This window comes from Rhineura floridana, chromosome 2 (genome assembly GCF_030035675.1).
Source record: "Rhineura floridana isolate rRhiFlo1 chromosome 2, rRhiFlo1.hap2, whole genome shotgun sequence".
Lineage (NCBI taxonomy): Eukaryota > Metazoa > Chordata > Lepidosauria > Squamata > Rhineuridae > Rhineura > Rhineura floridana.
Genome location: NC_084481.1, coordinates 217,085,117 through 217,373,474, shown reverse-complemented (window position 1 = coordinate 217,373,474; position 288,358 = coordinate 217,085,117). Strand labels below are relative to the sequence as shown.

At 43.3% G+C, this 288,358-nt stretch overlaps 1 protein-coding gene across 2 annotated transcripts; it reads right to left on the bottom strand.

Moving 5' to 3' along the window:
• Positions 1-53,097: 53,097 nt before the first annotated feature.
• On the bottom strand, positions 53,098-225,948 carry RCOR1 (REST corepressor 1). 2 transcript variants are annotated; one of them, XM_061612205.1, is made up of 12 exons: positions 225,322-225,948; positions 225,114-225,173; positions 150,151-150,234; positions 120,203-120,255; positions 115,138-115,299; positions 110,461-110,579; positions 100,166-100,244; positions 80,486-80,683; positions 68,293-68,370; positions 67,635-67,692; positions 64,050-64,279; positions 53,098-60,080 (listed from the first exon to the last, which is right to left on the bottom strand). In XM_061612205.1, exons 1-12 carry the CDS (start codon positions 225,554-225,556, stop codon positions 60,039-60,041), a joined length of 1,398 nt encoding a protein of 465 aa, XP_061468189.1. In that variant the 5' UTR covers positions 225,557-225,948; the 3' UTR covers positions 53,098-60,038. The 2 variants fall into 2 exon arrangements, with proteins under 2 accessions (XP_061468189.1, XP_061468188.1); XM_061612204.1 differs by having other exon boundaries at positions 80,486-80,698; positions 225,322-225,947.
• Between the last annotated feature and the right edge of the window lie 62,410 nt (positions 225,949-288,358).

Sequence of the window (288,358 nt, the reverse complement as noted above, 5' to 3'; positions counted from 1 at the left end):
AATGTGCTTTAAATGAATGGTGTGGATCTGCCCTAGCTATGCTGTACATTCATTAATGAATTAAAAAGAACAATTTTAAAAGACACTTTTTTAAACAGGGCTGTAGCTTGGTGGTAGCGCATATGCTTTGCATGCAAAGGTCCACAATTCAATTTCTGGAAAAGACTATTACCTGGAATTCTGGAGAGCCAATGCTAGTCCATATCATCAGTACTGAGCTAGATGGTATCAAATGGCCTGAGTCAGTATAAGGTAGATTCCTTTGTTCCTAAAAGTGGAAAGAGACCCAAGGGCCACAGTGACTCCAAAAGTTATTTATGTATTTTAATTACAACATTTATATACAGCTTTATTGTAAAAAACCTAAAAGGGTTTACAGAAGGAATTACAACAATACAATTATTGGCGAAACCAGTTAAAGATAGGTATTTAAAACATTCAGAATAATAAAACCAACAATGAGTTAAAAACAGATAAAAAACACAATAGCTTCTACGTGCCTGGTTAGGTTAAACAAACATGTTTTTAGCAGGTGCTGAAAAGAGTACAATGAAGGCATCTGCCTAATGTCAATAGGCAGAGAGTTCCAAAGTGTAGGTGCTGCCACACTGAAGGATTGATTTCTTACAAGAGCAGAACAACTACTATGTGGCACCCGCAACATGGAAAGCACACCTTGAACTTGGCCTGGTATCAAATTGGCAACCAGTGGTGATTTCAGAGCACAGGTGTTATGTGCTGATAGGGTATCACTCATGTCAGCAATTGTGCCACAGCATTCCGCACTAACTGCAGCCCCTGAGTCAGGTTGTGCTGCATGGGGATTTCTGTGATCTTGGCTGATTGGCTGCCAGGATTTTTTTAGTTTTGGTTTTTGGTTAGGAATCCGGACTGGTTGTGGGATGCTGAGTTTTCTGCCTTACTCATAGGAATCTTGTTGTGGTTGGCATGGTATTCCATTTACGAAATCATCACTGTCTTTTCTTTTTCTATTTGCATTTCATTTACTTTTCACCTCACTCCCTTACATCCATAGAAGCAGCAACAGTGGTTCCATGTGCTCACTGAACCCCCTTAAACCCACTGATGATGTATCCTGTTGTCTGCATGACCATTGGTTTCTTGCTCAATAATGATAAAACAGAATTCACATACTGGGAAGTGTGGCTGCAATTGTTGTTGTTCCCAAGCTGCTGCCTTTAAAAGTAGACCAAACCATGTGTGTTTTCTCTCTGTCAATTATTACTCACAGGAATTGGGTTGTCTGTCAAAGTGAGTTTATAGCTGTGCACAGGGTAGGCAGGAGAGGGTAGAGAATCTTCTTACTCTTATTCATTTCTCCAACCTCTTTCTGAAGTGAAGAGTCAATTCTGTAAAGAAGTTTGGAGCAGCCATGTTAAAAGGTAGGGGCAGGGTATTCCAGGAAAGGCGTTGCCAACCCTGCTTAGACATGAATATCTTTGCAGAGGATCCCTAGTCAAGCTTTAACAACATCACAATCCAAACCATATCTACTCAGAAGTAAGTCCTATTGACTTCTATGGGGCTTAGTCCCTCAGTAAGTGTGTTCAGAATTGCAGCCTTCAGGGGCTTCCATCTTTAGTCCTGAGTGCTCCCATCTAGCATCTCCACCACACTAGGCTCCTTTCTTCCAACAAAGGCCTTCTGATGACTGGCCTGGCTTGAGGGCACTTAAAACTTTCTTGCCAGAAACAAGTAACTTACATTAAATATTCCCTACCCAGGGTCCCTAAGCAGGTGAGAAGGTATGATCCCATCACTTCGGCTGGACCTGGGAGCACCATCTTTTGGCTAAAATTTCTATCTTAATTTTCAATCAGAGAAATGTTTTTGTTTGAATTGTATGTTCCAAGCAACTGTGGTGCTTAATGTAATGACATCACTAGGGCCCACCCCTGAAATCTCAGGGTGTGGGGTGCTTCTCCAGAGCTTGGAAAAGTTACTTTTTTGAACTACAGCTTCCATCAGCCCAATCCAGTGGCCATGCTGGCTGGGGCTGATGGGAGTTGTAGTTTAAAAAAGTAACTTTTCCAAGCTCTGCTTCTGACCTGGCAACACTATGTGTGATTGATTTTTCCTCCAAGGTTTTGGGGTGTGGTTCCCTTCACAAGAGTATCACAATATACGAATATCTTGGCGGTATTAAAAGTACATTATTTTTAAAATAAAGGTGTTCTCCTCTCTGTAAGAGCGCCTACACACAAAATGTTTTCCCTTCATGGGTGAACAGAAACAAAGTATACTCAGTTTGCATTTGGGTGATTACATGATCTGTGGGTGGCCTTCAAATAATTCTTGCAGGCAATTGTTTCTGGCATAGCAATTCTGAAATATGTGATGTAGAATCCTCATCTTCCATGACACTCCAGAGTCCAGTTGGGTGCATTCATATGTACTGGGAATCATATTTGGGCAAATCCAAACCTCTACACTATACATTTAAAGCACATCCCCCCTCAGGTTTGTTAAGGGTGCTGGGAATTATAGCTCTGGAAGTTGTAAACTACAGTTCCCAGGATTCTTTGGGGGTGGGTGGGAATGTGCTATAAATATATGGTGTGCTTGCAGCTATGTGTTTTGGGCTTTTTCAGTGTGTGCACTCACATGTTTATCTGGTGTACACTAATTTCTACTCATTACACATTGTATTGAATTAATTAATACAACCCCCCCCCCAAAAAAATCTATGGCGCCCTTCTAGTGTCCATACCCTGCTCAGGGCAGTTTGCAACAATTTAAGGATGATGGGAGTTGGAGCCCAACAACTTCTAAGGAGCCATGGGTTCCCCATCTCTGGCTTAACCCTATCAAACGCAAGCTCTGAAGCATGCACAGAGTACTTTTTTTGTGAATAACCATAGCTAAAGTTGTGTGGAGCAACATTAATTAGTAATTTTAAATTTGGGACAACGATAATCCAAAATCTACAGCCCATGGAATTTATGCCAACCTACTACAGCATTTTGCCTAATTACATTTGCCTTTTAAAAAAACTATTTTCACCATTTATTCTGGTTTTGTTAGGCATAGGAATGGGGAATGCTGCACAGGGCACTAAGCTACATTTCTATATGTCTTGTTTATTTTATTTATTTGTTTGTTTGTTTGTTTGTTATTTGATTTATATCCTGCCCTTCCTGCCAGCAGGAGCCCAGGGCAGCAAACAGAAGCACTAAAAACACTTTAAAACATCATAAAAACATACCTTAAAATACATTAAAACAAAACAATGTTAAAACATTTTTTTAAAAAAGCTTTAAAAATCTTTTTAAAGGGTTAAAAACATTATTAAAAATATTAACAAACAATTCTAACACAGACGCAGACTGGGATAGGTCTCAGCTAAAAAGGCTTGTTGAAAGAAGAAAGTCTTCAAAAGGCGCTGAAAAGATAGCAGAGATGGTGCCTGCCTAATATTCAAGGGGAGGGAATTCCACAGGGTAGGTGCCGCCACACTAAAGGTCCCTTTCCAATATTGTGCAGAACAAACCTCCTGATAAGATGGTATCTGCAGGACGCCCTCACCTGCAGAGCACAGTGATCGACTGGGTGTATAAGGGGTAAGACGGTCTTTCAGATATACTGGTCCTGAGCTGTATAAGGCTTTGTACACCAAAATGAAAACCTTGAACTTGGCCCGGTAGCAAATGGGCAGTCAGTGCAATTCTTTCAGCGGTGGGGTGACATGTTGGCAATACCCTGCCCCAGTGAGCAGTCTTGCCGCCACATTTTGCACCAGCTGCAGCTTCCGGATCAACCTCAAGCAGCCACACATGGAGTGCATTACAGCAATCCAACCTGGAGGTTACCAGTGTGCGGACAACAGTGGTCAGGCTATCCCAGTCCAGAAATGGCCGCAGCTGTCTTACCAGCCAAAGCTGGTAAAAGGCACTCCTAGCCACGGAGGCCACCTGGGCCTCTAGCGACAAAGAGGGATCCAGGAGCACCCCTAGACTACGGACCTGCTCTTTCAGAGGGAGTACGACCCCATCCAAAGCAGGCAACTTTGTTGTTCAGCCAGCCCATATGGAAATTTCTTCAAGGATTGCCTATGAACTTTAAAATATGCTTGAAAGAACCACATTGTTCCTGCATAATCCTGCCCAGATTTTAAAATCTTCTGGAGATACCCAGCTGTCTGCTCCACATCCCACTGCTCTTGGTGGTTATATTGGTAGTAGTGCAAGATAGGACCTTCACGACAGAACATAAAAAGAGCCCTGCTGGATCAGACCCATGTTCTAGTCCAGCATCCTGTTCTCACAGTCACCAACCAGATACCTATGGGAAGCCTGCAAACAAGTGCAATTCCCAGTAATTGGTATTCAGAGACATATTGTTTCTACCAGTGACCAAGACCTGGAGCTTCCTTCCATGAGAAGCCCAGTTGCCCCCCCTCAACTTGGGATGGTGGAGAAATTCAATTTAGTTCGTATTTAAAGCCGAATTTATCAAATCCGCAATTTCTGAAACAATATGAGAACTGAAACACAGCCATCCTTCCACATTTGCACTAATCCGAATCTTGCAATGCAGTTCTCCAACTAAGCAATGTTTATAAAAATGCATATATTAGGGGAAAGTGTACATAAAAGTAAATATATTTGTGAAAATAACATATGAAAGTGCACAATATTAGGAGAAATTGCTTGCAAATATGTGTACATCAGTCAAAAATGCAGACAAAAATGCGTTTGGTGGGAGAAATTCACACTAAAATGCTGGAGAATTTTCATGAGGATTTTTTAAGAAATGCAAAAATTTCTGCAGAAATGTGGAGGACCAAATTTAAGATTGGAAAAATGAGAAACTGAAACAAAACTGACAGATCCTGCCATCCTTACTTTCAACTTTTCAAAAGACTGAAGACAGTCCTTTTTAAGCAGTCCTTAATGTTCTCCAACTTCCCATTACTGTACATTATTTTTTGATTCTGTGAAGCCAATAATTAAAAGAACATAAGAACATAAGAAGAGCCTGCTAGATCAGGCCAGTGGCCCATCTAGTCCAGCATCCTGTTCTCACAGTGGCCTACCAGGTGCCTGGGGGAAGCCCGCAAGCAGGACCCGAGTGCAAGAACACTCTCCCCTCCTGAGGCTTCCGGCAACTGGTTTTCAGAAGCATGCTGCCTCTGACTAGGGTGGCAGAGCACAGCCATCATGGCTAGTAGCCATTGATAGCCCTGTCCTCCATGAATTTGTCTAATCTTCTTTTAAAGCCATTCAAGCTGGTGGCCATTACTGCATCTTGTGGGAGCAAATTCCATAGTTTAACTATGCGCTGAGTAAAGAAGTACTTCCTTTTGTCTGTCCTGAATCTTCCAACATTCAGCTTCTTTGAATGTCCACGAGTTCTAGTATTATGAGAGAGGGAGAAGAACTTTTCTCTATCCACTTTCTCAAGGCCATGCATAATTTTATACACTTCTATCATGTCTCCTCTGACCCGCCTTTTCTCTAAACTAAAAAGCCCCAAATGCTGCAACCTTTCCTCGTAAGGGAGTCGCTCCATCCCCTTGATCATTCTGGTTGCCCTCTTCTGAACCTTTTCCAACTCTATAATATCCTTTCTGAGATGAGGCGACCAGAACTGTACACAGTATTCCAAATGTGGCCGCACCATAGATTTATACAACGGCATTATGATATCAGCTGTTTTATTTTCAATACCTTTCCTAATTATTGCTAGCATGGAATTTGCCTTTTTCACAGCTGCCGCACACTGGGTCGACATTTTCATCGTGCTGTCCACCACAACCCCGAGGTCTCTCTCCTGGTCGGTCACCGGCAGTGAAGCATGCTGTGAGACTCACAGACAAGGTTTTTTGCAAAGAGAGTGAAACCTGAAGCAGAAGGGTTAAGCTGGAAGAACAGAGCGCCAGTTTTGCCAAGGTCAGTAGCTGGCTGGGAAGTAGATAAGGGAACATCTTGCTGTGTCTCAGTGTGGGGGAAGGTTTCTGGTTGAAGAGAACTGTGTCTAATGTCTTTGCCTAGTAAAGACTCTTACAAGAAACTTGCCTGGCCTGGCTTATTTACTGTTCTATGCTACTCTTGGATTCCATCCTTGTATGATCTCTATCCGCACATGCCAACAGGGGTTATGGGCCCAGCTTATCATACAAGGTAGCGGGTTCGAGAGTGTTGACGTGGCGTTGTTGCTGAGAGAAACAAAGTGCAAGTAAGAGGCAAGTAAGAGTGGGCAACATGGCTGTAAACCTGTTATCCGGGATGCCGATGGAGAGACTGAGTGCTGTAAACTACTCCAGCTGGAAATGGAGAATGAGAGCAGTTCTGATTAAAGAAGATTTGAATGATGTTGTAGAAAAAACCCCTCTGGCAGCTCCTTCAGCAGCGTGGTTGAAGAAAGATGAGAAAGCGAAGGCTTTTATTACTCTGGGGCTGTCTGATTCTCAACTGTTGCTGGTGAGTAATGAGCCGACAGCTAATCAGATGTGGGAGAAGCTAAGAGCCGCTCATGTGCAACAAACTGCAGGGAGCAGGCTGTGTTTAGCATGGAAACTTTATCAGATGCGTTTTACAGATGAAGTGACTATGACAGAGCATCTGGCTGAATTTCGTAGATTAAATGCTGAGCTGCAAGATAGAGGAGTGCATCATAGTGACATTCAGATGGACTATATCCTGTTATCTTCATTGGATCAAAAATGGGACGTAATGGTCTCGAGTCTGGAAACTTTACCCGACGGACATCTAAATTTGGACTTTGTGGAACAGAAACTTCAACAAGAGTGGAATAGAAGACAAGAGAATAAGAAAACAGAGTTAAAAGAGACTGTGGCTGTACAACAACAACAAAATCAAAGAAGCAGGCAAGAGAATAAAATATGTTATTTTTGTGGGTCCCATGGACATATACAGAGACATTGTTTAAAGAAGAGAAATAACAGGGACTTTGGAAGTCAGAGAACAAGCATGAACTTTGTTACTAAGGAGGACAATAAACTCATTAACTCTAAGTGGCTTCTTGACAGCGGAGCATCTAATTGCCTGATCACAGACTCTAGTTTATTTTACACTTCAAAGCCGATACAGGAGAAGATTTATCTGGCTGACGGATCGACTCAGGATGCGATTGCAAGAGGCACACTCAGGTTATGTACTTTGGGAACTATATTAACAGATGTGTTATTGGTTTCTGGTTTAAAATATAACATTCTATCAGTGAGAAAATTGGCTCAAATAGGTTGCAAAATTACATTTGAAGGGGATAGATGTTATGTGAGAAAAGATGGTGACATATGTATGCAAGGGAAATTACAGAACCAAATGTTTATGGTTGAGTGCAAGCTTGATAAACCCATGTGTGCCTGGATGGGAGTAAATAAAAATAAACATGATAATTGTTTACATGAATGGCACAGAAAACTGGCACACGCACATTTCGAAAAGGTACAAAACACCCCAAAGCATAGTCAAGATTTGAAATTAACACATTGTGAGCATGTGGATGAATGTGAGGTATGCTATAAAACAAAAATGACTGTGACTCCGGTAAATAAGAGCTGTGAAAGCACGACCACTGAACCTTATCAGCTCATACAAGTGGATTTGGCTGGACCTTTTCAGTGCTCAAAAGGTGGAGCAAGGTTTTATTTAGTGATTGTGGATGATTTCTCCAGATTTACACATGTGTTCTTATTGAAAAAGAAAAGTGAAGCAGAAGAGAAATTAAAGGCATTTATACAGAGAACAGAAACACAATATGGGGTTGTTATCAAGAATATCAGATCAGATAGAGGTGGAGAATTTACCAGTAATTCATTTAAAACATATTTGGAAAAGAAGGGAATAATACAGAGTCTCACTGCTCCCTTCAGCCCATCCTCCAACGGAACGGCAGAGAGGAGGAACCGGTCATTGCAGGATTCAATGAGAGCCATGCTAGCAGATGCTGATATGAATAACACTTATTGGGGTGAATGTATTCTGTACACTGTTTATATTCAGAACCGTCTCATGCACAGAACAATAGGCATGTCTCCCTATGAGAAGTTGACTGGAAGAAAGCCCAGGGTGAAACACATAGAGCGTTTTGGAGCAAAATGCTGGGTACATGTTGCAAAACAGAAAAGAGCTCAGGCAGGACGCGTTTTGGGATTTCAGAATTCATACTATAGAGTTTGGTTGCCTGAGAAACAACAAGTAGTGTTAAGCAGAAGCATAAAGGTGATAGATAAACCTTGGAGAGAGAGTCAAACAGTTATCCTAGAAGGTGCAAGCAAGCAGGAAGCAGCAGATGTTCCTTTTGGACAGCAAATTCCATTAAGAACTGCATTGACCGATCTTATTCACGGTGGCAAACGTACTGTAAAAAGGCTGAGAGGTGAAGACATGGCAATGGAAGATACAGAAGTGCCAGGTACAAGTGCAAACACAGGTGCAGGTCCAAGTAAAATAGAGAGTGAGGAAGAAATGGAAATAGATAATCTTAGGAGATCAGAAAGAAAAACGAAAGGTCAACCACCTCAGAGATTCACATTTAATGTTACACATAAGAATGATGAGACAGATGAAATTCCAGTAGAATGGGAAAAAGAAGGGCCAATAGATAAAGAAACAATGGATCTAATGTGGCAATTTTGTATTGAAGAATAAAATATAAATGTATTATCAAATAAAAGTGAACAAAACATTGTGAAACCTGTGTGAATAAAGAAATAAAGAAACAAGAACTGAATTGAAAATGTAAATAGAAACTGTAAGGAAACAAACCATGTACTGATATGTATTGTAATGAAACATTAATATTGTAGAAATATAATGATGAACCATGAAGTTTTGTAATCTGTGAGTCTCAGGTGGGGGCTGTTGGTCAGTGAAGCATGCTGTGAGACTCACAGACAGGGTTTTTTGCAAAGAGAGTGAAACCTGAAGCAGAAGGGTTAAGCTGGAAGAACAGAGCGCCAGTTTTGCCAAGGTCAGTAGCTGGCTGGGAAGTAGATAAGGGAACATCTTGCTGTGTCTCAGTGTGGGGGAAGGTTTCTGGTTGAAGAGAACTGTGTCTAATGTCTTTGCCTAGTAAAGACTCTTACAAGAAACTTGCCTGGCCTGGCTTATTTACTGTTCTATGCTACTCTTGGATTCCATCCTTGTATGATCTCTATCCGCACACGCCAACACAGACCCCATGAGCATATATGTGAAATTCAGATTTTTTGCTCCAGTATGCATAATTTTACACTTGTTTATATTGAATTGCATTTGCCATTTTTCCGCCCATTCACTCAGTTTGGAGAGGTCTTTTTGGAGCTCTTCGCAATCCCTTTTTGTTTTAACAACCCTGAACAATTTAGTGTCGTCAGCAAACTTGGCCACTTCACTGCTCACTCCTAATTCTAGGTCATTAATGAACAAGTTGAAAAGTACAGGTCCCAATACCGATCCTTGAGGGACTCCACTTTCTACACCCCTCCATTGGGAGAACTGTCTGTTTATTCCTACTCTCTGCTTTCTGCTTCTTAACCAATTCCTTATCCACAAGAGAACCTCTCCTCTTATTCCATGACTGCTAAGCTTCCTCAGAAGCCTTTGGTGAGGTACCTTGTCAAGCGCTTTTTGAAAGTCTAAGTACACTTAGACTTTTGTTTCTTGCAAATGCATTCTTTGAGCAACCAAAAAGACAACTGTACACGTGGACATCACCAAATGGTCAAAATAGGAATCAAATTGATTATATAATTGGTAGCAGAAAATGGAGAGGCTCCATACTTTCTGTGAAAACAAGGCCAGCAGCAGACTGCGGTACAGATCATGAACTGGTCATATCGAAAATCAGAGTAAAGCTAAAGGAGAACAACAAAGCAATCATAATGCCAAAATACAATTTAAATAACATCACAGAAGAATATAAAGATCAAATAAGGAACATGTTTGAGGCTTTAAACTTAGTTGACAGAGAACCAGAAGAACTATGGAATGAAGTCAGAGACGTTATCAGGGAAGAATGCAAAAAGACAATTCCTCTAGTTAAAAAGAGAGAAAGACCTCAATGGATGACTGACGAAACTCTTAAAATGGTTAAAGAGAGAAGGAAAGCAAAAGCAAAAGGAGATAGAAACACGGCCAGAACCCTGAATGCAACAATACAGCAACTAGTACGGAGGGACAAAGAGAACTATTACAATAAATAGTTACTGTATAGAAATAGAAGAGGACAACAAAAAGGGAAGAACAAGAGCCCTGTTACAAAAAATTAGAGAAATGAAAGGGAAATTTAACCGAAGAGTAGGGATGCTGAATATTCAACAGAGGAACACACTGATTGACCGAGATGAAATAAAAGGAAGATGGAGCAATACACTGAAGAACTCTGTAAAAGAGATGCCAGGATGACAGATTCATTCACGGAGGAACCGTATGATGAAGAACCAGAAATTTTAGAATGTGAGGTAAAAGCTGCTCTTAAAATACTTGGAAGAAACAAATCACCAGGAATAGATGGCATACCAATAGAGTTGCTACAAGCTACTGAGACTGAATCTGTCCAAACTTTGACAAAAATCTGTCAACAAATATGGAAAACTAAACAATGGCCCACAGACTGGAAGTGTTCCATATAAATCCCAATTCCAAAGAAAGGGGATCCCAGGGAATGCAGTAATTATGGAACTATTGCCTTAATAGCCCATGCAAGTAAAGTAATGCTCAAGATTCTACAACAACAGCTCTTACCATATATGGAGCGAAAAATGCCAGATGTCCAAGCTAGATTTAGAAAAGGAAGAGGCACCAGAGATCATATTGCAAACATACGTTGGATAATAGAACGGAGCAAGGAATTTCAGAAGAAAATCACCCTGTGCTTTATAGATTACAGCAAAGCTTTTGACTGTGTAGATCATGAAAAACTATGGAATACTTTAAAAGCAATGGGGGTGCCACAGCATCTGATTGTCCTGATGCGCAACCTATACTCTGGACAAGAGGCTATTGTAAGGCCAGAATATGGAGAAAACTATTGGTTCCTCATTGGAAAGGGTGTGAGACAGGGGTGTATTTTATCACCCTATTTATTTAATCTATACGCAGAACATATACGGAAAGCAGGATTAGACCAAGATGAAGGAGGTGTGAAAATTGGAGGGAGAAACATCAATAATTTAAGATATGCAGACGATACCATACTCTTAGCAGAAACCAGTAATGATTTGAAACGAATGCTGATGGAAGTTAAATAGGAAGGCACAAAAGCAGGACTACAGCTGAACATCAAAAAGACTAAAGCAATGACAACAGAAGATTTATATAACTTTACAGTTGACAATGAGGACATTGAACTTGTCAAGGATTACCTTGGCACAGTCATTAACCAAAATGGAGACAATAGTCAAGAAATCAGAAGAAGGCGAGGACTGGGGACGGCAGCTGTGAGAGAACTACAAAAGGTCCTCAAATGCAAAGATGTATCACTGAACACTAAAGTCAGGATCATTCAGACCATGGTATTTCCAATCTCTATGTATGGATGTGAAAGTTGGACAGTAAAAAAAGCGGATAAGAGAAAAATAAACTCATTTGAAATGTGGTGTTGGAGGAGAGCTTTGCACATGCGAAAAAGACAAATAATTGGGTGTTAGAACTAATTAAACCAGAACTATCACTAGAAGCTAAAATGATGAAACTGAGGTTATCATACTTTGGACACATCATGAGAAAACATGATTCATTAGAAAAGATAATAATGCTGGGAAAAACAGAAGGGAGTAGAAAAAGAGGAAGGCCAAACAAGAGATGGATTGATTCCATAAAGGAAGTCACAGACCTGAACTTACAAGATCTGAACAGGATGGTTCATGACAGATGCTGTTGGAGGTCACTGATTCATAAGGTCGCCATAAGTTGTAGTCGACTTGAAGGCACATAACAACAACATTTTTCGATTGCTGTTGTTTTTAATGTGTTTTTACTGATTATTGTTTTATTGGACTTTGGTATATATTGCATTGGAATGCAATAGTAAAACGTCTGGTAAGACTGTGGTTGTAAAAATAAAGAAATTTAAGTTTTATTACTACTGGGAAATAGTCATTCTTACTATAGACATATATGTAGCCATTGTAGAGCCATGAGGCTTACACTCACAGACACTATCTCTGTCTAACTAGAAAGGAAAAGGAAGTAAAATCTGAGAAAAAACAAACAAGCAATTACTAAAGAAAGGATCAGCAAGGGAAGAAGAGGTTGTTTTTCTGTCTATAGCCACCACCACAGCCCACCGCCCCCCTCCCCCCTCCAGTTCAGGATCCTTATTACAAGCATTGGTGCTTTATTGCCAACATGTTTGTTTGTTTGTTTATATACCGCCCCATAGCCAAAACTCTCTGGGTGGTTTACAATAACTAAAAACATTAAAAACATTTGTATTCTATTCTGTGTTATTGATTGTAGCAATCCTCTTTGAGGGCCACCTGCATGGCATGCAAACAAACAAAACTGTTGCCATCATAACAGCTAGAAACTTGCTTGTTTTAAAATGAAAGCAGAGATTTTTCAGGATGCATCAATACTGTATTATGTGGGATTTCTACACTCCTACAAGACTGCAGTGCTCTGAATACACAGCTCACGCAAAGTCCAAAGCTTGAAACCAGGGTTTCCAAGTAGGCTCAAAAGCTCCAGCTATCTCTCGTTTTAGCAATTAAGAATCACGAAGCAATCGCTTGGGGGGGGGGGGACCTCCAGTCCTAGGAAGACACTGCAGCCTGCAGAATAGGGGCTGCAAAAGGGAAAACAAGTGACAGCAAGGAAAGAGAGATCAAGGTAAATGTTGAGTTACATGCACTGCATAGTAAGCAGACGAGTCTTTTTACGCACCTGAAGATTGTCAATTTCTCAGCCTCTTTCCAAAGAAAAGCTGAATGCAAGAAACAAGCACACAAATAACAAAAACTGTCCTTTGTGCATAGTCTGAAAGTAAGAGGCTTAGCTGATAAAATAACATCAAAAACTTTATATTCCTCCTTAGGAAATACATATTCTCTCTCTCTCTCTCTCGATCTTCAAAACCATTTTGGTTCTTTCCCCCTAGTTTATTCGAGAAGACTGATTTGGGATTTTTAACACCAGCCACATTTAAAGCACATGGCTTTTCCCAAAGAATCTTGGGAACTGTAGTTTACCCCTCACATAGCGACAATTCCCAGCACCCTTGCCAAACTACAGCTCCCAGACAGTAGCGGCCAGAGGGGCAGCACAGGTGGGGGCTGCGTTGCTCTTCCGTCTTCCCAACGCTGCGTGCTGCTGCCGTTACCGGGAGGGGGAGGGGCAAGGGAGCAGAGGAGCCAATCCGATTCTGTGGCCCCACTGTACTGCGTTCCCTGCTGCTTTGCCCCGCCTCCTTGGTAACCAGCAGCAATGCACGACGGTCAGAAAGAAGGACAGCAACTTAGCCCTACCGTCAGGGCCCCACCAGCCGCTATTTTTCCTAGGATTCTCTGGGGAAAACCATGTGCTTAAAGTGTAAGGTGTGACATGACCTAAATCTACAAAACAGAGAGGTTTCCCCGTAGGCCAGGAGTGGGGACCCTTTATCAATCTGAGGCCCATATTCCCTCATGCGTAACTTTTAGGGGGGACATGCCAGTAGTGGGTGTGGCGAGAGCCACAGACATGACTCTTGCTTTGTGCGGTAGGCCACACAAGAGTCAAAGGTTTCTATACATCCTCTCACACATACATTTCTCCATCCTTCATCTTGGCAGGCAAGAGGCATCACGACAGTTCAAGGACACATTCCAGCCCGGGGAGTGGGGAAATGGCTTGGGGAGAATCCAAAGGGCCAAGCAGAGACGTCTGGAGGGCCACATTTGCCCCCAGGCCTAAAGACAGATCTCACAATAAATATTTATGTATCTATTTTATTATTACATTTATATCACACTTTTCCTTCAAGGAGCTCAAGGTGGTGTACAAACATGGTTCTCCCTCTCCCACTTTTATCCTCACAACAACCCTGTGAGGTAGGTTAGGGTGAGAGATATGACTCGCCCAAGGTCACCCAGAGAGTATCATGGCCAAGCAGGGATTTGAATCCTGGTCTCCCAGTTGCCAGTCCAACACTCTACACCACACTGCCTCTCAACAGGATGCAAGATTAGATGAGGCCTAAATCTGGTCTAGCAAAGTGCTTCTTACATTCACAATGTAATAAATGAAAGCTACTACTCATTGTTAAGACAGAAAGGGCAGCTTTAGTATTTTATTTTACAGTCTCTTGTTACAGTAACCACCCCAAGACAAAAAATACCCTCAAAGAATGAAGGAACGTTGCCCTTGACACTCCTGCAATTAACATTTGCCCCCATTAATGAATCAACCTTTAGATAAGATTACTATCTTTGGATTATTAACCTACTGATTAAAGCTTGCAGCCATAATTTTTGAAGGCTTATTTTAAGATGCAACTTTTAATTACTTATTGACCCAACAATACCTTCCCATACTGAATGAAGACACAGTCAATGGGCTGAATTATGTGTCATAGCTTTATTCATTGCATGTTTGATCAAGCCTAAGGCTTCATCCACATTAGGCATTTACTGTGGAATAGCAATGCTTTGTTCTCTCACATGTGATGGCACATCCGCATGATACTGTATTCAAAACATATTTCCCCATTCAGCTTCCTTTTTCTTTTAGAGCTCAGAAAACCAGACTTCAATTAACACAATGGAACAGTTGCACAATTTCCCCAAGTGTAGCATAGCTATTCAATATTTTTTCTGACTTGTATAGGATGTAGCCTAACTGTTTATTTCTTTGTAGTCTGTGTCTCCTCTCTAGAAGTCAACTCTATCCCTTTAACCCTTCCTTTGCAAATATTATTGCCATTATTCATTTTTTTCTCCGCCTCTTTTAAATTGCTGCAGAGGGAGCAATCAGGAGTGGAGCAAGGGAGGAGGAATTATAACCATTTCTCACACACCATAGCCCCAACAAAAATCTCCTCCTGCCAACATTTGGAGCAGAGAAAAGGAGGACTGCTTGCTTGGCTACAGAATGTTGTCTGAATCCCATAAGTCTGGAAGCAGACAGTGGAGGTTGGTCTATTAGGACAAACAGAGCACTGCCCACCAACCTGAGCCTGCCCTCAGCCAGCCTACCTCCCTGCCTCCAGCGGATGGCCCTGGCTGTCAGCTTCCTCCTGCTTAGTCTCAGTTTTCCTCTTGTACAACTCAGCAGGGAGGAAGATGGCAACACCCTGAGAATTAGCTCGCTCCACCTGTCACTGAGCCTGCCTGTCATTGGCTCTGACTCCACACACTGTTGGCCTCCTTGCTTTCTGCCCTACCAATCCTAATGCGCATCAGCCAATCCTGAAAGCAGAGCAGCTATTCCACTTCCAGCTTAAAAAAGAACAGCTATGATTGGGTGCTACTAAATTGTCCACATCTGGAAACACTCCAGGTAAAGCCAATAGTTGGAATCCCATCAGAGAAGCTGTGCAGAGCGGGCAGGAAATGTCCCTCCCTGCACCCAGTTTAGGAATGGATCATAAAACTCCTGCTCAGCCCCACTGGTGGTGACCAGCTCGTCCAGGAACTGCATTTGGGGGGAGCAGTGGCTGCTCTTGATTGGTTGAGCTGCCTACGCAGGTAAGCCAGCCAGTCTCCTCCTTGTGCTCTATTCCTTCGAATGTATTTAAGATGGTATTTAAAGGGGTGTGAAATCACCTGAAGAAATTTCACTGGTTACAGACTTGCAAATAAATAATTTGCCCAGTCCAGCCGGTGGCAACTTAGAATTGCTCCCTATGTGACAGAGAGACAGATGCTCCCATTTGGGCCATAATTGTGACAACAAAATAGTTGTATGTGGGCAGCAGGCTAGGGTCTCTTGTTATGGCCTAGAAACCTATGTGGAGTTTAGGCTCAAGATGCACATAATATAAAACAGAGAGCTCACTGTGCTGTGAATGGCTGCAAGCTCTGTTTTTATATGAATATACAAGTGAGCAGGGAGGGCGAAGACAGACATATCCACAACTGATTTCCTGATCTGCTTGAGATTGATGTTAATATAAAAATAGAGTACACCTTATGCTCGTGTGTCCCGTCCAGAGTCAGAACCACGAAACTGAGACACGGGTGCAATTAAATCTCGTTTAATTAAAGTAACAGAAACATCAAAAGAAGTGCGCTTCATAGAAAACCCTACAATAACTCACTAGAAATCCTCTGGCTCCTTTCTCCCTCCACTCCATTCTTCACCACCACCATCCATTTTTTTAAACAATTGTTTTCTCCACTGTGCTCCTATCTTACTCTCCACCTCCTCCCTCGTCACCTCCTACCCACCCACACAACATGAGGGAAGAGCAACACTGCACCGAAGCCCAGTTTGAGGCACATGATTTTCATCCACAAATCAGAGGAGCAGAAGACTTTCCCTGCTTCTCCCCCCCCCAAGTAATGCCCAAAAGTAATGCTGGAAACATTACAATTACTCCACAAAAGTAATAAAAGTACTCCTAGTTCTATTACAATCCAAATGTAAAGAAATTACCCACTCATTCCTCAATTACTTCCAAGCTCTGATGCAGATGGAGGGGTGGCTCAGTCCTCAGCACATCTCAGAAAGCCTGTAGCTCAGTGGCACACCATCTGCTGTGAGTCCCAGGTTCAGTCCGTAGCATCTGCAGGGAGGACTCCTGCCTGAATGGAATGTCAACAATATTGAGCTAGGTGGATCAAAATTCTGAGTTTGTATAAGGCAGCTTCCTATGCATTCTGTGAGACAAAGGAAGCAGCTTGCAATCTGGGAGACAGTCAAGAAGGAGTAAAAATCTGACCCTCATCCCAGACTATTGGTGCCAATAGGGGATTTCCCCCCAACCTAAACAGCAGCTTCAGAGGAGCAATTTTCATTAAAAGCGCAGCAGGAGAGGAAAAGTGTTCCGCTCTCCCTTTCTGCCTGTTATGATTCCAATAATTATCTACCTTCCTCCCACAGAAGATGCTATTTGCATTTTCAAAAATGTGGAAATTCAATGCAAAGATGCATTTATCATACAGTCCAGTTTGGCCCTGGGTTAACCAGGGCAGGCTTCAGCACACACACTCTGGTGCGCATTCCTGAGTATAAGCTTTTACTCTCTCTCATATAAATGAATGGTTGCCATTCACTGTCCCATGGGCACAGAGTGGCTTACATCAGTTTTTCAAAATGTTAATAGGTCTGTCCTCCAAGAGGCCCACAGTCTCAGGAAATGAAATGGTTTGGGGGATATAACTGAGACAAAGTTCCCTTGGCAGAAGGATTGGTTATGAAAGCATTCTGAGAATTGTAGGTTTGTGAGGGGAATAGGAGTCTGCCAACAGCACTCTTCACAAACTACAGAACAAGATCCCAGGATTCTTTGGAGGAAGCCATACTGCTTTAAATGTATAGTGAGCTGGGCCTAAGATTCAGAGTGATGTAGAGGTTAGAGTGTTGAACCAGAAGCACAGAGGCTCAGCTTCAAATCCTCACTCAGCAGTAAGCCTTGCAGGGTTGTTGTGAACATAAAAATGGGAGAGAGAAAGCCATGTACCCAAGTACCCAACCCCTGTGCTCCTTGGAGAAAGTGTGGGTTAAAACTGTAATAAATAATATAAAATAATAAGGGGCTGCTGGTTGGCCAGGCCTGTAACTGGGGGATGCGGGAAATGGGGGCACTGCCCCCCCCAACTATGCTTTGCCCCCTTAGGATTTGGGGGGGGAATTGTCTGCTTTTTAATTTGTGACATGAAAGACAATGACAGCCTCCATTTATACAATGGCAGCTTGTTTTAAGAACAGGAGCAATTTAAGTATAGGACCCTTTGAAAAATTCAGTGAATAAGGCAGGACGAGTGCACAACAAAAGCCTCATCTGGAAGAGCCCCCAAAGTCTGCTCGCTCAAGACTTTCAGTTACTGAAGGTGGATTTTTCACGATCACAGTCACACTACAATTACTTAAATGACCCTGAAAAAAACATAGTAATATGAAGAGTTAATTATTAGAACTTTGTATTATGGGCTAGAGTTAGACTCCACCCCTTGGACATTCCCTTGCTCTGCTTTTCAGTTTCAGTTGTGCTGTCTACCCAGCCAGCGATAAAGAAGTATGTTTGTTTGCCTGCCATAAGAAGAGTTTGTTTATTCTAGTCATTATAATGAGCTATACAGGATTGCATGCTTATTATAACAGGGTGAAATAAAGAGATAAAGTGATCTGAAAAAATGACCCTTTACTCTTTTGAAACACTCACTATACTCACAATAATACTGGCTATTCTTTTTCTTTTTCTTGATTCCATTATGGCAAAGGATGAAAACAGTCCTAAAGGAATAAAAATATTGCTCTACATACCACAGTTAGCTGGCTGGCTGGCTGGCCACCTAGGCTGTAACTGAGGCCTAATTTCTGATTTTCCCAATATGTGCAGCTCAGCATGAGGTTTTATCAGGGTTTGTGGAAAGAAAAATCAACCCAGCAACCAGTAAAAAAAAATTCCAATTGCTTTTCACAATTAGTTTCCAATTTCTTAGTTCATCCTTTATATAGTATCCAGTTAAAAGGTTTTCCCTTGATTGTCCAACAGGAAGGAAAATCTAAAGGTGAGGAGCAAGACTAGGAGGAGAGGCTCTCAAGGAGGAGTTAACAGACATGCCTAGAGTATTTATTTTCTCTCTGCCCTTCCCTAAACTTATACTGTGGATAAGTTTGCTTTTCAGGTGGAATCTAAAACTGAGATACCTAATCCAGCATCAAAGCCAAGCTTGCTGTTTTGACCAAAGTAGTTCAGTTCATGAAGAATCAGAACATAGAGACAGACCACAGGGTCATAGAATCATAGAATAGTAGAGTTGGAAGGGGCCTATAAGGCCATGAAGTCCAACCCTCTGCTCAATGCAGGAATCCAAATCAAAGTCCAGCTTTTAAGTCTGGCATTCCTGGGGATCTCTCAAAAAAGGGGAAAGGGGTTATTTTGTATCATAAGCCATACTGAGCACTGCTGCACTGGAACTGGAAAGGCAAGGAATACATTGTCAAATAAGTTATCAAAACACCCCTTACTTTGTGTCACCTAAAGTGCTATGAACAAAGTATTTTCTTTACGACAAAAGGAGCAGACTTTGTTCCTACAAGTGAATGCCTGGAGTCATTTCTGCTCAGCTGCACTTGCCTTGCATCCTTTGCATTCAGATCACAGGCAAGTTAACCTTGGCTTTATTTTTGGTGCAGGCTGTAATGTACAGCTTTCTAGTGCCACCATAATGACCCTGGATAGTGATAGGCAGTCTGCAGTGCTTGGAGGCTGCCCTAGGAAAGCTAAACCAATTTACTAGCAGAGCTGATGCTCCTTCTCAGAGAACCTGGGAACATTTTCTGCCACTTCTTTGCAACTTCTCTTATTATGTCCCAGTATTATATTGCTATGCAGCTGCATAACTTACTAGACACAGATGGATTTTCAAGCACAGGTAGGAATGCGCGCCAAGAAAGTCATTTAAGGAAGTCTCCACTTTCTGTTTTTATGAAGACACAGTCTTTGCTGGTTGGACCCGGAAGGACTTGTTTCAGTTAATATAAATACTGTAGCGGGCACTTCCAATGCCCTTTTTATTACACAATGAATTGTGCTCATGATGCTTTTGGGACAGTCATATGCTAATCTGCTTTCAATGTTTGAACTTGCAGACGTTTTGGGGTAGCCACACGGCTTCATTTCCAATCAGTGCCCATTAGGGTTCCCAGGTTCATGGCCTGAGACTGATCCTGTATCTTTAGGAGAAGAGAAAGTCAGCCAAGTGCAGGTGTTCTTGCAACACTGTAATGGGAAAAACCACAAGGTGGAATTCTCCTTTCCCCCTGCACAACTTTTAAAGATACAGAAGACCTCTTGGAGGCTGGGCCTGGCAACCAAGAGGTTTTCTGTACCTTTAAAAGTTGTGCAGGGGGAAGGGAGAATTCCACCTTGTGGTTTTTCCCATTACAGTGTTGCAAGAACACCTGCACTTGGGTGACTTTCATCTTCTCCTAAAGATACAGGACCATTCGTTTCAAATCATTACTGGTTTCTGCTAAGAGTATGGTATCATCTGCATATCTTAAATTATTGATGTTTCTCCCTCCAGTTTTCACACCTCCTTCATCTTGGTCCAATCCCGCTTTCCGTATGATATGTTCTGCATATAGATTAAACAAATAGGGTGATAAAATATACCCGTCTCACACCCTTTTCTATTGAGAACCAGTCAGTTTCTCCATATTCTGTCCTTACAGTAACCTCTTGTCCAGAGTATAGGTTGCGCATCAGGACAATCAGATGCTGTGGAACCCTAGTGAAATAATGGGACTGAAGTCCCATTGATTTAAGTGAGTTTACTCTAAGTATGGCTAAAGGCTTGTTCACATGTTACACTGAACACAGGTACAAAGTGTCTCTACACATGTTCAAGGGTTTATGTGAAAGAGTGTATACCTCTTGATTTATGAAAATAGACTACCTTCAACTCGATCCTGACTTATGGCAACCCTATGAATTGGGTTTTCATGGTAAGCAGTATTCAGAGGGGGTTTACCATTGCCTCCCTCTGAGGCTGAGAGGCAGTGACTGGCCCAAGGTCACCCAGTGAGCTTCATGGCTGTGTGGGGATTCGAACCCTGGTCTCCCAGGTCATAGTCCAACACTCTAACCACTACGCCACACTAGCTCTCTTCTTGATTTATGGAGCTCAACAATTACTTACACTGGTCCCTGCTATGCACTAGCTGAATGTTACATGTCAATAACTGTTTAAGTGTACAGCTCAACTAATTTCATTGTTAATTTTAATTTTAGTTTAAGTTAATTTTTACTTTAGGTAATGTATTGATTTTAGTTTGTGTTGTTTATACTATTTGTTGCATTGTACTGCGTGATTTTATTGCATTTGTGATTTTATGATATTCGTGTTCGCCGCCCAGAGAGCTGTAGCTAATCGGGCGGGATAGAAGCTGAATAAATAAATAAACTATCTGTGTATACAAACTGTAGACTCATTAAATGCAATGTGTGAATATCCAGTATTATCAGGATCCAACCCATGGGCCGACATACATTTTGAGAGTGGACTTCCCTTTCCTGTCCCTTTCCTTTCCCATCACAGCCCCCTTCAAACCTGCTTTAGAGGATCCCTTAACCCTCCAGACCAGGTTGTGGGGAAATGCAGGGAAAAGAGGACTCTGTTGTGCCAATAGCACCTGTTCCACTGGGGACAGACACCATTAGACTTCACCCATAGACAGCTGATTGGTAAGATTATAACAAAGACCATGAAATCCAAATACAGAAATACTGTAACATTAACACTACATGTTTACAGTTGTTACACAATTGTCAAATATCCAGGAAGACCCTTCAGACAGATTATTTGTGTTTAATGCATTTCTATCCTAAATGAGAATGGTTTCGAATTCATGAAATAATCTTTTGAAAAGGAGGGATAAGTGGCAGGTAGACAGAGAGGGACAATGTCCTTATTGAGATATATAAAGAACAGAAGCCATGTTTTGGGAGCACGGGAATCTGGCTTAACCATGCCTCTGATCAGCCTTCTGTGGTGTATTAGTTTGCTACATATATCTATCTGATTCTTGAGATCCTTGTCAGAGCCTTGCTCTGAGTTTCCATACCAAACATAGTGAGGAATGACAATTAGGGAGATGGCCTTTTCCATGGTGGCACCCCCATTATGGAACAACCTCTCCAGAGATTTTGGGGTGTTTTCAGTGCCAGGTGAAGACCTTTTTACTCACCCGGCTCTTTTAAACATCCCGTGTTTTTAAAATCTGGGCTTTGATTTTATTTTATTGAATATCAGGGGTTGCCATCCCTCTTAGGAAAGTAACTTTTGGAGTTCTGAGAACATGCCGTGGGCGCCAGTCACAAAATGGCTGCCTTGGGGATGCAGCATAACACAAAATGGCTGGCACAGAACAGAAAAAGAGATCCAACCATAAAATGGTGTGGGCATACCTCAACCATTAGCCAACTGCATTAAAGGGGAGGGAAGGTACCTACACGATCATCAGCCTCCGCTGTGCTCACTGTCAGAGTGAAGCTCTTTGCACCTCTCCTGTGTTTAGAACAGGAGGGTAGGTGTCCAGTCCTGGCATCCAATGGAATGTGGGTGTGTTTAAGGGGGGGGTTCCATGTAAGAGAAGCTGAGCCAGTGCAAACAGGAACTGAGCAGGAAAAGCCAACAGTCTCTCACGTATTGTGGAAGACCCATACCATTTGTGGGTGCCATTTTGGCAACCCCTGTTGTAAATCTATGCTATTATTTCAGTCCTTCTGCCAGGAAAAAACATTTTTATCCTGCTCTCTATTATTTGGATTGTCATTTGCTGCCCTGAGCTCCTACTGGGAGGAAGGGACGGATAAATTTTTAAAAAATAAATAATTTTTGCATTTTATTCTATTACATTTTTGCAAGCTGCCTAGAGAACATGTTCATTGGGTGGCTATACATTAAATAATAAACATTAAGAAGGGTAGATTTTGATGCATTATTTCTGAGATTTTTATCATTACAGCCATCTAGAATACATCCTTAAAAACAATTTAAAAGGGTCTGTAGGAAAGGAGGGATATTTGGGGCCTAAGTCATTTATTGCTTTAAACACTAACATGAGTACCTTGAATTAGGCCCGGATACAAACTGCAACCAATTGAATACCCATCTGCAAAAGCAGTGCAAGCTGTAGGCATGTCTACCAAATATGAATTAGAGGGAGGGTTCACTGCATCCCTCCAACATTTGGGTGAGACATTCCCATTAATATGGCACAGTTCTGCTAGTATTAACTGCCATCTGGGCACTCGCGTCAGGGAGGATTCCTTTATTGCCACCAATATGTTGTTAAATAGCTTTTTGGTGCACGTATCATCTGAGCACACGGACCCACTTGACATACTACATAAAAATGCTAAGTGACATTTATACCAAAATGCTCAGTACAAACTTGTACGTTGTTGCTCTTGGATAGCCGATTTCTCTCCTTTATTTTCACCTCCCGGCTTTAAAAATATCATCAATGCTACTGTCAATAAAAGAGAACATCCCTATGGTGGCACAATTCTTGTTACAAGTATTACTGATAAGCACTGATAAAGTGCAAGTAAATCAAAAAGACAAAAACCCACATAAATGCTACAGGCCATTATCTTGTGCCATTGCATAGGAATTATGCCTATTTATTGCATTAAAAAAATAACCCAGCTCCAACTCTGCCAGTCAAACAATTAAAAAATATATTTTTGTAATATATGATGGTGCTTGTAGTGGTAGGGATGCTGTGGTGGTGCTCTAAGTACCTCTTCTCATATTCTTAAACAAGCCTAATAGCACACAGCACATGGGTAGGGGAAGTGGAGACTAGCGGCTCCGAATAAGTGGGACCATGAATCCGCTCAAGGTTTTGGTTCAAACATTCAAGGAGCTCCATGAACATTCTGACTAAAACCCAGAGCGGATTCACTGCCCCAATGACACTGGAGCCACCAGTCTCCATGTCCTGCTGTTCCCAGGTTCTGCAGGAGGCAGGAGACTTCCCCGCACTAATACAGCTGAAGGCAACACCAAGGGCCAGTCCAAAGTCAGACTCCCAACAGAGTCTACAACAACAAAGGGGTCAGGCAAGAGGCAAGGTCAGGAGCTGGGCAGTCTGTGGGCAATGCAGGGCAAGGGCAAGGCAAGAGGCAGGGCCAGAGTAGTCTCAGGTCACGTCTGGAGTCAATAGTCAATCAGCAGCCAGGTCAGGCACAGAGCTAGTGTATAGATGTTGTTCCAGCAGCTCTTCAAGCCTAGTACTGGGTTTTTTATGCTGGAGCTGCTGAAACCACACTCCAAACCTCAGCTGACTACCATTGAGTACCTTCAGTCAGGCCCTTACTCCCAAGGAGTCTAGGCCTGGAGTCAGGTGCGCATCTGGATGGGCTGGGTCTCCAGTTTGCGTTTCAGGCAACACCTCTCCCTTGGGCTTGGGACCCATTTAGCCTCTATGTCAGAGGCCAAACTTAGATGGCCGGTCCTAGACCTCATCATAGGATCCTGGCTCCTCATCCTCAGATGGAACCAGCTGGGTCCAAGACCGGAGCCTCCTGGTCTTCCTCTGATGAGGACCCAGAGACCTGGCTGGGACCTGACACTCCACTAGGTAGGGTTGCTGTACCATGGGGAATTAGATAGCTACAAACTCCCCACTTCCAAGCAGAGGGGTATTTTGGGGGCAACACTACTATTCCAGTACTGGGAATAGGTTTCCTTTAAATAAGAAAGAACACGATTTGTAATGGTTTAGGGGACAATCCAAACCCAAGATTCCCCGGGATGAGCAGGTTAAAATCTGGCAGATCTCTGACTCAGTTGGCTGAATCTCAGCTCTGCCAGGGCTATACCAACATAGGTCCCCAATCCCAGCTCAGCCAGAGATATGCTGGCATCAGTCCCTCATCCTGGGCTCAGCTGGAGCTCTGTCAAGACTGGTACAAGTCCCAAACCAGGGGCGTTCTGGAGACATGGCGGGTGAGATGGGACCAGCTGATGGTGGGGACATGCTGGGTCCTAACCCCATTCAGCTTAGTCATGTGACCTGGCAACCCGGCAGAACTTACACCAGCGAAAAGGACTGTATAAGCCAAAATCTTCTTTGAAGGCTTGTTTACCCTCTTCGGCTTGGGGAGGCTCAGCCAGCAGTAACCTCATTCCTGAATGGGGTTTGGATTTGGCGTGCTTTATGCCGGTTTAATTTAAAACAGCTTATATTACACTGGCTTCCCACAGTAAGGATTGCTCCCTTATTTACAAATATGCAAGCAGACCATAGTGGAGGCAACCAAGCACTCCTGTTACAGGCAGCAGACTCTCTCCATCATCGCCGTCATTGTCGTAGTTCCCATTTATGAATCACTTGCCGTTAGGCAACCTGAAGCAATTCACAATGCAATAAACACATATAAAACAGTCACATGTATAAACAGTCAGAATAATTGTGTGCATGCACACATACACACACAGACTTATCTATCTATCTATCTATCTATCTATCTATCTATCTATCTATCTATCTATCTATCTATCTATCTATCTATCTATCTATCTATCTATCTATCTATCTATCTGTCTGTCTGTCTGTCTGTCTGTCTGTCTGTCTGTCTGTCTGTCTGTCTGTCTATTTATCTCGCCCTTCTTCCCAGTAGGAGCCCATCAAGTTACTTGGCAGTGGCTCTCCCCAGTTTCAGGTAACTCAATTCTCTCTGCTTTTCCTCCCCTTCAGGGTTGCCAAAAGCTGTTTCTGAGGGCCACCCTAGACATAAATTGATTTACTAGATTTATAAGACACCCAACAACTATCACTTTTTTAACAGCACACACACAAAAGATTAACACAAAATAAAATCACAACCGCCAACCTCAAACAGTATGAAAGCAGTACTAAACAATTATAAAAGGCAGCTAAAAACCATATCAAACGGCAAAACACAAACTTCCAGATATTGTTGGACTACAACTCCCATCAGACCCAGCCAACATGGTCAATAGTCAGGGATGATGGGATTCAAGTCCAGCAACATCTGGAGGGCCCAAGTCCCCCCCTTGTAAAATTGATTACTCCCCCCCCCCGGCCATGCTTAAGCCCTGGACATTCCTGCAGTGAAAGACAAAATATGTTCCCTGGAAATTATTTCCTTTGATGTTGAGAAGCCACTATTGAGAAGTCATGGAAACAGCCTCTTAAATGGAAGACGAAAGAAAAAGCAGTATGTCATCTTTCTCATTTACTTTTGCTTTCACCATCCAGAGTGACTATCCCTCTCTATCTCATTCTTCTGTACAGCAGAAACCTCATTATGGAATCCTGCTTTTCCAAACCCCCTTGTGTGCATTCTCCCTAGGGGAGTTTTAGTGCCATAACTCAAGTAAGCTTTCAAGTGCTATATTACTCTTGTTTTGATTTATCTTACACCCTGTTCACCATGGCCCAAAGCAAAGAACAGCATGGTTAGAAGCAGAGAAAAATATAAAACGTGAATTCTAACCATATTATATTATGATTATCATTTATAGAGCAATTATATTATGCAGAATGCTTTATAATGTGCCATTTATGTTGTTGACAAATCTGTAGATCACCATTGTTCCCATTTTACAAAAAATGCTCCTCTTGAGGCCCAGCATCTTGCCACTGAGTGATTCTAGGACTGCAGTCATATTTGTGCTTAGAAATGTTGGAAGGCATATCAAAAGGTAATCTAGTCCAACCCCCTGCCAATGCAGGAAACCTAATCCTAGAGTATCCCTGTTTGGGGAATGGCCATAGTTCAGTGGTAAAGCATCAGGCCCCAAGTTCAATCCCCGGCATCTCCAGGTATGGCTGGCAGAGACTCTGCCTGAAACCCTACAGGGACGCTGCCAGTCAGTGCAGACAATACTGAACTAGATGGACCGACAAAGGGTAAGTCCCCTTCATATGTTCCTAGGTGGCCTGTTTCAAAACCTCTAATGAAGAAACTGGCTGTAAGGCAGACCTGCCCTACACCAGCTTTTCACTTTAAGGTTACTCAGTAGTACTCATCCTGGCTAGACAAAGAGGTCACATCTCCCCTTCAATACACCAGCTGTGGAAACGGTTCCATCTCGCTGGGAGATGCAGAAATCCAGCAGCAGAGAGAGCAGCCCTTCCCAAATTCCAAAAGGTGTCCAGCCTCCTCTCCCTCCCTAACATTTGTCTTGTGACTGACTGATAACAGCCATCTGAGTCAAGACAGAGCTAACAGATCACCTCGGCAGGAGGGGCTCTGCAGCATACCAGATATTAAGTTTTGTGCAGTTGGATTGAAGTGTACTGGTGTAACAAATCTGCTTTAAAAAACAACAGCAGTCTTTTTGCAGTTAGGAAAGTGATGGGGAAATGCACTAACGGGAAGATGTGTAACTTCCACACATGCAAGTCAGGATGAATGGTCATTATTGTAATACAGTAGGGCCCCGCTTTTCGGTGGCCTGCTTTTCAGCCGCCTGCTAATATGGCGGCTTTCAAATAGAGTAAGGCCCCACTCATACGGTGCTTGTTCTGCTTTTACTGTGTTTTTTGGGGTGTCAGGTGCCATTTTATTGACGGAGTTCCGCTTTTCGGCGGGTTTCACTTTTAGGCGGACTGAAACGTAACTTGCCGTATGAGTGGGGCCCTGTTGTAGCCTCCCAGCAAACAAATCAGAAAGAAAGCTCAATAAAGAACAGATATCATGTAACCACTACATAAGCTTTGAGCAAGTAAATCAGGATGAATGCTCCACAAACAGGTTATCTGAAGGAGCCGACAGTCAATTGCCCCTTAATCTCCATCTGACCATCACTTTACATGCGAGGAGACCAGAAGCCTGCTTGCAAGTAGTTGCAATAGGATAGAAAGAACCAAACTGTTTATTTTCTTACATGCTCCTTTTCCTTGTGCCTCTTAACGCTTTCTTTTCCTAAAATGACCTGTTGAAGTTTTCACAAGCTTTGTGCCAGAGTCAAAGGGACATTTGCCCTCATGTTTTCTATGTGTCTGTCAGCGGTGATTAAAGGAGAAAAAAGCAAGCTACCTGAGGGTCCAGTAAGAGATGGGTAAACTGAATGCTCTTTCCTACCTCCCCTCACAAATGTTTGCCTTGCACCGAGTTTCACTTTCACCTGGAGTTAGAGGGAACATAATGGAAGTGTGGTGACAATCTACCTGACAGCCTGTTGCATGGGGGGGGGGGCTACCCAGATTAGAGATATGGTACAATTCCATCCAATTTGGATTTCATACCGAATTTTCCATTAATTTGATTGTTTTCTATCGTTGCGGATCAGATTTTTCTGTACTGATTTTCGGCTGCTATTTTTGGAAATTGGTTTTTTTTAAAAAAAATCTGTCTAAAATATTGATATTAATATTATATTTTTATCAGTGTTTCCTTCAATTTATTGATCTTTCCTTTCAAAAGTTCAGTATTTCCTTTCAAAACCTTGATATTAATATCAATATTTTTTCCAAGGGGGAAAAATGGATCGGTAAAAGCAGTGACTTGTGGACCAAGAACGAATTTGAACAGCCTGTTAGGCTAATGGAATGCTTTCAAACTGGCACTGACCAACGGATCCCATCCCTAACCCAGGCTGGGAGTCATAGTGGCAGGGCAGTAGTAAAGCTCTTTCTTTTACATCCATCACTTTCTGAGGCAGTCTGTTCCACTGTTGAACAGGTCATGCCATCAGAAGGTTCTTCCTAATATTTAGCTGAACTCCTCTTTCTTGTAATGTAATGTTGCCCTGGCCTCCATTGGGAGGAAGGGTGGAATATAAATGTAATAATAACTAACTAAATAAATGTTAGCACACCTTAGTTTGAGTCTTGTCCTTTGGATCGCCTCTTAATAGTCTCTTCTTCAGGCAAACATGGGAAGAGGGATTGATTCTTAAACCACTCTGTGAATTGTCGCCCTGTGAAGGGAATAGGGGTCTCCTAACCCAAAGAGGTAGGATATTGCTTTAAATGTATAATGCAGATGGGGGCCTTACAAAAAGTTGGAATTCTCTCTACAGGGAGGGCAATTTGGCTCTTTTTCTGGGATTTTGATCTGGGATTTAACTTTTTCTTTTTTTTTAAATGATGCTGTTTTATCTTGCTGCTTCTTTATTGTTGTGGTTCTAGATTTTATGACATAAGCAGCCTGGGAATGTTTTTACACTGAAAAGCAGGCTACAGACCGTTTAATTAAATGTGCAATCCTAAGGCTGAGCTGCGTGTGGGGGTGTGTGGCAGAGGTGGTAAATTCGAAGGTGGCAAGGTTAGAACATGAAAAGAGCCCGGCTAGATCAGGCCAAAGGCCCGTCTGGTCCCGGTTCTTCTTCTCACAGTACCCAACCACAAGCCTATGGGAATGAGGACCTGTGTACAACAGCACTCTCCACACTTGTGATTCGCAGCACACTGCCTCAGACAGTGGAGGTGAAGTTAGCCATCATGGATAGCAGCCATTCATAGCCTTATTCTCCATGAAATGGAAGTGAGGTGGGAGGAACACACTTGCGCTCCATCTGTTTTGAAGTCCCCTAACAACTTTTCCCCTTAATAGGAATGAAAGATGAAGGAGAAATATATACCAGCTCCTGAGCTGGTCTAAGTCTCTGCCTAGATTGGGGGGGGGTGTTGCACAGCTGAGGCAGCTTTGATCCTTTAAATTCAAGCCATTTTCCAGTCTTCTCCTGAATTGCCCCAACACACTCCCTGTTAATATTGGCACTCCAAAATCACGTGGGCTGGGGCACCAGAGATTTCTCTTGTGGCAGGGAGGGGCAAGATCCAACAATGGAGTTGCCTTCCCAATGTGAAAAGGGGCAATCCGATATGTCCCATATCCCCAAGACACTCTTGCATGGACCCCAGGATTGCAGCCTAAAGAAATTCCCCTCATGGTACCTCTGGCACTCAACAGGTCTACTTAAATAACAGGGGACTTATGGAGGGGGATGGACAATTCTTTGTACATGGAGCAACCAGAGATTAAATGTGTTCCTCTAATGTATGACTGTGTACACATATCTTCATTTCATTTGTAAATACCTCGCAATTAACTCCAAAATGACCAACTACCCATGGATCCTTGTGGAAGGACTCAATCAACTAACAAAAATAAATCCAAAGGAAAAACTCTGTTTGGAACACCTCTGTCTGTGTGAATCCTGCAAACTGTAGTTTACCCCTCACAGAGCAACAATTTCCCACACCCTTAACAAACTACAGGTCCCAGGGTTCTTTTTTTTGGGGGGGGGATGTACTTTAAATGTATGATATGTATGCAGCCTATATTACCTCCATCTACCCTTCATGCCTCACAATGACAGTAAATAATATTCACAAATGCCCCTAACTTGATGTGTGGTTTCAAACCTCAGGTGGAATATGGAACAGAGCATGTAAAACAATATTGTTGCACGCCTCCCCAATCTCCGAGTGGTGAGATTTCCAAGGTCCCTGCGCTCCTCCAGGGTTTGGTTTCCTTTGGGAAGAAGGTCAGCAGAGACTGTGGTGTCTTTATGAAATACGATTTATTTATTTACACACATTCCAACCTGAGCTTAGGATGGAGGGGTTCAAGGCATCAGCAGTCCAATATCCAGTTTTTCCATTTGGGTTGCAGGAGGCATCCTATAGCCATGATGCAGAGAGCCAGCCTCTCTGCTTGCCTCCAGTCTCCAAAACATTATCTAGACCATCTCAAACTTCAAGCCTCTCCCGGGCTCCAGGAAGGGGGGGATGCTCTCCTGAAGAGTTTCAATGACAAAAGGGTCTTCCAGGCCCATTCACCAGTTGCTGGGCAACCGATAAACCCATTATCCTAACTGGCCACTCTACTTGTTTAACAAAGGAGAGACTCATCTGACCAGCAGAGTGAGTTCCTCATTCCAAGGCACAGGATTCCAAATCAGAGACTGGAAAGGGGACTCACAGGGATCATCTATTCCAACCCCCCCCAATCTCATAACAATATCTTTTATTTGGACTAAAGTTCAAAACAGGACAAAAGCTTTTTAGTTACGCTGACTTCTTCAGGCAATTTCCATATAGAAAACTGGTTGGCTTTATTTTGAAGCAGTCAGTTATTTTATTAAGGAAAAGACAAACAATTGCATTTTGCTTTATAAATGATTGGGCCCACTTTTGCTTTTTGGAAAGTTCCTATCTCCACATTTAATTGACAACTACTTGGCTGAAAGCATACGGCAATATTTTGCAACTGGAACACAAACAAACACGGTATGCTAATACATTCCCAGAGCTGTTCTTCTGTATTCTTGCTGCCACCGCCCAAGGAGAATCTGACACTAATGAGAAGGGCTGGAAGGTAATTGTTCACATTGTGTCTGCTATGTAGTTATTTATTACAGTTTCCCTGTGAAATTGTGACACAACAGCACAGCATCAGGCCCTGTAACTTGCTCTTGCCATGCCCTTTTCTAGGATACTCTATTCCAGTGGTTCCCAAACTTTTTTCCCCATGGACCACAATAGCTGAGAATCTTGGCTGACCACTTAGTGATTTTTCTGCCTGCTACAGCAATTGTAATGTCCTGTGCTAGATGCTGTATGGTTTTAAATTGTATTTTTATTGCTTCTTTTATTTCTTATTTATTGCATTTTATTGTATTCCACAGAATGGAAATTGTAATACAATAAAATGCAATATAAGAACCAAAACAATCAATAAAATACAATTAAAAATAAATATGAATATTTAATGCGATGGATGTGCTGTCTTCCATCTTCAACCACAAATCCACAGACATACCGTGGACCACCTGAATGAAACTCACAGACCACTGGTGGTCCACGGACTATAGTTTGGGAACCCCTGTTGTAGCTTATATGTGGCCCAACATTTTGTGCTGGTTTTTGGTTCATGCAGATCCTTGTCAAGGATGTAGAAGGACCTAGGTTCAATCCTGTCATCGCCACTTAAAAGAAATCATTTAAAAGAACTGCTGGGTCCAATCTTGTCTACTCTGAGCTAGATGAGGGCCTGGCTAAGGCAAACCTCTGCCTTCTATGCAGAATTTTAGCCTAAGCCAGGCAGTTATTGATATAACAGCTCCCTGCTGATGAAAGTTAAAGAGGAAAGCACAAAAGCAGGACTACAGCTAAACATCAAAAAGACTAAAGTAATGACAACAGAAGATTTATGTAACTTTAAAGTTGACAATGAGGACATTGAATTTATCAAGGATTATCAATACCTCGGCACAGTCATTAACCAAAATGGAGACAATAGTCAAGAAATCAGAAGAAGGCTAGGACTGGGGAGGGCAGCTATGAGAGAACTAGAAAAGGTCCTCAAATGAAAAGATGTATCACTGAACACTAAGTCAGGATCATTCAGACCATGGTATTCCCGATTTCTATGTATGGATGTGAAAGTTGGAAAGCGGATAAGAAAAAAATAAACTCATTTGAAATGTGGTGTTGGAGGAGCGCTTTGCGCATACCATGGACTGTGAAAAAGACAAATAATTGGGTGTCAGAACAAGTTAAACCAGTACTGTCACTAGAAGCTAAAATGATGAAACTGAGGTTGTCATACTTTGGACACATAATGAGAAGACATGATTCACTAGAAAAGACAATAATCCTGGGAAAAGCAGAAAGGAGTAGAAAAAGAGGAAGGCCAAACAAGAGATGGATTGATTCCATAAAGGAAGCCACAGACCTGAATTTACAAGATCTGAACTGCGTGGTTCATGACAAATGCTATTGGAGGTTGCAGATTCATAGGGTCACCATAAGTCATAACTGACTTGAAGGCACATAACAACAACAACAACAACAACATGGCAACCATGGGGCTGTTCCAATTTGCTATTGGCCCAACACATGTCGGGACATACTCTTGATCTGATTTTTGCCACTGGACATGGGGATGGTGATCTGGAGGTGGGGAATTTTTCATCTATTCCTTTGTCATGGACAGATCACCGCTTGCTGAAGTTTAGACTCACAGCGGCCTTTCCCCTCTGCAAGGGTGGGGGACCCATTAAGTTGGTCCGCCCCCGGCGACTTATGAATCCTGAGGGTTTTCAAAGGGCTCTGGGGGGTTTTCCGGCTGATAAGACTGGCGCTCCTGTCGAAGTCTTGATCGACCTGTGGAACACAGAAATGACCCGGGCCGCTGACACGATCGCCCCTGCACGCCCCCTCCTATGTAGAGCTCATACAGCTCCGTGGTATACCCTGGAGCTAAGAGTGATGAAACAAGAGAGGAGGAGGCTTGAGTGCAGATGGAGGCGAACTCCTGACGGATGCAATCATGCACTGGTAAGTGCCTTTACTAAGCGGTACTCAGAAGCGGTGAGAGCAGCTAAGAAGCATTATTTTGCTGCTACTATCAAGTCATCCCTCTGCCGTCCAGCAGAGCTTTTTAAAGTTGTCCGAGGGCTATTACATCCTGTTCCTCGGGACATTATAGAGCCATCGGAAATCCGCTGTAATGAGTTTGCTAGGCACTTCGAGGACAAGATTTTAGGCATCCGCCAGGACTTGGACTCCAATATTCTAGCAGATGAACCTAATGAGGCATCCAGAGCACAGTCCTGTCCTCATTTATTGGATGAGTTTCAGTTGGTGCAGCTTGAGGAAGTTGACAAGGTGCTTGGACTGGTGCGTGCGACCACTTCTGTACTGGATCCTTGCCCCTCTTGGCTGGTAAAAGCTAGCAGGAATGGAACAGCCAGCTGGGCCAGGGAAGTGATAAATGCCTCTTTACGAGAGGGAGTGGTCCCCAGCTGCCTGAAAGAGGCGGCGGTGAGACCACTTCTGAAGAAGTCTTCCTTGGACCCGGACAACTTGAATAACTATAGGCCGGTAGCGAATGTTCCATTCCTGGGCAAGGTCTTAGAGCGGGTGGTTGCTAGCCAGCTCCAAACACTCTTGGATGAAACCGATTACCTAGATCCATTCCAATCCGGTTTCAGGCCCGGTTTTGGTACAGAGACAGCCTTGGTCGCCCTGTATGATGACCTATGTCGGGAGAGGGACGGGGGGAGTGTAACTCTGTTGATTCTCCTTGATCTTTCAGCGGCTTTTGATACCATCGACCATGGTATCCTTCTGGAGAGACTTATGGAGTTGGGAGTTGGAGGTACCGCTTGGCAGTGGCTTCGCTCCTACTTGGTGGGTTGGCTCCAGAAGATAGTGCTTGGGGAGCATTGCTCGATTCCATGGGTTCTCCAGTATGGGGTCCCGCAGGGGTCAGTTCTGTCCCCCATGCTTTTTAACATCTACATGAAGCCGCTGGGGGCGGTCATCAGGAGTTTTGGAATGCGTAGTCATCAGTATGCTGATGACACGCAGCTCTACTTCTCCTTTTCATCTTCTTCAGGTGAGGCTGTCAATGTACTAAACCGTTGCCTGGCCGCGATAATGGACTGGATGAGAGCTAATAAACTGAGACTCAATCCTCACAAGACTGAGATGCTGTTAGTGAGTGGCTTCTCTGATCAGATGGTGGATACTCAACCTGTTCTGGATGGGGTTACACTCCCCCTGAAGGAGCAGGTTCATAGTCTGGGAGTTCTTTTAGATCCTTCGTTGTCAATTGAGGCCCAGGTAGCCTCGGTGGCACGAAGTGCGTTCTACCAACTTCGGTTGGTAGCCCAGCTACGTCCCTATCTGGGTAGTGACAACCTCGCTTCAGTTATCCATGCTCTGGGAACCTCAAGATTGGACTACTGCAATGCGCTTTACGTGGGGCTGCCTTTGAAGACGGTTCGGAAACTGCAACTAGTGCAAAATGCAGCGGCTCGACTGTTGACAAGGACCAAACGATCAGAACATATAACACCTGTTCTGGCCCGTTTGCACTGGTTGCCTATACGTTTCTGGGCAAGATTGAAAGTGTTGGTTTTGACCTATAAAGCCTTACACGGCGTGGGTCCGCAATACCTGATGGAATGCCTCTCCCGATATGAACCTACCCGTACACTACGTGCAACATCGAAGGCCCTCCTCCGGGTACTGACTTATAAAGAGGCCCGGAGGATGACAACAAGAACTAGGGCCTTCTCAGTGGTGGCCCCCGAACTATGGAATAGTGTTACTGACGAGGTGCGCCTGGCGCCAACTTTGTTATCCTTTCGGTGCCAGGTTAAAACCTTCCTCTTTTCCCAGGCATTTTAACATATTTTAGCATATTTAGCACATTCTGGTATTCTAAATTTAAATTGTGTAATATATTTTTAGCTCTGGGGAATTTTTGTGGTATGTTTGTATTTACTATGTGATTTTATTATATTACTGTATTTTTATATTTATATTGTACACCGCCCAGAGAGCCGTTGGCTGTGGGCGGTATAGAAATTGAATAAAATAATAATAATAATAATAATAAAATAATAACTGGCACTCTCTGATAAGCAATAAAACTTCCAAGATCCTCTTTGGTTCCCAGGTCTGCATTCAGGGCCGGCCCCAGGCATGCCGAGGCCCCTGGGTACCAGCCTGCCCTGGGCTCCTCCGCTCCCTCTCTGCGGTCCACGGAACATAAGCATCCGCGGACTGCAAGACAGGAGCTTCCACGCCCACCGCCATCCCCCCGCTATCCCCATGCTTCAGCTACCTTTCCATTGTTTTTTGCGGCGTGTGCAGGTTTGCCATCAATCAAGATGGCGGCTGAGGTTTCCCTAAGGGTCTGAAGCCTCTGCCGCCATCTTTGTTGATGGCAGCAACGTGCGCATGTAGCACGCATTCGTGCCATCAGCCAAGATGGCGGCAGAGGCTTCAGTCCCTTAAGGAAACCTCGGCCGCCATCTTGATTGATGGCAAATCTGCACGCCGCAAAAAACAACAGAAAATTAGGTAAAGCGGGGGGATAGCAGGGTGTGGCGGCCCGCGGATGCTTCCGCTGATCGTGGAAGGAGAGCGGAGGGGCCCCCGTAGCTCCAGGGGCCCTCGGGCCAGTGCCCTACCTGGCCGCCCCTTAGAACCGGCCCTGTCTGCATTGTATGTACCTTCTACCCCTTCTAGGCTACAAAATGGACAGTCCTCTCTGCCAGGGACACATACATACATACATTTATTAAATTTATATCCTGCCTTTCCTCCCAGAAGGAGCCCAGGGCAACAAACAAGCAATAAAACACTAAAAACATCTATAAAACGTCTTAAAAACAAAGCATCTTAAAAAAATATTTAAAACAATACATCTTCTCTTAATTTTTTTTTAACAATCTTTAAAAACAGTTCCAACACAGATGCAGACTAGGATAAGGTCTCTACTTAAAAGGCTTGTCGAAAGAGCAAGGTCTTCAATAGTGTCAGTTCTACACTGCGTCAGCAGTGCCGGTGGGGGCTGGAAATTCCTGGGTGGTTGGCAGGGAAGCAAAGTCCTTAGCCGGCAGTCTGGCCATAAATCTGCCAGGTCTTAGGAGGAGGGAATCTGATAAGGGCCAGGCTTGTCCGAAGCGTACTTGCCGAGTCAGGAGTCCAGAAGCGAGGTCAGTAGAGGTCCGGGATCAAGTGCCAAGGGGTCAGTCCGAAAAAGGGTACCAGGAAACTAGGAACACACAAGCCACGCCTGACGTTGCAGTCAGCAACAAGCTGCAGCCAAGGTGTGCCTTATAAAGAGCAAGGTTGACAGCAGGTGTGAGTCCTCAGCGTTTGGGCCTTAAGGAGACAGGCCTGCCTCTCTTCTGCCTGACCTTCTGCTGTCTACGTTCTGCAGGTGAGGGGGGAGTATCCTGTTCACTGTCTGTGTCTGGCTGCAGGGACTCTGCTGTATCTGGGGTGCTCTGCAGCTGAGGGGGAGAAGGAGCTGGATTCTCAGGAGGCTCCTCCATGTCTCCTTCTGAGTCTACTGCTCCTGGGTCTGCTGCTGTTACTCCCGAGTCGTCCTCATCTGAGGAGTCCTCTGACGGGGCCATGACAAATAGGTGCCAAAAAGACAACAGAGACGCCACTTGTCTAATATTTAAGGGGAGGAAATTCCAAAGGGTAGGTGCCACAGCACTAAAGGTCTGCTTCTTATGTTGTGTGGAGCGGACCTCCTGATAAGATGGTATCTGCAGGAGGCCTGTGAGACCGTCTCCCCAAACCACAACCACCTGCCCCTCACCTGATGTCAGGTATGGGACAGGTAGAGACATGTCTGCCAATCCACAACTGGGAACCTTAAAAGGCACTCCTGATTGTGCATTGGCAAGGTAAAGCTGGCTTTTGCTCTACTGCACATCAGTTGATGGGTGTTAAAGCCAAAGCCAGCTGGATCAGGCTGCATATTGTGCTTTGAACTCCCAACTTTGGGGTTTCAGTGTGTTCAATCACCTGACATGATTGCGCCATCAGGTGACTGGCAGAAAAGCAGCATCACCCACCTGTCAAACGTGGCCCGCAAGGCTAGATCCTGAAAAGGTTCTGGCATAAAGAGACAAAAAAGTCCCGTCCCCCCCCGTTCTATATGAAAAGCATGTGCTCTACCCTGAGTGCTGGCCCCTCCCTATATCAACTCTTCTTAAACACTATTGTTCACATTCTTGTACAATATTCAAAACATAACTGCTGATTAGCTTTAATGCATTGAAGGAAAAGATACAAAATAGAAGTCAAAGCAAGAACCTGTTGCCTGGGCGTTAAGGAGGGTGGTTGGATGAACCAGACTACTAAGCCTGTCACAAACTCATGCCCTCATTAGCAATACCATGCTAAGTTTTAAAAAAAGTATTTTGCAATGAACTGAAACTTTATGTTTAAAAGATCATTCGATCTTTTCAACTAACCAGCCTTTTTTGATGTTGTTCCATCCATGTAAGCAGGATCTACACAGCAGTGCTTGCAACGTACTTGTTAAATGTAACAATCAATGCAATAAATAAATAGGCACTCCCATGAAACTTGTCTAATTGCCTCTTGACGTGCCAGACGCTGGTCTCCATTCATGCGACCGTTATTTTGCCTTGTTTCCACTAGTGGATCTATTTAGGGCTTTCCTCTTGAAAAGCAACAACAGCAACAAAAACCTGGCGTGCTTGCCTCAGTCATGGAGCTGCCATTCAGATCATGGTAGTATACACTTCCCTTTGGTGAAATGAACCAGTTCTTGAAAAATGGATTTCCTTCCTCCATCATGCTATTTTATTTATTTAATGCACAGAAAAAAATTTTTATTTAGACCAGGCATTCCTAAGCAGTGGTCTGTGGACCACCAATGGTCCTCAAGCTTTATTTAGGTGGTCCGCAGTGTGTCTGTGGATTTCTGGTTGAAGAAGGGAGTGGCACATCCATCACACTGAATATTCACATTGGCTTTTAATTGCTTCTTTTATTTCTTATATTTTAAAGCATTACAGTTTGGATTCTATACCATTACAATTGCTACAACAGGCAGAAAAATCATTAAGTGGTCCTCCAACACCCTCAGCGATATTCAAGTGGTCCATGAAAAAAAAAGCATGGGAACCTCTGATTCAGACAAGACTACTCCAGAAGGATGGTTTCAGCCATGTTTCTTGCCAATTTCCAGGCTTAAAATACTTACTTAATGCTATTCTTGATTGTTGTTGTCCAAATCACTTTTTGTACATCAATTTGAAGCTTTTGGACATAAAGCAATTTAGAAATTCCATAAATAAATGTACGTTTGTTACTTTTGTACCCTGCCTTTCCATGAAAAATGTCCCAGGTTGCTAACATCAATAAAAAAACAATCAATCAACATGACAATAAACCCAGGTAAGAGCAGATAAAAATGACAGCCAGTTAAATTTAGAAATACAGATTAAATCACAGAGCAGTAGAGCAAAACAAAACCAATCAGCCCAATAGGCTGAATGCCTGTTTAACTAAAAAAAGCTTTTGTCTGTTGGCAGAAGACCATCAAAGAGGAGACAAGATGAGCCTCCCTACTGAGTTCCAAAGTCTGGGTGCCACCACTGAAAAGGCCCTTTCTTAAGTTCCCACCAAATACACACGAGATGTGATGGTAGAGGAGGGCCTCTCTGGAAGATCTTGAGCATGTGGTTTTAACATTGTGACACCAGTTCTCTAGAATTTTCCTCTTTCACCCCTCAAGCCTTTGTGAATTTTATTTCTGCAGCTTTTAGTTCTTGTTGGTTTCATGTTTTTAACACTGCTTTATGGTTTTACTATGTCTTATACTCTATTTTTGTGCAACACTTGGGTATTTTTTGAATGTAGAGCAATTTATAAATTATAAAATCAATCAATCAATAAAATAAATCTCACTATCAAAGCAGATTTGTATGGAAGAAGGCAATCTGGGCCTTATCCATTTAGGGCTTTTATGAAACCAGTTATCCTAAAGAAATACGAGCTTAGACCCTAAGTCGTTTGTGGAAAGATAGCTACCTCTCTACTCCTTTCACCCTGCAGTCTTCATAAGGCCTATCTGGAAGGTCAGAGCCTTTCCTGAATAATGTGGGATGGGGCATGGGGAGATGCTGGGGTGAAGGGCTCAGGGATGGAGCAACTCTACTATGGGTAAAGGTTGCAGCATTCAAGGCTCTTAAGTTTAGAGAAAAGGTGAATAAGAGGTGACATGAGAGAAGTTTATAAAATTATGCATGGCACGGAGAGAGTGGACAGAGAAAAGTTGTTCTCCTTCTCTTATAATCCTAGAACTTGTGGACATCCAATGAAGCTGAATGTTGGAAGATTCAGGACAGACATAAGAAAGGACTTCTTTGCACAGCACACAGTTAAACTAGGGAATTTGCTCCCACATGGGGGCAGTTGAAGACCACCAACTTGGTTGGATTAGAGAAATTCATGGAGGAAAAGGCTATCAATGGCTATGCCCTGCCTCCATAGTCAGAGGCAGTATGCTTCTGAAAACCAGATGCCAGAAGCCGCAGGAGGGGAGAGTGCTGTTGCACTCAGGTCCTGCTTGTGGGCTTCCTGTGGGCATCTGGTTGGCCACTGTGAGAACAGGATGCTGGACTAGATGGGCCATTGGCCAGATCCAGCAGGCTCTTCTTATGTTCTTACAAATAAATCACATCTAGTGGTTAAGGTGTTGGACTACGACCTGGGTGACCAGGGTTCGAATCCCCACACAGCCATGAAGTTCACTGGGTGACCTTGGGCCAGTCACTGCCTCTTAGCCTCATGAAAACCCTATTCATAGGGTCGCCATAAGTCGGAATCGACTTGAAGGCAGTACATTTACATTTGATTAATTAGTAATGATCAGTATATTGCCTTAACCAGTCCATACATAAGCCTGTTAGGCTGCAATCCTATATGGGTGCATGGTTTCCTGGGAGTAAGTCCCAACAACTCAATAGGGCTTCCTTCAGAGCAGACATGTAGAAGATTGCACTATTAGTCAGGTCACAATGATACACCACTCCCCTCTCTATTTATACAGCTTTCCAGACAAGGGAAAATATCTTCCTTTCCTTACAGGGCAAAGGAGGCAAAACCATGTCTGGCAGTCTCTTACAGAGCTTGGAAATTTCCATTTAAAAAAAGAAACTAGTTGTAGTTCAAGTTCACTGTGTCCAAAAAGGAGCTAATTCCAGTTCACATTTGTCCCTTTACAAAACCTCCATGGTTGGTAGCAGTATGCTTCTGAATACCAGTTCCTGAAAACCATAGGAGGGGGAGAGTGCTGTTGCACACAGGTTCTGCTTGTGGGCTTCCCAGAGGCATCTAGTTGGCCACTGTGATAACAGGATGCTGGACTAGATGGGCTATTGGCCTGATCCAGCAGGCTCTTCTTTTGGGTGTTCAAAGTGTGTACAATGTTTCCTGCCTGAGAACAACATGGAGTACACGTGCAACAAGTGCAAGCTGGTGGCACTGTTGGAAGAAAAAGTGAGAGGCCTGGAACAGCGGGTGGCCCCATTGAAGACTATAAGAGAAGATGAATTCTTAGACAGAACGCTGGAACAACAGCAGCAAAGAGAAGTACAGGAGGTAGAAGACCAACAGCATGTTGAAGCAGAAGAGGAGACTGCTGTGGAGAGCAAAAACAAAGTGGAAAAAACTCTGTGGAAAGGGGTGACAGGAGCGGAAGAGCTCGAGGACACCCTTCACTGGTGGAACTATGGTACTGCTTTCAGGCACTTGAGGATTAGACTGGAGGACTGGCTGCAGGGCAAGAATTACAAGAGACCCCATGCAACTGTGAGTGACAGGCTGAAGCTCAGTCAGTCAGAGGCAATGAAACCACACCCCACAACAACAACAAGAGAAGAGTAGGATTAGTGGGAGACTCCCTACTGCGTAGGACTGAAACCCAATTATGCCAAGAAGATCCATGGACTCTCCACGTATTCTGTCTCCCTGGAGGACAGGTTAGACATGTGGCGGAAGGGTTCCCATCACTCATAAAGCCCACTGACAGGTATCCCTTTCTTCTCATCCATGTGGGAACAAATGATATTGTCAAGTGAGCTATGAAGAAATAATGTCAGAGTTTGAAGCTCTGGGAACTCAAGGACTTTGGGGCCCAGATAGTTTTCTCGTCCATTCTTCTAGTACTTAGAAGAGAAATAGAAAGGGAAAGTAAAATAATCCAGATGAATGACTGGCTGCAAAAGTCGTGCCGACATGAGAGATTTGGATTCTGGGACCACGGGCTACACTTCCTGGAAGATGGACTGCTGGCAAGTGATGGGTTGCACTTCACAAGGATTGGGAAGAATGTGTTTGGCCACAGCATGTAGAAATTTATCAGGAGGGCTTTAAACTGAATCCTAAGGGGAAGGGAGACGTAAACTTGGTGGTACCGACTAACAAAGGCTTGTGCACAGTAAGTGAGGGAACAGCTCTAATGGGGCCCAGTAATAGTCTTCATAAAAATGTAGGAAGAAAGTCAGGCCGTAAACCACATGGTCTTCTATGTCTGTCTACTAATGCCCAGAGTATGGAAAACAAACAGGATGAACTTGAACTCTTAATACAGGAGAGTAAATATGACTTGATAGGTATAACTGAAACTTGATGGGATGACTCCCATGACTGGAATACAGCAACTGAAGGATATAACTTGTTCAAAAAGAACAGAAGGAATAGAAAGGGAGGCAGAGTCATGCTATATGTTAAAAATATATATTCCTGCACAGAAATACAGGAGGATGAGCTTGGTAGTATCTGGATTAAAATAAATGGGGCAAGGAATAAAAGGAACATGGTGGTTGGATTCTACTACCAACCACCCAATCAAGGAGAAGATGAGGATGAAACTTTTGAGAAGCAAATTGTGAATGTTTCAAGGATGCATGACATAGTAGTATTGGGGGACTTCAATTACCCCAATATTTGTTTGGAGACAAATTCTGCCAAACATGGTCCCTCCAAGAAATTCCTGACTTGTGTTGAAGATAACTTTCTCCTACAGAAAGTGAAGGAAGGAACTAGAGAATCAGCTGTCCTTGACTTGATTCTAACCAGAAGAGATGACTTGGTTGATGAAGTGGCAATTATGGGAACTCTAGGGGAAAGTGACCATGCTATACTAGAGTTCTTGATTTTAAAGGAAGCAAAAGCTGAGAGTAGCCATATGTGTACCCTGGACTTCAGGAAAGCCAATTTTAATAACTCAGAACAATGGTAAGTAAGGTTCCATGAGAAAAGGAGTCCAAGATGGGTGGGAGATTCTAAAAGAGGAAATTCTAAAGCCACAATGGCAAACAATTCTGTCAAGGAAGAAAAGGGGAAGACAGCGAAGGAGCCAATGTGGCTTCACAAAAAGCTTAGAGATGACCCAAAAACAAAAAAGGCCACATACAGAAAGTGGAAGGAAGGCCAGGCCACAAAGGAAGAGTACAGACAGGTATCACAGAATTGCAGGGATGATGTCAGGAAGGCTAAAGCTGAGAATGAGATGAGATTAGCAAGGGATGCTAACAGCAACAAAAAAGCTTTCTTCAGGTACATCTGTAGTAAAAGACAGAGAAAAGAAATTGTGGTACAGCTACTCAATGAGAATGCAAAATGATAACAGATGACCCAAAAAAAGGCAGAAGTGCTCAATTCCTACTTTGGCTCAGTCTTTGCCTGAAAGAGGGTCTATGTGACCCATCCATACCTAACTGCAAAATCCCCATTTTTCCATATTCGGTTGGTGGCCTCAAGATCCATACATGTCCTGTTTGTGGTTAGATTTATATTGTGAAAACCTGATTTTCAAACACCAATTTGTTGTTGTTATGTGCCTTCAAGTTGATTATGACTTATGGCGACCCTATGAATCAGTGACCTCCAAGAGCATCTGTCATGAACCACCCTGTTCAGATCTTGTAAGTTCAGGTCTGTGGCTTCCTTTATGGAATCAATCCATCTCTTGTTTGGCCTTCCTCTTTTTCTACTCCCTTCTGATTTTCCCAGCATTATGGTCTTTTCTAGTGAATCATGTCTTCTCATGATGTGTCCAAAGTATGATAGCCTCAATTTCATCATTTTAGCTTCTAGTGACAGTTCTGGTTTAATTTGTTCTAACACCCAATTATTTGTCTTTTTCGTAGTCCATGATACACGCAAAGCTCTCCTCCAACACCACATTTCAAATGAGTTGATTTTTCTCTTATCCGCCTTTTTCACTGTCCAACATTCACATCCATACATAGAGACTGGGAATACCATGGTCTGAATGATCCTGACTTTAGTGTTCAGTGATACATCTTTGCGTTTGAGGACCTTTTCTAGTTCTCTCATAGCTGTCCTCCACAGTCCTCGCCTTCTTCTGATTTTTTGACTATTGTCTCCAGTTTGGTTAATGACTGTGCCAAGGTATTGATAATCCTTGACAAGTTCAATGTCCTCATTGTCAACTTTAAAGTTACATAAATCTTCTGTTGTCATTACTTTAGTCTTTTTGATGTTTAGCTGTAGTCCTGCTTTTGTGCTTTCCTCTTTAACTTTCATTAGCATTCGTTTCAAATCATTACTGGTTTCTGCTAGTAGTATGGTATCATCTGCATATCTTAAATTATTGATGTTTCTCCCTCCAATTTTCACACCTCCTTCATCTTGGTCCAATTCCGCTTTCCGTATGATATGTTCTGCTTACAGATTAAACAAATAGGGTGATAAAATACACCCCTGTCTCACACCCTTTCTATTGGGAACCAATCGGTTTCTCCATATTCTGTCCTTACAGTAGCCTCTTGTCCAGAGTATAGGTTGCGCATCAGGACAATCAGATGCTGTGGCACCCCCATTGCTTTTAAAGCATTCCATAGTTTTTCATGATCTACACAAGCAAAGGCTTTGCTGTAATCTATAAAGCACAGGGTGATTTTCTTCTGAAATTCCTTGGTCCGTTCCATATCCAACGTATGTTTGTGATATGATCTCTGGTGCCTCTTCCCTTTCTAAATCCAGCTTGGATGTCTGGCATTTCTCGGTCCGTGTATGGTAAGAGCCTTTGTGGTAGAATCTTGAGCATTACTTTACTTGCATGGGATATTAAGGCAATAGTTCGATAATTACTACATTCTCTGGGATCCCTTTTCTTTGGAATTGGGACATATATTGAACGCTTCCAGTCTGTGGGCCATTGTTTCATTTTCCATATTTCTTGACAGATTTTTGTCAAAGTTTGGACAGATTCAGTCTCAGTAGCTTGTAGCAACTCTATTGGTATGCCATCTATTCCTGGTGATTTGTTTCTTCCAAGTATTTTAAGAGCAGCTTTCACCTCACATTCTAAAATTTCTGGTTCTTCATCATATGGTTCCTCCGTGAATGAATCTGTCATCCTTGCATCTCTTTTACAGAGTTCTTCAGTGTATTGCTTCCATCTTCCTTTTATTTCATCTCGGTCAGTCAGTGTGTTCCCCTGTTGATTATTCAACATCCCTACTCGTGGTTTAAATTTCCCTTTCATTTCTCTAATCTTTTGTAATAGGGTTCTTGTTCTTCCCATTTTGTTGTCCTTTTCTATTTCTATACAATAACTATTGTAATAGTTTTCTTTGTCCCTACATGCTAGTCATTGTATTGTTCCATTTAGGGTTCTGACCGTGTTTCTATCTCCTTTTGCTTTCCTTCTCTCTTTAACCATTTTAAGAGTTTCTTCAGTCATCCACTGAGATCAAACACCAATACATGTGGGCTTCCCCCCCCATTCTAGATCACTTTACCCTTGGCCACTTCCCCTTTTCAGCGATTGGTCCATAACAGTCATTTGCTTTTCATGCACTTTTTCAGAAGAGTGCAGAAACGTTTTTGCATGTGTGTGTGTGTGTCTATATACATGGGCAGGTTTGCAAAAGAGCAAAATTAATGGACCCTCCCCCCAGTGAGAGCAAAATAAACGTCTGGGCTGTTACATATAACATAGTGCATACTAAGGATGGGAGCCGCTGGTTACGCCCAATTCTATTGCATTTGCCAAACTGGGAAGCAAATCCCTTTCCGTGTTTGATTGTTTCCCACTATCTCTTGTTGTTACTGTTTCAAAAGGGCTTTCCTTCTGCCCAGTGCACCCACCAAATCTCCTCTTCATGCCTCCTTCTTCCAAATTGTATTAGATCCTCCACCACCTGTCATAGGAGAAAGCAAGAGATCATCTGTCAATTCAGTTTGAAGTTGGCAAAGGGAGGACCCAGATTAGGCAGGCTCAGAGGAAAAGAACACAACTTACAACTCACACACACACACACACACACACACAGAGAGAGAGAGAGAGAGAGAGAGAGAGAGAGAATGATCTGGCTGCTTGGAGGGAGAGAAGCTGATCTCCCCTTCCTCTGGTTCCCTGATTTTTGGCTCTTTGGTATGTTTGGCTCCCCCTCCCATCCCCAGCAGCTGTTGGACAGGAAAAGAGAGGCTTTGCCTGCTGCTGGATCAGCTGCAAGATCAATGCCACATTAAAGTACTAGAGCTTGCTCCTCTCCCCCTCTTCCCCCATCAGCCCAAGAAAGCTCAGTTAAAAACCACCTCCTTTAAACGCCGTATTTTCGACGAATTGTTTGCATAATATAAATAGCTTTTAAGTGGAAACATGATTCATTAAACAGTTGACTTTATGTTTGATTGCAAAAGAGTAGGTTTTTTTTTTTTAAAAAAAAAGCAGTGTGATACAGCTACAGAAGCCAGAAGGAGGAAATACCCTGGTTCAGTACCAGAAGCAGGAATGAACTGTAAGAGAGGAGGAAGAGGCATGGACAGAGTGTGGGATCTAATGTCATCCGCTCATAATACAAAAAAGCAGGGAAAGATGTCCTCACTGCAGATATTAGAGTAGTTAATTGGGACAGAAAAAATAATCGGTTTATAGTAGGGTTGGGGAAGTGTGGATTTAATGAGGAAAAAGTCCAAAATGGCTGAGAATGTCATACGGACACAGGTGAATTAATGGACGCACAAGGAGGCTAGATTGCAGATTAAAAGAAGGTATGGATGGACCCTATGACCCTTCTGGGAAATGTGAAGTTGAAGGGGTAGGATCGCAGCTTGAGATTGATAGCATGTGCATATGGGAATGCTGTGGACATAATATATCTCGACTTCAGCAAAGCTTTTGACAAAGGGACCCATGATATTCTGATTAGCAAGTTAGCCAAATGTGGGGTGGATGGCACAACTATCAAGTGGATCCACAGTTGGCTCCAGAATCGTACTCAAAGAGTGCTTATCAATGGTTCCTTCTCAAACTAAGGGGAGGTAACAAGTGGGGTACCACAGGGCTCGGTCCTGGGCCCAGTGCCCTTCAACATTTTTATTAATCACTTGGATGAGGAGGTGCAGAGAATGCTTATCAAAATTTGCAGATGATACAAAATTGGGAAGAATAGCAAATACCCTGGAACACAGAAACAAGACTCAAAGCGATCTTGATAGGCTGGAACATTGGGCTAAAAACAACAGAATGAAATTTAACAGGGATAAATGCAAAGTTCTACACCTAGGAAAAAGAAACCAAATGCACAGTTATAAGATGGGGGATACTTGGCTCAGCAGCACAACATGCGAGAATTATCTTGGAATTGTTGTTGATCACAAGTTGAATATGGGCCAACAGTGTGATGTGGCTGCAAACAAGGTAAATGCTATTTTAGACTGTATTAAGAGAAGTATAGTTTCCAAATCGTGTGCAGGATTAGTTCCCCTCTATTTGGCACTGGTTAGGCTTCATCTTGAGTACTGTGTCCAGTACTGGACATACACTTCAAGAAGGATGCAGACAAACTGGAACAGGTTCAGAGGAGGGCAAAAAGGATGATCAGGGGACTGGAAACAAAGCCCTTTGAGGAGAGACTGAAAGAACTGGGCATGTTTAGCCTGGAGAAGAGAAGACTGAGGGGAGTTATAATAGCACTATCAAGTATTTGAAAGGTTGTCTTTGAAGGAGGTCTCGAGTGGAGTGCCACAGGGTTCTGTCCTGGGGCCGATACTCTTCAACATTTTTATCAATGACTTAGATGATGGGGTGGAGGGAAGCCTTATGAAGTTTGCGGATGATACAAAACTGGGAGGGATAGCTAACACTATGAAAGACAGGAATAAAATCCAAAGGGACCTGGATAGACTAGAAAATTGGGCTGAAATTAATAAAATGACATTCAATAAAGACAAATGCAGGATTCTGCATTTAGGCCACAAAAACAAGTAGTGCGTGTGAGAAGGACCTTGGAATTGTAGTGGATCGCAAGTTGAACATGACCCAGCAGTGTGATGCTGCGGCAAAAAAGGCAAACACGGTTTTGGGCTGCATAAACAGAGCTATAGTTTCCAGGTCGAGGGAAGTAATAGTCCCACTATATTCTGCATTGGTCAGGCCTCATCTGGAATACTGCGTTCAGTTCTGGGCACCTCATTTTAAGAAAGATATAGACAAGTTAGAGCGGGTTCAGAAGAGGGCGATGTGACGCCCTTCCCTGGCTCTCCCTGTCAGGTTCCTACCTGCGCGTGGCTACTGCCTGTCACTAGGCACCACCAGGGACTCCACCAGTCCGGACTGTCCTTTATTTTATTTTTTCTCTCCCCGCTCTAGCACAGATCTCAACAGATGCCCCTGCTAGGCAACCACCAGTCACGTCCTAATACTAGTATTCCCAGAGACTCTGAATACTGGTATTGTTATTCTCTTCACCGCTGCCACCATTTGTTACAGTTCCCCTTCAGCCTTGGTCATTACCTTACCCTCCCTTCTGGTCTGTGAAACCCCAGCCAAGGATCAGGCCTTTGGTAAATCAAATTAAGTATTTATTAAAGATAACAAAGCTAACAAGATTAACAAGATTTCTTCTTAAGGCACATAAGCATATGGTTTTACTCAATACTAATCCGAACTCCACCCCCCTCCTTCTCCACTCTCTCCTGGCAAACAACTCTCTCAAACACCACCAAGCAACCCACTCTTTCTCTTCTCCCCCCAGATTCCACTCTCACTCTTCCTTTTATATGTTCAGCCATTTTAAACACTCAGCCAATCATCTAGCATTCTACTGCCCATTCACTCCCCCTCCTCTTTCACTCCACTTACCATGTATCTTCTAAACAACCAACACTTACCATATATACATTAATATAGGAACATCACAGGTGACATGGATGATAGCCGGTATGGAGAACAAGTCTTATGAGGAAAGGTTGAAGGAACTTGGCATGTTCAGTCTGGTGAAGAGAAGGCTGAGGGGTGACATGATTACACTCTTTAAGTACCTGAAGGGCTGTCACATAGAGGAGGGTACAGATTTGTTCACTGCTGCCCCAGAGGGTAGGACTAGGTCTAATGGTTTTAAGTTGCAGGAGCGTAGATTCAGATTGGACATTAGAAGGAACTTCTTGACAGTAAGGGCAGTTCGGCAATGGAACCGACTGCCTAGGGAGGTGGTGGGATCCCCTTCGCTGGATGTCTTCAAGCAGAGGCTGGACAGCTATCTGCGGGAGATGCTCTAGCTGTGGATTTCCTGCTGTAAGCAGGGGGTTGGACTCGATGGCCTACAAGGCCCCTTCCAACTCTATGATTCTATGATTGTTACACAGAGGAGGACGTGGATCTCTTCTTGATTGTCCCAGAGTGCAGGACACAGAATAATGTGTTCAATTTGCAGGAAGCCAGATTTCAGCTGAACATCAGAAAAAACTTCCTAACTGTTAGAGCGGTATGGCAGTGTTGAACCAATTATGAAAGCCCACTGCCCCTGCTCTTAAGAGTATGAGTTTGCAGTTTGCAATATGCAAGATTGGATCTCGAAATAGAAAGAAAAATAACTTTCCAATGACAAAGTTCCATTTCTGTAGGATGCATCTTCTGTATGTGTATGTGCTAACCTAAAATCATAACCTGTATGTATATGTTAACCTAAAATAATAAATAATAGTTTGCATATTACAACAGTATTATACTCCTGCAAGACTGAGAGAACAGCATGATTGTCCTAAAGTACATTGACAGCATAATCTAAGGGACTGCAACAATAATAGAAAGAGATACAAAGGATTATTGGATACAGTATTCCTCTTCAGCCAAAATTGATTTTCCTGGTTATCTGAAACACTTAGTACTCAAAGAGAATCAAGTTCACTTGGAATCTTTTGACAATTCCTAGAACATCCTAAGAAATAAATCCTTTTATGATATTTGAGGCTGATTTGTTCTTTTTGGAAGGAAGACCTTGAAACAGGATTGTTTTTCAACATCTTCTGCTTTTCTGTCTAACTATATAATATTTTTTGAAATCTATCACACATGGGTTGGGCTGGGGTGCGGTAGCAGGACAGCAGGCAAGCGAGGCAAGGGAGTGAGGAAAGCAAGGGTGGCAGGTGGGGGTCAATGGCAGGAGGGGACAGCAGGTGAGCAGGCGGGCAACCAAGCGAGCGAGTGCACAGTGGCTGGGGCAAGAAAGCAGCAGGGCATGAACAAGCGGGTGGTGAGGGGCAGGTGAGCAGGCAGGCAGTGGGAGGGCAGACGAGCAGGGAAGCGGATGACAATGACAATTTGAGAGGCAGGTAAGGGGTTGAGGCAGGGCAGTGCCAGCAGCAGCCTGGGCTTGTGGGAGGCCAGTAACCTGCCAAAACGTGGCAGCGGCAGTGCCTGGGGGACCATTTTGGGAGTTGCCTGGGAGTTAGGGGGGCTTTGGGGAGTTGCCTGTGTGTGGTTTGGGAGTCCTTGGTGGGCAAGCAAAGTGAGCAGGGGGGCAAAGCCCCCCTAGTATTTAAAAAGAGAGGAGGTGCTGCCAATCTCACTAGCTCTCAGGATGGAGGAGTAGCATTATTAGGGTACTTCCACAATAGACAGAAAGTTGAAATCTGGTACACCAGCCTTCCCCTATCTGGTGCCCTCCAGATGTTTTAGGCTACAGCCCTCCTCAACCCTGACCATTGGTCATTCTGGCTAATGAGAGCTGGGAGTCCAAAGTATCTGGTGGTCGCCAGGTGTTACTCTTTTATTCTGTTTTTATTTATTAAATTTATATTCCACCATTCCTCCCAAAGGAGTGCAGGGTGGCAAACAACAAGTGATGAAATAACTCTAATACAGATACAGCCTGGGAAAAATCTCTACCTCAAAGGCTTGTTGGGAGAGGAAGGTCTTCAGTAGGCCCTGAAAAAACAACAGAGATGGCACCTGTCTAATATTTAAGGGGAGGGAATTCCAAAGGGTTGATGCCAGTAATCTAAAGCTCCGTTTCCTATGTTGTGCAGAACAGATGTGAGAGCCAGTGTGGTGTAGTGGTTAAGGTGTTGGGACTACGACCTGGGAGACCAGGGTTTGATTCCCCACACAGCCATGAAGTTCACTGGGTGACCTTGGGCCAGTCACTGCCTCTCAGCCTCAGAGGGAGGCAATGGTAAACCACCTCTGAATACTGCTTACCATAAAAACCCTGTTCATAGGGTCGCCGTAAGTCAGGATTGACTTGAAGGCAGTACATTCGCATTTTTGTACTGATAAGATGGTGCCTGCAGGAGGCCCTCTGCAGAGTGTAGTGATCAACTGAGTATATAAGGGGTAAAACGATCTTTCAGATATCCTGGTCCCAAGCTGGATAGGGCTTTGTACACCAAAACTAGAACCTTGAACTTAGCCTGGTAGCTAACTGGCAGTGTTAAAATGGGATGGCATCTGACAGCCAAATGTGGGTATCTTTAGGACAGCATTTCAGCATGCAGAGCCACCTGTGGAGCAGAATGCCCCACCTTCACACGGTTGGATTGGAGGCAGTGCCATAGCTGGATACACAGGAGAACTATTAATTTAAGTTAGTAGGTATGACTTAGGTCCATTCATTTTAATGGGTGTACCCTGAGTAGGACTTAGTTGAATGCAACCCATGGAGAGCTGCCTTATACTGAATCAGTCCATCTGGCGCCCTGAGTAATTTGACTCTAGACTTAATGGTCTTACAATGGAGAGGGCTCTTTAGATGGTATCATTTCGTGGACATCAACTGTGGTCAGCCAGCCCTGCTGTGTTTGGGGGCCCTCCTGTTCATTCTGCTGAGTGGGACTCTGGACGCACATCCCAAAGGCCTGCCCTGACACCATCCATTGGAAGGTGGGAGAGGTTTGCAGCAGTAACAATCAGGAAGATACACAAATGTGAAAGTATGAGGGGCGTTCCCTTCACACGTGTGTCATCAAGCCAGTTATTGTCATCACTCAGGTGGGACTCTCCAGAGGCAGCCAGATACTGAGGAAAACTTCCTTATACGGATTCAGGCCCTTAGGTCCCCCTTTCTCAGTATTGTCTACACTGACTGGCAGCCACTGTCCAAGATTTAAGGCAAGGAACATTCTCAGCCCTATCTAGCGAAGCCAGGGATTGAACCTGGGACCTTTAGCATGCAAGGCAGATCCTCTGTCAGGGAGCTGTGGCTTTTGCCACAGGGTTATCCATATATGCAGAAACCAACGACACAGGAAGCTGCCTTATGCCGTCAGAACTTTGGTCCAGCTAGTTCAGATTTGTCTACACCACATCTGGACAACCTGTGGCTTTCAGCTGCTCTGTGTAGCACACCAAGATCCAGAGAGCCCTACCCACTCATCCTCACTTCCAACAGGTGGGCCATGGGGAAAAGATCTTCGTAACTGCAAATCATCTTATGCCTGATGCCCCAGTGAGTTACTGAAATCATCCAGAAAAACTCTTTTGAAGGCACCACATGGCATAAGAACTTAAGGGCCTGCTGGATCAGGCCAATGGCCCATCTAGTCCAACATCCTGTTCTCACAGTGGCCTGCCAGATGCTTATGGGAAATCGGCAATCAGGACCTGAGCGCAAGAGCAGTCTCCAGTTACCGTAAGACAGCCATTGGCCCTGTCAGGGTTTCAATACCTATTGAAGGTATTTTTATTTAGATAGCGGTTAAGGTGTTGGACTATGACCTGGGAGACCAGGGTTCGAATCCCCACATAGCCATGAAGCTCCCTGGGTGACCTTAGGCTAGTCACTGCCTCTCGGCTTCATGAAAACCCTATTCATAGGGTCGCCATATGGCAGAATAGACTTGAAGGCAGTACATTTACAGTTTTCCATGAGGGGCAATTCCAGACATGCCTACTATCATGTTTTATAAAACAGAACGTTTTGGTTTTATATATTCCTGTTATTATCTTCTATGATTTCATTTTGAAAAACTCCTTGGTAAGAACATAGGAGCCCTGCAGGATCAGACCAAAGGCTCACCTAGTCCAGCAGCCTGTTCTCATAGCGGCCAACCTGATGCCAATGGGAAGCCCACAAGCAGGACCTGAGTGCAATACTCTCTCCCCTCCTGCAGTTTCCAGCAACTGGCATTCAGAGGCATGCTGCCCCTAGCGGTGGAGGTAGAGCATAGCCATCATGGCTAGTTGTCACTGACAGCCTTATCCGCCATGAATTTGTCTAATCCTCCTGCAAGTTGGTGGCCATTACTGACTCTTGAGGGAGTGAACGTAACTTATGCACTGTGTAAATCTTCTGTCCTGAATCTTCCAACATTCTGCTTCATTGCGCGGCTCTGAGTTCTAGTAAATAAAATGAATAATCCTGTTAAGGAGCATGGGGAAAGTGATTTTGTGTCAGGATTGCTTGGGGAGGCGAGGTTAAATTCTCCACTCTTCAGCAATCTACATATTCAAAATCTTGTTGCCCCTGTGCTCAGTTCAGGCACATGGATCTTGTCTCCATTGCCTTTTACCACCTCCTCCCACCCCACCTCCCTGTGATCCTGATGCAATCAAAATGGCTGTATCTATGCTTTGTCACTGGAAGCCCCTTTTATCAGCTGTGCCTGGTACAACTCTTAAGTGTGCTGAAAGTTGTTAGGGGGGCCCTATTTTGCTCACAGAGCTACAGTTCCTAGAGTTCCCTGGGAAAAGGGATTGTTAAACCACTCTTGAGAATTGTAGCTCTGTGCGAAATGGGGGTCTCCTAACAACTCTCAGTACCCTTAACCAACTACAGTTCCCAGGTTTGTTTGGGAAGCCATGACTGTTTAAAGTGGTATGATACTGCTTTAAATGTAAGGTGCAGATGTGGCCCTAGGGTTGACAAGCAATCAGTTTCCAGTCCCATCCATTTTGGAATAACGAGGCTTTTAAACACACATTAATCACATCAATGGCTTGATTTTTTTTAATTTCATGTCAGCAAACATTGGAAATCATAGAAAAATGAACTGTGTAGAATTTCAGAAATGAATCGTGAACTCCCCTCCTCATTATTCTTCTTACAGTAAATTGATAATTCAAAGAGGGGAAAAAGAAAAGCCCCCAAACTATTATTTTCAGTGGCTAAGCAGTTTTATAATTCTATGACCATTCATCACAGTAAATGTACTAAATAATGCGATGGGGGGAGTCATGAAAATATTACTTACAACAGCATTATTACTACATACTTAAAAAAACCCTACCCCCAATGAATAATCTTATCACTTCAAAGGCTAATACAGAATGTTATTATACTTGCAAACTTAACCTTAAACATCATAAAGTTCTGCAAATGGGGGGTGGGTGAACCTTGTAAGCTGTCTATGAGAATTCAACAAAACTGATAAAATCTACATAATGGAATAACTATACACTCCAGTATAAATTTAAATTTGAGAATATGAATGTAAACACTCATTAATATACAACATGCATAGACATATACTGACCTTCTCTTTAGAACTGAAGCTTTCACTGCAATTGTGCTTTACTATCCACAGTGACCTCTATCCAACAGGCACTGCTGATGTATAGCTTCCATCTGTTCCAGGGATGCTTACAAGTGAGGGATTCTAGTGCAAGCCCCATTGAAATGAATAGAGGCTATGCAGCATCAGTGCATGGCGGATTGTGCCCGGGGAAAAAAAAGCTGCATTATTTCTGGGGAGCAGGAGTATACTTGGGATTTAGGGCATTGCACAAGATGTATCGATTTCAACATGCTAAGAACACAAACTGGAGCTAATAAAACTCATTAAAAATAGTGACACTGATTTTTGTCCTTGGTTCAAGTCCAAGTCTAAATGCTTTTTTTAAAAAATACAGACTTAGAAAAAAAGTTTTATTCTCTTATGCCATTTTTGTACTTTGCTAATTTTGCAGGTTTTTGTTTTAAAATTGAAAAGTCTTAACACTCGTCTATACAGTAAGGAAGTTAGGCTATAACAAAATGCTCAGACTGTATTTGGTACGCAACAGGTGGTGTGTGTGTGTGAGAGAGAGACAGAGAGAGAGACAGATAGACAGACTCTAAACAAGAGCAAAGAGTTAAAGTGACAATTAGCACATTTTATCCAGCTTTTAGCATATTTTACCCAGGTTTCAAAATTGTTGGCCAGGGTATCAACTGAGGAAAGTTTTTGTGCTTAAAAAAAAAGTTGCTAAATAAATTTACAATTTTTACCAAAGATCAAGATTCAAAGAACAATGAAGCTAGTTTCTGCAACTCAAACAGGCATTAGATTTTTCTCTTTGTTTTCTCAAACAACGTTCCTTCCTTGGCCTGCCAATGCCACATGACAAACTACTTCATTTCAAGGGGGGGGGTTCTTTTGCATGGGATTAGCTGCTGGAAAAAAAATACATCAATCCCTGCCCACAGGCTAGTGTAAATGTCATGCTTGGGACTAAGCACCCATCTATCAAAAGTTTCAAAAATTGTGTTGGCTGGCATTTGATCTGAGAGCCTTCTGTTTGGCATTTCTGGTACATCTTGAAATGAGCCACTTGAGGCTGTAGAATAGGACAGTATGATTCTCTCCTGAAGTGCAGCTTTACTTTCGAACAAACCACTGGTTCTCTACTCTAACCTGGCTCTTTTTTGGGTGGTGGTGGCAGGGAGGTGCTACCTGACTTCCTGAGAGGCATTGCTGGACAGGCTAGGCAGACAACACACTGACTAGCAGATGAGAAGGCAGAGCTTACCCCTCCTTAACACCTTCATGCATATATTGACTACATGGAGTGGAGAATAAGGTAATAGCCAGGTGCCTTTCCTCCAATCTCTGTGTGCTTAGCAGAAGGCATGAAAGGGGCATCTATATACATACAACTTGCATAGGGTGTTCCGCATGATCAAAAACCCTGACTGTGCAGGGTTCTGATCACACTGAAGACCCCATGGATACCTAGCTATACATGGGCAGAAGTCTCTTCCACACTTTCTGTTGAATGCCTGCAGTGGCGCAAAGATCAGGGAGTGGGGTGAGGGGGCACAATTCCCCCTCCCCAACAGATGTATAAACTTCCAAAGGAGAATTTGTAAAAAGCATCTAAAAAATCCCTGAAATATGTATGAGAACAACCCTTATATGGCTGCACTGCCAGTTGTAGCCACTACTAAACGTATGACTGTGCAACTTTTGCAGAAGCTATTTTAAGCACAACATACATTGAATGTGTTGCTTTCCCTACCCACCCCCACCCCCTGGTTCTTACAGAAGTTTGACTGCTGTGTTTCAGACCAGTTAGGATACAATATTCAAGTAACAAGGCATTCTGATGGATAAGGAGAGCAGATTGGGGGAAATGAAAAAAATATCCTAGCATGTTGCACAACCATATTTAAAAATTAAATAGAACAAATGTAAAAATTATGGCGCACATACATTTCTTAAAATTTCTAGACCTATTTTTTTTAAAAAAGTACCACTTTGTCTTAGCGATACTATCATGCACAATAACTTAGAAGGAATAAAATTTCCCATTTTACGCAATATATATATAACATTCACATTGACAGCTTAAAGAAACAAAATTTAAGTGAATATTACATATTCTGTAGTAATCTTTGTGGACCTTTCTAAATCAGAATGCAGAGCCTCAGTTAAAACAATGCTTGAACAACAAAACGGAAGTCTTTCAATACAGAAGACCAGATTATTCTAAAAAACAAACACTGAAAGCTAGATAATTTCCCCTTGTTTCGTAATGGAACAGTTGCAGGCATTGTTCAATTAACTGGTGAAAAGTCAGTGCTAGTCTATTGTATGGATGTCTACAATAAGACAGCAGTGAAGAGGTGAAGGAATATACATGATTTCTCTTCCTGGTAGAAGGATTGTATGTTGACTTCCACAGGGTATCAAGCCAAAACCCAATCTCTTTCTGATCATGTTTGGTAGGTTTGCTGAAGAGAGCAATGCAACATACTTATATTCAGAGCTAAGTCACATGATAAGCCCTGCTGGACTGCACCACTTCAGTGGCAGATGGGAGATCAAATGTTACCCTACATAAATGTTCCCTACAGACGCAAACCTAGCATGTCAGAGAGACATTCCAGTCCTTGGCCCCATCTGAACTGTACATTTAAAGCAATACCATACCATTTTAAAAAGTCACGGTTTCCCTCAAAGGATCATGGAAACTGTAATTTGTTACGGGTGGTGAGAGTTGTTAGGAGACCTCTATTCCCCTCACAGAGCTATAATTCCGGGTGTTCCCTGGGAAGAGGGACTAACTGTTAAACCACTTTGGGGAGGGGAATTGGGATTTCCTAACAACTGTCAGCACCTTTAACAAACTACAGTTCCCAGGGTTCTTTGGGGGAAGCCAGGACAGTTTAAAGTGGTATGATACTGCTTTAGATGAAAGGTACAGATGGGTCCCTAACATTCTCAATAGCATGAGAGTTTTCTGTGTTGGAGAGCTTTCAAATATTCCCCCACACCCGCAATCTCAAACAATACAGTTAGGCAACATATACATCATGTGAAGCAATGATCATACATTTTAGTTCAGACAGTATGGATTTGAGGCAGACCATTTCAAACCATCCCAAACTGGCTATTATATCCTTTGCTAATGTAATATAAAACATTTACATAAGAGAACTCTTTATTTTTATAAAATTGCACATTGCCTAGTACTGTAGCTGTTTTTTATTTAAGTCCAGGGTTGTTTTTAAAATTAAATAAATTACTTGGTGGCAACTCAAAGCCAACTTAGGGCACTGTTGAAATATGCCAATTCTGTATCACAACTTTTGGAAGCAGCAACTCTTTGTAACCTTGCCTGGCAGGGAACACACGCAATTCAATATGTATAGGCTAATAATAATAATAATAATAATAATAATAATAATAATTTAAAAAACAGTTTCCAGAGATGGTAATCTGGGTCAGATATCAACAGGCACAAGGAGGTGTCACTTAGGAGTTAAGGAAGGAGGCTAAGATTTTACCATTTGCATGCTAGTGCTTTTCAATGCCTCTGCTCCTCAGTAGATTTACTGGTGTTATTTTTCAAAGGGTTTTATCATTTCCGTTGTTCTACGTGATTCTTGGAGTGATCTATATGTTTGTTTTTAACCTGGATAAGAAAACAGGTAACATTATACCTTGGCCTCCTACAGTTCATTATCAGGCAGCTGCTTGAAGCCTTGTTCAAAAGGTACTTCCAAGTGGCTAGAGTTAGCCTTGATCTTGGGGCTGTTCCTGATTCTCTAATGCTGCAATCCAATACACACTTACCAGGGAGTAAATCCCATTGAACCCAATGGATCTTACCTCTGAGTAGACAGGTATTGGGATTGCAGCCCAAGCCAAGTGTGGGGAACCTTTGGCCCTTCAGAGGTTGCTGAACTACAACTCCCATCAGCCCCAGTAAGCATGGCCAATGGCCAGAGATTATGGGAGTTGTAGTTCAGCAACATCTTGAGGGCCAAAGGTTCCCCCTCCCAGCTCTAAACTAGGGTCGGAGACCCTGCTGCCTTCTAGATATGGTTGGATTACAATTCCCATCAGCTCCAGCCAGCAAGAGGTGATGGGAGTTGGTCCAACCACATCTGGAGGGCCACAGGTCCCCTCTCGCTGCTCTAAGCAATTAGGGTAAAATGGGCAGATGGTTGGGCTGTTATTGTGGTCATTGGAAAAGATCACTAATAATTGTCTAACAGCTGGCTGAAATTCTTTTGTGGTTTCAGCTACTGAAAAGGATGACAAAGTGTGTTCTTTCTGCCTTCTCATGCATAGTGGAAGTCCCCAATGATGAGGATGGTGTTTTGTTTTTTTTAAAAGCATCACAGCTATCTAAGCAGCAGCAGTTAAGATGTTTACATAGACTAATGCAGGGCCTATGGAATAAGCCACCTGTTGTGCTTCAACTGCATATATTTTTAATTATCAAAACAGAAGGGACAGGCCCTTCTAAAAATAAGGCATTTACATTACTCCAGGAAACAAGAGCTATGATGAGACCTCTTTCCCCATATATTTGTGGTGGCATTTAGCATACCAAACAAACCATGTATGAAGACAGCAAGCTTTGATCAGCTTTAATTGGTAGGTCAGTTCATGGGTGGAGGGTCAATTTTAAAATCCGTGGGACTTCAAGTGAAGGGCACGCACTTATATTTGAAGCTGTTACTGTATGAAGGGCATGATAAAGAAACTATTAAAGATTGCTTTTCTGTCTAAAGAGTGGTAAGTTTATGAAGCTGTAAATTAATCTCCCTCAGTGCCTTAAAAAAGCATCAACATTGAGGATGCAACTTTTATTTAAATTTGATTTCTACATTAAAAGTAACCTGACAATGAAATCAACTAAAACACACACACACACACACACACACACACACACCTCTCTGGACAGCCCCGATTAAAATATTACATTAATTTTGCATTGTTACAACTAATTTGCTGACGAAAGTATTAAAGAACTCTACTTCCTGCATATTTTAGTTGAAGTGCTCCTTTGGACATTAGTATTTCCCATGCTGCTGAGGTCAGAACCCTAAGGAGAAGCCTCCACCTCTTCTATTTCCCATACTAGCTTCACCCCAGCCCCTAGGAAGTACAGTGCTGGTGTGGAACTTGCCATAATGGCTCTTCGCACATGGCAGGGCTTCCAGTGTTGTAAGGAAGTAGGTGACAGCAGTTTGGATGCTGCCAGGGTAGCATAAGAAAGAGCTCTTGGGGTGGGAAAAAGGGCATTGGAGACTACACTGTGGGGTGGTCTCCTCTGTTTAAATACACATTTAAATGGACTGAAGTTCTAATTTGCACTGCAGGCCAAGCACTTTGTCCAGGAAAACAATTAACCAAGCAAGGCTACTGTACAGCCTCCATTCACTTCAGTGGGGCATGAGGTCTCTTCCTTAAGATGACAAGATGCTAGCAAATGCAAAAGAACTCCGAAGCAAATAGAAAAGGCTGCTGTTTTGCCTTAACCTCCTAGACTAGAGTGTAAAAAAACCACACACCCTCACTTGTGTTAGCATTCGAGGTAATAACGCAAGTATATTGAATGCCATGGTGTATGTGTGTATATACATATGATAATTTCAAAGCAGGTTACAGAATGCACATTCCCTTTTGCACTAAATAAAAAGGTCCATTACAGTAATGATAATAAAAATCACAAGTAAAAATGGCGAGTTTTCTAAAAAAAAGGAGCTGAATACAACTGCGAGGAAAGAATTGTACATGCGAGGAGGCTGGTGGTGGTCTACTGTTTGCAACCCTGAAATCACATTCACCCACCTTGTCCCCTGGCTTCAGAGAAACCGCCAGGCCACCTGGCATGAGCACAATACCTTTTTTTTTTTTTTTGACAGAAAGCTCATTCATTTGATTTTATTTTTTAAGAAAAGATTTAAAAACGTCACCTTAAGAATAATGATTACATCAGAAAATAAGCTGAAACCACACAAGGCCATATAGAATACATACTATCAGGGAGCAAGTTGTAGAAGCGCTCCTGTTGTCAGAAAGCAACTTCTGAGCTTGGGGAGGAGGGCTAGTTCATAAAGGTTTACATGGCAGTGTGTAGATGGTTGAGGAATAGCTAATGCTTGAAGCCAGATGTTGTTGAACAACAGAGAACTTCTCCCAGGAACTGCAGAAGCGCAAGTGGAGGCAGTATGGAGGGATGAGGAGAAAATTAAGGCAAATACAGCGCAGGAACACACGTGTTTTTTGCCTTGAGTTTGTGATTTATTCTCTCTCTTTTTGGTAACAGCTGCTTGTCCACGGAGATATGACGCAGATGGCTGTCTGAGGTTTTGCTAATACCTGATATCATGTATAACACAGTAGTCAAAACATAAAATTGTTCTAGGCTACCTGAGCTTCTCATGATGCAGATGTATATCTGACATCCAAAACAGAAGTAGCCTAGGGGAGAAAAGAGAAAAAAAGACACATCATTAAAAAAATGACACATGCAGAGTTCACAATGCCAAGCTTCTTTTTCTGTCCCCACAGAAACAAAGATAGCAAGAGGCAAAACCAGGGGGAGGGAAACAGACTCGCAGACAGCTGATGTGAGAGCAAGGAGTCAGAAGTTCCCCTGTGCTAAGACACATCATTCATGGATTGCTCAGTCAATAGTCATAAACAAACAGAAAGCTGAAACGTCAACCTGCATTGCCACTGTTGTCGATGGCATAACTTTCTGTAAAATGTGGAAGGGGAGGGAGATGAGACAGAAATGTCAGCCTCACCCCCTTGGGTCCTAGATATATAAATTTCTATTATGCCTCATGCATATACTTGAGATACTCTACAATAACGTCAGGGCAAATCTAAAGATCACACATATCAAGCTCACAATACATAAAACAGCAATAAGATAAAATAAAAAGTATACAAGCATCCAAAAGTAATTAGAAGTGGAAGCTTCAAAAATTGGGCCTAACACTTTTTTCTCTAAAAACTTCCTTTTTAAAAATGCGCTTTGGCACACTTCCTCAGGGAATCATGATCATCATGTAGAATCATTTCAGTTCTCAATGGGAGGGGGAATCATATGGAAACATGCACTCTCCTAGTAGTAGTAATGTAGTAGATAGTAATAGCAGTAATTAACTGAATTTATATTTCACCCTTCCTCAGGGCGGTGAACACAAAAGCAAACAATTTAGGAAACAAAAAGCTAGGTAGGTCCTAAAACTTTTTTTCCCCATGGAAACTTAAAAATGGTTGAGGGTCTTTGTGGACCACTTTATTTTTTTTCTGCCTCTTGTAGCAATTTTAATGTGCTGTGCTAGATGCTGTATGACTTTTACTGGCATTTTTATTGTTTCTTTTATTTCATATATTGTATTTTACTGTATTACAATTTGAATTCCATAGAATTTAAATTTTAATTGTTCTTCATAGAGGTGCCATTGACCACTGGTGGTCTGCAGACCAGGTTGGGATTGTTTGTCCTAGGCCATAAAGAGTTTTAAAGGTTGAAATCACCACTTGAATTTTGCCTGGAAATAATTCAGCTGCTGCAATGGCAGATAAATGTGCTTCTGGTTCCCTTCAAATGGGTCACAGTGTTCTGTTTCAGCTGGAGCTTTTGAACAGTTCTTCAGGGCAGCCCAATGTAAAGCACATTTCTGAAACCCAAAGGTATTACCCCACTCACACAAGCTGCCATAAGAACTGCAATTATATGAACAATGGTACATACAAACTAATGGGTTTTTAGTGTTTTTGTTAATTGCAACAAACCAGTACTTGCAGGAAGGCATATTGCTCCAAGCACCTACACACACACACCTTTCTAGTAGGAATAATGGATAGTTCTCCCAATGGAAGGATGTAGAAAGTGGAGTCCATCAAGGATCAGTACTGGGACCTGTACTTTTTAACTTGTTCATAAATGATCTAGAATTCTTGACGTTAACAGAAGCAAAAGCTGAGAGTAGCCATACCTGCACCCTGGACTTCAGGAAAGCCAATTTTAATAAACTCAGAACAATGGTAAGTACGGTTCCATGGCAAGCGACCCTAATGAGAAAAGGAGTCCAAGATGGGTGGGAGTTTCTTAAAAAGGAAATTATAAAAGTGCAATGGCAAGCAATTCCAACAAGGAAAAAAAGGGGAAAACAGCAGAAGAAGCCAATGTGGCTTCACAAAAAGCTTAGAGCTGACATGAACAAAAAAGGACACATACAGGAAGTGGAAAGAAGGCCAGGCCACAAGAGTACAGGCAGGTATCAAGGAATTGCAGGGCTGGTGTCAGGAAGGCTAAAGCTGAGAATGAGCTGAGGTTAGTGAGGGATGCTAAAAGCATCAAAAAAGCTTTCTTCAGGTATGTCCATAGTAAAAGACACAGAAAGGAAATTGTGGCACAGCTACTCAGTGAGGATGGCAAAATGATAACAGACAACAAAGAAAAGGCAGAAGTGCTCAATTCCTACTTTGGCTCAGTCTTCTCCCCAAAAAGGGTCTATGATCCTCCTGGGAAACATGAAGTAGAAGGGACAGGATTGCAGCTTGAGAATGATAGACAAACGGTCAAGGAATACCTAATCACTCTGAACGAGTTCAAATCGGCAGGGCCCGATAAACTGTATCCTAGAGTATTGAAGGAACTGGCTGAAGAACTCTCAGAACCGCTGTCTATTATCTTTACGAAATCGTGGAGGACTGGTGAAGTGCCGGATGACTGGAGGAGAGCTAATGTTGTCCCTATTTTCAAAAAGGAGGAACCGGGGAACTACAGACCAGTCAGCCTAACATCAATCCCTGGAAAAACTCTGGAGCAGATTATAAAGCAGTCAATCTGTAAGCACCTTGACAACAATGCAGTGATTACTAGGAGCAAAAATGGATTTATGAAGAACAAATCCTGCCAAACTAATCTCATCTCATTTTTTGATCAGGTAACCTCCTTTGTAGACTGTGGGAATGCTGTGGACATAATATATCTCAACTTCAGCAAAGCTTTTGACAAAGGGACCCATGATATTCTGATTAGCAAGCTAGCTAAATGTGGACTGGATGGAACAACTATCAGGTGGATCCACAGTTGGATCCAGAATCGTACTCAAAGAGTGCTTATCAATGGTTCCTTCTCAAACTGGGCGGAAGTAATGAGTGGGGTACCACAGAGCTTGGTCCTGGGCCCAGTGTTCTTCAACATTTTTATTAATGACTTGGATGAGGGGGTACAGAGCATGCTTATCAAATTTACAGATGATACAAAATTGGGGGGCACAGCTAATACCGTGGAAGACAGAAACAAAATTCAAAGGGACCTTGATAGGCTGGAGCATTGGGCTGAAAACAACAGGATGAAATTCAACAGGGATAAATGCAAAGTTCTACACTTAGGAAAAAGAAAGATGGGGGATACTTGGCTCAGCAATATGACATGTGAGAAGGATCTTGGAATTGTCATTGATCACAAGCTGAATATGAGCCAACAGTGCGATGTGGCTGCAAAAAAGGCAAATGCTATATTAGGCTGCAGTAACAGAAGTATAGTTTCCAAATCACGTGAAGTATTAGTTCCCCTCTATTCAGCACTGGTTAGGCCTCATCTTGAATACTGTGTCCAGTTCTGCAGGTCCCTATTCAACAGCAGTAGCACAATAATCAGTCCATATATAATGGATGCTGCATGACAGCAAGAGCCGTTTCCTCCTCCAATTAAGCTCAGTCCACTAAGTGAGTAAGTGCGTTCAGCCAGCAAAAGAAGAGGACTCTCACGGGATACAATATTGTCTTTCTCAAAGCTCTGGGTACTGAGGATATCCACATTTCAATTCCCACATTACTATCTTGGGCAAATGGCTAAAAATGTGTACATGTGGACCCTGGAATAGATACTTTTCTTTCTTTTTTTTAAAGAGTCATTAAAGCAATAGTAGGTTTTCCCAAGAGCATGGTCTGAGGGCACATGACAAGCTACCTTGCAATGCCTAAGTCTGATCAGTGCCTGGATGGGAGACTGTCTAGAAATCTTTAGGCTGCCTTGAGTTCCGTGATGGAAGGAAGGTAGGACATACATGTACTAAATGAAATGTAACTAAACAGGATGCAGGCCAAATCTCTGAGGCATTTTGTCATGCAGTATGCTTCCTGTGTTAAAAAGTTGCAGCAGATCAAACTTTCGGTTCGTTTTGCTGGCCTCAAAGCTATCCTTGGCTTCACTGAATATTTGACCATCTCCGAACGTGTCAAAATCACAGGCAGATAATATATGACTGGCCCGCTTCCAAATGACATGGCTAAGCAATAAACTTAGCCAAATGCTATCCAAAATGGAACTGGTTCTGCCAAGGAACTGATCATCAGATTATGGAAAGTAAATCAAGGGTTTGTTTTTTTTAAAAAACAACAACAACCAAAAAACCCTCCTACCTCATCTTCTTCTTCAGACACTTTAATGGTATTATCAGGTGATTTTACTGGTTTCTGAGTAGTGGTTCCATTAGCCTCCTCTTTGCCATGCTCCGCTTCCCACTCCTGTAGGACTTCGTCTATGTTAAAACGGCGCCGGTAATTTACAAAAAAGTTTTTCACTTGCACCACAGACTTGTTTCCAATCACATCAGAGATTGCCTGAAAGTCTCGGCCATATTTCCTGATTGCTGCAAAAGGAAACAGGTGTTAAAGGTTATATGAATGCAACAATAGAAGCTTAAAGATTAAAGAGCCAACGTGATGTAGTGGTTAAAGTGTCGGACCAGGACCTGGGAGACCAGGGTTCAAATCCCCATTAAGCCATAAAGTCACTAGGTGGCCTTGGGCCAGTCACTGTCTCTCTGCCTATCATACCTCATAGGGTTGTTGTGAGGACAAAATGGGAAGAGGAAGGAGCATGCACAGCACCTTGAGCTTTGACCATTGAATTAGTACAGGAATACCCCGCATTAACGTACGCAATGGGTCCAGAGGGAGTACGTAAACCGAAAATGTACTTAAAGTGAAGCACTACCTTTTTTCACTTATTGATGTGTATACTGCACTGCAATCGTTATATACGGGCATAACTGATGTGAAAAAAATGAAATTATAACTAAAATAAACACAATAGGCCTTATTTTAAGAAAAAGTTTAGTAGCTGGAAACTGATCGGGCAGTGGCGTCATGCTGTTAAGTGTCCGTTCTTGCGACGCGAGCGTACGTAAACAGGGGAATGGTGCTACTGTAAATATGTCTGTACTCGCGAGTGTCCGTAAAGTGAAGGTCCATAAAGCGGGGTATTCCTGTATTGTTGGGACACTGAATCCTACATTACATTGTGTTTCTATCCTTCCCATCCTCTAAGGCAGCCTTTCCCAGCCTTTGGATCCTCAGATGTTGCTGGACTACAATTCCCATCATTCTTGACCATTGGCCATGTTGGCTGGGGCTGTTGGGAGTTGTAGTCCATTAACATCTGGGGCCTCAAAGATTGGGAACGGGTGTTCTAAGGAACTCAGAACTGTATACATTTCCCCCATTATATTGTCACAGCTACTCTATCCATAACGGTTACGCTGAGAGGGAATGGCTGGCTCAGGATCACCCAGGAAGCTTCATGGCTGAACGGGGATTTGAATCCACCTCTCTCTAGTCCATGTCCAACACACTACCCATGACACCATTAACAAACTCTGTATTCTACCAGTATAAAAGATGGGGTGGTTGGTGGGGTTCAGTATGGGACTTTGGGGTTACACCCTTGAAGATGGTCTGGAGGCTGCAACTGGGGCAGAATGTTACCGCTCAGATACAGAGAGGCATGCCAAACTGGAGCTGTATTACAGTTTCTGTGAACTGCATTGGCTACCTATTTGCTTCTGGGCCCAATTCAAGGTACTGATATTTATAAGGCCCTGAATGGCTCAAGGCTTATATACTTTAGATGGAGTATCTCTCCTGGTATCTGCCGACATGGCCATTGAGATTTTTGGAGAGGGTTCTGCTCAGGGTCCCACCAGTGAGCCAATGCCCAAGGGGTAGTGATGTTCTTAGCAGCAGAACTCTCTTTGTGGAACTCCTTGCCACCAGAGGTGCATCACACATCATCAGCCTTTCAGTTCTGTCAGCAACTTAAGACTCATCTTTTCACCCAGGATTTCAGACCCTCCTGATTCTGTTTTCTTTATATTTGGCTGGCTGTAAATCTGCTGGTAATGGGAATTTATGCATTAGCTTTGGGGATTTTAACATATTTTAAATTTTTTAGTATTTGTTGTGTGTTCTTGCATGTATATGGCGATTTGTGAGCCACCCTGCAATTTCTTAATGGAGAGCAGATATATAAATGAAATAGTAAATACAAAATACATTTTTAAAAGCTTTTTCTGCCAACAGTATTTAGGGATGCACTGTATCAAATGCATAATGGAGAGGCTGGGGGGTGGGGTGAGGGCACAGAACTAGGTTTGAATGGAACCAATAAAATTCATCACAATTGTTAGGCAACAGCACCCAAAACATTAAAGTTAGCAAATATCCGAGATAAACAACACATACTCTAAAAATCTTGAAAGGCTTTGAAGACCCGGAATATTTTCATGCCATTTGGGGGAGAATTTATCATTTATGCTACTGTAAATGGTCTGCAAAGTTTGTTGCCTGTACCAATGCATGAAATTTGGACCTCATAACTGTGATTTATAAAAATTATGCTCCTCTATTGATCTCATTGAACTGTTTGTACTAGATGAGTGGCTCTATAATGTGACAATGGAAACAATAATGTATTTGATTTGTTATCATTAAATAAATAAATAAGGGTGGGGGAGTCAGCAAAGATTTAAGGAACACATACACGACCACGTGCATTGTATTTTTAAAAAAAATGCATTAAGAAAAGTGAAACTATGCAAGTTGCATGCTTTTCATTTATCTCCAATCCTTTTTTACCCTACTTTTCTATGCTAACAAAAAAGAATTTGTAAAATAAAACTCAAAAGTGATTAATATAACCAAAGAAGACTCAACACAGCACAAGAAGTATTTGTCCTCTCTGCTTACCGTTGTTGACGGAGGTGCACTATGCGGCAATGTGAGAAAGAGGAATGCCCTCCTCTTGAAAGGGTGCTTGGTCCCCACACATTTATCATTCTGACAACAAGTAAAGGCTTGTTTTGGCCAAGCACTTTCAATATTTTAGTGTGTTCATTTGCTGGTAGCAGGTTAGCTTGGTCTTATAGTTTTAACTGCTCTGATTGTTCAAACTACTGTTAATGGTTAAGTATTTTGTTCTATGTGATTTTATGTATTCTGTATTTTGGACCCTGTCCTGGGATCCACTGAGATGAAGGGAAAGCTATAAATATTTTTTTTAAAAAAATGAATTAATAATAAATTCAATAAATAAAATCTAAATCAGGCATAATATTAGTAAGATGTCTCATCCATTAACAAGATGCAGATTCCAGTTGGAATACAAACGCTTTCCTCAGGAACATGCTCCAAAGCCTTGGTGGTCTCCATCATGAAGGAATAGAGCAAGGGTAGCTGACATGGTGCCCTTCATACGTTGTGGACTACAACAAATAAGGAAGAGCTGCTGTTGGAGAGGTGCTTTCCATCTGCCTTCCCCTTCACCCCTGCACTTTCTGACACCTTTCTGGGGACTGTCCTTTGCCAGGAAGAGCAATGCATTTGGTGTTTAAAAGGTTGTGTTCATTGTCTTAGATGTTTGTAATTTGTATTTTTTTCATTAAAATTGTTGCGTTTTCATTGTCTTAGATGTTTGTAATTTGTATTTTTTCCCCTTACCTGTATTTTGTATTCATGCGTATTTTTTGTGAGCCACCTTAGGGGCCTTTTTGGCCAAAAGGCAGCATAGAAATAAACTATAACTCCCATCATTCCTAACTATTGGCTATGATGGCTGGGGCTGACGGGAGTTAAAAAGTCCAACGATATCTGGAGAGCATCATGTTGGCTATCCTGGGAATAGAGGGCCACCCTCCAATACACAGGGATGGATTTCCAGCACTATACCTTGCACAGCAAGAAGTTGCTCATCGGTGGTCCAGCGAGCATTAAATTTCAGTGTAACCTAAGTGCCACCAAAAAAAAAAAAAAAGGAGTCATTTACTTACGTAACAGATCTGCTTTCAAACCCCAGCCTGACAAGTGTATACAAATGAAACAGTGAACAAATTGCTTGAGCTGGAAGAGGAAAGCAGTCATTTGTTAAATAAAGCCTCCATTATTCCTCTGAGCAGTAAACAAACAAACAAACAAAAAGAATCTCTTTAGTTAAATGGCAGAAGCAATTCATTATTTAGTTAACTGCTGACTTGACAGCACGGAAGAAGGAAGGGGCAAAGGGAGAAGACGGGGATGTTTTGTTTGGTCTTGTACCCTAATACATGCATTTCTCCCCTAACATATGCATATTTTTTTGCATGCTTTTTTTGGTTTGGAGAACTGCATTGCAAGTTTGGAAAAGTGTGCATTTCAAAGGATAGCTGTGTTCTCATCTACATAGTGGTTCAGGAAGTGCAAATTTGGTAGATCCACACTGACATGTGAACCAAAATAATTTCCCCCCTATCCCTAGACAGCACATAAGAAATCAACAAACTATATTGGTACAACCACCATCCCAACCCCCCAGACCCTGTCGTAAAATTCCACTAATATGTAAACCTACCTCTGGCAGCCGATATTGTTCTATACCCCCTTCAAGTTTCTCTTTCAGAGCGCTGTTTGTTTGCTTGATATTTTGAATCTGAAAAGGAAATGTTCTTCTGTCAATATAGATAACAGTATGAAACAGCACTTCTTTCAGGGGAAAAAGGTGCTGCAAGCTCTGATCTGCAATGCTTTCTCCTTTCTCTAAAACCTCCTCCCAGATCCATCTTTATCCTCATCCTCATCCATCTATCTTGTCTGTCTATGATGATGTGAGCAGTTCCCAGATCCCTTCTTTGTTGCGAGACTCTGGGGGTGAGCTGTGCTTGGGTCCTGAGTGACAGCCAGGTTGGATAGATGGAGTCCTGGGTGACAGCCAGGACCTTGAGAGGGTGTGTATGTTAGAAGCAGAAGGGACTGATATAGGGTTTATTTAATAGTAATCTGTATTGGTGCTACACTTGTATATGTATCATTGTGTATTTTTGTAACATTTGTTGTTTAAGCTTATTTTGTATTACTTTATATTTTGTAGCATTATGGGATGATAGTATGATTACTTTTGTATATTTTTGTCATTTCTATGCTTGTAAACCGCCTTGAGTGCAGTGATGTAGAAAGGCAGTATACAAATTAAAAATGAAATGAAAATGAAATCATCACCACCATTAATTTTGGTCACAGCTGCTCCGAGAACTATAATTTCCCTCCAGAGCCAAAAGACTCCAGGGAAGAAATGAGAACTTTAACTAAGCTCCCTTTCTAATGCTTCTCTTAAAAAAAATCTAAGAGAATTGTTAAGTTCGAGGTGTGCAGGTTAGGAGGATGTTAGAGACAGTTCAAAGGGCACAAGGTTCAGTAGGGAATTAGTGGGGGAGTACACTTGGCCTTTGAATTCGATAGAATGTTTGCCCTTGAAGACCTTTATGGTCAGAGGTAACAATATAGTGCAGGCATTTAAAAGCAAAGAGTACTAACTTACAAAAAAGGCCACAAAAAAACCCCAACAACACACAGCAAGAGAAAATAACTCCATTTTTGAAACTTAAAAATAGACTGAAGAACACAGAAGCCCTGTCCTGAAGCCCTACAGAGACTGTCAGTGTCAGTATACTGCAGATAACAGTAAGAGAAGCTGCCATCAGATAGCAGAAGAAAAGTCACCATTTTTGTTGCTAGAGGCCCAAGTGACCTCAGTGGCTAGGAATGCCTTTTACCAACTTCGGCTGGTAAGACAGCAGCAGCCGTTTCTGGACCGGGATAGCCTGACCACTGTTGTCCATGCTCTGGTAACCTCCAGGCTGCATTACTGTAATGTGCTCTATGTGGGGCTGCCCTTGAGGTTGGTCCGGAAGCTGCAGCTGGTGCAAAATGTGGTGGTGAGACTGCTCACTGGGGCAGGGTATTACCAACATGTCACCCTGCTGCTGAAAGAACTGCACTGGCTGCCCATTTGCTACTGGGCCAAGTTCAAGGTTCTAGTTTTGGTGTACAAAGCCCTATACAGCTTGGGACCAGGATACCTGAAAGATCGTCTTATCCCTTATATACCCAGTCGATCACTTCACTCTGCAGGTGAGGGCCTCCTGCAGATGCCATCTTATCAGGAGGTCCATTCCACACAACATAGGAAATGGATCTTTAGTGTGGCGGCATCTACCCTGTGGAATTCCCTCCCCTTAAATATTAGACAGGTGCCATCTCTGTAATCTTTTTGGTGCCTATTGAAGACCTTCCTCCTTCAGCAAGCTTTTTAAGTTGAGACCTTATCCCAGTCTGCATCTGTGTTGGAATTGCTTTTTAATATGTTTTTAATTTTTTTAAAAAAATATGTTTTTAACCTTTTTTATTTTTTAAGATGTCTTCAGAGCTTTTAAAAAAATGTTTTTAAAGATGTTTTGTTTGAATGTATTTTAAAGTCTGTTTTTATGATGTTTTAAAGTGTTTTTAGTGCTTTCGTTTGCCGGCCTGGGCTCCTGCTGGGAGGAAGGGCAGGATATCAATCAATCAATCAATCAAAGCTGCCACAGACACCAGAAGACCCATGCCTCATTATTCTCTCCCTACCACCCCCACATCTAGTAATCCAGTTGCTGGGAAGCAGTGATGGAGGAGGGCAACTCCCAGATCTGATCTACTACCAGGGCTCTTCTTATGTTCCTAGAACGTGTGACATGGCTCCTCAGTGCACGGGATCAGATCATGCACTGTTTGTTTAATAGGACTGGCAGGGAGGAGGAGAAGAAGGTAAAGGGAGATGCTGGCTTCACATGACTCCTCTTATGTCAGAGGTGAGGAAGCTGTGGCTTGCCAAATCTTGTGGGATTCCAACGCCCATCACACCTAGGCAGCATGGTCAATGGCCAGGAATGATGGCAGTTGGATTCCAACAACATTTGGAGAGCCACAGGTTTCCTGTCTCAGATGAAACGGGTGGGCAACGAAAGCATCACAATAAATGTACAAAGGCATCAGAGGCAACAGCAGCTAAGTCAGTGGGGAATTTTCAGTAGGTGCACTTTCTCTGCTGGAATAAGAACATAAGAACATAAGAAGAGCCTGCTGGATCAGGCCAGTGGCCCATCTAGTCCAGCATCCTGTTCTCACAGTGGCCAACCAGGTGCCTGGGGGAAGCCCGCAAGCAGGACCCGAGTGCAAGAACATTCTCCCCTCCTGAGGCTTCCGGCAACTGGTTTTCAGAAGCATGCTGCCTCTGACTAGGGTGGCACAGCACAGCCATCATGGCTAGTAGCCATTGATAGCCCTGTCCTCCATGAATCTGTCTAATCTTCTTTTAAAGCCATCCAAGCTGGTGGCCATTACTGCATCTTGTGGGAGCAAATTCCATAGTTTAACTATGCGCTGAGTAAAGAAGTACTTCCTTTTGTCTGTCCTGAATCTTCCAACATTCAGCTTCTTTGAATGTCCACAAGTTCTAGTATTATGAGAGAGGGAGAAGAACTTTTCTCTATCCACTTTCTCAAGGCCATGCATAATTTTATACACTTCTATCATGTCTCCTCTGACCCGCCTTTTCTCTAAACTAAAAAGCCCCAAATGCTGCAACCTTTCCTCGTAAGGGAGTCGCTCCATCCCCTTGATCATTCTGGTTGCCCTCTTCTGAACCTTTTCCAACTCTAGAATATCCTTTTTGAGATGAGGCGACCAGAACTGTACACAGTATTCCAAATGCGGCCGCACCATAGATTTATACAACGGCATGATGATATCGGCTGTTTTATTTTCAATACCTTTCCTAATGATCCCTAGCATGGAATTTGCCTTTTTCACAGCTGCCGCACACTGGGTCGACATTTTCATTGTGCTGTCCACTACAACCCCGAGGTCTCTCTCCTGGTTGGTCACCGCCAGTTCAGACCCCATGAGCGTATATGTGAAATTAAGATTTTTTGCTCCAATATGCATAATTTTACACTTGTTTATATTGAATTGCATTTGCCATTTTTCCGCCCATTCACTCAGTTTGGAGAGGTCTTTTTGGTGCTCTTCGCAATCCCTTTTTGTTTTAACAACCCTGAACAATTTAGTGTCGTCAGCAAACTTGGCCACTTCACTGCTCACTCCTAATTCTAGGTCATTAATGAACAAGTTGAAAAGTACAGGTCCCAATACCGATCCTTGAGGGACTCCACTTTCTACAGCCCTCCATTGGGAGAACTGTCCGTTTATTCCTACTCTCTGCTTTCTGCTTCTTAACCAATTCCTTATCCACAAGAGGACCTCTCCTCTTATTCCATGACTGCTAAGCTTCCTCAGAAGCCTTTGGTGAGGTACCTTGTCAAACGCTTTTTGAAAGTCTAAGTACACTATGTCCACTGGATCACCTCTATCTATATGCTTGTTGACACTCTCAAAGAATTCTAATAGGTTACTGAGACAGGACTTTCCCTTGCAGAAGCCATGCTGGCTCTGCTTCAGCAAGGCTTGTTCTTCTATGTGCTTGGTTAATCTAGCTTTAATAATACTTTCTACCAGTTTTCCAGGGACAGAAGTTAAGCTAACTGGCCTGTAATTTCCAGGATCCCCTCTGGATCCCTTTTTGAAGATTGGTGTTACATTTGCCACTTTCCAGTCCTCAGGCACGGAGGAGGACCCGAGGGACAAGTTACATATTTTAGTTAGCAGATCAGCAATTTCACCTTTGAGTTCTTTGAGAACTCTCGGGTGGATGCCATCCGGGCATATTGTCCATTAAGCTTAGAACTTCCTCTCTCGTTACCACTATTTGTCTTAGTTCCTCAGAATCCCTTCCTGCAAATGTTAGTTCAGGTTCAGGGATCTGCCCTATATCTTCCACTGTGAAGACAGATGCAAAGAATTCATTTAGCTTCTCTGCAATCTCCTTATCGTTCTTTAGTACTCCTTTGACTCCCTTATCATCCAAGGGTCCAATTGTCTCCCTAGATGGTCTCCTGCTTTGAATGTATTTATAGAATTTTTTGTTGTTGGTTTTTATGTTCTTAGCAATGTGCTCCTCAAATTCTTTTTTAGCATCCCTTATTGTCTTCTTGCATTTCTTTTGCCAGAGTTTGTGTTCTTTTTTATTTTCTTCATTCGGACAAGACTTCCATTTTCTGAAGGAAGACTTTTTGCCTCTAAGAGCTTCCTTGACTTTGCTCGTTAACCATGCTGGCATCTTCTTGGCCCTGGCGGTACCTTTTCTGATCTGCGGTATGCACTCCAGTTGAGCTTCTAATATAGTGTGTTTAAACAACTTCCAAGCATTTTCCAGTGATGTGACCCTCTGGACTTTGTTTTTCAGCTTTCTTTTTACCAATCCCCTCATTTTTGTGAAGTTTCCTCTTTTGAAGTCAAATGTGACCGTGTTGGATTTTCTTGGCAATTGGCCAGTTACATGTATGTTTAATTTAATAGCACTGTGGTCACTGCTCCCAATCGGTTCAACAACACTTACATCTCACACCAGGTCCCGGTCCCCACTGAGGATTAAGTCCAGGGTTGCCGTCCCTCTGGTCGGTTCCATGACCAACTGATCTAGGAAATAGTCATTTAGAATATCTAGAAACTTTGCTTCTTTGTCATGACTGGAACACATATGCAGCCAGTCTATGTCCGGGTAGTTGAAGTCACCCATTACTACCACATTTCCTAGTTTGGATGCTTCCTCAATTTCATATCTCATCTCAAGGTCTCCCTGAGCATTTTGATCAGGGGGACGATAGATCGTTCCCAGTATTAAGTCCCTCCTGGTGCATGGTATCACCACCCACAACGATTCTGTGGAGGAGTCTGCCTCTTTTGGGGTTTCGAGCTTGCTGGATTCAATGCCTTCTTTCACGTATAGAGCGACTCCGCCACCAATACGTCCTGCCCTGTCCTTCCGATATAGTTTATATCCAGGGATAACCGTATCCCACTGGTTTTCTCCATTCCACCAGGTCTCGGTTATGCTCACTATATCAATGCTCTTCTCTAAGACCAAGCACTCCAGTTCTCCCATCTTGGTTCGGAGGCTCCTAGCATTAGCGTACAGGCACTTGTAAGCAGTGTCTCTCTTCAAGTGTCTTTGGCACTTGTGGTTAGGCCTGTGGTAATTTTGCTCTTCTGAATTGATATCCTGTGCCCCTGCTCTCACAATGCCTACTTCTAGGCCTACCCCTTTTAAAATTTCATCATTTCTTTGGTTTTTATCCCAGGGGGGAGGTTTATTCCGAACTGGACCTTTCTCAGCTCCTGTCGGGTTTCCCCCCTCAGTCAGTTTAAAAGCTGCTCTGCTACCTTTTTAATTTTAAGTGCCAGCAGTCTGGTTCCATTCTGGTTCAAGTGGAGCCCGTCCCTTTTGTACAGGCCCGGCTTGTCCCAGAATGTTCCCCAGTGCCTAACAAATCCAAACCCTTCCACCCGACACCATCGTCTCATCCACGCATTGAGACTGCGAAGCTGAGCCTGTCTGGCTGGTCCTGCGCGTGGAACCGGTAGCATTTCAGAGAAAGCCACCTTGGAGGTCCTGGCTTTCAGCATCCTACCTAGCAACCTAAATTTTGCTTCCAGGACCTCACGGCTGCATTTCCCCATGTCGTTGGTGCCAACGTGCACCACGACCACTGACTCCTTCCCAGCACTGTCTACCAAACTATCTAAACGACGGGCGATATCCGCAACCTTCGCACCAGGCAGGCAAAACACCTTGCGGTCTACACGCCCATCACACACCCCACTGTCTATGTTCCTAATGATCGAATCACCCACTACAAGGATCCCTCCACCCCCTGGAGATATATCCTCGGCACGAGAGGATAGCTGCTCATCCCCCGAGGAATGGGTCCCTTCTAAGGGATCGTTTCCCTCTTCCTCAGCTGGATGCTCTCCTTCCCCGAGACCATCGTTCTCCATGATAGCAGGAGAGCTATCATCGTTGGAGTGGGACACAGCTATAACGTCCCTGAAGGCCTCCTCCACACACCTCTCTGCCTCTCTCAGCTTTTCCAGGTCCGCCACCTTGGCCTCAAGGAAATGAAGTCGTTCCCGGAGAGCCAGGAGCTCATTGCACCGAGAGCACACCCACGACTTCTGTCCAACAGGCAGATAGTCGTACATGCTGCAGGCAGTGCAAAACACTGGAAAACCCCCACACCCCTGCTGGCTTCTTACCTGCATAGTTTTGTTTGAGGTTTATTACGTCAATAGGTTGGAGACTGTGGTTTAGTTGAGGTCAGGGAACAGACGGGCAGAGTGGGGGGCCCTGGACTCCTCGCCCTGCTGCCGAACTCGCTCTGCTGCTTAACTCGCCTTGACGCTTCGTCAGCTGGGGCTCCCTCTAGCTCGTAATACTTCAGTGCTGGCAGTGTCTGCACCTGACAAATTTTTAACTCTCATCCTTCATTTTCCAGTCGTTCATGAGGCATTCATAATCCATGCAGAGCGTATAAATATTTTGTTATAATAATAATAAATAATAAATTTAATTTATGTGTCGCCTATCTGGCCAGTGGCCACTCTAGGCGACGTACATACAATAAATACAGCAAAATACAATACAATAAAATACAGTGTAACAATATAAATTATGATAACAAACAATACATAGTAGAAGACGATCCTGCCCTCAACTCAACCCTCTAATGCCACAAGACACAATAACCCGGAGGTGGACAGAATCTCACTGTTCTCTGGGTAACCTGCAACACTTCAACATGGGTCTTCAATTCCACGTCACTGAACCACTGAGCTTTTAAAGAGATTTCATTAAGCACTGGCTTATTTTTCTTACTTCAAACCTTTTAGCTGTAGCCAAAATAGGAAGGGGGGAACCCTCAAAATGTAACAGAAGATAAAAATGTAGTAAAATAAATCTATAAAATAGAGACTTTACTTACTTAATTTCTATTTGTTTGGAGTTTTTTTTAATCCTGCTTATCTGCACGTGAAACCAAACCGGCATCAATCACAGCCCAACAAAAAAAAAATTTTTTTTTAGTTGCCAAGGATGTTTGAATGACTTTAAGGTATTTTGGGGGTGCTAAATCCAAAAATGACATTAGTTTTGCCGAATTAGCTCTAGTTTTTGAGATAATGGATACCCCTCAAATGACGATTATACCCCAATACGACCTGTAGCTGCTGACATACGCAGCAGGGTTTGGTCTGTCTTTTTACTCTTGAACATTGTTTTGCAAGTTTATCCATTGCATATAATATCATATTGATACTTTTTTTTTTTTGGAAGAGGAATATGAATTCGTCATAAAGAGGCTGCTTAAACAGCCTCCAGCATCGTCAGGGATGCCGCTCAACAAGATCAGCCTCAGAAGACCTTCTCTCGATCCCACCGGTTAAAACAGCTAGACTGGTGAGGACTAGAGAGAGGGCTTTTTCAATAGTGGCCCCCACCCTGTGGAACTCTCTCCCAAATGATCTCCGCCATGCCCCTTCTATGATAAGCTTCCGCCGGGCCTTGAAGACCTGGCTCTTCAGGCAGGCTTTTGGGGTGGGTTAGGTTTTTTACTGTTATGGTTTTAAATTTTAATGTTTTAATGTATTGTTTCATCTTGTACGTCGCCCAGAGTGGCTGGACAACCAGCCAGATGGGCGACTAATAAATTTAATAAATAAATAAATAAATAAATAAATAAATAATACATTCTGCTACATTTGTGGCGAATACACTCTGCAAAAACAAAGAAAAAACATCACTGACTTTGTAAAACAAGCATATCTTGCTTATTTTGGAGTGAAGCTTGGAGATCAAGATAAGTCTTGGGCTCCCCATAAGGTTTGCAAAACCTGTGTAGAGTGCCTACGACAGTGGAAAAATGAAGAAAGGAAACGTTTAAACTTTGGTGTGCCTATGGTGTGGAGATAGCCGCAAAACCATCACGATGATTGTTATTTTTGTGTTGTGAATGTGAAAGGCTTCAATCGCTACAAGAAACATAAGTGGGAGTATCCTGATTTGGACTCAGCAAGGCGACCTGTGCCACACAGCGAAGACGTTCCCATACCAGTGTTTACCTCACTGCCTGACCTTCCATTGTCAGATGTTGAAGAAATGCTGGATGTGGAGTGTAGCACAGGTGGTAGCCCTGGAAGTGGATATGAAGAAAGCTTTTCAACACCTGAGCAGTTCTCCCAAAAAGAACTCAATGATCTGATACAAGACCTCAGTCTGTCAAAGCAAGCATCTGAACGTTTAGCATCCAGGCTAATGGAAAAGAACTGTTTACAGCCGGAAGCTAACATAACATCTTATCGGACAAGAGAGGAGGGACTTCTTCCATACTTCAGCTAAGATGAAGAACTTTAACATTCCTGGACTTCTTCTCCAAGTGGGACTACCGGAATATCGACCAGAAGATTGGCGGCTTTTTATAGACAGCTCCACCAGAAGCTTGAAATGTGTTTTATTGCACAATGGTAACCGCTATGCATCTCTTCCAATTGCTCACTCAACAAAACTTAAAGAAGAATATGAAAATATCAAAATGGTCTTGCAGAAGCTCTGCTATCATGAGCACCAGTGGTCTATTTGTGTTGATCTAAAGATGGTGAACTTCTTGCTTGGGCAGCAAAGTGGATAGATCATTGGAAAAAAGTGACATGGCCTTCAAGGGAACACATGACTGTAGGTTCAGCGAACATCATTAACAAGCCACTGGTTGACAGAGAAAAAATCATTCTCCCACCACTCCATATCAAGCTTGGACTGATGAAGCAATTTGTTAAGGCCTTGGACAAAGATGGTGATTGCTTCAAATACATTTGTAGATCGTTCCTTGGACTGACTATGGAAAAACTAAAAGCAGGAATGTTTGATGGTCCTAAAATTCGTAAACTCATCAATGATTTGAATTTCACTAAATTTATGAATGATGTTGAAGCTTCTGCCTGGTGCAGTTATGTCTCAGTTGTCAAGAACTTCTTGGGTAACCACAAAGCAGACAATTATGAAGAATTGGTGCAAAACATGCTCGCTAACTTTAAACATTTGGGTACTAATATGAGCATAAAGGTACACTATCTTCATAGCCACTTAGACAGATTTCTGGATAATCATGGTGATTTTAGTGAGGAACAAGGGGAGAGGTTCCATCAGGATATAAAGGTGATGGAGGAAAGATATCAAGGCAGATGGGACAGACACATGATGGCAGACTACTGCTGGATCCTCCAACGTGATTGTCCTGATGCCCCACATAAAAGAAAATCGTACACACAGCGTTTTTCTATGCATTAATTGTGACTATCTGAATCAGCCTACTTTGTCTTAATGTTATTGTACTGAATACAACGCCATTAGGTACTTCATGTGTTTACTTTTGTATGATTTGAGACAGTTTCCATGTCATTTGTGGGTTGGCTATTCCTGACCATTAAATTGTTTGAATTTGTTATGTTTTTCAATGGGGGCATCCATTATCTCAAAAATTAGAGCCAATATAGCAAAACCGATGCCATATTCGGAATCAGCGACACAAAGTTACCCTAAAATCGATCAAACATCATTGGCAATAAAATTAGTGTTGACCAGTGAATTGGTGTAAGCAAAGGGAAAATGTGGCAAAGATGGTTACATTAACTTTCAGTGCAATTCTATGCATGTTTATTCATAGGTTCAACTGGATTTACTCGCAGCTAAGCATGCATAGGACTGCAGCCTTAGGTCATATTCATAAAGGGCACAAAATATTTAATAACTTCTTTGAGTGATGCTCCCACCTCTGATGTATGTCATACCTGAATGGAAAGTGTTGCGAAAGTATAGCTCCTAAATTTTTATTATCAGTAATTAAAGTGCTGCAATAAACATAAGTCATCCAAATCTGACAATTGGTAATTGGTTCAAGAGAAAAGGGAGCAATGCTATGAGTGCCCAAATGAAGTAACATGCTTCTGCAATAATAATAATTTAAAAAAGAGAAAACCTCCTTTAAAATATCAGAACACTTGTCAGTGAATCATGAGCGCAACAATTGCCACACAGCGTCTTCTGTAGCACTGACTGGAAGGAAGGCAACTGGAATTCTGCCACTTGGCCCAGTCAAAACACACTAGGAAAGGTCTGGGCGGAGCTTACATCTGCCTTGGCAACAAGTCACATCACCCATAAGGATGGAAAGATCTGTCAATTTCAGTTCTTTCAGTTTCTCATTCCTACAGTCTTAAATTCCATTCTCCACATTTCTACAGCAATTTGTGATTTCATTAAAAAAGATAATACTCATGAAAATTCTCCAGGTCTCATATTGTTTTGGAAAGTGCGAATCTGATAAATTCGGCTTGATATGAGAACTGAATCAAAATTCTCAACCAGGGCTGGCACCAGCCTGCCCCCGGCACATGCACGCAAGCACGCACGCACGCCCACCTACCTACCTTGCTTTGTGCTCCCCTTCTGCGACCTGCAGCAAGATTGCTGCCGTGGATCGCGAGCTTCCGAGCCGCCCACCTGTTCCCTCGCTCCACCTACCTACCTCCCCTGTCTTTTGTGGCTGCGCACACTGCGTGCACAGGGCTGCCATTAACTAAGATGGCGGCCGAGGTTTCCCTAAGGTGCTGCTGCCCCTGTCGCCATCTTGGTTGATGGCAGGGATGCGCGCACATAGCAGGTATCAGCCCCTTAGGGAAAACTTGGCCGCCATCTTGGTTAATGGCAGCCATGCATGTGCAGTGTGTGTAGCCACAAAAGACAGGAGAGGGAGGGAGGTGGAGCGAGGGCGGCTCGGAAGCTTCCTTCTGCAGCAGATCGCGGAAGGGGGGCGCTACTCTCCTACCCTATCAAGGGGCCCATCAGAGGCCTCTGTGGTCCTCAGGCAGGGCCCGACCTGGCTGCCGTTTGGTGCTGGCCCTGCTCTCGCCCATCCCTAATCAGCCATCGGGGAAGGCCTGTCCTAGAACACCTGGGAGCAAACCCTTCAAGACAAAGCACTTGAGAGAGAGGGAGGGAGGGAGAGAGGTGGTATATACTGCCAGGGATTGGGATGGGTAAGTACGTTGAGGACTTAAGGCACAGCAACAGCTAGACTATATTGTGCCACACAGCAAGTACTGCTGCAAATTTTTTGGGTGGGGGGAAGCAAAGGTGAGAAATCCTGCATAGGAATGGTATGACAGGAAAACAGATGCTATCTTTGTGTATTTCTGGTTTTGAATATATGGAAGATGACTATATGAGCAATGCTGGGGGTTTTGTGTGTGATGAACTGGTATGGAGTACTGTCGCCTCTTTTTTTGCTGCCTGTAGCAGTCATTTTGTTCTGGTACCCACAGCACTTTTATCAAGATGCGAGTGCTGGCACCTCATTTTTTAACCGCGAAATAGCACTGTATATGAGTAAAAGTTGGTGTTGGGGGTGGGGGAAATAGTTGGCCAATACAAATGCTCTCCAAACAACAACAACACCTCAGTCCAAAAGTACAAAGGAGCATAGGAACTGTGCTGTGATTTATAGTAGTCTGCAGTAGCATCTTGGGGAAGAGGCAGGAAGCTAGCAAATCACACATTATACCTTGCTGCACTGTAAACAGGAACCCAAGCTGAATTCATTCCATCCTAAAACAAGCTGCTCAGCTGACAGCTTGTTAATCAAGCTTCATCCTGATGCAAAACATCTCGTCTGAGCTATAAATCCTCCAGGGAGCCACAAAATTGAGACCGATGGCAGCTCCTTTTTAAAATATGTATTGGATGCTTAAAAATAAGCCATGATTTGTCACAGGGAAAGCGCTCATACCTGTCGTTTGATGGAGACCAATTCCATATCCAGTTGCCTCAGCAAGGTGGTAGCGGCTGTTGCGTTGGCGGAGACGGCCTCCACATCTTCCTGAGAAAGGAACATTCCTTTGGGGGGTTTCCTCTTGGCTCTGTTCTTAGCTGCCTGGGTACTGTGCTTTTCCTTCTTGACCTGAGGAACTGTTTCCACTGGAGACACCTGCAAAGTAGGAATCTGCCATACGTAAGCCTAGATAGTTCATTGCAAACTATATCCGCACATGGAACTGCCACCTCTGTACAGGCCTTTTTTTGTTTCTTTTTTGCAACTGTAGTGGCTTGAAAAATGGCCACATTTACTGCACAAACTGCAGGTGCCACATTACTGGCCCCACACGCAAGCACCAGCTTGCATGCACTAGCAATTCCACCATGGCTTATGAGCCTGCTGGCAGCTGCTCACACAGAAAGTTGCCGTATACCAAGTCAGACCAAATGGATCCATCTAGCTCAGAATTTCTTTCCCCCATGGACAAGTTGCAGACTACCTAAATGAAGCTCATGGACCACTGGCGGTTCACATACCACAGTTTGGGATCCCCTGGTCTGCACTAATTGGCAGTGGCTCTCCAGGGTTTCAGGCAGAAATCTTTCCCAGCTCTACCTGGACATGCCAGGGATTTATTTATTTATTTATTGTATTTATATACCGCCCCATAGCTGAAGCTCTCTGGGCGGTTTACAATAACTAATTGATTTGTCAATTGGTGGATTGGACCTAGGAACATCTGCATGCAAAACAGATGCTCTCCCACTGAGCGATGACCTTTTTCAAAGCTTGTATCAGTCTCATGAGTATATCAAGCCTGAACCTGCTCTGGGCCCTGCTGATGAAGGGCAGGTAACAATAATAATATTAGCAGTAGCAGTGAAATCATCATCATCATCATAATTTCTGTCTTGCTTGCTACTTGGGATTAGCAAGACAGCCCCCATCATGATGGGGTAATGGCTGAGTCCCCAGTAGGACCATTGGCAGTGGTCTGGACCAAAACAGAACTGTGGACCTGCTCAACACACGTGCAGCACTTGACAATGAGCTGTAAATGATGCCAGCACTGCATCCCCAATGTATGCACGCTGGAATAGAGCTGGCATAATTAACAATAACATTTAGATATGCTGCTGATTTCCCCCTCCTTTATTTGTCAGGAGGCTCTTGTTGTTACATATGCATTAAGTTCTATAGCTGCACCTGAGATAAGTAAGTAAAACTGTTATGAAACTCTGTATTTTACAATTGGGTTATGGAGTTTATTGCTGGGATGACATTGTGAATAACTTGGCGTTGCTGTTTAGTGTGGATTCATAATGTTCATGATCTACTATCTCTTACTATCTATTGTATGCCTTAGTATTATAAACCGGCTTTCCACGCACCAGGCTGCCGCCGATGCCACACCAATGTCTCCCCTGGACAAATGGTGCTGCCGTGCAGTGCAGTTAGGCCTTGGGCCAGCCAGTCAGCCCCCTGTCCACACTGCTGCCTTGCCTGCTTGCTGAGGTGGGGTGTGGGAGTGGCATGCAGGTGGGGTGTGGGGTGGAAACATGCACTCTACACTTTGCAGCAGCACCTGTCTGTGGCGCTGCAAACTGCAGCATGACACTTACATTTTTATTCAGGTAGTTTATATTGTCCTGTGTTGTAAACCGCCCTGCAGTTTTTTGATGAAGGGTGCTATATAAAATTTTGATATAAAATAAACAAACAGGCAGCGCTGGCTAGTCTAGGCCCTGACCTTCACCTGGAACAGCTGCAGGGGGGCCTAGCAACCAGCAGGGACTGGGGTGTGGATAGGATGGATTATGTGGTGGCAGCAGCAGCGCTCCCATCAGGAAGAGCTTAGGGCACACAAGCATGCACTGGCCACTGTCCCACAAAAAAACTACCAGAGACTATTAAGTAACAAAAAACTTAGTAAAATAAAGGGTTGCATCCAACTACAGCCTACTCAGAGTAGAACCACTAAAATTAATGAACCTAAGTGCTTTCCTTTCCACTGGACTGCCTTCAAGTCAATCCCAACTTATGGCAACCCTATGAATAGGGTATTCAGAGGTGGTTTACTACTGCCTTCCTCTGAGGCTGAGAGGCAGTGACTGGCCCAAGGTCACCCAGTGGGCTTCATGGCTGTGTGGGGATTCGAAACCTGGTCTCCCATTAACCTCAATGGGTTACTCGGAGTAGGACTAGCCTTGAATTCCATCCAAAGTCACAGGAATGCAAGCGACAATAAAATGACAGTGAACATAAACAATACATGTAGTCATATGCAAATAGATGTGTACAAAATTACAAATCATAAGTAGCCCAAGCTGTGGCCATTATATAAAAAAAAACAAAGTTGTCCAAATAATGTAGGTAATAGTTGAAGTGATCTCCAGGATTTTATCTTGTTTCACGCTTCCTCAGAAACAAATTCTAGAATTCCAGAATTGTAATTCTCCAGTTTGGTTCTGAGGAAGCATGAAATGAGATAAAATGCTAGAGATCTTGACGACACTGTTATCTTTTCAGCGCCAGGTCAAGACTTTCCTCTTCTTCCAGGCATTTTAGCATGTGTTTTTAAATTGTTTTTAAATTTTTTAAATTGTGTTTTTAAATTATTTTTTGTGTTTTTAAATTTGTATATTTCTTTTTAATGTTTTTAATTGCTGTAAACCGCCCAGAGAGCTTCGGCTATGGGGCGGTATATAAATGAAACACACACACACACACACACACACACACACAAAACAAGCTATTACCTATTTTATTTAGAGAACTTCATTTTTTGTTTACACAGCAGCCACAGCTTGGACTACTTCCGTAAGAAGAGCCCTGCTGGATCAGGCCAGTGGCTCATTTACTTCAGCATCCTGTTTTCATAGTGGCCAACCAAATACACACGGGAAGCCCGCAAGCAGGTGCTGAGCACAACAGCACTCTCCCCTTTGTGGTTTCCAGCAACTGGAATTCAGAAGCATATTTCTTCTGACAGCAGAAGTTGAACATAGCTATCAGGATTAGCAGCCACTGATAACATAAGAAGAGCTGGCTGGATCAGGCCTATGACCCACCTAGTCCAACATCCTGCTCGTAGTGGCCAACCAGATACATATGGGAAGCTCACAAACAGGACCTGAGCACAAGAGGGGTCTCCCCTCCTATGGCTTTCAGCAGCTGGTATTTGACCATGGAGGCAAAAACAAGGACACCTGGACCTCCACTTGGCACCGTAGTCCATTCCTGCCAACAAGTATTTGATGGAAGGCCCATCCCAAGCAACTTCCCGGGGCCCAACATGTCAAACCTGGAGCTCAGCCTTCCCCCAGAAAGTAACACAAGTTCAGAAGGGCATATAAAGCCACCACCTTGCTGAAGTTAAGCAGGTCTGGATCTGGCCACTGCCTGGATGGGAGAACGCCTGGAAACCCCCAACACATACTGTCTTGAGTTCCATGAACGAAAAAGGGTGGGATATTAAATGTAAGGGAATAAACAAACGGAAGGATTGCACGGTTTTTAAAAGGTTTTGGAAATATTGCTTTATTGTTAGTTGTTCCCCCTATGTTTCAGAAGCAGAACAGGCTTCAACTAGAAGTTGGGCACCTAATGTCACCAGTCCCATCCTGTGGGACACTTTTCCAACAGAGATTTGACAAACATCCTCACTGCTAAATTTCAGATGTCTCTCAAAGCCTTTTTGGATGCTGAAAGGCCTATTTCAATTGGTCTTTTTAAAAAATCAAGATGAGCCAGTCATATTTATATTTTTTTTAATGATATCTTATGTTTTATTGTGTTTGTATATATTGTTGTATGCCACCTTGATGTTTTATATCAGTGGGTGGTATATAAATATTCTTATAAAATAAAATAAAAATCAATACAGATTCCACTGTTGGTTTGTGGTTACATTTGAGTCTTGAATGTTCGACTGACTTGATTAAGTCTTTATATGTTGGAAGCTGCCTCGTGAGGATTCAACCCTAAAAAGGGGCATATATAGTAAGTTAAATTTACAGAAGATTGCTACTGCTTTTCACTAGGTAGGTGAATGTCCGTCGCTGAATGAAAGTGCAAACACACCAAAAGATGCAACACCTCAGCTCTTTCTAAGGCTCAAAGCTATCCAATTCAAGCCACTCTTTCCAAAGCCAGGCCACCAGTATGTCGCTTTACTTCTGTGCCAGAAAAATAAAAAAGGCCTAGCTTGTTGAGTGAGTGTGCAGGTGGTTGAGCGAGAGAGACAGAATAGAAGAGTAAAGTTTAAGTGTGATATGTAATTTCCTGTGTGCCAGCGAAGAAGCAGAAACTAATTTAAGGCAAAACATGAAGGGTCAGATGATTGCAGTAATCCTTAAAGCTCATTCATTTTTAGATGCAGCACTGCCAAACACCAAGATAAAGATTTTTGCATGGGTCTGGAATCTGCTCTTAAATAAAAGGTATTTTGGGGACAAGGTATGCAACAGAAAGAATGCTATTTCGGATTATGAATCGAGGATGTTGTCTTGTGTTTCAGCAAAGAAACGGATTTACCTGCTGTTCCAGGACAGATTTCTCTCTCTCTCTCTCTCTCTCTAAACAAAACACACATTACGTTCTGCTTCTCTCCTGGTTTCTTATGGATAACACGAAGTACACACAGGAGAATAAGATAGGACCTTCAAAAACATTTGTACTCTGAGCATTCCTTACTATTTTAATCTTAGGAAGACTGCTAGGCATGCAGAGGTCACGCTGCTTCCTCCTTTTAGTCTGAGAAAAATACCTCCCCTAAACTCCCTAAACAGGCAACACAACTTGTCCTGAGGATGGGTGGTTGCAGCTTAGAGGCAGAGCATATGCTGTGCATGTAGAAGGCCTCAGGTTCACTCCCTCCCTGGGATCTCCAGGCAGGGCTAGGAGAGAAGCCTGTCTGAAACCCTGGCGAGCTGCTGCCCGTCAGTGCAGACAACACTTGCTAGACAGACTAATTGTCTGGCTCAGTATAAGGTAGCCTCCCATGTTCCTATCCTAGGACTTGACGAGGGTGTGGAGCAATTATTCATTTTTTAAAAAATGAAAATCAAAGGATTACAAGAACACACAAACAATGAGGGGAAAGGGATGGAGAATCCACTTTGTTAACAAGCTTTAAGAAAACCAATTCTGACACGAAGATTGTGTGGGGGACCCTGATATAATTTCTTCCAATTCTCATATTAATTTTAATACCATTTAACCAAATGATAAAGCGACGGACTGAGAGTTCATCAAGTTTTTAATTAAAATAGGGAGAGAGGGAGGGAGAGAGAAACCTGACCACGTCATTTCCAAAAAATATGACAGTGAAAAGGGGGGAGGGGGAGGGAAATGTACATCCTCTTATAATCTCACAGGATCATTTTGGATTGTATCAGCTGCAGGACTACAGATGTGCAGACTGTGCTGGCAGTTCTGATTGCTAACTTCCATCTTTATTCAAGGCAATCATGGTGGCAGAACTAACCCGTGACGTAAAAGCAAAGCAATTATTCCAAATAGTTATTAACAGTGTCCACAGCACAATAGCCTATTAAGCCAGGGATGGGCAATTCCTGGCCTGCATTCCAAATGTGGCCCTCCCAGCCCTTTTATCTGGCCCTTGGTACTCCTCTCAGGCCATGCCCCTCACCCGCCCTGCCCTGTTGCTATCCTTGAGCGATTGGCCTGGTTCAAATGTGTCCCTGAACTGTGCTTCTTGTTTGCCTAGATTGAGAGAGGGGGCATAAAAACCTCTCACTTTTATAAAGCTGGAATGTAGAGCACTGTTGAAAAATAAAATTAAAAACCAAGAGTGATATCTGTTGCTCTGCCCACTTTCGATTCTGCCCCCACCCACCCTTGGCATGCAGTCCCTGCAAGGGTTCCCATACGGTATCGTCAAGGGGGGAGTCTTTGGACCTCCAGGTGTTGCTGAACTGTAACTCCCATCAACCCCAGCAAGCATTCTCAATGGTCAGGGATGATGGGAGCTGAAGTTCCGCAACATCCGGAGGGCCACATCAACCATAAGGGAATGCAGCCCTCGGACTGAAAAAAATTCCCCCACCCCTGCAGTAGACATTGGGTGGTGTCTCGGTTCCACAGCATGTGAGAAACTAGAATAACTAGATCCCCATCTAATCCAGTTTATCAGTAGTCCCCTGGCAGCTTGACAATGATGAAAGGAGTGAAAGCTCCTCAAAGGTACCTGAGGACATTTCACCGGGTATCTGCCAAACACAGGGAAAACAGCAGTGGGAGGTGTTATTTGAAGCAGAAAAGCAGGGTACAGAAAGGGGACCTTTGGGGGGAGGGGGATGGCAGAGGAAAAGCAGCAGGTGGGAGAAGGGTTGTGCGTTTCCCTCATGCTACTGCTTCACCCCTTCAAATTATACAGCCATGAGAGTGGCTACACAGGTAGTGGACTGGACTGTGAAAGACCAACCCAATTTGTGTTTGCATTTTGGCAAATGTGTAGGGCAGCACAATATCTCAGACAGGAGGTCAGGTCCCCTGCTCCCCTGGTACATTCATTATAGCTGCCCAATTTCCTCGCTTCTTAAGGTTTGATTGAAATATCTGTTGGCGATAGTACATTCTTAAACAGCAAGGTTTTTTGCCTATTAGAGAATGACAACATAAGAAGAGCCCTGCTGGATCAGACCAGAGGCTTGTCTAGTCCAGCATCCTGTTCTCCCAGTGGTCAACCAGATGTCTATAGAAAACCCACAAGCAGGACCTGAGCGCAAGAGCACTCTCACTTTTAGATGTGTAAAGCTAAGAGCTGCTCTCTCCCCACTTCTAATTCCCAGCAACCAGCATTCTGCCTCTGACACTGGAGGTAGCACATAACCATTGTGGCCAGGAGCCTTATCATACCCCTCCCCACAGAGCACTGCTGATACCAGACAGAGACTTAGGCACACAGAACAGAGTCTGCTGCCAAAGAGACATATAGCCAATGTGGTGTAGTGGTTAAGAGCGTCGGACTGGGACCTGGGAGACCAATCCCCACTCAGCCATGAACCTCGCTGGGTGACCTTGGGCCAGTTGCTGTCTCTCAGCCCTAACCTACCTCAAAGGGTTGTTGTGAGGATACAATTGGGAGGGGGAGAACTGTGTTGAGAAATGCAATAATAAATATATTTTTTAAAAAAACTGGTCTCCATTCCTAGACTCTAAGACCTCAGACACGTGCACACAAACATATGTATCCTTCAGAGGCAGACTGTCCTTGTGCATAGAGTGACTGAATGTGCCTTAGCAATTTTGGGGCGGTGAGGTGGGTAGAGGGGAAGCGATGGCCCAGATTAGCTGTATGAGAGTGTGATGAACAAGGGTGCGCAATCCAACACACACTGCTTGGCTGCAAAGGAGACCTGAACTCAAACATTGCAACCATCTGTTTCCTTTTGGAAAACACAGCAGATACAAATTAACTTTGACTTTCACCATGCAAGGCTAGGTCCACTGTTCTCAGCTGCACAGCAGGGTGCCAGTGGCAATCAAAGGCTTTGAAGGATGAAGCTGAGGCAGAGCCAAAGCCCACATTTGTCATAAGCAACGCCTGTCAAAGAGATTTCAAAACTTTTAGCTAATTATACACCTATCCAAGAACATCCATCCTACAGAGACAATCGTGGCCTTGGTGGTGCCAGAAAAAGATGCCAAATAAAATAAAATGAAAAAAGGGAAAGTGGCATCTTTTATTAGTCTTCTGAACTGTGTCTGTCTTCTTTTGCAAGGGAACATGTCGGGCCACTGGTCCATCTGGCTCAGTATTGCCCACAGCGACTGGCAGGAGCTCTCCATGGTCTCAGGCAAGTCTTTCCCAGCCCCACCTGCGACACCAGGGATTGAATCCGGGACCTTCTACGTGCAAAGCATGTGCTCTACTGTTCCCCAAATAACAATACACACTTTGAATCTATATAAGAGCACGCCTCCTGGAACTCACCATTAGACTACTCTAACGTGCTGTGTGTAGGGCTATTCTTGTGCCTGATTCGAAAGTTGCATCTGGTGCAAAATGCAGCTCTAGGTTTACATATCTTAAAGTGAGAGTGCTGCTGCGCTCAGGTCTCGCTTCTGGGCTTCCCATAGGCATCTGGTTGGACACTGGGAGAACAGGGTGCTGAACCAGATGGACCCACTGGCTTGATCCAGCTGGGCTCTTCTTAGTTATATTAGCATTGAAAGTCTCTGCACTGGCTGCCTATTAGCTACTGAGCCAAGTTCAAGGTTTTGTTGCAGAACAGGGATGTTACTCTAAAGCTACCAGCATGTAGTGCTACCATCACATAGCTTTCCTTTCGGTACATCAAGTACTAGCATACCTAGAAACAGGTGCCAGGTAGTAAGGATCAGCATTTTAAAGGTTTCCTTCGGGGTGATTCTTTGGTTTGAATGCGGGCCACAATTGAGCTCAAAATTATTCCCACACCAGCTATAGGACTAGAACAATATGCACATATTCACATACGTATATTTATATCGCCAGTAAATCATTTTCTGATTAATTATACAGACAAACAGCAGGAAGAAAAACCAGACCCAGGGTCAGATCTATATTTGAGGCAATCAGAGGTCAGATGTGTTTGCAATCTAAGAGACTGTTATGTGTCTAAAACCTTTGTATGCATCTTGGACAACTCTTCGAAAGTTCAGACTAAAACCCAGACCGGATTCCACTGCCCCACTGACATGGAGCCACCAGCTGCCACGGTTTATATGTATTGCTTTGTCTTCCGTGTTTTTTGTAGGTATAGTTTAATCCAACTTTTAAAAACATTTTGAACTTGTCTGATCTATCACTGGTCAATTTAGTTATTTAATTTATATCCCGCCTTAACTCCCAGAAGGAGCCCAGGGCAGCATAGAATTCAGATGGTGGGAAGACTCCAATGGACCAGGTGCTGCAAACCTGTAAGCAGTGTAGTGGGCTCCCTGTTGGAGCCGGATGAGGCCATATTATAAAACATTAGCAGCCTCGTGCCTGGAAGTCTAAGGGACAAATCTGTGGCTAAAACAATGCAGTTTTGAAAGGTTCTGTCCACTATCTTGTTTCAGAGTGGCCAATTGTAGCCAATTATATCCACATATAGATGAAAACTTGCTTCACTGGTCTCAGGAATCATCATGCAACATTTGGTTACTATCAGTGTAGTTTTGAAAGGTTCCACCCACCATCTTGATTCAAAATGGCTCCGGAAAATAGCCAAAAACTTGCTCTTTAGTCTCAGGAATCATGATGTAAAATTTGGTTGTGACATCTTAAGAGGTGTCCAAATGCATAGCTAACAGACAAACAAATAACTTTCCAAAATATATAGTAGATCTTACAAAAAGCCCTATGAGGTCAGATCAGCAAGCTGGTGCAAAGTCCTGTGATGGGTGGGTAAGGAGGAAATTCTGGCATTTGTGGAGAAAATGTCTAAAAGAGGCTCTCATCACCACAAAAATACAATACACACCTAAGCTTCCCGGACTGAGGATTTGGCAGGCAGGCAATTTAACAGAATTTAAACTGTATTAAATTTGTGTTTAATTATCGCTCAGTGTCACAGTAAACTCCCAAAGTGAAGGCTTCCTCCAGCAGTACTTCATTAGGTGTTATTGGATAAATTCATCCATCTGTCACTTAAGAATTAAAAAATAAATGTAAAAATTATGAAAGGGATTGTCAAAAAGGAACACGACGGCACAGGAAACGCATTCATTTCCAGAATTCAACAGTGAAGAGGCAGTCCAACGAAAGCAAAAGCATGCTTATTCATTTAATACCCTGCCTTCATATCCCACATTTCCTCCAAGGGACTCAAGGCAGTGTAAATGGTTCTCCACACCCGTTGAATCCTCACAATGCCCCTGCGATGTACGTTAGGCTGAGAGGTATTAAACTGGCTCAAGGTCACCTAGTGAGCTGCTTGGCTGGGTGAGGATTTTGAACCTGGATCTAGACCAGTACTAGTTTGGCATAGGAGGATAGGAAGCCGCCTTAGATGAGACAGTCACAGGCTTATCTAGCTTAGTATTGTTGACAATGGTTCTCCAATGGCAGCTCTCCAAGGTTTCAGGCAGGAAGCAGCCATGCCAGGAACTGGACTTGGGACTATCCACATCTTTATTTATTTATTTATTAAATTAGTCATTTATTTATTAAATTTATACCCGGCCTTATGGCCAAAAGGCCCTCAAGGCAGCTTACAAAAGAAAACGAACATAACAATACATCAATAGAACATAATACATCAATAAAATAATACAATTCTCAAAATTAAATAACAATTCTCAAAATTAGATAACAAATAACATACAAAGTATGTAGTCTACCACTGAGCTATAGCCCTTCCCCACAACTACATATTAACCATTATGCCAGGAATGGCTCTCCAGATATTGTTGAACTATAACTCCCATCACCCCTGACCACTGGCCATGCTGGCTGGTGCTGGCAGGAGTTTGGAGGGCACAGTTTTCCCATCCCTGCATTTTCCCATGCTGGCTTGCTGCTTCCTTATCCAGAGCAGTGCATGTTATCCACAGAAATGTGGTTGCCAACATTCTATAGCTGCTTTCATGCAGCATTAACTCAGAGACATGGTAATCACCATGGTTATGCACCGTGCAAGCCCCACACCCCTAACAGCATGGGTTGTAGCAATTATGACCCACTGCAAGAGATTCCGCTTATGGTGCTGCCACTGGTGGTGATTCAGAGAGTGGTTATATCATGCAGGGCCTTCTCAGTGGTGCTCCCTAGACTTGGGAATTCCCTCCCTGGGGAAATACAACTGTCCCTTTCAGGTTCAGAGGAGGGCAACAAGGATGATCAGGGGACTGGAAACAAAGCCCTATGAGGAGAGACTGAAAGAACTGGGCATGTTTAGCCTGGAGAAGAGAAGACTGAGGGGAGATATGATAGCACTCTTCAAGTACTTGAAAGGTTGTCACACAGAGGAGGGCTGGGATCTCTTCTCAATCATCCCAGAGTGCAGGACATGGAATAATGGGCTCAAGTTGCAGGAAGCCACATTTCGACTGGACAACAGAAAAAACTTCCTGTTAGAGCCATACGACAATGGAATCAATTACCTAGAGAAGTAGTGGGCTCTCCGACACTGGAGGCATTCAAGAGGCAGCTGGACAGCCGTCTGTCGGGAATGCTTTGATTTGGATTCCTGCATTGAGCAGAAGGCTGGACTTGATGGCCTTTTAGGCCCCTTCCAACTCTACTATTCTATGATTCTATGATTGCTGGCCTTTAGATGCCAGCTAAAGACTTATTTATTCACCTGGGCCTTTGGGAAATAGGTGCCCAGGAAGCCAACAGTTGTGCTTTTAGCGGTGTTGTGAATTAATTTGTGTTGATAGTTTTAATTCTATTTTGTGCCACTCTGGGCTCCCAGATAGGCAAAGGGCTCCCAACTGGGTGGAAGAGTGTGGAGGGAGGGGGAAGGGGAATCAAATAAACAACCCATATGGGTTGAAGTTGCATGGTCTGCCAGGAACTGCACTGGGTAGCAGCAAGTACATCACTATAAGAATAAGTGCCATCTAAAACCATGTTGTTATTATCTTGTAGTGGAAAAGTATTAAGTCTGCCCTGATAAAAAAGTAAAAAGCTGACCTGATTTTTAAGTGGAGTGACTTCTAGTCAATGGTTGAGGATGGCAGCCTTGACACAGTGGATTCACATGACTGGTTTCTCCCACCATCGAGCAATTACTTTCAAATCACACTATGGGAAACCCCAATGGCCCTTGGACTGGGACAAAGAGCTGTCCTGGGGATATGGCATAGGTTGTGACGACCCACTAAGACAAAACTCCACACAGAACCCACCATGAGACAATGGCAACAACTTCACTCATGGTGCAAGAAAAACAGTTGCCTATAGAACCATGGGCGGGCAGCCTATAGAACCATGGGCGGGCAAAGGGTCACCTCTAATCTTCATTTTTACAGATGCTAGTCTTAAGAATTCAGTAATCACACTGGCTTCTCAAAGCTATCATGAGACTGATATAAAGCAATATTGTCATTGGTGGACACCTACCATCGACTGCTCAAATATAATTCCAATTTACCAAACTCTCTAGTCCTCACAACAAGCAGATGAAATTTGAAAACATGATGGGAAGATGTCAAAGGATAAAAGAATAATGACGACATCCAAATTAAAGCACTTTTGCCAAGTTCCCTCTCAATAGCAGATTAGTTTGCCACATTCAAAATTACACACACCTATAATATACAATTTAGCTATTGCCTTCCAGATGACGATTTAATTCCCATCATTTTCAGTGTTAAATATAATGTTGACAGATATCCTCAGAGCTAATCAGATAGCAGCCACATACAACGTGGCACTTTCAGAGCTTGCAAAATGCTGTTTGCCACAAAATGTTAAAGGGAAATGTCACAATTTGATTTTGCATCCAGCCCTGCTCTGACTGAAGCAAGTAAGATTATCACTTATGCCATCAGAGTACCAAGAGCTGACTGATGCTTTACTAGCCAAGCAAGCACTTTTTAAATAGGTGATTTGGGTTGCAATGTTGTTATTGCTACCATTTAAAAATAAGGTCCCCCTTTCAAACTCCTTCAGGGAATCTTGGGCCCGATATTATTTATTCAGATGTTTTAAAATTCATATTTAATTCAATTCAATGCAGGTCGAACTGGGTATCTGTTTGTAAATTTGCATTCTTTTGTCTATTGTTTTGTAGCTGTAACATAGTTGTTCTACATAATCTGGAGACTGATTAATCACAAATGTAATTAATAAAATTTACAAATAAAGTACAATGTTCCTAACGTGACAATTCCTAGAAGTTGATAAAGAGGTCCAAAAGCTCCAAATCAAGGCCGGGGAACTTTGGCCTCCCAGATTTTGCTGGACTTCAACTCCCATCATCCCCTGCCATTGGCTATGGTCAATAACATTTAGAGGTCGAAAGGTTTCCCAGCCCTGATCTAAATGCTTCTTAAAATCATGAGCATTATCTGCCAAGACAGCTATATTTATGATAAGCCTGTGCAACTTATGTGACCCATCAAACATTCATAGCCCACCAGTTAAAAATGCAAGGCCCACAAGGGTTTTGAGAGCCCCTGTTTTTGCTGCTTGCCTGCCTGGAGGGATCAAGAACAAGGGAGTTTGTCAAGTGTCTGGCAGGCTGCATTTAGCTTGTGTGCAACCCCAGTGTATAGATGACAACATTCTTGTACATAGCCCTCCAATTTGCAAGCTAGAATCCTGAGCATGAAGGGAAAATTGTACTGGATGCAGAGGTTCTAACACTGCTTGGTTCATGTTCCTTTTAAATATTAATGTTTTATCACACTGAAGATTTGTTCTGGGGAAGGGTCGTAGCTCAGTAGTAGACCACCTGCTTGCATGCGAAAGGCCCCAGCTTCAATCCCTTGAAAATCCAGGAGAGCCACTGCCAATCAAAGTTGACAATACTGAGCTAGATGGACCAATGGCCTGACTTGATACAAGGCAGCTTCCTATGTTCCTAGTTATCATGATATAACAATGCCTTAAAAATCCAGCTCACCCTTCCTTTGCACAAACCATGAGCCAAGTGCAAAAAATTTGGTAGTGGCACTCTTGTGTGTACCTATGTCTACATTGTTATTTATTAATTAGAATATTTGTTTCCTACTTTTCTAAATGCTCAGGGTGGTTTAAAATAACATGATTTAAAACTGCTTGATTAACATAAAATAAAATTATAACACAACAGCAACACAGTCACAGAAGCCAAAAGTAGATTGCTTAAGCCACTCCAAATCAGCTCAAAGGCTGATTTTTGGCTGCACATCAAAAGGCCAGCCAGGAGGTAGGCATATAATGAAGTAGACCTCTTTGGGGAGAGTGTTCTGCCATCTGGGTGCTACAACTGAAAGGGACCTGCCATGTGTCCCTGCTTGCTCTTCTCCAAATGGTAAGGAATTTGGGGGCTTTGGCTATAAAATTAAGCATCCAGGCAGGTTTGCATGGAAGGAGGAAGTTCTCAAGATGTCCTGGTTCAAAGGCCATTTAGAGCATTAAAGGTTTCAGAACTGTCACATATTAATGGATTCGTGGAACCCCCAATCTAAATATGTTGGTCTCATCTGGATACATTTTCAGCTTGTTTGCCCACATCCAGTCCATCTCTATGTTTTATGGTGGTTTAGCTTCTGCTCTAATGATATTGGGAGCAAAGGGCAGTGAAGTATGGGTAAATTAGGCAGGAATGCAAGCCACACTGCAGAAGCATGAGAGAAAGTGTCTCTGATTGGGGCCTCCTAAGTTGGGTTTCATGCTGGTGTAAGTGGTGTTCGTTTAAGTCAGCCCCATGTGTAGCTTCCTATGAAAAAGGCAAATTCCGTGTTGGAAGTCATTAGGAAAGGGATGGAAAATAAAACTCCCCATATCAGGATGCCTTGACACAAATCTATGGTGTGACTGCACTTAGAATACTTTGTGAAGTTCCGGTTGCAACCTTTCATAAAACAGGGGTGGCCAACATGGTGCCCTCTACATGTCGATGGACTACAACTCCCATCAGTCCTGATCATTGGCCATGCTGGCTGGGGCTGATGAGAACTGTAGTCCAGCAACATCTGGAGGGCACCACCTTGGCTACCCTAGTCATAAAGGATATTGTACAGCTAGAAAAAGGGCAACCAAAGCTCCACGAGCTAGAGGGAGCCCCAGCTGACGAAGTGTCAAGGCCCCAGCTGACAAAGCGTCAAGGCGAGTTAAGCAGCAGCGCGAGTTCGGCAGCAGGGCGAGGAGGCCAGGGCCCCCCACTCTGCCCTTCTGTTCCCTGACCTCAACTAAACCACAGTCTCCAACCCATTGACGTAATAAACCTCAAACAAAACTATGCAGGTAAGAAGCCAGCAGGGGTGTGGGGGCTTTCCAGTGTTTTGCACCGCCTGCAGCATGTACGACTATCTGCCTGTTGGACAGAAGTCGTGGGTGTGCTCTCGGTGCAATGAGCTCCTGGCTCTCCGGGAACGACTTCATTTCCTTGAGGCCAAGGTGGCAGACCTGGAAAAGCTGAGAGAGGCAGAGAGGTGTGTGGAGGCCTTCAGGGACGTTATAGCTGTGTCCCACTCCAACGATGATAGCTCTCCTGCTATCATGGAGAACGATGGTCTCGGGGAAGGAGAGCATCCAGCCGAGGAAGAGGGAAACGATCCCTTAGAAGGGACCCATTCCTCGGGGGATGAGCAGCTATCCTCTCGTGCCGAGGATATATCTCCAGGGGGTGGAGGGATCCTTGTAGTGGGTGATTCGATCATTAGGAACATAGACAGTGGGGTGTCTGATGGGCGTGTAGACCGCAAGGTGTTTTGCCTGCCTGGTGCGAAGGTTGCGGATATCGCCCGTCGTTTAGATAGTTTGGTAGACAGTGCTGGGGAGGAGTCAGTGGTGCACGTTGGCACCAACGACATGGGGAAATGCAGCCGTGAGGTCCTGGAAGCAAAATTTAGATTGCTAGGTAGGATGCTGAAAGCCAGGACCTCCAAGGTGGCTTTCTCTGAAATGCTACCGGTTCCACGCGCAGGACCAGCCAGACAGGCCCAGCTTTGCAGTCTCAATGCATGGATGAGACGATGGTGTCGGGTGGAAGGGTTTAGATTTGTTAGGCACTGGGGAACATTTTGGGACAAGCCGGGCCTGTACAAAAGGGACGGGCTCCACTTGAACCAGAATGGAACCAGACTGCTGGCACTTAAAATTAAAAAGGTAGCAGAGCAGCTTTTAAACTGACTGAGGGGGGAAACCCGACAGGAGCTGAGAAAGGTCCGGTTCGGAATAAACCTCCCCCCTGGGATAAAAACCAAAGAAATGATGAAATTTTAAAAGGGGTAGGCCTAGAAGTAGGCATTGTGAGAGCAGGGGCACAGGATATAAATTCAGAAGAGCAAAATTACCACAGGCCAAACCACAAGTGCCAAAGACACTTGAAGAGAGACACTGCTTACAAATGCCTGTACGCTAATGCTAGGAGCCTCCGAACCAAGATGGGAGAACTGGAGTGCTTGGTCTTAGAGGAGAGCATTGATATAGTGAGCATAACGGAGACCTGGTGGAATGGAGAAAACCAGTGGGATACGGTTATCCCTGGATATAAACTATATTGGAAGGACAGGGAAGGACGTATTGGTGGCGGAGTCGCTCTATACGTGAAAGAAGGCATTGAATCCAGCAAGCTCGAAACCCAAAAGAGGCAGACTCCTCCACAGAATCGTTGTGGGTGGTGATACCGTGCCCCAGGAGGGACTTAATACTGGGAACGATCTATCGTCCCCCTGATCAAAATGCTCAGGGAGACCTTGAGATGAGATATGAAATTGAGGAAGCATCCAAACTAGGAAATGTGGTAGTAATGGGTGACTTCAACTACCCGGACATAGACTGGCTGCATATGTGTTCCAGTCATGACAAAGAAGCAAAGTTTCTAGATATTCTAAATGACTATTCCCTAGACCAGTTGGTCATGGAACCGACCAGAGGGACGGCAACCCTGGACTTAATCCTCAGTGGGGACCGGGACCTGGTGCGAGATATAAGTGTTATTGAACCGATTGGGAGCAGTGACCACAGTGCTATTAAATTAAACATACATGTAACTGGCCAATTGCCAAGAAAATCCAACGCGGTCACATTTGACTTCAAAAGAGGAAACTTCACAAAAATGAGGGGATTGGTAAAAAGAAAACTGAAAAACAAAGTCCAGAGGGTCACATCACTCAAAAATGCTTGGAAGTTGTTTAAAAACACTATATTAGAAGCTCAACTGGAGTGCATACCGCAGATCAGAGAAGGTACCGTCAGAGCCAAGAAGATGCCAGCATGGTTAACGAGCAAAGTCAAGGAAGCTCTTAGAAGCAAAAAGTCTTCCTTCAGAAAATGGAAGTCTTGTCCGAATGAAGAAAATAAAAAAGAACACAAACTCTGGCAAAAGAAATGCAAGAAGACAATAAGGGATGCTAAAAAAGAATTTGAGGAGCACATTGCTAAGAACATAAAAACCAACAACAAAAAATTCTATAAATACATTCAAAGCAGGAGACCATCTAGGGAGGCGATTGGACCCTTGGATGATAAGGGAGTCAAAGGTGTACTAAAGAACGATAAGGAGATTGCAGAGAAGCTAAATGAATTCTTTGCGTCTGTCTTCACAGTGGAAGATATAGGGCAGATCCCTGAACCTGAACTAACATTTGCAGGAAGGGATTCTGAGGAACTGAGACAAATAGTGGTAACGAGTGAGGAAGTTCTAGGCTTAATGGACAATAAGAAAAACTGACAAATCACCGGGCCCGGATGGCATCCACCCGAGAGTTCTCAAAGAACTCAAAGGTGAAATTGCTGATCTGCTAACTAAAATATGTAACTTGTCCCTCGGGTCCTCCTCCGTGCCTGAGGACTGGAAAGTGGCCAATCTTCAAAAAGGGATCCAGAGGGGATCCCGGAAATTACAGGCCAGTTAGCTTAACTTCTGTCCCTGGAAAACTGGTAGAAAGTATTATTAAAGCTAGATTAACTAAGCACATAGAAGAACAAGCCTTGCTGAAGCAGAGCCAGCATGGCTTCTGCAAGGGAAAGTCCTGTCTCAGTAACCTATTAGAATTCTTTGAGAGTGTCAACAAGCATATAGATAGAGGTGATCCAGTGGACATAGTGTACTTAGACTTTCAAAAAGCATTTGACAAGGTACCTCACCAAAGGCTTCTGAGGAAGCTTAGCAGTCATGGAATAAGAGGAGAGGTCCTCTTGTGGATAAGGAATTGGTTAAGAAGCAGAAAGCAGAGAGTAGGAATAAACGGACAGTTCTCCCAATGGAGGGCTGTAGAAAGTGGAGTCCCTCAAGGATCGGTATTGGGACCTGTAGTTTTCAACTTGTTCATTAATGACCTAGAATTAGGAGTGAGCAGTGAAGTGGCCAAGTTTGCTGACGACACTAAATTGTTCAGGGTTGTTAAAACAAAAAGGGATTGTGAAGAGCTCCAAAAAGATCTCTCCAAACTGAGTGAATGGGCAGAAAAATGGCAAATGCAATTCAATATAAACAAGTGTAAAATTATGCATATTGGAGCAAAAAATCTTAATTTCACATATACGCTCATGTGGTCTGAACTGGCGGTGACCGACCAGGAGAGAGACCTCGGGGTTGTAGTGGACAGCACGATGAAAATGTCGACCCAGTGTGCGGCAGCTGTGAAAAAGGCAAATTCCATGCTAGCGATAATTAGGAAAGGTATTGAAAATAAAACAGCCGATATCATAATGCCGTTGTATAAATCTATGGTGCGGCCGCATTTGGAATACTGTGTACAGTTCTGGTCGCCTCATCTCAAAAAGGATATTATAGAGTTGGAAAAGGTTCAGAAGAGGGCAACCAGAATGATCAAGGGGATGGAGCAACTCCCTTACGAGGAAAGGTTGCAGCATTTGGGGCTTTTTAGTTTAGAGAAAAGGCGGGTCAGAGGAGACATGATAGAAGTGTATAAAATTATGCATGGCATGGAGAAAGTGGATAGAGAAAAGTTCTTCTCCCTCTCTCATAATACTAGAACTCGTGGACATTCAAAGAAGCTGAATGTTGGAAGATTCAGGACAGACAAAAGGAAGTACTTCTTTACTCAGCGCATAGTTAAACTATGGAATTTGCTCCCACAAGATGCAGTAATGGCCACCAGCTTGGACGGCTTTAAAAGAAGATTAGACAAATTCATGGAGGACAGGGCTATCAATGGCTACTAGCCGTGATGGCTGTGCTGTGCCACCCTAGTCAGAGGCAGCATGCTTCTGAAAACCAGTTGCCGGAAGCCTCAGGAGGGGAGAGTGTTCTTGCACTCGGGTCCTGCTTGCGGGCTTCCCCCAGGCACCTGGTTGGCCACTGTGAGAACAGGATGCTGGACTAGATGGGCCACTGGCCTGATCCAGCAGGCTCTTCTTATGTTCTTATGATCAGGGGGCTGACACAAATCTGCTAAGTAGAGGTAACAACATTTGGGACTTTTTAGGTTTAGAGAAAAGGTATGGAGGAGGGTTGACAAAGGTATATTGTATTATGCATGGTGGGGAGTAATTTAACAGGGAGAAGCATTTATTTTTATCTCATAGTACTAAAACCCAAGATCATCCAGCAATGCTGAAGGGTGCGAGATTCAGGACAGACAAAAGGTAGTTACTTTTTCACATGGCACAAACTACGGTATTTGCCACCACAGGATGTAGTGATGGCTGCCCACTTGGACAGCTTTCAAAGGCGATTAGATAAATTCATAATAGGATAAGGCTATGAAGGGCTATTCGTTGTGATGGCTCTGAAGACGAGTTGCTGGGGAACATCTGTGGGAGAGAGCTACTGCACTCATGCCTTACTGGTTGGCCACTGTGGAAAACAGGATGTTGGACTAGATGGACCTTTAGTTTGATCCAGCAGGTCTTTTCTTAGTATGTAGACGTGAGTGGGAGTTCATCACAAATGATCCAAACAAAAAGCAACAAGCCAAGAGTAACAGTTACGGTGAAAATAAAGAAAGCACAAATAAAACCCAGCATTGTCTAAAAAGGTTCACATGGGATTTCTTCCCACCTTAAATGTACTAAAGCATTATTAGGGAAAATACCTCTTTTTTGCTCTCCTTGTTTTGTTCAACCTCAATATCAACAGGGTTAGTTCCATTTGCTTCTTCCATTTCATCCTCGCTAGAAAATAAAGAGGAAGGCAATGTCACGTTATTTTTCATTAAACACCAGACAGATCACTAAAAAAGAAAAAGGCAAGATATTCTAATGCAACAAAATATAGTTAAGAGAATGCAAGAATCTTATATAGAACATCCAAAGGAGATTGTTGTGATCTGCATTTAAAGAGAGCTGGGTCGTTCTCATATTCTAAGAGGCCATCTCACCATAACTACCCAACGGGCATACCAAAGTGGATGAAAGCTTTTCTAGTGAGCTGCTACTCCATTACCTCTTTGAAGAACCATAAGAAAAGCTACCTTGCTGAAAAGTCTGTGGCTCTTGCGATCGCTTACAGGTGAAGTAAAGTTTTCAAATTGTTGCTTTTAGCCATTTGTTTTCTTGCATTTGTTTTATATATTGTACTTTGGTATTATTGTTTTGTAAGCCACCCTGGCAATTTCTTTTTTAAAAAAGCAAGTTATAAATAAATAAAAACAGCCCCAACCCCCATTTTTTAAAAAAGAACTTCCATGGGTTGTATCCAACTCTGCTGTTCTATTAGTACAGCAGACTTCCTCTCCCCTGCAGCCCCCCCAAAACAAATCTGCCTCAGGGGGGTTGGAGGAGCCTCCAGAGCAGATTTTGAGGGTGCATGGGGAAAGGTTAGGAAAGGGGAGTCCTTTTGCACAAGTGGAACTCTGTACACACAGCACGGGATACAACCCTGTGTCAGTCCAAGCCAAGGCAGAGCAAACTAATTGATAGCACAATCCTACAAATGTCTACCCAGAAGTAATCCCCATTGAGTGCATGGGCCTTACTCCCAAGTATGTGAATACACAATTGCAGCCCAAATAGATTGCAGATGGATTTTCTTGTTTGCTACATCATACTGTGTGTTTCTTTTCTTTTTGGAGGAAGGAACCACAGGTGACAGATTATTTCTGCCAGGCACAAAACAGCATATGCTCTGCAATCTAGGTATGTGCATGTTTTAATTCTGGGCTGAGCAAAAAACACATTATTGTCAATAACAAAATAGCAAACACCAGGCATCAAACTGGAATCAAGTTGAATGCAATGGAACAAACAGCCAACGTAAAAAAAGGTCTTGGGAGAATACCAGCCATACAGGCAAATATTATAGGATGGTATTCAATGCTAGTAGAGTAGATCCATTGAAGTTAATAGTCCTATTCAGAGTAAATCCACTGAAGTTAATATATATGACTAACTTGTACTGCCTTCAAGTCTTCCAACTTATGGCGACCCTATGAACAGGGTTTTCATGAGGCTGAGAGGCAGTGACTGGCCCAAGGTCACCCAGTGAGTTTCATGGCTGTGTGGGGATTCGGACCGTGGTCTCCCAGGTCGTAGTCCAACTCTATTCTGAGTAGGTCTTAGCTGAATACAACCCATATACGTCGGGATGCATGGCTGATATCCAACATTAGCTTAGGTCATAGTAGGTCCACTGATTTCAATGGGTCTACTCTAGGTACAACTTCACTTGATATCATCCTATCCTACCACAGACTGTCCGCAATAATAGCCTGTATGTTCCGTGTAGTTTTATTTATTTAATTTATTCAACAAGATTTATATACCGCTTAATCCACAAAAATCTGTGAGCAGTTTATACGAAACAATACAAAATATACAAAGAAAATAAAGTCAAAATCAAGCAGTCATAAAATAGGTATTACTGCTTTGTAAATCTTATGATTGTGGGAATAAAACAATAGCTAGACTCCACCATGGCCAGTAGGTGAGCTTCCTAGGAGCTTCTGCCAGGCTGGGGACAGCCTTCTTCCCCCTCCGGATAAAACCTGCAAAGGATTGCATCACAATATGTCCTCAAATATGTGCTCTGTTAAGACAGAAGTGCTCAGTTCAACTGCGTGGGAAGTAAGCCTATTTGTCCTCTTATGACATGTGGTGTCATGTGCAGAATCAAAGAAATGTAGCAACTACAGCTAGAGGAAGCAGCCACTGTGAGGAAAATGGCATAAGGCCACAGGAAGCGGCCTTACCCTGAGTCAGGCCATGGCTCCATCAAGCTCATTATGGCCTACAGCAGCCTTTCCCAACTAGTGGGCCACCCGATGTTGTTGGACCGCAATTCCCATCTTTCCTGACTGTTGGCAATGCTGGCTGAGGCTGATGGGAGTTGTGGTCTAACAACATCTGGTGGCCCACTAGTTGGGAAAGGCTGGCCTACAGTGACTCAGGACAGGGGTTTTTACCCATCCCTACCTGGAGAAGGCAGGAATTGAACTGTGGTCTTTCTGCATGCAAAGCAGATGCTCTGCAACTGAACTATGGCCCTTCCCTCACAGGAGCTGGGAAGAAAGAGATGGAGCAGAGGCTCAGGGAGCTAGTTGGAGAGAAGTATCAGCCCCAATCTGGCCCATAGGGGAATGGAAGGGACCACAGATCAGTAGTACAGCATATGCTTGGCATGTAGAAGGCTCCAGGACAGCTCCAGTTAAAAGGATCAGGTAACATGTGATGGAACCAGAGACCTTTGAGTCAGATTAGACAATACTGTAGCTAGATCAGGGATAGGGAACTTCCACTACCCCGCCCAGTGACTATGCTGGCTGGGGCTGATGGCAGTTGGAGTCCAAAAACACCTGGAGGTCCATATCCTTGGGCTATAGTCTAACCTGGGACAGAGCAGCTCCCCACAGGTCTAAAGCCCTGCTTTAAATTGCAAACAAAAAGGATACAAGCTACATCATGTGCCCTCTAAAACTTATTGTCACTAGCAATAACCTTGAAAGAGAGAGTTAATTAATATTTGTTGTTTATAAAGAGCCTCAACAGCTAGACACGGCATGATAATGATTTTGAAATAGGCAAACCCTGCCTGCAGGCTTAGTATCTTTAAAAAAATAAAAGAAAAGCCAAACACCACAAGGAAAGGGTACACAAGGAAGGGAATATAAAAGGAAGGCAGGACATGTCTAGCAGTAGCTATTAGCCAAAACAGCAGTTTGTCTCCCGTGAAAGCCAACTGCTTGGTTGCCAGATTGACTCAGAAGGGTTGGCTACCCTTGTGAACCCTCCAGAGGTGTCCTGTAGGGCAGATGTGGGGAGCCTTTTGGCCCTCCAGATGTTGCCAAACTACAGCTCCCATCATTCCTGGCCATTAACTGTGCTTGCTGGGGCTATGGGAGTTGAAGTTTAGCATCATCCGAAGAAAAGTTCCCCACATCTGCCATAGGACAACATCAAGTACATACAGTACTCAGAGTATGGCTTTTAGTGTGGCTGCTCTGTTCTCTGGAACAGCGTTCGTGTCAGGTTTTGGAAAAGTGCCCTCTAACTGCCCTTTCCAGAAACAACTGAAGACATTTCTGTTCTGATAAACTTTCCTAGCTGGACGAATTGATCTCTTCTATGGGTGTCTACTTTATGTTGTTTTTAAATTTGCTGTTTTCTTTGTTGTTTATTTTATTTATTACACTTACATCCTACCTATCTTCCAAGGAGCTCATGGTAGTGTACATGGTTCTCCCCTCCCCATTTGATCCTCACAACAATCCTGTGAGGTAGGTTAGGCTGAGAGGCAGTGACTGGCCCAAGGTCACCCAGTGAGCTTCATAGCTGAGTGGGGATTCGATCCCTGGTCTCCAGGTCATAGTCCAACACTCTAACCATTACATCACACTGGTTGTTTTTATTGTACTTCATTGTTTTTGTGCATTGCCTTGAGACAGGTGTGTGGAAGGTGACTGATAAACAAAGGGTTGTATTCAATGTTACTCATACTCAAGAATAAACCCACTGAAATTAATGGACATGACTAACTTAGGTCCATTAATTTCAGTGGATCTACTCTGAGTAGAACTTAGGTGGATACAATCCAACATGAGCATTATCGTCAAATTCTGAGCAAGATGGACCACTGATCTAGCCCAGCAAGGTTTTTTATCCTCTAATCATTCCAACTGAATACTGGACCGTAGTTCTCACAGATGTCACTCTCCACCTTTGGCTCAGCCCTGCTGCAGTGGATAGTGCTGAAATGGCTTGTGCTATGGCGGAAGGACAGACAAAGGTGAAGAACTTACTGGCTCCACCTTTAATATATGCATAGGTTTCAGATCCAATGAAACTGGCACACCTTTCCAACAACCCATGAAATTAAAAAAAAAAAATATTGCAGAAGCCCATACGATACAAAACACTATCTTCTCCTAATCTCTTTTAGAATTCCTTCCACGAAGCCCAGGGTTTGCACCTGTTTTCTGCAGAACATTTTTGTTGTTGTTATTTTCTTCCTGGAGGTTTTACAGATCGAAGCAAAAAGAATTTTAATAACTCATGTAGCAATTGTTGAGGGGGCACTGGTTCAGGCACCCTTAACTAATATGTTATTTTGCAAATATACAATCATTGGTTTTTAATGTATTACATATAAATAAAGAGAACAACACACTGACTAATCTATCCCTCTCTCTCCTTTTTTCACATACGCTTACTTTATGTGTCTGTAGTTACTGTATGGCAAATTATCGACCACAAAAGAAAGCATTTCTATGAAGCTACTTCATACAGAGTCCCACCACGGGGTCCATCTGGGGTAGCAAACACGGTGCCCTTCTGATGCTGGTCAACTACAATGCCCAAGAGGTGGTAGTGCGGCCACTCCTAAAGAATATGGCCTGGGCCCTTTGGACTGGAATAACTGTCATCCAGTTGCAAATACCCCCTTCTCTGGGAGAGTGGTAGGGTAGCTGCAAGCATTCTTGGGTGACACAGATTATTTAGATATGTTCCAATCTGGATTCAGGCCTGGCCAAGTTGATGGATAACCTTTACAGAGATCAGGACAGTGGGAGTGTGACCTTGCTCCCGCTTCTTAATCTCTCCAAGGCTTTTGATCCCATTGACCATAGTATCCTCCTGAACCAGCTCCGTGGAATGGGAATTGGGGGCATCGTGTTACAGTGGTTCCAGTCCTACCTACATGACAGAGTTCAGAGTGTAGCACTAGGAGAGTGCTTCTTGGCCCTCTGGCAGCTGTGCGATGAGGTGCCACAGGGCACTATTTTATCCCCAATGCTATTTAATAGCTATATGAAGCCACTGGGAGCAGTCATTAGGGGTTTGGGGGCAAGGTGCCATCAATATGCTGAAGATCTATTTCTCCATAATATAGGAATCAGGAGAGACTGGGTGGGCCTTGGGCCAGTACCTGGACGTAGTCATGGGATGGATGAGGGAAAATAAGCAGAACTTGAATCCTGGCAAGACAGAGGTGCTATGGATGAGTGGTGCTCGTGTCGGAGAAATTGGTCTGCTGCCTGGCCTGGGTGGGGTTGCACTCCTACTGAAGAAGCAAGTATGCAATGTTGGGATGCTTCTAGATCCAGCTCTGTCACTGGAAGCCCAGGTAGCCTGAGTGGCTAGAAGCATATTTTTTTTAGTTGCGCCTAGTACAACAGCTACAACCATTCCTGGACTAGGAGAGCTGGACCACAGCAGTTGAAGCATTGGTAATCACAAGATTGGATTACAGCAATACACTCTATGTGGGGCTTCCCTTGAGCTTGACCTGGAAACTGCAGTTAGAGCAGAATGCTACAGCCAGATTGCTGACATGTGTGAGACCCTGTCAGCATATAACAGCTCTGCTCAGAGATCTGCACTGGCTGCTGATTTGTTACCGGGCCAAGTTCAAGGGATTACTATTGGTATATAAATCCCTTAACAGCTTGGGAATGCTTTACCCCTTATGTGCCCAATCAACTGATTCAATCTGCAGAACTGGCAATGTGACAGGTGCCACATAATATTTGTTCTGCACTTGTAAGAAATTGTTCTTTCAGTGTAGCAGCACCTCCCTTTTGGGAACTCCCTGCCTGCTGACATCAGGCAGGTGCCTTTGCTGTATGCTTTTCGGTGCATGCTTAAAACATTTCTATTTAGGCAAGCCTATCCAGACACATAGAAGCTGATGTATTTTTAAACTCCCCCCCTTACTTTTTAATTTTTTAAAAAATTGCTTCTAACTGCTTATTTGTTTTAACTGTTTTATTTTTTATAATTGTAATGTTCCTTGTAAACCACTTAGAAGTTTTTTTTAAAAAAAACAAGCAGTATATAAATTTTATTATAAGTAAATCATCCCTGACCACGAGCCATGCTGGCTATCTCTCTCTGTCTGACAATGGCTGACAGCGGCTCTCTCTGGTTTCAGACAGAAGTCTTTTGCAGCCCTGCCAGGAGATCCCGGGGATTGAATCTGGGACCTTCTGCATGCAAAGCAGATGCTCTCCCACTGGGGTGTAGCTACTGCCTTTTTTCTCTCTTTTAGTTGCGGAAAGAGCTTTGCCGATAATAATAAACTGAAGTGGTGGATAAAATTTTGTTCGCTGTGTATTTTTATGGTTTTACTTTATTGAAGAAATCAGCCCTGCAAACATTTATATAAAAGGGCAACATATAAAGTAACTAACAAAATAAAATGTAATGTGTGGAGGGATATCTGGGTGGCTTTTTATTTCCCAGTACACCTGCTTGAGGCAAAGGGAGAATGCATGTATTTCCTTTCACATGCACCTTTATTTATTTGATAAATAAATAAAATGCACTGTCAAACTCTCGAGAATTCCCAGGGCAGCAAACAAGATAAGTCATAAAAATATTAAAACACACAATTCAATAAATACACTAACACACACAAAAAGAAAACAGCACAAAAATCCATTGAAAACAGTAACTGCAGCTCCAGGATTAAAAATCCAGGAAGAACAGAAATTCATTTAAAAGCCCGGGAAAATAAAAACATATTTGTCTGGTGCATAAATGACATCAACGTAGGCATCAGGTGAGCTAGAAAATCCTCACACAGCCATAGGAAAGACCATAGCTCAGTGACAGAGCATCTGATTTGCATATAAAAGGTCCCTACTTCAACCCCCTGCATCTCCAACAGGGCTGGGAGAGAAGCCTGTCTGAAAAAGCTTGGCGAGCTGCTGCCAGTCAGTGTAGACAATATTGAGATAGAAGGACTAACAGTTTAGCTCAATGTAAGGCAGTTTCCTATGTTCCTAACAATTTCCCCGTTACTACTTGCTTGTTCCAATCCCAACAACAAACATGCTAGAAAAACATGTGAAGCAGCATTCACATGCCTTCCCACATCAGTTTAGTTGCAACAATTTGTGCTGGCGAAGGCAAGCAACAATCCAGTGCTTGGGAAAGTCTCTCTTTATTCTGCAGTTGCTCATGCTGTACAAATCTACCCTTCAGTGTTTGCTACCATGCGCCACAGACTGTGATCAAGTCCTGGTTTTTTATCATATATATTCAGATATTGGCTTGTTTACTGAAATTGGATTTTTTTTTAAGGAGGCACTAGTTGCAATGCCACATGCTGTCCAGAGATCTAGCCTACAGTTTTTGCTCACATGCTCATCTCAGTGATACTACAATTAAAACGTTTATACCCTGCCTTTCCAAGTTTGCTCTCGGTGGATCATAGCTACCAAACCAAGCACAATCTAAACCTGCAGTTTATGTGTGTTCCTAGTAAAAATTCACACAAAACATGCATATGCCAGCTCAGCCCCTTTCCTAAATTGTAAGAGTGGAATCACCATCTCCATAGCAACAGGCTCCCATGACTATTTTGAATCAATATTCCTGCACTGCAAGAGCACTGAATTAATACAAAATCTAGACTTGGGCACATCTTCAGAGCTTTCCCATGGACCAAACGTATGGAAAAATATCTTGTAAATCAGATTAAGATCACATGGCCACACTGGTCATTGGGAATAAGCAAGATGAAGAGAAAGCAGAAGGAAGAGAGGCAGGACAGACTTATTCAAGCCGTGTTCCATTTGGAACTATTTCCATTCTTCATTTTCTGGTTGCTTGTCCTTAGAATAAGCAATGCAGGGCCATATGGACGATCCCTCTTAAAGACACACACACAGACACACACACCCCAATTAAGCTGTCAGACATGAGCCTTTTAAATGCAAAGGAAAGGAAAAGTTTAACAGCAGCAACACCAATGTGATGCATGCTTGCAAACAAAAAAGGTGTGAAACAAACAGGCTGCATTCAGACAATCATCTCTTGGCGTACTTGCTGCAAAGCTGATAACCATAGTATGTTGGTTGGGACAACACAGGAAACAATGGATGATTGGAGACTTCCACATTTTAACTGAGGTAAAGGGAGAAGGGAAGGGACTGCATGCACAGGCAAAATGCTCATTCATATATTGCCATTTTAAAATGAGATATGATAGTCTAAACACAGCCATGCCTTTTTTAAAAAAATAGTCCCTAAGCTTTATAAGCAATGATGCACAAATGACTTCTCCCTTTAATGTACAACATTTTATTTTCCTGGGAACAGAATGCATGACTGAGTGACAAGGGGAAGAGAGGGGGAAAGAAAGCCCAGAGCAAGGACCTCATTTACCCAAAAAGCCAATTTCACAACAAGGAATTAACAGGGAAGCTGCATTTTCCTATAAGCAGGCTGGGCCAATCCTGTCAGAGACAAGTGGATAGTATGACAGTCTATGACATCATCCCAAAAGTCATGCCCGATATCTACTGCGATCTTGAATTGCTGCATCTGGTATGGATATTTACAAAGAAAGATTTCTTAGAAGATTTAGGACTTTCCAGGAATGGCCTACATTTGATCTTATATAGCAGTAACATTGTGGCAATTGATAATCCTTGCACCGTGGTCAGATTTGCACTTTCTGAACAGCCAGTCCTGAAATGCCAAGCTCAACCCCTTTAACTTTGCATATGGGGCAAGAAAAAGTTTTTAGCCTGAAAAACAAATTCTAGACTCTTAACAGGCTAGTTGCCTTCTATCTAGTGGGCTGGTGGAGGAGGGGCAATATCTCTCCACCTTCTTTCATCAGCCCGCTGTGTTTCCTTGCTAGCCACAGTGGAAGGAGCTTGCCTTCTTCCATGGTTTGCTCCATGAAAACTGGTGGAGGAGGGACAAAATACCAGCCTGCTAACTTACATGGATGGACTTGCATGTACTCACCCGCATAGAATTCCTTGTTGCCTTTGGCGACCAGGTGAGTAGTTAACGACAAAGACTGTGTATTTTATATCCTCCTATACTATTTTAGGACTCCAGCCCTCAGCTAGTGAATGCATTATCTTCAGAAAAAAGCACATAGTCTCTTACAAAAGCAAAATATTTTCTTTCACACATACTGAATTTACTTGACACCCCGAGGCAAAGTAGCTTCACATGTTTGTGTAGCTATTGTGCTTGCCACGGGCACACTGGTGATATATTGGTATTCCCAAAAATAAACATACAGACAAGCATTAACAACAGTCATGCATTCTTAATACATCTGTGTGGATGTGCTTGGGAACCCTGATGTGTGTTCACAGATGTTTCAAGGCTGCACACCTGACACTTTACACATTTCCTGGGGGAAACAGTACATCCATAACAAACATGATTGCTAAATAAAGTCTGGAACCTTAAGACAGGTAGGCAAGCACAGACTGTTGTACAACAGAACCCTCTCTTTTCCTGTGACTCAGGAAGAGAGACAGTTGCAAAAACTAGCTAAGAATTTGTTCTAAGAGGGAACAAATCAGAAAGCAGTGAGATAGCATTCATTTGCGATAGATTGCAAACCCTGCTTCTTTTAAGTGTTATGAAAAACAAGAGAGCTTTAGTTTGTGTGATAACTTCCAGAGAGGTAGCTGTGTACCAAAAACAACACAGAGAATTTTGTCACCTTAAGGACAAAACAGGCTTATTATGGCATAAGCTTTTATGGACCAGAGGCCACTGCATCAGGTGCACCCACAAAAACCTATGCTGCAATAAATCCATTATTATTTAAGGCAGGGGTAGGCAACACAGGGCTATATGATGCTGGAATCCAGCTCCATCAGCCCCAGCCAGCATGGCCAGCAAACAGGGATGATGGCAGTTGTGGTCCATGACGTTTGAAAGACACCATGTTGGCTACCCCTGCTTTACCATGTCAGAAGTTTACCTGCTAGTTTGTCTGGTATGTCTGATGCAATATCTACATTGAACATTTACACCTTACACACGACTGCCACAGTACTGTAATTTAAAATCTATTTTTGTTAAGAATCCCACCTGCCCACATTATTTTACACAAAACAAAACTGCACAATATGCAAATTAAGCAGCCCTTGTTTCTAGATCCTCCATCTTGCAACCCTATCGACTGACTTACCTTTCTTCCCTTTCTCTTTTCTGCTTCCTAGCATGACGATCCATGACGCTCGTTTTGGTTCTTGTCTTTTTCCAGGAATAGTAGAACTTCACCAAGCTTGCTATCGATTTATCAGGAAGCTGTGGAACACAGAATATTGGGACTGCTGAGACACCCTTGCATTAAACACATGTGCCACCTTCAAATCAGAAAGTGGAATTTGTCAAGGAAAAGAGCCACGACCAACTGTGAACAGAAGTTGGCAATTACCAACAGGGCGGTGATTCTCTCATTGCTTGGGGATAAATTAGCACTTGTGCCTAAACCAGCAATAGGATACAAAGGGCTGAGTGCCTGGCAGCTCCAAAGGCAGATGCACTGCACCCAGTTTCTGGAACGACAACTAGCATCTTGGGTGCATTTCCAGAAATGGTGCCATTTTCATGCTACAGCCAGTTTATTTAAATTCTTAGTATTCAATTGGTGGGTCGGACCCTATGTTGGGTTGTAGCATGACCAAATGTGGGTTGCATTACCAACACTCGTATATATGTGAAAAATTAAGAAGCAGGTCCCCAAATGCATGTTGACGACTACTAATTTAAAATAACAAAGTAAGAGTTACACATTGGCCTGCCTTGCACATAACTCTTAAGTCATGGTTTGTGTAGCCTAACTATTGTTTGTTTGAATGTGCAAACCCAGCACAGCAAAATAACCATAGTTTGTTTTTTTTACCAACAAACTACAGTGTGAAGCCATAGTTTGTTGGGGTCTCAAAACTATAGCTGGCCTTAACAATAGTTCAGCATTATGCTGAAACCCAACAGCTTTGTTTAACCATTGTTTCTTTGGCCACCAAGACTTGCCAGTCATGAGGTGAGCTGGAAAACAAACCAAGCTTTGGAGAAACAAGCCATAGCTTATGTGCTACTCTGTGATGAACCGTGTGGCTTGTTGGACAAACCATGGTTAAAACAAACCATGGCTTAGTGTTTTGTGTTTGTGAACACAGCCTTTGAAAGGCAACATTTCTGAAGAACCCAATAAGGATTCAGTTGGTTGCTTTTATGTTTTTATTTCATGTTGGTCTTACAGTTTCCTCACATTTTACACTGCAACAACTTCCTTTTCAAGTTTGTATGTTTTTCCCCTCTCACTAACGCTACCTGAGTTAGCCATGCTGTATTCTCACTTAAATACTAATTACATTATCAGTTGTTCTGCTTTTGCTGCTAGACAAGCCCAGCTTTAGAAAAAGCAATTTTCAATTAAGGAGCTGTCTCTCAATTTGCTCTTTTTTTTTTTTAAAGAATGTGCTTACAACCTGAAATGTATTTAAATTTTGCATACCAATTTAGGAGGCAAAAACTTTTCCTTCCTGACCATGAGACAATGGCTGGGAACCAGACTTTGCTGTGACCAATGGAAGGGGGGCATAAAAAATTGTCTATTTCCCTTTCCCCAAGTAGCTCCTTGTACCCTCCAGAAATCTGCTCCTGATACTTGAGCTTCGTCCGTTGGCTCTCAAATAGGGAAGACCACAAGGAGCAGAGAGTTCCAGGGAAAGGCAAATACTTAGGTAAGTGAAGTTTTATCTTTGCCAGCCAGCTGAATAGTATATCATCCCTATTGATTTACACTGGATTGGTTGCACAATTTCTGTCCTATTTGCCTCACCATCCCAGTTGCTGATCTGATGGCTGCTTTTATATTTTTTCACTTGGCTTTTAACTTGGCAATTTTATGAGGGGTCACAGATGTTCTAGCTTAGGCATGGGAAACCTCAGGCCAGGGGCCAAATGTGGCCCTCCAGGCCTCTCTGTTTGGCACTCAGGTCTCTGCCCAGGCCACACACCTCACCAGTTCTTCTTTGCACCCTCCACAAGTGTTTCTGCCTGGCTAGAATGTGCTCTTGAGCTCTCATGCTTTTTGCTTGCCTGCGTGGTGGATAGAGAGGGCTGTGTGTGTGTACAAAGTAGCCTTCTGTACACAGGTAAAATTCACATGGGTTTCTCTGCCTCCTTTTGCTTCTGGCCCCACCAACCACTGGCATGTGGCCCCTTGGAAGGCTGCCCAGAAGGGAATGTGGCCTTCGGGCTGAAAAGGGCTCCGCCCCCTCCCGTTCTAAACTCTGAAGTCTGTTAAGATTAGTGATGCAATCCACAGATCTTTGCACAGCAGCAAGCTGCATGCAAAGGTCTCTAAATGATGTACTGTGGAACAAATGACTAGTCCTGGCCTCAGGGTGGTGGTGCAGAGGTAAGCTGAAAAGAGAGAAGCTCAGGAAGTGTGAGAAGCACTCATACTTTTAAGAGATCTCCATCACTGTAACACACACTCCACATCAAACCTTCTGATTTCCTGTAGCCATCGCTCCTCCAAATGGACCAACCCAAGATCTCCTGCTTTCAAAGTCTCCTGCCCATTATTGTCCCCTTTTGCCTTGAACTCCATTACCCCTGAGTGATGCCAGACCTTTATGAAGCCTTGGGCATAACCACGTAGCACTCGCCTTCCACTGAATGAAGCCTATGTACATGTAACTGCATTCACTTTGCTATCTGTCCTTTTGCCCTTTGCTATGTCTCTCCCACGGTTGCAATTAAGAGCACAAGCTCCTCCTATGTCTCTTTTGGCTTGTGTTACTCTGCAAAAGTACCACATACATTGATGATGGTATCTAAGTGACCTGAAGTGACTGATGTTGCAGTCACCACCATAATAGTTCTGAATGCCACAAGAATGCACTTGTAAGTAGGACTGGGAAAAGCCATTTCTTCCTGAAACACTTACAAGCATAGCAACCATATTTATGTCCTTGGAATGGTTTGCTTGTGTTTTTTTCTTTGCTGAAAATCCAGAGTTCACATGGAGAAAGAAGCCCTGAATCTTGTTTTAATTATACATACTGAAAGGTTATTTTCACTAGCTGAAATAAGTCAAAGGCTCTCAAATGTGACACACTCAAAGGCACTATTAACTACGGACAATTCAGACAATCCTCCACATCATCATTTGGAGGACTTGAGCACTCCTTCTTCCATTCTGCACAGCTTCTCCTACAGTTTTAGCAACTACTATCATTTTCGATAATATCCAGATCAGTAAATTATGGTGAATAATTCGTGCTTTGCTTTCAGTTTGCAATTTAGTGCTAACCATAGTTTGCCATAACACTCTAATCAACCAACTGTGGTTAGTGTACCATGGTCTGAACTGCTAACCACAGTTTGCCAGTCTGGACATCACGGCAAACAATGCTTAAATAGCAAACTGAAAACAAAGCCACATATCCAAAAGATCATGTGAGCCTATGGCTCATTTTTAATCCTCCAAACCATGAGGTAGAGCAAGGATGGGGAACCTGTGACTCTCCAGACGTTGTTGGAATACATCTCCCATCATTCCTTTGGCCATGCTGGCTAGAACTGATGGGAGTTGCGAGTCCAACAACATCTGGAGGGCCACAGGTACCCATGCCACACAATAGTTGTTTACAGTTCTACATCACTGGCTAAGCTTCTGCCTATGTGTAAACAGAAGGGGATAGGAGAAATCAATATGGGTGGCCATTCCGGCTAACAGCCCACCATCTAGTTCTGCCCTTAGACAACAAAAATATATATTTTTGTGAAGAACTGGGGGAACAGTGACTTAAAGACAGGGGATTAAGCTGGAAGCCTTGGCAAAAATATTTTTTACAGCTGTTACTTCCGATAATTAACAGCACACAGTTGTTAGTGTGACTCTTCATCTCCAGTGAACATAAACAGGCAACACTTCTGCTTTTTTTTCTTTTTCTTTTTCTTTAGACCCTCAAGGAACAGCAAGAATGCAGAGCTTTGGGGAGAGAGGGAATGCCTTTTTTGTACATTCTTTCTCATAGGCGAGATTTATACTATGGGCAAATTTATAAAACTACAGAGCTAAAAAACAGATACTAAAAACTCTAGTTTTATTTCTATCACCTTAATTTGGTTTCAACCCCGCCCCCAGCTTACATAAATAGACCTAGCCTTAGAAACTTTGCTAAGGTTTTCGATACATTTATATTTTGATGAATATATTTTGGCAAGGTGGAACCTTTTTCCAGCCATGAGAGGTGGACATTCTATACCAAGTTATTTTCACAGCACCGGAAGGAGGAAAAAAACCCTCCCTCTCCACATGACAATAGATGGGAGAACCTTACCTCATTCTCAGATTATGAATTTGCTGCATGTTGTACACAACATCAAATGGACAATTACCTGGCCATTAGACAGCTAGACACTTGCTCCTTATGATATTAGTGACTGACCAGTTGTAGATAGCTCTTCATTCATGGAATGAAGAATTCACAGCACATCATCTATTCCCTCATCGTAATCTTGTACCCGCCCCCTGCCAACCTCTCCATCCCTTCTTCCCCTTCATTGTCATAATAGTTGTGCTTCACACTTAAGCTTTGTAAACCATAAACGAAGAAAAAAATTAATACATTTTAAAAAATACGGACCCTGCACACAAAAAATCCCAAGAACTTATTATCTTGCAACTCATTCTTCCCGTACCTCTACAAAGATTTCTAGACAGTCATGCATCTCAACTGGGAGATATGAGACAATCCAAACCCAACACAGATCACAACACCCACACTTGCTTTGAAAGTCAGCCCTCTTACACCTTTGCACTGCATCCTCAGTGGTGCCTTACCATCTGCTGAATTCGGTGAAATGTTTTCCCATGGAAGCTGAAAGCCTGCTCAAACAAAACTTTGTCTTCAACCGTCCATTCATCTGGGAAAGGGGTGAAGTTAGGTAGATCAGCCAGAGATTTCTCAATGTTATGCTTGTGCCAAAACAGCATCCCAAGGGCCTGGAGGAGGAAAGCCGAGAGGGAGAGGGAGAGAGAAATACTAGCATGGATTAATGCAATAAATAAACCAGAGCTCCCACTGAAGGAAAACAATAGCAATCCTGAAATGTCCATGTTAGAAAAGGCCAATGCATCCACCCTTTTGGTCAAGGCTAGGCTATAGTTTCTAGGTTTCAGGGTAGTATTCAATGCTGGTCCAACTCAGAGTAGACCCATTGAAGCTGATGGGCATGCCTAAGTTAGTTTCATCAATTTCATTGTGTCTGCTCTGAGTAGGGCTTAGCTGAATACAACCCATAGTACTTGGGTCATTTTCAGATGCTCTCAGGCAACCTTCTGATATACTCACTGCTTTGCTTGCTTACTACAAGGAGAACACTTATGTTCTGTAAGTGAAAGGTTGGCCTTGTATCTGCAGTGCCCATTTTTAGGCAGAAACCATTTGTTCAACTACAGTTCTTTCTCCTTCGACTGAAGATGAAAATAGTCATACAAAAACAACCACCATAACACATGTTGCTCTCTTTTTTGGAGGAAATTAACATCAACAACAATCTAAGCACACAAAAGGAACTGCAACATTGTGAGATAGTGGAAAGCAAAGTGGAATTTTAATTTTGTTTTTAACAAGTTTGGGCATCCCTGGACAATGCAATACAGCACTCATCAAGAGGGAATATGCTCCACCTGAAGCCCTCAAAGCTGGTGGTCACAGCAGTATCGTAAGAGAGTGAGCCAGAGATTCTTCTTCTTCTTCATCATCATCATCTCTTATCCACCCTTCACCATAAGATTCCAGGGCAGCAGGTTACAGCAGTTTAAAAGTACAATATTAAGATCAGTTTAAAACAAATTACAGTCCAGAGAATAGGATAGGCCCTAAAAGAGACATATCAGGTGTCAAAGGTCAGGTAAAAAGGCACATCAAAATATGACAAAAGCTACATAATGAATGTGCCAGGCAGATCTCTGTGGGGAGGGAATTCCACAAGTTAGGGCAGGTGTTGGGAATCTTTGGTCCTTCAGATGTTTCTGAACAACAACTCCCATCATACCTGGCCACCGGCCATGCTGGGGCTGATGGGAGTTACAGCTCAGCAACCTTGGGAGGGCCAATGGCTCCCCGCACCTGCTTTAGGGGCCACCACAGAGAATGCCCTCTTCTGGGGCACCCCCCTCCCCAACATCTGAGGGTGGTAGAACTACCACAAGGGCCCCCTCTCCCACTCTTAACACCTGAGAGGGTCTGTAGGGAAGGAGGAAGTCTTTCAGATATATGCCCAGAGCTATTTTTTTCCCTAGTAAGTTAAGAGAAATGCCATTCATTTCTCTTAAGGGTGACACAAAGGATGTCTGGAAACCCCATCTTTCTAAACAGTGTACTGGCTCTTGTACAGAACAGCCCCAAAGTTGGAGGCATTGCATTGCATCTCCTTTCCACACCAGCAAGTTCCTTCTGCACAATCCAGTCAGTCCTCCCAATTTCCTCCACAGCAAACACTGCAGAAAGGCCCAATTATCTTACGTTTAGTACTAAAAAGTTAATCTGGCAGACTGGTCTCCTCAATTAAAATTATTATTTCCTAATCTATTGATTAAAATGTTCTAGAGGAGTAAGCCCTCATGACAAACAGGAGCTTTCCTTCTCTGCAAGTCATATCTCCCGGTTAAAAGGTATCTCCCGGTTAAAAGCTTTCACTCAGGCCGTTCTAAATGAAAGCACCAACTGTGGCACTGGGATTTCCCTCTCTTCTGAACTCATTTTGCAATGCAAAAAAGGAACAAAAAAGGGGGGTTTCTTTCTTCATAGAAAGTTATCACTTCAAAATTTTCTGAAGCACCACGTCTGTAAATGTATGCCAGATCCTGTTGCCCTGTTCACTCATTTCTAAACATCTAGGGAGTTTTCCTTCTTGGAATTCCCTTAAACATGACTCACTCCGAGAAGAATCTTTTATTACACGTAATAGTTTCTTCCTTCCTTCCACCCCACCCCTTTCAAACTTCCCAATAGGGACATGTCTCATGGAATAATAAGATTAACAAAAGCTTAAAAGTTATGCATTTCTCTACATGCATTCAACAGCTAAGCTCTTTGTTTTCCCCACAAATCAATCTTAATTCCATGCGTCATGATTCTCCAGCAGTATCCAATTTAGGAAGATATAGGATTTAGGTATATTGGGAAGAGAGAGAGATACCCAGATTCATCTGAGGCTTGGTTCATGTCCCACATATTAGCTGCATTATAGTATTATAAGACATGGTACTATCATATTTTCAACTGGTTTATTAATTATTAGAAAGATGAAGTGCAAGATTTGACTGATCCATATGTATCCTTTGGAGATATATGATATATACAAATAATGAATCATTTATAATAACTTAAAAGATGTACTATTTTTAAAAATAATTTAATTTAAACTGAAGGAAAGGGGAAAGGGAGGGAGGGAGGGAGGGATGAATAATTATTTAACTGTACAATATATTTATTCACATATTTTCAATACTGTTCTAAAACAAGTTATTAAATCTCTTTGCTACTTTGGGACTATTTATAAGACATTTTTATATAGCTACATATTATCTGTAATGTTGTCTGTTATTGTTAATAAAAATTCATACTAAAATTATTTTATTAATTTTAATAATAGTTGTTATAAAAGAGTTAATAATAGTAGTAACAATAATATTTTCAATTCCCCAGGAAAAGCATGCATCAATATTCCTCTCCCTTGCTGCCTTTTACGTTCAAAACCAAACTATGTGCAATTACAATAATCACAAATTCTCCACCACTTCTGTTCTCCCCTTCCTTTGTCATTTTCCTATGTCAGTTTTAGATTGTAAGCAGGAACCTGTCATACCTTTCTTTGTACAGTGCCATACAGATGGAATCACTATCACCAAGGCCATTTTAAATTCTCAGGACACGTCATAGGATAACTTATGGAATGGGGGCATATTCATGCTCTCTTACACATACACACACTAGTGTTGCCAGGTCTCCAGATTTTACCTGGAGACTCTGGGTTTTGGGGGTCCTCCCAGAGTCTCTGTGGGATTCACCCCAATCTCCAGGCAAGTCAAGACAATCCCTCACCTGCCCCGGAGCAATGGTGGCAGCAGTGAGCAAGCAAGCCCAGGCCTCCTCAAAGACTGAGCGGGAGAGAGGCCTGTAAGTACCAAATGTGGGACACCAACAAAAGAAGGTGGGGGGGGGGGTAGGAAGGAAAGTACCTGGGGAAGGGAGTGAGGGAGAGAGGGAGGGAGGTGGGTGGGGAGTGAGGTGCCAGGGAGAGTACCATCACTAGGGCCTTTCCCCATGACTGATGTCACTGGGGCTCTGCCCCTGAAATCTCAGGGGTTGGGATGCTTGTGACCTGGCAACCCTAACACACAATCAGTCAATCAATGAGCAGGTTAAGGCCTATTCAAGAACTCCGCAGTCATCGGTGTTAGAAGAGCTGTTGGGAATAATAGCAGCAGAGCTTTTTCACCACTATTGCAAGGCTGAGGAACAAGCTCCTATAATGTCTACAAGTCCTCTCCATGTTTACCTAGCCTACTAGAATCTGGAGCAATTTTGATCCAGGTTTATTTAGGACTCAAGCTAGCTATCACTTCCTCTCTCCCCCGCTCCACCTCTCCTCATAAGCAAGAACAAGTCAGGCAGACAGCCATGAAGAGTCTGGCAGGCCTCAGGTTAAGTAGCTGTTTCAGACTAAAGTTGCTGCAATAGAATCATATTCTAGGCAGCTTCATGCATTCCAAAGAATATGTGTGGACATAAAGTGGGCAGGCACTGGCCCCAGACGCAATGTCCACGTGCCAGGCATGCCCACTCCATCTCTGACCTTCCTGCATTGAGTGGGAGGCCTGAAGGGAGCTTTTAAATGTGTTCAACTGAACATGCTATAAGCCTCTTTGTGATCAGGAAGCCTGGTAACACAAGGGGACGCTTGTAGGAGTAAGGTGGTTAGAAGACCCCTTCCGGCTTTCCCAGTCAACATGGGAAGGTTGCTGTATGGCAGGCACTTCCCCTACACACTTTACGGCCACACACATTCTTCTGAAATCATGAAGAGGACATCTGCTTAGCCCATTTCTATGCATTTTCCTGCTCCTAAACAATCTTAAGAGTTCCTAAAGGAGATAGGCCAGTGTTTGTTGGTTATTAAGTAACAAATGGAAAGCTCACCTGTTTAGGCAGGCATCTAGGTTCTTAAGCTTTATGATTTCATTTACCTGACATACTGCTAGGGGTATTAAATGTGTTTGTGTGTGTTTATACACAAAACAACCAAAATTGGCAGGTAAATATCATCATCATCATATTAGACTTGTTAGTTGCTTGTTATCCAAAAGTCTCCAAGCAACTTACAACACTGTTAAAAACACAAATAAATATATTATGCCATAAAAACAAAACTACAGCGACCCCCCATAACAGCCACAGGAAGCAAATAAACTTCAGGGTGACTTTACCATGTCAAATGCATCTTGAAGAATCAGATTCTCTCTCTCTCTCTCTCTCTCTCTCTCTCTCTCTCTCACACACACACACACACACACACAAACACATACACACACCCCTTCACCTTATTTTCATTAGAAATAGGAGTAAAACCAAGAGACACTAGGAAATGGAAATGTCAACAAATTCCAATGGACTGGAAATGGTTACTGAAATGTCTGGAATTAGCAGAGATGAACACACCAGCTGAATTGGTCCAAAGGAGAGAAGGAACAACAATCTGGTTGAGAGATAGACTTGTTGCACTAATGACTAGAATGGAAGATATGGAAATGTAAGACTGGAATCTTTTTTTTTAATGTTTATATTTTTTTTTATAAAAAGACTTATTCTTGTTAATTAAATATTTTTAATTTTTTTTACCTGTTCCATGTTGTAGCCATGCTTTTCTTTTGCAATAGCAATGTATTCATCCACTGGGGAGAGATGTAGGGAAAAACAGAGAAAGAAAATTAGATCTTTAACAACAAAAGCTTCTGAAAACACAAACACCACCTATTTTCCTTCATGCACTGAAGACAATGCATATTTCTGATCCTCTGAGCAGAAATCAGAAAGGAAGTTATCAAAATCACCTATTTCTTATTATCACTAAAAAAAATACCTCCAACGTACTATGCCCTGAACAGAGATTATAAATGACAGGAGAGCCCCTGCCCACAGGCTCACCATCTAAAACACTCAATACAGAAAAAGGGAAAGGGGCAATTGGAAAGGAAAATAAAAGGCAGTAAAATTCAGGTTGTCAATTCCTGAAGCTGTTTTAGCCCCATTTATGTGCTACTCATGCGCAAGGCATTCACCATTTCAAGCGGGAGCAGGGTCATGCTTCTCACCCCAATGTCACATTAGCTCTATCCGCTAACAGTGAAGTTCCTATGTACATATCACAGAACCCTTATGTACAAGCTGCTGTCACACACATGGGCTCCACACGATTGAGACGCCCAACTGCATCGGGTTCCTAATTGCATGGCGCCTCTACGGGTTTGCGGAAAAGGATTCTCTTACAGGCAACTGCATATCACCAGTGAATGGAGCTACTATGTCCCTGTTGTAGCTCAAAACCATGAGTGCCCTACACACAAGTTAATCCCAGCAGAGTCTCTCTCTCTCTCTCTCTCTCTCTCTCTCTCTCTCTCACACACACACACACACACACACACACACACACACACACAACACACACACACACACACACACACACACACACACGGGGAAGGGCCATAACTCATCTCCCTTGGTCCCAGGTTCAATCCCCAGCATTTCCAGGTAGGGCTGGGAGAGGTTTCTCCTTGAAACCCTGGAGAGCCACTGCCAGTCAGTGTAGACAGTACTGAGCTAGATGCACCAACTGTCTGACAACATAAGTCAGCTTTCTGTGCTCCTATGTTCCTTAGTTTTCTAGCTGATGAATGGGGCCAGAGCACAATTATCTTCAGTTCATCCATCCCACAAAGCGACCAGCCATTAGAGCAGAGTGTTCTGTTTGGCAGGAGATGGGGAAGCGAGCTCCCTGCAATTCCTCCTTCTCTGGCTGATGGCTGGGGTCTTTCCCTTGCCATTATGCCTTTCCTGGGAAGCAGGGGGTGCTGCCTCTTATTGGCTCTGACCAAGGGATGGTGTATCCCTGACTGGACACGTTGGACACCACGACCCATCCAGTGAGCTCTGCAGAAGCATGAATGTGCTTAGGGAATACAAACTATTTCACAGGAAGACACATCACGTGACTGGCCAATCTTGTTTCCTTAGAATCGGTGAGGGCAGGGCTGGGACTAGGCATGACTGGGCCTTGGGCACCAGCCTGCACCAGGCCTGCAGCTCCGTGGCACAACACCCCCTTCCGATACAGGTGGTGCAAGGCTAATGAACCCGCCTCTGTGTCCTCCCACCTCTCTTGCCATGTGAATTACGTGCACGCATAGTGTGCACGCCTGCCATCAGCCAAGATGGTGGCAGGGAGGAGCCCCTTAGGGAAGCCCCACCGCCATCTTGGGTGATAGTAGGCATGCATGCACAGCTGGAGAGGTAGGTGGGGTGTGCAGGTGAGCTCACTGAAGCCCACACTGCCTATATGGGGGGTGCCTGGGAGCTCCCTCTCTGTGATCTGCTCCAGCATCGGGTTGCAGGACTCGATATTGCCACAGATCGCAGGACAGGAGCATCACCTTCCCCTCTAAATAGGGGCCCTCGGACAGGGCCCAACTTGGCCGCCCTTTGGTGCTAGGACTGGGTGAGGGTTTTTTTTAACCCCACAACAGGGCATCCTCACACAGATCTGCAGAAGATGTTAAAGCTGCAGTCTGAAAATTACATTTTTTGTGGCTTCATTCCAGTGCTGAGGGTGCCATGTCAGTGGGGCAGTGGAATCTGCTTCAGGTTTTTGACCAAACTTTCCAGGAGCTGTCAGCTAAAACCCAGAGAGGATTCACTGCCTCACTGATATCACAGCCACCAGTCTCCACTGTTCCAGTGGCAGCTGATAATCGGTCCTGGTGAGGTAACCAAGTAGTGTCACTGGAGGCAGGGCCAAGGAGGTCATAGGAGGCAGAAGACACAAGCAAGTAGCCTAAAACAGTTTTTTTTAAAAAATAGTAGTCTTAACAATTCAAGAGAGTCACAAATTTAAAAGCTAGTTTCATACAGAGCACCTTTACTCTAAGAAAGTTTATCTGGAGGGTCAGACAAAAACAAGCTTCTCATCCATCAAGGCGTTTTTTTGTTTTTGTTTTTTTTAAAGGCCTCAACCTTGCAGCGGAAGGTCAAAAGCGAAGGAACACGGCAGGCATCTGTATGTGTGGGGGAGTTCCAAAGTCTAGGTGCAGATACAGGCTACATCCATACCATACATATAAAACGCATAGCTTCCCCCCAAAGAATAGTGTGAACTGTGGCCCTTCCCTGCCATCTGAATTAGCCACCCCTGGTTAGCCACCCTGGTTTAAATGCTCTTCTTCTATTCCATTCATTTCGCTGGAGCTCCTCACTCCAGAAACTCTGCCCTTAAGGCTGCAATATGTATTTGGCAGATCTGGTTTCCACCAACACCCATCCTTGTCTTGAGTACATCATAGCTGCCACTAACTGGCTTTTAGCATGAAGCTAAGCCTACCTTCCAGATACCATTTTAAGAACCGCTTTCTCTCTCTCTCTCCGAAGAACTATAAAAAAGAGGAGAGATTAAAAGCTCTCTCTTACAAATTAGCCTCCTAACATCCTTATGTCTGCAGCAATTAACATCAGATACTTTACTGTCCATTAAAGCCCCCTCTCCTAGATGGCAATGCAGCTTCAGGCTATAGAAGGGGTGCGGGGAGAAAGTCTCCTATAACATCCTTAAGAGCAGTGGGGGTGACCCCCATGTGAACTTTCTCCCTCTGTCTCTGCATTTAAGAAAAAACACAGAACAAAACTTAGTGGCTGTGGCGAGTGGGGTGGATTTAACATTACACCATCGCTGAAAAGTTGATGTTTAGAACGCAAATAAGATTTTAATACAGAAATGAAACAGCCTTCCAGAATCAAAAGGCAACGTAGCCTGGGAGGAAAGAGGGACCATGATCTACTGTTTCATTACCTTGAGAAATTATTGATAGCAGATGAGATGGTTTTGTTCAGCCTGCTTTGGATTCCACAGGCAAGCCCTGTCCACCCAACTGCCTACTCAGTTGCTTGCTGCTGCTAGGTTTCACAAACAGAATAAAATAAAATAAAAGGGTGCTCTTGGATAACCTTTTCTCGCTGAAGCAGAAAGGGAGGCAGGAGTCGAGCGAGGATATGCTGGGCAGCGGCAGCTTACAAGGTGCCTTCCAGATGATGTTGGGAGTCTGTCAACCCAGCCAGCATGACCAATGGTCAGGGATGATGGGAGCTGGAGTCCAGCAACATCTGGAGGGCACCACACTGGCTACCCTGCTGTGCACCACACAGAGGGCGCTCAAATGTAGGAGACTCCTGTTCCCATGTGTGTAAGCTGCAATATGGAGCAACAGAGCATTCATTCTCTTTCAGAGCAGGCAGCATGCCAAAAGAGCATATGAGACAGCTCGCGCTGGATTGCACCTCTTTGGCCTGCAGGTGAAGGATGTTTGTTTGACTGCTCCCCTGCATGAAAAATGTCTCTGAATATGGAAAATTTGAATGTCACTGAGAGGAAATGGACTGCCTTCAAGTCGATCCCGACTTATGGAGACCCTATGAATAGGGTGTTCATGGTAAGTGGTATTCAGAAAGGCTATTCCTCCCCCACTGGCTAGGGCCTGCTCAGCTTGCCACAACTGCACAAGCCAGTCCCTTCCTTGTCCGCAACTGCTAGCTGGGGAGCAACTGGGCTCCTTGGGACTATGCAGCTTGCTCACAGCTGCACAGGTGGCAGGGGACGTAACCCCTGAGCCACTCACTGTGGGGGTGATCTTTAGCTGGACCTTTATACCCAGGAGACATGAGCGGGGATTTGAACTCACAGACTCTGGACTCCCAGCCAGGCTCTCCTCCCCACTGAGAGGAGGCTATGAGAATACCCTTCTTTCCTCTAGCATGCTAGCTCTCAATATGCAAGGACATTTTAAAAAATGGGAGAGCATTCAACCCTCCAACCTGGAATCTGGAACATTCAGGCAAGGACCACAACACGTACTGTTTGGCAGATTTTAACTCAGCTCTCAGGCTACCTTGATTGATAGAACTGTTGATATACAATCTTAACCCAGCCTTGCAAATAAAGTGTTAGCACACAAAAACAGTTGTAAGACAACTTGCTCACACATTTGTGGGCTACTGACAGCATGATAAAGCTGGCAAACCAATTGCTTGTTGGTGTTTCAGAATGGTAGAAGCTTCTCGCAGCAGCCTTGGAAGAAAGATGCTGAACTAGATGCAGTTTGGTCTGGTCCAGAAAGACAATTCTTATATATACATATATCACAAGAGGTGTCCAAATGCATAGCAAACAGACAAACAAATAACTTTCCAAAATATATAGTAGATACCAATTGTAGTCTTCCAGTAGCCATGCTTATGCTGCCAAAACTACCCCAGTAGCACACAAGAAAGATGTGCCAGCATACTCAAGAGTAACCCTGAGGGACACAAACAAATCTAGAAAAAATCTAAAGGGGGAGGGGACCCAGAAAACAGCCCCATAATAAATTAGTGGCATGGAATGTGGAGTGGGAGGAAGGGGAAACTACCAACTGGTTGCAGGGAGTGGGAGGTAGACTGGAGTAGATGAAACAGGAGAACAGAAAAACAAGTGTTATTTGTAGAAAGATAGCCTGTGTGGTGTAGTGGTTCAAGTGTTGGACAGAGACCGGAAGACAAGGGTTCAAATCCCCACTCAGCCATTGACTTGGAAGCCCAATATTCAAATATCCACTCAGGCCCCCCGCACTGGTGTTTTATTGTAGGTGTATTCTGAAACATGTTCTGCATGTTGTGCATTAAAAATGTTAAATGTACTGCCTTCAAGTCGATTCCAACTTATGGCGACCTTAGGGTTTTCATGAGGCTGAGAGGCAGTGACTGACCCAAGGTCACCCAGTGAGCTTCGTGGCTATGTGGGGATTCGAAACCTGGTCTCCCAGGTTGTACGTCCAACACCTTAACCACTACACCACACTGGCTCTCATTAGTGGTGGATTTATTCTGCTTTATTAGTTGTTGTTATTTTTATTGGTATTATTATCCCGCCCTTCCTCCCAGCAGGAGTCCAGGGCGGCAAACAAAAGCACTAAAAACACTTCAAAACATCATAAAAACAGACTTTAAAATACATAATTCTGCAATACTTCCCCGATGCTACCACATTATTGCTGCGCAAAGGGACTATAGTGCAATGAAAGCAGGCCAAAAAGAAACCAGGACATTTGTGGTACAAAAAGTTATGGATTTCAGCAGGATATGCAGCGACTGGAAATGAAGCAGTGTGGCCACTCCAAAGGTTTTGCAGGCACAAACATGATTGGAAGTCGGATTGCCCCAATAGCATCATAAGCAAAAATCATCATGAATGCACCATAACAAGGATGTCTACAGGGGCCCTTGGTCATGAGGTTTACTGGGTAATCCTGGACCAGTCACAAACTCAGGCCAGCCTAACCTACCTCACAGGGTTGTTATGAGGATAATTTGGAGAGAACCATGTGCACCATCTTAAGCTCCTTGGAGAAAATAATCAATAAAATAAGAACCATCTCATTGTCTGGGTAGATCACTTTCTAATTCACACTGAGAAGCTATTTTACAATGCTCCCAGGAACAGAAGAGAGGCATGCCCACAGACATCAACGGAGACATTAAAGAAGGTAATGTTAGCTGAGATTGCGCACAAGAGCATCCATCTCTTCCCTCGCCATCCCAATGCTGACCAAGCACATTCATTGGGCACAGAACACTAATTGACCACTGGGGAGGGAGAAGGAAAGCTGGGGGAGGGGGGAATGGATTGGAGCGGCTTGAACCCTGAACAGAAACACTCCACACTTGCAACATTTTGTTACAAGGCCATACCTGGCTTTTTATGAACACTCCTTTGTTATGTTCCCAATTTATCAAATTTTATGGGACAGTGTTGCTAAAGAAGTTATTGACTTTATTCACTTTTACCTCATTTGTTTATATATTGCTTTCCATTATCATACATTTACGCAATTTACATTCCAATCTCCTGCAACATTCATTCACTATTCCCCTCCCCGTTGTCTTGTCTGAACACAAGTACAAGTCTCTAGTACCTTGCAATACAGCGAGCAGTGATAACAGTAAAAACACTTAAGGGACAGAGAATAAGCAACTTCTTTATAGCCCTTTTTTATGGAATTTATATATCACTCCTCCAAAGACCAAGCTGGCTTATAACACACACTCTACAAATAAAACACAAAATAAAGCAAACCAGCAGCAATATATAATACAACTGCAGTAGCACTATTCCTCAACAGCAAGCCTGAAAACATTAAAGGCAACTGGCAGCCCTTCAGATGTTGTTAGATTCCAACTCAAGGTAGCATGGCCAATGGTCACAAATGATGGGACCTGTGAGTCCAACAACATCAGGGGGACATCAGGGAATCCTGATCTATGCTTTGATGGTCAGCAGCAATCCAGGGTCTCAAAGCGGTTCATCCTGTGAGCAGTTCACACAACACCTCTCATGGTGTTCTGGAAGCAATTATATTTTGTTCTGGTTTTTGGAAATTAGGCATCTATATGTTTAGGTTGTTTTTATTTTGTTAATAGATTTTAAATTGATGGTTTCCAGATGTTTTGGGAATGGCAGCAGAAAAGCAATGTAAAAACCTTGTAAGTGAATTATATAAAATATAGGTGGGACAGCAAAGTCCAAAGTGCCAATTTTAAGCACTAGGTCTGTAAGCTGCCCTTTAGTGAGCTCATCCATAAACAGGCTGAAGACTTGCCGTGTGAAGAGATGCACGAGGGCAAAATCTTTTAGATCACCAGAATGAGGGTTAGTCTATGCATGACACAGAATGAGCTGGTGGAGTCCTGAGCTGGTAGAATGGACAGTACCAGTTAAGACTGAAGGTAGGACATTACTTTTCAGCGTTCCTCAAAACACTGGATGCTATGGGAAAGTGTTCTAGGCCAGCTGTTCCTCAACCTGGTACCCTCCAGATGTTCAGGATAATGACTTCAGTCAGCCCCAGTTGGCACAGCCAACAGTCAGGGATGATGGGAGTTGCAGTCCAAAACATTCTGGAAGGCACCAGATCGGGGAAGACTGATCTACTTAAAGGACAGTGTATGTTTTCTAAATGTAGAACAGCAGTGGTTCCCAAACTTTTTTCCCCACAGGCTACTTGAAAATTGCTGATGGTCTTGGCAGACCACTTAATGATCTTTCTGCCTGTTGTAGCATATGTAATGCGCTGTACTAGATGCTGTATGATCTTTAATTGAATTTTTCCCCTTTTACTTCTTATACTGTATTTTTTGGAATTACAATTTGCATTCCACAGAATTCAGATTGTAATACAACAGAATACAATATATACAATAAAAATACAACAAATAAAATAAATATAAGAAATAAAAGAAGCAATAGAGATACAATTAAAAAATAGTATTTAATGTGGTCAAGCCTTTGACCACCTGAACGAATCTTTGTGGACCACTGGTGGTCCAGGCCACAGATTGGGAACCCCTGTAGTAGAATGTTCAAGAGGTTGTCCACCTGCAATTCACGATGGTGCTGTCCATTCTTTCTCCTTGTGACCCTGCCACCGCATTTGCACTTCATGTCTTCTGCATGGGTGAACCAGGTCTGAGGCTTCAGCTAATGTGAAGCCATGTGGGCCTATCCTTCAGTGATAGTCTGAGCTCATTTATTAGTGGTATGCTAAGGATGAACATCTTTTTTCACTCTAATCTTTTTAGTTCATTATGTTAATTATGAAAAATGGAAAGCCTAAGTAACTATAAGCAATTGAGATTAATTAAGGAATAATCAGTAATTTCTCATAAACATAAGTCCCCACTAATTTTAAAAGCTATTATATACTGCAAATACTACTGACAGAACTGACTGCAGAAATACCAGGATCCAAGGAGTTGCATTAAAACTAAAACAGTAACAGTCTACGTGAATACACCGTGCCACGCCATGGCATTCTTAAGGAGTTTCCACATTGCTCCCCTGTAGTGTGATTAAGCAAGTTTGAGGGTTCTTTTGGGCAACATATTTATGGGAATTTTGTCTTTGGTATCTTCAGAGTCCTTTTAAAGCAGCCTTGGCCAAACCAGTGCCTTCCAGATGTTGTTGGAACTACAGCTCCTGCCAGCCATCTTGGCTGGGGCTGATGGGAATTGTAGTCTAAGAGCATCTGGAGGGCACCAGATTGCCAAAATCTGTTTTAAAGCAATTCAGATGAGCCTTGATTGTCTTCATTTCCCAGTCCCAAGGGTTCTCTCCGGTCTAAACATAATCAACTCCTTTATCCTTTCTTCCTATAATCTACCTTCTAGAATGTTTTGTTATCTTGGCAGTTCTACAATGGATCCTTTCCAAAGAGTTGACTGACAATGGAGAACTGAATGCAATGCAAGACTCTAAATGCAACCACTCTACTGTGGCCCTCATCTGCACTATACATTTAAAGCAGTTTGACACTACTTAAACCGTCATGGTTTTCTCCACAGAATTGTGGGATCTGTAGGTTGTGAAGGTGCTGAGAGTTGTTAGGAGACCCCCCCATAGCGCTACAGTTCCCAGAGTTCCCTGCAAAGAGGGATCAATTGCTAAACCACTATCAGTGGTTATTAGCCACTATACTGGCCACAATGGCTATGTTCTTCCTCCACTGTCTGAATATTTCTCTGTACACCAGTTGCTGGGAATCACAACCTGGGCCATATAGAGAGAACTGGAGGGCCACATATGGCCCCTGGGTCTGAGGCTCCCCACCCTGGTCTACACTGACTGACAGCAGTTCCTCAGGTTTTCACACTAGGGTCATGCCCAGCCCCACTTGGAGATGCCAGGGATTGAACCCGGGACCTGGGGCCTTTTGCATGCAGAGCAGGTGCTCTGCCACTGAGCTATGGAGTATAAGAAGCTTCCACTCATTCTACCCCCACTGTAGACAAGCTGTGACAGCAGCATGCCAGCTGGACTAGCCTTTGTATTAGGACGTTGGGGGGGCAGATGGAACAATGGAGATAAGTGACAGGCAGAGAACAGCTGGTGAAATAGCAGTGATGATCACAGCCCTTAGGCCAAGGTCTCATAATAGGACCATGCCTGGACTCCTGATTAGCATTACTTGTATGATGCAAACATGAAATGCACTAAAATGAAGCAAACCCTAGTATACACACATTTCAAGAAGCTTAGGAACAGACTTGCAAGAAAGGGCTGTGGCTCAACAAGAGAACATCTGCTTTGCATGCATAAGATCCCAAGTTCAATCCCTGCTATTTCCGGATCGGGCTGGGAATATTCCTTGACTGACACCCTGGAGAGCCGATGCCAGTCAGTGTAGACAATACTGAGCTAGATGGATCAATGGTCTGACTCAGTATAAGCCAGCTTGTGTTCCTACCACCTAAAAAATCGTAAGGTAAGGAAATGGTGATGTCTTCATATTCACAGCACACTTAAGCATACCAGTGATGCTCTCCTGCCTGTCCGTTTGGGCTCTGCAAATGCCCTGCAAGTCCCTTCTATGCTTTCATGCATGTGCCCCCCTTCTAATAAATCAGTAATACGTGTGGCTGTAGCTTCCCCAAGAGACCTGCAAACTGCCAAGCCAGATTCCATCATCTGATTCAGTTGCAAGCTCATTCATAAAAAGTACATTTGAGCGTGTATGCAGACACATGAGTCACCCTAGAAAAGCATAACATGGTGAGAAGTTCTGCATTTTACTGAAATCCATTAGACAAGGAAATATTACTATTTGTTCATCTTATTAGTTGCTCACCACACAAGGAGTCTTCAAGCAACTTAAGAACATAAAGAGTCCTGCTGGATCAGGCCAGTGGCACATCTAGTCCAACATCCTCTTCTCAGTGGCCAGCCAGATGCCTCTTGTGGGAAGCCTGCAAGCAGGACTTGAGTGCAACAGCGTCCTCCCTTCCTGCAGTTTCCAGCAACAGGCATTCAGAAGCATACTGCCTCTGACCTACAAAAACTTACAAATTTTTAAGTGCATAAGACGTCAAATAAAAGCCTTAGAATAAAACCCATACAAAAAAAGCACAAAACAGACCCAATAAATACTATACATGCTTTTATTTTATTTTTTAACACAACTGTGTGGACTTGTAGGGGAAGGGGTGTGTGGACAGGGAGTGCCATCTCCAGACCTATTAATCACTAGGCACCCCGATGCTAAATGCATTTCAGTGTCATCTCTTGCCCCTCCCCAGTGCTGGTCTTTAAATCTTGCTTTCCAACCCAGCGTTCCATGAGCTATGGCTGCTGCTGCAGAAGGAATCCCGAAGACCACTTCCCACATCATCCGCTAAGCCAGGAGCGGGGGGGTGTGGGGAGAGAGAGAGATCCATAAGAGCCAAGCTTAAAAGAAAGAGCAAGAAACCCTGAAGTTAAGCTACCACGGCAGCCTTAATTCAACATTATGTGACAAGGTACTGCAAGGAGGCTCTGAAACACCTTGCCTGTTACGTGCAGAAATGCACCGAGAGAACAGGGTGACTTGAGGACATCGCGGCAGTTTCAACAGCATCCCCATATTTAATATGCCTGATGCGGGTTCTAGCATTGATCAAACAATGAGAGGCTAAGACAGAAGCGAGCCAAGATTTCTCAGTCCCCGTCCTCCCCCACCTTCCAAAACCAATTATCATACAGAAGACCTGATGCAGATTGCTTGCATACAAATCTCAAAACATCTTCAAGCTCCAGAACACGGTGACAGCCTAAAACAAACACCCAGAGCCGCTTTAGCTTTAGCTTTAAAAAAGAGGGGGGGATGAGGAGAGCTGCAGTTAGCAGGTGGCATTGCTTTCAGCCCATCAGTAAAGCAATTCTGCCATCTTGTGGCCAACATGCACATCCTTGCTTAAAGTCGCAGTGTAAGGACAGAGGCCCCCAAAAAGTCTGTTTAAAAAAGGGCAATCTGGGCCTGCCAAACGTGTGAGCTACCAAGCCGAAGGTAGCCACCAGACGGCTGTTGTAACCTGAGAGCTGCTGGGCAACTCCCCTGTTTGCTAGGTCACAGGTGAATATGCAAAAATAGGAGATTTTAGCACATCTAAGTGAGTTGAATGTGGCTTGAAGATCTGCGATAACCTTGACAATTTGGTTTTAGAGCCTATTCGCTTTCATTAATGTGTTTGCAATTTCTGCCTCAAGTTTTATGAAATTGACAGGTCACGTGGCGTAACATTTTAAAAAAAACAACCTCACCCATCCCATCCTTGGGAGACCAAGATTCTGGTCCTTCTTAGTTACACAACGACTCTTATTTATACCTGAGATGAACACGGCTTTATACACCCAAACTGAACATACCTATATAGCCAAAGGCCTTTGCAAACTTTCAGTCCATTTGTTACATAAATAAACCATCAAGTATTATTACACATTAACAATAGTCAGAAAAATCATGTTAAAAATAAAAATATCTTAATGAAAAATCCGTATCAGCCACAATTGCTACCCATGTGAATCAATTCAGTTCAATCAATAATGGAGGTTTTTTAACAGAGAGAGAGACAGTTCCTTAGCAAATAATGCTAATAATGCAAATAATGTTCCTCTTTCAACAAGCCTTTTAAGTAGAGACCTTATCCCTGTCTGCGTTGGAATTAATTTTTAGATTTTTTAAAGCTTTATTTTTAAGATGTTGTTAAAAATGTTTTGTTTTAATATGTTTTAAAGATGCTTTGTTTTAATATATTTGAAAGACTTTTGTTTTTAAGATATTTTAGAATGTTTTTAGTGTTTTTGTTGGTCAGGATATACATTTAATAAATAAATAAATAAATAAATAAATAAAACATCCAAGAAACAGTTTTGTGACTGAACTCACCAGCATGGAGTATTGTCTCCACTTTTTTTTTAAACTACCCATGGCAACCATTTTGTGCTGGTACCCATACCACGTTTCTCAATATCTGAGTACTGACACCTTTTTCTTTTCACCAAAAACACCTCTGATAGAACTGATTATCCATTTAATCGCAATACCTGAAGTGTTACATCCAAATACTGAGACAGAATACGCAACACAAACTGCAGAATGAGAGTTGGTAAATAACTCAAAAGAAAAGCAAGCCAAACAACACCTTTGTTTATTATCATTTAAATGCTGGAAGAAGGCTTTGAAGTAACAGATTCAAGAGAAAAAAGGAAATAAATTTTGTATTCCTAGGCTGGCACTTTCCTAGCCAACTCATCTTCTTTTTGGTACAAAGTCAATTAATGCAGACACCATTTTTAATTAGATTACTCAACAGCACTTGCTGATTGGATTCCTACTGCAAAAATGTTCCTCAAGGAACTAAGCCATAAATGAAATATGGGTGTTAGCTTAGGTAATTAAGCACACAGAAGACAATACACAGTACATGGGTAGGTGCGTCCACCACACAACCTGTACAAAACCTGCTTTGTTGGAAGGCAAAAGATAACAGTCATTATCAAAGCCAAAGAATTAACTAGGACTGAACCTGGCCTATCTTGTCCAAAACCATCTCATGTGAACCACCGTTTCCCAGGTTTTGAAGTAGTTTGTGGTAAGTTTTCATTTCCTTCTCATCAGAGTATCAAAAGGTGCAATTGCTGGTGATAAATGTCCATTCTAACAAATGAATCATGTAGTAATTAGCCTCAGATAAGAACATAAGCAGAGTCCTTCTGGATCAGGCCCATGACCCCTTTAGTCTAGCGTCCTGTTCTCACAGTGGCCAACCAGATTCCTGTGGAAAGCTTGCAAGCAGAACCTGAGCGCAAGAGCACTCTCCACTCCTGTGGTTTCCAGCATACTGCCTCTGACACAGGAGGTAGGACACAGCCATTGCTGCTATTGGCCATTGACAGCCTTGTCCTCCATGAATTTGTCTAATCCTCAACCCCAGCCAGCGTGGCCAAAGGGCATGTATTATGGAAATCTAGAGGGCATCCCATTGGCTATCAGAGTCTAAGATCTCCAGGACTCAAATTAGCAGCACCACTACTCCAGTACTGGGCTAGATGGTATAACTCAGTACCCAATGGATCCAAATCTCTAACACTGCTCAATATGCTCCAAGTTCATAAACAGCATATACATTTGTAAATATTATGGGTTGTATTCAGTTAAAGTCTATTCAGAGTAGACCCACTGAAATTAATGAACCTAAGTTAGTCATGTCCACTAACTTCAATGGGCCTACTCTGAGTAGGAACAGCACTGACTATCACCCTGCATATTATACCCCAGTCTTCCTCAACCTGTCGCCTCTAGATATTGTTGGTCTCCAGTTGCCACCAGCCTCAGCCATCATGGCCAAAGGCCAGGGGTAACAAGAGTTTGTACAACATCACCTGCACTGGAGGGTTTCAGGTTGGGGAAGGCTGTTATACATACCTTTGTTCAAAGAATGCTATGCTTGTTTCCTTTATTTGAATTTTATGTTAGTATCATGAATCTTTTTGGTTTTTTAAAAAATATATGCACATTTGAAAATGTTGTTAATAATACTAATACCACTAATAATAAATTGCCATGATCATACAGGTGCAACCAGAGAAAGGTAACAAAAGGAAAGCAAACAGTGGCATGAATTTAAAAACGCCAAGAGAAGTGCTACATGCACATTTGGGGGGCCTTCGTAACACTGCTTAAATTATTATTTAAATTAAATGCACACAGAAGGGCTGTAGCTCAGTAGTTAGAGCATCTGCTTGGCATGCAGAAGGCCCCAGGTTCAATCCCCAGTATTTCCAGGTAGAGCTGAGAGTGACTCCTCTATGAAACCCAGCAGAGCCACTGCCAGTCAGTGCAGACAATACCAACCTAGATGGACCATTGGGTGTAGCTCACTATAAGGCAGTTTCCTATGGAATTCTCAGCAGACCATTTGAGCCCCAAACACTAGGCCTTAGGTTTTAAAGTATCTTTTACTTTAAATTTATGGAGGGAGGGCGACTTTGTGAGGAATGTTGGTTGTTCTGATAAGGGGGTAATGGTGGAGGGAATAAGGATGAGGAATTTTTGGGAGGGGGTCTTTGACCTGGAAAAGGGTTATTGGAGGGAGGGAGGTGCCTTGAGGGGAATTAACATGGTGGGGGCGGGGAAGCTGTGACTGGAAGCTGAATGGAGAACAGGGATGGGATTTCTAAGACGAATATTTGGGGTGGGGGTGTTTTTTGATCAGAAAAGGGGGGGAGATGTCCTGAGAGGAATAATTATGGAGAATTAATACAGCGGTTGTTAGTGGGTTTATGACTGGAAGCTGGAAGAGGAATATTTTTGGATACTTATCAGATGCCTCCCACACAGTTTAGTTTTCACAAGTTGAATAGGACCTTTTAGAATAATACTGTTTTCATCCCTAGCCATGGCCAGTTCTCCCTCATGAAAGTTTTACACTGAAGGCTGGCTTCATAAATAGTTCATACACAGAGCAAGTCCATTATTTCAGTACATAGCGTACGTTGCTGCATTGCACAAGTCCACACATTCAAAGAGCAGGAGAGCAAGATGCGGGCGTGGGCTCGCCATCAGATTAAATTGCTTTTAAAAGAGTTACTGATAATTAAGCCTTTTGCAAGGGAGTAGAATCACAATAGGCCTAACCGCTGAAACAGCAAACGTAGCGGACCATTTGTCCTCATTCCTGCCATCTGGAAGAATGAACAGCCAGAAAGGGAAGTAGTGCCACCCTGGGCTCTTTCTGGGAGGCAGGGCAAAATATAACTTTAATAAATACATCAATAATGAAGTAATGCTCTCCACTGGCTTTGGTGAACAAATGGGATTAAAAAAGATAAGAATGGGCTGGCGGGGTGGAAGTCTCCCCTTGGCCTCGGCCTCACTAGGTGGCCTTAGGCCCCATCTGCACTGTACATTTAAAGCACTATTAAACAGCACTTTAAACAGTCATGGCTTCCCCCCAAAGAATCCTGGGAACTGTAGTTTGGTAAGGATGCTAAGAGTTGTTAGGAGGCCCCTATTCCCTTCACAGAGCTACAATTCTCAGAGTGGTGCAACAATCAATCCTTCTTCCCAGGGAACTTCGGGAACTGTAGCTCTGTGGAACGAAATAGAGGTCTCCTAACAACTCTCAGCACCCTTAGCAAACAGCCGTTCCCAGGATTCTTTGGGGGGAAGCCCTGGCTGTTTTTTGTTGTTATGTGCCTTCAAGTCAATTACGACTTATGGCGACCCTATGAATGAGCGACCTCCAATAGCATCTGTCATGAACCACCCTGTTGAGATCTTGTAAGTTCAGGTCTGTGACTTCCTTTATGGAATCAATCCATCTCTTGTTTGGCCTTCCTCTTTTTCTACTCCCTTCTGTTTTTCCCAGAATGATTGTCTTTTCTAGTGAATCATGTCTTCTCATGATGTGTCCAAAGTATGATAACCTCAGTTTCATCATTTTAGCTTCTAGTGACAGTTCTGGTTTAATTTATTCTGACATCTTGTAAGTTCAGGTCTATGGCTTCCTTTATGGAATCAATCCATCTCTTGTTTGGCTTTCCTCTTTTTCTACTTCCTTCTGTTTTCCCCAGCATTATTGTCTTTTCTACTGAATCGTGTCTTCTCATTATGTCTCCAAAGTATGATAACCTCAGCTTCATCATTTTTGCTTCTAGTGATAGTTCTGGTTTAATTTGTTCTTACACCCAATTATTTGTCTTTTTTGCAGTCCATGGTATGCACAACGCTCTCCTCCAACACCACATTTCAAATGAGTTGATTTTTCTCTTATCCAATCTTTTCACTGTCCAACTTTCACATCCATACTACTTTTCTCGCACCCTCAATCATTACGCTGGCCTATCATAAGGAGCAGTTGTTAGGACTGCCAAGGCAAGCAGGGAACATAAAAGGCTGCCTTGTGTGAGATCAGTCTGTTTGTCCATCTAACTCAGTACTGTCACCTCTCTAAGCCCACAGAAGTTTGGGCCACAATAAATCTGTTGGACTTCAGGTCTCTGTCCTGGTTGCTTCTACTGCGAAGGACTAACATGGCTAGCCCTCTAGAAGCTTCCTCACAGGATTGTTGTTGGAGCAGGCAACAGGAAGAGCCCATATAAGAACTCATATAAGCCCTGCTGGATCAGACCAAATGCCAATCAAGCCGAGCATCCTCTCATCACAGTGGTCAACCAGATACCTATGATAAGTGCACAGGGAGGGCATGAGCCCAACAGTGTTCTCTCTACTTGTGATTCTCAGCACTTGGCATTCAGAGACATACTGCCTTGGACACTATTAACCACTGATAGCCTTATGCTTCCCCAAAGGACTTAGGAGGATGAGATACAAATGCGGTAAATAAAGGCCTTATTGTAGATATACAAATTATGATGAGTTGCTTAAAATATTTTTCAGGGATAGATAATAAAACTATGAATGGAGCTGTGAGTCTTCAGTATAGAAGAATTTTGGGGAGGAGGGTTACTTTAAAAAAATATGTGCTGAATTTAGGAATGATGAAACAGGAACAAGATCTTGCTTACAACCTTTATACATTCCAGATGCATGGCCTCACGTGCTTCTGGCGCATGTAACAACATGACCATGCCCCATTAAAATTTCTAGTGCTAACTAATGCTACATCCCAGTATGGGTTCAAAGCAAAAACACACATCTAGAATTAGATAATCTCCTCTATTGCTTAAAAAGCTGCCTCTTCAAATGCTTGTTTGTTAAACAGTTGAGAATTAGCTTTAAGCGTGTTCTCAAGTTTTACCAAAGAACCCCACAAAAAACCACACCCAGCTCTGCAGCTCTCCGATCCTCACTCAGCAATAGCCAAAAGGCAGGAAATATCTGGCAAGAGGCCACATCCTACAAACTATGCAATGCCTTCACATTCTCATTGGGTTAACAATAATTGTACATGGGTTGGTCCTAATCTATACCTGTATAGCTGCTGTCATCAAACTCCCAGCATACCAGTCTAGCAACTTTCACTGCCTATCAGCATGAGACTTGCCAGGACTGTTCCAGAATGTGCTTCAGGTTAAGAATCGCAGCCAAAAGGTTCCTTTATAGCTAGGGACTAGGCTGCAGAGCCAGTATGTATCTCTTCTCCCGTAGTCTTGACTAAAAATGTAAGACACAGGTACTGTGTATGGGTGTATACATTATTTATATATATTTGCTAGTCGCTTTTCTTTACAGAAGTGAACCCAAAGCACCTTACAATCAATAAAAAGATGAAAACCAATATTTTAAAAAAACAAATTAAAAGTTAAAAAGCATAACACATAAGTATAAAAAGCAGTAGAACAGCTCACCCCCTATAAGAGGCTACAACATCAAAAACTCTCCAAAATTAAGAGCCAAATGCCCGGGAAAAGAGAAATGCTTTTGCCTGGTGCCTAAAGATAGATAACAATGGTGCCAGGCATGTCTCCCTAGGGAGAGCATTCCATAAACGGGGCCACTACTGAGAAGTCCTCTTCTCATGTCACCACACTCCACACCTCCCTCGAAAGGAGCACATGAAGAAGGGGGTCAGATGCCAAACACAGGGTTTGGGTTGGTTCATATGGAGAGAGGCGGTCCTTGAGGTTTTGGAGTCCTGAGCCATATAAGTTTTTTTAGGTCAAAACTAGCACTTTGAACTAAGCCCGGAAACTAATTGGCAGACAATGCAATTGTACCAGAATTTGTCTTATGTGCTCAGACTGTCTTGCCCCAGTGAGCAATCTGGCTGCTGAATTCTGCACCAGAGCTGCAGTTTCCAAACTATTTCCAAACTGTCTTCAAAGGCAACCCCACGTATAATGCATTGCAATAATTTAGCCTAGAGGTTACCAGAGCGTGGACAACAGAAGTCAGGCTATTCCTGTCCAGATAGGGTCGTAACTGGTCCACCAGCTGAAGCTGATGGAAGGCATTCCTTCCACTGAGGCTACTTGAGCCTCAAGCAACAATAATGGATCCAGGAGTACCCCCAAGCTATGCACCTGCTCCTTCAGAGGGAATGTAACCCCATCCAGATCAAGCTATATCTCATCCATCCTGTCTAGGTGCCACCCACTAACAGTGCCTCAGTCTTGTCTGGATTGAGCTTCAGGTTATTGGCACTCATCCGGTCTATTTCCAAGGCAAGCCATGACTGTTTCAAGCGGTATAATACTGCTTTCAATGTATAGTGCAGAAGGGGCCATATAATTGGGGGGGGGTTAAGTAAAAAAAGAGAGTGAGAAATAGCATTCATTTGATTGGAATAGCAAATGTGTTTAGGCCATAGACCAGCTTTCTTCAGACTGGGACCTACCCATCACTTTACACTATAAACTCGCGTCAGGCCCAGCCAGCATCATGCATGGTCAGGGATGATGCAAGTCCAGCACCATCTGGAGGGCACCCAAGTTGGGGAAGGCTATGACTGAACTCAATGGGTTTTCCTTGCCATCTGACTATCCTCTAGACCAGCGATGGGGAACCTGCAGCCTTCCATCATCCCTGACTGTAGGCCTTGCTGCTTGGGGCTGTTGGGAGTTGAAGTCCAACAACACCTGGAGGGCCACAGCTTTCCTCATCCCTGCTCTAGCTAATCCTGAAAACCAGCTCAGATCTACACCTCCAGCAACAAACATGGGATGAGGAATTCCAGTCCAGAGGAGAGACAGCTTTCCCCTGCAACAACCACCCCCTCTGGACCCGGGTTCCCAAACACAGTCACAACATCCAGTTGGGTGGATGGGGGGAGGGGAAGGCTGGTGGATACCAAGGGAAAGAGTCAAGTGGGTAAGAGTAAAAATGCATGCACATATGTCCTCATAATTCTACCTGAAACTTCCCTTCTCACCACACAAACAGCTTTGCTGTAGGAAAGCAGTAGTCATGATTCTAAGCTCTGTCCAGGCTGAACTTGTAGTTTCTTGCGTCGGAATTCTATTGAGTTGCGTAGCAGAGCGGAGAGTTTTGAGCGAGCTTGTGTGTGTGTGTGTGTTAAATTAGTCAGACAGAGACTTTAAGCTTCAAAATAAGGAATAACTACTTTATTCTGGAAGTACATGCTTGATAGGAAAGAGTTCTATATCTAGCTAACTAGCTATGTTGGAGCAGTCTGCACTGGTCCCAGTGCAGCTCTCATGCTGGTTGAGAAGGGGAGACAAAAGAAACATGTCTGCTCCCCTCTCAAGAGAGAAGAAACCTGGAAAGGCAGGAAGGAATTGGGATCAGCATCCTTTGCATATCAGTCTAGCAGGAAGGGGAGAGACGGCAAGGATCAAAGGACAGGTATAGCCTAGCAACCAAGAGGTCTCCTCCCTAGCTACCCTTTTTAACCCCATGCAGCCTCAACCCACCAAGTTGGAGTTGAACCTCATACATTCCAACACCTTGCTCATCAATAACAAGATAATTCTACCAACAGAGTGTAATAAGGTGACATATTTGCTGGAACCCAGAGAAGACCATGCCTAGCTACTCTCTGGACAAAGACATAGAAAGCTGTCCCATCTACCTCAATATTTGCACACTGACGCAGTATTGTCTACACTGACTGGCAGCAGCTCTCCAGGACTTCATACTAAACTAACTAACAACAAGAAAAACAGTGGATTTTCTCCTGCAGGGGCTAATTCAGAATTTATTTGCACATACCTTCAACTGGGGAACATCACCAAATAGTCCACAACTATTACTTCCCATAATATTCCCCGCACTCTGCCAATTCTTGCTTTGTCTATCAAATGCAGTCAATGCTACTTCTATGGAGCAGTCATGGACAGCCACAGAAATTTTTCCGGGGTGAGGGAGCAATGTTAATACTCCAAATCAATCAATCAATCAATGAAAAAGAAAGAAAGAAAGAAAGAAAGAAAGAAAGAAAGAAAGAAAGAAAGAAAGAAAGAAAGAAAGAAAGAAAGAAAGAAAGAAAGAAAGAAAGAAAGAAAGAAAGAAAGAAAGAAAGAAAGAAAGAAAGAAAAAGAATAGTGCTTGTACATTCTGCCTCATATCTCAGGTTCTACAAATGCTAGGAACTTGCTCTCCTTTAAAAAAGCTAGAAATAAGGGGATCATGGTTCATTGGCCTCCTGGGGTCCCCACAGATGCCCATGGGAGGGAGCATGCCTTTCTTGTGAGCAGTACAGCATGTAACATTCTGTTGGTCAGGGGTGAGGAACCTTTTGCCCTCCAGATGATGCTGAACTATAATGTCCATCAGTCTCAGGAAGCATACCCAATGGCCGGGGGTAGTTCAGCAACACTGAGGGCCAAAGGTTCCCTACACTTGCTGCAAGTGTTAGAATATAGCCATGTCAGAGCAATTTGATTCAGCCACTGTATTTTCCCATATTTTAAGCGTGAATCGAAGAATTAATGAATTAATGGCCATTTGCAGCTGCAGGACAGCATGTTTACATTTGAGTTGGTTTTTGCTTCCCGTGCATTTGCCTCCCAGCCAGTTACTTGCTGCTTCCAAGGCTTTCGTGATTTAATACTTCTCTCCCTTCCCACTCCCACTTTCCACAACACTGGACTACCCAGAAGGAATTGGTGGAATCTATTTTCTTAGATTATCCATCCTGCCCAACAGGACACAATTAAGCAGCAACACAGCAGCAGAAAGAAGAGGGAAGGAGGCCAAAGAGTCTGAATAGTGGAGGCTGGTCCATTGAGGCTAATGGGGCACTACCTCACCATCATCAGTCTGCCCTCTCACCTGCCTGCTTGCCTTATAACCAATCTTCTGGCTGTCAGCTTCTTTCTCCTCCTCCTTCTCCTTAGTATCATCGCAGTAATTGTAGAACTCGCCAGCGAGGCGGCTTAGGCCAAAAACTAGGATTAGTTGGCTCTGCCTCTCATTGGCTCTGGCTCTACCAACTGTGTGGGCTCCATGCCTTCTGCCCCACTTGTCTCAATGAGAACCAGCCACCACTGAGTCTCAAACCTCTTGGAAAGACCCACCACATACATCTTTTGTACAGCAGGTTGCAAGCAGGAGTAAAGGTACAAAGACACAGATCAGCCAACTTACAACAACCAAGGTTTAATGCAGCCTTTACCAACCAGGTTGTGCTGGCTGAAGCTGATGGCAGTTGTAGTCCAAAAGACCTGGAAGACCCCAGCTGCCAAAGGCTGATTTCCAATATTATTCTCAGGGACAATTTTGCTGCACTATGAAATGAAACAGCCTGGTTCATTTACTTCTCATCAGTCTGGGACAGATTTTTCTTTTGTAAAAGTGTGTTTATTAAAAGTTTTGAATCAATATGTGCATACAAACAGCAAATACAGAGCAGAATACAACGAAGTGAAAAGGAAATAAATCAAGACATCATCATCATCCCAAAACAACAACAACATATCAATACAGTATTCAAGATAATAAGAACAAACAGCAATAATATCATACATGACTGCTATAGATTTCATGGGGAAAGGTACTCTGGGACAGTTTTTAATGTGGTGACTCAGGTGCTATGTAGGTTCCCAGAAGTGCCTTCTGCAGCAGGTTTGATTAATTAAAACAAAGATGAATTCACATGAAAGCAAAACAAAACAAGATGTGCAGGAAAAACCTGGGTTTTCTTCCGTAGGGTTGTATCCATTCTTCATCTTATTCAAAATAGGCCCATTGAAATGAATGGATATGACTAACATGTTTATTAATTTTAATGGGTCTACTCTGGGTGAAATTTAGTTAGATACAGCCCTTACTTAATTAGCACCTGACCCTTACTTGCAGACAAACTGGCAGACTCTCTCTTGCAAAGCACGTCTTAATTGCAAATGTTATTTTAGAAAACAAGGGAGATTTCACTTTAGAAATACTTCAGGTGAAAATTAACAGAATGGAAGAAAACTTGTATTTCATCTTCATTGTATCAGAGCAGCAACAGTATTATATACTCATAATGAAGTCACATTTGTCAATAAATAAATAAAAAACCCATATGAAAATGGAAATGGACTGCCTTCAAGTCGATTCCGACTTATGGAGACCCTATGAATAGGATTTTCATGGTAAGAGGTATTCAGAGGTGGTTTACCATTATATAAGAACAGGTAACCTTTTTTATGTTTGGTTGTTGAAGAATATGATCTTGCCATCTGGAATAACTGAGGCAACTATGCCATGACGCCTTGTAAGAAGAAAGAATTCCAGGAGATGCATGCGTGCGTCCATCCTTTAAAAAGGAGTTAGGAGCCCTGGATTTTTTCATGCAGAGTGGACGGTTGCGAAGGAGATCTGGCTAAGCTAGTTATAGGCAACGGGCAAAGGCCCTGCCTGTGCCATAAGGGAGGAACTGAAGCCATGTAATTCAGTGGAGGCGACCATCCCAGGCCAACCTAGGCCTCCTTCAGTTGCCATAGTAACAAAGTATTGATTTTCTTTTCCTCCTACCCCCTCTAGTGTGAGGATTCAGTATTTTGAATCAACAGTGCCACTAATCACAGCCAAACCCTGTTAAAAATACTGCTGAAAATGAACAACAGGAATGTGTGTGTTTAGTGCAGGGGGAGGGGGATATTGAAACAAATTGCCCCTTAAAATACTTTTAATAGCTACTGTTCATATCCTAAGTGCACGGGGGCAGGGAGATGGTATAAGAAGCTTGTATTCCAATTATTCTAGGAACTTATTTTAAATTTTGATTTTTCCCCCCTTTCTCCATTGGCTTAACAGTCAATCCCTCTTCCCAGGGAACTCTGGGAACTTCAGTTCTGTGAGGGGAATAGGGGTCTCCTAACAACTCTCAGCACCCTTAACAAACTACAGTTCCCAGCATTCTTTGGGGAAGCCGTGACTGTTTGAAAGTGGTGTGGTAGTGCTTTAAATGTTTAATGCAGATGGGGCCTAACTGTCAGTCAATGATAACAGTGCTGCTAGGGTCAAAAGACTGAGGCACTGGCCTATAACACAAATTTTCACATACTAAATTAAATATATAGATGCAGCCTTAGGCCAATTTTCAAAGGGATGTCAGCTTTTAATGTCAGGGCTTACTCTGAGTATGGATTACCCAGGGTTAAATGGGGCCAGTGCACCACATCTTCGCATATTATGATGGCAGCAGCGGCTGAGGTCTCACCACCCAACTGTTCTGTAAGCAAAACACACACACATGCACATATACAGACTGCTTTTTTGTGATAGTGCTCACTGGTGCAGATTACAGGCACCTTTTTTTTTGCTGCCCATGGCGATTATGTGCTAGAACCCCAAAACACATTTATCAAGATATTATAAAGAGCTCTTTTTTTTCTTTTTTTACAAAAAAAAGAGGACTAAATAATATATAAAGTTCTTTAAAAACAGGGCGGGGGGAGCAGGAGATCTGAGTCCTAGTGCAAAATACCTGGATCTCTGGCTTCCTGGGTGACCCCTGAACAATGCCTCTGATTAATTGTTATATTTGAGTAGAATTATATCTGCATATGATTTTAAAAAACAGTGCCAAAGAACAATAGCACAGTGTTTTGTTTTTAATATTATGCACATATGTTGTAGAAACAATTGTCTTGGGAAACTTGTTCCTTCCTGCGTGGGGGAGAAAGGAGAATGCCTCTGAGATATTGCCTTTTTTTATAACAACTTTTTAAAAAATAAAATCCAGTGCTTGATAAATCAGGTTGCCATTATTATTGACCAAAACATTTTCTTAAAAAATCAATTAAACGCTGTAGCCCTTACAGAAACTCAAGCATGGGGTGCAATCTACATCCTACTGGAGCCAATTGCAAGTCACCCACTGGTTTAAAATAGCTGCAGACTGCACCTAAAAATAAAACCTTGTTAGTCTGAACCTTTGTGGCTAATAGTACGGAGATTTTATCATGGATTACATAACCAACTCTCAGCATAAAGAATAACTGGGGGGGAAAGGAAATACAAACAGAGTGAGATGCTGATCTATAGGAGAGTTTCTTACAAAAGTTATCCCCCTCCCTTTTTTTTAACCTTGTAGCTGTTCTAAGAGCACTGTTAAGAAATATGAATTTGAATATACCACTGCAATATAACATTATATGCAATATACCAATTCCTCATAACAATGGAGAAAAGTCTACAATTAAAAGAGCAGGTAAAAATATGGTATGCTGCCATAATGAGAAAATGTTATGAAGTGATGATATTAAGAGAAAGAAGGTTTTTGAGTCATTGGTTTTTATACCTGTAAACCATTTAGAAACCTATTTTGGAATTAAGTAGTTGTTTAATAATAATAATAATAATAATAATAATAATAATAATACAAGGTAACAAACAATTTGAATGCTTTTCATCTCCTTTATTGAAACACATGAAACAAAAACACAATTCGGAATTTCTTGAGGGTTTTATATTATTATACAATATTTATACAGAATGTTCTTATAAATGATCCTATTTTTACAATCAATAAAATTTTATGTTTATTTATAATATTTAAAATGGAAATGGACTGCCTTCAGGTTGATCCCTGCCTTCAAGACTCCATGAATAGGGCTTTCATGGTAAGCGGTATTCAGAGGTGATTTATAAACTATTTATTTATAATATTATGTTAATAAAAGTAAACTTTTATAACTTTTATTAAATTAAATTAAAACATTATAAAAAGAATAGGTAAAAACAAAACACATTCTTAATATTACAATGTAAAGTAAACTTTTATATAACTTTTATTAAATTAAATTAAATTAAAACATTATAAAAAGAATAAGTAAAAGCAAAACACATTCTTAATATTACAATGTAAAGTAAACTTTTATATAACTTTTATTAAATTAAATTAAATTAAAACATTATAAAAAGAATAGGTAAAAACAAAACACATTCTTAATATTACAATATAATACATAAAAATATTCATGGCTCCTTAATTGGAGCAGCACGTAACACTAATGTCCAGCAAAACAAGTACATCATTACTCAATACAGTTAATATTACGGACAACCAAGTATGCTGCAGAAGACAATCCTGTCTCTCCAATGCATCTACCTGTACGATGTGTACTTTCAAGCATCACTTTCTCACATACATGCTTAATATTGATCTGTGTACACATAACACAGTTTGGTAACATGTATGAGTTGGTGCTATGGAAATGAGCCATGTGCTCGTATGATCCATCTCTAGGAACTGTCCACTTAGTTAATTCCTAGTTTGCTGCTATCAGGGCTGGCACCAGCCTGCTCTGGGCCTGCAGTGCCATAGCCCAACCCCCGCATACAGGCAGCATGGGGCTAATAAGCCTGCCCACGCATCCCACCTACTTCTCCTGTACCTGTGAATGACATGCGCATGCCTGCCATCAACCAAGATGGTGGCGGGGGTGTTAGCCTCTTAGGGAAGTCCCCGCCACTATCTTGGTTGATGGCAGGCATGCGCGTGCAGCACACATGTCATTTTACAGCAGCGATTTCCAACGTGGGCGGTAGCGCCCCCCTGGGGGGCGTTACAGCCTTTCAGGGGTGTTGGCGTGACTACAAACTTTAGGGGGGCGTTTGGGTTCATTAGGGGGTGTTGACATTTGGAGGTCTGATGCAACAGTTGAAGCATTTAAGTTTAATTTTATTTAATACACAAATCATTAATTTTTAAACTGTTTTGTCCCCAGTTAGAATGTATTTAATAGTCTCAATTCATGGAAATAACACTATAGTGTGTGCTCTTTAGTAAATAGCGTGTGCTCTTTAGTAAAGAAATTCTGAATAGCAGTCAGTGTCATATCAAGGAATGGGGATATTAGCCACACCCCGGCACTAGGTAATGTTCCGATGTTGTCTTGAGGGATGTTGGAACCAATCACAAGAGAGTGTTTGATAAGCAGGGTGTATTGGTGGAGGGTGCATTCTTCCAACGGATGAGTGCCATGTGCAAATGGGTGACACAGACAGTCAGTTATTCACTGGTTTTCTTCAGGAATGGGACACACTCGCTACCTGTTGTTTCTGTGATGTTTAAATGAACTTGTTTAACGAAACAATGCCAGTAAACTGAATGGGTTTGTCGTTAAGTAACACAGTGTATTCTATTGGTTCATGCTGTGTGGACTTAATTAGCTTTTGCTTATGTTTTTAGGATTTGTGAAACAAGAAACAACTCCTATATCTGCAATTTGTTTCTTGCGTGTAACTATGTATGCATATTAATAAATTATACTAAGAATTCAATGTGTAATCTAAGTGCAATAAAAAGGCATGATAAAAACAATCAGTAATAATCATTGAAAATACCTTACTCATATTTTAAGGGAAGAATAGGAAGCATTGGCATATACTTAATCTGAGGGGGGCGTTGGGCACAAAAAGATTTTGCAAAGGGGCGTTGGGTCGAAAAAGGTTGGGTAACGCTGTTTTACAGGGATGGGAGAGGTAGGTGGGGTATGCATGCAGGCTTATTGAAGCCTGCACTGACTATACTGGGAGGGTGCCTGGGAGCTCCCTCTCTGCATTCCACAGCACAAGTTGGAGCCGACACTGCTGTGGATCGTGCAACAGGAGCACTACCCTACCACCCTAAGGCCCTTGGTGCTGGCCCTGGCTGCTATATTTGAACTAGTAAAACCAGTTTGTGCTTCCCCAGCTAACCATTGTTTGATCAAGGTTTGCAATCCTGGTGCAGGGCAAGTGCAAACCATAAGATGCCAGTTTAAATGTAATTGCAAGCTACCTTTTGCGGTTTTTTTTATAACTTTATAACATTTTTGTGATCTACCCAGGAAGCACTGCAGCAGGGAGAATATAAATAGTTTAAAATAAAATAAAAATAAAGGTTTGCAGCAAATCCAAGAAATAACTGATGAAGCCGAGCACATGAGGCAGGGCAGCATGTGAGCCAGACGTTTGGTCACATAATGCCAAATCACGACGGTATATTATGTGAACAATGAAGCCCTGCATCCATGCGCTCTCTTGCTTATTTTATTGATTTATTACATTTATATACCACCCCATAGCTGAAGCTCTCTGGGCAGTTTACTTCCTTTCTTTAAGTTTCATGCCCTCAGCAAACCAGTTTGCCCAGTTCAGGCACAGCTGCAAGCAATGGTTTGCCAATAACCCAGAACTATCCTAGAGTGATCTAATTTAGAATATTTATCTTTGTTCACTAACTATATAAGTAAAATTAAAAACTGAAACTGCTAAGCGTGCCCAATATTGTATCTGCAGTTGGCATCTATGAAAAAAATTGAACGAACTGCCTTCAAGTTGATCCCAACTTATGGCGACCCTATGAATAGGGTTTTCATGGTAAGCGGTATTCAGAGAGGGTTTACCATTGCCTCCCTCTGAGGCTGAGAGGCAGTGACTGGACCAAGGTCTCCCAGTGAGCTTCATGGCTGTGTGGGGATTTGAACCCTAGGCTCCCAGGTAGTAGTCCAGCACCTTAACCACTACACCACATTGGAATGTATGGAAAAAAGTAAAAAAGATGATTTTGCAGCAGACTGGTGGCCGTTCATTTCCTTTACAGCTTCAGTTGGTACAAATTGTCAGGCCCCAAAGCCCTTTAAAGCATTATGGACCATATAACTCAATGCACAATTACCATCCAATGGCAATATGCGCCTTGCCTGAAGGAATTAAAAGTTTTTGGTGATGGAGACAGTTTCCAGGGAGGGGGAGGAAGGAGGGAGCGACCAGGGGCAGGGAGTTGTATCTGTATTCTTGCTTGCATTATTTTATAAGGTATATTATTTGAAAACTCAATTAAAAACAAAAAACAAATGAACTTATGAAACAGAAAATATTCTGTGGGGAAAAATTAAGCCCTGGAAAATTTTCTGATTTGGAAAATCACCCCTCCTCACTGATGTCATCCGTTCCTTGGTCCTCAAATAGTGACAATCCCTGAAGAAAGACCTTATCCTGCCTTATAGTGATTTAACCTTGCAAGTCAGTTGATGCATAATCTTTATAGAAGATTACATAGAAAACTGAGAGAACAACAGACCAGACCCTTGTCAGAGAGCCTTCTGTTCATCTGGGGAAGGGGGCAGGTTGTTTCTCTACAATTACTCCTTGGAGAATTCTTAGGACAGGTCTTGGGCCCATGTGGCCCTGATCTTCACCTTTCCCTATGCTCTGCTTGACCTCTGCCAGTTGAGCTGTTGATTTTTTTTTAATGCTTTGGTTTAAGTTATATTTAAGCCAGCACAAACAGTTTCGTTCTTAACTTTAGCAAAGCACACTATGACAACAACTTTTTGAGAACACCAACTCTACACTGTTTCTGATCTGCTCAAATTAGCACATGTGCTAATATGCAGATGCAAAACTTCACAAGATCTCAGAAAAACTTTGTCCTGTGGAAAGTATAAAAGAGCAGAGATGCTAATCTCCTTCTGCTCTACCAGAACTGAGAGCCTTAATCACCTTCTAAAAACTTATATTCCCCATGGTTGGGAAAGGCAACAGAATGCACCTTAAGAGTACAGAAAGCACATTAAAATCTCTCTCTCTCTCTCTCTCTCTCTCTCTCTCTCACACACACACACACACACACACAGTGTGTTTAGAAGCTGCTGCTATTCAGCAAAGCTTGTTGTTCTTCAAAGCATTTCTAGGGAAAGTGCCCTCACAGGCACCTCTTATTTTTCATGTACACATCTTTTTGCCATGTTACTTGAGAATGCATAAGCTACAGCTGCAGGTACAATCAGTTAGCTGACCTACACTGCTAACTAAACCAGACTGACAGCAAGCCTCCACTGAAGGGAGTTCCAGCCTAACTGAACAGATCAAACACACCAAATTCAATTTACACTGCATGCTATGCAAATAGCATCATAAAAGATGCACCAAGTAAGGAGACTATCACCATTTCCAATTCCAAGCATGTACTGGGATGCTCTGAATGCAGCCAGCTAACAGCAAACTTCATAGTATGCTCTTCCAACACAGTTCTCTGTGCCAACCATATTATGAAAACAGTAAATAGAGTAATGAAAGGATGGCGAACCCTCAAGCCCAGGGGTAAATGTAGCCCTCCAAGCCTCTGTACCTGGTCCTCTGGACTTTTTCTATGCCACATCCACTCCTCAATGCCCACCCTTGCAGGCCATGCTTCACACTCGCCTTTAGTATTTTTTTCCTGGTGGGAATGAGCCCTTGAACTCTGATAATGCCCTCGCTTCCCTAGTTGGGAGAATACAAAGGGTGTGCCAGTGGATTTAGAAAGTGTGCAAAGGTAACATGTACATTAACTGCTCCGCCCACTTCTCCCTCTGGCTCCACCCACCACTGGTATGTGGTCCCCGAAAGGCTGTTGAGAAGGAAATGTGGTCCTTGGACTGAAAAAGCTTCCCTGTCCCTAGAATAAGAGATCACTGTAAATAATGTTACCACAAAACCACTCTTATTTTTTTGTAGGTTTTTTCAATACTTTTACTAAGAAATGTGGGGCTTGGGGTGATGGGAGTAGTTGTTCAAAATATCTGAAGGGCACCAGGTTGTAGAAAGCTGCATTAAAACATTCAACTTCTCATGCTACAGAACTGGGTATTTTGGGCAGTTGTCCAGCAAACCTTGTGTACTGTGGTGTTAAATCACACATTCAAGTTCCACTAGAGGCACATCAAACATATGAAGCAGGTTACAGCTCTAGCCTCTCCCTTGTGAGAAGGCATCAAACATTTATTTATTTAGCTTTATCAAACAGGGAAGGAAGGAAGGAGGGAAGGAAGGAAGGAAGGCAAAAATCCAGTGACTTACACTTTGCTTCAGAAATATTCTGGTTGGGCGACCAGACCAGCATACCAAGATTCTCTCTCTCTTGAGCCCGCTTTGCAAGTTTAGCTGCAAGAAACCAGATATACAGTAGATTTAAAAAATATAGCAGGGTGGAATCTTACTGCTTCTAGGCACTGATAAAAGAAACTGGGAAGGCAGAATCACAAACAGTGAAACTACCATCCTCCCTCCTTGCAAGATTTTGAGACTTTCAGCACCTTTCCACTTGTACACACAACCAAAGTATGTCTCGACAGTATTTTGCTAGGCCAACTGAAGATGTGGAAATAAAATGCAAAATGTTTTTAAGATTCAGACATTTCTGCAGCAGAAAATGCAAGACAAAACTATAGGGTTAAACAGCAGCTTTGCAGCTAAGGTTGATTCTCCCTGAGCTGTCAGCCAAGAGAAAGCAAGCAAAGAGAAATGGGAGTGTAGCTGTGTTGTGTCAGCATGTAGAGCTGGATCGGTTTCCTAGCAGTGCAAGCCAACTTAAATATACTGTTACCAGTGAAGACTGGTCTTAAATCAGTTCGTGATGGAAGTGGAGGAGTGCTGGTATAAGATACATTAAAGTCCTTTAGACCCATGATCAAATACCCTATATCCTTAACCAGATATTATGAAAGTATATATGGGATGCTTATGTCGGACTTTAAAAAATATCAAATACTGGAACAAATAGAAGACCCAATACTATAAAATCTGATACAGATCCTTGTGCACAATACTGCTTACTAAACCATAGTTTAAGTCTTTACATAATGTGCAGTTTTCCAAAACTGCTCACAATAGAAGCAAATTATAAAAATTAAAAGTAAAGTAATGTAAAAATACATACCAGCACAAAAAACACTTAAACAGCAAACCAATGCCCAACAATCTTGAATGGCTCCAAGAATAAAAAAGTCCATCTAAAAATGGCTAGAGAGTTAGTTCACTGTTTGGAGATTCTCAGGGAAAGACTTCTGCAGTTGTGATGCCACCACTGAGCAGGCCCGGTCACTGGGACCTGCCAACAAAATTTTTGCTACTGACATGCCAGAGATAGCAAGACCTCTGATACTGACCTTAGGGTCTGGGAAGTTCGTATAGATGGCAATGAGCTAGATGGCAATGAGCTACGAAGCCAAACCCAGCCCATCAGCCAAGTACTACAGTCTCTCATGTGCTTAAAGACACATAGAGACACTTTTCTTTGGCTTGCAACAACAACAAATGATCAAGCCCCTGGAGGGGCACCATACATGGTCTATGTCTGGCTTGGTGTTCAGGAGATGAGATCTACCTGATCCAAAGCCTGGGATAAATAATTTATTCCAAATCAACACATACTTTTAAAGAGATCTGAAACTCACTTCAGCCAATATTAAATCAACACCCTAATTAAAGCAAGCTGAAGTATTAACAGTTTAAGCACAGATCTCCAGCCCCAACCTAAGGATTTTACAAGCTGCTTTCCTGTACAGGTATGATTTCTCGCATCGGGGAAGGGCTCAGAAGTACAGCATTTGTTTTGCATGCAGAAGGCCCCAGGTTCAATCCTCACCATCTCCAGGTCAGGCTACAAGAGACCCCACACAGAAACACTGGAGAGCCACTGCCAGTCAATGTAGGCAATACTGTGCTGGATGAACCAATGGTCTGACTCAGTATAAGGCAGCTTCCCATGTATCCATACTCCTCATTAAGAAAAACAACCGTTTTGGACTAATAATGTTTGAAATAGGAGACTGCATTGTAAACTTGCTGCCCTGGGCTCCTTCTGGGAGGAGCGGTGGGCTATAAATTAAGTACATAAGTAAATAAATATTTCAACTCCCCACTTTTACCTCGGCAGGTACAATGCAAAAGAGGAAATCTAGCAGTTGCATAAACATTGCCACCGTGACTCAAGCAAACTAGCTGCCCATTAAAGCTAGCTGGGGTGTGGTTACCTGAGTATGGCAATCCAGCTCTGCCAAGAACATTAGCACTAAAAACTCTGGTAGTCCTAGACTGATAAACGTATGTGAATTTCACATTTGCTACTGGGATGGCACATAATGGATGCAGAAGGGCACTCCCCCCCAAACAAAAAGTTACTTAGAAGCATGAATATAACTGGATGCTTCTGAATAATACAACTAGTTGTTCCTGCCCTTGTTTTTACCAATCCACCTTTTTTTCAAGTCAAGATCGCTATGTTCTTCCTAGATTCCACATATTGAAATGCTAACTGATAAAAGCAGTAAACTGAATGGTAGAGAATATGGAACGGAGTATCATGGAGGAGGGTGTGGCTGGCTGGCGGCTAAGACAGTGAACAGGAGCACTCCATGCTGCAACATTTTGTTGCACTCTCCACTTATTTCACTTAAAAGCAGAATTAAAAGTTAATTTGGGGTTCTACAAGAAATTCTGAGTAAGCTAACACTTCATAGAAGATGAGTAAAAATTTTCAGAGGGGTTCTGCACATTCCAGTCATCACTAGAGTTTGTTTAAAGAGAGAATAAAAGTGAATTTGGAGAGTATTCAACAATGAAAATATCAGAATAATTTTGTGCGGGGATTAAAGGCAAAAGCAGGGGGAAGAAAAAAAATTACAGGGCAATTTTGTACACTTCCAGTTCTTCTAGCAAAAGGCCCTTTTTCTGGAATGATAAATGCTTCTCCATATCCATCTGCACAGTAGATTTTCAACCACAGATCAAGATTCCATTTAGGGGGTTCCAGAACTGATATTTGAAGTGACTGCAAGTTTACTTATGAACTAGCTCACCTATGCACATGCAGTATTCAAAGCACAGCCAGATCTGCTGCTATTTTAAGATTTTAATTCTAGCAGTCTTTAAGTACAGCATAATACAGGGGGGGGGCTACTAAAATGCCACCGTATCTGACATGCCAGGTTAAACTGGACAGCTTTTTACTGTTACACATACAACAAAGCTAAAAGTCTTATGTGGCTGATACAAAGATTTCACTGCACTAAAATAGAGGACAGCTCGCAGCGACAGGTGCTGCTCTCTAACATCAAACATTTATTCCTTCACCTTTTGCAACACAAATACATTGTTGGCAGTATCAGAAGGGCAGTTCCAAAGCACGCTATTTTATCTAGCCACATCTCCATTCTTATGGTGGTCTTCAGTGGTGACTTCCCACTAGCACGTACGAATCCATCAACAGAACAGGGATAGAGCCAATTTTCAGTGATTGCTGCAGCATCCCACACCTCCTCTAAAACTGCTCTGGAAAGCCCCCCAACCCTCCGGATCGGATTTAGAGGGATCACTGGGTACTGCAGGAGAGAGGGGGAGTCAGCAAAAATGGGTTCCCTCACCATTCTGCTCAAGGATTCTCCTTTGTCAGTGGACAATCACTACTGGGTTATCCCCTTTAGAGCGCACCCAGAATGCACATCAACAAAGGATTGGCAGTGTGTGAAGTCTGGGGAATCTTTGCTGAATTACCGCATCAGACATGCTGTTTGCAGGCTGTGGATCCCTGCTGCCTTAACTCCACGCAACCTCAGTTGCATGGAGGAAGACACCTGAAGTGGGCTACTGTTAATCCTAATACTGAGGAACAGGGAACTGGAGCAGTGTGAGGTTTACCATACTTTGAGTGAAGAGGGAAAAGGAGTTATACAAACCCCTCCTTTTCCTCCCCAGTTTTCCGTTCTCCACTATTAGGATGAACAGTAGCCCAGTTCAGGTTGAGATTGTGTGAAGTTAGACAGCAGAGATGCACATTCTTGCTCCGCCCTGTCACCAGACTCTCCATGCACTGGGTGACGGCCTGACGAGGGAAGCTCTGCAGTACATACACAGAAAATCCCCACATGCTGGAACACTGCACACTCGGGGTTCAAGCTCCAAGGGGCAGCCAATACATGTTTGGCAGGCCTCTTCCCTTCAGATCTTCCCTCAATGTGTGGAAACCATCAGGGAGTAGGTAGCACAGAGCACAGTGGCAAGCATGCAGCAGCACAGCAACCCTGATGTCTCTTTCTACAGCAGTGTTCCTTGACCCTGGGTCCTCGGTTGTTGTTGAACTACAGCTCCCATCATGCTTAGCAAGGTTAGGCAATGCTCAGGGATGATGGGAGCTGCAGTCCAACAACATCCAAGGTTGAACAACACTGCTCTATGGGATCTCACTCATGTGAAGAGAAATGCCTGAACAAGCATGTCCTTCAGGTAATAAACGAAAGACTCACAAGGTGGTCTGGTGTTCGGCCCTCCTCCCCCTCATCCTACCTCTGTCCCCCACCAACTTCATCCTCTGTCTGCAAACAACATGTCTGACATAGTAACTCAGCAAAGATTCCCCAGACTTCACAGCAAATCCTTTGTCGACGTGTAATTTGGGAGCACACTTTGTGTGCCTGTTAAAATGCAATGGAACATTTCCAGACAAAAACCTGTAAATCAAGTGGCTTCTTTTTAATTAAAAGAGTTATAAAGTAAGCAGCATTTAAGCACTTCTTGTCCACAGCTATAACACAGATACACAGACACACTTTATTTAATAATTTCACTTTGGTTACAAATAATTATAACAACATGTCCACCATTATAAAATCTTCAAACTGTTAACAAAGCATAAAAAGGTTTAAGACGACCTTATTTTTGATGTTTACTCTCAGTTTATTATAAACAGCTTACAAAAGTTTACAAATAATTAGTAGCATTTAAATAATTCATCAAAAGTCGTACCTCCAAATCAGTTTCCTAAGTCTTTGTAAGCAGCCTCAGTGTGCTTATAAAAGCACTTAACATAGCAATCCAAACCCGATCCACCATGCTGGAGGGGGTTTGGATGGGGCATAGGTGGCCCTTCAGCCAGCTCTGCCAGCAGGAAGCACTCCAGTTTGCCCACCCAAACACCAGCAGGACGCTACCGCTGGCAGTAGCCAGGGGAAAGCCCAGAAACAGTGTTTTTCTGCAACTGGCCTTGCTGCATCCTTTCTTTGCTGTGCCGGCCTGACAGCAGAGGCAGCATTCTTTCCTCTCTCACCTCCCCTTCTGTCCTGACTGGGACTTCTACATCAAGCTCTGCTGCTGCCAGCCGGAAGTTATGACTGCACTCTAATCTATCCTTTTCCCAAAAATTCTTAATTCCTTTTTTACATATTGTGGCACTGGATTCCATTTATGTATGGCAACTGAGTAACTTTCTTACATTTATCTGCTCCCAAATTTTCTAACTAAATCATGTTTGGCTGGTGAAATATATTAACAGTATGTTGCTGTACATCAGAGGTAACCCAAACAGTTGCTGTTGAGGTTTCCTATGTACAATACAAAAGCATTAGCTTCGTCAGTGCAAGAATACCTGACAGGTCCAACTGCCGCTCGAATGCCTCCAGTGATGGAGAACTCACCACCTCCCTTGGTTCCATTGTTGTACTCCTATAACAGTCAGGAAGTTTTTCCTGATGTTCAGTCGAAATTTGGCTTGCTGTAACTTAAGCCCATTATTCTGTGTCCTGAACTCTGGGATGATCGGGAAGAGATCCTGGCCCTGCTCTGTGTGACAGCTTTTCAAGTTCTTGGAAGAGTGTGATCATATCTCCCCCTCAGTCTTCTCTTCCCAAGGCTAAACATGCCCAGTTCTTTCAGTCTCTCCTCATAGGGCTTTGTTTCCAATCCCTTGATCATACTCATTGCCCTCTTTGGAATCATTTCCAGTTTGTCTACAGCATTCTAAAACTGTGGTGACCAGAACTAGACATAGTACTCAAGATGAGGCCTAACCAGTACTGAATAGAGGCAAACTAGTACTTCACGCAATTTGGAAATTGTGATTTTGTTAATGCAGTCTAATAGCATCTGCCTTTTTTTGCAGCCACATCGCAGTATTGGCTCATGTTCAGCTTGTGATCAACAACAATTCCAAGATCCTTCTCACATGTAGTATTGCTGAGGCAAGTATTCCCCATCTTAAAACTGTGTACTTGGTTTCTTTTTCCTAGGTGTAGAACTTTGCACTTATCCCTGTTAAATTTCATTCTATTGTTTTCAGCCCAATGCTCCAGCCTATCAAGATCACTTTGAATTTTGTTTCTATCCTTCAGGGTATTAACTATCCCTCCAAGTTTTGTATCATCTGCAATTTTGATGAGCATTCCCTGTACCTCCTCATCCAGTCATTAATAAAAAGGTTGAAGAGCACTGGGCCCAGGACTGAGCCCTGCAGTACCCTGCTCGTTACCTCCCCCCAGTTTGAGAAGGAAACATTGATAACCACTCTTTGAATACGATTCTATAGCTAACTGTGGATGCCACCTGATAATTGTTCCATCCAGCCCACATTTAGCTTGCTAATCAGAATATCATGAGACGCTTTGTCAAAAGCTTTGCTGACGTCGAGCTATATTTATTTATTTATTTATTTTGTTGCATTTATATACCGCCCATAGCAAGTAGCTCTCAGGGCGGTAAACAGAATAGGATAAAATACATACATCATAATAATAAAATCACAAAACATATAAGACACAATGAAAACAAAATACAATTAAACAAAATATAAGATGATAAAAGGATTAGTATTACAAGATTAAAAAGATAAAAAGATTAAAATGATTAAAATGCCTGGGAGCATAAGAAGGTCTTTACCTGGCGCCGGAAATATAATAATGTAGGCGCCAGGCGTACCTCTTCGGGGAGGCTATTCCACAACTCGGGGGCCACCACAGAAAAGGCCCTAGATCTAGTAACCACCCTCCGGGCTTCACGATGAGTTGGTACCCAGAGGAGGGCCTTAGATGCTGAATGAAGTGAGCGGGTAGGTTCATAGCGGGAGAGGCGTTCCACCAGGTATTGCGGTCCCACGCCATGTAAGGCTTTATAGGTCATAACCAGCACCTTGAATCTCGCCCGGAAGCAAATAGGTAGCCAGTGCAGGCGAGCATTATGTTCATAGCATTTCCACTGTCCACTAGGGAGGTAACCTGATCAAAAAATGAGGTAAGATTAGTCTGGCAAGATTTCTTCTTGATAAATCCATACTGGCTTCTAGTAATCACTGCATGATTTTCAAGGTATGGGGCAAAGTATTAAAGGGGACAATCATGGACATTGATAGTTAGCTAGGAGGGGTTTGTGTGTTTTACATACAAGATGATGCTTTAGTTATATTTAGATTATATATTTATATTTAGTTTGCACTTTATAATGAGATGGATTTTAATAAGCAACTTTAAAAAAAGTTCTTTCACCCTAACTTGGGAGTTCTCTCCAAGTTTTTTTAACTTTTTATTTTGTTTAAATTTTTATACTGGTTTCAATTTTGTTACTGATTGCAAGTCGCTTTGGGTTCATTTTTGTGAAGAAAAGTGACTAATGAATTTAATAAATAAGTTTCAAGGAAAGTATGGATTTAAAGTTCACTGGTTTCAGCAACCACTTTGCATTTAAGTAGCACTTTTCGAGTACTAAAAATATTCCACATAAATTATTCCAGTAATCCTTACAACCCTACAAGGAAGGGTCAGTATTATTATCCCAATATAATACTGGTGGGTGGGGGTGAGAGCTGAGACTTAAGGACAGCAACTTGCCTACAGTTACAATCCCATCCACACTTACCTAGGAGTAAGCCTATTGAAGAAAGCATGATTTGCCGTCATTTAAAATATGCATAAATTTGGGATTTATTTATTTATTTATTTTGTATGCTGCTTCATACTTGCAAAGAAGCCTCTAAGCAGTTTACAGAGCTGAAAAAATTAAAATAAATTACACATTTAAAACAATACAAAACAATATAAAATAAATAATTTTAAACACTAACATCTTATCATTAACATCATAAAAACCGAATTACACATTTAAGACAATACATTTTAAAAAAAATCTTAGACATTTATATAACCTAAAATAACTAACATAATAAATCATAATCACTACTAACAGTTTTATGCCCACCTAATGTGTTTGTGGCAAAGAGGTTTGCATTAGAGACTTCCTAGTTCATAGTTCATGGATAAAACTTTGCAATTCTTTAAAAACCTGCTGCTGCCCCTCGTTGAACTGCATCAAGCCCGTGGTGATGGGAGATTGGGGTGTCAACTGTTCCTCTCCCTCCCCATTCCATTTCCCTAGATGGAAATTGCAATAGTGCAGCAAAGAGAGATTACTGGACGAGGATTGGAGAGATCCAGGTTCAAATGCTTGCTCAACCATGAAGTTCACTGAGATGGCCTTAGGCCAGTCACTGTTTCTTAGCCTTGCCTATCCCCCAGGGTTAATTTTTGGTTAAAGTCAGGATACTATAACAAACAAAACAATACAACAGCTGTCTGGAGCTGATGGGCTGTGTGTGAGATAAGGGCAGGTGTACAACAACATAAAAACATTTAGAAGTAATACCATTAAAATGACTGGCTACTAAAACACACACACACACACACACACACTTTAAACAGTTGCATAAACCTATCGGTACAAAAAAGTCTTCTAGAGACGCCCCAAAGTCAAAACATCTTGAGAGCACCAGGTTGGAGAAAGCTGCTCCAGAGGCAAGGCTGGTCCAGCCAATACACAGGTGGCAAACTTTGGAGACGGTGTTCAAGAAGAGCACAATTGTATTTTTTATCACTAGGGGAGTGGGGAGATAAACTATCTGGATTTTCTTCTTCAGGCACCAAACCGTCTCAGGACGTCTGTCTGGGACCAGAGATAAGGCAACATCTTTACTTCTAAGTAATGAGGGTGGGGCTCAGTACTGCTTGCAAAATCCTGAACTAGCATAGGTACAGTTAAGAACTGTTTTAAGTTCGGAAGATGTCAACTGATCCACTGGAGGCACCAGAATTTCATATACTTCCTCTGTCTACTGCCCCTAGGACCAGTAGTGTAGTGGCAAATCCAGAAGTGCAGGGTTCCTTCATGATAGTCATGCCATGCCCCTGTTACAGCCACGCCCCCTTTTCACTTTCTCTTGTCTCCATTGCTCTCCCTATTCTCTTGCAAGTCCACACACCACTGCAACAACCATCCCTAGGAGTCAATCAGCATGAAAAGGGAAGGTGTGAGTTAGCTATTTATTTATTTATTTATTTAATTAAGCTTATATACCGCCCGACTAGCAACAGCTCTCTGGGCGGTGAACATTAAAAATACAATAAAAATAACACAAAACTGTACACAAAACTGTACAGTCTAAAATCAAAATATAATAATTTACAATTAACAGGAATTAAAATGCCTCAGAGAAGAGAAAGGTTTTAACCTGGCACCGAAAAGATGATAGTGTCGGCGCCAGGCGCACCTCCTCGGGGAGACCATTCCATAGTTCGGGGGCCACCACTGAGAAGGCCCTAGATCTTGTCACCACTCTCCGGGCTTCCCTACGAGTCGGAACCCGGAGGAGGGCCTTCGTAGTAGACCGTAGTGTACGGGCCGGTTCATATCGAGAGAGGCGTTCCAACAGATATCGTGGTCCCACGCCGTATAAGGCTTTATAGGTAAGTACCAACACTTTGAATCTGGCCCGGAAGCATATTGGAAGCCAGTGCAAACGGGCTAGCACAGGTGTTATATGCTCAGACCGCTTAGTTCTTGTTAGCAGTCTGGCTGCCGCATTTTGCACTAGCTGTAGCTTCCGAATCGTCTTCAAAGGTAGCCCTACGTAAAGCGCATTGCAGTAGTCCAGACGCGAGGTTACCATAGCATGTACCACTGATGAGAGGTCCTCCTTACTCAGATAGGGACGTAGCTGGGCTACCAACCGAAGTTGGTAGAACGCATTCCGGGCCACCGAGGCTACATGAGCCTCAAGTGTGAGGGAAGAGTCTAAGATGACTCCCAGACTACACACCTGTTCCTTTAGGGGGAGTGTAACCCCATCCAGGACAGGGTATATATCCACCATCCAATCAGAGAAACCATCCACCAACAGCATCTCAGTCTTGTCAGGATTGAGTCTCAGTTTGTTAGTTCTCATCCAGTCCATTGTCGCAGCCAGGCAACGGTTCAGCACGTCGACTGCCTCACCTGAAGAAGATGTAAAGGAGAAGTAGAGCTGCGTGTCATCAGCATACTGATGACAACGCACTCCAAAACTCCTGATGACCGCCCCCAGCGGCTTCATATAAATGTTAAAAAGCATGGGAGACAGAACCGAACCCTGCGGGACCCCACATTGGAGAACCCACGGTGTCGAGCAATGTTCCCCAAGCACTATCTTCTGGAGACGACCCGCTAAGTAGGAGCGGAACCACTGCCAAGCAGTGCCTCCAACTCCCAATTCCGCAAGCCTCTCCAGAAGGATACCATGGTCAATGGTATCAAAAGCCGCTGAGAGGTCAAGGAGAATCAACAGAGTTACACTCCCTCTGTCTCTCTCCCGACATAGGTCATCAAACAGGGCGACCAAGGCAGTCTCAGTGCCAAAACCAGGCCTGAACCCCAATTGAAATGGATCTAGATAATTGGTTTCATCCAATAGCGCCTGGAGCTGGTCAGCAACCACACGTTCCAGGATCTTGCCCAGGAACGGAACATTGGCTACTGGTCTGTAGCTGCTGACATCCTCTGGGTCCAAGGAAGGTTTTTTCAGGAGTGGTCTCACTGCCGCCTCTTTCAGACAGCCAGGGACCACTCTCTCTCGTAAAGAGGCATTAATCACTTCCTTGGCCCAGCCAACTGTTCCTTCCTTGCTAGTTTTAATTAGCCAAGAGGGGCAAGGATCCAGTACCGAAGTGGTCGCACGAACCTGTCCAACCACCTTGTCCACGTCCTCGAGCTGAACGAACTGAAACTCATCCAACAAAACATGACAAGACTGTGCTCTGGACACCTCAGTAGGATTAACTGCTATTAAATAGGAGTCTAAGTCCCGGCGAATGCATGAGATCTTATGCTGGAAGTGTTCAGCAAATTTATTACATCGAGCTACCGATGTATCTGCCGTGTCTTGTAGGCCTGGATGAAGTAGGCCACGAACCACTTTAAAAAGCTCCCGTGGGCGTGAGAGAGATGACTGAACAGTGGCGGCGAAATGTTGTTTTTTTGCCGCCCTCACCGCTCCTACATAGAGCTTAGTAGAAGCACGAACCAGCTCATAATTGCATTCGTCGGGAGTTCGTCTCCATCTCCGCTCAAGCCGCCTCCTGTCTTGTTTCATCGCTCTCAGCTCCGGAGTATACCAAGGAGCTGTATGAGCTCTACATAGGAGAGGGCGCGCAGGAGCGATCGTGTCAACAGCCCGGGTCATCTCTGTATTCCACAGATCGACCAGGGCTTCGACAAGAGTGCTTATATATCCCCTCCAGAGAAGGGACAGGTGGAACAGTATCAGGCACAGCTGGCTGAGTACCTGGAGCCTGGTCCTGCAAGGTGCCCAAGTGCAGAGCAGGAGCCCAAGCTACTGGGAAGAGTCTTCTCAGTGGCTGACTCAACTCCTTTCACGCTGATTGGCTCCAATCAGCACAAAAGGGCAAGGACTCTTATCCGTGGCTAACACACTCCCTTTTCATGCCGATACAGATATAGGGACCTGGCTGGGACCTTGCTGCCAAAAAAGTAATGAGTCTACGACCCTTCGCAACCCTGGAAGACTACACCCCTGCCTAGGACATTTATCGCCAATATAGTCTCTCACCTCCAGATCACACATCCTCTCCAGCTGCTCCTCTATTGAAATAATTACTGCATATATTCCATTTTGTCATTAAACAGTCATTGCTGCTTGCCTAATTTGTGCCTTCTGATATATGGGGCACATCCTCCAAATGTATCCATTCGGGTGGTACAAAACTGCTTTGGTATCAGTTTGTATTTGAGGTTTGGAATTCTGAGCGTGCCCTGTTGGGGAAGGGTGGTAGCTCAGTGGCAGGGCATCTGCCTTGCATGCATAAGGTCCCAGGTTCAATCCCTGGTGTCTCCAGGTAGGGATGGGGAAAACCGTGTTTGAAACCCTGAGAAGCAGGGTTGGGGTTCTGTTTTCAGCCAGAGGGTCGCATTCCCTCTCTATCTTCCATTCAGACAAGCAAGAGGTATTATAAGAAACATTCCAGCCAGGCGCACACTTAGGGTGTACCCGTGGAGTGCGTGGCCTAGGGAGGCTTCCAAGCACCAAATAAAGAGACCGGGAGGGCTGCATTTAGTCCCCAGGCCCAAGATTCCCTACTCCTGCCTTGGTCAGTGTTGGCAGTGCTGAGCTAGATGGACCAATAGTCTTGATTTGGTATACAGGCAGCTTCCTGTCAGGTTAACATAGTATGGCATACAGCCAGCATGGTGATGGTCATTATCCACTATGTGCAACTGGGGCAGCTCCCTGACTTACACGTGGATTAACGGTCTGCTTCAGCTTCTCACAGGCTTCCTCAGAAGATTTCCCTTACCTCCCCTGAGAAACTGCCTGTGCTTTAAGTTTGGCTTTGGAGGCCCTACTCAATGCCTGCCTTTTAAGATCCATTAAGGATGGTAGGCAGTAAAAACAAGGCCTTCTCAGTTGTGGCTCCTACCCAATGGAATTCCCTTCTGAAAGATATCCTGCTTGCTTCATCATTTCAGAGTTTTAAGGAAGTGTTATTTTTCTTTCTTTTTAATTTGTCTGTTTTCTCTGGGTGTTAATTGAATATAGGCTGCCACTGGAGCTTTTAAGGCATTTCAAACATGTATTGTGTTGCACTCAGATCCTGTTTGTGGGCTTTCTATAGACATCTGGTTAGCCAGTGTGTAAACGGGATGCTGAACTAGATGGGCCTTTGGTCTGATCCAGCAGGGTGTCAATCTTGTTTTAATTATTTTATTGTTTTGCATTATGTTTTACTACCACAGTATCTTTTTGAGGAAAGGCAGTATAAAAAATGAGAGCCAGTGTGGTGTAGTGGTTTGAGTGTTGGGCTATGACCTGGGAGACCAGGGTGCAAATCCCCACACAGCCATGAAGCTCACTGTGTGACGCTGGGCCAGTCACTGCCTCTCAGCCTCAGAGGGAGGCAATGGTAAACCCCCTCTGAATATCGCTTACCATGAAAACCCTATTCATAGGGTCGCCGTAAGTTGGGATCAACTTGAAGGCAGTTCATTTCATTTTTCAGTATAAAAAAATATATTAATTCTATAAATGAAGAATTGTATTTCTCCAAAATAATTATTCGTAATGTATTTTCTGCAGCCATCAAGTTCTTCACCTGGAAACTCACCCAAAGCCAATAAGAACAGCGCTGTCACTTTTACAACTGTAGTTCTCACTGGAGTAAGCTTTCAAAGAGTAGGTTTGGAAGAACTTTAAGAACTCTTGTTGTATCATATCAGGTGTTTAGGAGGAGTCTTAGTAAGGGGGGACGTGGGTGATGTCACCCCAGTTTCAGTGATCATGGGTAGAGGGAGGTATACTTAAACCAAGGAGAAAAGAAACCCAACCTAAACAAACCTGGAAGAATACAATTGGGCTAGATGATCTATCTAGTAAGACATTACATATAATTTTATTCTGTTTGAAATGGCTATCAGTCATAAGACACAATTAAAAACTTCCATATGTATCAATACAAATCCTTATACTAGGTCTTTCTAACAAATATAAGTTTAATATACATAAAATGGCTAGCATTCATAAAACCATGTATAAAACAATCATACGTAACAATAAAATGACATTGTGCTGAACATATCCCAAAAGCATTTCAACCTATACAGGTCTTTTTCGGTGGAAACTGTAAATTTTTATCAATTAAATGCTGTGCTCCTTCAGCATCCCTAGATCCTGTAAAGAATAAGTGCGACCTACAGCCAGTGTGGTGTAGTGGTTAAGGTGTTGGACTATGACCTGGGAGACCAGGGTTCGAATCCCCACACAGCCACAACCTCACTGGGTGACCTTGGACCACTCACTGCCTCTCAGCCTCAGAGGGAGGCAATGGTAAAACCACCTGTGAATACTGCTTACCATGGAAACCCGGTCACCATAAGTCAGGATCGAAGGCAGTACATTTACACGTTTACACCTTTTCTATACAGATGTATATCTTGTGCAGTCAATTGAGACTGAAGAATAAATATTAAGGATCCATAGTAATGCAGGCCTCTCTAATTCAGTGAAATTTCTTGTTATCTCAGCCAGCTTCCTGCAATATGTATGATTTATTTTAGTGTTTTTAGTGTTTTGTTTGCCACCCTGGGCTCGTACTGGGAGAAGGATAGGATATAAATTTAACAAATAAATAATAAATAAATAGCTGGTGCTCAGCTTGCTTTTTTCCTCCTCCTCCATTTTTCCCGTGTTTCTGGTCTTTTAGATTGTAAGCCTAAGGGCAGGGGCTGCCTTTCTAGTGATTTTTGTAAGCCACTCCAGGAACCTTTTGAGCTAAAGATCAGGATAAACATGCTTTAAATGAATAATAAACAAACTTCCACAGCTCTTAGAGACATACTGTGAGCATTTGAGAAGTCCTGGTCTAAACTGCTCAAGCCACCTTGAACCGATACCTTTTTAGCTGAAGTTATCTTGGCTGCTTTACCCAGAGGAACCCCCCCCCCCCAAAAAAAATCCCAAATCAGTAATTGGGATAGGTCAGTGTCAATGGATAAAATCAAGCTATGGGATGGAACACCATACAAATCTGCAACTACAGCAACAAAAACCCAAAGCAAGCACAAGAAAATGCACCACACAGTTCTGAATAAAGTAAGATTTATTGCAGTGGTCTTAGCACAACACCATTGTTTGTGAACTAAGAAGGCATTGCTCATTTCCAGCAGACCCCCAAAACATCAATCACTGTCACTGCACAGGTAGCTGTGTTGACCCATTAGGAGAGGGAAAACCAGAAGCAGCACTAGCATACATATCTTCATCAAGACCAACAAAAGAGTCGAAACATAGTAAGCTGAAAAGCTAACACATCAATTCCAACTGGCTGAAGAACAGACAAAAGCTAACACTTTCTTCACTGAATAGTATAATTTTATCTTCTTTTTAAACTAGGGAGACATAAGATAGCTGTCACCAGAAGTGTATGCCAGAATATGGAACAATGGAATGATCTGAAACAGCAGAAGTTTCACTCACATGATTAGCAGGAAAATACTTTGTTTAAATTTGAAGGAAATAACTAGTTACATCCTTATGAAGTTATTATCTGACATACGCTCTGTATAAAATAATATATAAAATATAAAGCTATACAGCTTGGGACCAGGATACCCGAAAGACCGTCTTATCCCTTACATACCCAGTCGATCACTGTGCTCTGTAGGTGAGGTCCTCCTGCAGATACCATCTGATCAGGAGGTCCGTTCTGCACTACATAGGAAGTCAATCTTTAGTGTGATGGCACCTACCCTTTGGAATTCCCTCCCCTTAAATACTAGTCAGGCGCATCTCTTATCTTTTCAGCGCCTACTGAGGACCTTCTTCTTTCAACAATTCAACAGACCTTATCCCAGATTGCGTCTGTGAATTGCTTTTTAATATGTTTTAAGCCTTTTCTTTTTTTAAAAAAGATGTTTTTAAAGATGTTTTGTTTTAACATATATTAAAGTCTGTTTTTATGTTTTAAAGTGTTTTTAGTACTTTTGTTTGTTGCCCTGGGCTCCTACTGGGAGGAAGGACAGGATATAGATCTAATAAATAATAAAAGCAAAAGATCTTAAGACTGTTACAACTGTTAAGCTCTTAATTACTTGCATTATATAATTATTCAATCAAAAAGGAGGATATCCCCCCAAAACACAAAGATTCCAAGAAATGATATTCCTTAAATTAAAAAAACCCTGTTTCAGTAACTGCAATTTACTTAATATACCTAAAATGACATCTCCATTGGGAGACTATTTTTAAAAAAAGACTATAATTCTACTAATCGGTTGTAACAAGAGTTTGTTTTTAAAGGTGATGCCTCTAATTCTTCTGTAACTATGAAGCAGCCACTCTTTACTCATTTTGCATGTCTGTGCCAACTCTTAAGTCCATGCTGCATAATAAAGGCCTGGTTCACAAGTCACACAAAGCCAACCTGTGGCTTATCTGTACCTCACAAGCATGTAGACTCTCAGGGAAGAACTCAAATCCACTTTGCTCCTCGTTGATCATTTTCAGTCATGCCATGATGAGGTAAGCCAAAATATGGCTTAGTGTATCGTCCAAACCAAGGCTCATGGTTAAGCTCTCAACACACTAACCCAAACCTTAGCTTAGCTCAGCGCAGAGTGTAAGCAAAATGAACCAGGGAGGAGCAAAGCAGCTGTGAGCTCGTCTCCAGGCGCCTGTGTAATCACGCTATGCCACAGTCTGACTTAGCATAGGAATCAAGCCAAAAGAAAGATTAGAAGGGGAAAGACATCAGGATGCTAGTGGTGTTCCCAGAAGAAGAGTAGAGAAGCGGGGAACAGTCAAACAGAACCTAGAATGTTTACTTCTGCATGATTTCTCCCACAAATAATATACATTATTATTAATTATTAATAATAATATTGTTGTTGTTGTTAGTCACCTGCCACCCAAAGATCTCCAAGCCACTTAACAGCAAAGTTAAAAACAAATACAAATACATCATACTATAAAAACAAAACCATAAAACCATCACACACACCCCCAATGCACAAGAAGGTTTGGCAGCATACTAATGACATCACCTCAGTCTATCAAAGTGCCCGGGGGAAAGGTAAGGTACCTATAGGGACCTTCCTTGCTTCCTTTTCTACCATCAAGTTATTCTTACACTTTTGCACCAACAAGGGAAAGCAAGAAAATAATGAGTGCAGCCAACTCATTCTCAAATTCTGGGGATGTTTCAAGATCAATAACTCCTAGAGCTGGCAACATTGTCCTTCCACTGTAAGCTACATTTGGAATTGCATTTTTCCTCTTTTTTGGGGGGGGGCAGGGATGAGTTACGATATAACACTCTCGCTCTCACTCTCTTTCTCTCTGTGCGTGCATGCATGACTGCCCTGCTATGTTTTGTCCACACAGTGGGCATTACAGAGCCACATGGGCAAGAAAGGGGCAATTCTGACCATAGTACTAAAGGGACTTTTTTAAAAATGGCAGAAAGGCATTTTAGCACAAATTAAAACAAGGGCGAGAAATCTTGTTTCTGTCTAGGGTTGCATTCCCTTAGGCGTAATCTCTTAGAGCTGCATGTTGGCAGTGGCCTGGATGTGTGGAGCAGTGCCAGACACCAAAGTCTATTTGGGGGGGGGGGTGACTCTGCCAACTCCTTATGTTGGAAGACAAAAGGACAAAAGGAAGTACTTCTTTACTCAGCGCATAGTTAAACTATGGAATTTGCTCCCACAAGATGCAGTAATGGCCACCAGCTTGGATGGCTTTAAAAGAAGATTAGACAAATTCATGGAGGACAGGGCTATCAATGGCTACTAGCCATGATGGCTGTGCTCTGCCACCCTAGTCAGAGGCAGCATGCTTCTGAAAACCAGTTGCCGGAAGCCTCAGGAAGGGAGAGTGTTCTTGCACTCGGTTCCTGCTTGCGGGCTTCCCCCAGGCACCTGATTGGCCACTGTGAGAACAGGATGTTGGACTAGATGGGCCACTGGCCTGATCCAGCAGGCTGTTCTTATGTTCTTCTCCCTACCCTCCTTACCACCCACATGAAATGAGACCAAATTAAATTGGGTAATAACAAAAACATGCCAATGTAGTTGTGTAGGAACAGGGTCAAGAGCTTGATGCACTACTGTGTGTCAAAACCATACCTCTTTAAGAAGCAACACTAAGGTGATAACTGTGCTACTATTCCAACTTAAAAAAGAAAAGATGTTCTGCAGTTTAAAAAAAAAAGAGATGGAAGAGCCACAGAGGAAATGATTTGTCCTTGCTGTTGTCATTATGTAGATGCCCCATTAAAAAGCAAGTGAACAAAGGGTGGTTATTGTACCGTGAATTTCTAGTGTACCACACCACTATGATTTTGTGGGATTCTTTTGGTCCTGTATTGATTCCTCCTATTTTCTTCCCTGGGATCTCATGCTCACAAATTGATTTAAGTATGTTAAATATAAACTTCACTTGCCACTAAAAAAAGTCCCAAAGCTATTTACAACCAACATAATATACCCCCCCTACTCACATATATACATACACCATAATAAACTCACATACAACATACCAAAAACAGAGTACAGTATCATATTATGGGTGATATCCAAACGTCCAGGACAAACGGAAACGTCTTTGCCAAAGGTAGAAACAATGGCAAGGTTGGCACAGGCAGGCCTCCCTGGTGAGAGTATTCCATAAACAGAGGGCTACTACAGAGAAGACCTTTCGTTGCTAACTTCCAGATCTCCCTCGGTCCTCTTCAAGCTTAGTCTGCTTTTCTCCAATAATGCTGCTTCCAGACAGGGATGACCGCCCATCCCCAAGCACTTAATAAGTTTGCACACTGAAATGGAAAGAATGCTTATAAGTGTTTACGAGTTGCTAATTCTTAACCCTACATATCTATGCTCCCTCTTTATGTTCCCAGCACAGCAGAATACATGGAATTTCCCTTTCCTTATGCTCCGGCAAATGGCCAGGCACGCTGGATTTTCCTCAACCAGCCTTCTCCTGAAGGATTAAGAGTGTTCCATCAGGATGTCAGATCACAGCACACAAAAGGAACAAATTAGAGCAAAAGCAGGGAGGGAAGCAGTAATTGGTGTGCTGCTGTGATAAGGGTTCAGTGTCTTGGTTTGCCTGTGTGCTGCTTCAAGCACAAGGGAAGGGAATGTAGGCCAGTTTACAAACTATAATATGCTGTTCTGCTAAGTAAATATATGCCTTGTGCAACTGCCTATGCCTGGTTGTCCACCTCCACCAGAGTTTTTTTCTCAAAAGACTGACCCGTTTGTTGCTTTAAAAGGGGTGGGGGGAGATACTGGGCCATGAACCAGTACACAAGCAAATCCCTATCCCCTGATTCTACATGTATGATGGGCTAGCTACTGATTGGTGATCAGGAAAATGCATTCTTTTACACACTTAAGAGGAACTACTCTATACTGGTGCTGCACATGCTCCAAGCAGATTTGGGGGCTGAATTTTGGCAAGCCTGGATTCAAATTCAAGCCGTGATCCACTTAAAAAAAAAATATCAGTGTGCCATGGCATGCATCTCTGCTGTGCATCCTCATTCCCAAAAGAATTAGGACACACAGGTTTTTGATGTAATACTTTTTGATTTATAGCTCAGCATTGCAATTGGAGCACTTGAAAATGGGTAAAAGGGAGCTGGAGAGAACACAGCTGCAGAGGCGCAGGAATTATACCGGAGGAGGGGGCAGCGGAAAAGGCCAAGAGTGTTTTTGTTTGGGGAGGGGGAAGGATTTGCTCATGGATTCTTTGGGAAAGAAGGCAACTCTTAATCCAGGACCTGCAAACAGACAGGTCATCCTTATAATTGCCCAATGACCGGTGATGGGCAACCTCTACCTACTAGGACCAACAGACCAGAGAAACCCAATGCAAAACTGTGCTTTGTTGGTTTCCTGTGACTTTTTTGTAGAGGCAGCACACACAAGCACTGATTAACCAGCTGGTGCACTTTGTCTTCCAGAACCAATCAAGCCCAAGGCAGGCAGTGGAAAGGAAACAATCCTTGTACTCTGCTTCCCTCCCTCTCATAACTGGTGGTGCACTTAAGGACCAATCAAGGCCATCTCCAGATACATGGACGTCCCACGGGCATGCCCCCTCCTACTGTGGCCATGCTCTTATTGCAGTGGGCAACAGGAACTCCCAACTCCTCTTGCTTGTCCTCCCATCCTTCCAGAGATGGGGGACCTCAGCCCTGGAACCCAAATGCGGGTTAACCTCTCTTATCGCTAGCCACAAGCTGCAGCCCAGGTTTGTTTGTGTGGTCCACTCATCGTGTCATGTTGAACCAGACCATTGTCTCCAGTCTCTCTCTTCCCAGGGTTGTAGCACACAGACAGCTTTGTTGTGTGTTTATGAGAATTGACAGTGCATTCACTGGGTGATATCCAAAGCTAACCCTACTCAGAGTAGACCCATTGAAGGTAATGGACACTACTAACTTAGGTTCATTAATTTCAATGGGTCTACTCAGAGTAGGACTTAGTTGTGTCCCCCTCATTATCCCCCCTTTTCAAAAAAAACTTCCTGTTACTTGCTTATTATGATGCCTCCTTGTTTCTGACTTACTCCCTCATGCTACAAATTTATCTGTGTTTTGTACTTGTAACTTAAGTAGCTCTTAATGTTAAGCAAAGCTGGCAAAAGATCCCAGATGCCTGTGCTGCTGCTGCTGCTTTTTTTAAAAAAAGGTAATATCACTAATTAGATGTTAAATAGCAGCGAGTAGCAGAAAAAGCAATTCTTCCTGCCCTAATTGGGAATATTGGAACAGTTAAGTAGAAGCAGTTGCAATCAATGGATCTTAGGCTTCCTTCACGAAACCCAGCATTCAGCTTTTAAACAGGGATGATGGGGGGTGTTGAATAATCAACAGGGGAACACACTGACTGACCAAGATGAAATAAAAGGAAGATGGAAGCAATACACTGAAGAACTCTATAAAACAGACGCCAGGATGACAGATTCATTCACAGAGGAATCGTATGATGAAGAGCCAGAAATGTTAGAATATCATATAAAGGTGCTCTTAAAATACTTGGAAGAAACAAATCACCAGGAATAGATGGCATACCAATAGAGTTGCTACAAGCTACTGAGACTGAATCTGTTCAAATTTAGACAAAAATATGTCAAGAAATATGGAAAACTAAACAATGGCCCACAGACTGGAAGCGTTCAATATACATCCCAATTCCAAAGAAAGCAGATCCCAGGGAATGCAGTAATTATCAAACTATTGTCTTAATATATTGTCCTTATATATATTTCGCCGAGGCCTGAAGACTTGGCTTTTCCATCAGGCCTTTATGAACTTGAGACTTCTAAGGTGAACTAGCTTCAGAATTGTATTACTGACAACTCTACTAAATATTGTAATTTTGCATTGTGCTGTACTGGTTATATTGTTTTTATTGTATCATATTTTACCATGTATTTTATTGTGCTTTATTGTACGCCGCCTAGAGTGGCCATTGGCCAGATAGGCAGCCTATAAATTAAAGTTTATTATTATTATTATTAATATCCCATGCAAGTAAAGTAATGCTCAAGATTCTACAACAAAGGCTCTTACCATATATGGAGCGATAAATGCCAGATGTCCAAGCTGGATTTAGAAAGGGAAGAGGCACCAGACATCACATTGCAAACATACGTTGGATAATGGAACGGATCAAGGAATTTCAGAAGAAAATCACCCTGTGCTTTATAGATTACAGCAAAGCCTTTGACTGTGTAGATCATGAAAAACTATGGAATGCTTTAAAAGAAATGGGGTGCCACAGCATCTGATTGTCCTGATGCGCAACCTGTACTCTGCACAAAAGGCTACTGTAAGGACAGAATATGGAGAAACTGACTGGTTCCCAATAGAAAAGGGTGTGAGACAGGGGTGTATTTTATCACCCTATTTATTTAATCTATCATACGGAAAGCAGGATTGGACCAAGATGAAGGAGGTGTGAAAACTGGAGGGAGAAATATCAATAATTTAAGATATGCAGATGATACCATACTACTAGCAGAAACCAGTAATGATTTGAAACGAATGCTGATGAAAGTTAAAGAGGAAAGCACAGAAGCAGGACTACAGCTGAACGTCAAAAAGACTAAAGTAATGACAACAGAAGATTTATGTAACTTTAAAGTTGACAATGAGGACATTGAACTTGTCAAGGATTATCAATACCTCGGCACAGTCATTAACCAAACTGGAGACAATAGTCAAGAAGTCAGAAGAAGGCTAAGATTGGGGAGGGCAGCTGTGAGAGAACTAGAAAAGGTCCTCAAATGCAAAGATGTATCACTGAACACTGAAGTCAGGATCATTCAGACCATGGTATTTCCGATCTCTCATGGACTGCGAAAAATTGGGTGTTAGAACAAATTAAACCAGAACTATCACTAGAAGCTAAAATGATGAAACTGAGGTTATCATACTTTGGACACATAACGAGAAGACATGATTCACTAGAAAAGACGATAATGCTGGGAAAAACAGAATGAAGTAGAAAAAGAGGAAGGCCAAACAATCTCTCAGCCTAATCTGCCCCTCAGGATGAAAACAACAGAGGGGGAGCTTGACCACGACAAGGAACAAGGGCACACTTAAAATGTAGAGGAAATAATAATGCTTAAATAATAATTTACAACCATAGTGTGAAATCAGATACATAAAGACATAGTATGAAGAAATATTTATAAAAGCATGAATGTCAAAGATGTTTATTTACACAACCTGTAAAGATAATGCAATCCTATGCATCTTTACTCAGAAGCAAGTCCCAATGGATTCAATGGGGCTTACTCAGACAGGGAAGCATGCACAGGACTGCAATTCAGTGATAAGGAACTTCACTCACCCAATCCAAAATTCAGAATCATGCCACTTTAAAGTGTTTTCCAACTTTTTTAATACTTGTCTTACTTGTATTTTAAATGGATTCATTTCTTGTTGTGAGCTGCCTTGGCTTCCAGCCCAACCTCACAGGGTTGTTGGAAATATTCCATATATACACACACACTGGAAATGTAAGAATACATGCACCCCACATAACAGTTTATTGACAAAACCAGTTGGCCATTGCAGAACACTTTTTAAAAAAAAAAAGTATTAGTTTCCTGCCAAATAAAAACAGTGACAGCTCAGTAAGCACTGCCTAACTGCTTAAAAAAAGGATTGGAGGGGGAGAGAAGGATTTACAACACAATCCTTTTCTATGTTCACTCCAAAGTCCCATTGATTTTCAGCACAATCCTAACCATGTCTACCCAAAAGTAAGTCCTACTGAATTCAATGGGGTTAACTCCCAGGTATGTGGAATTAGCATTGCTGCTTTACTCCCATACTGGGAAGGTTTTCAAAGCAGGTTATGAATAAGACAAATAAACTGCCCTCTTAACATTTAAACTTGTCTGATTCCTTAATTAGAAAAAGTATAACACTGCAGCATGTACACTTTTTAAATCTTCTGTTCAAAAATTATTTGAAAGATAGAAAATATGCCAAAGTAATTAAAAAACCCTGCATATACACTTTTATGCCTACCACGATCCTGCTGTGAATTTGTTGTAGTGCAATCCTATGCATGTTTACTCAGAAGCAAGTACCAATCCTTGATGAAATTCAACATCGTCTGAGCTCTGCGAGTGCTGCATTCTCTCGAATGAAGGGAAGAGTGTTTTAGGATCAGGATATTCACAGGGAGATCAAAATGTTTATTTACAAAGCCATTGTACTACCGACGTTACTGTATGCCTGTGAAACATGGACCATTTATAAATGCCACTCCCAAATTCTTGAAATATAAACAAGTGTAAAATTATGCATATTGGAGCAAAAAATCTTAATTTCACATATACGCTCCTGGGGCCTGAACTGGTGGTGACCGACCAGGAGAGAGACCTCGGGGTTGTAGTGGACAGCACAATGAAAATGTCAACCCAGTGTGCGGCAGCTGTGAAAAGGCAAATTCCATGCTAGGGATAATTAGGAAAGGTATCTGTCTTCACAGTGGAAGATATAGGGCAGATCCCTGAACCTGAACTAACATTTGCAGGAAGGGATTCTGAGGAACTGAGACAAATAGTGGTAACGAGTGAGGAAGTTCTAAGCTTAATGGACAATATAAAAACTGACAAATCACCGGGCCCAGATGGCATCCACCCGAGAGTTCTCAAAGAACTCAAAGGTGAAATTGCTGATCTGCTAACTAAAATATGTAACTTGTCCCTAGGGTCCTCCTCCGTGCCTGAGGACTGGAAAGTGGCAAATGTAACGCCAATCTTCAAAAAGGGATCCAGAGGGGATCCCGGAAATTACAGGCCAGTTAGCTTAACTTCTGTCCCTGGAAAACTGGTAGAAAGTATTATTAAAGCTAGATTAACTAAGCACATAGAAGAACAAGCCTTGCAGAAGCAGAGCCAGCATGGCTTCTGCAAGGGAAAGTCCTGTCTCAGTAACCTATTAGAATTCTTTGAGAGTGTCAACAAGCATATAGATAGAGGTGATCCAGTGGACATAGTGTACTTAGACTTTCAAAAAGCGTTTGACAAGGTACCTCACCAAAGGCTTCTGAGGAAGCTTAGCAGTCATGGAATAAGAGGAGAGGTCCTCTTGTGGATAAGGAATTGGTTAAGAAGCAGAAAGCAGAGAGTAGGAATCAACGGACAGTTCTCCCAATGGAGGGCTGTAGAAAGTGGAGTCCCTCAAGGATCGGTATTGGGACCTGTACTTTTCAACTTGTTCATTAATGACCTAGAATTAGGAGTGAGCAGTGAAATGGCCAAGTTTGCTGATGACACTAAATTGTTCAGGGTTGTTAAAACAAAAAGGGATTGCGGAGAGCTCCAAAAAGACCTCTCCAAACTGAGTGAATGGGCAGAAAAATGGCAAATGCAATTCAATATAAACAAGTGTAAAATTATGCATATTGGAGCAAAAAATCTTAATTTCACATATACGCTCATGGAGTCTGAACTGGCGGTGACCGAACAGGAGAGAGACCTCGGGGTTGTAGTGGACAGCACAATGAAAATGTCGACCCAGTGTGCGGCAGCTGTGAAAAAGGCAAATTCCATGCTAGCGATAATTAGGAAAGGTATTGAAAATAAAACAGCCGATATCATAATGCCGTTGTATAAATCTATGGTGAGGCCGCATTTGGAATACTGTGTACAGTACTGGTCGCCTCATGTCAAAAAGGATATTATAGAGTTGGAAAAGGTTCAGAAGAGGGCAACCAGAATGATCAAGGGGATGGAGCGACTCCCTTACGAGGAAAGGTTGCAGCATTTGGGGCTTTTTAGTTTAGAGAAAAGGCGGGTCAGAGGAGACATGATAGAAGTGTATAAAATTATGCATGGCATTGAGAAAGTGGATAGAGAAAAGTTCTTCTCCCTCTCTCATAATACTAGAACTTGTGGACATTCAAAGAAGCTGAATGTTGGAAGATTCAGGACAGACAAAAGGAAGTACTTCTTTACTCAGCGCATAGTTAAACTATGGAATTTGCTCCCACAAGATGCAGTAATGGCCACCAGCTTGGATGGCTTTAAAAGAAGATTAGACAAATTCATGGAGGACAGGGCTATCAATGGCTACTAGCCATGATGGCTGTGCTCTGCCACCCTAGTCAGAGGCAGCATGCTTCTGAAAACCAGTTGCTGGAAGCCTCAGGAGGGTAGAGTGTTCTTGCACTCGGGTCCTGCTTGCAGGCTTCCCCCAGGCACCTGGTTGGCCACTGTGAGAACAGGATGCTGGACTAGATGGGCCACTGGCCTGATCCAGCAGGCTCTTCTTATGTATTGAAAATAAAACAGCCGATATCATAATGCCGTTGTATAAATCTATGGTGCGGCCACATTTGGAATACTGTGTACAGTGCTGGTCGCCTCATCTCAAAAAGGATATTATAGAGTTGGAAAAGGTTCAGAAGAGGGCAACCAGAATGATCAAGGGGATGGAGCGACTCCCTTACGAGAAAAGGTTGCAGCATTTGGGGCTTTTTAGTTTAGAGAAAAGTTGGGTCAGAGGTGACATGATAGAAGTACATAAAATTATGCACGGCACTGAGAAAGTGGATAGAGAAAAGTTTTTCTCCCTCTCTCATAATACTAGAACTCGTGGACATTCAAAGAAGCTGAATGTTGGAAGATTCAGGACAGACAAAAGGAAGTACTTCTTTACTCAGCGCATAGTTAAGCTATGGAATTTGCTCCCACAAGATGCAGTAATGGCCACCAGCTTGGATGGCTTTATAAGAAGATTAGACCAATTCATGGAGGACAGGGCTATCAATGGCTACTAGCCATGATGGCTGTGCTCTGCCACCCTAGTCAGAGGCAACATGCTTCTGAAAACCAGTTGCTGGAAGCCTCAGGAGGGGAGAGTGTTCTTGCACTCGGGTCATAAGAACATAAGAACATAAGAACATAAGAAGAGCCTGCTGGATCAGGCCAGTGGCCCATCTAGTCCAGCATCCTGTTCTCACAGTGGCCTACCAGGTGCCTGGGGGAAGCTCGCAAGCAGGACCCGAGTGCAAGAACACTCATGGAATAAGAGGACAGGTCCTCTTGTGGATAAGGAATTGGTTAAGAAGCAGAAAGCAGAGAGTAGGAATAAACAGACAGTTCTCCCAATGGAGGGCTGTAGAAAGTGGAGCGCCTCAAGGATCGGTATTGGGACCTGTACTTTTCAACTTGTTCATTAATGACCTAGAATTAGGAGTGAGCAGTGAAGTGGCCAAGTTTGCTGACGACACTAAATTGTTCAGGGTTGTTAAAACAAAAAGGGATTGCGAAGAGCTCCAAAAAGATCTCTCCAAACTGAGTGAATGGGCGGAAAAATGGCAAATGCAATTCAATATAAACAAGTGTAAAATTATGCACATTGGAGCAAAAAATCTGAATTTCACATATACGCTCATGGGGTCTGAACTGGCGGTGACCGACCAGGAGAGAGACCTCGGGGTTGTGGTGGACAGCACGATGAAAATGTCGACCCAGTGTGCGGCAGCTGTGAAAAAGGCAAATTCCATGCTGCTTGCGGGCTTCCCCCAGGCACCTGGTTGGCCACTGTGAGAACAGGATGCTGGACTAGATGGGCCACTGGCCTGATCCAGCAGGCTCTTCTTATGTTCTTATGTTCTTAATCCTGTACAGAGAACGTATGCTGCTGAAAGCTATATATTTACTGAATTCCTGATGTCAGACAAGCAGGAAAAGGAAACCGTTCTCAGAACTTGAAATGGGGTTTAGCTATTGCTATTGTCAATCACAACCCTGGCTTCACTTATTGGCCAAAAAGGGAGGAGATTAGAGCAGCCAATACTAACAGAAGTTGTGGGGGGGGGGGCAGCAGATGACATTTTGATTTATATCTTTTGAACCAGACCACATAGAAACTTAATTTTTTAAATTTTTTTTAAATTGTTTTTAAATGTGTATAGTTGTTGTTAATGTTTTTAATTGTTGTAAACCGCCCAGACAGCTTTGGCTATGGAGCGGTATATAAATGTAGTAAATAAATAAATAAATATTAAAAATGAAAGTTAAGAGTCTGGAGATTAAGGTGACTCACCCGGAGACCCACAGAGGACCCTCAAAAACCAGAGTCTCCAGGTGAAAACCAGAGACTTTGCAACCCTATACTAAGCACATTGCATTCTATGGAACCTTGTCCCACTGATTCCAATGAGTCAGCTCTAAATATGTCTTAATATTCTCAGCCTGCTTGCTTTGCTCAAGCATCCCATCTACTGTCACCAAAGCCCCTCCCTTCCCCTGCATGGGTCACCAGAGCTCCTGTCCCTTCTTCTTTCCCCCCCCCCCACAGGTCACCTTAGCTGCTGCCCAGCCTCCCACCCAAACACAGAGCTGCTGCTGCTGCCACCAGCCTCTTCCACCCAGCTGCAGCCTCCATCGCCGGCTTCCCACCAGGCCTCTCAGTCAGTGTATCCAAGCTGCTGCTGCTGCTGCCACCACCGCCCTCTTGTGACTAGCCTCTCGCCTGGACTGCAGCCACTGACACCAGCCTCCCACCTGGCCTCCTGCCCAGGCTGAAGCTGGAGCTGCAGACCTCCCGTCACCCAGCGTACTGTGTAGGTTGCGGCTGCCGAAGCCCAGGCTTTGGCTATGCTGATGCGTAGCTCACCCCGCTGTGACATCATGATGGCACACATTTATAGAGAGAGAGAGATAACATTGTTAAAGTCAAGTAAGAATGTAATACTAATTAGATTCAGGAACGTTATTGGGGAGGCACTGAAACTAGAGTTTCCAAGAATGGCAAGTTTCACAGATTTACATGGTATGACGTAAACGTTGAAGGAAATGAACAGTTAAACCCATAAGAAAAAGCACTTCTTACATATGCCCCTATTTTAAAGCAGAAAGTGCACCGTTATCCCAAGGAAGGCTTTAAGTAACTCCCCCTAGAAACAAACTGCATTCCAACTACAAAAATGTTTCTTGCATATTGGCATGAAGTAACTAATATTAGCAAAACTGTGCCACTGTGCAGAGTTCACCAAGTATCCAGAAAACTTCGGCTTCTATGCAAAAACATTTTTAGCACTTAGGGCTGCAGAGGTAGACTTGAAAGTGTATGGACTCACCCAGTGAAGCATCAGAAGGAGGAAGGGGGGAGAGAACTGAAATGTATTGATTCCACCCTTCTCCCAAGGAGCTCAGAGTAGATCTCCAAGGCTGGGACAGGAGGGGGTGCAGTTTCATTGCTCCTTGCTCATTTCCTCCCCCATGTCTTGCAGAAGCTAAATTATGCAGAATGAGCAAATATACAATGGTGTTCCATTTGCATTATTCATACGAAGTCGTGGATGCTTTATACATTTTGTCAAAATGCTGACCCTAAACAGCCCTACGTAAAATTGCTGCATAGCTGGTCCCAACAATATTGTTAGGGCACCCACATGGTCAGAAGGTGTAAGACCATCAATGATGCAGCTGTTATGAACCTGTTTCCTCTGCAAATCTACACGGTGTGCCATTTTGGACACTATGCTTCAGACAGGTCTTCTCTGGACATTATCTGTGTAGGCTAGGGCTGGGATCCAAAAAGCTATTTTTGGTGCAATGAAGTGACTTGGGACATGCCTACTGGAATGCCTATACTCCTCCCCCCGTACACACACTTTGAATAGGAGGCCACCAAGTCATATCACAACCTGCTTTTTAAAAGTACCCTCCATTTCAAAAGAAGTTTGCTATATGAAGTCCGGAAACTACAGGCCAGTTAGCTTAACATCTGTCCTGAGAAAACTGCTGGAAAGTATTGTTAAAGATAAAATTACCAAGCATATAGAAGAGCGAGCCTTGCTGCAGCCAAACCAGAATGTCTTCAACAAGGGTATGTTCTATCTCATTAACCTATTATTTATTTTTATTTATTTAGTTGCATTTCTAAACCGCCCTATAGCTAGCAGCTTCCAGGGCGGTGTACAACATGATAAAACCACAATATTTAAAATACAGCAAGTGTGTATTGTGCAGACAATATAAACATTATATAAACAAAGTGAAAGAAAACTAAAAAAATAAGATTAAAAGCTTAAATACTTTAAAATGCCTGGGTGAAGAGGTGGGTTTTTACCTGGCGCCGAAAAGATGACAGAGAAGGTGCCAGGCGTATCTCATCTGGGAGGGCATTCCATAATTCAGGGGCCACCACCGAAAAGGCCCTAGATCTTGTTACTGTTCTCCGGGCCTCTGTATGGGTTGGGACCCAGAGAAGGGCCTTAGACGTCGAGCGGAGTGAACGGGTAGGAACATAGCGGGAGAGGCGTTCCATCAGATATTGCGGTCCAGTGCCGTTAAGGGCTTTATAGGTAAGGACCAACACTTTGAATCTGGCCTGGAAACATATTGGAAGCCAGTGCAGTTGGGCCAGAATAGGTGTTATGTGGTCGAATTTCTTCGTCCCAGTAAGAACTCTGGCCGCAGCATTCTGCACTAGCTGAAGTTTCCGAATCATTTTCAAAGGTAACCCTACGTAGAGAGCATTACAGTAATCCAATCTAGAGGTTACCAGAGCGTGAACAACTGAGGCTAGGTTCTCCCTGTCCAGATAGGGTCGTAGTTGGGCTACCAGCCGAAGCTGGTAGAACGCATTTCGTGCCACCGAGGCTACCTGGGCCTCAGGTGACAGAAGAGGATCTAATAAGATCCCCAAACTATGGACCTGTTCCTTTAGGGGGAGTGTAACCCCATCTAGGACAGGTCTGACATCAACCATCTGAGCAGAGGGCCCCCCAACTAGCAGCATCTCAGTCTTGTCAGGATTGAGCTTCAGTTTGTTTGCTCTCATCCAGTCCATTATCGTGGCCAGGCAGCGGTTCAGTACAGCAACAGCCTCACCTGAAGAAGATGAAAAGGAGAAATAGAGTTGCGTATCATCAGCATATTGCTGGAAACGCACTCCATAACTCCTGATGACCTCACCCAGCGGCTTCATATAGATATTAAAAAGCATGGGGGACAGAACTGAGCCATGCGGGACCCCATACTGGAGCACCCAGGGACTCGAGTAGTGTTCCCCAAGCATCACCTTCTGGAGACGATTCTCAAGATAGGAGCACAGCCACCGCCAAGCAGTGCCTCCAACTCCTAACTCCGCGAGTCGCCCCAGAAGGATACCATGGTCGATGGTATCAAAAGCCGCTGAGAGATCAAGGAGAACCAACAGAGTTACACTCCCTCTGTCTTTCTCCCGACAGAGGTCATCATACAGGGCGACCAAGGCTGTTTCTGTACCAAACCCCGGCCGAAAGCCGGATTGAAATGGATCCAGATAATCAGTTTCATCCAAGAGGGCCTGGAGTTGGCGAGCGACCACGCGCTCTAGAACCTTGCCCAGAAATGGAACATTTGCTACCGGCCTATAGTTGTTAAAGTTATCAGGGTCCAAGGAGGACTTTTTTTTAGGAGCGGTCGCACTACCGCCTGTTTCAGGCAAGGTGGGACCACTCCCTCTCGTAACGAGGCATTAATTACCTCCTTGGCCCAGCCGGCCGTTCCATTTCTGCTATCTTTTATTAGCCACGAGGGGCCAGGGTCCAGAGCGGAAGTAGTCGCCCGTATCTGTCCAGGCACCTTGTCCACATCCTCGAGCTGTACCAACTGAAACTCATCCAATAAAACAGGACAAGACTGTGTTCTGGACACCTCATTAGATTCAACTGTTACAATATTGGAGTCAAGGTCCCGACGGATATTTATGATCTTGTCTTGGAAGTGCCTCGCAAACTCATTACAGCGGGCTATTGATGGTAATATTGCATCCGGAGAACCAGAGTGTAAAAGTCTCCGGACAACCTTATAAAGTTCCGCTGGGCGGTTACAAGATGACTGAATGGAGGTAGCGAAGTATTGCTTCTTCGCCATCCTCACCGCCTTCACATAGCGTTTCGTGGAGGCCTTCACAAGTGCATAATTACAGCCATCGGGAGTTCGTCTCCATTTACCCTCCAACCGTCTCCTTTCTTGCTTCATCACTCTTAGCTCCTCGGTAAACCAAGGGGCCAATTGAGCTCTGCAATGGAGAGGGCGCACCGGGGCGATTGTGTCAACTGCCCGGGTCATTTCCGTATTCCACAGAGTGACCAGGGTTTCGACAGGATCGTCAGTTTTATCAGCCGGAAAATCCCCCAGAGCCCTCTGAAATCCTTCAGGATTCATTAGTCTCCGGGGACGGACCATCTTAATTGGTCCTCCACCCTTGCAGAGGGGAGAAGACGATGTGAGTCTAAATCTCAAGAGGCGATGATCTGTCCATGACAAAGGAATAGATGTAAGATTCCTCACTCCCAGATCACCTTCCCCCATTCCAGTGGCAAAAATCAAGTCTAGAGTATGTCCTGACACATGCGTTGGGCCAGCAACAAATTGAGACAGCCCCATGGCTGTCATGGAGGTCATGAAGTCCTGAGCCGCTCCAGAGGCGGCCTCGGCATGAATGTTGAGATCCCCCAATACCAAAAGTTTGGGAGATTGCAACACCAAGTCCGAGACCACCTCTGTCAGCTCAGTTAGGGAAGCTGTTGGGCAGCAGGGTGGACGGTACACCAACAGTATTCCCACTCTGTCTCGCTGGCCCAACGTAATGTGCAGACACTCCAGGCTATTAGCCACTTGGATGGGGTGCCTAACAAGAGAGATGGAACTTCTATAGACCACAGCAATTCCCCCTCCCCGACTCTCGGATCTACCCAGATGCTGAACCGAATACCCAGGTGGGCACAACTGGGAGAGATTAATACCTCCCAGATCGCTCACCCAGGTTTCGGTAATGCATGCCAGATCGGCCGCCTCATCCATGATTAAATCATAGATGAGGGAGGTTTTATTATTTACCGATCTGGCATTAAAGAGCAGCAACTGGAGATCCGAGAGTTGGCTGGTAGAACTACCAGCAATCCTGTGGATGTGAGGAGGACCGGAACACGGCACAGCCACCAGTTGTCTGGGCCGAGTTCCCCTTAACTGGCAAGTCCTCCTCACAGTGCCATACCTCCCATTACCCGTCACTGCGCTGATTGGGGCCCCCTCTGGTCCTCCCTCCCAACACCCTATCCTCTCCCCCAGGCACATAATAAAAATAAAATAAATAAAAAAACTCATACTCCATACACAATCACACACTCATTCATACAACCATTCATACACCCAAATAGCACAGCAACAACAGCAGGGTCCCAATAGCCACGAATCGCAACAGTGGCAGCTGTAACGTCAGGGGCTCAGAAGCCATGAGCAGCAGCAGCAGCACAGGCAGGCAGACGGCTCTCCCTCCCTGGGCAGCGATGGTCCTCTTCCCCTTGCAGGCAGTGGGTCTCCCAAGCCCCCTCAGCCAGCCGGCTTATATATCCCCTCCAAAGAAGGGACAGGTGGAACAGTATCAGCCACAGCTGGCTGAGTACCTGGGGCCTGGTGCTGCAAGGTGCCACGTGCAGAGCAGGAGCCCAAGAAGGAGAGAGCAGAGATGTTATCCAGCAGCAGCGCAGCAACAGCAGCAGCACAGGCAGGCAGATGGCTCTCCCTCCCTGGGCAGTGATGGTCCTCTTTCCCTTGCAGGCAGTGGGTCTCCTATTATAGTTCTTTGAGAATGTCAACAAGCATACAGATAGAGGTGTTCCAGCTGACATACCGTACTTGGACCTACAAAAAGCTTTCAACAAGGTACCTTACCAAAGACTCCAGAGTAAGCTTAAAGGTAAAGGTAAAGCTGTCCCCGCACTTGTAGTGCGAGTCATTTCCGACTCTTAGGGTGATGTCTTGCAACGTTTACTAGGCAGACCATATATATGGGGTGGGATTGCCAGTTCCGTCCCCGGCCCTTCTTTAATAAGAGGAGAGGATCTTCTTGTGGATCAGGAACTGGTTAGGATACATAAACCTGAGAGTAGGAATAAATGGTCCTCAAATGCAAAGATGTATCACTGAACACTAAAGTCAGGATCATTCAGAACATGGTATTCCTGATCTCTATGTATGGATGTGAAAGTTGGACAGTGAAAAAGCGGATAAGAGAAAAATCAACTCATTTGAAATGTGGTGTTGGAGGAGAGCTTTGCGGATACTATGGACTGTGAAAAAGACAAATAATTGGGTGTCAGAATAAATTAAACCAGAACTGTCACTAGAAGCTAAAATGATGAAACTGAGGTTATCATACTTTGGACACATCATGAGAAGACATGATTCACTAGAAAAGACAATCATTCTGGGAAAAACAGAAGGGAGTAGAAAAAGAGGAAGGCCAAACAAGAGATGGATTGATTCCATAAAGGAAGTCACAGACCTGAACTTACAAGATCTGCACGGGGTGGTTCATGACAGATGCTCTTGGAGGTCACTGTTTCATAGGGTTGCCATAAGTTGTGATTGACTTGAAGGCACAGAACAACAACAACAACAACAACAACAAGGAATAAATGGACAGTTCTTCCAATGGAGGAATGTAGAAAGTGGAGTTCACCAAGGATTGGTATTGGCACTTGTGCTTATTAACTTGTTCATAAATGATCTACAGTTAGGGCTCAGCAATGAGGTGGCCAAATTTGCTGACAATACTAAATTGTTCAGGGTTGTTAAAACAAAAAGGGATTGCAAAGCTTCAAGAGGACCTCTCCAAACTGAGTGAATGGGTGGGAAAATGGCAAATGCAATTCAATGTAAACAAGTGTAAAGTTAGCATCATTAAGAAATTAAAACTGAAAATAAACTGAAACTGCCGATATCATAATACAATTATATAACGCTATGGTGTGGCTGTATTTGGAATACTGTATACTATTCTAATCACCTCACCTCAAAAAGGTTATTATAGAGCTAGGAAAAGTTCTGAAAAGGGCAACCAAAATGATCAAGGGGATGGAGCGACTCCCCTACAAGGAAAGGTTGCAGCATTTGGGGCTTTTTAGTTTAGAGAAAAGGCAAGTAAGAGGTGATATCACAGAAGTGTATAAAATTATGCGTAGCATGGATAAAGAGGATAAAGATAAGTTTTTCTCCCTCTCTCATAACACTAGAACTCATGGACATGCAATGAAGCTGAATGCTGGAAGATTCAGGACAGACAAAAAAAAGTAATTCTTCACACAGCACATAGTTAAACTATGGAATTCACTCCCACAAGAGGCAGTGATGGCCACCAACTTGGATGGATTTAAAAGAGTATTAGACAAATTCATGGAAGAAAAGGTTACCAGTGGCTACTAGCTATGATGGCTATGCTCTGCCTCCAAAGGCGGAGGCAGTATGCTTCCAAATACCAGTAGCTGGAGGGGAGAATGCTCTTTGCACTCACACCCTGCTTGCAGGTTCCCCATGGGCATCTGGATGGCCACTGTGAGAACAGGATGCTGGACTAGATGGACCACTGGCCCGATCCACCAGTCTGTTCTTATGTTCCTCCTTTTTAAAAAAAAAAATGATGAAACTGAGGTTATTATACTTTGGACACATCATGAGAAGACATGATTCACTAGAAAAGACAATAATGCTGGGAAAAACAGAAGGGAGTAGAAAAAGAGGAAGGCCAAACAAGAGATGGATTGATTCCATAAAGGAAACCACAGACCTGAACTTACAAGATCTGAACAGGGCGGTTCACAACAGATGCTCTTGGAGGTCACTGATTCATAGGGTCGCCATAAGTCGTAATCGACTTGAAGGCACATAACAACAACAAACAGATCCAACTGCACAGTACCCTGGATACCAACCCATCAGCTAAAAGATTGTGACTTGCCCGAGTAGGAATTCAAGCCTGATGGCACAAGAAGACATGACACTGGAAGACTGGTGATCACAGCTCCTAAAACCATATGTGGCATGATACTGAAAAAAGACTGGGAAGATCCACATTCACATTGGGAAAAGGCCATAGCTTAGTTATAGAACACATGCTTTGCAGGCAGAAGATCCCAGGTTCAGTCCTCAGCATTTCCAGGTAGGCCTGGGAATGTCCCTCGCCTGGAACCCTGAAGAACTGCTGGCAGTTCTTAACACTACTGCACTAGATGGACCAATGATCTGACTTAGTAGAAGGCGGCTTCCTATATTCCTCGCCTCAGGCATGACAGCACTAAGAAAGCATACTGAACCCTTTTCCCCCAGGACTAGCCCAACTTGTTGCTGCCTGAGGCAAAGATGGCACCCCCTCCCTATTCCATATATAGATCCTGACTGGACCAGCAATTGAATGTTATTTCAACACAGGTGATGAGATAGCACCCCACACACACACTACACCCGAGGCAGCAGGCTAGTTTTGGAGAACCAAGAGGAAATGTGGAGCATGCACAGCTCTGTCTGCCAACAAAGGGGACAGGCTGGGGACCTGCAGAAGACAAGCCGGGGAACAGCCACCGCTACACACCAGCATCTGCTGTCTTGGGGGGGGTTGCCCCACTTTGCCTAATGGTAGGGCCGGCTATGACCCCCCACCCCACCCACCCACCCACACACACACTCCCCTCCACAAGCTAAATCACTCCCAAAACTGCTACTTGTGTCACAGTTACATGTATATTCTCATTAAGAAAAATAGCTGGCAGTAAGGACTAAGCTTTGTGTGTGTATGGAGTGGTCCCAGTAACATTTGGGCTTTCCCTTCTCCACTACCTAATGATTTAAGCTGTTCTACAAAACGAAACATAGGAGGTTCAACCATCAGTCTCTGGCTATGACAGCCTTCCCAACCTGGTTCTCTCTGGATATTGTTGGACCCCAGCTCCCATCAGCCCCAGCCAGCACGGCCAAAGATCAGGGATGATGGGAATTGCAGTACAAAACACCTGGAGGGCAACAGATATGGGGAGGTTGCTCTGGCCGCAAAGATATCTGTGAAATTAGATTTCTAGCCAAGATGTCCTGCTGGGAGCTGTGCTAGGCCTTTTCCCGCTCCTCAGTTTGTGGTGGCTGGGACAGATGATTCCAAGTCCAGAAAATCCACAAGTTCTGTCATCGCCCTGCCTGAGAAATCAATATCCCTTTCTAAGTCCTTTATTATTATTATTATTTATTTAATTTGTATCCCGCCCTTCCTCCCAACAGGAGCCCAGGGCGGCAAACAAAGCACTAAAACACTTTAAAACATCATAAAAACAGATCTTAAAATACATTAAAACAAAAACAGCATTAATGTTTGCACACTTCTTCACAAAAGGGGCAGGATTTTCCTTAACGAAGATGGCGGCCGCGATTTCCCTAAGGGGATGACGCCTCCGCCGCCATCTTTGTTGATTGTACTCGCCATGGGGGGCATGGATCACGGAAAGGGAGCGGAGGGGCGGCTGAGGGGCCCCCGTAGCTCCAGGGGCCGTCGGGCCAGTGCCCTACCTGGCCGCCCTTTAGAACCGGCCCTGATGACAGGGAATGGAGAATCCTCCGATATCTGTCTTGTTTCCCTGCTGACATATCAAATCAGGAGAAACTTGGTCCTTTCCAAGGATACACTCTCACTAATGCCATTTTCTTTCTAAATTTATTAATGCAGGGGAGAGACACAGAAACATATCTTTTCACTTCATAACTTCACCTCCTGCTCCCAAAGATATACAATGGCCGTGTGTGCACATAAACACTAAGCTAGGGGTTCCCAAACAGTGGTCCGTGGACCATCAATGGTTCACAAGCTCCATTCAGGTGGTCCATGGCATGTCTACATTAAACATTCGTATTGATTTTAGTTGCACTGTTATTGCTTCTTTTATTTCTTACATTGTATTTCAGTTTGAATTCTACGGGTTGCAAATTGTAATACAGTAAAATACAATATAAGAAATAAAAGAAGCAATACAAACACAATTAAAAAATATCACAGAGCATCTAGCACAGTGCATTGCAATTTCTGCAACAGGCAGAAAAAATGGTTAGTCTGCCAGACCCTCAGCAATTTGCAAGCAGTCCATGGGGGGAAAGTTGGGGAATCACTGCACTAAGCCATAAAGCATGGGTGGGGGACCTCAGTCCTGGGAGCCAAATGCAGCCCCCTCCAGGCCTTTCTGTCTGCCTCTTGCAACCCTCCCGAGCTTGTCTGGATGGACGATGGGGGTGGGGTGCAAGTGTGTTGAAACTAGCTTACAGGAATACCCCGCATTAACGTACGCAATGAGTCCAGAGCGAGTATGTAAACTGAAAATGTACTTAAAGTGAAGCACTACCTTTTTGCACTTATCGATGCATATACTGCACTGCAATCGGCATATACGGGCATAACTGATGTAAATAACGCATTTATAACTAAAATAAACACAGTAGGCCTTATTTTAAGAAAAAGTTTGTAGTTGGAAACTGATCGGGCAGTGGCGTCATGCCGTTAAGTGTCCGTTGTTGCGAAGCGAGCGTACGTAAACGGGAATGGTGCTACTGTAAATATGTCTGTACTCGCGAGTGTCCGTAAAGTGAAGGTCCATATAGCGGGGTATTCCTGTATTGTACAAAGGTCACATTTATATTAATTGTCACACCCACTGCCTCTGGCACTGGCACATGGCCTCTGGAATGTTGCCTAGGAAGGAATGCAGTCTGCAGACTGAAAAAAATTCCCCATCCCTGACCTATATTTATCTCCTTGTAAAGCAAGGATGGGGAACCTTTGGCCCTCCCGATGTTACTGAACTACAACTCCCATCAGTCCCAACAAGCATGCCCAATGGCCGAGGATGATGGGAGTTGTAGTTCAGCAACATCAGGACAGCCAAAATTACACACACACACACACACACACATGCCTGCTAAAAAACAAAACCATGCCATTCCATATTTTATTTATTTATTGTTTTATTTAAATCCCAACCTTCCTCCCAGCAGGAACCCAGGGCAGCAAACAAAAGCACTAAAAACACTTTAAAACACCATAAAAAGAGACTTTAAAAGACATTAAAACAAAACAATTTTAAAAACATTTTTTTTAAAGCTTTGAAGACATCTTAAAAAAAAAAGGTTTAAAAACATATTAAAAAGCAATTCCCACACAGAAGCAGACTGGGATAAAGTCTCAACTTAAAAGGCTTGTTGAAAGGATATTTTCCCACTCCCTCCCTCAAAAAGGACAGGTGGAAAGAGATTCCAGTTTGCATTTTTGCATTTTTGTTTGAGGTCCCCCTTGGGTTTGAAACCCTGGCGCCAGCTGGAGGGTCTAGCAACCTAAGTTGGAGCTTTAGAACTTGATGCCACCAAGTTCTTCCACACCAAAACTAGCAAATTCAAAAGTATTTTTAAAGCCATCCGCCCTGCTGTAGCAGTCCAGTAAGTTCCATTGATCTGCTGTGGGATCAAAACAGTGGGGATGACATTAAACCTTTGCGGCTTCCACACAACAAGAACGTACATGAAGTGGTGAGTCACTTGCCTATTTTCTCTCCTTGGGGTCTCTCTCTAGTTGCTCTACCATTTTAAAACAGAGACCTTTGGTTGCAGCCATTGCTAGTCATATTCACAGCAGACCCAATAAAGTTAATGAACATTTTATTCTTATTTAATTTTTATTTAAAATATTTCTATCCCACTCTTCTACCCTGTAATAGGGCAATCAGGGTAGCTTACAAAAATAAGATCAAAGCACGTATATAATAAAATTGTAAACAGTAAAATCACAAAAACATTAAAATACATAAAATACAATATACACACACACATATATACATATATATCGGGGGTGGTACTAAAGGGACTACAAAGGTAAAATTTAACATAGAAGGCATAAAATCAGTTGTCAGGCTCTACCTTCTGTCTCTCCCAAATGCTCTCTGGAACAAGATTGTTTTCAGTAGTCTCTGGAAAACCAACAGGGAGGGAGCAGAGCGGAGTTCTTGGGGTAGGGTATTCCAAAGCTTGGGGGCCACAGCTGAAAAAGCTCTCTCCCGCGTGCCTGTCAATCTAACATCTTTCAATCCAAGCACGCAGAGGAGACCAGAGGCAGATGATGGTAAATCCCGGGCAGGTACATATGGGCATAAGCAGTCCCTCAGGTATATTGGTCCAAGGCCGTTTAGGGCTTTAAAGGTCAGAACCAGCACTTTGAATTGGGCCCAGAAACAAATTGGGAGCCAGTGGAGTCAATAAAGCACAGGGGTGATATGCTCCCTCCGCCATGCTCCCGTTAACATGACTAACTTAGGTTTATTAGTTGGAATAGGTCTACCCTCAGTAGACTTTAACTGAATACAACCTCTTGTGGGGTGGAGGGAAAAGGTTTTCCTGCCTGAAAGGGCCACCAAGAGCCTCTGCTGTGACCTGCGCCGTGCGAGAAGTCTCTTTAGGACAGTGCTCATACGATCCTGCAGCACAGGCATAGCCAAAGACCTGGGCAGCTTACCATGCGGAGGAGTGTGTGAGCAATTACCAACAGTGCGTGCATACCTGGCAGGTTACAAATCTCCCTTGCGCATTCTCTTTCCCAGGAAAAGTGTGTGAATACATTGCCAAGGGAAATGCAGAATATAAAGCATACCCCTTGCAAGGTAGGCAGGCAAAGAGAGAACAGAGAGGCAAGAGCATTGTCTCTCTCTCCTCTCTTTCTTTTAAACCTCCCTTCTGAACAAAGTCTGCTGGTCTTACTGATTAGAACTGGGGTGGTGTAGTCGGCCAGCAGGGCGAGGCATGATAAAGCTCCCAGCTGAAATCTCACCTCGAGCACTGTTGATTATTTATTGAAAGAATTTTTAATCTGCTCGTCAGCTGAAAGGGTCTCCAGAGCAGCTTAACATGAAATTATCTTCATTAATTATCAAAAGAAGACTACTATTTTCTAGGTGCTGTCAATGTATTAAAAAGGTAAGACAGCCTCTCCCTGAATGCAATAGGCACAAAAGGAAAAAGGAATGGAAAGGGAAGAGGAACATGAGCACTGCAGCAGCTTCACTGGCCAATAGGTAGGGCCAAGTTGGTCTCCCCTTGCCCCTCCCAGTTCAGAATATTCTTCTTGGGAGACAGGGGGTGCAGCCTCCCAGTGGCCCTAGATCACCGGCTTGTGGTCTCCCTTCAGCTCAACAAAAGCTTGACAGAAAAGAGGGGGAAAAATGATAGGAAGGGAAAAAGTAAGACAGCAAACTCAAGCACCAGTACTTAAAAGTTACACGCTATAAATTATACACTCATTAAACATGTATAGGTCAGCTGTCCTCTCAACCCTTCTATCTGCAATATGGGGACATTACTAGCCTATTACAGGATTTAAGGACTGCCGCAATAGTGTACATGAAGCACTCTGAACACAAAAAAGGCGTTATAAATGCTAAGCATTATCCTTTCCAGCGGGTTCAACCAGGATGGAGAATATATACTTATTATGTCTATCAGTCTCTTGCTTCAGAAAGCTCAGAGTGGGGCTTCTTGGCAGTCTCCCACACAGGCAATGATCAGCTTATCTTTATTTATTTTCGATATTTCCATCCTGTCTTTCCATTCAGAAAGCTCTTGGATGGCTAAAAATTCCCATTAAAATAGACATTCACAGATAGATCTCAATCCCCCCACTCCCCAGATAAAAGCAAGCCCAAGGCTCTTAAAATATTATTAACAATCTGGATGAACAGGACCAAGTTCATTTGGTGTCTAAAAGGCAGCAACAATGGTCAACATGTCTAAGGAAATAGTGCTACAACAGAGGCGTCACCACGAAAAATGCAGTTTCTCCAGGAGCCACATGACTATGCTGCAAAAGGTACAGGCACTCAGAAAAAGATGCCAATTGACAGGCAAATTCATACGGGAGAAGGAAGTTAACAACATTATCTCACCTCAAAAAATTATTCGGGGCAGCCCATTGTGCAATGATACTCATCAGGGCTGGAGACAATGGGTGGTATCCAACGCTAGACCTACTCAGAGCAGACCCATTGAAGTTAATGGATATGACTAACTTACAGTCATTCATTTCAATGGCTCTACTCTGAGTAGGACTTATAGACAAGATGTAGTTGCTGTGCTTGGCTGCTCTCTGACATAGACCACAAGTCATGCCACAGACAGAGACAACAGAGACAACAGATATCAGTCACTGGATAGGACACAAATTTATGCTGGTTTGTCTGTGGCACATAGCAGGAGGAATCAGTCTCTAGCACTTTACCAAAGAATCAAGACCTAGCAAATCACATATCTGAAAATGCTCAAGCAGGTTGAGGGTGGTGGTTTGCTGTTGTTGTTATGTGCCTTCAAGTCGATCACGACTTATGGCGACCCTATGAATCAGCGATCTCCAATAGCATCTGTCGTGAATCACCCTATTCAGATCTTGTAAGTTCAGGTCTGTGACTTCCTTTATAGAATCAATCCATCTCTTGTTTGGCCTTCCTCTTTTTCTACTTCCTTCTGTTTTTCCCAGCATTATGGTCTTTTCTAGTGAATCATGTCTTCTCATGATGTGTCCAAAGTATGATAACCTCAGTTTCATCATTTTAGCTTCTAGTGATAGTTCTGGTTTAATTTGTTCTAACACCCAATTATTTGTCTTTTTCGCAGTCCATAGTATGCGCAAAGCTCTCCTCCAACACCACATTTCAAATGAGTTGATTTTTCTCTTATCTGCTTTTTTCACTGTCCAACTTTCACATCCATACATAGAGATCGGGAATACCATGGTCTGAATGATCCTGACTTTAGTGTTCAGTGATACATCTTTGCATTTGAATGCCAAGGTGGTGGTGGTAAGCAATGATAAAAGAAGATTCCTCAGTTCAGTAGGTTCTCTCCCCACAAGGGAGAATCCAAAGTGGAGACATGTGCACGCAAAAGAGAACTGAAGAAAAACAAAGAAAAGGGGGATGGGTTCTCCTAATAACTCTCAGCAGCACCTTTAACAAACTACAGTTCCCAGGATTCTTTGGAGGAAGTTGTGACTGTTTAAAGTGGTATCATAGTGCTGATGGGTCCTTAGTTAAATAAAACCCTAACAGTTTCCCTTGCCCTCCCACCCCCAAACACCATATAAGAATGACAGTTAATTATGCCCTGCCTTACACAACTTCCTACTGAGCGCTCGGATTCTCTACAAGGAGGAAGTAGCTTGTGGCAAAAAAACCCACCTATTTTTAGGAGGCCATCGACCAGTCTTCTGGATGGTGATCTGAAAGTTTAGAGTCCCTTTTTTGTACTTTGGCAAGCATTCTCCATTTAAGAAAGCATCACCAGTATCATAGGTCTTCGTTCACTACAGCACATTGAGAAAAGCCAGGGGCAAACCCCATTTGACCCCATGTACTTTTAAAGAAAGCCCATACTTTTCAGAAATAAGAGGTGGGTTTTGTTTCCCGCACCCAGAAGTGTCAGAAGGGATTTAGCAGACAGCTCTTGCGAGTTGCAATTTGTATTCTTCACTCTGAGATCGGCCATGAGACACATCTGGCCTGTAATATAATTTGACTTTGCCTGGGGATTTTAAGACACAAGTTTAGCATATTATTTATATCTATAAAGGTTTCCAGCTCTCCTGACTGTAGAGGGAAGGCTCATAAAAACACAACTAAGGGTACAGAGTTAAAGTTTCAGGTTATCACAGCCTAGCATGTGATTGCAAATTGACAGTATGCTAATTAGAGGACTAATAATTAGCAAGGCAGATAAGTGGGAAGTTCCTTTGAAAAGAAAAATCTAGACATTCATCCACATTGTAACTCTGGTCTTGCAACAGCCCTATGAAGAAAGTTAGGCTGAGAGAGACCCAAGGTTACACAGTGAACTTCATGGCTGAGTGGGGATTTGAACTTGGGTATCCCCAGTCCTAGTCCTAGCCTTTAACCATTATAACACCATGCAGTTACTTTCTATACTCCAAAATGGATCCTCATAGCAATCACAACTATCCTGGAAAGACAGTATGCAACACCACACCATCTGATCCAGCACACTTGGAGGAGGCATACATGCACATATAGGCCCCATCTGCACTATGCACTTAAAGCAGTATCATGCCACTTTAAACAGTTATGGCTTCCCTCAAAGAATCCTGGGAACTGTAGTTTGTGAAGGGTGCTGAGAGTAGTTAGGAGACCTCTATTCCCCTCACAGAGCTACAATTCCCAGAGTTCCCTGGGAAGTGGGATTGACTGTTAAACCACCATGGAACTGTAGTTCTATGAGGGGGATAGGAGTCTCCTAACTACTCTCAGCACCCCTAACAAACTACAATTCCCAGGATTCTTAGGGTGAAGCCATGACTGTTTAAAGTGGTACAATGCTGCTTTAAATGTAGAGTGCAGACGGGGCCCTAAATGGCTACTCAATTATTTGGTTTAGAAATCTGTGCAGAAATAACTGTATCAAAATTTCATTAGGCCAGGTGTCCTTAAACTGTCAAACAGCACTGGTAACAGGTGAAGTCCAGTTTAGGCGATGGGGCCTCTTAAACCTGACACACCTAGGGCCTCAGCATATCTTACTCCTGCCCTGCACATGGTAGATGCCACTGGATTTCATCAAAGAGCCCATGCTCCTCATATAAACTGAAACTGGCTTTGACCAATCACTGTTTTACTTCAGCTTGGCAGAACCATATAGGTCAAGTGAAGTCTTTGTAAACTCAGCTTATTCCTTCCTTAAAGCTATAGTGTGGAACTAGGCTTGAGGTGGGACAGACAGAAAAGCCTTCCCACTTTTCAACTTTAAAAAAAGGCCAAATGATTAAAAGAATCAATTTTTATATTTGTGTTTTCTTTGCACTACAACCTGGGAGACCAGGGTTTGAATCCCCACACAGCCATGAAGCTCACTGGGTGACCTTGGGCCAGTCACTGCCTCTCAGCCTCAGAGGAAGGCAATGGTAAACCCCCTCAGAATACCGCTTACCATGAAAACCCTATTCATAGGGTCGCCATAAGTCGGGATTGACTTGAAGGCAGTCCATTTCCTTTTTTTTTCTAAATGAATTACTTCTATGTTAATTAAAAAGCAGATGATAAAGGTGAATTCATCACACTGATGAAATTATTTGCCTGTCCAGGAAAGAGTAAGAATACTGAACTGATTGATTGAAATGGTAATTGGTTGAAAAGCACATACCTAGGGGAGACTTATATAAATCACTATTTTAAACGAGATTCCCAGTTTTCACAAACTTCCTGAGGAAGCATACATTCTAAATGACTAAAATAACAATTAAAACATACAAGTTTAGTTAAAAACAGTGCCTTTACTTATTGCCCACAAAGATGAGCCAAAAACTCTTCGTGCAGCCCACATGCCTTCTGCACTATAGGATCTACTAAACACTGTGGGACTTACTTCTGAGTCAACATGTACAGAATTGTACAGTTAATGTCCATATTGCTTTCCTGACAAAATCTAAATACTCATGATTTGCAGATTACTGCATACAATTCATAGCTAGCATGTCATTTATAAATGCCTGACCTCAACAGTCAAATATTGCTTAATGTATGCTGCTTAATTTAAAGAAATTATTGCTATTTCTGGTTCTCTGTAGTCTTGGTTCCTTGATATTACTCTTAGTCTTCAAGCACAATACTCCTCCTCCCCGGATGTTGAAAGTGGTGGTAGTGGGATTAGGATGGTATTTAAGCTCCCCTCCTCCAGTGGCGAGAAGTTCCACAGGGGGGAGGGGGAAGAGGGCTTCCACCATGATAGATGCACCACCATGACAAGAGGCTGCATCTCCACCCACAACAGCAGAAAAATGCCACTGGAAATTCTCCCGCTGGCAATAGAATAGCAAATAGAATACCCCCAAATAAGATATTTCACAGGTAGGGTGCCAATGGATTTGGATCCACCAGAAACAAAGCCCCACAAAGGGGAAAAGCAAGATTTGTGGTAAAAGAGCCATGTACTACCACTTATGGTGGGAGTGCCTATTAGTCATTGAGTTCTGGACTTAAGATGTATATATAAAAAAAATGCTGACATTCTTAAGGAACCTCTACAAATTACACCACAACTATTGTTATTATCTTTATCTGAAAATCCAAATGTAGAGATCAAAGCCACAAAGAACTTCTGATCTTCCTACTGACTGCTGAAATAGAACAACTCTGGAAATCACTGAAAGCCTTGGACATTTCACTATGGTATAAAAATATATGGAACATTGCTATATCTGAAAAGATCACACACAGCTTAAGGGTCATACAAGGCAAAGAACTACCACAAGCTTTCTAGGCAGCCTGGTGGAACTTTATTACGTTTATCAATAATCTACAACATCAATTTTCAACAGTCTCTATGGAAATTTAGAACTCATGACAATCTCTCAGTTTTTATGTATTTTAATTTTAATCATATCACCCCTTTATTTCCTGTTTGTCTGACACTGGACTGCACTATATAATATATGACACTTGATCCCCAGAATTATTAAACTGTTACTTTATTATTTCGCTATACTGATCATTTCAGTTGGGGTTTTGTTTATTTGTACTACATAAAACTCAAAAAAATGCTTCAAAAATGCTATGGAATACTCTTCCCTCTGCCATGCATGGAACAGCAGATATCAGCTGCTTCAGACAGTCTTATAAAGATATATGTTTTTGCCTAGAGCTTTCCCTGACCCAAAAGATCAGATCCTGTTTTTATCTCTCTGATTTTCCCTGATTCCCTATTTTTACACTGGTTTTGTGTTCACTGGTTTCACTGGTTTTGTGTTTCACTGGTTTTGTGTTCTATTTTTGTTTTAATAATATAGTTTGCTATTTTTATGCCGTACACCTCTTGAGAGATTTTTTTTTAAAAAATTAAGTGGTTTACAAATGGTTCAAAACGAATAAACCCTTCCAAATGGGATCGGATCTGGAGTGGGTCTTGTGAGCCACCTTACTCAACCTCCTGCTCAATGCAAGAAATCCAGACCTGAAGCATTATTCAACAGATGGCTGCATGTCATGAAAAAAACAGAGTGACCCAAAGCCAAAAAACAGGGCAACTTTGTGTGCAAGACCACCCGCTTATCCATGACGGCATGTTCAGACTTTCAAGTCAGCTATTTGATGTTCCAGTCAGAGACGTGGCTATATTAAAGAATCCACACAGAACTACAGCCACAGATAGAGCTTCTCCTCTGCTACATGTTTCCAAATGGCCTCAAAACACACATTAATTGCACCAGGAAGAAACTAAACTTACAACTTCAGCAGAGACGCACATCAGCAAGCACCACGCAGGGAAAGGCCAGCCAGCTGTGAGGAACGTTGTTGCTTTGTCAAGCAACAAGTTGTGGCATACATTTTAATCGAATGTCAGCTGTAGCATGAGCACTCTATTCAAAAGGGTACCAACCCAGTGTGAAATTGTGAACTGTTTTTGTGGAAGGAGAAGGTATATCAGTCAAATCTTTTCCCAGTTGCCCCAAACATCAAAGCAGCCTTTTGTACCTGAGAGCACTGTCAAGGACCTGGCTAACTCCAGAGAGGCCACCAGGAAAAGAGGAAAGCATAAAGCAAAACAGGTTATCATCAAAACTGCCACTGCGGCAGGGGGGTAGGGGAAGGAGAGTCTGGTTTCCATTCCAGGTCTCTGCCGCAATGCTACAGTACCCCAGTGCTATTCCAGAGGCGTTGCTCTGGGCAGAGAGAAGCAGCTTGCATTCACACAGCTGAGCAAGAGATAATCAGAGGAAGCAATGTTCCATGTAATCTAGTCACTCGACATTTTGCTGGAGACATCTGCCTCTGCAACATCCCAGCCCTCCATTTGTCTGTATTCAAGGCCTTGAGTAAAAAGAAATAACCAGGGAGAGGATGGAGGATGGAGTAACAGAGGAAGACAGGAAGCTGCCTTATACACAGTCAGACCACTGGTCCGTCTAGCTCAGTACTGTCTACACTGACTGGCAGCAGTTGTCCAGGATTTCAGACAGGGGTCTCTCCCAGCCCTACCAGGAGATGCAGGGGACTGAACATGGGAACTTTCTGCATGCAAAGCAGATGCTCTGTCCTTCCCTCTTTTGTAGAGAGTGGTAGATCTGTGGCATAAGCACACAGTGGTAGCTGATGCCCATTGGGGGCTGGTGGGAGGGAATGCAGGGAGACCAACAGGAGGTGGAGCCAGAGCCAATGGCAGGCAGAGGCAACTAATTCTAGTTTTTCCCCAACTTTCTCCCTGCTGAGTTCTACAACGGCACATGGTATACAGCAGGTTCCTACATATCTATGTGCTGCACCACAGGCTGTGTAGCTCAGTGGCAGAGACGCAAAGGACTGAAACTTTGCATGCATTTAAAAAAAAAAACACCTTTCCCTTCTCAAACTCCAATCAAAAGAACTTCAGGCAGAGAAAAATCGTTTAGCCTGAGAAAGATCCTGACTCAACTCCCTGGAAGAACTGATAACAGCCAGAGCAATGATGAAATATTCTAACTTTATATGAGGTTGCTTAATGTGTTCACAGCTTATGAATATAACAGCTGTAAGTTATCCATAAATAATTTTACATCAGCAGAAGGTTTCTTTTAAATAATTAGAGGCACACATACAAACCCCCCCTCCAGAAAAAGAATTTCCACAGAATTGTAATGGAAGTCATTTATTCAGCAACTTTTAAATCTGCTGCGTTATTTGCAGCTTACTAATGGCTAGAAGGAGCTGCTGATTCTTTGCCCTGTTCCTGTCCTGGGGCCATAGCTCACTGGTAGAGCATCAGCTGTGCATGCAAAAGGCCCCAAATTAAATGCCTGGCATCTCCAGGTACGGCTGGGAAAGAGAGCCACTGCCAGTGTGTAGACAGTACTGAGCTAGATGGACCAGTGGTCTGACTGTGTATAAGGCAACTTCCTATGCAGTGGCAAAGCATCTGTATTGCATGCAGAAGGCCCCAGATTCAATCCCAAAACCTGTGTCCCCTTCTGAAACTGCCCAGTGGTCTGGCTCTGTATAAAGGCAGCTGCATATGTTCCTATGTGGCTCCCCTCAGCCCAAGGAACAGTTTTCCACAACAAAATGCAAGTTATGCAGCTGGGTACATACAGATCTTTTGGCACCAAGGTCCTATGAAGGCATAACACGGCCAGGGATAAAGAGATCAAGAGCACAGCATCACAAATGCGCACTCTGTGCGCTCTCTCTCTCTCTCTTGTACTCCCAATTGCCACGCCCACCTCCCTTAGGGAAGGGAATGCAGCTCAGTGATAGATCACATGCTTTGCATACAAAAGGACTCAGATTCGGTCCCCAGCAACTCTAGTTTGAAAAGGTCGCATTGCAGGTGATATATGAAACTTCTGCCCCAGTCACTGGGGACCCTCTGTCAGTCAAAGCAGACACAACTGGACTACAGGGGGAAAAACAGTCTCACCTGATATACAACAGCAGAGTTTAATCCCTACTTCAAAATGCAAGCAAAAAGGAATGGTTTACACACAATGAAGCTAGTTTGATGTGGCCTCTGGATCTCATTACTACTAGAAATTATTTGGAAAGAGAGAGGTTTTCAGAATTTGTGTTTAAATAAGGGTTCTGAAGAGGGAGGGGTTAGAAAAATGTTTTTTAACTGAGGTTAACAACACTGAACCTGGTTGTTTATTTTTATATCCCACTTTTCCCCCAAGGAGCTCAAGGTGGTACAGTATACACGTCTCCCTCTCCCTCATTGTATCTTCACAACAGCCCTGCCAGCCAGTGAGCTTCATGGCTGGGGGGGAATTGAACCCTGGTTTCTCAGGTCCGAGCCCAACATTCTAACCACTACACCACACTGGCTCTCACACTGGTTAAAGGACGCAAAGGAAAATTAAAACAAAAGGGCGAAGGACGTGTACTAAGATGGGTTAGTCCCTTAAACCCCACCGGCATCAGGTCCAAACCTCTGAAATAAGGGAACACTGACCCTCAAAAGGCAGTGTGCAACACAAGACCGTGGCCGGCCCTTGCTTCTTACATTTTCCCCCAGTGATTTGGCCATCTGTTATCCACATTCCTATATTGCAGCCTTCCCCATGCTTGGTGCCCTCCAGCTGTTTTGGACAGGAACACCCTTCAGCCCCAGACAGCATGGGAATTGCAGTGCAAAACATCTGGAGGGCACCAGGCTGGCAAAGGCTGCAACAGCATGCACACAAACCATCACTCTGAAGGACTAGGAAACCTAATTCACCCCTTTTTCCTGACTTCCCTGACAACCATTTAAGCAAATGCACCTCTGCCGTTATGAACAAAGGCTGAAGCCACAACATCAGCTTGTTTCAAGCACCAATTTGGGCTCACCTCCACTGCATGGATATGCAAGCCAGCATTTTGTTTTTGTTTTTCAAAACGACTGGGGCCAGCAGAGAAGGCTTTAAAAAAAAAAGAAAGAATTTGTCCAGTAACGCAACCCCATCAAAAAAGGTGTGTTTTAATATGGGCAGGAGAGTGAAGAAAATTTTTGCTTGGAGCAGCCCAGAGGTGCGGTTTTGTTTCAGAGCCTGATCATCACGTCTTCCCCTCTAGGTTGAACTGGACAGCAGTCCTCGGAGAGAAGAGGATGGCTTCCAATACTTTTCACTTAATATCTCACCTGGCACAATTGTTTGAGCCTTCAGGACTGTTTTGTTGAACTATTTTTTAGAAGCACACTTTTGTTCACGCTGCTTGAGACACCCTGAAATGAGGATGTTGCTGAACTATCTGTAGGACAGGGATGGGGAACTTTTAAGTCAAGGGCCACTTCCCCTAGGGGCAAAGTAACTGAGGACCACATACCATCAGTGGGCAGGGCTGGTGACTGTGGTGGGCAAGGACCTCTTCTGTCTCACAGATCCTTTTCTCTTCTCTTCTCTCAGTACTTAATATTGAAACACTTGGCTTCTACGCTGGATGCCGAAGCAAAAGACTCCCTTTTCTCAGCACCCAGCGTGGAAGCACTGTTGGCTGCCGATGCAGGAAGAGTCACTCTGGCTTACATGCTGAGTGCCAAGAAAGAGGCCTCCTTTCCTCAGCACCCAGCGCAGGAAACATAGCAGACTACCTGAGGGGAGAAACAGAATGATCTCTTCCTCAACCAGCAGCTCACCTGGGGGGGGGGGAGCAGAGGGGAAGGAGGCCTGGGGAGGAGAGGCTGCCTTGGGCCAGCAGTTCCCCACTTCTTCTATAGGGAAGCGAATATGCAGGGTCAGTGGGAGTGGGGTCTGCTTTGGGAGAGCAAACTGGACTAGTTTTCTTTGGCCAAATTGTACCTGTATTTCTCTTCTGACTGCTGAAGAAGACCAACTGGGTCAAAACGCATCTGGCCTTTGACTGAATGTGTTGTTATTTATTGGTCATATAAGGATGGTGATCAGGCTTTGACCTGACTAGACAAGAGAATTTGATAATATACCATCTATGTAATTGGGTCTATTTTGAGCATTGGTCTTTGACCAGTTTTGCTGTTATCTGTTAGCTATATAAGGATTTTGGTCAGGCTTTGACCCGAATAGACAAGTCAATTTGTTGTTGCTGTTTGTAATTTCATCTGTTTTGACCACATTCTTATATTTTTACATTGTATTAGTGGTACTTTATTTTCCTGTAATATTTAGAAGCATTCTACATTTTTGTTCATATGCAACTTAGTTTTTGAGGCTGAGGGAAGCATATCACTTCTTGCATTGCACCAATTCCACTGTGGTGTAGAGGTTAGTGTGTCAGGCTAGGAGGTGGGAGACAGGGGTCCAAGTCCCATTCAGTCATGAAATGTGCTGGGTGACCTTGGGCCAGTCACAATCTCTCAGCCTAAACCTACCTCATGGGGTTGTTGTGAGGACAAACTACTGAGAAGGGCAGGAGATGCTCCAAACCCTAGAACCACATGCCCTGTTCTTTTAAACATGGATTCCCCTGGGAAGACCAAAACAGTTTACATATTGCAGCTACAACAACATCAGATTCATTTCCTAGGCAAGTTTTCTCCATTGACACCACTGAGCCACACCGCTGTGCAGATTCACTGGGGCATTGTAACATTTGCACGTAATGGCTTTCGCCCAGCACAGAAGAGAGCCCTTCAAAGTTGTGTCAGTAGCGACCGCTGCAATTGGCAAAAGGCCAAAACGTGACGCCAGAGTCAAATCTGTACTATTTGAATTGTTTAATACACACACACAGTCGCCTTTTACTTCTTAAAGCTAAAAATACAAACCTGGTAGCTCAATGCTGAAAATCCCATTAAAAACAGCATTTCCATCGGGGTAGGGGATGGGGAGAAAGCCAAGCAACATGTTTCGCATTACTATCTCAAAAGTAATCTGTTCAATCCGTTAAATTTACATTAATTACACTCCTATTCAAGGAGTCTTCCTCCAAGGAGATGAAGGAGATATACATGGGCTGTTGTATTCTTACAACCACCCTATGAGGTAGGATAGGCTGAGAGATTGAGACAGCAAGCTTCACAGCAGGATGAGGATTTGAACCCAGGTATTCTTGGTCATAGTCCAGCCTTTCTCAACTAGTGGGCCACCAGATGTTGTTGGACCACAACTCCCATCAGCCTCAGCCAGCATTGCCAATGGTCAGGAAAGATGGGAATTGTGGTCCAACAACATCTGGTGGCCCACTAGTTGGGAAAGGCTGTCCTAGCCCAACACTCTGACCCAGCCTTCCCCAACCTAGTGCCCTCCAGATATTGTTGGATTACAGCTCCCACCATCCCTGACCACTAGGCATGGCAGCTGTAGTTCAACATCCATGGGGTGTACCAATTGGGGGGGAGGCTGCTTTAACTCAGGTGTGGGGAACCTTTGGCCCTCCAGATGTTGCTAAACTACAATTCCCATCAGCCCCAGCAAACATGGCGCATAGCCAGGGATGATGGGAGTTGTAAGGCTAAAGGTTCCCCACACCTGCTCTAACCACTGCACCACACTGGCTCTCTAAGTCTTCTCAAGTACTGTAAAAACAAATAAGCGTTAAGCTGTTGTGTTTTTAAAAGCGATCTAGACATCACTTTGGGCCATAGGCTCCCCATTCTTAGACACACATTTTCAGCTAATGAACCCTCCACATCTGCTATCAGCTCCTCACTTCTCCCAAAGTGTTGAGAAGCTGAATTTAAAATAATTAAAATAAAACCAGAAAATGTTTTCATTATCAAGACCGCTCAATACCTGCACCGAGTTAGACCTGCCTAGCAACAAGTTGGGAGTCACAGACTCACATCTTCCTCCTTGCGTTCCCATGGCTACTGTCACCAATAGTGAAGTTAGCAGCTACACACAGTCAGCAGCAAGGTCCCAAGAGGGCCGCATTTAATGGAGGAGAAAGAAAATGCCAGTAGTAGTATAAATAAGCCACCAGGTATGTTTTCCTGTTGCCTCTCAAAAAAAGCTCAGAACCAGCTTCCTACAACTGCCTATGGAATGCTGGATGCTTTTCACAGATGACATAATCAGACATCTCTGACATCCACAAAGATTTACAAGTATTGCAAAAGGGGGGAGGGGACAAAGGTTCCAGTTCTGCATCCTTGCTGTATGTCATTTAATCACCGAAAGAAACAGAGGCTGCTTTATACAGAGTTCATCCAAAAGAGCTCCCCATTGTAACTGAATTGCCTGGAACCTAGCTGGAAACTGCCTTATACAGAGTCAGACCTTTAGTTCATCAGTATTATCTACACTAACCGGCAGCAAAGGGTTCAGACAGGGGATGTTCCCAGCCCTACCAGGAGATGCTGGGAACCGAGCTTGGGACTTTTTGCATGCAAAGCATGGGATCTGCCACTGAGCGATGCCTCTGATACAGAGCTCATTTGCCAAGGGGAAGTCAGCAGTGCTGTTACTAATCTACAATTACATAAAGATGAAGGAAAAGCTTCAACAAAAAGGCTTTCCTCCCCCACCCCTTCTAAAATTAGGCTGCTGGGATGAAAAAAAGTTTGCAGAGAAAACCAGGAGTGTGTTTGTGTGTGACAGCAGGTCAGTTCTAGTATTAAATTCTGGGCTGACCATGTACTCAAAAGCACCCTGTTCCTTAATTCTAAGAGTGTCCTAGATTCTTTAATTCTAAGAATCTCCCCCCAAACCACCATTTGCACCTGGCTCTCACAGTTGGTGATTCTTGGGGTTATAGTGAAACAAAACAACAAAGTAGGTGGTGGCATAACCTTGAAGTTCCCTGGCTCAGGCTTAAGATGGCTTTAAAGGGGAATTTAAAGGGAGCAGTCAGCCATGATAACTAAATGGAACGTCCAGCTGCAGAGGCACCGTACCTCTGAATACCAGATATTCAAAGAAGGGGGTGTCCCCTTGCTTGTAAGCTTCCCAAAGGTGCCTAGCTGAGCACTGCTGGAAACAGGTCACTGGACTCTGCTCTTATTGAACAGCCTCTTCTTAGGTGAAGAGCAATCTACCCTCATTTCTGTGATTAATTCACTGGTTGTCAGAAGGGCCTTCTGAACCCAGCCATGTAGCATGCTCAGCTCCAGTTGTTGAAGTCCCAACTCCCATCAGCCACAGCCAGCATGGTCAAATGGCCAGGGACGATGGGAATTGGAATTCCAGCAACATCTACAAGGCCACAGGTTGCAAATCCCAGACATAAATTCATGAGCAAACAGTCTGGACAACCTGTTCCCGGGGGGGGGGGACGACGACACTCCAAATAAGCATCATTCCACAATACCTCCCAGACAAACCATTCCAAGGCTCCATTCTTACATTTAGAATGTGATTGCACTCGCTCACTCTCTGTCCCCAGCTATTCTAAAACTTCTTGACTGCCACTGAAACATTTTGTCAACTGTATGTCTGGTCTGGAGGACATAAAGAAAACAAGTGATCCCTAATCCACCCTACACCCGTTAAGGTTGGCTAACCTGTGGCCCTCCAGATGTTATCTATCATTATTTATTATTTATTTATTAAATTTATATCCCACCCTTGCTCCCAGTAGGAGCCCAGGGCGACAAACAACAACACTAAAAGCACTCTAAAACATCACAAAAACAGACTTTAAAACATATTAAAACAAAACACCTTTTTTAAAAAGCTTTAAAAACATCTTAAAAAGCAATTCCAACACAGATGCAGACTAGGATAAGGTCTTGACTTAAAAGGCTTGTTGAAAGAGGAAGGTCTTCAGTAGGCACTGAAAAGATAACAGAGACAGAGCCTGTCTAATATTTAAGGGGAGGGAGTTCCACAGGGTAGGTGCCACTACACTAAAGGTCCTACGTTGTGCAGAACGGACCTCCTGATAAGATGGCATCTGCAGGAGGCCCTCATCTGCAGAGTGCAGTGATCGACTGGGTATATAAGGGGGTAAGATGATCTTTCAGGTATCCTGGTCCCATGCTGTATAGGTTTTGTACACCAAAACCAGACCCTTGAACTTAGCCCAGTGCTGAACTGTGTGACCTGGCCTCTTCCAAACTAAGCGTTGCTGTTAAAATAAAGATCACCTTCAGTCCATCAGAGAGTTCCCATCTCAAGACTAAGGTTGCTGAACTACACCTCCCAACATCTCTGCCACTGACCATGTTGGCTTGGGCTGATAGAAGTTGGAGTCTTACAACATCTGGAGGACTACAGGTTAGCCACTCCTGACTTAAGGCAACTCAGCTGGAATTTTTTAAAAAAATTTAAATTAATTTTCCAAATAATATTTACATAAAATCATCATGTATTTCAAGGCTTATCAAGTTCCTTACTAAGCATCTTCTTTTATTGCTTCAACATCTGTTTAAACTTTGTAAGATAGCAGCAAGTGGCCCAATTTCCTATTCCATATTAAAGGATAAAGCCAAGGCAACTGGAAGGGGAAGAAAGAAAGAAGAATCTGCATTTCAATATTTTTCTGAATGGGGAAAAGAAATTGATAATATTGAACTATGTGATCTGGCATCTTCCAAACTAGACGTTGCTGTTAAAACAAAGATTACCTTCAGTCCATCAGAGAGTTCCCATCTCAGACTAACTGTGGCATCTCCAATGGGATAAAATTCTGGCTTGCATGCATTGCAGTGTGTCATGACAGATTATTTCCTGCTAACAAGGAAGGAGAGCAGCCTATCATTCACATTAGCACTATATAGGAATTTTGCTCATAGTCTCCAAACTGGATACTACATTCTATTATTAGGCAATACTGCAGGCTAACAAAAAGGTAGACATCTCACACACACACAACTCTGGAAGGAAGATTACAAGATGCAACACACAGGAAGTCATCTTTAAAACTATGTTTAAGTCAGGGCTATAAAAACAAGTTAAAATCCAAATCTGTAATATAGATCAAACCCTAGAATTATGGTAAAATGGTGTGTGCCTATGAGAGAACAAGATGTGGAACAGGCACAGCAGAGAAGTTTAAAAAAATATATTATTTTGCAGGAATGAAGTGCAACTTCCAAGAAATCACTAGTATGCCCTTGGAGAAAGTAGAGCCACACAACAGGGATACAGGCTGGTTCCCAGCAGACCAAATCGAGGCCCCCAAAGCACCTTTATCTGACTCCCTGGTGGCCCTACCAAATTTCAGTAAATGTGTAGTGATATATAAATCGCTCACACTTCCACCTGTAAGAAAAAACAGCAATGAGCTTCTATGGGTATTTCAGAACCCCGTGAGGAACACCTTGCATTGTTGGAAACTAAAAGCAGGCATGGGCATGATCAGTGCCTGGAGGGGAGACCTACATAAAGCATTCTGAGTTTTCTAGAGGAGGAGCTTGATAAAATAGAAATTGTAAGGCACACAGGAGCAATTAGCCTCCATTAGCTCATTGCACCGGGCTGAGCAACAAGATACGCAAATTCAAGCCTCAACATGGGAATGGCAGGACCAAGGACCAACTCACCTTTTTGGTAGGGGCCAAAGGCTTCGTGGTGAGAGCCCAGACTTTGCATGCCAAAGGTACCAGTTTCAATCCCTGGCATATCTTATGCATTTATTTCCAATATTTACTGACTGCTTTTCACCACAGATGGTTCCAAAGTGGTTTACACAATAACCAACACAACAATGCAGAAATAATACGGTCTTTAAAAATAAAGAAAAAACACAAGTAAAAACATAAGTTCCTTATATAGACAAAACACAATTTACTTGCTGGAACGGAAAAGTCCTCCTCACAGGGCTCAAGTTCAACAGGGAAGGAGGCCTGTCTGATCTCAGCTAGGAGGGAAATCCACAGAGTTGGATCCACAATACAGTAGGGCCCCACTCATACGGCGGGTTACATTCCAGACCCCCGCTGAAAAGCAAAAACTGCCGAAAAGCGGAGCTCACTGAATAGAACGTGTGACACCCGAAAACCGCCATAAAAGCAGAACAAGAGCCATATGAGTGGAGCTTTACTCTAATTGCGTCTAACTGAGACAGCTGCATTAGCGAAGCACTGTAAAGCAGGGCCCTACTGTACTGAATGCATGGTTTCTGGTGGATATCACCCATGCATCTGAACCACAAGGGGCCACTAACAGAGACTCTCATAAAGATCTCAGTAATTGGACAGGGACATAAGGCACCCCTTAACACATCCTGGACCCAAGGTGTTAAGGGCCTTTGAAATTAATACAACAAACTTAAGAACATAAGAAGAGCCTGCTAGATCTGGCCATGGCCCATCTAGCCCAGAATCCTGTTCTCACAGTAGCCAACCAGTTGCTCATGGGAAACTCGCAAGTGCAAACAGCACTCCCTCCTCCTGCAGTTTACAGCAACTGGTATTTGGAAGCATACTGGACCATGAACTTGGCCCAGTAACACATGGGGAGCCAGTGCAAACTTTAAAGCACCAGAGTTACGTGCTGGAAAGGAATGTTAAAAAGATTCGATAGCAGGTGACAGGGGGACACCTCTGCACAAGACCTTGGAGAGCTGTTGCCAATCAGCATAGGCCAAGGGTGGGCAAAAGGTATTTAGAGATCTACTGGCAGATCTCTGGGTGATTTGCAGAAGTCCCCTACCCACTCATCCCAAAAAAAGTTTCAAAAAAAAAAATAAGGCTTGGAGGGAACCCAGAAGTGGATTTTAGTGTGAAAGGACTTGTGAAATTGGTTCCGGTACCGCTCACAAATTCCTGGGCTGATCATGTGCAGAGAGGCACCCTGTTCCTCCATTCTTAGTATATGTCTGCCCAGCTGAGCCATTATTTTGCATTTGGCTTCAGTTGGTAAACTTCAGGATACCCAGCCCTGGAACAGAGAATATTGGGCTAGGCAGAGCAATTGTCTGACTCCATATAAGGCAGCTTCCTGTGTTCCCGTTATTTTTCCATGCACAGTCTGGAAAGGAAAAAAGCCCACTACAGAGCTGGAGAAGATGCACGGGTCATATCCACCAGAAACCGTGCATTCAGTATTATGGATCTGGGGAAGATATTTATTTACTTATTTATTTATGAAATGTATATCCCACCCTTCCTCCCAAAAGGAGCAGATTGGTTCCCCAACTCCTTTCTCCTCTTCCCACCAATCAATGATTTCATAGCAACTGAGCGCATGTGCCCTTTACCTATGGAGCCTTTTACTGCTGATATAATCCATGATAGGGGCTGGACCTACATAGGCAATCAATTTTATTAGTGCAGAACAGTCTCCTCCCCTTTCTAAGGGTCTCTCTATCTGCAGATCCCCCCACCCATACTATGCACATAGGATACAACAATTAACATCTTTGTGCAACAGCAGAACAGAGCTGAAGACTACCCAAACAGCCCGGTTAGCATGACAACAGGTGTTAGCTGTTGGAGAAATGCCCCATCTACCGTACAACAACAGCTGGCACATGTTGACAATGCTGATATAACATTCTAATTTTGAAACAAAATGATGCTTCAAGTCACTGCAGCCTCCAGGAATGCAGAGCCACAGGACTGCATGCTTGCACCTCTCAACCCATTAGGAATGAAGTGATGCACATTGGGGCAAGAAACTTAGCTACCAGCCTAATTTCAAGGTGCTGGTTTTGGTGTATAAAGCCCTATACAGCTTGGGACCAGGATACCTGAAAGATCGTCTTATCCCTTATATACCCAATCGATCACTGCGCTCTGCAGGCAAGGGCTTCCTGCAGATACCATCTTATCAGGAGGTCCGCTCCACACAACATAGGAAACAGACCTTTATGTGGCAGCACCTACCCTGTGGAACTCCCTCCCCTTAAATATTAGACAGGCATCATCTCTGTTGACTTTTCAGCGCTTATTGAAGACCTTCCTCTTTCAACAAGCCTTTTAAGTCGAGACCTTATCCCAGTCTGCATTTGTGTTGGAATTGCTTTTAGGTGTTGTTGTTGTTTTTTAAAGATGGTTTAAATATTTATTTTTAAAGATGGCTTATTTTTGAGGGGTTTTTTTACGGTTTTATCATTTGTTTGCTGCCCTGGGCTTCTTCTGGGAGGAAGGGCATGATATAAATTTAGTAAATAAATAAATAAAATGAATTAAAGAAATAATAAACCTCTCTGGGGTTTTTTAGACTGTGTTCCCCCTTTCCTCCCCACCCTCACCCCACCCATCAGCCGCAACTGTGGTTTGTCATTACATTAATACAGTGGTTAAAGCTAACCTTGTGGGCAAGGTTAGTGCCAAAAGATATTAAAGGCCTTGGAGTCCCCTATTATGTCAAATATAGTACATGTATTATTATTATTTAAACTTATTAGTTGCTTGTAACCTAAAAAATCTCAAAGTGACTGAGTTTTTAAAGTATAAACATAAATACATTGTACTGGGCGGGGGGAAGAAAAATGCATTACATTTTCATACAAAAACAGCCCCCCCCCCCAGATAAATAAGACCAAGTAACTAAAAAGATTTGTTAACATATAGATATTTACACCATGGCATAAATGGGGAACGGCTGTAGCTCAGTGATAGAGCATACCTTTTGCATGGCGAAGGTCCCAGCTTCATCCCTGGCATCTCCTGATAAGATTGGGAAAAGATCCCTGCCTGAAACCCTGGAGAGCTTCTGCCAGTCAGTGTTGACAATACTGAGCTAGATGGACCAATGGTCTGACTCAATATAAGACAGGTTCCTTATGTTCCTACAAGTTTCTAACATCAGAAGTCATGACACACCCTTATTAAAAAGTCTGCAAGTTTCTCCCTACAGCTACTACCTATTTGAGAGAGTAAATTTTGAAGTAACATAGCACAGCACACACACGTTTCACAACATTACTTAATACAGGAAATTGCCCTACGCTATCTGGTGGATGTCAGGAATTCTACAGCAGCCTTGACCAGTACATTTAAGACACAGATCAGAAGAATGTTTCAATTCAAGTGACTGGAGGCATACCATTGCGATAGGCAGATGAATTAGACGTTTCATGGAGCAGTACTGTACCAGCAGCACCTTTGAAATGTGACCAGAGTGTTGCACTTTACAGATTACCCAACAGTTTAGCCTTTTGTCATCTGAAGAGAAGTTACCTGACAATGAGCAGCTGTCAATCTCACAGCACCTGGCCTTAGCACAGGCCTCTAATAACATAAAATGTTTTAGGAAGTGGTTTTCAAGGATGGAGCCACACATTATACCGGCAAACATGCAGGAAGAGAGAGTATTTACAGGGGAAGTATTAAACCAACGATTCCCAACGTGGGCAGTAGCACCCCCCTGGGGGGCGTTACAGCCTTTCAGGGGGGTGTTGGCATGACTACAAACTTTAGGGGGGCGTTTGGGTTCATTAGGGGGCGTTGACATTTGGCGGTCTGATGCGACAGTTGAAGCATTTAAGTTTAATTTTATTTAATACACAAATCATTAATTTTTAAACTGTTTTGTCCCCAGTTAGAATGTATTTAATAGTCTCAATTCATGGAAATAACACTAGTGTGTGCTCTTTAGTAAAGAAATTCTGAATAGCGGCCAGTGTCATATCAAGGAATGGGGATATTAGCCACTCCCCGGCACTAGGTAATGTTCCAATGTTGTCTTGAGGGATGTTGGAACCAATCACAAGAGAGTGTTTGATAAGCTGGGTGTATTGGTGGAGGGCGCATTCTTCCAACGGATGAGTGCTGTGTGCAAACGGGTAATGCAGACAGTCAGTTATTCACTGGTTTTCTTCAGGAATGGGACACACTCGCTACCTGTTGTTTCTGTGATGTTTAAATGAACTTGTTCAACGAAACAATGCCGGTAAACTGAATGAGTTTGTTGTTAATAACACAGTGTATTCTATTGGTTCATGCTGTGTGGACTTAATTAGTTTTTGCTTATGTTTTTAGGATTTGTGAAATAAGAAACAACTCCTAAGAATAGGAAGCATTGGCATATACTTAATCTGAGGTGGGCGTTGGGCACAAAAAGATTTTGCAAAGGGGCATTGGGTCAAAAAAGGTTGGGTAACGCTGTATTAAACTGACCCCCCCCTCGCAAATGCCTTCTCTAATCGTTTTTCCCTATAGACAGGCTCCTTCCACTTTCATAGCCTAGCAAAGGAAGGAACAGGAAAGAAAGAGTACAACAGTGGGAGAGCATTTGCAGGGAACACTCGATAAGGAAATTAAGCACTCTCTCCCAGTCCTGCAAATACTCCCTGCAAAAGTCTCCATTACTAACATTGCAAGACAGCCAGTGTGGGGTAGAGCAATCAGAGCACTGGACCAGGAACAGGGAGGTCCTTACCTGTCCATGTAGCTCACTGGGTGACCGTGGGCCAGTCATTGGCTGAGTTCAGGCATAACAGGAAGTCACAAAGTATGGTTTCTTTAACCATAATGTGCACAAGCTAGAGTATGCAGTGCACTCTGTCTTCACTCCTGTCCTCTAGGGAAACACACTACACAGCAGCTACGGTAGTGTCACATCCAAACCAGTGTGTGCAATTTCTGTCTCTCCAAACAAACCATGATACGAAGCCAAGTTTTTTCCCATGTTGGCTATCCCTACTCTGGAGCACTCAGAGTTGCTGGGATGTTGAATGGGGTAGAATTGTGTAAGAAGGTCAGATTTCTATATGTATCTTTTGCTCTCGGTCTGACCCTTGAGTAACATCCCCTCTCCAGCCACATCCCTTACTGGCCCTGCTTTGCATCCTTCTTGAGTGTTTCTGCCTGGCTGGCATGTGTCCTGGAGGAGGGGGGGGGATATGTGCAGAAACTCACCTACTGTACAAAGACAAAAATAACTTTTTTGCTCTGCCCACTTTTTGTTCTGACCCTACCACCACTGACATGTGGCCCTCAGACTGAAAAAGTTCATCATCCCTGTGTTAGAAACTTCCCTTCTACTTGATTATGGCTGCTTTCACACTGCACTTTATTCCGTTATTTTGACGATTTCTTACCTGGTAATTTGCACATTATATTTGATCTTTCACACGACATACAAGCTAGCTCCGGAATTCTAGTGGAATGTACTGCAAGTTTAGCACAAATTTCCATAATATATGATACCAGAAATAATCCATTAGCAAGGTTAGAAACCCGGACAATTGCATGAGTTTTTTGCTAGCTGCAGCTGCTCACGTGACAGGCATCCCAGCATGCAGTGTGTTCCTGCCCTTTAGTCACATGGGGGATTTTTGCCTGACAAAAACTGTACCGGTATTCCAGCATTGGCGCAGATAGCAGCAGCATTTCCCACACACACCCGTGTCAATACTGCTAAAATAATTTTAAAAGTCAGATCCTAAAAGGAGAGGGCTTGCATGGTGATGGGACGAGAACTTAGACCTCCTACACTGAGGGGAACGGTGCATATGTGTATAATGGGTGAGGGATGAAAACAAGCCGTGAAAGACAGTTGCATGAAACGCCGATATATCGGCTAAAAAAACTGCTGTTCCTTAACGCAACAGGTACTGCAGTGTGAAAGGAATTTTAGAAATCGGGAGAGAAGTGCTACCTTTTTAATCCATTAAACTAATGCAATCAGCCCCATCTGTGAAAACAGCCTATGTCTTCAGGACACCATATACAGCCAGCGCATTATGCAGGTGCATTAGGGGAAAAGACTGCAAGCTAGTGGTAAAGCACATGCCTTGAATACAAGAAGTCCCAGGTCAATTCTGGCCATCTTCAGTTAAAAAGATCAGGTAGAGTGAATACAAAAGACCTCTTCTCAAGACATTAGAGAGCTGCTGCCAGTCAGAGAAAACCATATTGGGTAAAATGGACAAACAGTCCTTATGGATACAAGTAGGTGCACCACCTAATGGGGTGCAGGAAGGGGCAATCCCCTTATTTGCCCAGTAACAGCAACAATACGTTTAAGTATGTACTGTAGTTGGGCAAGAGCCTACCATAATCCTCATTCTTTAGTGCATCCTTGATCACAGCCAAGATTTCTGAGCTAATAATAAGGGCTTAATCACAGAGATTTCTAAGCCTTGCACTGGGCCAAGTGACACAACTTGCTAAGTTGAAAAGAAAAAAACCCCACACATTTCAAGAGCTGCCCATAGCCTAGTTATGAAGAGCAGATGCTTAGTTCAGTTAGCTTGTTGATATTATCACTGTGCACATTTCAACCTCCACTAGTCAAATCTTGAGGTCCTCAAAGTCTTTTGAAAAGTCCCACATAAGCAGGGCCACATCGACAAAGCACCCCAATTGGTATTTATTTCTCATTGCACATCTACTCTGGACTATACAGACTCAGGGAGTACGGACTATGAATTTGCACTGTAACTATTACGCAACAAGATGAAAACGGCCTTTTATTTCTTAAGAAAGAATGCAAAACTTTCTTTTTCTACCATACATAAAGCAATTGGCTGCCAAGGCTGTCTTTTGCTACTATTACAGTTTTTTTGGCTGCTTTTGTTTCTGACTTCTTTAGTTTTATGTTCATTTAATTTTGTTGTTGTAAACCAGAGCACCAGAGACACTGGAGTAAATGTGAAAATGACTTCTTTTAGAGAGAGGTAACAAAGTGGTTCATGAAGCTGGTTTCAATGCAATATTTATGTTTTTGAGATAGCCTTGAACTGTTCCCCCACCCCTAATTTCCTTCTCATACCCTGGCAAATGCTCTTTTTATGTCTCTCTGTAACACTAGGAAATCTGGTGCATCCTTCTTGTGACATAACTCTACATCTGATTTATTAAGTGTCCACTTGCTAGTAGCCTGTGACCAAAAAGAACAAAACAAAACAAAAATTGCCTCAGAAGTTTACTTCCCCCCCACCCACCCACGCTTTAACAGACAGGCATGGGCTGGTAAACAACAATGTCTAGTAACTTGACTTCTTTTCAATGTTGTTTATTGACAGTTCTCTGGTACAGCAGTGTTTCTCAAACAGTGGGCTGGGACCCACCAGTGGGCCTCAGTGCCACAGCCTGCCACAGCCTCTTCACTTGCCTGTCCCACCCCCTAGCCATGCCATAGCCTTTTGGCTGGGCCAATGCCAGTATCAGCAATTCCTTGCATGCTAAGTAATGGTGAACAGGCGGCAGAGACGTTCAGGATGGAGGACAGACAGAAAGAAGGAAAGGGTCAGAGGAGGTGCTGAAGGAAATTATAAAGGGAAATAAATGGTTAATATATATTATGATTGAAAATGGAAACAGAAAGGAATGAGATGGGAAAGTTGTTAGAGGAAGAAGTTAATGTAAAAGGACCAGGAAGGATGGATGAAAGAAACGGATAGTGTGTGGGAGGGAGTAAGATACAACCTGAGTGTGAAAGAACGGGAGAAGAAATTACAGGAGTTGGGTAAAAAAAATAGTCTGAGAGGCATATGGGAGTAAGAAAGGAAAACTATAAATGAAAAGGCCTTCACTTCTGGATGAGCAAATTCTGCCTAAAATTGGAAGCCTGTCATGTTACCTCCAGAGCAAATGTTTGTACTTAGCTTGAGGAAAGCTAAGCTATGGAACTCCCTGCCACATGGAAAATTCTGTGGCAAAGAATTTAGCCACTTCCAAAGATGGATTCCAATTCCCAAAGACCAAATGATGTCAGTAACTAGAAGATGATTATGCCAAACTTTGCTTCCATCTACCACCATTTTATGACTGGCTTTGCCCCTCTTCCACCATTTTGTGATTGGTGGATTCACCTGTGCAAAGTGGGCCCTCGGGGTAGAAAGTCTGGGAATCCCTGTGGTACACTTCACTTCCTAGGTTAATACCAGATCTGAAGAGGTGATTAAAAAATGAAGGTAAACTCCCATCATTACTCCAGCTTTACTTGGCACTTTAGCACACCCACAAAAGCGACCCTGGGCTCCTTCTGGGAGAAAGCACAGGATATAAATTTAATAATAATAATATAAGGCAGCAGTTACATTAAAATGTCAAATCATTACTACTACAGACTGCGTTTATTATCTTGAAAACCCTTCCCCTTCCCTAAAATAAATGCAGACGTAGAAAAAAATATTAAAGTGAGACAAGGTGATAAATCTCAGTAATTATGTCATACTAGCTTGTTCTGACAATGCCTTTCCCCCACCCCACAGGATAAAAAAGAAAGAAAATCCAGCAGTCCTTTCTCTGAAAATTAAACTTGCCAATTTCTGTAGCTGTCTCTCTCTATTTCACCGCTTGGGGAGTCTGCTACAGATCCTTTTAAAGAATGGTTCAACAACAACAACATTTAGAAGACTAAAGCACTCTTACCATCAACACTCCTAGTTTTAAATTTTATTTAGTTTTATTCAGTTAGTTATTTAATGTATGTACTGCTTAATATGTCAACACACATGTCTAAGCAGTTTATAAATACCAACAAAAAGGAATCAATATAACAAATACAATATAAATTCCACATTCAAAATATCAAACAATACCACTACCACAAAAAGCATAATTACACATGTTAACATAACTAACTATCTATAAATAACGTTATGTAAGTAAAACGACTAAGAACCACAAAAACAAATTATTTACAAAACATCAAACAGCTCGAGATACATCAGAACGTATCAACTCACCCTCAAGTTTCTCTAGGGTTTGCTTGCACATGTCTACCACCACCTTTGTGATGTCAAACGTAAGGCCTGCATGCACAATCTGCCTGCCCCTTTTTTCAGCAGACAGCTTAACTACTTATATACAAACATGCATGATACATTACACATAATATTCTACAGTGATGGAGTGGTATATGCAAACTACAAATTCACTCCCATAATCCACCACACATACAGCAGCCCAAAGTAATCCCATTTCTCTCACACATTAACTCTATTATTACATTGGGTTGTATTCAATGTAGCACTGAGCAAATGGTTCTATCGCCACAAGCGTTTCTCTTTGAGCTACAGAACAATCTCCCTCTCTCTTCCTCCCCCCCCCCCGCATTCCCCCCAAATCTGTTCTGGGGTTTCCCTCAACCCTCAAGAGCAGATTTAGAGATGGTGCGGGGCACATATGGGAGAAGAGGGGGGAATCCCATTGCACTACCCTTCCGCAAACATCTGGTTAAATGCAGCCCCTTTTATTTATTTATTACTTTCTTTAGATAAATCTTTGCTTTATTGTATGAATTACAGGGAAATATATGACAAAAAAGAAAACTATACGCAGAATCTAATAAACATTATGCTACAAATCAACAAAACCATGTCCACATTCAAAATACTGTAAGACTATAATTTATATTTCCTGGTCCTGTTATATGAAACTTGCCCATTTCATCACAAAGATGTCTTGCCTGTGTTGTCCTTTTTTTCTTTTTACTTTTCAAATAGTAAGTTATATTTGCTATTTACACTAAACTCCTAGACTACTCATACCATTCTTTGATAGAAGATATACCCACTGACCTTCCCTTTTTTTTTGCCTGAAAGCTGAAAGTGACACACACAGCTCTGCCCCGGCCCATTCTATCCTCACAAGAACCTGGTGAGATTGGGTCATTCACGCTCTCTATCCTAAGTGACAAAATAAACTTCGCAGCTGAGCATGGACCTGAATGGTCTCAAATTTGAATGAAAGGCATTTTGTATTATGCCACGCCTCCATGGCAGCCATTTTGTGACTGGTGCCCCCAGTCTCTCTCTCTCTCTCTCTCAAAATTTGAAATATGCCCTCTGGCCCCAAAAGGCTGGCAACCCTGTTCTAACCACTATACCATGGTGGCTGCCCCATATTTTCCAGAACAGCCTTCCCAAACCTTTAGCCCTCCAGATGTTGTTGGACAAGTTCTCATTATCCCTGTCCATTGGCAAACAACATCTGAAGGGCACCCGGTTGGGGAAGGCTGCCCCAGAATGTATTACCAGCAACCTATTCTTGGCTAAGCCTTGGCAGTACAAAGCACCTGGAAACTACAAATGAACAGACCTATACATCTAATCCGGAGGATCACTAATTCTTCTGGTGTAGCCAAGTGTTTGCTCACAGTGCATCACAATCTGAGATTTGTTACTGACTTCATGTGAATCAGTACAACCACCCAAAATTCATCCTTACAATCGGGAGTACCCTTAGCATAAAAAAAGGGTTTCTGTCACACACGAAGGAAAGTATTACTTTCAGGATAAGTTAACTACCATCATCTCAGTGACTTGAAAAAGCAGTATATCCAGCCTTGCCCAACCTGGGGCCCTCTAGATATTTTGGACTACAACTCCCATCAGCCCCAGCCAGCACATGCTGGAGCTGTATTCCAAAACATCTGGAGGGCACCAGGTTGGCAATGGTTGGCAATGACCTTTAGTAGTTTCACTTTCTTATTCAGTTTAATGGGGTAAAAACTGGAGCCCTGATTAAAAAAAATAGATTTAAGTTGAAAGGGTGTCAGGACAAGATGAACACCATTGTTTACGAATATGTGGCATGTAAAATGGACTGGATTTGCTAAAAAAACATTTTTCAGATATTTCAAGCAGCTGCGGGGGGGAATCATACCAGCCCTATTGGCTTCGGCCAGTAAAAAGAGAACTGCAGTCAAATACACATTTAGTTCAACTCATATCCTATGCCTTTCCAAGTCTCAGGGCTTGGTTTTTCTATATAATAAGAAGCGTAAGTGCTTGTTACATTTTGTGTGAGCACCAATACTTTCCTAGCTAAGTCTGCAAATTCTTTCTCCCCATCCTGGAACACGTGAGAAAGGAGGAACTACACGCATATTACCTTCCTTGCGACTCTGCTCTGCTCTTTCACTCTGTTTTCACTTCCTGTCCAAGTGACTTTTCCATGCAGCAACCATTAATGGAGTATACACAAAATCACTCCATACAGGGTATCCAAATTTTAGTCAACAGACAGGGGAATGTTCCATTTTTCTAGCTGTTATGAGTTTCTTGAAACACACAAGTAGCAACAGCCATCCATTTCTTAATAAAACATTCTCATAACCCTGATGCCATGTTGGTAAGCAAAGCCTAAGATCCTGATGTATAAAACATGGAAGTTCACTTTAACCCATACCCAGCTGTTGAATTTCAGCCCAAACAAAAGTCTTGCAGCACTTGCAGAAGGTATCGTGGGTCAGAATAACCACCACTGCTTGCAGAGAAGGAAATGAACATGTCGGCTTTTATAAGACCCCCTTTCTATCAGTGCTATCTGAGTTTACCCAGAGGTAGTTGAGACAGGTTTCCTTATTCATTCTGTTACATTTTTACCCTGCCATGATTCCAAGAAGATCAAAGCTAGGTGCATAGTTTTGCCATACACCACCATCTTTATCCTCAAAACAACCCTGTGAGGTAGGTAGATGGAGAGAGAGGTTACTGGCCCAAAGATCACAGTGTGCTTCATGACTGAGTAGGGATCTGAACCCGGTCTCCCTGATTGGCTTTGTCTATGGCACCACACTGGCTTCCTTTCTGTTCTCTTTATGCTGTTCCTATCTCAGGAGAATCTACCTATTTTCAAACCCAGGTTCTTTTTTAAACACAGAAATGCTGACAAAACCAAAAGTGTTTTAAAACAATTGCTGCTTCATAAATTCCCCACATGTGCCCATTTGACCACTTAGACCTGCAGAATTGGCACTTTTACAAGTGTCACATAATATTCATTCCACACTTGCAAGAAATTGATCTTTTAACAGCACCTATACTTTAGAACTCTCTGCCCATTGATATTAGGCAGGCACCTTCGATGTATTGTTTCTGGTGCATGCTAAAAACTTTTTGTTCCAGCAAGCCTACCCAGGTATGTAATTTTGACACATGATTTCAATAGGTGAAGTGTTTTAAAATTACTGATTTTATATTTTGATTTTTTATGTAACTTGTTTTAAATGTTTGTTTTTACTGGTATTTCAAATGAATATTTTAGACTATCTTTTTAAACTGTTTAGAGTTGTTTTTACTACTAAGCGACATATAAATTTATTTAAATAAAATAAATAAAAATAAATTCCTGGACTAGTTGCAGAGAATGCCCATTCATTTTCTATCTGATAGGACTCTTGTACGATTGGCATAGCCCAAGCCTTCTTAGCAAGGGATACCTCCCACTGAGCCAACTATATTTCTAGTATAAAGAAACAGCAGCAAAGCTACAGATTTCCTCTGCTGATTTTACTCTGCACAATTAGCAAAATGTGCAGTTTAGTCCATTACACTGTCTGGAATTTTTATGTAATGCAAACCAATTTTTATTAATGCAAACCCATACACTGGCCAACGCTGTGTCCTTACCTCCTGATTTCACCCAGACTTTATAAAGTTTAAATTTGGAGAAGACTGTAATCCCTTTCTTACCCACCTTAGTTCAGCTTTCATGATGTCAGAGCACAACTGAACCGTGTCACTGGTCACTGTTTTTTTAATCTGGGATATTTATTTATTTATTTGTTTGTTTGTTTTAAAATATTTCTATTCCACCCTTCTACCCTATAACAGGGCACTCAGGGCAGCTTACAAAAATAAAATCAGACATGTACATAATAAAATTATAAGCAGTAAAATCACAAAAACATTAAAATAAATTAAAATACATAAAATACCATTTATATATATATAAGACAGTTTTGAAAGCAACAAACAGAATTTCACTCAAGCTTGCTCTGGATCCCTATAAGGATTCCGTTAATCACCTAAAAATATATATGAACGTAATTGTGGTTAACCAAACACACACACAACATACACACACACACACACATATATAGGGATTGGTACTAAAGGGATATAGTTAGGCTCTGCATAGAAATGTGAGAGGCCTACAGAGACCTTTGCAATTTCATGGGCTTTAGGTCCTCACTGTGGGGAATGGTTGTAGTTCATAAGCAGAGCAACTGCTTTACCTGCAGAATATCCCAGGTTCAATCCCTGGCATCTCCAGGTAGGTTTGGGAGAGAATCCTGCCTGAAACCCTGGAGATCCACTGCCCTGTCTAACACTTAGGCTGCCTGATGACTAAAAAAATCACCAAAAGTTAAAAGACAGGATGGGAAGAGCATCTCTAGTTCTAGACACCAGCATCATATTTGTAGGCACCTGGGAAACAAAGCACCTGGGATATATTCCATCACCACTTTCTTACTATTTCAGGGAGAGGTTTAAACATTTTCCTTTTTAAAAAAAAAAGGAACATACTGACATCCGAGAACTAGTTGACAATAATACTTCTGGGAAAGAATCACTTGACATTACTGACATTTGTGGAAGTTAAAGCAATACCTCAGTGACAAGCTCTATCAAGTAAATTGACAGCTCCTTCCCCCAATTAGTACAGAACTTAATCATTAAGAAGTTGTGGGTTTTTTTAGTGTTTTTTTTTTTTAAAGGAGTAGATGTAACTCTCAACTAATGGAAGCACAAGAGGGTATCAAAGTATAAATTGGAGTTTTGGTTCAATGTTGTAGATCATTCCAGGGTACACTTCCCCAACCTTATCCTATCCAGATATTTTGGACTATTAACTCCCATCAGCTGTAGTCAATATCTGGAGGACACCAAGTTCAGGAAGGCTGTTCTAGGCCAAATTACAAAGTCCTTGTGTAAACAGAGGTACAGGGAGGCTAAAAAAAAAAGGACCCATTGTGCAAGGGATGTTCTTTGGGAAAAGTAAATAAAAGATCTGCATGCATGCACTCCCATAATAGTGTAAAAAGGCTGACAGGATCAGGGCCCAGTGAGTACAATCCATCTCCATCAATGAATATATCATTAACTTCATCCAGTCAAGTATTCAAATTCTATACAAGTGAGAATTTACATAAGAGCAGCACTGCTGGATCTGACTGAAGGCCCATCTAGTTCAACATCCTGTTTTCACAGAGGCCAAACAAATGGCTGTGAGGAGCCTGCAAGCAGGACAGAAATGCAATAGTATTCATTCCATCTCACTTTTCAAGTAACAGAACATCCCATCGCTCTTTAATACAGGAGTGGGGATCCTCTTGCCGGGAACTAAATGTGGCCCTCCAATCCTCTCTGCTCGGCCCTCAGCCCTAAGCCACAGCCCTCACTGGCCTTGCTTCAGATGAGTGCTTTTGCTTAGCTGGAATCAGTCAATGAACTCTGATAAGACCTCTTTCTTGTCCGGATGGAGGACAGAGAGGGGTGTGTGAGTGCATGGAGAAACTAGCCTACTGTACAGAGGCAAAATCTACATTCATTGCTCCACCCACTTTTGCCTCTAGTCCTGCCCATCATTGGTATGTGGCCCTCAGAAGCTTGTCCAGAAGGGAATGTGGCCCTGGGACTGAAGGTTTCCCCACCCCTGCTTTATTAGAATGGAAAAGTTTTAGATTTAATGTGTGTGGGGGAATGTACAGGAATACCCCGCATTAATGTACGCAATGGGTCCAGAGCGAGTACATAAACCGAAAATGTACTTAAAGTGAAGCACTACCTTTTTCCACTTATCAATGCATATACTGCACTGCAATCGGCATATACGGGCATAACTAATGTAAACAACGCATTTATAACTAAAATAAACACAGTAGGCCTTATTTTAAGAAAACGTTTGTACTTGGAAACTGATCAGGCGGTGGCGTCATGCCGTTAAGTGTCCATTCTTGCGAAGCGAGCGTACATAAACAGGGGAATGGTGCTACTGTAAATATGTCCGTACTCACGAGTGTCCGTAAAGTGAAGGTCCGTATAGCGGGGTATTCCTGTATGTCTTCCCACTCCCAAGAGCAGACACAGGGGCTATTTTAACCACAAATTTACACTAGTTCTCCACAGTACTCAGTGCAGATTCACAAACCTAGAAAAATATGGTAGCACTGCAGTATGGGAGCCCCTTCCATGTGGCCTAGCCACATCTGCAAAAAGAAGCTACTTGAGATGAACAAATGACGTGGAGATTAAAGTAACCACATCATTTGCCATGTCACACACGACGTTACACTGATGCAAAAATGGTCCCTGCAGGAAATGGGTGCCATGCAACAAGGGTAACAGCTGCACTGGGCCTTCCATCTTCCAGCAACAAGCTGATCCCTAAAAAGCCATATCGACACTACAAAACTCAATCTGGTTCAAGGGCTCCCCCTTCTTCAAAGAGTGTTATGAATTACAGCTCTGCAAGAGGATCATGGTACTGTGACAGATCTTGGCACCTCCATTTAAACATGCCTCTGACTGGCTTATATTCGTAATGTTAGTATTCATTAACTACTAGGGCCCCATCTGCACGATACATTTAAAGCACTGTGATACCACTTTATACAGCCATGGCTTCCACCAAAGAATCCTGGGAACTGTAGTTTGACAAGGGTGCTAAGAGTTGTTAAGAGACCTCCTACTGCCCTCACAGAGCTACAGTACCCACAGTTCCCTTGGAAGAGGGATTGATTGTTAAAGCACTCTAGGAATTGTAGCTCTGTGAGGAGAATAGGGGTCTCCTAACCACTCTCAGTACCCTTAACAAACTACAGTTCCCCAAATCCTTTGGGGGATGTCATGACTGTTTGAAGTGGTATGATACTGCTCTAAATGTATAGTGCAGATGGAGCTGAGTCCATTAAACTGGATGGGATTACTTTGGAATAAGAATGAGTAGGATCAGGCTTCTGGCAAGTTGGTGGTTAGGAAGAGATTTAAATTTATCAATGACTTAAGAACATAAGAAAAAAAGGCTGGATCAGGCCAATGGCCCATCTAGTCCAGTATCCTAGTCTCAGAGTGGCCAAACACATGCCTCTGGGAAGCCTGCAAACAGGACCCAATTCTAACAGCACTCTCCCCACTGTGATTCCCAACAACTGATACTCAGAAGCATACTACCTCAGACCATGATGACGGTGTGGTGAGAATGAAACAAAACAGAGAGCAATAGCTAATACCTCAGAAGACAGGAATAAAATCTAAAATGGGCAACTGGGCTGAAACTTAACAAAACGAAATTCAATAACAAAAACAAATTAAAAGTTTTGCATTTAGGCAAAACAAAAGTCAGATGCGTAGGTATAGGTTGTAGGATACCTGGCTTGGCAGTAATACATGTGAAAATGACCTTGAACATGAGTCAGCCTTGTGATGCAGCTGCAAAAATGGCTAATGTGATTTTAATCTGAATTAAAAGAGCCACAGTTTCCAAGTTACAAGGAGGAATAGTTGCACTTTATCCAGAATACCAAACTTCAAAAAGAAAGAAAAAAGAAAGAATAGGTTCAGAGGACAAGGTCAGCAGTATGAAAAACAAGACTTAAGAGGAAAGGTTGAAAGAACTGGGAAGCATGTTTAGTCTGGAGAAAAGACCAAGGTGGGGCAAAATCACTCTTCAAATACCTGAAAAGCTATCACTTAAAAGACAGCAGGACAAGATCTAATTATTAATTATTATAGTTACATTCCACCTTTCCTCTAAGGAGCTCAAGGCTCTGCACATGGTTTTGCTCCTCCCCATTAATCCCCACAACAACCCTGTGAGGTAGGCTGAGAGGTGGTGACTGGCCCAAGGTCACCCAGTGAGTTATGGATGAGTGGGAATTTAAACCCGTCTCACAGGTCTTAGTCCAATGCTCTAACCACTACACTACACTGCTTAAGTTCCAGGAAGGTAGATTTTGGATAAAAAACAGGAGAAACATCTTGATGCTAAGAGCAGTTTGACAATATAACCAATTACCCAGGGTGGGGTTCTTCTTCACATGAGTTGGAGATCTTCAAGCAGATGCCAGACAGTCATCTGCTGAGGATACTCTACCTCTGGATTTTCTGCATCAAGCAAGGGGTTAGACTAGATGACCTACAAGAACCCTTCAGCTCTCCAATTCTAAAACAGGCACAATCTGATTCACAGCCTTAGGCACTGTAATACCACACCAGTTCTACAGATTTGTGAGTACTATCACCAATTATGACAGTCAGCAATCTAGAAAAATCAATTACTGGGAGTTCCTCAGGGTCATGATATAAAAAGAAATAACGTAAGTATGCGGGAGCTCTTTTGTATGGTTTTAAGAGAGAAAGAGAGAGAAAGACAGAGAGAGAAATAAAGGGATTTGTATAAGTGAAAGGCATGCTAGAGTCAGCTCGAGTATTAAGACCAAAACAGTGGAAGATGCTTGGGGGTTTGTTTTAACGGATAGTTACAAAGAAACAATTAAAAATGCTTGTATTTCAAAATTGAGGAAGTAAAGACCTTTTAAAAAAAACACAACACACACAACTAGAGCACTTTTTTAAAAAATCCCTACTTCACAGAAACCCTTGAATTCCTTTGTTTGACCAGTTTCCCCCTGTATCATTTTAAATTAATCCTAGAGAAAACTGAAGGACAGCCTAAGTACTGAACCCTGAGAACAGAGGGGCTTCTGCCTCTTCCTCTTCTTCCCCCCTCCCACTCCCCACCCCCAACAGGAGAAGCAGTGGATTTCAACCCACCCTAAATAGAGGAAGAACTACTGGAGGCTATTTTGTTTTTCCTCTACTCCCCAAAAAGCCACACCATATACATCCAAGCAGAGAGGGAGAAAATGGAAAAGTCTCCCCTTCACCATTGCCTTCCGGACAAATCTGTTGTTCTGCTTGTCACCCAGCCGACAAAGTGCCCCCTGGAAAGACTACTGTTGTTTTTATTAACTGGCTCTCTTTTCTTCTCTCTGTTTTTTGTCCTTTACTCAGATTGCCCTAGAATTCTTCATGAAAAGTGGGAGTCTCCTGTGCTCCTCACCATTCCTCGAAAACCTAAACATGTAAACCACTCATTTAATAATAATTTTAGAAGTAATTGGATTTAGGTCAATTGCATCCAAAATAATTGCGGGGGGGGGAGGGCGGGGAGGAGTCTAAGGGAGCAGACTGGCACCGATTTTCATAAAGGGCAGGCTCCTCCCTCCCTCCCCTTCTGCCAAAGTGAATTATGAAAATAGTAGCCACACCTGAAAGCCACGGAAATGGGGGGGGGAGAGATGAATCCTTCCCTTTCCATCCTATACCAATATAACTCTCCCCCCCCTCAAAAATGTGGAAAAATGAGAGAGATGTATAAGAATGAATTTATGAGAGGATTTCTAAGAAGAACACAGAATATGTCCTCTTTCTCCCCCCCATCACTAAAACAGGTTTCCCTCCCCAAGACAAACAACCCCCCTCCTTGCTGTTCCTCCCTTGGACAGCAGGGGGAACACACACAGAGGAGGGAGGGGGGCAAAAGTTGTTATCTTCCGGCTTCTTGATAAGACACACACTTTTTAAAATCCCTACTTTTATAACAAAAGGAAGTGCCCTCGCACTGTAACCTTAACAATCAAGCCACACACACACACAAATGAGTTTAACCATCCAGGTGTGCAATCCGTGCACGCTTCCTTGGGAGTAAGCCCCATGAAATTCAGGAGGGATTTACTTACGAGTAAAAACAGGCATCAGAACCCTTTTCCAAATGGCAATGGATTAGCAGGAGGGGAGGGGAGGGGAGGGGAGAGACAGGAAGACACTAGGTTGTATCCAACGTCAGGCATACTCAAGAGTAGAGCCACTGAAATGAATGACCATGACTGCAACTTAGGTCCATCCGTCCCAATGGGTCTACTCCGAGTAGAACTTAGTTGGAGGCAGCCCACTCCGTATTATATTTATTCGAGGCTTCTTCCGAAAAGAAGCAAGGCAGGCAAGAGTCATATAAAGATTTAGACTTCTACTTTTTCTTTTACGTTAAATAAATAAATAAATAAATAATGACTCACCGGGATCAAAGTCAGGAACGACGGCTTGGTATTGGGTTCCCACTCTCATGCCTCCTCCTCCTGTGTTTTTTAAAAAATAATAATATATGCTAATTTTCAAAATCATATAGATATTTCAAGAAGTCTGCAAGCGCTGATCAGAGTTCTCCTTCTTTTCCATCCCCCTCCCCCTCCCAAAAAAGCTCCCTCCCATCCCCGAGACACTCACCATGCTCTTCATCGCTAGAAGACCCAGAGCTGCCTTCTTCCCAAGAGTTGGCGGCGCTGCTGCCATTCCCATTGGGCGCTGCTGCCGCTGCCAAACTTTTACTATTCCCATTGTTAGCGTTGTTGGCTCCGACGGAGGCAGAGCTGTTAGAAGCGCCGCTGGACTGGTTTGCAGTGTTATTCCTGCCTCTTCTTTTGCCTGAGACCTCTGGGCCCTTCTCTATCATGGCTGGCATTGGGGGAGAACAGGAGGAGGAGGAGAGGGGGGTGTCCGGGGCGGGAGGTTAAAGGAAAAGCCAAAGTCAAAATTTGGAGGGAGAGAAAGAAGAAAGGAGTAGGGAAATAACAGAAGACAGGCTGATCTCTCTCTTTTTTCTTTTTTTGCAAAAAAGCGGGGGGGGGAGGAAACAACCCCTGGGAAATAAGCTGCAATGGTAAGGCTTCAAGAGACCCCCTGCTTAATTGCAAGCTCTCTTTTTTTTTCCCTTTCCTCTCTTCCCCCCCCCCGCCGAAATTTCCTGCTATGAGAGGTAGCCTCGAACTTTGAAGCTCATCTCTCTCTCTCTCTCTCTCCCTCTCCTTGCACTTCCCTGCACTGGGACTAGTCACTGTCAACCTGATCTGCTAGCCTCCCAGCGAGCCTGCCCCCCCGCTCACCCCATTGGCCGCCCATACATTTTGGGAAGCTTTGCCCCCTCCCCATTGGCCCTGCCCCGCCGTCCATCAAAGCCGGCCCAGCGCTTCCGTTTGGTTAAGGTTAGGTGGAGAGGCGTATCGCGGACTCTACGTGGTTGGAGCTTTGCAATCTCTACGCCCAATGAGAAAGCTTGTTCCAAGGCTACATTGTATCTTTATAGAGGGGAAAGGGGGGGCGGAAAGAGGAAAAGGGAAAAAAGAGGGGGAGTTTGGTAGCTGCCCTAAAGAGAAGGGTACTCTAGCCACGCTCAAGGGAAAGGGCCTGGGTGCAAGGAAGCGAATGGCGTAGCCGCAGCAAAGGAAACTGCAAGCAAATTATCCCCCCCTTTTTTTCTTTTCCTCACACATATATACTTCCCCCATCAGATATAAGGGTGACGAGCAGCTTGGGACTATTTTTCTCCACCACCCTCCTCCTGCTCGGCGGAAGGTTACTTGGTGACAAGCTGAACAGTTTGAATGGAATCTCCATACAAAGAAACTAAAATAATACTACCAACTATCTCCGTGTCTTGAGGTTGCTTTGACTCGTGCTTTCCACACATGCACGCGCGCACACACACGCACACTCGTGTGAGTGGAAGAATGTTCTTATAGCAGTTCCTCTCTCACATTCTTTCTTTCAAATGGCCAAATCTCTCTCTGAAAGAGTGAAGCTCTGTTGCTTTTCAGATAAAGCGGGGCGGGGGGTGGAGAGAGAGGATAGGCACCAAGTCATTAAATTTCCAGAGTTTTAAGCAGATCGATTCTCTCTGGAGCTGCAGAACGGAGAGCAAGAACCTTTCCACCTATGATAAATGAAGGCAACTTTCCCTGAACATTTTCACACCGGCAGGGAACGGTTTAGAAAAAGGAGATTTTTGTTAGTTGTGTCGTAGAACAATATTAACAAGAGGAAAAACACGGTGGAGGAAGGAAACCCTGAAGGAGATTTCAAATGTCTGGGGCGGGGAAAGAGCAAAATGCGTCCCTCCCCCGTCCAGCCACAGGCAGTGCCGTTTCTTGGAATCTGCCACTAGGGCAAAGAGATACAAGGCCAATGGCATTTTTTTCCCCAAGCTGTATTAACATTAATTTCCAAAGTGAAAGACATTTGTTCCTCCCCCCTCCTAATCTGCCTTTTTCCAAAAGAGGAGGAGGAGGAGGAGGAGGAAGGGGGTGGAATCTCAGGGCGAGAACTTGTCAACATCTGACAATTTTTTCCACATATAGGGAAGGAGGAAAAATAGAAGCAGCCTTGGAAGAGTTTTCAGGACTGAAGTTGCAGAAGACATTGGCGGGGGGGGGGTCACTGCTTTTGTTTTGCTCCTTAAAGCCTTTTTAAAGGAAACGGACAGAATACAAAATGCCATGGATAATCTGGGCCATTTTTCCTAGCCCCCAAAGCAGGCAGCAAAACTTACAGACAGGTGAAATTCAAACTGCAAAAACAACGTGGTGGTGGTTGTATTTTTAATCATGATATGAAATAGGGCAGGGGTTCCCAGTGTGGTCTGTGGACTACCACTGGTCCGTGAGCTGCATCCAGGTGGACCACAGTACGTCTGTGGATTTGTGGTTGAAGATGGGAGGTGACACATCCATTGCACTGAATGTCCTATACTGGTTTTTAATTGTAGTTTTATGGCTTCTTTTATTTTTTATATTGTGTTTTAATGCAGTACAGTTTGAATTCTATGGAATTACAATTGCAACAACAGGCAGAAATATCATTAAGGGGTCTGCGAAGACCCTCAGCAATTTTCAGGTGGTCCAATGGGGAGAAAGTTTGAGAACCACTGAAATAGGGCTCCAGGCCCCAGTCCTTATCTCTCTCTCTCTTCCCACCAGTTGAAATCTGCCTCAAAAGCCTTTCTTCTGATGCCGTCATGTTCTAAGCTAATGTTCTCCAACCCGATGCCCTCCAGATGTTTTGGGCTACAGCTTGCATCATCCCTGACTTTTTTTTTTTTTTTTTCAATAATTTTTATTCAGATTTTCATAAAACATACAAGACAAAATCATAAAACATTCAAAGACAAAAAACAAAATCAAAAATAGTTAAACAAAAAGAAAAAAAGAAAAAAGAAAAAAAAATAAAAAATAAAGAGTAAAATATTGACTTCCCATTTGTCAAAGATCAAATCAGTTATAAGTCTATAATATATAACAATCCTGTCTCTTAAGTCATATTATAAAATCACTTTCCTCCAGTAGTTATCTTACTTAATCATCAAATCTCATAAACATTACTTTATTCTTTCCACAAAAAGTCAAAGAGAGGTTTCAATTCTTTAAGAAATATATCTATCAATTTTTTTTTCCAGATAAGCATATCGATTAATCCATCTCATTACTAATTATGATAATCTTATTGTCATAACCATAGTCAAAATAAACATTTCAATTAATCCATCACATCAGAATCTGTTAGGTTCAGTAATTTCAGTAGCCATTGTTCTATTATCCCTATTAGTTCCATTTTCCATCTTCCATCTTCAGTAGTCTTGTTAAGTCCAGTAATTTCAGTATCCAATCTTCCATTATCAGTATTCCATAATAATCTTGCTGTCAAAGCCATAGTCATATAATAAGAGTCTGATGGGAATTACCTCTATCCCAAATATTTTCTTGCCATCCATTCTGAATAGGTTGCTGAAATACTGCTGTAAAATCATATCTCTGTTCTTTTTTTCAAAATACACTGGGTCATCTCTTGAAAGTTTTTCCATTGTCACATGGCTGCAGTTAATTCCATAGATTTTCTCTATATTGGGCTCCATCACATCATTCCAGTCCAGAAGATTATCCATGCCATTAATAACTTTATCTCTAGAATCTTCATTAATTTCTTCAGAGATAACATTGAGTTCCAAACAATAGATTTTATTTCTAAAGTCCATAGACTCCAAATCTTGTTCCTGTTCCACGTTTGTTCCAATCTCCGGGATCTCCTCTCTCACAGGGACCCCTGTTCCAGTCTCCAGGGTCTCCTCTCTCACAGGGACCCCTGTTCCAGTCTCCAGGGTCTCCTCTCTCACAAGGACCCCTATGTCTTTAATCTCCTGTATCTCCAAACAATAGATTTTGTTTCTAAAGTCCATAGACTCCAAATCTTTTTCCTGTTCCACGTTTGTTCCAATCTCCGGGGTCTCCTCTCTCACAGGGACCCCTTCCAGGGTCACCTCTCTCACAGGGACCCCTATATCTTTAATCTCCTGCTTCATTTTACTCAATTCAATTTTCAGCTCCTTACAAGCATCATCCCTGACTTTGTAGGTTGTTGGTGATGAGAGCTGTAGTCCTAAACATCTGGAAGGTACTAGGTTGGGGAAGCATTTTCTTAGGAGGATGGTTACTGGAGAGTAGGGGTGGGGAACCTTAGTCCCCAGGGCCGAATGCAACCCTGCAGCCCTCCAGGCTTCTCTATCTGGCCCTTGGAACTCTGCCAAGGCCACACCCCTTGCTGGCTCTGCCTTGCACCCCAAATGTTCTTGCTTAGTTGAAATGTGTCCTTGATCTCTGAGAATATTCATGCTTGTCTGGATCAAGGGGCATATGAGTGTGTGTAGAAACAAGCCTACTGTACAAAGATAAAATCTACTTTCATTGCTCCACCCACTTTTGCTTCAGGCCCCACCCACTCCTGGCATGTGGCCCTTAGAAGGCTGTCTAGAGTGGAATGCAGACCTCAAGCTAAAAAAAGTTCCCAGCCTGTGCTGGAGAGGGAGGGATTATGAGTGGTGTTACTCCAGTAGTAGAACTCTTTCCCTGGATTTGTACATTGGCTCCCTTCCTAGCTAGCCCAACTCTGTCTTGCAGTTCTGTGACCAACAGCTTTTAATAAGGGTTAAGACCCTTTTAATTGCCTTTTGCTGGCTGGTTTTAGTGTTTTATATGCCACACTAATGGATTTTATTGTTGCTGTCTTTATTTTTAATCGTCTTAAGTGTCTTACTGTTCACTGTCTTTAGAGCTGCTGGTGATAAGGCAGAATAGAAGTCTTATAAATAAACCACTGAAGCCACTTCAGAAGGCCACTGGGTCTGGACAACATGCTAAGCCATACAGTTTTGTGGTATGTCTTGTATTGAGCTAGTTTGCACATAATACTAAGCCAAACGATGGCTTAACACAAACACACTAGCATGCTGGCTCCTGGAGAGGAGTTAACACCCACTTTGGTCTTCCCTCAGTGCTGCTGCTGCTGCACAGCTGTGAACAAAGTTATCAAATCCTTCCAAGCTACACAGGAAGTAGATTGGACTGTGAAAGACCAACCCAACTTGTGTTTGCATTTTGACAAATTTGTAGGGCAGTACAATATCTCATAGAGGTCAGGTCTCCTGCTCCCCTGGTGCATTCACTATAGCTGCCCAATTTCCCTGCTTTTTAAAGTTTGATAGAAATATCTGTGGGCTATAGGTACATTCTTAAACTGCAAGGTTTTTTGCCTATTAGTGAATATTATATTACATTTATCGATTAATTCTCAATATGCATTAACCCTAAAGTTGCCATTTTCTCTCTCTCCTCTCCCCGCCCCCAAATATAGTCTCTGTGCTTTCAACATCTGTGGGCACCTCCAGTCTGTTGCTGTTTTGGGGTTGGATTCAATCACATGCCAGCAAATTGATGTTGCACAATTAAAGCTCTACACAATTAAAGTTCTACACCTAGGAAAAAGAAACCAAATGCACTGTTGTAAGATGGTGGGGGGGTACTTGGCTCAGCAATATTACATGCAAGAAGGATCTTAGAAATGTTTTTGATCACAAGCTGAATATGAGCCAAGTGTGTGATATGGCTGCAAAAAAGCAAATGCTGTTTTAGGCTGCAAAATCGCGTGAAGTACCAGTTCCCCTCTATTCAGCACTGGTTAGACCTCATCTTGAGCAGTGCATTCAGTTCTGGACACTGCACTTTAAGAAGGATGCAGAGAAACGAACAGGTTCACAGGAGGGCAACCAACATGATCAGGGGACTGGAAACAAAGTTCTATGAGGAGAGATGGAAAGAATTGGGTATGTTTAACTTTGAGAAGAGAAGACTGAAGGGAGATATTATAGCGCTCTTCAAGTACTTGAAAGGTGGTCACACAGAGGAGGGTCAAAATCTCTTATCGATCATCCCAGATTGCAGGACACAGAATAATGGGATCAAGTTACAGTAAGCCAGATTTCAGCTGAACATCAAGAAAAACTTCCTAACTATTAGAGCAGATGACAATAGAACCAATTATCTAGGGAGGTGGTGGGCTCTCCAGTACTGGAGGCATTCAAGAGGCGGTTGGACAGCCACCTGTCAGGTATGCTTTACCTTGGATTCCTGCATTCAGCAGGGGGTTGGACTCGATGACCTTCTAGACTTCTCTACTATTCTGTGATTCTATGATAGCTGAAGGTCTTGCAGAAGAAACCCACTTTCCCAAATTATTGATCTTTTTCCTATAAGGAACATGACAGGGAAGTGAACTTGCTTTGATTGACACGTCATCTAACCTCCCCATAAACAAATCAGAATAAATGCTCATGAAATAGCTGGCATCATCTCATCTCCCTGCAAACAAATCAGGATGAATGCTCAATAAACACATGGTCTGGAGGTGCCCTTTATTACAGTCTGAAGTTCGATAAGCTTTTCTGTCTGCAGAGTTTATTCTAATGGGAGAGTCTGAGCATCTGTTGAGTGCTTGACTATCACACAAATGTTAAGGGTGGCAACCTAAAGCCCACTTTTGTACTAAATTTGGGACCCCTATCCGGGCTGTGGTCTTGTACCTTTAACATCAGCCTGGCACCAGGAAATTAAGCAGATGCAAGCTTTATCTTCCTGGCACAGAAATAAAGATTACGGGAAAGCCTCGCCTCAAGTTTTACATGCCATGCTACTGTTAAAGTCAAACAGGCAAGGCCAGAAGTGGCCATCCCAACAGTACATATTATTTCTTCCAAAGTCAGGCTGGAGTATGTTTTAAAATGTTGTTCTTTATTAATTGTGGCAGAGGTGGTGTTTTATTTGTAAAGTTATCTAAAAATAATAATAAAAGAGGTAAACTTATTACAACTAAACTAACTTACCACAAAAGAGGCAGAGAAAGTATTTCAACTATTTGTAGAAATGTTCAGTCCTGTTTGTAAATCATTGGAATTTAAATTTCTATGAGGTGCAATCATACTTACTGTCTTCCTTATTACAGATAAGAGTTCTTTAGGTTATTTGTATATTATTTATTTATTTATTTATTTAGTTCAATTTATATACCGCCCACAGCCCGAAGGCTCTCAGGTCGGTGTATAGCATAGGATAAAATACAGTAACATCACAAGAACAATAGAACATAAATATAAACAATAAATAACCTCATATACATTAAAAGCTTAAAATAAATTTTAAAAATTTTAAATTGGAAACCGCATTGGCCTAAGAAATCCCATAATTTGGGGTGCTGGGTCCATCCTCTGAAAGGGCTACTGATGTTTCCAGAATTGTACAGAAGGGATCACTTTCCCCAACAATAGATTAATTTTTTTCCACAGGTCCTCAAAACAGCATATGTTTCACAACTTGTTATAATCTGCATATTTGGCAAGGGAAACTTTAGTGGAAGAGGCTAAATACTACAAACATATGATGATGATGATGATGATGATGATTTATATCCCACCCTTCCTCCCAAAAGGAGTCCAGGGCAGCAAACAAAAACACCAAAAACATATTTAAAACATCTTAAAAGCATGTTTAAAAATAAATCTTTAAAACATCTTTAAAAAAAAACATTAAAAACAATTCCAACACAGATGTGTGTGCGCACACGCACACACACACTCTCTGTATCAAGTACACTAAACGACTGTGCAACATCTGCATTGCACTGGGTTATTGTTCAATACAACAAACATTTACAAACCATTTAGAAATGTAAGCTGTCTGCTAACCTAAGCAAAATAAATATTGTAGGGTAGGGGCTGCTCACACATGCAATGTTTGTTTGTTTGTGCAGAATCCACACAAAGTCAGTGGCATCAAAATGCCATCCTGTAGTTTTCCCCCCATTTAATCAAAACTTAACCTTTCCATGGAAAATCTGATAAGTGTAAAAAAACCCAAAACCAAACCTGTTCCCATTTACCTGTTTGGAATATCTGAATGACCTGTTTGCAGTATTAAGCCCCTGTTTAGAAGCATCCTAAACAAGCAAGGTGTAACATATTTTATTTACATGGTGAGGAGCATCATTTCCTTAACAAGCTGTCACCACCCATCATTGTACTTTGGCCTTATGAGTAATCTTACATTTGTGTTATGAACTTTTGCATTTATTCACTTTGTCCCTTCTTTCAGCATCCCAGGGGCATGATCCTCTGTGTGAGTGTTGCAGGGGCATCCATGGGATTCCCGTTGTTAGCTGCTGGAAGTCTTGAACTGAAGGGCTTCACCCTCTATGACAAAGAATTGGGGCCTGGCTGTGCCAGAGTTTGCCACTGATGTGTTAGGTGTGTAGATAAATGCATCATATTAGACAAAATATAAATATTAGGGATATACACTTGGCAAAAATATGTGTATTAGGCAAAAATGCATACAAAAATGTGTATATTAGGAGAAATTTGCACACACCCAAAACCACAAACTGATATATAAATGTGGAAAACTGGAAAAATGAGAAAGTGAGAAAACCTGAAATGGACAGATTCACCCATCCCCAGCTGTGATGAAAAGGTGTTTTGAGCTGTGAATCCAAGAAGTTAATCTCTTATCATATAAGCATCATTTATTATTTATTATCATCATCATCCCAGCCTTCAATCAAGTTCCCACAGCAGCTTTCAAAAATGTTAAAATACAGTAAAACATTCAAAACCTACTAAAAGCAGCAAGATTGAAGGTCACAGGACCTGAGATACCAGCCCAAACCAGAGTTCTTTACCTGAGCTGCTTTTAGTTAAACCCAGTTAAACTGAGCTGCTTAAGACTTCAGCAGACCTTCCACAGGTTGCCCATCTCAAAGACTTACATATAATAATGCAGATGTAAATATTTTGTTTACCTTTAAAGCATTGCAGTATGAAACATTGCCTTCATGTATTTGCTATAGCATGAGTTTAGACCTATGAAGTGGATGGATACAATTCCTTATCTGATTTTCTGGGTTTTACTTTGACCATAGGTCAAGACGTGAAAGCAGGGACACAGTGAGAACTTCACAGTGAGGCTAAGGAGTTTCCCTACATTTTCCTCTTCTTCTGGACTTTCAAAGGTGACCACAAATGCACCATGGTGGTAGCGGAGACAGTCTGGCATTTCACTCTGCAATGCACAGAGTCTGCACAAAGTTCCTTCCGGCTGCTACACAGCTTTCAATGTTCCAGTATTTTTCAAGCTGAGAACTGGCGCCTCTAAAAGAGAGGGGGAGGCCTCTGGCATTTCCCTTCTCCCACAAGCTTTTCCACAGAAGGTGGCAATCTGTCCCTTTGGTAAGCATTACAAATTCATTTGAAATAGCTCCTAACCAACAAAAATATGGAAGGCAAAAGAAAGATTTGAGAGTGCACATGCAATACATGTTAGGAATGGTTCTCTAAAAACAACTTCTCACAGAAGAGAATGGCACTGGATTTTCATTTTATTTTTTGCTGGTGCTATGCTTTTTAATGGCAGCCTAAGAAAGATAGAAAGTTAAACTTTCTTTATCACGTTATCTCCAAGTGAAAAATGGTTCTACCTGATAAATTGCTTGCATCTCCAAGGGTGGTTCCACACTGCATATTTGGTGTGGAATTACCATGCTTAATTCACTTTTTACAGGCATACACATGACATTATCATCCAGTCGTCATCATCTTGCACTTTACTGTATCTCTTTGGGTTTTTTTTCAGACCGCTAGAAGATCTGACTTTTTCCAGAAGCACCGAAGTGGAGGGAGTAACAGCAATTCCAAAAAAGAGGGTGACATTAAAAAGAATGAAATCAAGTAGCCAGACTCTCATTTGCAGCTTGTTTTTCTTACACCAAATACAGAAATTGCTAAATATAGTTCCTAGCCCCCACAAGTCTTGGAACATGAGACTCAGATGTTGTTTCCCACGTCTTAGGATCACATTTTTGGGAAAATGAAAGCTCTACTTCAGAATGTTCATAATATCCAGAAATAGCAATTTGTAGAACTGGAACCTGCAACAAAGGCTCTATTTGAATAGTCGACATGTGATTATTATCTCATGGGGCAAGAGCCTGGAGCCACGTATACTTGCCCTGTGCATTTGCCCTGTGAAAGCCCCTCTCCAGTGCTGTCCACACATTTGGGAGGATGTCTGCAACAAGGTGTCCCCATAAGCTGGAATCCTAAGCATTCAGGTCTCCAGCGCACAGGGGCAACTAGTGTGCACTGGATGGAGGCCCAGCACCAGCAGGCAGCCAGGTTGGGCACTGGCCAAGGGATCCTATGGCTGGGTGGGTGTAGCTACTACTCCACAAAGTGCACTAGCATCAGGTTGCAGAGCTTGTGCCCTGCCACCCAATGCTGGCACATATTGAGAAGTGGGAGCCACACTCCCAGGCAACACCCTCCCCACTGCCGGCATGTGCTGGCCACACCACTTCCCATGTAGCTGCATCAGCGCGCTGTGCACTCATGGTTACTATCACCCAAGATGGTGGCAGGGCATCAACACACCTCCACAACAACTTGGGTGACGATGGTAGGCATGTGCACTCATCATGCTAACGCACTGATGCAGCCGGGCCTACTGAAGCCTCCAGCTGCAGTCTGGTGCCAGCCCTGACTTGATGGCTGCCCCACTACACATACTTCCTCCTACGAGCGCACAAAAAACAATGGGGAAGGGCCAGCACAAGGCACAACCTTGGGGACAAGGAGAGCAAATATATGCGTTGAATGCCTGGATAGAGCTAAAATGTCCCCTCTAAGGAAAGGTTATACCATTTGGGGCTTGTTAATTTCGAGAAAAGGTAAGAGGAGGTGTGATAGAAATGTATAAAATTATGCATGGCACGGAGAAAGCGAATAGAGTTTTTCTTCTTCTCCCATTACTCTAGAACTGAGGGACATCCTATGAAGCTGAATGCTGGAAGATACAGGACAGACAAAAGTACTTCTTCATGCAGTTAAGCTATGGCATTCGCTCCCACAGAATGTAGCAATGGCCTTTCACTTGGATGCCTTTAAAAGAGATAAGACAAATTAATGGAGAATATGGCTACTGATGGCTAAGTTCTGCCTCTACTGTCGTAGGCAGTATACCTCTAAAGACCAAGCGGGCAGAGTGCTTTTGCTGTCAGGTCCTGCTTGCAGGCTTCCCTTAGGCATCTGGCTGGCCACTGTAGGAACAGGATACTGAACTAGATGGGCCATTGGCCTGATCCGGCAGCGCTTTTCTTATGTTCTTATGAGTGCTTCCGTTCAGAGTTCCAGCCACAGTCACCATTGGGCTATTTTGGGGTGTTGTCATCTGTCCATCTTACTATTCCCCCTCCTAAAGATTTTTGGTACTTCTGTAAACACTGAAGTTCCCCCAAGCCTGTTGAATCCTTCCTCATGTGTGGGTGGTTTTGTTATATATGCAAGAGTACTCACATTGTCTGAACATTGGAAGTTGAGAGAACAAGTTGCACTGAGCAGGGGGTTGGACTTGATGGCCTTATAGGCCCCTTCCAACTCTACTATTCTATGATTCTAAGTGGGGTCCCACAACAAAATGTGTATGCAAAGGCATGCACAGGAATTTCTCAAGGTGGGGGGCAAAGTAAATACTCCAACTAAACAAACAAGCATGCTGCTATAGAATTGGGGGAAGGGGGTTGGATGCCATCTTTCAGCCCCATCCAAGCCTGTGGTTTTATACCTCTAAGGTGGGGTTCTGTAAAAGAAGAAACTGGTGGAGTGGTCAAACCAGTCTAATTGTTAGGTTAATAGCCCCAGTCAAGCATCTCTTTGCTTGACAAAAGAGTTGGCCAAGTACAGCAGTGTTACTATAGAAAAGACTAGCTAGTGATACCTCCAGCAGAAGAGGCAGGCCTTCACCAGAGTGCTACTGCTGTGAGTCCTTTCATCTGATGTTCAGTCTCTATACTGTGCATGTTACAAATACACCACCGTCTCCATTCCAAGGAAACCAAACCCAAAGTGTATGGTGGTATAACTCTGTGCTCTTAATTGCCCTTAAAGTTACTGTAACAACCTTTTTACTGATCTTCCTTCTAATCTATTCCATCTCTTCTGACTGCCTTCCATTCTAACCTTTGTTGTCTCACCTTAATTTTTCACACGCTTTATCTTGACTTTTTTTGTTCTTTACAATAGCTGCCTCTCCCTTAAATTAAGCTTATCTTTAGGTTCAATGGTCTAATCTTCTTTCTCTTCCTGGCATTCCCACAGTCCCATTCCTTCTGTTCAGATCATCTTTTCATCTTTGCCTGCACCATACCTCCTTCACTTATAGGAAGATCAGATTATTTGACCATCTAGACCAGTATTGTCTATCCTAGGAAAAAAACAACATCCAGGAGTGCCCTCCAGATGTTATTGGGCTCCATCAGCACCAGCCAACATGACCAATGGTCAGGGATGGTGAGAGTTCTAGTCTAACAACATCTGGAAGGTACCATATTGGCTAACCTGGCCTACTCTTATTGGCAATGTATTGGCAAAGGATTTTTGGACCACCTGATCCTTTTAACTGGAGATTACAAGGATTTAAACCTGGAACCTTCTGCATACAAAACATATGCTCTACCACAGAACTGTACCCCCTCCTTATAACTTCAATTACTTTGTTTCAATCAACTTCCACCCAGTCTCTAATCTCCCCTTTCTAGGCAAGGTGATTGAGAGGATAGTGGCTGCTCAGCTCCAAGTTTTCCTGGATGAATCGGACTATCTAGACCCTTTTCAATCAGGCTTCAGGCCTGGTCATGGGATAGAGACTGCCTTGGTAGCCCTCCTTGATGACCTAAGCCGGGCATCAGGCAGGGGGAGTGCATTTTATATTGTATGTTTTAATCCACACTTGTTCGTTTTTAAATGTGGTTTTATCTTGCTGTACACCGCCCTGAGAGCTCGTTGCTATAGGGCGGTTTAAAAGCGTAATTAAATAAATAAATAAATAAATAAAATCCCTGTTGGTGCTGCTGGACCTCTAGGCGGCCTTTGATACGATCGACCATGGTATCCTTCTGGGCCATCTAGCTGGGATGGGATTGGGAGGCACTGTTTTACAGTGGCTCTGGTCCTACCTGATGGACAGGACCCAGAAAGTGGTGCTGGGAGACTACTGCTCCACCCTCTGGCCGTTGGCTTGTAGGGTACCGCAAGGTTCCATTCTGTCTCCCATGCTCTTTAACATTTATATGAAACCGCTGGGAGAAGTCATCAGGAGATTTGGAGTACAATGTCATCACTATGCTGATGACACTCAGCTCTATCTCTCCCTACCACCTGATTGCAGGGAGGGAGTGCTCATCCTAAACTGGTGCCTGGAGGCTGTGAAGGGCTGGATGTGAGCGAACAAACTGAAACTTAATCCAGACAAGACGGACGTACTGCTGGTCAAGGGAAAAACTGCACCAGGGACAGGGTTGCAACCTGTTCTGGATGGGGTTGCACTCCCCTTGAAGGAGCAGGTCCTCAGTTTGGGAGTCCTCCTGGATCCTGCCCTGCTGCTTGAATATCAGATGGCTGCAGTAGCCAGGAGTGCTTTTGGCCAACTCAAATTGGTCTACCAGCTGCGTCTGTTCCTGGAGGCAGTTGACTTGGCCACAGTGACACATGCATTGGTGACATCGAGGCTTGATTACTGTAATGCACTCTTTGTGGGGCTGCCTTTGAAAACGGTTCGGAAATTGCAGTTGGTTCAAAATGCAGCAGCCAGAATGTTAACTGGAGCATGGCGCAGGGAGCATATCACCCCTGTGCTTTATTGACTTCACTGGCTCCCAATTTGTTTCTGGGCCCAATTCAAAGTGCTGGTTCTGACCTTTAAAGCCCTAAACAGCCTTGGACCAATATACCTGAGGGACCGCTTACACCCATATATACCTGTCCAGGATTTAAGATCATCTGCTTCTGGTCTCCTCTGCGTGCCTGGAATAGAAGATGTTAGGCTGACAGGCACGTGGGAGGGAGCTTTTTCAGCTGTGGCCCCCAAGCTTTGGAATACCCTACCCCAAGAAGTCCGCTCTGCTCTCTCCCTGATGGTTTTCTGGAGGCTTCTGAAAAACAATCTTGTTCCGGAGAGCCTTTGGGTGGGACTGAAGGAAGAGCCTGACACTGATTTTATGCCTTCTATGTTAAATTTTACCTTTGTAGTCCCTTTAGTACCGCTCCCTATATATGTGTGTGTTTATATATATATATAGTATTTTATGTATTTTAATTGTATTTTATGTATTTTATTTTAATGTTTTTGTGATTTTACTGTTTACAATTTTATTATGTACGTGTTTGATTTTATTTGTGTAAGCCGCTCTGAGTGCCCTATTATAGGGTAGAAGGGCAGAATAGAAATATTTTAAAATAAATAACAAAATAAAATAAGTGTTGAAGAGCTATATTTTTACTGTGATTCAAAACCATGACTGATCTGTTTTTGCTTACCTCCTTCCTTTCCTCTCTCTCACTGGCTCTCACCCACATTATTTAGGTATAGAACATTAGCCTGCGGGCAGGAACTGTGCCTGATGTTATCTTTGTGCACTGTCTTAAGCCTTCTCCAACACAGTGGCCTCCAGATGTTTTGCACCACAACTCCCATCAGCCTCAGCCAGCTCTGATGACTGGAGCTTATGGAAGTTATAGTCCACAATATCTGGAGGGCACCACACTGATGATGGCTCTAAGAACTGTGTTGGTGCATGTTGTTAATTATTATTAATTATTATTACCATAACCATCAATAGAACTGTAGGTACAAATCATACAGGAAAAAGATGCATATGTTCTAAAGCCACTTGGGTTGAACAGAATGTATTTAATAGAATGTATGAGAATCAGGTGACAATTTCTCTCTCTCTCTCTCTCTCTCTCAATTTCTACTAGGTATTTACAAGTTTCAGCCTAGTAGTATATAATCATATAGCAGCCAATGCTGAGTTACTCATTTGAACAGAGACAAAATCTGGTGCAAATATATCAGATTCAAACAAAGAAAAATATTGACAGCATCTGCAGATAAAAGAGTTTTAAGAATAAAATACTACTACATATGTTAGCAGGTTGAAATGGTAACTATGGTGACCACAAATAGACCAAGAACAAACCATCTTGCTTGAATTCAGCCGACTCTCAGTTCACAAACTGTTAATGTAATATTGCAGCTTTGTGAAACATAAAGTGAAATGTCAAGACAAAAACATTTAATTCTTCACAGCTCTGCTAATTTTATGAACTAGGATAATACAATCATATACCAAATAAAAATCCTCTTGGATTACACCAATTCTCCATGACAGTCTTTTCTTTCTTTTGAATAAAAAAAAAAATTATTCTGTTTGCACTTTTTGAAACAGCCAGGAATAACTAATGGAAAATGACTTAGCAAGAACTCATTTATTCTCTGTTATTGTTCCACCTGGCTGGACATTACACTAGGTAGCTGGGAAATAACAATGCTATTGTTTACCTTTTACCACACTTTTGCCATGTTTTGTTCACGTGTTATTAGATTTTTGTACACACTCAAAGCAAAATCTCCTAATTTCACTAACTTGGAGCTACACACTGTGCAGGCGTCTCAGTTCCTCTTAGGCTTTATTGTTTGCAGCCAAAACAATCTTTCACTGTATTTCCAGTCCAGGTCTTCACAAACTCTTGCAGATGTACCCAGAATGGCACCACACACACAGACACGCATACATACATACATGTGAATGAGCATACGCACACACGCAGAGAGAGTATTCAGGGGTACAAACATTTGGGGGGGGACAAGAGAATGCTCCCTAAAAAAACTCAGGCCAATGAGACCTCTATGGGCAGTTATGACTGACTGCGAGGGGGGAAATCTGATAACCAGGTGGGAAGAATTTAGTGGATAGAAAAGAAGGAAGAGACACATAGATATAAAAAGATCCATCTTATTGTCAACAATGAGAAGCCAAACGGAAGTGAGAGCTGTCCATAGAAATCATATGGAAGAATCCAAGATTTTAATGTAGCTGGGACTAGGCCTAAGTGTGTCTACCCCAGAACCATAAACTTGAGGGGAAAATGCCAACAGCCCAACGAGAACGGAGCATTCTCATCTCCGTGGACTGTTTGGGGAGGGGGGAATTGGGGGGGAGCATGGAATGGAGAGCCTGGATCCCTGAACAGAATAACTCCACACACATTTCCCTATCCCAGCATATGCTAGGCTTTTATTTTTCCTGGAAGGGGTCCTGTGATTATTTTTTTTAAGACCTGCATGACAAGCAGAATTTCTACACCAGAACACTTTCCTTACACAGAGATGGGAATTGCTTCACCTGTTGAACACTGGTCTCCAGGCCTCTCTCCCTGGCCCTCAGGCCTCTCTCCAGACCACATCCCCTCATCCCAGCCTGCCTTTCACTGGCCGGGCTTCACACTTCCTGGAGAGCTTTTGTTTCTTTCTGGAATGCGTCCTTGAAATGTAATAATACCTGTTGCTTTCCTGGATGATGGGGCTGGGGTAGAAACGTCTAGCTTTTGCAGGGCTGGAATGTCGCCTACAGTACAAAGGCAAGATGCTGTAGAAAGGGTGCTTCACCCACTTTTGCCTCTGGCCTCCCACCCCCTGCTCCAACTTTCATGCAGCCCCCTAGAAGATTAGCCTTGGCTGAATGCAGCCCTCAGGCAGGAAAAAAAAAGTTCCTCACACTTGGATTAAGGCAGGTGTTTCCTAGGGTTAACAGGGTTTTTAAACTGTTTATTTTGGCAGAGTTCCTCAACTTCAAAACATGTGCGAAACAGGCCAGTCTTCAACAGATGAAATTCTTAGTTTTGTTAAACAGGCAGAAAATGAGGAGATTAAGTTTTCTTTTCCATGCCAGAAACAGCTTTGCCTGTTGAGTTCTGCCTGCTACCCAGCCTTAATGCATGCAGCCTATATCATGATTGACTAGAAAAGACAATAATGTTGGGAAAAACAAAAGGGAGCAGAAAAAGAGGAAGACCAAACAAGAGATGGATTGCATAAAGGAAGCCACAGACCTGAACTTATCTGAATGGGGTGGTTTATAACAGATGGTATTGGAGGTCACTGATTCACAAGGTCGCCATAAGTCGTAATCGACTTGAAGGCATATAACAATACCATGATGCCATTATATAATTATATGGTACAGCCACATTTGGAATGCTGTATACAGTTCTGGTCGCCTCACCTCAAAAAGGATATAGTAGACTTGGAACAGGTTCAGAAGAGGGCAACCAAAATGATCAAGGGGATGGAGCAACTACCCTATGAGGACAGATTGCAGCATTTTGTGCTTTTTAGTTTAGAGAAAAGGTGAGGCAGTGGCGACAGGACAGAAGAGTATAAAATTATGCCTGGCATGGAAAAAGTGCATAGAGAAAAGTTTTTCTCCCTGTCTCATAGCACTAGAACTTGTGGACATCCAATGAAGATGAATGTTGGAAGATTCAGGACAGACAAAAGGATGTACTTTTTCACGCAGCACATAGTTAAGCTATGGAATTTGCTCCCCCAAGAGGCACCGATGGCCACCAACTAGGATGGCTTTAAAGGAGGGTTAGACAAATTCATGGAAGGCTACTAGCTATGATGGCTATGCTCTGCCTCCATAGTTGAGGCAATATGCCTCTGAATACCAGTTGCTGGAAACTGCAGGTGGGAAGAGTGCTCTTGCGCTCAGCTTCTGCTTGTGGGCTTCCCATGGGCAGCTAGTTGGCCACTGTGAGAAGAGGATGCTGGACTAGATGGGCTACTGGCCTGATCCACCAAGCTCTTCTTATGTCCTTATACAGTATAGCCAAAAGAGCATCATCTAAACACAAGAAGAGACTTGGAGAAACCCCAAAGTTTGCAGGACAAAATAAACATTAGGGTGACACTTAAGGGGTGTGTTTGGAATAACCACAAAACAGCCCAAGGGGGACTGAACACATTCAACAGCCATGTAACGCTAACTGACCGTTTGGAGTTAAAAACGAAAAACTAAGTGGGAGGAAGAATGCAGGGTCGGAATCCTGAATAGCAGCATCCCACACTGCAAAAGTTTGTTGCAGGGCCCCACGTGTAATTCTCTGTTACCATATTTTGAGGAACAAGCTACCTTATACTGAATCAGACCCATTGGTCCCTCTAGCTCAGTGCTGTCTTCACTGAGTGGCAGCAGTTGTCCAGGACTTCAGAGAGGGGACATTCCCAACCCTACCTAGAGATGCCGGGAATTGAACCTCGGAGCTTCTGCGGATGCTCTACCATTGAGCTACAGCCCTTCCCCCCAGAAAACAACAATGGATGAAATGTCCCTCATGTGTGAGCTGGGATCTTGCTGTTAGCCTCTCAATATGTTCAGCTTGATCCTAGCCTCTCACAAATCTGCTCGGCAGATGGAAAGGGGGGCTGCTTGACAGTTGTATTTTCAAGACTGCTGGGGAGAGGGGACAGAGTGGGAAGAAGGAGAGAAGAAGAGTTTGGTTAGACATACAAGTCGTTACTGAGGTAAATGTGCCTCTCCATATGCACACATGAGACACTGAGGCTGCATACACACACACAGCTGAAGCACATCCCTTCCCCAAAGAATATGGAGAACTGTAGTTTGTTAAGGGTGCTGGGAACTGTAGCTCTGTGAAACGATAGTTTCAAGGATTCCTTGGGGGAAACCATGTGCTTTAATTGTATTTAAATGAGTGCAGCCTTTCACACAAGCATGTCCATTCTTTTCCTATTCTCCTGCCAGCACCCAATGCTTTCCATGTGCCAACAGCTGATGTAATCAATATATGCAAAGAGACCTGCCTGAGAGATCCTCCTCCTCCTCCTCCTCCTCCTCCAAAGAGGCGGCCTTAATCATGAAATCCTGAGCTTCAGTTCAACTCCTGATTGAATCCCCTTGGATATGCTATGCAAAGTCCTTCCACACATCCCATATTGTTAAATCTGCAACAATCAAGATTTGTAGCACCTGGTGTTATGGTCGCTGTGGGAGTAATTACTTCAGATTTGCTATCTTTGGCACATTGACATTCTAAGGTTATAAATATAGCATTGTGCTTTTGTTCCGTTTAATGTCAAAGTTTATTTTAAAAGTTAAAAAAAAAATCTAAATAAGGGTGTGTTTTCATCAACTTGTTTCCCATATCCTGGAAGCAGCTGGTGCTGTTTGCACCAGATCCCAAGCAGAGTAACATCAACATACATTCCAGTTGGTTGTTGAGAGAAGGTATGGGTAAAACTAAATCTTACCTCAACAAACATGGCTTCTCAAGTTACATTATGTTTATTCAGGTAATGGGGGCACTTCTGCTGAATCCTCCTAGCCTTATTGGGCTGTATGTGTGTGTTTATAAAGTTAAGTTATAAAGTGCACAGTCAGCATTTCTCTTCATCCCGCCAACACTATTCCATGCTTTACAACAGTTTATCAATTCCTGATATGGCAGGGAGAAAAATAAACAAAAACAGTCTGCTGTTCCTTTTGCCTGGCTGGGATGTGTCCTCCTTGAACTGTTTTAATGCCTTTTACTTGCTTGTTAATTGGGTGTTTTTTTAAAAAAGGACTGCCTTCAAGTCGATCCCAACTTATGGAGACCCTATGAATACAGTTTTCATGGTAAGTGGTATTCAGAGGGGGTTTACCATTGCCTCCCTCTGAGGCTAGTCCTCCACAGCTGGCTAGGGCCCGCTCAGCTTGCCACAGCTGCACAAGCCAACCCCTTCCTTGTCCGCAATTGCCAGCTGGGAGGCAACTGGGCTCCTTGAGACTATGCAGCTTGCCTACAGCTACACAGGTGGCAGGGCACATAACCCCTGAGCCACTCACTGTGGGGGTGATATTTAGCTGGCCCTTTATACCCAGGAGACATGCAGGGATTTGAACTCACAGACTCTGGACTCCCAGCCAGGCTCTCCTCCACACTGTGCTATACCAGCTGTTTTTATTGTATGTTAGAACACATTAAACCAGAACTATCACTAGAAGCTAAAATGATGAAACTAAGGTTATCATACTTTGGACACATCATGAGAAGACATGATTCACTAGAAAAGACAATAATGCTGGGAAAAACAAAAGGGAGTAGAAAAAGAGGAAGACCAAACAAGAAATGGATTGATTCCATAGAGGAAGCCACAGACCTGACCTTACAAGATCTGAACAGGGTGGTTCATGACAGAAGCTATTGGAAGTCGCTGATTCATAGGGTCGCCATAAGTCGTAATCGACTTGAAGGCATATAACAACAAACTTAAATGGATGGAGAGATTGGGTTTGGGGTGTAGAAACCTCTGAACTGTTGTGTGGCTCAAAGGTAGCCAACTGTACAAGAGTCAGAGCCATGTGCATTATACTCTATCCACTTTTGCGGCTTGCACTGCCCACCCCTGGCATGCGGCCCCCGGAAGCTTGCCCACAAAGGACCCTTGGGCTGAAACAGTTTCCCCACCTCTGCTTGAGATTGTAATGTGTATTACTTCACTTCCTTCAAAATGTATTGTCAGTCCCGCTGCATTTTTTAGGGGGTGGGGCACCTGCTCGTTCTGCTACGTGGGGACCCAGACATCTGCCCCAAAGCCCTGCTCTTATGGCATCCACTGTTGTTTATTTCTGACATTTGCACACTGCCCCACAACATGAAGTTATCTGGCTGGTCTACAAGTTAGAGATGTTTTGAATCCTGATATCTTATCCTGATATCTTGGAAAGCTGCTAGTAATCTGAAGACAAGGCTACACCAGAGATCTGATCTGGTATAGGGCTGCATACACACACCATGCATTTAAAACACATTTAAAGCACATGTCTTCCTCCCACAAGGAATCCTGGGAAATGCAGTTTGTTAAGGGTGCTGAGAATTTTAGCTCTGTGAGGGGTAAACTACAGTTCCCAGGATTCCTTGGGGGAAGCCATGTGCTTTAAACATATGGTGTGTATGCAGACAGCATCCTAAGTCACCCTGTACAGTCGAATGAGCATATATTCTTGATGGCAAGATTGTCCACTCAAACTTACAGGTGAATTGGGGGGATGGCACAGTTATTGGATTTGCATAACTGCATGAATGCAAATATTACAGAATGGCTAGGCCCGGCATCAAGGGAGCAAACTGTTTACAAAGTTACAGAGCGTGACACTGCCTTTTATGACTGGTGTGTGTCATGATGAGTCATGTTGCCACCTGCCACCTTCCTCCAGACAACTGAGTACAGCAATTGTTCTTTTAGGAAGTGCTTTGATATTCAACTGCAGCAGTTTAAGAACTCATTAAACAGAATTAGTTTTAACACCTTTTGCTTGCCAGATTGGATTCACTGTCAAGTGACTCCCAGGGCCACCATTCCAGAAGGGACCCTTTCATCCTATTCTATCCCCTCCCCAACTCCATGTTTCAGGTCTTTATTTCCCCAGGACTGGGGCACCTTTGTTTTTGGCTAGCTCACTGCTTTGTACACTCTCAGTGGCCTAGTCCTCATGGAGGTACCACTTTAGTCTACAAAAGGTGGCTCCCACAATGGAATTTACCCCCATACAAAAATAAATAAATCGTTGGACATAGAAAACTGGCATGTCAGAGAAAAGGCTAGTTTAGAATCCTGCTCCCTGGCTCCTACTTATTTTTTTGTATGGAGGATTATTACCTTATCTGAGTCTATTGCAGTCTGAAGTGGTATAGCCCAGACACAGGTTTACCTCCTCACTGAGAGCTAGAGCAGAGACCTTTAATAAGCAATTAAATGTATCTATGTGCTAAATAGGATTGCCAAAGGTAGGAGAGGATGGAGAGAAAAGAGTGATACCAGAGACACTACCTAGAGGGGGCAGGCCCATCTCAAAATGCTCTTAAGAAGTGCTGCAATTTAATTTCAAATAAATACAAGAGACACCCACAAACCCTGCTGAAAATCTAGTTCTCTTCCTCTGGCACCTCTGCTCTCCCCCCCCCATTCACCCCCACCCCAGGTTCTGGTGTTTTGTTTTCATCACATTTCCTATATTTGTATCTAGTTGTCTTTGCTTCTCATGTTTTTCCTGAGCAGAGTGATAAAACAGGGGTGATACACAAGGACTGCCCTGCTCCGGTAGCCAACCTGGTGCCTTCCAGATGTTATTAGCCTTCAACTCCCATCTGCCCCAGCCAGCACAGCCAATGGCAATGTATGATGGGAACTGTAGTCCAACAACATCAGCTGATCACCTCTCCACTGGTAAGAGAGGAGAGGTGAGGAGGGAGGTAGAAGCCACCTCGAGTTTTGTGCACACACACCCCATGCGTCATCTCACCTCTGCAGCCAGTTCTTCATGTCCACTTTTCTGCTGACTCCTTGCCCTCCAGCTCTTTTCTCCCTCCACTCCTGTCCATTTTTAAACAATTGTTTTCTCCATCCAGTCTCGCTCTCCACCTCCTCCCTCGTCACCTCCTAAGCACCCATAGAGCACGAGGGAAGAGCGACGCTGCACAGAAACCCAATTTGAAGCACATGATTTTTATCTACTAATCAGAGGAGCAGAAGACTTCCCCTGCTCCCCCCCCAAGTAACGCACCAAAGTAACTCTGGAAATGTTACAGTTACAGCTTAAAAGTAATGAAGTTACTACTCATTCTATTACCAGCAAAATGTACTGAAGTTACCCACTCGTTACTCAAAAAAGTAATAAATTACACGTAACTCCTTATCTGTAACTAGTTACTTCCAAGCTCTGGCTAAGACAGCCAAGAAGGCTAGGTAATGGTTAGGGGAGATGATGTCTGATCTAGATTCTCCCTTCCAGCCAAGGGGAGGGGCAAGTTAGACCTGTATGTGAAAAAGGACAACAGACTGCAGTTTGAATGAGCCTGAGAAATACAAGAGATGTGAGTTTTTGCTTTGTACACATCTTAGGATGCTGCATGTCTCCCTGGAGACAATGCTGGATTTATGTAAGTAAACTACAATTTATGGCCTCAGATTATGAGGAACCTCTACATTAAAACAGGTTCCTAAATTTCCAGGTTTTACACAACTGGTTAAAAAATAAACTGGTAAAACTCTAAAACAGAAATTATGGTTTGAATATGACAAAAATATACTTAATGGCTATACAGTTATTTGTTGTGCTGTGTTTATAAATCTGTGCAGATATAATTTATAATTTATGTCAGTAATTTCATTAGGCCAGGTGCCCTTGTGTTGCTGTACGTTAAAAGCATTCATGTTTGTTAAGTAAGAAATCATAAGGTATTTTCATTTAAAGGTTTTTCATATGACAAATAGGATTATTGCACAATACATGTTTTAGTTAGTTTTTAGTTGCATCCTTGCCTATGTATCGGGATACATGCCAATATAAAACATTATTATTTCTATTTTCATTGTCCTTTCTGTCAGCCTCATGAAAACCCTATTCACCATAAGTTGGAATCGACTTGAAGGCAGCACATTATTTAATATGTCTTAATCTTGCCTTGCCTGGAGATCTGATGGAGGAGGAGCAGACTTTGGCTGCCTGTTGGAGTGTTTAAAGCTGTGCCATTACCTCAACCTATATATTTATTATCAATAAACTAAAATATCACAAAGTGCCATAAGCCTCCAGTAATATTACCTCAAAAGAAACTGAACTTGGGTAAGTGCTGCATCTCTGGAACTTCTCACTGCTTGGACAAATTTATTTATTTATTAGTCCATTTGTATATCGTTTATATTTAAATAAAACTCTAAGCGGTGTACAACAAGTCAAAACATCTTAAAACAGCAACTACAAAAATACAATCAATAAAATACAGGTAATTGAACAAAACATCCTTAGTATCAACATAATATAAACATTTATCATACGGAAAGCGGGATTGGACCAAGATGAAGCAGGTGTGAAAATTGGAGGGAGAAATATCAGTAATTTAAGATATGCAGATGATACCATACTACAAGCAGAAACCGGTAATGATGTGAAATGAACGTTAAAGAGGAAAGCACAAAAGCAGGACTACAGCTGAACATCAAAAAGGACACCCCAAGACCTTTTACAAATATGGAGATATAAATTTAAATCAGTTTTAAAGAATTAGCTAGAAAATAACAGTTTCTTCCTACTTTAGCACTGTTAGCCAGAACTGTGACTTTATTCCATTTGTGCCTTGCTTCCTGGCAGGCTAGTCTACTACACATAATTAGCTCAGAGAGAAAGTACAAATCTTTCATCTGCTACTGCCTCTCATTTGTGCGTGTTTACACGCTCTCTGTCTGTTGCAATAGTGGTTCAACTATGCCCTCATTAATTAGCGACAGCAATTTGTGCTTATCCTCTTGTGAGATAAGCAAGCTTATTATATACATAGGTATGAGCAGTATGTGACAGCAAGGTAACAATGAAGGAAACTAGAAAAATTGTGCCACAGTCCTAAAGGCCCTGTTTAAATATACAACACTTTCATTGCCTGCATGCCAACTCTCCCCATTTAGGAGGAATAGTCCCTGTTTTCTGCTACAATCCCTGAAAAATAGCTGTCCTCACTTTTATCTTTGGAAGAGAGGTTGGCAATGCATTTTTAACTATTATTTTATTTATTTATTTATTTGATTTATAGCCCGCCCTTCCTCCCAGTAGGAGTATTAGGGTATACATTTCTGTATTTGTGTTCAGGGCTGAGAGCTGGCGTTGGGCGAGGGGCAAGACGCATGATCAGGGGCCCCTCCCTAAATCTTCCTACAAGTAAAATGTTTCTACTTTCTTTAAAAAAGTTATAAAGTGACAGGTTTAATTTAGGGCGAGAAAGATTGAAAATAAATTGCAAACATTTACGAGAATTAGCTAGTTAACATGTTTATTAGAAACAACACTGTTCACACACCCAAGTGAAAATAAATCTTCCTATATTATAAAAATGTAAGCAAGCCGTCATGCCATAATGATGTCATGCGGCATGACGGCGGGGGCGTGGTGTCAAAGACTGCTTGGTGAGCAGGTGGGCCACTCAGCGTTGGTGGCAGCTGCACAGGACATGGAGATGACATCAGCAGTGGCCATGCAGGCTGTGCAGACCCCAACACTGGCTGTGCAGGTGGTGCCAGAGGCCACCATGCAGACCCAGCTTGCAGCAGCAACAGAGACTCTGGCAATGGACATGATGATGCCAATGGAGGCCCCGGCTCTGGCAGCCACACAGGCCTCATTGGAGACAGAGGCATAGGAGGCTACAGTGGGTGGGAGGGCTGCAGCCTGGGCCTGGGTGGCCTAACAGCTGCGGCAAGTGGTTTGGGGTGGGGAGTGTGGGTGCCTGGGGCTGGCAGGTAGCAAGTGGGAGGGAAGGGATGGGGGAGTGTGGTTGTGTGCGAGACAGAGAGAGTCGTGTGTGTGTCCAAGTGTGTTTGGGGGGGGTGTCTGTGTGCTTGGGGGTGCGGGTTGCTGAGCAAAGCAAGCAGGGAGTGTGCTGTCCCGCAGTAAACTTAACATTTTTTACTACTACTGCATTACTAAACTACTTAATTAGTACTGTGAATTCTGTTCCGTGAATGTAGGGTGTGGCTAACCTGTGGTTCTGTGATAAATGAGATATATAGTTTGGGAACTATAGTATGCGTAGTGTTAATATGACACAGCAGAAAATGGATTAACCTGATTTAACTTAGAAATAGAAAAGCAAAATTCCTCTGTGGATACTAAAAGTGCCTGAGAAGGCTAGATGCTCAGTTGCTGCTTGATACTTAAATGTTAGCTTGCTTTTCTCATGAAACTAGACACCATCCAAGTAGATAGCGCGAGGAACAGCACAAGGAGTACTCAAGGCCAGAACGCTCTAAATGCAGAGACAATGGAGTCGCTGACAAGTGTTGCTAACAAGCAATAAGGGAGGGGCTGTGTGTGAGGAGGATTTGGAGCCATATATCAATGTAATCTGTGTAGCTATGCTTTCAGACCAGGATTCTGGCGTTAGCCGAATACTTCGTCTCTCTTTTGCAAAAGATGTTTGGTAATCAATAAAGGTGTTGTTTTATATCTCTGGTTTCTCATCTGGTGATTATTGAAGCTTCCTCCAGATGTAAAGAGCCTTTTGGCGTAACAATTTTGGCGCAGCCAGCCAGGAGGTCTGGTTCAACCCGTTGGTTCCCCGTGTCGCCTCTAGCAGGCCAAGGAAGAGCGCTCCAGGTTGTTTTAACCTTGCCTTGGGGCTAAGAGAGCGAAGAGCAGAGGACACAACGGTATATATCGGAACTCCAATAAGTGAAACCAGAGAGCCAACACCTTAGGAAGTAACGGGAAGCTGTAGGTGGTGGTGGTCGTGAGAGTCAAAAGACCTACTGAGAAGCTAGGTAAGCAGGAGTAGGGGTGACTTCATGAAAGACCCGTGGGTCAAGAGCCTGTTTAAAAAGCCCAGGGAACTGACCTATAACAGGCAGTTGAAAAACCCATAATGGGAACAGGAGCGTCGCGGGAGGAAGCTACAGAACCCGTTGGAATGTTTTTTTTAGAAATTTTAAAGATTTTAAAAATGCATTTATGACTAAATGGAGTTTGATTAAATTTTGTAATAATGATTGGCCTGAGGGGTGGTTGAGCGGAAGATGTGGATGGAATGGAGTCAGGCTCCCATGTGTGTAGGTTGTAGCATTTTCCTGGGAGATAAGAGTGATATTAGGAATTATTTTGTTTAAATGGATGTTTGTGAATTAAGTACTCAGGTGTGAATTGGTTATATGTGTGAACGTGTGAAGGTTTCCCTGAGTGTTTGTGGGAATGGTAGAAGGGAAATGTTTCCTCCCTGTATTGTCACTTCCTAAAATATGTTGTTGTTGTTGTTTTTCCTTGCTGCGTGAATCGGCTGTCCATGCCACTATTTGTTTGATGTCCTTGTTTGGCACAGGATTCAAAGAATTTAATTTGCGTTTAGTAATCTTTTAAGTTGGTATGAAGAGATTTCCTTTGTTTGTTTAAAGCAAGGCTTGAAGAGAGGAAAAGGAACAAGAGATTTTTGCCAGACTTTCATGCCCTCCTTGGCAGGAGAGGGAGAGAGGAAAAAGTATTTTAAAACCAAGGCTTGAAGAGAGATAGAGGAAGGGAGGTTGAGGAACATCAGAGCTCCCACACACATGTGTACTATGCTCTCAAGGAATGCATGAAGGACTGCAGGGACAGAGAGCCGGGGAGACTCTGGGTCTCGGTGTAAAACCTTGAGACCAAGAGATTTCTTCCTGGTTTTGGATCAGAGCTCTTCCACATAGCTTCGGCTGTATTCAACCGCCCACTCCAGGCACAGGATAGGTAATCTGTCTTACCTTTCACCTTTATAGTAATAGAGTCCTTTAATTTCTTAACTTTAAAGTTATGAATGGGTTAGGATAAATATATACACCATTTAAGCACATTTCAGGGCAAAGCGCTTGTTTTGTCTCTAGCAGTGGATCCCTTCCTCTCAAGAAGGTGTGCTTCATGGGACATGAGGGTGGCAAATGCACACACTCAGGTTCCCAAGAGCACATGTAGCCAAGTTCTGAATGTAACTGGAATGAGTGTAATTTCCTTTCTTACTATGTTTTGCTGTCTTTTGTTTTAAAGTGAGTGGGGAAATGTCCTTTAAATGCTGTGGTAAATCCAGAGGTTAAGGTATAGAAATTCCCTGGCACATTGTTATCCCCCTCCCCTTCTGTCCTTGGCAACAAAGCTTTGGCAAGCGGTGGCCGTGATTGTGACACACCAATTAGCCAACGTTGAGACTGGAGAGAAGGTTAACTCATTAAGCTACTAAAGGGGTTCACTAAACTGGGTCCCATCCATTTTGAAAGCGCTTGATAACACTTGTGTCTCCCTCCCCTTCGAAGAGTCCTGGGGAAACGACGCCTTGTAAGTATTTTGAGCCAGTGGGGCTAGGTACTTGGAAAAGGTGGAAACAGGATTTGCACTGGGAATGTTCAGTGCTCTGGCTGGCAGAGACTTTTAACTAGTTCCTGTCTCTTGAGATACCCCCCCTCTGTTTTTTCCTTTTGAGAGTTAATCTGGGAGAAAAAGCTGGTGACAACAGCTTTACTCATGAGTGACTTGATTTGGGAATGTGGCATTTGAAGGTGGCTCATCCCTGAATTTATTTTGAAACTAGGTTGTTTTGTGTGTGCACTGCTTCATTTTTTGCATTTGGCTTTTGGTGTTGGAGATTTCTAAGCTATGGCAAAAGTGGCAGCCATAGAGGGAATAAAACGCTTTATGAGTCCAGTAGAGTGCCTATTGAAAATAGAGAAATGGTTGATTAAGAAAGGAAGGTGCGTGTGGGATGATGATTGTTTTAAGACAGATGACCCTATGAAAACCATGACTGAGGCCTATGCGGGATATTGCAAAGAGTGCAGGCCTTCCAAATCAAAGAAAAGTGCTGCAGCTGCTTGGGGACTTTATAATGCATGTCAGGATTTGTCAGATTTGTTAAAGGAAGAACGCAAGAGAAATCAGGAGTCAAAGGAGTAAGTTGGCTCAGGTAGAGGAAGCCTTTGAAATAGAGCGCCTCCATTTGACTGAGGCACTGGAACAGGGAGTACAGAGATGATTCTGGAAGTTTTAAGCTTCTTTACAGCAGGCAAAAGCATAGTGACATCACCTTTAATGAAAGGTGATACGTGGAAGGAACCCCAGTTTATGGGGGCAGTTGTAAGACTGAGGCATACAGGATGTAGATAGAAGGTTTTGAGATACATAGAAAAACAGTGAACAGGTTCAAGAGTCAGTGACTATTTGTGATGGGTAAGGAATGTCTTGAGTAAATTAGTGGGTTGTTTTTAGGGAGAAGAAAAAAGAGTAATGTTAGAGGTTTTTTCCTTTGATCCACTACGGGGTTTAGTTCTAACACTGCAGCTCGTTCTCTGGATATGTGTGTGTCTATAATCCCTCCTTTCCCCCACTTGGTGGGCAAGCAGCCAAGAGAGCAAAGCAACTCCATGCAGCCTGATATAATTTTATTATATCTTCTGTATGCATTTGTATATGATCAAGAAGTCTAATCCTTTTTATTTCATTTGCCTTTTTTATTATAGGATGGAGCACAAGCATGTGTTATGTTTGTTTTGATTTTATACAGATATAGCGGAGAATCGCCTGGATTTCTCTTTATGTCACTCTGATATAGTGTTAAGAAATTAAGCAAATTGTTTTTCTCTCCTTGTATTAAGTTTCTTAAAGCTGTTTTCTTCAGTCTGTGCAGAAGCTGTAAAGTAACCCCCCTTTTCTTCCTAAAGGCTGCTTTTCGTGGCTACTTTCATGGGCAACCTCTGTATCAGAGGCTAGAGAAACTTGAAGGCCTTTAGAATGTGTAGTCATGTTGTGTGTTTGTCTGTCTGTTGCAACACAATATTTTGGTTTTTGTCCACTTTTGAGCAGAAGTCTCATCTGGCCATGGGTGTGTTTTATTTTTATATTTTATTTCCTGTGCTGAAGCATTTTCTCCCAAAGGAACGTTTTCTTTTTGTGTGAGACACAGATTTATTGCAGGCATTTTGATTGGAGCCTCATATGAAGCTGGTACCAACGCCTTGGGCCTTTACATAGCTATGCAACTGGCGTGCTATTCTCCAGCATGTGCTAACAGCATAGAGGCCTGCTTAATTCTTCCACAGCCATGGAAACTGGCAAGTTTACTTAGGCCATTAACCTGATTTCTTCTGACGAGATGTCCCGTGTTGTGCAAGTTTGCAAACTTTGTTACAGTCACTCGGGGGGAGGAGGGAATGATTATTTTTTTCATCATTCCAGGACAGTTCAGTTACAGCTTACACTGAACATGACCAGCTGGTTTCCAGAGGATGAACTCTGTACAAGCCACCCTGCAGTATGATTCAAGACCCTGACACTTGTTTTATTTCCATTGTAATATTGAATGTAATGTTTTATGAATTGTCCTTTAAGGATGTGTTGATCATTGCTATTTTTCCTTTCATAATTTATATGTTATGGCTGTTTTAGCTTTTCAAATTCCTCTGAGTGATTTTGTAACGGGATTTACAGAATTTGGCTATTTCAGATGTGGAGTTCACCAGTGTAGAGTTTTGGGCCCATTTGTTTACTTTCCCATTCTGTCATAACAATGGTTAGGAACAGTGCAATGTTCAGGAGTACAAGATACACGTCAGATAATACATGATTAACATGCAGTCACTCAGATCATAGATAAGCTCTTTCCCTGTTTGGCTGGGATGTGGCCGCCAAGGAAGTTTCAACCTTATAATGCACCCCATTGTGGTGGTTTTGGTTTTCCAGAGAATTCGGATCTTTGTCTAATTGGCCCTTGAATGTGTTTTCATCACATATAGCACAGTTATACCAATTGGAAGTCAGCATTGGGGCCTGGGGGCAGAACTGTGAAAAGACGTATACGTCTACATTTCAAAGAGGGGGGAGTGATATGGCTTGGCTAACCCATGTTAGTTCAAGTGGACTCTAGGAGGTGTAAGGCCAAGAGCTATAACTCCCACCCCATCTCTCACACACCCCCACCTGATGGTATGGCTGGTGATGCGTTCCAGAGGTTTTGTGCAAAGGAAAACAAGGGCAGAGCTAAATGCTGTTGCATAAATGTTATTTTATTCCTTGGTGTATACACCCCCACCCACAGTGAATCCCATTGTTCATTAGAAAGAGTCTTAGTTTTTTTAGTGTCAATTAGAAGCACACATGCAGATATATACATACGTGTATCATAAGCTTGTGGATTGGGGACGTACAATCCCAAAGATATTGGACTGCCCAGATCCTTTTTGGTATGATGTAACTCAAATACCAGAAGGACTGGTAAAGGTAAAGATTGTAGGCCGTCCATGTCAAAAAGCAGCAGTGGTATTGCAGCATAAGCATACAGGGAAATTCGCCAGCTTGAATGGGGCATGAAGAAGATTCTAGAAGATTTTGCCAGGGGCACAGCCTGACCAAATAAGCTCCCACATTAAGGTGGAAGGCATTGATGGGATAAAGCAAAATCTTCACTTCACATGGCCTCAGTTGGTCAAAATTGGAGTTGAACATATACAGCATGAATTTTTGGTATCCCCAAAATTGTCCTGTTGCCTTACTGGACAGGGACATTTTAACAAAACTGCAAGCTTTCATTTCCTTTGAAGGGAACCTGATGAGAGTCACTATTCCTAAATGTTGTAGCTTTTCATATCAAATGGCCCTGAGGGGGGTGATGCAACAGAAGCCTGCCTCAGGTGTGAGGTTCGAGAAGGTCTCCAACCCCTTATCCAATAGTTCCTGAAGCATGGATAATACTCTGGTCTGTGGGAAAAGGCAAAAAGGGCCTTGGGTCTTGAAAGAAGGGAAGCAATATGCCAAGCCCCAGAACTCCAGAAGAACTGAGAGCTTTTTGGGACTAGTGGGGTTTTTGCAGGCAATGGATCCCTGCGTTTGGAGTAAAAGCGACTGTTAGGTATGAGTCCCTGACAAAGGAGGGGCTAAAAAGATTGAAATGGACTAAATTAATGGAAAAAGCATTTAGGGAATTGAAACAAGCCCTAAGCAATCAAGTTTCAACCCTAAAATTGCTTTTTGAGGGGGGATTGTGATAAATGAGATATATAGTTTGGGAACTATAGTATGCGTAGTGTTAATATGACACAGCAGAAAATGGATTAACCTGATTTAACTTAGAAATAGAAAAGCAAAATTCCTCTGTGGATACTAAAAGTGCCTGAGAAGGCTAGATGCTCAGTTGCTGTTTGATACTTAAATGTTAGCTTGCTTTTCTCATGAAACTGGACACCATCCAAGTAGATAGCGCGAGGAACAGCACAAGGAGTACTCAAGGCCAGAACGCTCTAAATGCAGAGACAATGGGGTCGCTGACAAGTGTTGCTAACAAGCAATAAGGGAGGGGCTGTGTGTGAGGAGGATTTGGAGCCATATATCAATGTAATCTGTGTAGCTATGCTTTCAGACCAGGATTCTGGCGTTAGCCGAATACTTCGTCTCTCTTTTGCAAAAGATGTTTGGTAATCAATAAAGGTGTTGTTTTATATCTCTGGTTTCTCATCTGGTGATTATTGAAGCTTCCTCCAGATGTAAAGAGCCTTTTGGCGTAACAGTTCTACAGATGTTGCCGGACTACAACTCCTAAGCATCCCTCACAATCATTCACATCTCCCCATCCTAACTGAGGTTTGTGGGAGTTGAAAGCCATCAACCTCTGGAGGTCCACAGGTTAGCCACCCCTGATCTAAGGGAAAGGGGGAGTCAGTTTTCGCTGATCCTATTCCACCCTGCAGCTTCTTTCTACCCAAAAATCTGGGGAGGGGGACCTGTGGAGGATCATGGGAAATGGCACAGAGGCTGCAGGGGGAGGAGGAATGGATGGAAATCACCCCCTTCATTTAAACAAGACCCACTACAGGATCCAAAGCCATTACATAAATGGAAAAGCAGCTCTGAAATGGACAGTGCAATCCACAGTTTCCCTTATTCTGAAGGACCTGAGAATGGAAGTTGAAAGTTTAGAAATATAATGCTGTATAATCTCCCTAGGAAGGTACCACTTCAGACTACGAGTTTAGACTATTCCAGACTACAGCAACAATAAAAACAATGGTCAGAGCAGGATTAAAAACAACCACATGAAATAAATCAGTAGCATCCCTTAATTGGAACAAAGTGTTTGTGTTAATGTACAAACTGCAAAGTTACAAAAAAATTAAACTCATCAGCAACTGCCTAGGATGTTCCCTTAAAAAGGAAGTGCACTGCCCGCCACATCTGCAGCAGAACCATTATTCCAAAAATAGCAGTGTCTGCTCATCCAATTAATGCAGTCATTACTTTTCCTAATTGTTTAGGTTTTCAGGTGAATTGGTTGTTTGTGATATAGGCAGAGCTTGGAAAAGTTACTTTTTTGAACTGCAACTCCCATCAGCTCAATCCAGTGGCCATGCTGGCTGGGGCTCATGGGAGTTGTAGTGTAAAAAAGTAACTTTTCCAAGCTCTGGATATAGGAAGCCATCTCATACCAACTCAAACCAGTGGTTGAGCTAGCCTGGTACCTTCTGTGACTGCCAGACTTGGAGGCCTTCTCTAGTCCATTCTCTGAGAACTTTTTAAATGAAAATGCCAGTGACTAAAACAGAACTGGAGGCTTTGGCATGCAAAGCATGTGCTTTGCCACTGAACTATAACTACTCCCTTGCCTCCATTCTACAGCCACAAGCTCACAAGCGCCACCTTTAAAACCCGATTTCCCCCCCGTTCTGTTTTTCCTCAACAGCATCCACACAAGACATATTTTCTTCCCTCATAAGCCCTAGAAACTATGTCTATATTAATAAGAATAATAAATTGTCTTTGGATGGTTAGGTGCAGATGTGGCTAGTATCTGTGAGGAATCTGGCTTCCACACCCAGGGGCACCTTCCTGGCCTTTGCATCATTCTTTAAAACCAGCTGGCCTGAAACTCCAATCCACAAGGAGCCAGGAGCCAGGAACTGTGAAGAAATTTGGCTCAGTCCATGTAGGCAAGTGATAAGAGTCCTCATTTGCATTGGGACCCACCGAGGCTCAGATCCAAACGGAGTCCTACCGTGCTTTAATTAATGATCATAATACTGAGAGACGCATCTGAAAATGTTCAGAGTGGCTTTCCTTCACCAGTGAGTCTAATCAAGTATATGCAAGAGACACCTGGCTATTTGGTGATTAACATTAGCTGTCTTCAGGGCTAATATTCATCAGCAGACGATGCCTGCTATATTACATTTATATCTTAGCCTTCCTCCCAAAGCATGTTAAATAAGCAAGGAAAGAGGGTGCACCAGCTAGCCACAGCTTCACACCTCCACCATTGGTGCACCTCTCTAGTGAGCCCAAAAAGGACCCCTATGCGCATGTAACAACACAGGCATACTGCAGCACAGTGCCTTACGATTAATGATTAAAAATAGGTGAAACCAGGCTGAGACTAGGCACTCGTTTTTCTCCTCCTGGCCTCTCATTCCCTTGGCCCATCTTCCTCCTCCTGAGACAAATTCTCCAGAGAAACAGCAGAGGAGGAGGGGGAAAAATACAGATCTAAGTCAGATTTTAGGCCCAGTGTTCTCACTTGTTGCAGCTGACATTGATGGAGATCATAAGTAACCCAGGGAGAGGCAAAGGAGTCAGGTTCTACTGGACCTCTCAGTGGCTTTCGATACCATTGACCATGGTATCCTTCTGGGCCGCCTTGCCGGGATGGGACTTGGGGGCACTGTGTTGCGGTGGCTCGGCTCCTTCCTGGAGGGACGAACCCAGAAGGTGGTGCTGGGGGATTCCTGTTCGACTCCTTGGCCGTTGACATATGGGGTCCCTCAGGGCTGTTTTGTCCCCCATGTTATTTAACATCTACATGAAACTGCTGGGTGAGGTTGTCCGGGGGTTTGGGGTTCGGTGGCATCAGTATGAGAATGACACCCAACTCTATTTCTCCTTTCCACCTAAAGCCAAGGAAGCTGTCCTGGTCCTGAACCAGTGCCTGGCATCAGTGATGGACTGGATGAGGGCGAACAAATTGAAATTAAATCCAGACAAGACAGAGGTGCTCCTGGTTAGTCGAAAGGCAAATCAGGGAATAGGGATTCAGCCTGTGCTGGATGGGGTTACACTCCCCCTGAAGACACAGGTTTGCAGTTTGGGTGTGCTTTTGGACTCAGCTTTGAACTTGGAGGCCCAGGTGTCTGCAGTGGCCAGGAGTGCTTTTGCCCAGCTGATGTGCCAGCTGCGCCTTTTCCTGGAGACGCCTGATTTGACTACAGTGATGCATGCCTTAGTCACATCCCATTTAGATTACTGTAACGTACTCTACGTGGGGCTGCCTTTGAAGACTGTTCAGAAACTTAAACTGGTACAAAGAGCTGCTGCCAGAGTGCTAACTGGGGCTGGTTATAGGGACCATACAACCCCCTTGTTACGACAGCTCCACTGGCTGCAAGTTTGTTTCTGGTCACAATTCAAAGTGCTGGTTTTGACCTATAAATCTCTATACGGCCTAGGTCCAGGCTATTTGTCAGACCGTATCTCCCCATATGAGCCTGCCCGGGCGTTGAGATCCTCAGGAGAGGCCCTTCTCTCAGTCCCAACACCTTCACAAGTGCGATTGGTGGGGACGTGAGATAGGGCCTTCTTGGTGGCTGCCCCCAGGTTCTGGAACTCTCTTCCTAGGGAAGCACGAATGGCCCCTTCCTTGCTATCCTTCCGTCGGCAGGCAAAGACTTTTTTATTCCGACAGGCTTTTGGACTAGAAGATGTTTAAGATAGGGCCTCATAAGGTCTGTTGTATTGTTCTATGGTCCTATTCTTAATGTTTTAAATTGTCTTAGTATCTTAAGTGTATGTTTCATGGTTTTAATGTTGCGAATAGTTTAATTCTATTTTAATTGTATATTTTTGAATTTTTTTTACCTATGTATAGTTTTTATTTGTAAGCTGCCCTGAGTTCCAGTTTTGGGAAAAGGGCGGGGTAAAAATAAAGATTCATTCATTCAGAAAGAGGAGAAAAGCAGGGCCTAGAGTAGGGATGCCGAACCTCAGATCTGGAGGCCTCGAATGTGGCCATCCACTGGATTCTAAGTATGCCTCTGAATACCAGTTGGGAGAAGGCCTGTTACGCTCAGACCCTGCTGTCAGGCTTCGCACAGACATCTAACTTGGCCACCATGAGAATCGGACGGGCCTTTGGCCAGATCCAGTGGGGCTCTTCTTATATTCGTAAGCTAAGGAGGTATGGGTCTGGTTACTGTCTTGATGGGAGACTCCAGGGAGCCTTGTATACACTGTCTTGGGTTCCATGATGGAAAAAAGTTCAGATAGAAATTGTTAAGAATGTTAAATACATGTATACATACGTAAGTACATACTACTAGAGGGCTGGGGCAACTCTCTTTATTCCCAAAAGACAGGAGGAATTAGGAACATAATTGTACACAACAAACCAAACTACAAACACACCAACCGACTGGTCCATCTAGCTCAGTACACTGACTGACAGCATCACTCCAGTGTTTGAGACAGGGAATCTCTCCCAGTCCTATCTGGAGATGGCGGGGATTGAACCTGGGACCCTTTGTGTGCAAGGCATATGTTCTTCCGCTGAGCTACAGCTTTATGATATCTCAGGAAACCAGCCAATCAGTGCTTTGCATAGTCCGCTATAACTGCAGATAGGAAGAACAGGTTTCCCAAGTGAAAATGCCTCTCTTTTTTTGGCAATGCCAATGACACTATCCTAAGGTTAAGGCAAAGCCAGTTGTTTTCAGAGAGTCACTGTGGTGAAGTGGTTAGGGTGTTGGACCAGGACATGGGAGAGCAGGGTTCAAATCCCCACTCAGCTAGGAAGCTTGATGAGCGGCCTTGGGCTAGTCATTAACACTTACCCTATCCAATGTCACAGGGTAGTTGTGAGGATAAAATGGGAAGGGGGACCTTCAAGGACAGATGGAATATATTTTTTTTTAAAGTCACAATAAACCAAACTACAGACACACCAACCTACTTATTCCCAGCTCTGAGTTTGAGAAGGACCTCAGCAGAATGCCCTCTGATAGAACCAAGCACAGATTTACCTGGTGGCTGTGGCAATGGCAAGCACCCCTCCTCTCAGTGCTGGGTGGCCCCCAGTAGGGTCCTGGGAGTTGCCATTTTAGTTTCCCTGGTACATCAGGGCTATTCCATGGAATTAAAATGGCATCTTCCAGACCCAGCCACACAGGATAGGCATCCATGATGATAAACGACAGGGAATTCTGGCCCTGGCTGATGCCAGGCCTGCCTAATGCCAGGCCTGCCTGAGGTATCCCATTGCTCTGGTCCTCCTGGCATTAGTGCTTTTTCTTGATAAAAGGTAAAGGTGTCCCCGTACTTGTAGTGCGAGTCGTTTCTGACTCTTAGGGTGACGTCTTGCGACATTTACTAGGCAGACCGTATATATGGGGTGGGATAGCCAATTCCTTCCCCGGCCTTTCTTTACCCCCCAGCTGGGTACTCATTTTACTGACCATGGATGGATGGAAGGCTGAGTGGACCTCGACCCCTTTTACCGGAGATTCAACTTCCTCCCTCCGTTGGAATCGAACTCCGGCCGTAAGCAGAGCTTCGGCTGCGTTACTGCCGCTTACCACTCTGCACCACGGAGGATCTTGCTTTTTTTGGTATTCTCAGCTAAATCATCCTTGCATTACCGCTGTTTACTGTGCGCAGCCTTCCACATGGAATGACAAGGTCTCTCATTGAGTCATACTCAAGTGAGAAGAGGGTTGTGGAGTCTTGGTGAGGCTCGCTATCAATGTTTCATAGGGATTTGCAGAGCAATTTCTGTCCCAAGCAAGTTTAAGTTGCCAAGGACAATGTATCCTGGATCCACACTGCATTTCCTGAGCTGTGTTAACCAAACAACATTCTTCACCTACAATATTCACCTGGAGTTTTAGGTAGGGGTGGGAACTGCAGGCCCAGGGGGCCAATTACAGCCTTCCAGGCCGGCCAACTAGCAGCGACAGCTGGTGGCTCCATGTCTGTGGGGCAGTGGAATCTGCTAGCAGATTCTACTGCCCCACTGACATGGAGCCACCGACCGCCACTGCTAACCAGCCCTTTGGACTCTTTCCATGCCATGCCCCCATAGCCCAGGACATGCCCCTCACTGACTTTTCTCCAGGCCTTCCTCAAGTGCTTTTGTCTGCTTGGAATGTATAATTGAATAGTCTTAATACCTCGCGTGCCTGGATGGAGAATAAAGAGGTGCGTGCGTGTGTGTACAAACATTTGTGTGGCTGGAATGTGACCTACTGTACAAAGGTAAGTGTCACATCCATTGCCCCACTCATGTTTTGCCTTTGTCCCAGCCTATCCCTGGCATGCGGCCCCCAGCAGGTTGCCCATGAGGTAATGTGGCCCTTGAGCTGGAAAGAATGCCCCACCCTTGGTTAGCAGATCATGAGGTCTGTTGCTTCTTTGGCATTCCTTTAGTGACAGATGATTTCCAGAAAGGTAGCTGTGTTAGTCTGTTGCAGCAAAATCAACAGGTGTCTTGTGATACCTTAAGGCAGTGGCCGCCAATCTGTCACCCACAGGCACCATGGCACCTGCAAAGGCCTTCAGTGGCAACCCCAGAAGGTAGCCCAGAACCAGAGCCAGACTCCTCCACAGAATCGTTGTGGGTGGTGATACCGTGCCCCAGGAGGGACTTAATACTGGGAACGATCTATCGTCCCCCTGATCAAAATGCTCAGGGAGACCTTGAGATGAGATATGAAATTGAGGAAGCATCCAAACTAGGAAATGTGGTAGTAATGGGTGACTTCAACTAACCGGACATAGACTGGCTGCATATGTGTTCCAGTCATGACAAAGAAGCAAAGTTTCTAGATATTCTAAATGACTATTCCCTAGATCAGTTGGTCATGGAACCGACCAGAGGGACGGCAACCCTGGACTTAATCCTCAGTGGGGACCGGGACCTGGTGCGAGATGTAAGTGTTGTTGAACCGATTGGGAGCAGTGACCACAGTGCTATTAAATTAAACATACATGTAACTGGCCAATTGCCAAGAAAATCCAACACGGTCACATTTGACTTCAAAAGAGGAAACTTCACAAAAATGAGGGGATTGGTAAAAAGAAAGCTGAAAAACAAAGTCCAGAGGGTCACATCACTGGAAAATGCTTGGAAGTTGTTTAAAAACACTATATTAGAAGCTCAACTGGAGTGCATACCGCAGATCAGAAAAGGTACCGCCAGGGCCAAGAAGATGCCAGCATGGTTAACAAGCAGAGTCAAGGAAGCTCTTAGAGGCAAAAAGTCTTCCTTCAGAAAATGGAAGTCTTGTCCGAATGAAGAAAATAAAAAAGAACACAAACTCTGGCAAAAGAAATGCAAGAAGACAATAAGGGATGCTAAAAAAGAATTTGAGGAGCACATTGCTAAGAACATAAAAACCAACAACAAAAAATTCTATAAATACATTCAAAGCAGGAGACCATCTAGGGAGACAATTGGACCCTTGGATGATAAGGGAGTCAAAGGTGTCCTAAAGAACGATAAGGAGATTGCAGAGAAGCTAAATGAATTCTTTGCATCTGTCTTCACAGTGGAAGATATAGGGCAGATCCCTGAACCTGAACTAACATTTGCAGGAAGGGATTCTGAGGAACTAAGACAAATAGTGGTAACGAGAGAGGAAGTTCTAAGCTTAATGGACAATATAAAAACTGACAAATCACCGGGCCCGGATGGCATCCACCCGAGAGTTCTCAAAGAACTCAAAGGTGAAATTGCTGATCTGCTAACTAAAATATGTAACTTGTCCCTCGGGTCCTCCTCCGTGCCTGAGGACTGGAAAGTGGCAAATGTAACGCCAATCTTCAAAAAGGGATCCAGAGGGGATCCCGGAAATTACAGGCCAGTTAGCTTAACTTCTGTCCCTGGAAAACTGGTAGAAAGTATTATTAAAGCTAGATTAACCAAGCACATAGAAGAACAAGCCTTGCTGAAGCAGAGCCAGCATGGCTTCTGCAAGGGAAAGTCCTGTCTCAGTAACCTATTAGAATTCTTTGAGAGTGTCAACAAGCATATAGATAGAGGTGATCCAGTGGACATAGTGTACTTAGACTTTCAAAAAGTGTTTGACAAGGTACCTCACCAAAGGCTTCTGAGGAAGCTTAGCAGTCATGGAATAAGAGGAGAGGTCCTCTTGTGGATAAGGAATTGGTTAAGAAGCAGAAAGCAGAGAGTAGGAATAAACGGGCAGTTCTCCCAATGGAGGGCTGTAGAAAGTGGAGTCCCTCAAGGATCGGTATTGGGACCTGTACTTTTCAACTTGTTCATTAATGACCTAGAATTAGGAGTGAGCAGTGAAGTGGCCAAGTTTGCTGACGACACTAAATTGTTCAGGGTTGTTAAAACAAAAAGGGATTGCGAAGAGCTCCAAAAAGACCTCTCCAAACTGAGTGAATGGGCGGAAAAATGGCAAATGCAATTCAATATAAACAAGTGTAAAATTATGCATATTGGAGCAAAAAATCTTAATTTCACATATACGCTCATGGGGTCTGAACTGGCGGTGACCGACCAGGAGAGAGACCTCGGGGTTGTAGTGGACAGCACGATGAAAATGTCAACCCAGTGTGCGGCAGCTGTGAAAAAGGCAAATTCCATGCTAGCGATAATTAGGAAAGGTATTGAAAATAAAACAGCCGATATCATAATGCCGTTGTATAAATCTATGGTGCGGCCGCATTTGGAATACTGTGTACAGTTCTGGTCGCCTCATCTCAAAAAGGATATTATAGAGTTGGAAAAGGTTCAGAAGAGGGCAACCAGAATGATCAAGAGGATGGAGCGACTCCCTTACGAGGAAAGGTTGCAGCATTTGGGGCTTTTTAGTTTAGAGAAAAGGCGGGTCAGAGGAGACATGATAGAAGTGTATAAAATTATGCATGGCCTTGAGAAAGTGGATAGAGAAAAGTTCTTCTCCCTCTCTCATAATACTAGAACTCGTGGACATTCAAAGAAGCTGAATGTTGGAAGATTCAGGACAGACAAAAGGAACTACTTCTTTACTCAGCGCATAGTTAAACTATGGAATTTGCTCCCACAAGATGCAGTAATGGCCACCAGCTTGGATGGCTTTAAAAGAAGATTAGACAAATTCATGGAGGACAGGGCTATCAATGGCTACTAGCCCATGATGGCTGTGCTCTGCCACCCTAGTCAGAGGCAGCATGCTTCTGAAAACCAGTTGCCGGAAGCCTCAGGAGGGGAGAGTGTTCTTGCACTCGGGTCCTGCTTGCGGGCTTCCCCCAGGCACCTGGTTGGCCACTGTGAGAACAGGATGCTGGACTAGATGGGCCACTGGCCTGATCCAGCAGGCTCTTCTTATGTTCTTATGTTCTTAATTTTTTAAAAAAACGTAATTCTCTCTTTTTTCCACCACCACTTGGGTGGTGGAATAAGGTTTGGAACTTGGCAGTCTAGGCTTTGGTTTAGGGTTGGGGGAAAACAGGGGTTTTCTGCCTTTAACAGTTGTATTGCAGGGAGAAATTCAACAGGTCAAGCCTTTTCTAGTATGGAAGCAATTTCACCATGACTACTCCCTAATTTTGTGTTATGTCATGCCCCCATGGCAACCATTTTGTGTTATGCCATGCCCCTCGGCCACCATTTTGTGATTGGTGCCCCCAGCGCTCTCTCAAAATTTGAAATGTGCCCTCTGGTCCGAAAAGGTGGGCAACCCCTCCCTTAAGGACAAACCTATTGTACTATGGAATAAGCTCTCATGGACTAGAGTCCACTTCATTAGATGCATGAATTAGGATCTCACCTTGCTGCTGCCCACAACTCTGCCCACAACCCCTTTACCGCTATATATATCTGCAATTGAAGATTATACTTCATGCATCTGATGAGCTGGATTCTAGTCCAGGAAAGCTTATGCCATAACAAAATTGGTTAGACACTCAATGCTACATGATATAAGCTGGGTAAGAGAAGTGTTTTGAGACATCCCATTTATGTACTGACACGTGTACACATATTAATATTATGGGCTTGTACAAGCAGGCACACAGCATACATTACCAGTTCCAAAGCAATATCAGCATCCTAAAGAGTAAAGACCACCAAAACCTGCTTCAGTCAACATGAAATCTTTGGCAACCTTTCAGCCACTTCCAAAATTCAACTCATTTCCCTTTCCAGGTCTTTTGGCATACACACTCCACACTCAACTAGTCAGACCAGTTTCATAGCCTCCACCCATCCTGCAGGTGAGTGTGACCTGATTATCCAAATGGCTAACATAATCTCTGCTAGATCACCAAAGCTAAAGGGAAGCTCTGAATAGGATAGCCATCAGGTTCCCCTTAATTCTTCTTCATTCCTCCAGCATAAAATGATGATTTCAATTTATGAATTACCTTCCACACACATCACAAAGTGATTTACTGGGCTCCTACTGGGAGGAAGAGTGGGATATAAATAAAATAAAATAAATTTACAATCACACAATAAAAACAACTAAAATAGGTATTAACACAATATAGAAACAATGGAAATAAACACCCAAAGTAGAGACCTAAAGAAAAAATTAATCATTTAGCTGCCTTCTCAAAACAAACATGTCTTCAATTGTTTCTGGAACGTACAAATAATGGGTGGCTGTCATATCTCAACAGGGATGCTGTACCACAAAACAGGCAGCCAGCCATACTAAAAGTCCTCCCCCAAGTTGCTGTGGAGGGGGCTTCGGATATTTTAGTGACTTCAAGGAAAAACTCTCTTGAAGACAGTAACTTACCTGGTGTAATGTAAGGGTAGGTGACTTGGTCTCCAGCTGCACAGGGCCAGATATGTTTGTACCACAACCTTTAACTCTTAAAGGCACAGGAGCTCTTTCCCTCCTTTGAATCTGGTCACCCCTAACTCGGAATAATAGTATGCCATGGCCCATAACAATATATCTCTATGTTTGCATCAGTTCATACCAGCAGTGATTCATCTGAGGATCCCTTAGCGATGGATTTGCTAACCAAAGCCGAGACGGTTATTATAACAGCACGATTTGTGACATACTAATTAAACAATGCTTCTACATTTGCTTTAAATGGCTTTATGGGGATCCATAAATATCCTGTAAACATAGCAAGGACACCTAAAATGGCAGGCTTGTGCATTCTGCTATGCTGAACAAATATTCACTCAAGTAGCTTTTGTTTTATTTCTTAGAAGGTAGTAGTGACGGTCCTGGTCAGACACATTTCACTGGAAAAATAACAGGGAGACAAACGAGGAAGCACACTTTGTGCACAAAGCAAGTTGCTCTGTCCTGCTGCCTGTTTTAGGAGCAGAAGAGCATAATGCAGCTGCTTTATGAGTCATCCCAGTGATCCATCTAGCCCAGTTTTGTCTGCCCTGATTGGCAGCAACTTTCCAGGGTTTCAGACCAGGGATCTCTCCCAGTCCTACTTAGAGATGCCAGGGATTGAATCTGGGACCTTCTGTATGCAAAACAGATGCTCTGCCACTTCCTCACTTTCAGAAAACAGAAGCAAGAAATAACTGAAGGAAGGACTAGTTTTCTCTCACCATGCAGGCTGAAGCAGGTTTTGAAAGGATAAAATACCACAAGCCAGGCTCAGGAAGAAAACATGGCTTTTGATGAATGACATAACCACAATTGGGATTTGTACCCAACAGTTAAAAAAAACACCTACCTTAAAGATTTCCTAGGGCATAGAAATATCTAGTGTGACCCTGCCTGAAGGTGCATGTTCATGGGACTTACTTAAAGTACAGATTATAAATTCCATCTCCCAAAGAAACTCTAGGAACTTCTGTGAGGAGGACTAGGAAACTTTGGCCTGGTGTGCATGCAACACTAAACCATTGTTTAAAAGGTTTAACATGCGCCGGTGCTTTGCCCCTCCTTTGCGCCTAACTGCCATGTGGGAAAGGAAACAAGCCTGGAGCAAGTCAGAGCCTGGCTTATTGTGAAACTCATGGCTTGTTTCCTCCAAACAGTGATGCTTTGGAGGAAAGAAACCGCAGGTTTGAAAGCCACCAAAAGCCACACTCTGGCTTGTTTCAGGCCTGTTTTGCCCCCTGCACAGCCCAGGAGCAAACCATAGTTTATTTTGTTAAATTATGTTAAACTATCATTTATTTTGAACTATAATTCAATGTTGCATGCAGACATGACCATAGTCAGCAGCACCCTCACAAAACTATCATTCCCAGGACATATGGTCTTATGTACCAATCCTTATATGGCAACATGCATTACTTCACTTACCTTCAGCTATGCTCAGCCAGCCCTGCTGCATTTGTGGGTCATGCTGCTCATTCTGTCTCCCTGAATTTCTGTTTCAGTCCTGCACTGAGTGTGCTACTGAACACAGTCCTACGATTCCACCTACACTGGTGGCCAGAGGCCACTTACACTGGTGTAATCTTGGAGATACAACAGTGTTGAATCCCCTGTGCTGAGGTGACTTCACATACACCAATGCTGGGGGCTTAATAAGCAAACCCGAAAGCCAGGGTGGCAAGATAAGGATCACTTTAGCCTTGGGTGTCATTCAAAGGTAGCAAACATGAATTGTTCCAGATGCTGTAGATCATCCTCTGCCAGCATGGCCAGTGGTTAGAAATGATGGAGTTGTAGTCCAACATTTGGAGGACACCATAGCTACAAATGTGGCCATAAAGGTAACACTTTGCTTATTATTGTCGGTCTTTGTTAGTTTGCAGTGTCAGTGAAAGCTGGACTTGTTCATACAATCTGGGCAAAGATTTCAGGATGGAAATCAGAGCCTGCTAGCCACAGAGTATATCCCTGCCCAGTCACTGATATCTTTGGGGGAGTCTCTGGCTCAGATGCACTGTTTGAATCCACCAGAAGCCATGCATTCGGTATTGTGGACCCACCCGACTCCGTGGAACTTCCTCCAGACTGACATCAGACAGGCACCCTCCCTGTTGAACTACAGCTGCTTGCCAAAGCCTTTTCTATTCCAGCAAGTAAATTGCATTACACCTATTTATGGAACATATGTTTTTACATGTGGTTTTTGTTTGTTTTAACACCAAATTATTTGATTGGTTAATTATTATATTAATTGTGCTGTAAACCGCTTTGTGACCATCTATGGCAAAAAGTGGTCTGCAAAAATTGCAAATAAATGAAATAAATAAAAGTATCCTCTTAGACTGCATGGTTAGCCCTCGGTTGCACAGCAGGGACAGCATTATCAGCCTTCCACAATTGCTCAGAGTCTGAACAAGCATGAGCAGAGCTAGGCATTAACAGGGGCTAGAGGCGGCCACCTCTCCGCAGTTTATAACTCCCACACTGGATGTTTTGAAGTAACTTCCATTTAGTTAGCAAGCAGAGGTCTGTTCCCTTCCACCCCAACGTGTGTTTCAGCGGGTGTTGCTGACACAGGATGATTATCGTGAATCAGCCACAGCAGTATATGAATAAGAAACTCTAGGGTGTTTTGCCCACTTCCTCTTCCTCATCAGCCTGGGTCAATTTCAGGTCACTTGTGTTTGCAAGGAACCCTGCACTCTGCTTGCCTCTGCACACCAGTGATAAAGGCCCTGTGTGACGCCCTTCCCTGGCTCTCCCTGTCAGGTTCCTACCTGCTCGTGGCAACTGCCTGTCACTAGGCACCACCAGGGACTCCACCAGTCTGGACTGTCCTTTTTTATGGTTTCTCTCTCCGCTCTAGCACAGACCTCACCAGATCCCCCTGCTAGGCAGCACCACCAGTCACGTCCTATAACCAGTATTCCCAGAGACTCTGCCTGAGTCTCTCTATCAGGTTACCTCTGTGACTGTGTGCTTAAGCTGTCCCCAATCCCTTTGATCTTTATATAAAAAGCATACAACTCTGGGTTGCTCTGGATACTTGTGGTGTTATATTCTTCCCTTCACCGCTGCCACCAATTGTTACAGTTTCCCTTCAGCCTTGGTAAGCACCTTGCCCTCCCTTCTGGTCTGTATATTCCCCAGCCAAGCATCAGGCCTCCGGTAAACCAAAATAATGTTTATTAAATATTAGAAATAACAAGATTACTTTATAAAGGCACATAAGCATATGGTTTCATCTATTCCTGTGATACTTGTCTTAGTATTAATCCGAACTCCACACTTTCCTCACATCCACCAACTCTCCACACAATCTCCTCTCAAAAACCCCACCAAACACCTCTCAAACAACCCACCAATTGTCCACCAAGATTCAACTGTCATCCTTCCATTTATACTCTCAGCCATTCAAACACTCAGCCAATCATCCAGCATTCTACTGCTTATTTACTCCCCCCTCCTCTTTCACTCCACTTACCACATATCTTCTATACAAACAGTACTTACCATATATACATTAATACAGGAACATCACACCCTGCAACTGAGTTACTGCTCTCTGCATCCCAGAATGTAAAAGATACACTAGTCTCTGATTTGACCTAAGGTTCTCCACTCTTTCGCTCATTAAAGATTCCAGTTCAACTTTTTAATGTGTAAAGCAAGTAATGTAGTGGGAAGGAGAGCCTGGCTGGGAGTCCAGAGTCTGTGAGTTCAAATCCCTGCTCGTGTCTCCTGGGTGTCGAGGGCCAGCTAAAGATCACCCCACAGTGAGTGGCTCAGGGGTTACGTGCCCTGCCACCTGTGCAGCAGTGGGCAAGCTGTGTAGTCCCAAGGAGCCCAATTGTTTTCCAGCTGGCAGTTGCAGACAAGGAAGGGGCTGGCTTGTGCAGCTGTGGCAAGCTGAGCAGGCCCTAGCCAGCTGGAGAAGACTAGCCTCAGAGGGAGGCAATGGTAAACCCCCTCTGAATACTGTTTACCATGAAATCACCATAAATCAGGATTGACTTGAAGGCAGTCCATAATGTCAGACTAAGGGCATGTCCAAACCATACATTTAAAGCACATTTATACCATTTTAACTGTCGTGGCTTACCCCCGGAAATCCTGGGAACTGTACTTTACCCTTGACAGAGCTACAGTTCCCAACACCCTTAACAAACTTCATTTTCCAGGATTCTTCTGGGGAAGCCATGTGCTTTAAATGTATGGTGTGGATGTGACCCAGGATCTGGGAGACCAGGGTTCAAATCCTGCTCAGCCATGAAGCTCACTGGGTGGCCTTGGGCCAGTCACTGACTCTCAGTTGTGAAGAAAAAATGGGAGAAGGGGAGAACAATATATGCCACCTTTAATTCCTTGGAGGAAAGGTGGGATACAAATGTAACAAATAAAAAGGGGTCAATGCCCTAGGAATCCTGCAGTGAGGGTATTTCAGGTTCGGAGTGGGGGGCTTCCATTAATGATGCAATGATCTGCTCTTTGTACTAAAAGATTCATTGCAAAACACACACACATATTTTCCGAGCATTTACCCTTCTTGTTATTTCATTTTTTTCTGCCTCACAACTCCAGCTTTGTTAACCCAGGTCACACAAAGTCATATTTTTCTTTTTAAGCAAGGGGATTTGTACTTTTGGCATGCACATATAGTTCATAGGCTGTTGATCTGCATTCCTCATTCAGTTTGCAGAACTAGCGAGTTTCCCAGAAATGCAGACCCTACAAAGGTTTAATCACGTGATCTGAAATGAAGGTAAATGGCATGCCGCATAAATGGCTATATGCATGAACTCTTTGCATGAGAAACAGCCTGCTCCTTGTATGTGATAATGTAAACTGAAAAAAGTTGGGTATCATTTGTTGAACATTATCAGGAATGAAGCACATTGACGTTCTTGCTTCAAGGGTTTGTACGAGATGAAACCAAAAGCAGCTGTGAATTCGATTCACATCCAGGAACTGCAACTCAGGCAAGAATTTAAGTCTCTCTCTCTCTCTGTCTCTCTCTCTGAAGTGAGTAAGTGAGAGAGAGCAAAGAATGAGAAGCAGGACATGGGAACTACTGCATCAAATGATAAGACATCCTGCTTCAAAGGCCAGCATGCAATATCTTAAAAGCATACACATAAACAGGGGTGGATAGACTTCAGGCTTGCAGGATCTGCTTCTGGAGGATTTGTTGAGTTTCCACCAAGATCCACCAACTGGATCCTGGTACAAAAGACGGAATTAAAGAATTCTGAACCCAGGAATTTGTTTTGAGAATTGAAAGGAACTCATAGTCCTTCCCACCCCCAAATCCTGATAATCCCAAACAGCAGTTTAATTCAAGACGGGAGAGTGGAGAGTCATTTTGCTGGTGCTAATTATGAACAACTGAGGATCAGAAAACCACCCAAAAAATCTGCCAGTACACCCAGATCTGCCCACCTCTGCACTAAAAACACAATGATTCCAGGTTTGTTGTTATATGCCTTCAAGTCGATTATGATTTACAGCGACCCTATGAATCAGCCAACCTCTGATAACATCTGTAGACGCTCTTTTAAAAATTAGTCCTTGAAAACATGACAGCAAGGGCCTTGTAATGAGACACCGTCTCTGCCTCCAGAAAAAGGGAGGAGGGTTCCCTTCCCATTTGGCCTAACCAAAACAGGAAGCAGCATTTCCTCTTGAGTTCACTTACATCCTTCCTATCCCTCCATTCCTGGCCAAGACGGACTCAGCACCACTGGCACATGTGATCCTGGCTTCTTGCAGTCTCTTCTCCCAGTTTTTTTTAATTTCAAGTTCATATGGATAAATTCATCAGTGCAGGTCTATTGGTGGCTATTAGCTGTGGTACCTAACTAGAAGATCAGTGTTCAGAGGCACTAAGCTCCCTGAATTTGTAAAAATGTAAGGGCTATCCTGAATGTGAAGAGTATTTTAAATCCCACAGGAAGTAGTGGTGGCCGCCAGCTTGGATGGATTTAAAAGAGGATTAGACAAACTCATGGAGGATAAGGCCATCAACAGCTACTAGCCACAATGGATATGTTCTACAACCACTGTTGGAGGCATTATGCTTCTGAATGCCAGCTGGCTAGGAATCACAAGTGGGGAGAATGCTGTTGCACTCAGATCCTACTTGAGGGCTTCCCATTGGCATCTGAGTGGCTGCTGTGAGAACATGATGCTGGGCTAGATCCAGCAGGGCTCTTCTTACGTTCGTATATTCCTATGCTTTAATCCCTTGCTCATTGTATTTTTATACATTATACATTGCTGGAAACTGCCCTGGGATCATGTTGACATGTGGAAGGGCAGTCTACAAATTTGGAAAGACAAAAATGAATAAAAATAATTGTGACAATGTTTGGAGATCAATATCGTTCCGCTGGTGATGGACTACAACCTGGGAGACCAGGGTTCGAATCCCCACACAGCCATGAAGCTAACTGGGTGACCTTGGGCCAGTCACTGCCTCTCACCCTCAGAGGAAGGCAATGGTAAAAACCCCTCTGACTACCGCTTACCATGAAATCCCTATTCATAGGGTCGCCATAAGTCGGGATCGACCTGAAGGTAGTCCATTTCCATTTTTTTCACAGATTCAATTCAGTTCACTGTGGGGGAATTAAGTGGTATCCATTTTGTCACTGTCGCTTTACACTTACGCTGACCTCAGTCATTTGCCATTTTGTTTCCCAGTCAACCAGTTTGTACAGAACCTTTTGGGGCTCATCCCAATCCTGAATAATTTTGTGTCACCCACGAACTTGGCTGTGTCACCGCTGCTCACACTTGACTCCGGATCAATTAAATTGGGGATGGGGAACCTGTGGCCCCTCCACACATCGTACCAAAAACGGGGCAATCCAAATGTATACAGAATGTTATATTTCTTTATTCATGTATGGCTCAGCGGTGTGGTAGCTGGAGAGCATTTGTTGGAGTTCGCATAATTAAGGACCAAACTAGATGTTAAGCAGCAGCTGCCAGAGCTCAGCGCCTAATCAGGGCCTAACGCCGGTGTCTGCCTTGAGTCTCCCTTCATTTTTTACCTGTCCTGGCACTCCAAGCAGAGCCAGTCAACTGGACCGAGCTACCCTTTTGATTTCCCGCATGTCCCAGATGACAGAGTGGATTAACAATCCATCCCTCTTCCCAGGGAATGCTGGGGAAAGTAGCTCTGTGGAGGGAATAGGGGTCTCCTAACAACTCTCAGCACCTTTATCAAACTATAGTTCGCATGATTATTCGGTGGAGCTATGTCTGCTTAAAGTCATATGATACTGCTTTAAATGTATAGTGCAGATGGAGCCAGAGCCTTTGATCTCATCCCCTGAAGAATGGGAATCCGATCCCAGGGTCGCGAGAGGAGCCAACCCTGCAAAACACATCACTGGGAAGCATGGCAAGGTGGTTTTGGGGGGGAAATAGAAGGTGTGAGAAAACTGAAAAAAATGCTCCCACTAGTGCCATGGGGAATTCCCTACCTCGCCCCCAGGGCTAGTGGCACCATGTGGAGATGGGGGATTTTTGTCAAGATCATGGTAGGGGAGGGAAATGTTACACATTCTTTCTGTGCCCTGCCGTTCTGTTTTGGAAGGAGGGGTGGAAGGCGCACCTTCTATTAACAGAAGACAACACTCTGAGGCTCTTCCCAGTGACACATCTAGCATCATGTCTAGATTGGCCTTACGAAAAGGCAGCCAAGTTGTTAGAAACATAGACCATCTCAGTAGATGTAACAATGCCAAGATGAGTGATGACAATATCAGCTTCAAGGGCGGTGGCCGGCACCTTCAGAGGGCCTTTGTTCTCTCCCTTTTTGACGCAAATATTACTCAACTGGTAACTTTGCCTGCCTGCTGAAAGGTGTGTGCAAGGGCTTGGTGTATTGAGTATCACATGCCAACGCTATGTACATAGCTTCTTGGGCCAAAGTGCACACAACAGCTTTTGCCAACCTGCTGCCCTCCAGATGTTTTGGACTATAAATCCCGTTAGCCTAGGGATGTGCAGGCTGGGGTTGTGGTCCAAAACATCTGGAGCGCACCAGGTTGGCATAAAGCATATTGCTGATCAAATTAATATGATTTTGCCTTTGACATGAATGGGTGCTTGGCACCTTTTAACAAATGCTTAGGTGTACATTTAAAAAAATATAATGTGCAAGTTGGTTGTCATATACAATCTAGAACTGGTGTTGAGATTATGCTAAACAAATCAGAAACTGGTCTTGCAGCAACTGTATGAATTTCTTCGCATTCTGTTCTGTTTCTCCATTCACTTCTCCATCTCACCTCTTAGCAATCTCCTCTTTCCCCAGCATTTCCCATGATCTGTGTAACTCAGGGATGTCATTACTGAATGGCTCAGGGGGACCAAGAACTGGGTCTTCTGCACCTCAGACCCCAGATTGCCTGCTCCTCCCTTAGAAGGTTTTTTTTTTAAATTAAGTTTGCTTACAAGGCAATTGAGCACACTTTAAAACAGTGGTGGGGAAGCCTCACCAGCCAGCGACCATTTAATTTGCCCAGTCCATATACAGCATACTGGGCCCAGAAAATCCTATTGGTACACCATAGCTCACAATAAGCCCTGGCGACAGGAGCCAGAGTTTGTTTTTTCAGACAAAATTTGCATCCATGCATATTAATTAGCATATGGATGTTTAGTGTTTGCAAATTTGTGCCATGAGCCTGTGCCCCAAGTCTTATAAGCACCTTGCAATACTGCTGCTGTACAAACCTTCTACCTTTCTGTTCTACAACCCTCTTACAAACTCCCCCCCCTCCCGTCAATTTATTCATCCTCTGAGGCATCTCCCACTCAGTTCGGCTTTTTTCTCCAATGCAATTACTTTTTCCTTGTATGATTCCTGTATCCAGATGGCTATGCTTAGTGGACAATATGCAGCTGTGCTCTGTGTGTGTGTGTATGTGTATGTGTGTGAGAGAGAGTTCTTTGAGTAGGCACACAATTTCTGATTCCATATATAGGGGAGGATGACATATTCAGCAAGGTCCAAATACCTGTTCTTGAATGCGCTCCAGATTAAAGTAAAGAAAAAGCAGTGGATTTTAAGGGCATTTCTTTTGATGTGATTTTCTGTCTTTTTGATACTTCATGATTACTACAATGTTATCAGTGCTGGTTGATGAGAACCTTTAAAAAGAGGGGATGTTTTGTGACTTTGGAATCCACACCCTCCAGCTAAGACCCTGGAAAGCTGCTGCCAGTCAGAGTAGACAATACTGGGCTAGATGGGCAAACAGTCTGAAAACATACAGATGTTTGCTCCTGTGGGGCAAATATCAGCTTTAGGGCCAGGATTTAACTTAGGAAAATGGCACAGGAGGCATGATGTACAGGAACCATTCTCCAAGTGCTTCAGCCTCATCCACCCTTTTAAATCTAAAATATGCCCTGCTTTGATCTAAGAGAAACACATATTGAGTTTGATCCTGTATTGTATTTTCTCCAAAACCAAAAGCCCTCCCCCCCTCAGTCACTGCTTTAAAGGTGCTTCAGCCTTTCCTTGTAGGGAAGATGTTCTGATCTTAGAATCATTTTGCACAAAGGGCTGCATACACAGTCACACCATACATTTAAAGCACATGACTTGCCCCAAAGGATCCTGGGAACTGTAGTTTGGGGTGTGTACACAGACAAAATGTGCAAACCTGGTTGGTCCTTGTGTGGAAGAAGAAACTTTGAGCTGATTGGCTTTGTTCGCCCCTGCATGACAAGAAAAGCAGTGGCCAGAATTCTCTCTTGTCTCCAAGACCCTATCCCTCCCCTTAAAGGAGACACCACCACCCTCCTTTGCATCTGAATATTCACCCCAGGCTTGTACAACTTATGATTCAACAAACCAAATGAAGCCATGAACAGCATGCCCACCCACCCCAGCTCACTAAACCTCCTGTTTTTACTATTTGCCTGGGACCACAATAACAGGAGGGCTTCAAGTACTTATTAGCTAGCAGGACAACAAGCTTGGTGGGATTTATTATTACATTTATTTCCCACCTTTCCTCCAAAGAGCTCAAGATAGAATCCAAACATGGTTCTCCCCCTCCCCATTTTATTTTCACAACAATCCTGTGAGGTAAATTGGGCTGAGAGACAATGACTGGCCCAAGGTCACCCAGTGAGGTTCATAGCCAAACAGGGATCTGAACCCCGGTTTCCCAGGTTCTAGCCTGACACTCTAACCACTGCACCACATTGGCTGTAGTGACCATTAAGGGTTACATGTGCTGGCCTGGCTTATACTATTTCTTATTAATCATTTTTGTTGAACTATGCCCTTGTTACATCAGGATACAGGAGAGAGACTGGATTGCTAGGCCTCTTCATCCATTCTACTGAAAGACTACTGACTTTGACTTCTTGGAGTGGTGGCTGGTGGCTCCATTTCAGTGGGGCAGTAAAATCCACTTTGGGTTTTAGTTCAAACTTTCAGCACCTTGGTCAGCTCCTTGAATGTTTGGACTAAAACTTCCTCACTGACGTGGAGCTACCAGCACCACTTACTTCTTTTCTCCTTGAAATCTTTCCATTCCAGCTGGTCATTCCAAGAAATGAAAGAAATACCGCCAAGTCATTCTGTAATGAAAGAAATACCACCAAGCTGAATTTGCTTTTTTCCTCCTCCTGACCAGTCCCTGCTTCCTTTTGTGTTATCTCTTTTAGCTTGAAAGCCTGAGGGCAGGAACTGGCTTATCATTGACATTTGTGAGTACTCTGGGAGCCACTTTTTTTGGCTGATGAGTGAATAAAAATGGTTGAAAAGCATTTATATACCACTTAATATTTCAAAAATCTCTAAGTGGTGTACAGTACAAAAAAACCCACAATATATAATTAAAACAGAAATACAACCTAAAACTATTATTATCATTATCATTATTATTATTATTTATTACCCTCCCTTCACCCAAAGACCACAGGAGGGTGACAACAATTTTAAAATAAATTATTAAAAACAGTTAAAAACAACCTAAACAACATCACAGAAATAGGGTGAGGCCTAAAAATATACATCTCAGGTGTCAAAGGCCAGGGTAAAGAGATGCAATATAAAAACACATAAAAGCATATAAAAGCAAATAAAACAGAAATTAGATATTTACAAAATTTCTTTAATTGCATTTATCCTCTATGTGTTATTCTAAAAAAGGATCCTGACTTGTTTCTTGCATTTCCTAGAACTGTTACTAAAACCTTAGTGAACAGGAAAAAAGTATATGATTCCAGGTTCAAAACTCAGTCTATTGTTCTTGTTTGTTTGGACGGGATCGCTGATAGCAGAGACTGCAGTATGAATTCCCAAACTCAGTTGTATTTCCAAAAGCTGGAATTTGCTTGGCAAGATTGATTATTAATGTAAAATACCAGCCATCTTTATCAAGTGCAAAGGGGATAAACAATGTCTAGATAGTTCTAGTTAAAAATGAAGAGAAAGAAAAGGAGAGAGAGAGAGAGAGAGAGAGACTGGTTTAGTTTAGTTTAATTTCATTTATAAACCGCCCATAACCAATGGCTCCCTGGGCGGTGTACAACATAAGATAATACAATAAATCAACAAAAATCACAAAATATAAAAATACAGATACATAATAACAATAATGTAATATTAAGATCACTAAACCATTAAAACATTAAAATACTTTAACATGAATTAAAATGCCTGGGAGAATAGAAAGGTTTTAGCCTGGCGCCGAAAGGATAACAACGTAGGCGCCAGGCGTACCTCCTCAGGGAGACTATTCCACAATTCGGGGGCCACCACCGAAAAGGCCCTGGATCTTGTCACTAACCTCCGAGCTTCTCGATGAGTCGGTACTCGGAGGAGGGCCTTAGATGTCGAACGAAGTGCGCGGGTAGGTTCTTAGTGGGAGAGTGCTAGCTATGTGACTGATGGCACTTGTGGATGTGTGGAAAATGGCAATGAACTGCCTTCAAGTTGATCCTGACTTATGGAGACCCTACGAATAGGGTTTTCATGGTAATTGGTATTCAGAGGTGGTCTACCATTGCCTTCCTCTGAGGCTGAGAGGCAGTGACTGGCCCAAGGTCACCCAGTGAGCTTCATTTATTTATTTATTTATTTATTAAATTTATATACCGCCCGACTCGCAATAGCTCTCTGGGCGGTGAACATGGCTGTGTGGGGATTCGAACCCTGGTCTCCCTGGTCGTAGTCCAGCACCTTAACCGCTACACGGATGTGTACTGCACTTTTAAATGTACTAAGCCCTCCTTTTGTGCTGTCACTTCCAATACAGTAAGCTAGAGGGAGAAACCCTGTACCTAGGTTCTTTTTATCACTAATATGCCAAATTGTCAGGGACACACACACACACACAATGAGAGAGAGAGAGAGAAATAATCTAGACTTTAAAATGATGATGGGAAAAGAGGCCAAGATTGCTGCCCTTTCAAAAATCAACATGCGAGGGTGAACAGATGTAAGGGAAGGCATTTTGCCAAGGAAAAATACATACAAGGAATACATAGAAGGCGGCATTTTGGCAGGTGTGGTTTGTCATGAGAGGGTGTGCATGTGTGAGAAAAAAGCCTACACTCCCTGAGATTTCTCCCTTCTGTGCAAGTACAGGAAGCCTGTCCTCCTTTCCCTCTGATCGCCCTCTTCAGCTCTGTAAATTTCACTGTTTAAACTAAAAATGTATGTCATCCGTATTAGGGCTGGCTGGTGCACAATTAAAAAATATCTAAGGCTGGAATCCTTTGCACTGTTACCTAGGAGCAGGCCCCATTAGTGGGAATTGCTTCTAAGTAAACATGCATAAGAGTATGCTGATAGTCTGTTAACTCTGAATACATTTTCATTTGAGTAAAAAAGGCAAAATGCATTCTTTTCTTTTTTTAGTGGCTGCACATAAACTGCACCATAATTGTGGGGTGCAAATTCCGCTGATAAGAGAAAAGGAGGGGAGTAATTGCAAAAATCACTGAAACATCCAATGGTGGAAGGGAAAGGACTCCATTGTGTTTCTTGCTGGGGGACCAGCTACTTATAATCTGCAAAGGTTTAGTCTCTTACAGAGGATGAAAGCTTATGCCACAATAAAGTTGTTCATCTTCAATCTGTCATGGGACTTTTTGTTGGTTTTTGCTATAATCCAGGTTGCCTCCCAGCTTGGGGGGCCCTGCAAGCCCCCCTCTGGTGGGCCTCAACGTGCCATTGGTTGGCCCTCTCCATTGGTGGACTCAAGTGAGCTTACCTGGCAGTGATGGCAAGCAGCAGCAGCAGTTCTCAAATGCTCTCATGATTCCCCAAAGTGATGCTGCATTGAGGACATTACGGGAAATAAAAAATGGCACCTAGACCCAGCTGTTCAGTGCACTGGGCTAGAATAAACATTTTTAAAGGGGCTCCAGAATGAGCACTGATAGTGGGCCCTGCCAGGGCATTGGAGCGCTTGCAGCTGCCCAAGAATGCCAAGTGATGATGCCAGCTCTGGCTATAACAAAATAGCACCATTTGGTAACATAGGAAGCCAGTCTAATACTGAGTCACTTCACTGGTCTGTCAAGCTCAGTATTGTTAACACTGACTGGCAGCAGCTCTCCAGGGAAATTTATTTATTTATAACAGGATTTATGTGCCTCCCAATAAATCTATTCTCTGGGCAGCTTGCAATAACAATAAAAACATTAAAATGCAATTGTGAACAATAAGCTTCAGCTGCTACTTTTCCCCCCAACATCCAGCTGCCATTTACAGGCACAGACACAAGGCCAGTGAAATTTGGGTGTGAACAGAGACAATGGTTTCCTTTCCCACTAGAGATGATAACATTGCCTAGCTGATTGCCTCATCATCTATCAACTGCTGTTGTGGAAAGGGTCCAATGTGCTTATTTTGCATCCATTCTAATTTCTAGCCCTGATTGAGTTGTCTCTGTTCTTTTCTCATTCCATTTCCCTCCAACCTCACCGCTCACACTTCACCACCCACAACCCAATTTGTGTATAACTGAGGAGTGCACTTACGAATCTGATAAAGTGGACTCTAGTTCACAAAAGTGTGTGCCACTGTCAATCTTCAAAAGTCCCTTTGTTTTCACTGGCTTGTTTGTTGCAGGCAGCTGACTAACATGGATACCCCTCTGGAAACTGAAAAAAGAAGAGCAGCCTTATGAGAAAGCCACATCTACTCTACAGTAGGAATAGGAGATCCCTTCCATTATATATCGGGCAAGCACCTTGTCTACTGTCTTTTTAGCGCCTGCTCAAAGCATTCCGCATCTCCTAACTATCACCGACCAATCAAGGACAGCTACCCATTGCTGGCAAACTCTGAACATCTTACTAGAGCCATCAGCAGGCCTCCTGTTATCGCATTTCGCCAACCTCCTAATTTGCGCAGACTGTTGGTGAGAGCTGTGCTTAAGCAACCTATCACCAATCCAGGGTCTCATCCTTGTCACTCCAAACGCTGTATCATCTGTGTGTACCTCAGGGAGACAGCCACTTTTACAAGCACTAGGACAGGCAGGACATATTACATCAAACAGAACATCACCTGCAGGTCCTGCAATATAGTTTACATCATCGAATGCAAAAGACCAGGATGTCATATCCAATATGTAGGAAAGACCACCACTGACCTACGCATGCGCTTCAGGAACCACGTCGGCAATTTTGACCAAAAAAGTGGAGCAACCAGTTGCAAAGCATTTTAACATCGAGGGTCACAGCCTGTTGGACTTTTCCATTACAGTGATAGAGATGCCAACAGATCCAGCAGCATTGACCAAAAGGGAGAACTTTTGGATTTACTCTCTGGACACATTGGCACCACATGGCCTGAACCTGGAGGACAGTACCACCACTACTTAGCTTCTGCAAATGAAGCCCCTCTGAGCATTCCATCCTCAAAGCTCTATAACTGCCACTTAGGTAACAGCATTTGTATGTCAGCCGCTGATGAAGGCGGAAGCTGAAAAAACCTCTGTTTGGTTAATCACAATTACGTATATATATATATATATATCCCGCCCTTCCTCCCAGCAGGAGCCCAGGGCATACCTCTAACCAACAGATATTTCTACCACTCACCATATGGTCAGAGGCACATGTCTTCCAAGCCACACAGGAAGTGGACTGGACTGTGAAAGACCAACCAAATTGTTTTTTCATTTGTACAAATTTGTAGGGCAGTACAATATTTCAGAGAGGAGGTCAGGTCTCCTGCTCCCCTGGTGCATTCACTATAGCTGCCCAATTTCCCTGCTTTTGAAAGTTTCACAGAATCATAGAATAGTAGAGTAGGAAGGGGCCTATAAGGCCACCAAGTCCAACCCCCTGCTCAATGCAGTTTGATAGAAATATCTGTTGGCTATAGGTACATTGTTAAACTGCACACAGGTTTTTTTTTTTTTGCCTATTAGTGAATTTTTCTGCTTTTTAATCTGGGAGGTAAGAAATGGGATCCTGTGCAAGTTTGCTGAGAATGGATTGATAATTTGCATGCTTATTGAGTTCAGTGGGATTTACTCCCCTGCAATCATGCTTAGGATAGGTGGAACTGACCACGGGGGAGGAGGAGAAATGGGAGGGAGGGCTGGAGTGGGCAGGAGAGGAGGAAAAAAGGAAGAGGGGAGCGGAGGAAGAAAGGAGGAGGAGGAGGAGGGGAGAGGAGAGGGGAAGGAGGGGAGAGGAAGGAGGAAGGAGAGGAGAGAGGGTGGAGGGGAAAGGCAGGTCTGATTATTTGCATGCTTATTGAGTTCAATGAGATTTTTCTCCCATACAGTCATGCTTAGGAGAGAAGAAGGGGGAAGGGAGGGAAGGGGACTGGAAATGAGGGGGCAGGGGAGTGAAGAAAGGGGGAGGGAAGGGGCAAGAAGGAGGGGATAGGAGGGAGGAGGAGGGGAGGGCAGGTTTGATCATTTGCATTCTTTTTGAGTTCAGTGGGATTTACTCCTGTACAATCATGCTTAGGGTAGGTGAAACTGACCTGGGGGAGGGTTAGGGAGGGGGAAGGCGGAAGGGGGAGAGAAGGGGAGAAAGGGGAGGGGGAGGGGAGGAGGGGGAGAGAAGATTGGATGGGTGGGCACTAGGCAGAGGGAAAGCCCCTTTCCTTTCCAAAAAGAAAACATTGTGAACAATATAATTGTTTTTCAGGCTTTCCCCCACCTTTTTATTCTACAGCAAGCACATGTAGTCTCCCACCCAAATTTAAACCAAAGCTGTCCCTGGCCACATGCACACCAGACATTCATTTCACTTTGGACAGTCATGGCTTCCCCCAAAGAATCCTGGGAAGTGTAGTTAGTGAAGGGTGCTGAGAGGTGCTAGGAGAGGCCCTATTCCCCTCACAGAGCTACAATCTCCAGAAGAGTGGCTGATTGTTAAACCACTCTGGCCACAGGAGCTCTGTCAGGGGAATAGGAGTCTCCTAACCACCCTTTACAAACTAAACTTCCCAGGATTCTTTGGTGGAAGCCATAGCTATTTAAAGTGGAATAAATGTCTGGCATGGGTATGGCCCCCTGATTAGGCAAGCCCAGCAGCTGTGAGTCTGACTTAGCACACTGACAGTTGGTTCTTACTGAGCATGTCCAAGCTTATCATTGACTTGAATGTAAAATTTCTTAAATTAATTAAAAATCAGCCAGGCAATTTTTTAACTTTTAAACTGCAGAAGATGAAGGTCAGAGTATGGGGTAATAGGATTACAGGTACTCTGTGAACATGGCTGATATTTAATTAATTTCAACACATTATAAGACCACTGATAAAAAAAAAGTCCAACAGGGTTCTGGATTCCCCCCCCCCCTTGTTTTACACTTTGGACTCTCGATTCTCTTTGACTGTGTGTAAGGGTTTGTTTTAAAACAAGCTTATGAGAAGCGTCAGAATGGCATGGGGGTTATTTTAACATTGCGGAATGCAAAAAATCCAGGCCGGCTAATAAAGCTGAACTAGATGGCCTGACTCAGGATAAGGAAGCTTCCTATGTCCCTATGAGTCAGACCATTGGTCACTCATGATGCCTTAAGATGTTTTGCTTTCAAAGATGTTTTAAAAGATGCTTTACAGATTTTTTTAGTTTTTTATCTCCTGTTTGCCACCCTGGACTTCTTCTGGGAGGAAGGGGGGGATACAACTTTAATAATAGTGATCATCATTATCACCTAGCTCAGTATTGCCAACACGATTGTTAGGGCAGCAGTTCTCCAGGGTTTCAGACAGAGACCATTTCCAGCCCTAGCTGGAGACACCAGGAATTTTATTTTTTTATTTTTATTTTATTCGATTTATTAGTCGCTCATCTGGCTGGAAACCCAGCCACTCTGAGCGACGTACAAAATAAAGGCATATAAACATCAGACATAAAAGTATATAAACATCAAAAAAGAAGCAATAAAACTAAACAACAAAGTAGAAGCTATCCCCCAACCCACACAGCCCAACCCAAAGATCAAAAAGTCCTCCTAAAGAAGCTCCCTTTTGAAGGCTGGAGGGTGGGGCAAGGCAGGTGGAAGCAGCCTCCCCTGATGGCAACAGAGTCTCTCTCCCCTCACAGTCCTTCTCTTGAGGCAGCTCCCTTTTGAAGGCTGGAGGGTGGGGCAAGGCAGGTGGAAGCAGCCTCCCCTGATGGCAACAGAGTCTCTCTCCCCTCATAGTCCTTCTCTTGAGGCAGCTCCCTTTTGAAGGCTGGAGGGTGGGGCAAGGCAGGTGGAAGCAGCCTCCCCTGATGGCAACAGAGTCTCTCTCCCCTCACAGTCCTTCTCTTGAGGCAGCTTCCTTTTGAAGGCTGGAGGGTGGGGCAAGGCAGGTGGAAACAGCCTCCCCTGATGGCAACAGAGTCTCTCTCCCCTCATAGTCCTTCTCTTGAGGCAGCTCCCTTTTGAAGGCTGGAGGGTGGGGCAAGGCAGGTGGAAGCAGCCTCCCCTGATGGCAACAGAGTCTCTCTCCCCTCATAGTCCTTCTCTTGAGGCAGCTCCCTTTTGAAGGCTGGAGGGTGGGGCAAGGCAGGTGGAAGCAGCCTCCCCTGATGGCAACAGAGTCTCTCTCCCCTCATTGTCCTTCTCTTGAGGCAGCTCCCTTTTGAAGGCTGGAGGGTGGGGCAAGGCAGGTGGAAGCAGCCTCCCCTGATGGCAACAGAGTCTCTCTCCCCTCATAGTCCTTCTCTTGAGGCAGCTCCCTTTTGAAGGCTGGAGGGTGGGGCAAGGCAGGTGGAAACAGCCTCCCCTGATGGCAACAAAGTCTCTCTCCCCTCATAGTCCTTCTCTTGAGGCAGCTTCCTTTTGAAGGCTGGAGGGTGGGGCAAGGCAGGTGGAAGCAGCCTCCCCTGATGGCAACAGAGTCTCTCTCCCCTCATTGTCCTTCTCTTGAGGCAGCTCCCTTTTGAAGGCTGGAGGGTGGGGCAAGGCAGGTGGAAACAGCCTCCCCTGATGGCAACAGAGTCTCTCTCCCCTCATAGTCCTTCTCTTGAGGCAGCTCCCTTTTGAAGGCTGGAGGGTGGGGCAAGGCAGGTGGAAGCAGCCTCCCCTGATGGCAACAGAGTTTCTCTCCCCTCACAGTCCTTCTCTTGAGGCAGCTCCCTTTTGAAGGCTGGAGGGTGGGGCAAGGCAGGTGGAAGCAGCCTCCCCTGATGGCAACAGAGTCTCTCTCCCCTCATTGTCCTTCTCTTGAGGCAGCTCCCTTTTGAAGGCTGGAGGGTGGGGCAAGGCAGGTGGAAACAGCCTCCCCTGATGGCAACAGAGTCTCTCTCCCCTCATAGTCCTTCTCTTGAGGCAGCTCCCTTTTGAAGGCTGGAGGGTGGGGCAAGGCAGGTGGAAGCAGCCTCCCCTGATGGCAACAGAGTTTCTCTCCCCTCACAGTCCTTCTCTTGAGGCAGCTCCCTTTTGAAGGCTGGAGGGTGGGGCAAGGCAGGTGGAAGCAGCCTCCCCTGATGGCAACAGAGTCTCTCTCCCCTCATTGTCCTTCTCTTGAGGCAGCTCCCTTTTGAAGGCTGGAGGGTGGGGCAAGGCAGGTGGAAGCAGCCTCCCCTGATGGCAACAGAGTCTCTCTCCCCTCATAGTCCTTCTCTTGAGGCAGCTCCCTTTTGAAGGCTGGAGGGTGGGGCAAGGCAGGTGGAAACAGCCTCCCCTGATGGCAACAGAGTCTCTCTCCCCTCATAGTCCTTCTCTTGAGGCAGCTCCCTTTTGAAGGCTGGAGGGTGGGGCAAGGCAGGTGGAAGCAGCCTCCCCTGATGGCAACAGAGTCTCTCTCCCCTCATAGTCCTTCTCTTGAGGCAGCTCCCTTTTGAAGGCTGGAGGGTGGGGCAAGGCAGGTGGAAGCAGCCTCCCCTGATGGCAACAGAGTCTCTCTCCCCTCATAGTCCTTCTCTTGAGGCAGCTCCCTTTTGAAGGCTGGAGGGTGGGGCAAGGCAGGTGGAAACAGCCTCCCCTGATGGCAACAAAGTCTCTCTCCCCTCATAGTCCTTCTCTTGAGGCAGCTCCCTTTTGAAGGCTGGAGGGTGGGGCAAGGCAGGTGGAAGCAGCCTCCCTTGATGGCAACAGAGTCTCTCTCCCCTCATAGTCCTTCTCTTGAGGCAGCTCCCTTTTGAAGGCTGGAGGGTGGGGCAAGGCAGGTGGAAGCAGCCTCCCCTGATGGCAACAGAGTTTCTCTCCCCTCACAGTCCTTCTCTTGAGGCAGCTCCCTTTTGAAGGCTGGAGGGTGGGGCAAGGCAGGTGGAAACAGCCTCCCTTGATGGCAACAGAGTCTCTCTCCCCTCATTGTCCTTCTCTTGAGGCAGCTCCCTTTTGAAGGCTGGAGGGTGGGGCAAGGCAGGTGGAAGCAGCCTCCCCTGAATTGAACATGGGACCTTCTTTCCCATAAGTAGTGCTGCCAATGGTGTGTTATCTGATTCATACCAACAGGTTGCCGAGACAGCCGACAGGATTGTGATCCTGAAAAAAGAGAACACTGCCATGCTCCCATGTTTCTGCATGAGTAGTGCAAATTAGAAATTTTAAAAAAGCAATCTCAGTGACTCAGGTCAACAGGGCTTTTGAGGACCAGAGGATAAATGAGTGAAAATTATGCAGTAATGAGAGTTTCAGAGGCTGGTTGCTGTCATTACTGTTTATACAGCACTGTTACTTAGCAAAACTGAGAACTGTCTGAGAGATAGTGGCTTATCCAAAGCCACAGAATGAAGCCATGGCATTATTGTTGTTGCTGTTATGTACCTTCAAATCGGTTATGACTTTTGGTGACCTTATGAATCAGCGACCTCCAACAGCATCTGTCATGAACCACCCTGTTCAGATATTATAAGTTCAGGTCTGTGGCTTCCTTTATGGAATCAATCCATCTCTTGTTTGGCCTTCCTCTTTTTTGACTCCCTTCTGTTTTTCCAAGCATTATTGTCTTTTCTAGTGAATCATGTCTTCTCATGATGTGTCCAAAGTATGATAACCTCAGTTTCATCATTTTAGCTTCTAGTGACAGTTCTGGTTTAATCTGTTCTAACACCCAATTATTTGTCTTTTTTGCAGTTCATGGTATGCGCAAAGCTTTCCTCCAGCACCGCACTTCAAATGAACTGATTTTAAACTCCAGGCAGAGCATGATTGGAAGCAAGGCTCAGCTCCACAATCAATGTCTGTGTAATGCATAAGCCTGAAATTAATTAACAGAAGATATGGCAAAGGCCTCTACCACAGGGACGGTTCATCAGTGATGATGTGCATCTGTGAACGGGACATGGCATAGGGCAAGCACAAAATATAAAACTTGCATATCATCCTTGCATCATCTCCAATACATTCTTTGCATAGGCTTCGTTGACACATTGCAGTAAGCCAAACTGTGCAAATGGGGTGGCTCCCAGAGAGGAACTT

Coding starts and splice junctions, on each gene's coding strand:
- RCOR1 (XM_061612204.1), bottom strand. CDS start 225,556: ATGCCAGCCATGATAGAGAAGGGCCCAGAGGTCTCAGGCAAAAGAAGA. Junction 150,235..225,113: donor CGTTCCTGACTTTGATCCCG/GTGAGTCATTAT, acceptor GGTTTCTTGCAG/CTAAACTTGCAAAGCGGGCT. Junction 64,280..67,634: donor GCAACTTCTTGCTGTGCAAG/GTATAGTGCTGG, acceptor TTCCTTTTGCAG/CAATCAGGAAATATGGCCGA.